The sequence below is a fragment of the Acromyrmex echinatior genome, chromosome 3, assembly GCF_024713525.1.
Source record: "Acromyrmex echinatior isolate Ae372 chromosome 3, ASM2471352v2, whole genome shotgun sequence".
NCBI classification, from domain to species: Eukaryota; Metazoa; Arthropoda; class Insecta; order Hymenoptera; family Formicidae; genus Acromyrmex; species Acromyrmex echinatior.
In genome coordinates, this window is record NC_141854.1 from 10,216,391 (window position 1) to 10,504,748 (window position 288,358).

Here is a 288,358-nt window from a genome sequence, read left to right on the forward strand (position 1 = left end):
ATAATCATTTTTTATTGATAATATATATATTACTGATAATATTTTTACTTCAATATTTTTGTTAATAAAAAAAAAACAACAGTAGCAGTGATGTATAAAAATTTACCACGCAGTTCATTCGTGTTTATAAAATATATTACAATACATAAGTTTAAATTTTAAACTGAGTATTAGATTTTATTACTTACCTCATAATTTCTATTTATTTTGGAAATAACTTGTATATGAAATAAAAATATTTGCAATATTTAATCGATTAAAATTTCGGTAACATTTATCAACTTTACCCTTTATCAAATATTGAAAAACTACCTCGCTTTTCGATAAATAAATACTCCTAAAAGCTTCGACATATGTTTCTATTTATCTTTTTACTTTGTAAACTCGCGAGTAGCATGAATGTATGTGAAAACATGTATAAATCGGATCTGGCATCAGTATAAGCTCATAAATCATGTCGAGTAGGATAAGTTAGAAGTATAAAGGAGCAAGTTTTCGCGAAAAGCTTGAGAAGCTTTGTTCATAAATCCATAGATTATCAAATGGTTAAACTTTCCATATGCATGGATCTCTCATGTTATGTTAAGATGCTTTAAGATAAATATTAATACTGAATTGCAATAAAATCAGGCACAATGAATTATAATCTCGTGTAAACGTGAGATCCATGAGAAGTAGATATACATGTAGTTCATTAGAAAATACGTTGTTAATAAATGTGCACATTATTGGCTTCTTTTTTAAGTTACTAGTATATTTTTCCATAATTAAAAAAAATAAACTTTTTTACTATAATTTACTATTTATATAATTTAAAAAATTAGCTTTTTTCTAAACATTTCTAAAACTGAAATCTTTCATAAATTGTATACACTGAAAAAAATCTAGATAATAATTGAAATATAATAAAAATAAAATATTTTTATTTCTGATTACCAAAAAAGCTTAATTTACAAATGTTTAATTAATTAAAATGATAAACGTTTATGTTAAAACGTAAAAATGTATTTAGATATTACAATAACATTTAGTATTCTATTAAACCAATCATTAAATACAATTAAAACAAATGAATTAAGTGGAAAGAAAAAAGTTATTATAAGGATTTAATTTTAAATTTAATAATAATCCATAATTCGCGTTAGAATTCACTATATATAGAATTCTTATAATTTCATACGTGTATATTAATGTATACATTTTAAAATATACATATTTTATATACGGCTGTGTGGTTATGTATTCCGATTTTTCAAATCTGTTTTTCGCATCATATGGTACCTGATATTATTATAGAATTTTATTTTAAATTCTGAGTTAGAATATTTAGGGTAGATTTTTTTAAGTTTTTTTATTTAGAATTTATATAGAATATGCAGAATTTCAAATTTAATTTTGTGTATCATAATAAGGTAAATATTCCAGTAGTCAAATATTTAAGAATTAATCCTTATTAAAAATATGATCTTTCAAATCATTTATAAAATTTATGTGATATTAAATTTATACTTAAATTTTTTTAAATTGAACTTTTGCACTGATGACATACATAAACGTAAGTCGAGACGTTTATTATATTATAAAATAAACCTGTTATACGCACATCTAGTCGACTTGCATTAGTGTTAATTGTTTTTTGATTAATAAAAAATAATAATAAACATGTTGTTCATTTTTTGAATATAATTTAATTTTTATGAACCTATTAATTCGAAGTCATAGATATGTAGATGAACATTAGAATAGTCTTAAATTTAGGTAACAATAACTGGACATTAAAATATTTATATTATTGATTTAAATAAAATTGATTTAAATAAAAAAACCAGAATATATGTATACTCAATGTAGAATATATGTATACTCAAAAGATTATTTTTTTAATAAGAAAATAAGATATACTTTCAAAAAGTGATTGAAAAGTTTTTTTAGCGCTACAAAAATTACTTAAAATAATTAAAAATTAAGTTAATCATCCTAAATGATATATGTCAGCTGAATATAATAAATTTTATTTAATTTTAAAAATTTAAATTTATAAATATTTAATAATAACTGTTTCCTCAATACATAAATAATCGAAAATTAGGACATGACTGGCCACTATTTTACCGTATAAAAACAGTTTAAAAAATCAGAAATTCACTGTATCTATATATAAAGTATATATTAAAATACATGAAATTATAAATAGATAATTTTATCGTCAAATCTGATAAAAGTCACAGGGCATTTAAAGTGTATTTTGTAGAAAATAAAGGATATTCTTATCTAGAACAGTGGAAAAATGATTTTTTACATAGACGATATGGTGTAAACAACGTATATGTATTTTATTTCAGATAAATATCTCAACATTGAACATTGACTAATGTATATAATAAGTACATCGTTTACTCGTTTACGTCGCAGTGGTAGTCCGATATTCGTTAATATGTTATATATACTTCTCTATCACTGGTCTCTACGGGTCTGTTATAAACTATCTGATCGCTTAATATCGATTATACGCAATAATGATTTTTATCCCTTACGTAATATCTTTATCATCCCTGTATGCATTTATTTTACTCGCAATAATCTGCCTCTTATCTACCATCGTGGATCGTCGTTGTAATCGCGTCGACGATCGTTACATCGTATATGTAACGTTTACCTACTAATTAACTATTTTTATCACAATTACGGTATTATTATTTAATGCCGTTAGAGCGCCGGGCGAACTTTACCGGAACACTTTGATGATCCATTTGTTTCTGTACGAGAATACTTATCGAAGAACCGTTTACACACATTCTCGTTTAACGAGACTTTTTCTTCATGAAATTTACTTTCGATTATCTTTAACGAAAATTCATCGTAAGATTATTTAATGAACCACTAGAAATTAAATTAAAACGTCTTTATTGAATTAAACGTAACAATAAAACTTTTATCTCTAATTAACTTCAATCTTCTAAGCTTTATATTAGCTTAGATTATCTATATTAGATTAACTCAACTTAATTTAATTTAAGTTTCATTCAATAGTTATATAAACTTTTTTTTATGTTAAAAATAAAAAGATTATAACTAACAGATGTGAATTTTCATTAAGGACAAATTTTCCTCGATTATATCTTGAAAGGTACATCTTAATAATATATCTACCTTTTTTATATTATCTTTTCGAAATAACTGGTATTACGAAAAGCATCGTTTTATAGATGTATAATGTTAATACCAATAACATTATCTCGTTGTTCTTATATTTCACCTTGGGATCTGCTTTCGATATTGCTTTAAAAATCTTCGTGCACGTAACAATCATAAAAATCGGCATCAAAGTTCCCGTTTCTGCGAGTTTGTCGAATCGCTGGCGCCCAATCGGCAAACGCAACGTCTAACGTTTGTCTTGGATCACTTTCTTGGCGCTTTTCGACAAACGCTATATCTAATTAATTAACAGTATCGCTTATTGCTGCTGTTTCGTGCATTGACTTGAAGGTGACGCCTTTCTCAGAACGAACTAAGCTGCGTGTCGCGATAATCCTTGAACTAACTGATAGAAATCGTGAGATATTAGATATAAATTAAATATATATGTTAATTTATCAGTATATTATTTAAAAGGAAAATTTATCATAGAAATATGGAATTGCGGAATTGAAATTGAGATAGCACTTATTTTAGCTTTGTTTTTGTTAACAAATTTTGTTAAACAAATTACGAAAGTTAAAAAAAAAAAGAAAAAAATCGGAGGAACAGAAAAAATCCGGGATCGAGCGGAAATAAAGATAGGCACAGAAACAAAATAATCCATGGATTTATTAAAAATAACACAGAAGTTCGAAATGACACAACAAATCAGAACAATAAGCCGCGCTAACGGATTAAGATATCTGACGATTATTATAGCGTATCACAATCGCGAGAATATTACTCGAAGATCGAGCACGCCTCTCTCAATCTCGATCTTCGAAGTTCCCTCGATGATATTGCTAACGATTTCAAGGAAAGCTTCGCGTCACGTGGATCACGATTTTCGATCGCTGTGAGAATAACTCTTTCGAGACATTCGCGCGTGAATATTCTCTTATGCACTTCTCTACTTATTACTCTATTATTGTATAAATATGTTTCACTAGCCGCTCAGCGATATATTTTTCATCGCAATCTACCATTACTCTAAGAATTATAATGCATATAAATTGCATTTTCACCTTTCACCACTTATCTAACTAGAGTAATCCCTGAAAAAGCGTTGAAAATGGAATATGTATCACATAATTTGTCAGATGAATAGTTCTCTCGTTTATTAATTTTTTTTGAACGACTGAAAAGTGATGTTTTTTGTGATGTTTTCCCAGGGATTCCTTCAAGTATTGAAGAGTATTAAAACAATTTAAAAATAAAAATTTCGCCAAATATATCACTCTTATAAATAATTTATAATTATTTTGTAATTTTCACAATTAGAAATTTCTCTGTTGGTGTATTAAATCAAATCGACGAAAATGGATATCTACTGCAAATTAAAAGTATTACCACGTGACGCTATTTTTCCTAGCGAATAGTTTCTGTGGAAATGTCTCTTTAGAAACTGTTCAAATCGCGCACAAACTTTCCCGATAAATTCCTGATTCTGTAAAAGAAAACTTTCAATAATGACATTACTGTTGTGTCGTAGTTTCTCAAAGAATTCCCAGAAACTTGTTCGCCAATGCTATGAGTATGAAATAGTCTATAAACAAGGACTTCAATCCTAAATAGTGTAAAAAGATTCTGATTAGACCTTACAAAACAAAATACATATCTATTTAAAAATTTTACCAATTAATTCTTATCTTCCTGTATTCATATATAATAACTGATATATAAATACATAAATAATATAAAAAAATATGCAATTTACAATGTTCAAATGAATATTACAAAAGATTTGTATAAATACAAATTGTTACCATAATGCAAGGTCTGCCAGCCTTTCTTACACTCTGTAAGTAAATCATATTAATTAGAGTTAATATTCAACAAGTAAAGTTTGACAAAAGAAAACATCCATCCTAGGATGATTTACCGCCTATTGTGAATCGCGCATCTAAATAAATATTAACGATCGATTTCGTCGTTATCGTTTTCACAGCTTTTAGGGACTACACGTTACCTAAGAGATAAAGCGCTCGGTATGTTTTCCCAGACAACATTACATCCAAAATGCGGACATAAGACGTCTTATATCTGCATATTTTGGATATAATGTTGTCCAGGTTATTACATGGTAACCATAAGAGATGCGATTATCTTTGGGCAAATTGTTCGTAATTGATGTTGCGCGTGTATATAGAAGAAATTATAATACCAGTTAGTGACGTTTATCGCTGATTTCTAAATTTCGTTACTAATTCAATAAAGATGCAACGTCGATCATAATTCAGAAACATTTGCACTGCAACGACGTTTCTTAAGTAATACAAGGAGCATTATTGCAGCGTGGAAATTTTGACATTTAATTGGAAAAATATTAATATCACCCATACTAAATCCAGTTTATAATGAAGAAATGTAATATCGAATATTCAAATGTAAATGACTGAGAAATAATTTAGTTGAAACAAAATGGGATTTCAAAATAATGATTCAAAACATACAAGCCACAAACTACGATGTGCATTCTATCTCTACTCCCCCCCCCCCCCTCTTCTCCTTCATTACTTCGTCTCGGCCCATCGATTAAAAAGCAATTAAAAACTACACCAAATCACGCAGCATCGTTCGACTTAGCGGCATCACTTTCCCTACTACGCTTAGGGATGCTCACTACTCACTACAATTGAAAGAAACGAAAGTGCACAACGAATGAAACAAGTGACGCCAATAATTTTCGACATTTTCATTTTCGATTTTTGTACACCTGTATCTTTTATTCATTTTATCGCCATAAATTATTATCGTACATTCATTGCCCGCAATTAGCACTCATGAAAGTGTAATAATAATAAATTTGATTGTACATGGTTTGGTTGTACATATAATTTAAGAGAATCTTTGTTTCGATCATCGTGCACTTTTGTTCGCCCGAATACTTCGATTAGCATTCACTTGTCATTTACAAAGCACGCACGGAGCGCTGGGAATTGAAGACGCCGCGTCGCTGAAAAATTTTATTAATCACACAAAGCTCTGCTTTTTATCTGCTGTACGTTATCGCGACGAATAAAAATTGTTCTTTCTCCGTTTCATCTTAACGATTTAGTTCCCATCGCCCAAGTGCGCTAGAAAGAGAGAACACACAATACGATCTCCCTAATTCTTAACTCGCTAATTAAATAGATCTATGCTTACGCGTACTTTATTACCTATTATTATAAGGCATGGAGTATGTTACTTGTCCAGTCAAAATCCTCAATCTTCCCTTCCATCCTTTTTCCATTTTCACAACTGTCGCTCGTTTCTCTCTCGCTCGCTCTCTTTCTCTCGCTCATTTAACTCCATCGTTCGATACCCTTTTTGTTTTTAAACCTACTCCGCAAACTATCTATACGCGTAAATATCGTAACGATCCCGTTTTCTTTAATATTCTTCGTTGGAAATTAGTTTTTTATTTACGGTATGCTTAGTACACAGGTAAATATGCACACGCTACTCTCCCTGATCCGAAAAGAGAAGTGGACTCTAAAATTTCGTACGTTCGCGCGTTGGCACTCAATCTTCTTTTACGATTTACCAAAGATTCTCCGTTGTCTTTCTTTTGGCCAAGAATTCCGCATCTCACACGAGGGTTTGTGTAATCGTTTAACTGTAATCTGTGTTTCAAAGACGAAATTACGATATTCTAACTCAATGACTTGCACGCGAGGTCCATTCTCTGTTCAGAGCAACATGCTAATCGTATAGTCATAGGCGCTTGGTAACAACGGGGTTTGGTTACGAGGGGCTCCACTTCGCGGGAGAAACCCCTCCCCCGCGATGTGTTTCACCGCCGTAATTACTTCGTTATTTTGTAATCGTATAACATTCGGTGACTATTTACAAGCTCGTTTGTCTACGCTGGGATGACTACGTGAACGATCGAAGAGTCAAAACGCTACGATGTACTTCTACTGTGGCGTTCGCATGCTCTGTATGTAACACACGTGTAAGCATGGAAAGATGCAAATTCGCGATATCACTGCAAATGCGAACAAAAGAAAAAAAAATTGCACTTTATGAAATCAAACTTCATTAAACGGTATGAAGTACATTAATTAGGATAATAGATGCGTGTCTTTCTCCACATTCCCACGTTGTTTATTTATTTCGTTATTTATTTTCATCGTGGCGTTTCTCGTTATCAAGGCGATATGACATTTCTTAAATAAATTTCAAAATGATTAATCAACGAAAATTATTCTTAGTAATCAGCTTTGAAAAGTATCATTTCATTCCGATAATTAATTCGCACATCAAAAAGTCCTTTGTACATTTTTTTCTTCCGCGCGAAAAAATTTTATATTTTTTTAATCCATGTAAAAAAAAAAACAAGAAAGTAGTTCGTTCATTCCAATGTGTCGTCAATGCGCAAATTCGCAAATACGAGAGTGTTGCGTGACTGAGTGTATATATAGATATGGCGAGTATGTATGCGTATTATGCGATGTGCATGCATGAATACATGTATGTATACACACGCGCCGTCACTTCGAGCGCGTTTCTGCAATAGACTGTAGTGAGTATCGTAATTAAGGCCGATTCAGTGCTTCACCCCGAATGATATTTCCTTTCTCTCACATTTAAATTAAAATACATTAATTATGTTAAATTAAATACTCTTTCCATATTCTAACCCGTATATGATTAAATAAGGAAAAAAACTAAATTATACATATAAACAAAAATATAATTTCTCTAATAGACTTAACGATAAGAAAGAAAGCACTAAAGCAGTATTGATATTTTGGACCTCTTAAATTATAAGTAACATTAGGCCAGCGATAAAAGCACTGCTCTTATCTTAGGCATTATTAATCTTCGATTAATTATCGTTAAACGAGTAACAAATCACAGTATCATACTACGTTTAATCCCTTCTTTTAATGAAATTTTTAATGCCATCCGTTAGAAAATTTAATTGAACGCGCTGAAATAACAGTTAATTATTAAATTCGATAATTAAGTTTTTCTCTCGTTGCTATACTTTTCGTGTGATTATTCTAAAAGCGCATTCTTTTACTTTCGTTGTTAATGACGAAAGCAAACAATCTGAACCGGGCTTAATCAGTCAGCTAATTTCGTAAATTGATAAATTGCAATCGTATGTAAATTGTTCCGCTAGTTAAGAAAAAAATCATTAAAACTTCTGTGCCTTAGAAGACAAATGTTGCACGATCATACTTGTTATCGAATTGTTTCGATATAAGTGTAACGATTTAAGCCCCTGTTCTTGAAAAGAAACGTATACGAAAAACTTGAGGAATATTCTACAATATACATTACGTATATTATAGTATTTCGATGATTTAAAAAAAAACATATATACATATTTCTTTTCAAGAATAGAAGTCTAGATTGATGAAAGTTGCAATCGTGCGAGAACACTTCAATTATTTCATATCATATACATATCATCGATAAATCTGCATGCACCCATTTTCTTTCGCTGTGATTTTTTTCTTTTTTTTGAAACGCTTTTGTAGGCCGGCCTCTCCATGCCGTGCGCGAGCCACCTTTATAAAAATCATACATATGTATATATATATATATATATATATATATATCACCAAATCAACAAATAAATATCCTAAATATATTAAATATGTGTAATATATGTAATATGCTCTCCCAACAAATAATATATAAGTTCATCTATTTCATTAATAATATATATATTAAATATAGTAATATATATATTACTATAATATTTATAATATATTTATATTATTTTGTATTTATACATTTATACTATGTATTTATATATTAGGCGTACTCTATGTGAAAGTCTACCCTTGTATCCCGGTAGGATCGGACTGGTCCGTCCGACCATGCTATTTTTTAATAACATTTCTTATTCTTTTTTTTTCTTTATAATATTGCCTTCTCACTATTTATCACCCGCCTTCACTCTGGAAGGGTGCGTTCTCTTTCATTAGAGCCACACGGATCTCCTCCTTCGCATGTGGTCACAGCTCACAGCCAAAACCAAATGAATCTTCCTAGTATACATATGCTCTTGCACAGAACCGCCCCTTCGTGCATTTCGTAATTTGTCCTTACAGCTGTGCTCTTCCGTCTCTCTGTTTTTTTACGTGTCGCATGAAGGAACCGCATTTCACGGAAAAGAAACGTATTGCGTACCAGATAAACTTACCTGTTAACAAGAAAAACGCGCACACACGAAGGGACAATTTTTTTCCGGCAAAAACGCAGCCATGTAATAATCCTTCGCATCTCGTTAACTCGTTAACTCGTTTTTCTTTTTAAATTCTTCATTTACAATCAGATGTCCGTATTGCGAACCAGATGAATGCCCATAAAATGAACGTTTCTCCTCTTGCGCTGCCCTTTCACTATTTCCATTTTACAAATGTTCACGTTAAAGAGTGAAAAAAAACGAGTAAAAAGCATAGCACGCTATGACGTTGTCATCATTAAAATGAAAATAGAAACTAAGGAAAAAGTTCACGATAGGGATAATGCCTCGCCCCGATAAATTCGCGATATGGACATTTGAGTGTATATCCTAAGTAAGCCCGATATTGACGTTTCTTTTTTTATTCTATTCAAGTATATCAAATTTTCTAAAGCTGTTAGTCGCGATTTGTAAATATGAATAATTTTAATCACTACGAAGCAACCAGCAGCTTCCAAAAATGATATACTCTGTATATACTCGTATATATTCGGAGTATCAATTTAAGATCCCATATAATACGATTAATTTTGCTACAATATAATCGATGAATTCATTTCCACCCTTGTTACTTTTCTACTCTCAAAACAACGCATTTCTACTATAATATTTTACGCGAGCTTGTCAAACACTCTATTCAATATATTTATCTACCGTGCTTGTGCTTCACAAACTGCGTTTCCGGTGTATCTTTTATATTTATAAGCATGTTCATCTCTTTCTTTTTAGAACGTGCGAGAAAAAAATCGATCGTTCCTACCATGAAAATCTGGAAATGTTCATGGCAAAAAAAAAAGAGATAAAGAAAGTTAATGAACGTTGAATATCTAATTTAGACCATATATCGAAATGATCCGTAATTTTTCCGCTTCTTTTTCTACCCTTCTAGGATTAGATTTCGATCGATGCAGCTGGCTAAACCAACAATTAAATATATGAAGCCGTCGCCGTTCGTAGGGTGGAATGAAATACGCCATGAAGCGTGTGCAGAGGCATCAACTTTTCAAGACCTGCCTGCGTGGATGACGTGAGAGACGAGTTGCCCCTGTGCCCTTCCTCGTGGTTGCGCCGTAAACGTCCATCGACACACTGCTTGTTACTATTATTGTTACAATGATCGCTGTGGCCTCGCTGGACCCGGGAGCGCTGCGATGAGTGAACCATATCAGATGGAGGGTGCGGGAGGACGCTACGAAATTGAGGGGCGGGCTGCACCCTACACGCACCCTGGACCCCCTCTCACTTGTCCTCAGACTCACCCCGCGGTGACGTGTCCGTGTCCTGTCTATCGCTGCAATTAGATACGAAAGGAATACGAAGATAGGACCTTTTTATATATGGCCACATAGATCTCGTACGTTTACATCCATAGATTTATGTATGAAAGATCTATACTAAAACCCAAGATAGGTCCAGCCACCAGTCGTTTATATCGTATTGTGTCGTTTACATCGACCTGAAGTATTTCGCGGTCGTGGTTATGCCTTTAGTTCTTCTTTTTTAATCGCAAATCTGAGATTATGTTGATAGTTTGACAGTTAATAGTTTGATAGTTAATTTGATGCGACTTTACTTTTACATCAAAGCATTCTGCTAAAGGACGAAAATCAGGTCATCCATCAATTGTTTATGCATATTTAGCATGGGATCTAAATAATTCAAGTCAAATTTAGAGTATAAGTCGCGGTGTAAACGTAGCCATAAAAGAAAACCCTGCTTATGCGAATGGTAAAAGAATCGTCGAGGCTTACCATATGTATCGTATAGACTTCATCTTGAGGGCGGTGGAGTTCTCTTTGCACTTATACGCCAAAACCTGTTTCACGCTGCTGACGTCTACTGACGGAAACCTTGACGTTACGTAAGCTACAACAACAAAGTAAACTAAAGTTAATGCTTGGAAAGAAAGGTTCTGAACTGTGTTGACAGAAGTTCGACAGAACTGTGTTGATGCGCGCTCAGGAAAAAAAAAATTTTTTGACATATGTTCTTTGACGTATGCTTATTTCGTCTTCACTCTTATTTCATCGTGCACTTACTTATAATAGCTTGAACCTTAGCCTTGTCAAGGGCAGGTTTCACAGGACGTTCGGTAGCCGTGCCGGCACGGCTCCAACGTTGGCCAGTAACAGAGCACGTCGCCAGCTCCGTCGGGCTGAATAATATCGCAGCTAATCCACGCGTCAACTTGCGATAGTCACTCCACTTGACGGCCCTTAGTTGTTCCTCGCATACAGCTATACCTTCACCTAAGTGGACCTACAAGAAACATGAGAAGAGCATTAACATTCTATAAGATCACGGTATAACATTACTATCACATTAGTTACATTTTTTAAAATAGAATAAAGGAGATAAAATGAAGATACTTAAATTAACAAAAACGTTAAAAATATTGCTTTATCAAATACGGGCATATACATAATGCAATACAGTTGTCAATAAATATTAACTATAATAATATAATATAATATGAATTTTATAATTTCATACTCAACAATGTAACTGTTACGTGTAACAAGTGTTATGTTATATAATATTTATATTGTTGAGTGCGAAATTATAACATTATGTTGCTGTTAAATGATATTTACGAGTGGATTACGAGTGTATTAGATTTACAATACTGACCACGCCATCCGATGAAGACTCCTCGAATCCACGGAAGGCAGGCATCGCGGCTGGCGGGGTAGTTCTCATGTCCAAGGGTCCAAGCCAGTCGCTCCTGGAGGGTGAGTTTCTGTGAACGGACGGCGACGAGTGTTTGCCACCTCTGGTTCCGAGCCGCGGCCTACCACGACGTACTCTTCGCGCTGTAATCATCAATTACGAAAGAACATGTATTTAATTTTGTGATTTTCGAGTATCGTCGTAAACCTCGTAGAAAGAATGTTGGACCTACTTATTATATGTAGTTATTTCTGCGACGTACACCAAATGTCAAACTCGATGATTGCTGTTTTAGAAAAAACAATTTTACGCTTACCGTTTATGAAGAAATATTCAGAGAAACTACCTTTACGTAATATATAATGTACGGATAAGAAGAGAGAGAGAGAGAGAGAGAAAATTAAAAAACAAATATTCTCTTAAAGAGAAGATGTCTTTATTTCTTTTATGTAAAAGGATGTCTATTTCTTTTATGACAATGTATCTTCTTAACTTATTAAATTCAGTAAAATATTTCAAGTTATATAATATAACATTCTCAAAAATATAATAACTTAATAATTATATGACACTTCAAAAAGTCACAGGAATGTTTCTGCAGACAAAATAAATATTGATAATAATAAATATCACTCTTATTGAACTTTCGCCGCTGTTAAAGCAACACGTTATAGGATACTGTGTTATAGGATACCGTTATAAGATACTGTGGTTATTGAATATCGTCACTGTAATAATCTCTTAATCTCGATAAATTAATTAAATCATTGCGCAGGTAAAGAGAGAAGGTATATAAAAAAAAGAATTAATAAAATATCACAAACTTTCGTCAAATTTTCATAGAGTCCATGCAACCTAGTAACTGTCGAAAAGAAAATCTTGCAATAGTTCCATTGCTCATCTTTACAATATTTTGTATTTCCAATTAAGAAGAGACAACCTTTCCATTAATTCTCTATTAAACATTAATTTCACATCAAAAATGTAGTTATATATTGATATTTATATATTGTGTTTGCACCAATATCTGGCAATAATGCCCTGACGATCCATCTTCGGCGTTGAGAAAACTCATCAGTTAAATCCGTTTAACATTACAAACATCAATGTCTCAAGAATGTCGTAACAACGGTCCTGTGGTGAAGACCTCCAATGTCGGAACGTCTCAACTTGATCGATCTATCAATTTGACAAACGCTACGGTCCTACAACGAAGGAGGGAGGAATGTCGGAGATCAGCTGCGGCGGCAACACCAGAGTTTTCCGTTGTAGCGATGTCAGCTCGAGGAGGTCGGGGGCGGTCGCGTGGGCTGATCTGAGATGTCTCCGTAGATTACTATTGTTGCTGTAGAAGCGGCCACAGCGCGGGCAAGGCCGCGGAGTATCCCAGGTACAGACCGGCTCCACAGCGCCGGTAACACTCGATATCACTATCGATGCCAATGGCGATGGTCCCACTGCCTCCGTATTGAAACCAGTGGCTGCAACACACCAGCCGACCAATCTAGATTAGTTCCTCTGTCCTTCCGCGTCCATCTTCCACCAACATCTCCGCCTCCTCTATTCATCTTTTTTTCTTTCTCTTTTTATTTCTTTCCTCTCCCTTAACATCTTCTCTCGTTTCTCGCCGATCTTGCTGCTAAGATCGGAGATCCAAATTCGGTCTAAATTTGAATCCCCGATTGTCAGACAATTATGATATCGCAATATCTTGAGGTGATGCTTGCAACTCGAATCTCCTAAATTGAAGTTTCTCTCTCTCTCTCTCTCTCTCTCTCCCTCTCTCTCAGCTAGGACACTCTAGAATATCATTTTCTCCGAACATCGCCGTTGTTGCATCTTAATGTAGTTGTACTATTTCGACCTTGTCCATTTATGTCGGTGAGTATTCCGACATTTTGTAATAATGTGTGTTTACTCATGTATTTATGCTGTATATTTAGAAAAAATATAAAGATACATATATTGCGTAAAATATTGGAAAAAATTTATTAACTTTTAATGAATATTTTTTTTAATAGTACTAACTAAATATTTACTGAATGTAAATATATATTTATTGATATAAGAATCATTTATTTGTCATTTTTTGAAATTTAGTAAATATTTATTTAATGTAAGTAAATGTTCAGTTAGTACTATTCAAATCAATATTTATGAACATTTAATAAATCTTTTTTCAATGTATGGTTCAAGGTTGATTCGTTGAAACGTATTTAATCTTTCTTTTCTACACAATCTCGTAAAAATAACGCAATGCATATTCCGTACAAATGTGAATTACTTTATTCAAATGTTATCGTTTGACAAAATTTTGGGTACAGAACGAGTCGCTACGATGGGATATTGCGCTAAACCAGACAGAAAGTCTCGCGATTATTCAACGAGAACTTGTTTTTCGTAGCCGAGAAGGTTCGCGGGATAATCTCCTTTTTTTCTTTTCGCGATCGAAACACGTACAAAAACACGAACGTAAGATAGGAACATCGCTATTATAGTAGGATTATGCTTAGTATCGTATTTTGCGACAACTGCGAGAGACCCACGTCAATCGAGCAACGGGGAACAGCCCCGTTGACATTGTGATAAAACATTGAGATTCTCATTGTCTGCGTGTCGCAAAAACGCGGGGACGAGGTGGAAAGCACACTTGATTACAAATCTATGGCTACTTGATGCACCTGTCGCTAGCGAAATTAACGCACGTTGTATACATGTATAGGGTTTATACGTGATGCGACTCAACAGTGCCGCGCGATCCTTCGCAAGCTTTCTTCGAGGTAACCATTTGTGCATTTTTTTTTTTTGGAATAGATTTTTATAATATGAAACAAAACTAGATTTTCTGTCGCGAATAATCGAATAACAAATGGGATTGAGATAACTAAGTCAGTGATGTAATCAACATGTGCTTTTTTAAAGACAAATGCTCGATTCGAATATTTTAAAATCGTTTTAGTTTAGAATTAAATTAATTATTCATTCTATTAATTCACATGGAAATAAAAAAAATTATACGTCGTAATATAAATTTTTCAATTTACACCACACAAAATGATAGTCTTTTTAAAGCTATATCTGTAAAAATTGAAATTAATAATGAATCGCGTTGGATCGGTACACATGTGTTAAAATATTTCGTAAATTTTTTAACATCAGTGAAAGTCAAAATAAATTAAATCACTCTATCATATTAAAAAATGGACGGCAACATATAATACTATCCATCTTCACAAATATCATTACGATTTGCACTAACTCTTTTGAATATCCACCTTAAAATTTTTCCTTTGTGATCTCGTAATAATATAAACTTAAAGAATAACATAAAAGCTATTTATAACGAATAATGAAATATGGAGGTAGCCTCTATAAAACTTCATCATTCGTTCAGTAATCACAACAGTCACAAGAATCTTCGCTCGTTGCGCTTTGCAATAATAGTGAAAAAGATGAATTAAATTGTGTTTGCGGCACATATCTATGCACAAAGGTTCAAGTCTTGCTCCAGATAATCTCCGATAAATTAAGTGCAGCGTATGTGCAGTAAATTGCAAGCGTACTTGATGCAAGCTCAACGATGCTTAAGCTACTTGTAGTGTTGGGCCTCGGATACATGCGCATGAATGCATTTTTGTACATGTAACTACTTCTAAATGTTTCTAATAAATCGTGTAAAATAAAAGAAATACTAGAAAGATACATCATAGAAAAATATACAGATTACATCTGAAAGTTATGTTGCTATCGGCACATTTATGTAATTAATACATAAAAAATTGATCAAAATTATTTATATCATATTATTGGAAGTAAAAGTTACATATTGTCTAATATATTCTCTCGTTATCAGTTTCTTTTACGATAGTAGCTACAATTTGCAAAAATATCTAAAATGTTTCACAATAAAAACATATTCAAATTCATAACGTCTGCACATGTATCCAAATACAGTCAAACCACTTTGCGCCCATCACCGACTGCTAGTCAGTTAAATATAACGCAGTATTGCATAGTTATCATAAATAAATTATTATCGTGGCGTATCAAATTCTTACGAAGAAAATATTTAGCGGGAACTTTAGCCGAAAGTAAAATATACATCTCTCGGTAAATATCGTATTATGAATTCGCGTTCTTTTTTTGATGCAGAGCTCATTCTGTCCAGATAATTGCTTATTGAAAACAAGAAGAAGATCTATATCTTAAAGCGTAAATCGGAGAATTTGCACTTTCTTCCGCCAACTTCCGTCGCGTTTATATTAAGCCAATAATAAGTCACTTTCGTAGAACCCATACGATCAGCCTAAAAAGAGCACTTCATCGATTTTTTTTTATTCTATCAGTTTCGTCACTATAAAATTGTTTCACCTAACGAGTATCCCGATAAGAACTAGCAAGAGTTGTATTTATTCTTAGTTTTTAGTAAAATGTTATTTAAATAAATAAATAGCCGATATGCAAAAGCAGATATATCCAAAAATATAAATAAATTAGATATTGAAACTTCTGTGGATTCCTCCTTAGCCTCTTAGTTACGAATTGAATGTTTTAAAATGTGCTGAAACAATTCCAAATCCTATAAAATCAAGGGAAAAAAGTAAATCTAATTGTAAAAGAAGTTAAATCCCTATTGCTGTAGAGAAAAAGGAAGTTAAATTCCTAAATTCCTACTGTTATAAATATAATTATATCTATCAGTCATATTTAATAAAAATAGTAGATACTTTACTTCAAAATCAATTAAAATCCTTTCTCCTGCAAAACTAGCCAAGTGCATTCTATTTAATATATAATAAATAAAAATTGAATTTCTCATGTTATATTATACACATTTTGTTAACTAAAACAGTGAATTTTTCTTAATTTTTCAAAAAAAATCTTACTGTGATAACTAAAATTATACAAGTTTTTTCACTTATCAAAAAAATTTCAAGTACAGGTAACAACTTTTGTCAATAGCTACTCAAATACTTATTATTCAGACTTCAATTAGACTTAATAAAGGCTATCTAAATTTAAAGAATGAAATACCTAGTGATCAAGAAATTTTATCCCATCACATTAAAAAAAAAATCTATGCAAACAGGAAGGATTTACTCTTTCATAAATCTTTAGAGTGAATTCAACTTTCTTTTTGTGTACGATCTTGGAGTTTCTATCGAGATAGGTTTCTCGCATACGCGATATTTTTTTTCTTTCACGCGTGGCAAAGAGGAAGCCGATACGAATTTTCTCATCAATTATCTGTTCAGAAATTCCGCCAAGTACAAACTACTGTACTTCACTTCTTTCCTCTTTCATTTTTCTTATACGTCTTAATTCAGTACATATCGCGCACTCACACTCGCACTCATCGAAAATCAGTCGTATGTATATTTTTGCAATGCAATTGCCGTTATAATTATAATTATATAATTATACGTGGGATAGCACGAGACGCTATTGACCTACCTTTTTACTTAGAGAATAACTTACTTCGGATACGCCATGATTCGAATAAATATCATACTTAAATATTAGCGTGTGTGACTACTTTAGAAGCGAAATATTCCTCGATACGGTCATATTGGAAAAATTGCCGCTATTTACATCGAAATTTCATTTTTGCCTCTTAACGTACTCAAATCTAACTCTATCTCTTAAGCTTATATATTTTTGAAAAAGTACACTCGTAAAGGATCGACATGACGATCGGGGAACAGAATTTAGATAAAAAATTATGTAGATTATATTGCGTTAAAAAATGCGGTTTCTCATTCGAACGAAGACATCACGACGTATTTATGATATTACTATAATTTTAGTCTTCTCTTTAATTTTTTTCCTCAATAGGTCAATAGTCTTACCTTAAAAGTAGTATTATTACGCTCACGCATGAATTCTATCTAAAAATTTATGCTAATACCATATATCAATGTAGGAGATTAAAAATTTATTTTAAGAATTAATAATACGATTTTGTCATAAGATAATATTATAATCGTAACAAGATGATAATTAAAAACATTAAGTACCATATATTTTTGCATACTGGACTTGTTTCTTAAATTGTAACATATATATTAATTGAAAATATATCTAGAAAATATATTAAAAACGTGTAATCTTAAAAATAACAGTCCATTATATTTTTGAAAAAAATACTTTCTCAAACAAGATATAATACGAAACGAACACTTTTCCAAAAAATATTTTTTCAAAATATTTTAATACTATCGATCTCTCTTTCAATTTAGATATTCTAACATATTAATACTGATAACCACAATTCCAAATAATATAAATTTCATTGAATGAAAATGTCGCATTTTTATGACTAGAATAAAATTTTTCATTTTGAATTACTGAGTAAATAATGTAAATCAATTTGTTGCGAAATACGTTTCGCAATGCTACAAACTCAAAATAGAAAGATGTTCATCGTTTAAAAGAGAAACCTTCTATCCTCTTCCCTCAAAGTAATATTCCTTACAACTACACCTATATCAGTAACAGCTAGCGATCGAATACACGAGTTACCTTTTTTTTTTGTGTCGCGCATACAAATTACATAATAATTTACATATATACAACATATAATTAAATGCGCTAAAAGATAATGGTTTTCATGACCGTGAAAAGCAACGTGTGCCGTAACGCACGTTGCAGGAAACTGATATACATTTTTTTCGAACATAAAGCTTTCTCGAGACAATATACATGCGTCCAAAGTTTTTTGGATTAACGGTGATAATAATAGTAATCGTAGTAGGACAGTAGTAATAGTAGTAGTAATAGTTATAGTAGTAGTAATAGTAGTAGTAATGGTGATATTAATAATAATAGCGGTAGTAGTTATTGTAATAGCAATAATAATCGTAACAACGCATGATACAAATGCTAAATCGCAGTAGGATAAAGTTAAAACTTATTATCGCAGACAAAAGATACTTTTTTTTCCAGTGAGCTTGCTGTACCTACTCATCGAGTTCTTTTGGAAAAATGGCAAGTACTGTTCGTATTTCATCACTAAGAGATACTTCTCACGACATATGTGTACATATGTCGCCAATATCCCTCTTCATTTAATATACGGTAAATTGCATTGTTAGACCCAAAAAATACTATGCAAAATTCTTTGCGAGTTTTTTTTTTCTATTTGCTGTAAGTGTGCTCGTTCAATCGATAATATTATCGTTCCATTTCTTTTTTGTTTTCTCTCTTTCTTTTTTTTTTACTTTTCTTGTTTTCTGTTCTCTGTTGTCTCCGTGCTTCGGAATGTTTGCACACCATTTGAATTCGTAATATAATCGCAATTATAACAGTGAGTGTTCGAAATTGTATTGTGATATTAGCTAGATAACCGGTTTTAATGCCCAGCGAAGTCCGGCCTGTCAAATGATGCTTACTATTATGTGACATTCTGTAACACATCACTCTGATATACACAGTATATGGATCTCAGGCAAAGGATCGAGTGGATATCAAAATGATTAAAAGCAAATACTAAAAACAATTTAATAATATAAATAATACTCTTGTAAATATCTATTGTAGATTACTTATTGTTACATAAAACATAAAACGAGTTAGTAGTAGAACGAAAAATGTGATACTTCATCAAATAACATAGGAAAAATATCTGTCTTTCTCTCTTGTTTTACAAGATATTGTATTATACAAATCAATAGCTGGATTGTTATCTGTGTAATTGTATATAATGTAATATTATATACAATTATAATGTAATATTATACATTATATATAATATATATGTATGGTATTATAATAAAAATGCAATAGAAGAAGCACTATTTAGTATTGAAAGAAGCAAAATGAAATCTATATATGATCCGAAGCCTGAGAGTTGATGAATGTAACACTGCTTGGCAAATGTATAACAATATTATAATATGATATGCAACATTTATAATCTAATCTTATTTCGGTACTAATTGTCAGTTGTGCTGGGCATCCATTCATATCGTAAACAAAAAATCTTGAATGTATATTCGTAGTATGTATGTTTAACTTGTAAAAAAACATTGCAATCACTTACCAATGTAATAACAGATAATAAAAACCGTTTGTATAATATCGGCAATCTGTGTTAGTTGCAGTCGTTGCAACGTCCCAGTACTATTGTAAGTTGTTGTATGTAAATATATTATAATAATATATAGCTGCATCTGTTTAGTAATTTGATTGTATGTGAGGTAAGGAGCCTGTTATATGAATGGTACGACTTATAAAAAGTTACGATTCTAGGGAACATACTCTGTGCTCCATTTCCTAGAATCGTTATTATAAATCGTACTTATGGAACTATTGTCATCTGTAAAATATAATATAAAAGATCCTGAGTTGTACTGTGTGGTACTATGGCTATGGAATTGTGTGGCAGATATCTATGCTGGTTTGCTTTTATAGAAAGTTGAAACTGAATATCCTGTTAAAAAATAACAGAAGTAAGATAAAAAAAGGCAGAAACGGATGATTACCGGAATCATCGCAGAAATAAAAATATATATTGAAATTACAACAAATGCATATTAATACCAAATATTAAAAAAAAATCTTACAAAATATGTAACACTATTTCTAAAAAAACCTTTTCCTTCCTGTAAAGTACATATAGCGTACAAAGTTATTGCTACATGTATAAAGCTGATGCAAAATATTTCTTGATACAAAGATACTGTGATTTAATATTTAAAATATTAAAAAAGAATCGTTTCCCGATTAAAATAAATCAAAAATTAAATACAAATTCAAAAATATAACTTAGATATATTTATTATGTAAATATATCATGAGAGTATATTACAATCGCTCTATATGTATAAATCTGTCTATGGTAATAAAAAATAAAATAAGCATCCTTATACTATTTTCATAAATATATATATCATTGAGATAGAAGTACTTGAAAGACAAGCCTTCCACATTTAAAAACAAGAAACCAGCAGAGACATTGCCTTCTTATTATATATTGTTAAATTCAATCTGCTGCATTATTGCGATCACGGTTTGTTGATAACTCTGTTAATAATAAATATTATTACTCTGTTGAGCTGTCAATTGGCTGTATATTGCAATGTATGCATGTGAAAAATATATCATGTACGAGCTATGTCATTGCACATTGCGTTGCAATAATAAAGTAAATATAATCCTCTGTAAGAATATAATATTGTAGTAAATATCTGTAGTCTGTATAACACTGTATAGCATTAAATAAAACAACAAGTATCCGGCTGCAGAATTATCAGTACGAGGTGGGATGGCTGCTCCACCATCGGCATTTTAGTCGTTCTCTCCCTCATCAGCGTTCATCTTTACGATGAATAGGCACGGGACTTTTATATGTAAACTAGTCTCCCAAACCTATATACACTGTCGACCTTCGTATGAATGATCATTCGAATGATCTATGTAGGCGTCTTATTACGGACGAAAACAATGAAGTACGCGACCGTCAATTGGATTTGACATCTTGTCCTCCACTCGTGTTCGTGCGACAAGAATTGCATACGCATTTGAAAAGATTAAAAATGATAAGTTATACATCTGCGCACTTGAGTGCGCAGGACCTGATTATTAAATACGGAATCAGCCTTGTGTCGTAACGTTATTTCTATCTACTTGTCGGTCAACTACGAAGATACGTTTCCTATTGAATCACAAGTTCACTAAACAATAAAGATAAACTCGATTCGTTACTATATCACAAAATGATACTGGGCGCGATAGATTAAAAAATAAATAAATCCTGTACACACATTAGTGATACGTAGCATCGAATTGCAACATCCCACTAGCAAAATGCTTTGAATCACCAATCTGCGCTACCTCTACCGGATAAGCATTATCGCCAGCTTGTGCCTGATACGATCTGAGCTTTGGTTCTGTGGTGTTCCCACCACCGCTAGCTTCACCTTCCTCGGGAGTACCCCGAGTAGGTGGTGCAGGAGCCGCTAAAAGCACCTTATTATCCACCTGAGTCTGAGCTTGAATCTGAGCTTGTGTTTGAGCCTGAACTTGTGTTTGGGTCTGAGCTTGAGCTCCTCCCTGAACCTGCGTTTGTCCCTGTCCCTGTCCCTGGACCTGAACCTTAACTTGATGTTGGTAGATCTCTTCCTGACGTTGCCTGTCTGCCACACTGAGTTCGTGGAAACTGACCAGGTGACGCTTCAGGTACAGCTTGGTCTTGAATGGCTTGTTACATAGAGGGCAAGTGACACTCTGAGGGTTGTGGATGAGGCGCATGTGCTGCCGCAGGTTGGACAAGTTACTGTACATGCGGTTGCACACAGGACAGGGGCGTGGGTCCAGCGAGTGCAGTTTACGCAGGTCAGCTGCAACACACACACAACTTGCTCTAACCGGTAGCAGCCCACAGCATTGCACGTTACCACAACATAGCACCACGCCTTGTCACACCACGTATAATATCAGAATGATACCACCCACCACAGGACAGCAACAACCAGCAAACAACCCTATTTAGCGCTACCCAATTTTTGCTGCCTGCACGGTACAGTACAAAAAGGATCCCCCCGCAAGAGTATCACTTGCAAGGATGCGATGAGTCAAATATGTTTGGCAGACAAAACAATGGTAATGCAGTAAGAAAAAACATATAGTTTGAAAACAATGGTAAGCATGAATCGATGAATAATGAGAATCAGTAAATTAGTGAAAATCTTGTTTTGCATGTTTACTGTACATCTTTAATTTTTTTCTATTACGTATACACATAATTTTTAAACAGAAGATTAAACATTGTTACAGACATGTAGACACAGATTCGTAATTTATTTTGATATGTGGTAGCATAACTTTTATTAGTTTGTAGATCACTCGATGAATAAATATAAATTTTGATTAATTATAATATTTGATTTTATAAGCAAAAAAGAAGATGGCAATTCAAAATAATTTTATGTGAAATGGAAAACACAAATATGTCAATATAAGATGTACAACATTACAGAGAAATTACAGATACAATCCCAAATATTACACTTTCATTTGCTTTATTCATCAATAACTCGATTTTAATATATAATATTTCATCATATTATAATATATTAATTCGATTCGAAGCAATATGTACAAGCCAATTTAAAAACTTGTCACATGTAAATATAGCATTTATAATTAGTAATAAAAAAAGCAAATGATTATATTAAATCTTTGTTGATAGTTGTCTGAGTGTTAACTTTTTAATAAGCATTTATTCTTTCTATATGAATGAGCTAAACATTTTACCAGGGCAATCTAGTGTATGTATATATGTATGCATTAATATACGTGAAGCAGGAAAACAAAAGATTATAAAGCATAAAGGGATGGGGTTGTTTTTGAATATGTACACGCAGGACTTGTTAATGATTCAAGTTTCCGGGCTATTTCGGTAACGTTCATACAACACAGCTGCTTAACTGCAAACTGCACTCTGTGGACTCAGGCCTGTTACAGCCTCCGAGTGTCAAATGTCTCCTACCACCTACCAAGACCTACCGAGCTACACACGAGCTTACCATTTCAAACCATCAAGATTCCTTTCTGCTTCCTTGTTTTTACTCACATTTGACATTTGTGATGTAATGGCTAGGTTGTTGCTGTTTGTAATGGTGCTCGCACTACCAAAAAATAATAAATATTGACTCACCTTGCTGTTCTTGATTCAATTCTGTACTCCCATGTGATGGACCTGGCATTCCTCCTTCTACGTTCTGGTTTCCTAAAATAGATGTATAAATTTTAGTGATTTGATATTTTCAACAAATAAGTATGAAAAAAAGATTGAGATATATATTTAAATATTTCATTTATTAATTTTAAAATATTCACATTTTAATTTTCAATAAAATAATTTATAATTACCTTGATAAGATGATGGATAAGACGGTAACACTTCCATACCACTATCCAAGCTGAGAAATCCACTGGGTAATGTATTAGCTTCCTGTTTAGGTGAGCAATCGTCATCACTGCCATATTCAGGTAATTCTATTTTTGGCTGAAAACAGAGTGCATATTAATATTATAAACATATGAAAAAATTTCTGTATATATATATATGAAACGTATCAAAAATATGTAAATGTATAGTGTAAAATACCTCAACGATATCGAGATCTTTGTAACAATCGAGCTGAACTTGAGGCTCGATAAGTGGGCGCGAACGTGGTGCAATGGTAGCACAAGGCGGCACAGTGGGTGCTGGACTAGAAACTGGAGGTGAATCACTTCTTTTACACAGCCTTTTTAGTGGTGGAGGGCTTGAAGGTGGTGGAGTTTTACTGCGTTCATCATCAAAGCTTGGCGAGATCAGATCACGGCCATTTGATGCGTGGATGTTATTTGTCTTCAAATGCTACAAATTAAAAAATAGTGTACTTTAGTACATATGGCGTGACATAAATATCATATATGTGCAAACTTGTATGAAACATACCTTTTCGTTGTTGTGCTGATTACTTTGAGAGTCGGTGAGGCCACGTATTTGAAGAGATTCAGCAGTACGTAGAAATGTAGGTAATTCTGCCTGCGAGATATTTACCTCTCCAGCATACATAAATTCCAATAGTGATTGTAAATGTTCGAATTCGACATCCCGCATAAAAATTATCGGATGCTTGCAGGGATTGGTCTGCAAAATAAATCCCATGAAATTATTAATCACATGCTATAAAATAATTTCAAACATATGTTATAAAGTATTTATCAAAAGAGAACAAAAAAATTAACAAAATGAGAAAGTTACCATGATTAATTTTGTTTTCTTGAAAATATCAGTTAAATATTATCATATCATAATTAAATTTGTTTTCTTAAAAATATCAAATACGTATTATATAATGATCAGTTTGATCAGATTAATTGTATTTACTATTTTTTCGTATAAATGATTATACTATAAGAAATCTCTTGGAAAAATGCTAACACATTGTTAAGTTAATAATTTAATTTTACATATTTAATTTTCCATATTTAATTCTCAGTTGGATCTATTATCTCCATAATGAGAAAAAAATCTTTAAAATCTTTTATAATCCATTATCTCTTCTTTTACAATTTCAGTCTGATATTGTAATATCATATCATTTAGGTAATTGCACTCAATCATATCTCTTTTGTGAAAAAAAAAGATATAAAAGAGATAAGAGAGCAGATTACGGTTGCATAATTTTGTCTCCAAGAGAGCGCGAACACCATTCATTGAACAAACGTATACGGCCAGAGCCATCGGTCGTTTATCGACTCCCTCTGCCAGCTTTGCCTGGCCGGCGCGTTAATTGCCGGGCAGCAATTATAAATTTTGTTCGGCGCGGCCGCGAAAGGCTGGGGCAATCAGAGGGGAGGACAAGGGGAGGACAGGGAGGGAACGCGGGCGGAGGGCGAAAAGTAGATGCATGCCGTGACGTAATCACGCACACGAGTACGCCTCGTTTCGAAATGAGCCAAAGGCTCGACGAAAAAGATAAGACGCGTGAGAGGTCGTCGCGTAAATAGGTATTGTGTAATTTTGAAATTATTCATCGAGAAGGAAATGCACGTTGTGTGTGCATATTCACATATACACACATACACACGCATATATATGCACCCATAGCATACATATGCGCGCGCGTTCATTGGGTGAACAGGGGATAAGCGGGAAGGAGACGAAAAGGGGCGAAGAGTTGCCAGGGGAGAGCGAGAGAGAGGGACGAAACACAGGGAGGGAGAGAGGAGGAGAGGGGAGGGAAGGAGGAGGAGGAGGAGGAGGGTGGGCGGCTGCCGCCGGAGGACGGAAAGGGGGAGGACGGATGAAGGGAGCAGGAGGAAGGGGAGGGGGATGGGATACGTCTAAGGTGGGGAGCGGGAAGAAAATGGTTTTCTAACCTTGAACAACTCCTTGAAGTAAGGGCTGCACGCGGAAAGGACGACCTTGTGCGCCTGGAGTCGTCTGCCGTCGCACGCGAAGGTAACGTCGACGAAGTCCTCGTCATCTCGCAGCGCCTCGAACTGGCTCGTGATGTTCGCCTGAAAGTTATTCCACCGCAAGCAAAACTGCTGCTGGCTATCCGTCATTCTCTTCACACACTCGACTCCCCTTCAACAACACCTATGATCACACATGTGGGGGCTAACTTAGAGTACCATACGCCCGTGGAAAAAACTTAACTCTCTCATTACTGTAAAAATGTAAAATGTAAAAAGTGAATCGATGACTGAAGAGGAAACGTACGATATAAATAATGACAATCGATATCCCAGGTTGCCAGCCATCGGGCAGAAAAATTCTCTAGGCGTCGAACGGCGGTCGCGCCTCGCGAAAAGCGCGAGTGAACGGCACGATTCAGTACTCGTCAATCTCGTCATCGCTATTCTCACAATTAAATCTTGCATTGATAAACATTTGTAAAAATTCGTCTCTATGTTTCCGCGTCAAATCTCTATTTTATTAAATTTGATAAATTTTAATTAATCTAAATAAATATTTTTTATTACTTTGCATAATATCAAAACGTTTTTGCGTTATTTATATGTCACGAAGAGTGCAGAAGTTTGAAGATTGTAGGGATGTGATTCATCTAGAACATTGAGTGTAATAATTCTTTAATTCTCTAATAGTCTAATTCTTAATCCCGCAAACATAATAGGAGTAATAAGCCTTGAATTTATTACAATTATAGTCGATTATTCTTCTTACGTTCAACTGTAATTAATGAATTTCTAAAGGCTTACTACACTCATTATCCACTCATTATTTTCGGAAGGAAACGGCTAATTCTCTTGAACGAAAATATAGTATAGTTTTGAAGCGAATCGTTTTTGAATGTACCGCGTGTATATCCTATTAGAAAATGCGGAACAAAGGTTTACAATTCCGGTGAGAAATAAATTTCGATGTTATTTACACTCATAAGTAATATTTATATTTGTACATAAGAATGGAACTTGGCAGAAAAAAATGGTTTTTTTTTATTACAGTATTAACAGCTTTACACAAAAAAATCAAATCGACAACGATGTCAATTTCAAATTCATGGGCGGCAAGTTACGTCACATTCAGAACGAATTGTTCCTAGACGTTGTAAATAGACGTTCGAGCTTGTATGGCGCATGCGCCATCGACAATGCGCGCTCTCGCGCCGACTGTCGAAACTGATGGCAAAGACGAAGCGAGTATCGAATTTTCGGAAATAATAAGCTACATGCAATACAATGCTGCTTCGATCCCGCTGCGAATACACACGTGCATGCGTGTTGCGTAATTACAAATGCTCGCTCGTAGGTATGCGTGCAACGGGGAAATATGGCCGCCACAATGCGGAAACAACAGCTCGTTATCAGATATTATGATTGATGCGACGCGAATACATATATTGGTGAGAGATACTTATTTGAGGACAATAATGAGGAAATAAGAGAAAGAAAAGCATTTCGGTAATTGAAAGAAAGAATGGCATCTGTTTTTTTTTATTACAAGGATATATAACATATATATACATTTTGAAAGAAAAAGAAATTGGTTTAGAATAATCAACACACGTTTGAAATATTTCGCGAAAGTAAATCAAGTAAAATAATTTTTTAAATGATCGTTATTAAGTGATAAAACCATTACTAGGTATTTATAATCGAATGATAGACTAGTTGAAATTACATTAAAAATTATAATAAATTATAATATTAATATCCGGGCAAATATTTTATATGTGTACTTTATTTCTATACCTATGTAGAAAAAGATTTATGCAATTCAAAACGAAGTATGAAATTAAATTGTTGTACAAATATACAACCAAGTACTTAATAATTTTTAATAATTTAATAATTTTTTCCAAAAAGGCATTAAAAATACAGAAATCCTGGAAAAAAATAATGAAAATTTTACATGAAAACAGAAGAGCAGTTTATTCGAGTTCATTGACTGCTTAATGTGAAATTAACGAAAAAAAGAGATGCAATCATCATGCCGTGAAAATTAAAATTAATATACAATTAAGTTTTATGTATAATGATTTTAATTTAATCATTTTTTTCAAAAAAGCTGTAATTCAAAAATTTTACAAAAAAATCTAATGAAAATTTTGCTCGAAAATACATTTATATTCGAGCGTGCTTGATGTGAAGTTATGCCAAAGTTATATTCGAAAGAGAACCGCGACTGTGATTACCGTGATTATCGTAAAAGTTGATACTTAACATGAAATATCGTTCGTATTTTCGCTTCATTTATATTTTTACGTCTAAAATTAGGCACTTTTAGATGAACATTATATTTAAAATGTCTTTTTATTGATTAAATTAACCAATTGAAATTATGTAATTTTATTTAATTATTATTAATTATTATTTATTCTTTTACTGCTTTTTGCACTCTCCTACTTTCATTACATGAGTATATATATATACAAAGTCATATATATAAAAACAATGTATACACAAAAACAATATTTTAAATTACAAAATGTTGAATAGACTTACATGATAAATTGTATATTAATTCGAAGAATGGAGATAATATGTGACTGATGTTTTGTCACATAATATATTGAATAAAGGAAATATGAGAGGAGGGAGGAAATAAGAGGGGAGGAGAGAGAAAGAGAGAGAGAAAGAGATAATGAGCATCTAAAACCGGTACTCATAAAGCCTATTCTTTTTAGCTTTTTGCACGGTTCATTTTTTCTTTTTTTTCTCTTCAACGCGGCAACATTGCAACGTAGAGAAAAAAAGAAGAAAGATGAACTGTAGCAAGAACTTTAGTTAAAAAGAACAAATCTATAATTGATTCTTAAGGTTTGTCGCGTTTGTACTTTTTGTACTCAGCATCTTCGCTTTCTCTCTTTTCAACTCCCAAATATGTATCTATCTTATTTTAAGTTAAAAAATTTTGAGGGATTTCACGTAAACAGATTTCGCGAACAGATCTTAATTAATTTGAAGACTATCCATATAAGTACTCAAGCAGAACAAGTTATAATAATGTCAAAATGAATCGGAAATGATTGAAAAATGACTTTTAATGATCATTCTGAAATCATTTTGTCATCATTTTGATATCATAATGACTTGTTGTTCTGCTTGGATATAGTTTTAAGATGTTATACATATATAAATCAATCACAAATGTGTGCTGTACATGTATTAATATCTTAAAATAATTAAAACATTAAGCTTATTTTACAATTGCGTAAACGTAGTTATAAGTGATTGGATGCATTCAGTAGAAAAAGCAGCAACTGTTGCAAAATTCTTTAATATGATTGGTCTTGCTCTTAATTCCTTGCTGAATCTAACTACATAAACCAATCATATTAAAGAATTTAAATTTACCACAGTTGTAAAAGTTACTTTTTCTTTAAACGCAGCCACTGTATTTATAAGAATTGATGAACATCAAATATTCTCACACACAGTCAAATATTCTCCTCGTGTTTGACTATGACTAATTAATTCTTGCAACTACAACCATTTTCAACTACGCTTACGCAATTGTAGAACAGGCTTTATACTGTCTTGAAATAAGAATTCATTATGAATACCGGGCTAAAAGTAAAGAAAGCAATTGCTTCTCTTACTTTCTTCCTCCCCGTTAATTGTAAAATTAGTTAAGGAAAGCATCTGAATCATTATTATCTTAATAGTGCTAATTCAAGTTTCAGAAACGCGCGCGGTCTGTCTATACAAATCTATAGTCACGATGCATAGGGTATCAAGGCGCGAAACGTTCGGATCGTAGAGTGTCGTAAAGCGCCTAACTTCAGGCAGGAGGCGATAAACGGCGCCGAATATATCGCTCGGCGTGCGCATCTCGCGAGGCGCTCGCAGATCGCGTAGGCATCACGATTTTGCATCCTATATTTAACGTGATACTTTCGACGTTGGCTTGCCGTGACGCGATCACAGCCTGGTGCCTCTTGGCTCGTTTGTTCGTCCGCGCGCGTCCTTCAACTCGTTTTATCTCGTGACTCGCTTCACGTCATTCGATCCACTCGCCACGGTCCTGGAAGCGAACGCGACGCGCGGGAGTGTAACTGTACGGTGCTGTGTCCCGGTGCTTCACGGGGCAATGTCAGTGACGTGAACGTGCACGCGATAGCGTTGACGCGTATCTCCCTGTATATTTTCTCGAGCAAGAATGTGCGGCAGACATCGACGCACGGTAAGCGATCGAATCCGTCGCCGTTCCGTGTCCCGTCCTGGCGACGCGAGGACATGACGCTGTCTTTTAACCTAATTCCGTCCAAGTTCGCTTGATGTTACTGCGGGAATAATTCAATCGATATATTAAAGGAGCACAGTCATCGCTGACTTCCTTTATACGAAAACCATCTCGTGAATTTCGTGATCCGCGAGGTACGACTTCCGTAAACGTAGTTCGATGCACGCGTCGCCGATTCGCGACGTCAACAGCTGATCTAATCCTTTGACTGTAATCCGAATCGCTCGCGGGCTTTTATCGTCCACCCCGCCTGTAAAAACACGCAGGGAGGGGCGGACAGGTATACTCGGGACAGTTAAAGTATCTTGTAATCACGCGTACCTTGTACTTTGCACCGGCTATCTCTCTCTGAGATATAATATTCTTATAACCTAAAAAAGCGAGAGAGAGATAAACTCTGTGATAAGGCTTCATTTCGTTTTGAGATTTTCCCATCTTCCTCTTTACCATACCTTTTTCTTTATTTTTTTTTCCAGGATTTCTCTACTGTAGACATTATTCGATGGCAAACAATTTCTATTTGACATGATTTCTATAATTATGATTCTGTCATTGCAAAAATCATTTTCTCACTTTAGACATAATGTTGCAACAATTATTTCTTACAAAAGTTACATTTGGACGAAGTATAAATCTTTGCCAAGTAGGACACAGAATGACACGATAGTAAATACTAATTTGATGATAAAGCGAACAATGCATTTAGTAGATAAAAGATGAAAAATGCAATCATGATAAAAATTGCATATCTAGTTAATTTTATAAAAAAAAGTGATTTCTTTAATATGATAAAGGCTTGAGATTATTAAATGTAATTTTAATGCAAAATTTAAGTCACTAATTATATGCTATTTTATTGTTTCAGTCTCTGCACGACTTCTTCCATTGGTGATTGTAGTGGTTTCCCATAGTGGAAACCAAAAATTTCATCTTACGCTACGGTGAGCTTTTTAACTTTTTTCATAAAAAATATTTATCTTTATATCTTCTTAGATATCCTCTTGTAGTTTCTTTAAATATTTTAGTTAAATTAATTTTTATAAACTTAATGTCGCAAGATTTGTGATGCAGGATTTATATATGAAAATAAGTTAATGTAAAAGTCATAATTCTCCTTAAGATTTCTGATTCTCAGAGATGCAAGTTTTCTTCGTTTCCATTTGGTTTTCTTAGAGATGACATTTAATCTAATCTTCATCTAAATGAGTAATATTATGTGAATCATATAACAAGGGATGATATAGGATCGTACCTTTCTTTCTCTACGACTTCAGATATTATTCTAAGGTCTCGTGAATGTCGCGGCCATCCAGCGGAAGCACCATAGAGAACTGAAAAGACTACATAACTATTGTATCATATCAACCGAGCATTACCTTAATCTTGGTAGGAGTCGAACGACGGACTTAGCAATGTACAGTCTGTGCAGAAAGCGTTTCGATAAGATGAATGTCAGCTCTGTTAACGCGATGTCCACTTCTTTGGGGATCACTTCGCGATTGAGTCGGCTCGCTCTTCGAATCGCGACTGAGACACAGTCACAGCTTACAGTTCCCAATTCATTCTGTAAATAATGTATAAAAGATTGTGTAAAAGATAAAAAATCACATGTATTAAACATATTAAAAAGTGTACACTTATCGAATATCTAAAATTGATATCAATGGCGTCTAAATTAAAATCTTTTATGAAATCTTTTTTTATTTTGTACAAAAATTATATTTATTTTTAATTTCTCTGTATAATATAAAATTACAATTTCTTTTTGAATAAGAAATTGTCAAACATAGAGAAACTTTACTTAGAAAAGTGTGAAATAAACATCAATACGTTTTATTATTATGTTTATACCGCGTTACATCATGTTTCTTGATCAGAGTGCTACACATATATGTATCACGTATAAAAAATTTCTTCCACGTGCAGCATAAATTAAACAAGATTCGCTCGCAATAATGAGGTTTTAATTTTCAAACAAAGATAATCTTAATAATGAAATTACTTTAGAGAAACGCATCTCACATAATTTTCAATAATTGATACATTTTTATTCTAATTTGAAATCAATATGCAAGTTGTTTGGGATCCAATATGCAAATTATATTAATGTACAATACAATAATTACGAAAATATATGTTCAAAGTTATTTAATCTGTAATTATTATGTTGTATAATTAGATGCAGGAGCTCTATAAAAAAAATAAATGTGCGACTTAACATAGTATAGGTCAATACATGATGAGTGAGAAAAAAAAAGCTAGGTGAATAAGATTGGTACAAACCGACACAAAATTATTCAACTTTGTCTTTGATTAATGATTAACAATTCTGACAGCAACAGTTCCTTATTTTATGATTGTCGCAATCTGTGTACAAATTCGCGCAATCGATGGTGTGCGTTCTAAAAAAAAATCTCGCGATCTTATTTTAAAATAATCTACGAATATAATGTTCCTAAGTAAAAAAATGACTCTCTCGTATTTTATTTGTATATATCCGTTAATTTTTTAAATCTTTCGTTTTTTCGCACTTTCACTCCATATGCGAAACACGCCAAGCAAGCATTTTCAAATGAGATTGTACCACGTTATCAGCCAGTATCCGTTGATAACGAGCAAAACTCATATTGCTCTTATACATATCGGCTCGATCCTGCAGAACTGATTGAGTTATCCGAGCGAAGGATCGAATCTTACGACAGTTGCGTGTGCGTTTTTGCGCTTTACCGTATTCGTACAAATTTCTTTGCCCATTCACACGAGTTGCAAATTTAACAGTTGCGGACATATCTCTCCGTGAATTAGCTTCCCTCGATTCGATCGGGTCGCGCGAATCTTGATGTTTAAATTACATCAGCATAATCAAAGACTTCACGCGCATCGCTCAGTGTTCCTTTTTATCGCCGAGGATTGACAAAATCGCCGTTCTATTTGTTAAATATAATAAAACACCTTTCTTTCATGCCGTGACATCAATGTCCCGCGATGTTGTTGCGAGGAATCGCATTCGCGGAAGCGCGCCGCAATTCAGCGCGGCGCGTCTTCAAAAGCCGCGACAAGACGCAAGGATGCGAGAGGGACGCCGCATCGGATCTTTCCCACGGTGGATCTTTGGCCCGACACGTGCGCATGGAGATGATGGCTTATCAGCCCTTGGAGGTGCCGCTATCCTCCATTTTTTCAAATTCCTTTGTAAGTTGCGAGAAATGGCGTAAGCACAAAAATTGCATAGGATAAAAGGAATTGTATAGGATATCGTCTGCAATTGGAGTTACAGTGAGTCAAGTAAGATCGTGGTTGGCCTTACTCAAAGCTAATAAAAGATATCGTCCTAAATCTATCATGAATCCATAGAGGGCACCTTTGTCCTTGATGCACTATCAAGGAAGATTCATTGAACTTTCTTAAGAGAATCACATTAAGCGCCATGAGTACCAAATACGCATCACGCTACGAAGCTGTGTTCTGCACCCAAAAATGTCACAATTAGTGGCTGCTAAATATATGAAAAAGTCGAAATCATTCGTACAGAAGTGGGTGCAGCGATATAATGTGGCAAAAAATGTCGATGATTTACTGGAACGTGGCTTAATATGCAAAGTGGACAAAAAAGACGATAAAAAAATAGTGAATCTGTTTTCGCGGAATCCTAACACTGCGTCAAGGACAAAATTGAAAGCAGAAAGGTTTAGATATATCGTACGAAATTATTCGAATCTATCTCAAGGCTAATGACATGAAATGGTGCAACATCACGCTGGTCGACTACGCTCTTACTTGACTTACTTGTATATGGTAAAGTTGTAAGCAGTAAGAAATCGACCAATCTCAGTCGAATGTGAAGAGAATAATCAACTATGATTAGTCAATTTCTTATAGCTTACTACGTAATATTACTCTCATTGTAGACGGCCTACGTGCTTTATACGTTAATCCTTGACTTATCATAAACACTTACGACAATCTTTGTGTTCAGGTCCAAAAACATGAAATATAATAAAAATAAAAATCAAAAGAACGCGATAAAAACGACTCGCAAATGAAAAATAGCTAAGAATTATTGGACTAACTTTATTTGAAGCATTTGATTGACCAATCAGAAGAAAGAATTTTATGAATTGACCAATTAAAGAATATTTCAAGATATTTGTAGCATTACATTGACCATACTCATATTCTATAGATTGTATCGAATCGCATGGATTGTGTCACGTTGTAAAATCTTCAAATTCTTGTAAAATATTATATAAAATTACTTAATTAGTCCTTTTATGTTTCTAAGACATTTCGTGTACGCTCTAAAAAATATCAGTATGGATTCAACACCTCTGGTGTGGATTTAACACTCATGCGGTGCCTATATAATTCTCACTTATGTTAGTATTAATATTAACACCAACATGGTATGAGTTTCACCTCTGGTGTTTATATCAACACTATGGTGTGGATTAAAAACCCATGATGTTAAATCCACATCATATTGGCGTTAATATTAATTAACACCAACACAGTGAGAATTATATAGACATCGCTATTTTTAGAGTGTGTTTGACTATGAACTAAGAAAAGTCGCGGTTGCTTTAATCGATGTTGCAGTCATTTATTCATTATTACACTCGGTGATGACGAACATGAAATTCTCATTTAAAGTACCATATGTCGAAATGATAAACGAGCGGACTGGTTTCTCCCCCACCCTACGAAAACTATCAGCTATCTCAGAGAGATTCTCTGAATTTGCGAAACGCATTTGATTTTAGTAATGCTACATTATCTCGTATTTATCCATGAGACAAAATAATGCGCGATTAATGTCGACTATATAACCAATTGATAGGCTTGAGATAATCACAGATACGTTCATGACTACTTTGTGAAGTTAACAAGCAGTTTCTTCATGTTTTATTTGCCATTACGAATTAGCCTTTTAGTGTTCGCTCTGTCCTGAGGATGGATATTGAAGTGTTGAAAGTAATTTACAGTTGAATTAATTTTTCATACTTTTTACTGATTGTTTTAAGAAATGTCTTTCAATGTGTGTCTTTTTTTGTTTGTCACATCGATACACGATAAGAGCTTCCGTATTTATTTAAATTCACCAGTTGATAATCAATTTTTATCACATTTATATTCAAGCTTTTGGTCAGTTTTATCTTTTCTTATTTCGTAGCGTATTTTTTTTACACGTATACATTAGCAGCTTTTGTTCAATTATTTTTATCGCTTCACGTTAATTTCTACAAGAATACCATCAGTAAGATATCGATTGGAGATCGATTATCTGCCTTATGACATTTTCGCGTTCCGTTCTCCTCGTATATAGTACAGCGGCATTAGAATGAATATCAATATAGTATTATTTCTCATAACCTTGTGTCGCCTTACGTAGCCAAGTCCACCGAGAAGATCAGAAAGTGAAATTGACGGCGAAATGCTAACGAACCTTGACTGGCGCGTCGAAAGAGATGTGCAAAACGCGTCTCGGAGCACCTCCGGTCACGCAGCTGCACCACTTCGACTGTGACGTTGAGGTTTGCTCATAAATATCATCTGAAAATTTTACGTAACGTCTATTTAGCCTAGATATTTCTGCTCGTGCTCTGCATAAATTAAAAGGTGGAACGTGGTATTAAAGCTTGTGGATGTTTCAACTCTCAACGGTATACGTGTTAATGAGAATAAACATAATGACGATTAATATATGACGTATAAATGAGCGGTTCTTGTTGCCTTATCACTCGCATTGATAAGATATCAATGACAAAGAAATTTCTGTAAGGGAATCAAGATTGCTAAGATTAACAAAATATAGAGTTTGTTACATGCGTTTGTTTATGCAAATTTAATTGATCCTTTCAATATTGATTTCAATGTTGATTCTATTCTAATTTTATCTATATCTAATTTTTATAATTTTAAAATTTATACAGTTATGATCTTGCTACCGAAAGTAATTTGTTGACAGCAGGATCGTAGCTTTAGATTTTAGAATTATAAGGATATATTTACTTATAAATTTAACCTTTAAATACTAGGTAGGTGGTCATAGCAGCACATTCTATTATAATTATCGTAAAAACCTTATTCTGGGGGAAGATAGTAAAAAGTGTTGCCTAGAAATCTTAAAGTTCATTTTTACGTTTTTCTGCATCATAAAAGCATAAATAAATTTAATTCTATAAATATTATTTAAAAATTTAATTACAAAAATAAAAATTTTTAGGAATGTTTTGAACACAACCTATCTACTTAAAGATTAAAATTATTAATCGATAATTATATTAAAATCAGTGTCTGCTGTGAGAAGGCGTAATGAACATTCAGTAGATTTTATAGTTTTGCAAAAACGTCGAAATGTCTGTGTCGTCTCGAGTCAGTGTCCTGAAATAAACTAGAACCGGAAGACGAGCAAAATGAACGTGTCCGCCGGAGCGCTACCAATCTAAATAAGCGCAACGGCTTAAACGCCGGTTCCTCCCGATGGGTATTTAGGGTCTTGTGGGGAAGGTGAAACTCCCCTTTCAAAAATACTTTGTATTTGTTCTGGCGATGACATACGCGTAAAGGAACGTGTTTTCTTTCGTGTTCTCTGAATTCATAGATCTACAATGTACATAATTGTCTGAAATTAAATGAATCTACATTAAGAACATGCATGAAAAAAAGTGGTGATTGTAATTACATGGCGACATAATTATGGTTAGAAGTTCCACTTTCATACACACACAGTTACTACTACTATAATATTAATAATAATAATTATTTTATAGTTCTGTCAAAAAGTACACAGTTGACATAAAAAAATGACCTATAAATTATAATTAAATGGTATAATAATTGCAATCATTTTTTCTCTCAGTGTGCAAAATTGTATTTGCAAAGTCAGATGGGAATAGATTTTGGAAAAATTTATCGCGAGCTTTTAAGTGTGATAAAATATCGGAATCTTCTTTAAATTAATATTTACACATAAATATTACAATTAATATTTATGTGCGCAAATATGATTTTTAAAAGTAGTTTAAAATAAAAAATAGTTTCTCGAGATTTTATGCATTGATCTAAATTACTAGTTCTTCTAATCTGGTCACGAAAACTGAATATAAAGTTGCATTTCAGGAAAGCGAGGCGATATCGCTCTTCGCTACAGCGTCCAAGCTGGCCACCGTGGAAGATGAGGGTCCAAAGCGACCCGAAGGCCCCATCCGACCATCCGCCGCCTCCCTGAAAGTTTCACCCACGGCGAGGGCAATTCTCCAGGCATCAAGGTCATCGAAGAAGTTAGTTACTCCCGTTAGTACACGCGACGCTGAGACCATCACGGGTAAGGCGAAAGAAATTTTTATCATTTTTATATACGTACCAGCTGTCGCTTGGGCGATGTCACAGGAACTGTGTTCAAGATATTGATTCTTTCACTTAGTGTCTTTGTGAGCTCTACTAGTTTCACAACACGATCAGAATCGTTACTTGTAAATTGTAATTTTCCTAAATGTAGTGATTGACGATTAATATGATTAATATAGATAGTGATTAAAACACACGATTCGTTTAACCGTGACGATGATTCAACTGGCTGACGAGTGCAGCGAGAACTTTTGTCGTTTCCGACGAGAATTTCTCGTGTAAACAAACTGATTTTTATGAAAAACAGCACGTTGATCTCACGCGTTTAAAATACGGATTTGCTACATCTTACTTTGTAAGCGTACGAAGAGAAACTGTCTTTGACGATGCTAGCACGAGGAGTTTTATAAAGTGGCTTACCTGTTCCAAGCCTCATGGTGTTTCCCATTGGCCTGAGCCAAATGATGATTACTCCTGCCCGGCGGATAATACGCCACGCTCCATTCTCATCATCATGGACGTCATCATCATTATCGTTATAGTTCTAGTCATCATCATTTTTGCCGTCGTCAGCATCATAATCATTATCATCATCATCATCATCATCATCATCATCATCATCATCATCATCATCATCATCATCATCGTCGTCGTCGTCGTTGTCGTCGTCGTCATCATCATAACCGTTATGTTAAAAATGTTGGTTGTCATACGATTATTTTTATTGTCATTGCAAATATCTGTGAGTATCTTTTATCTTCGATATATGCTTCGTATTGATTGCAATGTGATCGATAATATTCTAGTAACAATTTTCTAAGATATCTTATTTTGCCACGTGTTCAAAATCGAAAGTATAATTATTCAGATCTCGAAATAGGCGACTTAGAAAGGGCTAGTTTTTGTTGCATTATAGAATCTAAATCAACGAGTAGTTTTTCGTGCACTTTCGCAAAAAATATATATGATTTCTTATTTTTCGATTGATCGGCTTTTTTAAACTACTGGATTAAATACAAAGTTTCGCACTAACGATTTAGCTGTTATTTTAGCGGTGAAGAAAAATTCATGAAATATATACAATTAAAATTCGTTCCATTAGCAAACGCCAGTTTATTCCCGTCTATTATATAATGCATGCGTATACACAGTACACATGTTTTTTTTTTGGTTGGTTGACTTCGAGCCGTTTGCCAGCAACCTTGTTGAAAGCGACTGCTACAGTAAAGATTTAAACTTATCGATCGCAAGTTTGTTTTTAATATATGATAAAGCTGAAATATTTGTTTCCATTTTAAGAAACTGATTAATCCAGAACAATTTTTTCTTCTTTTTTTTCTAACGAATTATTATCTTCTTGTTAAATATTCGAAAAAGTCATAAATCTAATTGGCTTTCTACAATAAGCCATACCTAAGCTTTATATCAAGATGTAAGAAATTGACCAATTTCAGTCGAATGTAAAAAAAAGTTTAGGAAATGGTTTATTATAGAAAGTCCATAAGACTAAGATTAATCTTAGAATATAACTTTTTCAAATATATTTAAGGATTCAAGAAAGAAGAGAGGATGTTAATTATATAAAATCGTTAAAAAATTAATTAAAGATTAATAGAGGAAAGCTCTATGTATTCGCTGTCGTGAAGCAACTACGTTTCTGAACTTAATTTTTTAAAGCAAAATGAAAAATTTAGCTTTTCAAATTAGTTTCGTTCGATAAATGACCCGATCACGGGAAATCAAAATTGGCTAAGCTCCAGCTATACTGGTTGCTGCTATTTTCCTCCATCGCGACGTACGTTCGACGGAGTTCTTCGGTGGCTCGCGACACAAAAAGAACGTCTTTCCCGAGTTCGCAAACGCATCATCATTAATGATAGGTCGCGAAGAGTGTTCGCGTAATCACCCAGAATAAAAGACGCCGGGCGTCACTCATCGTTCGACGTAATTAGTGGAACATATATAATCGCTACGCGCGACCGTGTCGTTTAACTCATTTACTAGCAATTTCGTTATAATTGTGTACATACGATAAGGTGCACGCAGATGGGTTACACAATTTAATTCTTCGCAGCTGTCCGGATAAAAAAGAATTCACAGATGAAAGCATTTATTAACGACATATTGCAAACATACTTCGATAATTTATTGGGTCATATGTTCCCACTTATCTATTATTATAATAATTTGATAACATTAATTTGAAAAGTGATAATTGCGCTTTTTTTATTATATAAAAAAATTAATATATGTAAATTAATATATGTAATTAAGATTGGGTGAAAAATTTCATACTTATTTTAAAAATAAAAGAAGATTTATTATCAAAATATTCTATCTGAAGACAAAGTTTGAAAATAAAGTTTTTTATATATTTTGCAAAATAGAGAGCGAAAATTATGGACATTTTTATGTTTGTCATTAAATCGGAAAATTATTAAGTCGTCTTCAGAGTTAATTATACAAGTTAATTATACAAGTTTTTTTTTTATCAGACAATAAATTCGCAAGATGTTCAATATGATGCGCCGCGATGGTTTTATTTCGTTTTACGTAATCTGTGAATTTCGGAATCGAATTTCGTGAATCTTGCGGGCAGCGAACTTCGTTGATAGTGGTAGAAGGTGCCTTGATGAAGAGAACGAAAGGGCGAAGAGTTCGGCTAGCGCTGAATACAAGATTATGTACCTAGGCACAAGGGAAACGAGAAGGCCTAAGGGGCCAGCGAAGCTCAGAGAGATCCTTGAGAAACGTGAGATTGTGCTAAGCAAGTGGCGAGATGGTACGATATCCGTTCACGATATTTTTCGCGCGCAAATGATTATTTTTCCTGTATTACATGTTTGGCATGCAAAGTAGTAAAACGTGATCGGAAAATAAGATTAAAACGAAGCTATTTCATTGGCAGGTTTAAAAGTAAAAAAAGTAACAAAGAAATTGAATTCTAATCTTTTTTAATTGCGGAATTAAATAGGTTTTTAGTGACCGGGCATGAATACTTATCATTATTGTTGAAGGTTAATAATTGTACACAAAATAATAATTTATTATATTAAATTAGCATTTGATTTAAAATTAAATTCATAAAAACATTCGCTGAAATGTCATACACAATATAATACATATTTTACAAGTAATGCATTCTGATTACATTCTGTCTGACTCTGTTGAAAGTATAAACAATATTGAAATATGTTACATGTATGTATGATAAAATTTATAGTATTACATTTTGTTTCTCTTTACCAATACAATCCACAGTTGGTAATGTATTAGATATTGATGTCAACTAGCAGGTATTATCTTCTGTAAGTACCGACGATTTACCTTCTTGTTGCACACGATTGCCAATATGTGGCAGCACGCGCTCTGCATTGATGGTATTTTTATCATTTCTGCAATAACTAGTCCACACCCTTATACAATCATTTAGGCTAGTATCCATAATCGATTCTTATATTTGAGACTGGCTTAAGTACAGTCTTAAGATGTTATAAGCCAATCAGAGGACTGTATTAGCATCTTAAAACATTGCTTAAGACAGTCTTAAAATAAGAACGGACTATCAATACCATTCTTAGACTTATTAAACGCCAGTTCCAAGGTCAATACTCGCATTTATACATTACATATGTATGAAAAAACAATTTTTTGCACACAATAGTGCAATAAACATTTGAGAAAAAGTCAAAGCGAGTTACAATCTAATTTAGGAACAATAAAAATAAGATTTAGACTTATGTAATATTTGATATAAATAGAACTGGTAACGAAAGCTGAAGCTCACTTTTTATTTATATCTTTTAATTAAAAAAATATTAACGAAGTTTTTTTATAATAGCAAAAATATCGAGATTTATTAAAATATCTAAACATTATTAAGTTTTATAGAGATATTTGTGCAGTATTGACTTAGAAAAAAATGATTTACGAGTAATAAAATTTATCATATTATTTTTATAATTTAGTTTTTTAATAAAATATTATAATAACCGGCAATAAACCCACGAGACTGACATATCAAGTATCAAGATTTACTTTGATCGAATATGACTCTCTTCACTTATATATATGGATCTCTCAGTCGATTTTTTATTTATTATTATTGACATAAAATGTTTAAATAAAATTAAAATTGACATAAAATTAAACACAAAACAAATTAGATTTAACAAAATTCTCTTTGATAATTAAAGTTCTGTTAAATTTTTTATTTCACAGATTTATCCAATTTTTCAAAATTTAGCTTGAAAATATACTACAACAAATACATAAAATATTTTAACGCTCTGTCAGGATTGGCAAGCCATCACAATTATATTTCCATAATTTATATTTTCCAGTGAAATAATAGTAAACGCGCGAAATTGATACAAAATAGTGGATGTAAAATTAAGATTAATATCAAATTAAATATTTGATAGTTTATACCAAAATGTTAATATTGAACTGTTTTATCTATTCATATGAATTTCATCTGAATCATAAAAATTATTTTTACTCCTTTTTAAACGATGATTATCTTCTTTTCGACATATCGTAATTGTTGTAGCATAGTACTATGTACCTGTAAATCTACCGGGTACAAGTCTTGTGCGATCTGGTTTCCACAATTCAATTCGAACGTTGGGAACTGGTTACGACGATCTAACTGTTTTTTTCGTCATTAATGGAATCTAGGAAATTCATAATTTTTCGCGAAAAGCGCACACCGGCATTCACGCGTTGAACAATCGGCGCAGCTAATCTGAAACATCATCGCGATTATATGTTAAATTCACGATGAGTTCGTGCAGCGCGATTGAGCGCGATACTCTTCTCGTGCGGGTCATCTCTGTCTCACGAGAGAGGGATAGAGCGAAAAATTATATTCTCTGGGGTACAAAGTTCATTGAAACCGAGACTCACGTCGTTTCCCGCTGTAGTTCAGCATCAGCAGTTGCAGAATTGAGCCGGCGTTACATACATTGCGTTGCCACGTTTTCCTGAGAAAAACTCACCAAGTCCTGTGATTTTTTTCGGTCGACGATGTGTTCTGCTCACTACATAACTACTGTACGAGGATCTCTTGAGAATTGTGTACAACGTCAGGTCAGTAGTATATTTTGCTGTCAATCGCACTAATTGGGATGAACCTTTAGTAACCCGGAATCATAATTCTGTTGAGCATGACGTTCCATCTTCAGTGAACTTTAGGATAAATTACTCAGCAACATTTAAGATGTAATTAAAAAAAATTTGAAACCTCTAATTAAACATCGTTAAATATCAAAGTACTGGTTACTCAATCCCTTATGTTAAATAATTTTTAATTTTTATGTGTCAAAATGTATAAATCAATTCATATGTGTGGTTAATTTCAAAATAAACAACATTTATATTAACATATACTCTTAGTAAATAATTAAAATTAAATCAAATTTAATACATTTTCTTGAATTAAATTGCTTAATTTTTTTAATCACTTACTTTAATTGTTTCAAATTAAGTATTGTTTTAAATTAGCGATAAATGAGAACAGTAGCGACTTGCAGAAATGATTAAAAATAACTCAATTTGGGTATAATTTGACATAATGAATTTAACAGAATTTAAAGATGATTAATAATCTCAATCGAACTCAACTTGATGTGAAAAATTTCCATCAAAATTACATGAATTTTTTACTAAAAATTAGATGAAATTTTATTTAAATTTTAGTTACAAAGACATGTAAAATAGATGTAACAGTATTTGGTTAAATTTTCTATTTTCTAATTACTAAATAAATATTAGCATCTCTTCGAAGTTTATCGTATCTTGAAAAGGTGATTGACTGCGAAGGTCTGTAGTTGCGCTTCGTATGAAACATGTTGATGTAGTATGCAACCGTTGAAGGGCCTCTCATTTGTGGTAAGCCACACAAATCTCTCCTCCTCCTCCTCCACATTTCCTGCTGAACCGCAAGCAAATGCTTTTTGTCACTCAAGTCACGCACTCTTGTCTTACACCGCGGGTAGAAAATTTTAAGCGGTCGTACAACGTAATGCGCGATAGAAAATAACTTTGTAATAATCTTGGTAATAATAATAAAAGAGGCATTTTCATGATAACGTGTTGCACTACGTTGCACAATGATGAAGAGGATAGCGATTGAAAAGCATAAAGTGCGCTGTAATATTACAAAATATATTATTTCATGAAATTTCATGCCTCTCGCTCGCGTCTTCTCATTTTTATGAAAATGATGCAAGTTGTATGCGCATAACGCGAATATATATATATATATATATATATATATATATATATATATATATATACATCTTATCGCATTTGTCTATTTTTGTCGTTTAGTAAAGCGTATCTGTTAAGTATTTCTCATAACTTAAAGCAGTGATGCGCAACTTGTAGTCGAAAATTCATATTTTCTATTTTCCATTTTATGTCACCAATAAAATTGTTCTCTTAAAAGTATAACAACTCAAAAAATTAAGTTCCCAGAAAATTGGAAAAACTATAAATTTTTCTCATATTCGTTTTATAATCCTTAAAAACCTTTTTTTTTTTAATTATTACAATTTTTGCGATTTTTTTAAAAATTAAGTTAGTTCACTTTTGATGAGATTGATAGAATAATGTTTACTTGACTGATTAATAATAATAACGCAAAAGCCAGTTTATTGTATCATTTTTAAAGAAAGGGAGCGGAATAAACATTATGCCAAAATTTTACTTGTTTCTGAAAATAACCCTTAAATTGCGTATCAATGACGTAAACGTTGCGTCAACGCTATTATTGGATCACACTATCATCATTCTAATTTTTGCTCTTATGCGGAACAAGTCGACGATTAAACGGCGTGATTTTTTTTTCCTGTTTCTTTCGTAAGTGCGCCTAACGCGGATATATAACGCACAATGCGTACATTCCCACCTGACGTCGAGTTCACGCATATAAGGAACGAGTCGCGAGATGACGCGTAGCACGCGCGCTCGATTATGCTCAAAGCGGAACCGCGTTTTATGGCGCGCGCATAATGAACGCGCCTTCGCACTTATTGTTAGTAACGCCACGGTGGATGCTGCGCTTGATTGTTGCAGATGTATGCAGCGGCGAGGAACTGCCAGAAGTCGAGATAATCAGCCTGCTAGAAGAACAAATACCAAGATATCGTCTCCGGGCCGACACCTTAACGCAATTCCAAGGTGAGCTCCATTCCTGCTTCTGTCTCTTAAGAAATGTGAGGTGAAAGGTAAAATGTGTGCTTAATACAAAACGAAAAAGTGCGTGGCCGCTCGCTGCGGTCGGAGAAACCTTGAATTCCTTTTGTTTTTTTCTTTTTTTCCCCTTTTTTTTTATTTTTTTTTTGTTTTTTTTTTTATTTATTTTTTATTTTTACATACAAAATTTGTATTCTAGACATTATCGAATTTTGTATTCCAAAATTTATCGACAATGATAAAATACAGCTGCCAATAAAGCCGTGCTAATCTCGACAAGTCTATCAAATGTCAGATAAACTTGATCGGTTTGATGAGTCATATATTCGATAATGATTGATAAAGTCAATAATATGCAGTTGCTTTGAGTATTAAACATAATTTCCGCGAGGAGAAAAACATTGATGTAGTTCTATAGATGATTGTAAACTTTTACTGTAATGACTCGTCTTTGATATAATCGAGAAAGTGAGGTGTTGAAAATCAATATAGGTAGAGAAGACCACAACGTGTGCCCGATCGAATTTCCTACGTTCTAATTAATCGAGGAAGCCTGTCCAGTAACTGTCTAGAAATGCATTTTGTAAATGAATGTTTTACGGAGCCCTGAAGTACCGAGCGTAAGGGTCACGTTAAGAAATTGCAACGCGTCATTCGAAACAGGGAAAGCGCCGTAAAAAGTAATATTGCAATCGTAGGTATAAAAATATGAGAAAAATAAGTTAATAGTATCGAAAGTAGGTAAACAACGAACTTTATGTACGATCGCATGTTGTAAAGAAAGAGAGCATGAGAAGTGTGAAAGTATATAAAGAACATTGTAGGGAAGTATGAAGAACTTGCGTGATCTTTCGCCAAGTGCCGTTGAACTAGGAGCAATAATGTGGCACGTTCCAGACGGTGAACCATTAATTTGATCATGGTGGCCCGTATCGCGTGTCCCAATATCGCTTCAATAAAGCGAAGCCTCTAAAAGGTGCGTCCCCGATGGGGTTGCGGCTAATTAGAAACAGTACATTTAGCCGCGCTCCGCGCGAATTGTAACGTGCAGGCAATGGCGTTTTTGTTACCCGTCTTCGGAACGGATACGATTACCGCATTAATTAGTACGTTAATACGTTGCCCCGAGTATATATTAGTATGCTTTAAAGTAATTTGCAGACTGAAGCGCTTAACACATTTTTGCAATCTCCGTTTCAGTAGACGGGTAATCTAGATTGCTCGAATTCGGATCGCGCGACGACCATCGATGATGATGATGATGATGATGATGGTTATGATGATGATGATTTGTGCACGTGAGCGATATTAATAGCAAGATTTTTAAGAGATTATTTTTCATTGTGTCGCGCGTTGTATTTACAGGATACGAGAACGCCGATTGGTTTATCCCAGCGCCTGCTCTCAAATCAGAGGACGTCGATTTGAAATTATCGCCGGATCAGATCCGGGAGACTCTTAACTACTTTAGTAAGTACAATCTTCAATTTATTTGTAAATTTTTTAGTAGATAGCACAATACATATGTAAGCTGAACGAATAGTTCAACCGTAACAGAGAGGCCGGATTTGCAAATATTATAAGTCAATCTTTTCAATGCTCCATAAAAAAAGCCTGAGCCTATGTATAGAAATGAAGTTTTTTTTATTATTAAAGTAAGGTTTTGATTGATGCATTTAACATAATTCTCGTAATTTAACGTAATTCTTGTTTAATTGCGCTGTCTTATTAACGCAATTATAATGCAATAACAATGAGATTGAAGAAACGCTACGTATATAGAAAGAAACGGAAATAGAAGTAAGATTCAATCGTAAACACTAGGGAACGTGATATTAATGCAACGAGCGGAGTAAATCTAATCAAAACCGCTCAATGGAAAATCATCGGCTGCCGATGTTACGCAGCGCAATGGCCATTGGCATTTGTTTGCGAATCCAATTCCGCGATGCGTGGAAAGTGCACAGAGACGCGTATTGCGTGGAAATCCATCTTACTAAACGAGATAGAAAAGTGACAGATTGTTACAGCGGACATATCCAGGCGCTGTAAACGCGCGTCATTGGATACCGGGGAAGAATGACACGATGAAAGATCCCGCGAAGAATTCTTTTGAACTGAAGAGAAAGGAAATGTCTTGGCACGATTTTCTCGCTCAAGCGAAAGATGATTACTCGTTTTGCTAGGCGACAATTCGCAAAGCACGTGTCGCTAACAAGATATCTCGCGTGTCGTTGATTACCGATTTTCCATAGTCCTGAGAAGCAATGCGTTTATTTTCATTTACGTGCTCTAGATACCGTGTAGTAACATCCGACACGATCACGTACGATCGTATCGTACATTGTAAAATAACGTTTGAGATTTAATGGCAACAATTTGACTTTTGTTCTACACGTATCTATTTTCTTCGCAATATTGTTTATGTGTTCCGTTTAAATATTACACGCCTTAAAGGGGAACAGGAAGTTTGTATAGTGAAACTGAAGGCGAAATTTACGAATTTATTTCAGGGAAAGGAATAAATGGACGCAGTTTAGATGTATTATTTATTATTCTATTAAAAATATATTGAATAGAAAGTTAATAGAAAGTTGATTTACAATAAAAAATTTATTTAAAAATAGGAATTTTTTGTGTTATTGAAGACAGATTTGAAGTTCCAAGTTTTTCCAAAATTCTGTGGCTTCTAAAAGGGCAATTTTATTTCCTGATCTAATTTTGCTTTTCAGATTGAATCTAAAATAGACTGTTAGAAAATTATTGCAAATGGTAACTACGTAAGCATAAAACTTTAATGTTCACGTTAAAATTGACGTTATTTATGTTATTACTATTTTGTGGTAACATTTTCTTAATTATTTATTTTAGCTTTAATTTTCAATCTTTCTTTTAGGGCAAAATGTCCTGAAGGAAACTAGATCAGAAAACAGTAAAAGTGCTTCCTCAAGAATTACAAAATTATGATACTTGAAATTTTCATGCCTATCTTCAATGATAAAAAAACTATACTATATTTTTAATAAATTTTATAATATTACAAATTAATTTTCTACATTTGAAATATAATTCTAAACAGAAAACTGTCGCTTTATTTCTTTCTCTGAAATAAATTCGCAAATTTTGCCTCCAATTTAACCATACAAATCTCCTGTTTCCCTTTTTTTGTGCGAAATTGAATCTTATATTAATAAGCATTTTAAAAGCTGTAAATAGTTTTGCAAAAAATACCACCTAAGATTAAGAAATATTATAACGCAAAATCTGAACCACTAAACGCAAGTAAGAAGTCGTTGACTTATATGGAACATTTCAGATCCTTACGGAAGATATTTATGCACAGTCAGGTCAACCGTTTTTATGACTATCGACGAATATGGGTGAGAAATGCATCCAAGATGTACCAGTCTATTTAATAATTGGTACATGAAAGTATTCTGTTCTCTTTTTCTCTACCGCTATTCCATCGTCGAGCTTTTCATCACTTCATCTCGCTTGCACGTATTTTATCAAAGGACTCCGAAACTAATTATATAGAAAATTGGGTTCCAGTGAAAGAGTTAGTTTTCACACATGTTATAACTTATAATGCGGTGAAAAAAAATGTTATATACAAAAATATGTACATGTGGCTCAAATAATGGATATTTATGACGTGTATCAAAGGTGAATACAAGTTTTACATTTTTGATACACTACAAGAATTATCCAATGAATTATATGTATATTATATTTATAATATTTTTGTTCACATTATAAGTTACAACATGTGAAAACTCATTTTACCGGGACCCAATTTTCCATATAATTAGTGGTCCTTTCATCAACATGTTGAACGCACACTTTGCTATCGTAATTTAGATTTCTCGAATCGTGAAAGAACATAATATTAATTGGACACGTAAGAGCACATATGTACAAAGTAACAGAGTACGACGTGTTACAGATTTTATCTATTTTATTTAGTGAATTATGTTCGTTCTCTCGTATAATAAATGAGTTTCTTCATTGTTTTGTAAAGATAATTGTGCCTACGCACATGTTTGTGGCAAATGTGCGTTTAATCACGCGGACTACTTTAAAATAAATGTTCAAGAAGTAACAATATACCAATTAATAGAAAAAGGAAACACAAAAACATGCCTCTTCTATCTGTATAATCGAAGGAAATAATCGTCTGCACGTTGCTTATGCAAATGATTGTAGAATAATCTTTATAAATTTTATTAAACGTTTTTATTAATTTTAATAAGCATATTTCCCTTCCAATAATTTACCCGTTAATTATCTATAATTGTTTATATAAAATTGTTTATATATGACTCGTTTATGCTAAGATCTCATAAATAAAATAAATAAAATGAATATTATTTATTCGACTTCAACAGATTTCAACTGTATAACTAATCTGTTGAAGTCAATTAAGAGATTATTAACAGTGAATATATTCTCTAAATTAATTCTCAAAGTTAATGATTGCGGAAACAATATTCTATTCACAATATTCTATTCGCGTTTTATCGTTGCGAGAAGTCTCTTCGCATATCTTCGAATGATCTTATGTCATAATTTGAATTTCTATCTTTCTCTTTTATTCCATATCGGACATAGTTATGTTACTGCCGGAGGCTGCTCCGTTTGTCCATTTGCACAACTAATCACCGTTTTCCGTATTGCGTCCGAGAAGTAATAATGAGAATCCTCTCACAGTCGCGCGGGTGGGACGCGCCCGAGATCGCATTGTTATCCGTAACGCATAGGATGCATCCTCTCTAACCGCTCCACTTTTCTCGGTTTTATTTTGCCTTGTCTCTTCACCTTTTCCTTGAACCATGCAAAACGGTAAAGTTTCACCGGACCAGAAAGAATGATACACGAAGTTCCTCCTTTTTTTCGGTTCTCACGGCGATTCCCTCATTCTTGTTTTCTGGCGTCGCTCATGATTTCTCCATTCAACCTTTCATCGCATCCGACGTAGAAAGTATTCACTAGTTTGTCGTTCAATTGCGCTGTTCTATCTTTTCTGTTATCTCTTTGAGCGATTCGAGACGCTGCTTTTCTCATCGATTGAATAAGAAACGAGGAAATCAAATAAACTTTGCGATCCCGCGACATCGAAGATATAAGAAAATGTTTGTACATTTGTTACGGTTAATGATTTTATTCAATTATTTGCGCCTTAACCGTGAAAATATTTTATGACTGTTACATAGTATTTTTTCAATAATAGGAGAAAATCGATTTCGGGTTCTTTATTATGTTTTCTTCATAGAAACAGTGGATCTTCATTAGATCGCATGAAAAACAAGATGTCATTTTACAAAACTGTATTATTAAATAGAACTGATTTGGAGATAATATTCTTTTGCTTCCACGTTTTATTTCTAATATAAAAAAGATTTGTATTTTATTCAGATTGTCGTGGAACTTTATATGAATCATTGATTGCATTACACAATATTCCTCAAGTATCATAAAGTATTAATTATAAAATATAATATGCAAAGTTTTAGAAAATGTAATCTAAAAATTTTACAAATTGTTTACGCAAATTTATTAGATTACAAGATCTATTTAAGAAAATTTCATATGAAGTATTTAGGTATAAAATAAAACACAAAATATTAACTTTCACCAGTTCATATTGAACAACTAACAAATAGAAACGATATCTCACGAACAAAGATTGCAAATGCCATTTCGCACTTTAAGAATCGTAGCTGTCTGTTGATCATCCCACAAAGAGCATTGCTTTCTCAAGGAATATCTTCTAAGCGCTCTCGAAGTAGGTATCTTGAAAATGTCGGACGATTTACTAGCGTTTCATATTTGCTTGTTTACCCTCGACGATCAGACAATTTGACGAAATGATTCTCAATCGTTTTACCAGCCATGAAATATCAAAGAATTATCGCTTATTACAAAACATAAATCAATCTTGACTAGGATGTCTGAAATAAGTTTTCATAAAATAAGTTATCATTTTGTCATAAACAACGTTTTACATAATTTTTTACAGTTGAAAACAGTACATTATTATTTCTGAGAGAAGAATGCCAAGAAAATATTGATTAAAATATCTATAAATATACATAAATAAAAAATAACTAATATACATACATATATATATATATATATATATATATGTATATATATATATACACATATATATATATATAATATACATGTATAATATTAAAAAAAATATACGTAATATTTCAAAATAAATACACAGGAAGAAGATACTGCTTGTTAGAATAGAATATCTAAATATGTGTAAATAAAAATGATCTTGATAATGTATACATGTATAAAATATTTCGAAAATAAATATTGGGCATCTCGAGAGTGTTGTGACCAAATAAATTCGTTCATAAAGTTAAAGACGATATATTGTTAAATGGTCATTGCAACAACACGATATCCTTGATCTAATTCTTCTCACGTCACGTCACGTAACGTCACGTCACGTCACATCACGTTAATTTATCGTTTTCCCTGCATTGCGCACATATTTACTCGTATATTTAATACATGTATACATTCCAGATGAGTTCCAGGGAATGCAAAAAAGCCATTTTTGCACATTAAACCTCAGTTATTTCTGAAACCCGAAGTTAGTAAAATTTGGTTCGCAGTATTGTTTTCAGCATCTAGAGATCTATAAAAAAAAACATGTTAAAAACATTTTGTTAAAAATTAGTATTATAGTTATGTAGAGATTGAAATGTTTGAAAAATTATACATTATTGTAGACTATCGTAACGCATTATGAGTCTAAAAACATAAAAAAGTAAATCGTAAATAATAAGCAAATGGACCAATCACAATCAAGAACGTAAGACAATAACGCGAGCAGTAACAAACAAAAAAATGGATTTGTTTACTGCTTACGTTTTATTATTTACGTCGAGACTTACATCTTTTTTCTAAGTATCACTAATGCCCGTTTCTACTAATGCACGTTTCTACTAATGCACGTTTCTAATGCAGTTCAACTTTATCTCGGTTCAATTAACTCTTTATCTTTTTCTAGTTTTAAGAATAAGAAAAAGATGAAGAGTAAGTTGAGCCGAGATTAAAGTTATCCACATTGATAGAAACGGGCACAAGTTATTTGTATCAGACTAAAGATTGAGATTGAAATTGAAAATAACTAACCAGAAGCAAGAAAACCAATATCAAGTTTAGTGAATTTTACTTTTTTTACGTCAAATTCAATCTCAATCTCAATTTTTGCTATTTTAGGTCAATTCAATCTCAATCTCTATCTCTATCTCTATCTCTATCTCTATCTCTATCTCTATCTTAACTGGCTTAACTCAGCAGAAAACCGCAGTGTTAATTTTCATACTTCCAATATTCATAGCAATATCGAAGTGCGCTGAGTGCGCATTCCGAACGTGATGTCGACAAGCGTTTATCGCTCAGTTTATCGAAAATTGTCGCAACGGCCCATCAATGAGAGCAACTTCCTCGTTATCGAGCTTTCCTCGCTCCTTCCGACGTGCGTTCAACGCACTCGCGCGGGTAGAAGCGGTTCGGTCGTTCGACCAATCGCGTAGCGGAGCCAACTTCAAAACGAACGCTCGCCGGTCGGTGTCGGTCGGCGGGTCGGCCGTTTCGCGCGGTTCGCTCCACGATGTGCGGCTCAGTCACGCTCGTGCAGCCGCGACGTTCATTTCGTCTCGTTTCGTGTCATGTTGTCCGCCGCGTGCTTGTCGCTTATTCGCGCCATGCGTTCACGCCCGCTTTCGCGAGGTTAAGCGCGCGGCGGCGGCCCGTGTAGCTTTCGTCTACACGAAAACGTTCGGCGCGACGAAAAATACCGCTTCTTCCGGTCCACGGTACGTAACTACAACGTCGGGCATGCGCCAGGACCGAGCTGGCAGTCGCCGCCCGTGTCCGGATTCTGCAAGATTTTTCTCCGCGATGAGGGAACGTCCCTCCTTAGCGAGATGAAGTCGCGTCTCAGCGACCTTTGCTCGACACTCGAGTATCATTGACACTGCGACGGTTATCTTTTACACGAACGATAGTTGGAGCTCCCGGTTCGGAGCATAACTCGATCGCAAATACCCGGCACGCCTAGGTTAGGTCGCCGCAGAAGCAGCAGGAAGTTGGCCGTGAACGGATCGAATCCGCGCTCTTCTCACCTACGTTGCATCCCGTACGTGTCTCGAAAACAAATTATCGCTCTCGCGTCGAGTTATTTGCGATAATGAACAGTGCGAGGCAAAAAAAATGTCATAAAACTCGTTTGCTGTGCTGATCGTGCGCTAGAAAGGGGAAAAAAAATATTATTGTCGTGTATGTGACAATTTAATAATTGGTGAATGATTAGTAATCCGCTTTATATATGTTCAATTAACTAAATTTTTACAGATTTTTACAATGTAATTGATTTGAGGTTGATTTGAGGTTTTACCTTTATGATGGAATTGCCTGTTTCTGCTAATATAAATTAACTTTAATCTTGATTTAACTTCCTTCTTATCTTCTTCTAGTTTTAATAATTAGAAATGTATAATAAAGAGTTAATTAAACCAAGATTAAAAGTAATCTATATGAGTCATATATATGGAGGTCACCATTCACTGAAAATAATTATCGACAAATCGTTACGTAGAAAACGATTTCTTATTTTTTATATAAGAAGTGATATTGTAAAGGATCTTACATTATTCATGTAAGAAAAATGGTTTCAGTCAAATTAATTATTTATTATTTTATCTTATGAGACGTTGGCTAAAAGTTTCATGAAAAAAGTTTTCAGATGATTGATAATAATTGGTCTTTATTTTTTAAAATCTATATAAATTGTACATATTTCTGCATGGGATGAGTCATAAATTGCCGGATAATGACCTTTGCAGTCGACTCTGAAAATACGAAAGGGAGAAGACGATGATCTTTCACTTGGACAGTTTCAAGCGATGCGGTTCTCCGTGAAGTAAGCACTATTTCTGTCCTGTCTTTCCCTCGCGGCCTTGAAAGTCTCGGGGGATGACTTAACTCTACCCTCTACCCCACTGTATTCGTCTCTTCAAAGGGAGTTGCGTGGAATTCGTGCGCGGAGACGCGATTTTCGATTATTTTTTATTTTTTTCTATAACAATGGTGGTTATTAATAGAACACAATTGATCCACTCGCGCAAAGCAGCCGTTAGATGTTAAATAGCATTCCTCTCGCATCAGCGATCACAGCGAAAAATTAAGTATTTTATACCGTTACGCAAGAAATTGTTTTTTTTCTCTCGCCGTTTCTTGCCGGTTGCAATGCATAATTAACGTTGCACATCAATTTGCGATTAATATTGATACCATTCGCGTTCGATACTGCACAAACGGAAGTACAAGTGACCGCAAACCGGTCGAAGCTGTGGATATCTTCGATCCCGATCTATTTTTAATCTTTCTAATTTAATCTGAATCAAAACATAATTAAATAATCTCTAGCATTTAGAAAGATACATATTCGATGCATTTGTGTAAAAATTGCTAAATACTTTTTATCTTTTCTCGTATTTACTTTCAAACTTTAATTTCGAGTATTAATCTTCATGAAATATGTTTTGAAAATTAAAATTGTATTAAAATCATTCCAAATAACGTGTTTTTTATTTATTTTCAAATTTTTATTTCAAGTGTAGATATGAATATATTTTAAAAATAGGAATTGCGTTAAAATTGATAAAACTTTAACGAATTTAATTTTCTTCAAGATACAATGTTAAATCAATAAAAAAAAACGTATTTGTATTTATTTTTAAATTTTAAGCATTAATCCGTGAATATGAATAATAATATTTATATTCTGAAAGTTGGAATTGTTGCTTTAGGATTGAAATAATCGCGTTATTTAATGAATAATGAATCGTAGAATAATGAATCAAATAATAAACCTTGATGCAAGTGAATATATTTTCTTTCGAGATGTAATGTCACATCATGAAGTAATGCTAGTTGATTGTACTAACAATCGTCAGTCATAAGATCTGTGTATTTACATTTGTATTATCACCATTGTTACGCGTACTGGAAAGACGGTATTGCATGTTATTCATTGTAAATCTCAAAAAAGAGTACTCGAATCCAAAACTATATCTCCTAAATTATGATCTGACATAAAAATATTTATTAATGTTTGCATTTGTTCTTTTAAATTTATTTAGTGTTAATTGTCTCTTAAATCTTTTATTAATTTTTCGAATTTATATTGAACTATGAACATAATGTTTTGTAGTTCTTTAAACACTTGAGTCAGTACACGATTATAATCAGTATTTTATAGGTCCTCATAAAAACTCTTTCAAATTCTAAAAATTGTATAATTAATATTTAATCTATTAGATTAAATAAAAAAAATAAACAAAATATTTTCGAGAAATATTTTTATGCGCAAAGGATTGTTGCAGTTCTATAATCTTTATTAATGTTTCTTTTGTAATCGATATAATTGTAATTTTTTATCTGTACTATTTATCAGAAAATTGTGCGATGTATCGAGAAATGTTCTATTTTTTTAACTTTTATTTTGTACGTTTCGTTAGAGAATTTTTGTTGCGTGATATCCACTTATCATTGTTTACAGTTCATTTTTTAATGTAAGAGCATTATCGGCAATTCAATCGTTCACGATTTATGATCTGCAGAAAATTTTGTCATGCATGATAAACCTGTACGGAATGTGATAAAAATCACCAGCTGTGCGTTCTTTGTTCACGTCCTCACATATATTGTATCTTTGTAATTATTCTTTTATAACTTCTCGGTGCTCCATTTTAATACCTGTATAAACAGTTGTTCAATCTATCAGTTGTTTTACATTGTATCTAGAGTATTGTCAAGACTACATCATTCAAAACTATCTTTAGAATGCTGTTGAACTATACCGTTGACCTATCGTTCATAGACATACTTTTACTAAATACATGGAGAATAAATGTTCTCCGTGCATGAATATTCTATATATTTCTGTTATAACGGTCGCTGATTTCGTCCTTCGCATTTTTTTAACTTTCTACATAAATTATTGGATTAAGAAAAATTTCTAGTTGAAAATAAACAAACTAGAGGATTTTGATATCACTCAGAATTCTGGTTATCTCAACTAGAGTTTAATAAATTTAACCAGAAAATTTTAATTTGTTCATTTTCAATCACAATTTCAATTAATGCAACTTGATTTTTTTTTCGAATATGCGCAATGGAATGTAACGATCATTAGCGTTAATTAATAGCATATCATTTGCAATAATCAATCCATTCATCTATGACGATAGCATGGAAATGCATGAAATTTATCTGAGATAAAGTTTTAACCTGGTGATGGAAATAGCTTTTTCACACTGTTACTTTTACTTTAATCGCGTATACACCCGGCTTGTTTGCGCATAATTTCGTTTAGTGCAGCATCCGCCTTGAAAGCAGATTCGTGTCCTCCCTTTCGTGCTTTCTTTCTGTTTATGAATTCATGTGTCGCGCAGTGAAATCGTTTCGGAAACAAATTTATCATCGAAAACTGATGCCTTCGAGCGGCGAAAGCGCCGAAACGAGACGATCTTGTCGATTTAGGGCGATCGATCTTCCAAGCCGAAAATTATTGCAAAGAGATCACTCGATATCATTCAATACCGAGTGCATTCGGTCGAATATATAATGCTTATTTCTTTTTACAATTGTAGTTTTTAAGTAAACATCCGTTCGCTAATGCCCGGAATTTCTTTACTTTCACGAATATTAATGAGATCTTTCCAATTGCGAATTATTTTATATCATGTAATTATTTGATGTTTTTAGAAAAACATAAATTATCTCGATTATAAGATTGGAAGCTACTTTACATTTGATGTAGAAACAGAGCAAGAATTTCCTTTAGTAATCGAAAATAATTTAATACAAATAAGCGAAGAAGACCATACTCGGTCAAACGGTCGAAAGAATTTACGATTTTATCGAAGTATCTAAAAAATTAGAGTTAGATACAGATCTGAAAATAATTTTATTAGACCGTCAAAATAATTACGTCGGAACCTAAAGCATGACGAGCAATGCTGCAGAAAGTTTTGACATTCTAATAACCAGTTTGAGCATCTTACATAATTATTTGAATAGTTCAACAAAATTATTTTCAGATCTATTGCTAGCTAAATTTTTAAATACTTTAGTAAAATCGTTCTTTCGTAATTTTGATGTCTAATAATATTTTTGTGTGAATTTCTAGTTCAAGCAAATTATACATCAATCATTTGTCGGTTTTATAAAACACAGTCCTAAACTGAAAGTAGAGTCTTAAATGAAAGTACATAATCGGAGTAAAATGATTTAAATTTAAATGAAAACAAATGTTTTAAAAATATCTTTAACGTGTCATATGCAAGCTCGTATGCTTTGAGTTAAATATACCGGAATAATCGATTATTAAAAAGATTCCTCAGAGCTAGGACCATTAGACTAATTCGAGAAGAAGAGACTAACTCGAATGAATATTTTCCGATATGTATAGACCTTGATATCGCGTACAACTTTCAATCAATGACTCGAGATAACTCCGATTATCTACAGTGCGATGCTCCGATTCGATAAGCTCGGGTTTGCTTCGTTTTACATTCGTCACAGTGCAGCCAAGAGAACCTTTCTTTCTTACCTACTTACTATTTTTTAATGATAGACGATATCATTGCAGTAACGCAGCAAACTGTACCGCTCGCATAGCATAACCAGTAATGTATTATTTAATAAATCAAATTTGATTTTTTGTTATACAAATTGAATTATGGACATTCTTAATTCATGAATTGATACTTTTATTACCACTCCTTTGAAAAGAGCTTTCGCTATTTCAAGCTTATTCATTTTCTCACGACCAACTTCCGACCATATACCAAATTTGTAAATAATCATTATTTGCTCGTATTGCTTATTGAACGAATTTCTAATCCGTTCTGATTAATCCTCATAAATTGAGCAAACATTTAGTCTTATCGTATTACGGTGTCACGTATCTCAAACATTAAATATGATATCTTAAAGTTTTCGAAGAAACATTTTTAATTAAACATTTTAATGAAACAAAAAAATTACATACGATAAAGAATTTTACATTTATTACATTATCTTATTGATAAAATTTAAAGGATACATACAAGAGTTCTATATAATAATTATATATAGGACTCTTGATATTCCAACATTTAAAAGAAAACATAAAAAGCAAATGAGAGTCAAACGTAGTTAGTAGAGCACAAAATTAAATTTTGAATATATTTGCGCTTCACTAATTACGTGTGTCTCTTATTTGTTCTTTGCGTTTTCCTTTGAATTTTGCAATTAAATTTACATATTTTCTAAATATTTATATTTTAACAATATCGATTTATCTACATATTTAAAAATTAATTCTTATTTTTTTCTTTATATTTTTGTTTAGAATATTCCATTTTTTTTTTAAGTATCATCGCGGAATTTAGAATGTTTTTCTTTTAATTTTTGATAGTTCCCGGAAAGAAAAACAACTGGCATAAATCATTGCATTTCCTGATTTCGCGATCGAGTTAAGCAACCGCCAGCACCAACGATTAAAAAGTGCAACAGTTATGAGGAAAGTGCAATTTATGTTATACATGTACATATTTGTGTGGATTCCAGGATAAGTTCTTATGTGTCATTGAGAGATTAAAACTGTTTTCTCGATATAATATAATAATAATAATAATAATAATACCTACTTGTGGAATATGATAATAAATATCGAACAATAAGCAAAAAATTCTCGGAAATATAAAAAATTTTATTATCACACAAACGCATGCTAAATTATTAACTCTCGACATTGTCCATAAAAAAAATCTGATTATAAACAATAGTGTAAAATACGAAACTTTCTAATTAAAAAACGACGATTAAAGAAAGTGTATCAGCGATTATACTTTTTGGGCATAAATATATTGAATAATATGTCATGAGACGACATTAAAAAGATTAATGGAGTGACAAAAGACATCGAGCAAGCAAGATTGATAGATTAATTAAGAAAACTTCCATTTCGTATTGAACTTGCTATTCAAAAGAGCTTGCAATACCCAACTTTCGTGGGCAGGATCATGTCAAGGTCATGAACAGCTCGACTCCCCTTCGCGCGAACAGCGACGCATCCCCGAGTCCTCTACATTCGCCTATTTATCAGCAAGATGAAGCTATCCCATCGACTTCGAGAGGAAGACATGTCAGTTCTATTATCACTCACACCTTCGATAGCCTCGCGTTGGACGTTTCGTACGCCGGTCTTGGTGCAAGTGAAAGCGATCTCGTTGATTCCGGTAGCACACGGACGATATTGAACACTTCGTTGCGAGAGAATGCATCTAATCTACCACAATTCTGGGAGGACATCGGGGTGGTCGAGTATCTCGAGAGGAGACTCGGTCCGCCCGACGAGAGCACGCCGGAGGAACGCGTCGCGACGCTCCGAGAGGTCCTCGCCGAGAGGACGGACATCCACGAGGGCGATGGTAATCTCTCGGATTTCCTCTTCCACGTGGCGCGAACCAAACACGGCAAGATCTACATAAGGGTTATTCGGACTCTGCTGTTGAATAGAGGTAAATGCTAATTCGGATTATATAACTAATCACTGGGAAAAGAATCTGGTTGAGAAGGACAAATCAGAATTTTCTGATTGAATTTGTTATAATTCTATTTGAAGTAACCAGAATTCTGATTAATGTGATCAGTATCTTTCGGTTCATTCATTTTCAATCAGAAATTTTTCTCGGTGATTGATTACAGTTTTAATGCTCGTCGTATATCACGATATATTTTATTGAAACACATTTTTTATTGAAGAATTCTAGTATATCCGAATCTTTGTCCGTGTTTTATGTACACTGTCAGTACTGAAGAAAATTTATGTAGTGTACGTAACATATGAACTATAAAGTTCCAGTCTTGACAATGTATATTGAAATACGATCTCTGTAGATTTCTTACCGTATATATCCTCAATATCCATCTTCCGATGACGCGTACATAAAAAAAACCAACAATTTATTTCGAGAAAAGCGTTCTTATTTCTCTCAAGGATATGTTGTAGCGTTTTGCACGACAAGATATACATTATCGATGTACTTATCGATAAAATGGTTCGAGATGTTACTACACTTCTTGATACATTAAAAAAATTGTGTTATATCCAAGTTTGAAATTTTTATACATAAAAGATATATGTTTCATAATATTAGGCTTTTCCTTCTCCCGCTATTATGGTTTAATTAATGATATGCACAAAAATGAAGGAAGCGGCTTTTGATTTTATATAAAAAACAAAAAAAAATTAAAGTATTAATTATTTTTAATACATAGAGCTGACACTTGACGATAATATCTGTTTAATATCTTATATGTAAAGTACATATAAGCTTGTACATATAAGTTTATATGTACAAAATAAAGTAGCCGTCTTCTTAGCACACAACATGTACGAACAATACCGTAATTGAAAACTAATTATAAGATTAAAGTCTAGGAAAAAAGATTATCTCAAAAAAAAATTTATAAATGTAAATAGAGATGTAGTTAGAAGGATGAGTAGGTATTTTATCAACAAGGAGTGCAGTCTTATTATAAAATTTGTATCATGATGTGTGAATCAGTTTGATTAATCATAAGCATTATTCGTAATTTAACAGTGTATTACTGCCTATTAATTAAAATTAATATCCAATCGTCTATTACGCAATTATTTCATCCTTGATCTTCGCACGTGAAGGTAAACGTCAGAGAACACAAATAACTCATTAATCAATCCTTGAATCAGTATGCGCCGCATGTAAGGTGGAGCCTTACGGTGTCTTGGATCACACGGATGTCCTAGAGCGACATCCGAACGATAGACGAACAACGTGTGCTTTACATAATATGCCGGTGATCGCAAGGATATGCGCGATCGCGAAGATTACGGGGAACAAGTTGCCACTTCTACAGGGCAAGATGCCCGAGATGTCGGAAGATGCTGTTAATGTTACCACGAGAACAAACGGTCGCTTATTGCAAGTACCTAAGAGAAGATTGAGCAGGTGTGGATCATTGGGATCGTCGAGAGCAGCGATCTCAAAGCGCATGTGATAAAGAAACCGCAAATAATCGAGGTGCATGATACAGATAACGGTGTTTTCCTATGGTAAATGGCTAAAGGATATCGCAGCACAACGTAGGATACGTATATCACTTGTTAAGGATGAAAGGCTGAGGAGGAGACCCTCATACGTGATGGCAATCGAGCAATTTTAACGGCACTTTATACAATGCTTTATGGGGACAGATATGTTTTTTAGATTTACCTATGTAACAATATAGTAACAGATTAACTTTAAAATACATGATAAATTGATTAATGTTATTAGCCTTTTAAAACTCCTTTTTTTTAATATGTACTTTAAACATAAGTTTAAACCAATAGAAGTTTGTTAATTTTATTTTTTATGTTTGAATATGCAAAAATGATCTTCATATTTAATATTTATTCACGACAGTGAATAAATGAATGATAATTTCATGGAAGATACTTTTTTGTGAAAATAGGGCTTACTGAACTTACTGAACTTACAGTTTTAATCACTGTATATCAACGCATTGTTTCAATTACGCAATTATTTCAATTACGTCAATTAAGGAGCGATAAAACTCGACCGCTCGCATCAATGACATTTTATATCGCACTTAATAGAGGTGCAGCTAACAAAAGTTTACAGTTAACAAAGCATTATCATATCTTTACGCTTCACCTTTCCGGTTCTCTGGTCATGGGAAATTCGTGAACTCGTATCGTACATTTATGCCCATCTATCTTTTTATCTCTTCTCACAATTAACTTCTTACATGGCATTTTGCACGCGAATCGTGTAGTGCGAGTTCCTTGACACCTGTCGCTTGGCATCTTAATTGTAGTATGTGATCTTGCGTAACCGAGAAGTTGCTTTACATTTATTTTGCCGCTGGAATATCTTAAATACCTCTTTAAAACATGATTTCACCTAATTTGAGATACTTCTAATATGTCAATAAAAATGTAAAAGTATGAGTATCAGAAAGTTAATTTTAGCTCGAAGATACATTAATGCAGAATAATATTTATATCTTTCCTTTGATTTTGCCACAAGTACTTTTGTTTCACAATTAGTATAAATCTTTGCAAAATTAAGATATATTACCTATTTTTTTTCTCGACTCTCATAATTCTTTAATAGACATTTCATAATTTTGTTCACATTCATTTACATTCAAGTAATATTTCTCTCTTTATTTACCATTTTAGAAAGAGCTAATAAAAAAAGCAGTCAACTAAATATGAAAAATGTTAATCTACTGCCTGACGAGGAGAGTTGTTTTCCCACTGGAAAGTCATTTGACGACGAAGCTAATAGGAAAAAGAAAAAAAAATACGTGTCGCCGTGGCATTTCCCTCTCACGCACACAAACGAATTCATCGTATCCTGTAAGGTACCGTACGAAAATTCAACCTCGTGGCGACCTCGAACTATCGGTGTTAGCGCACTTCGAAAGAAATGTAACGCTTCGCGCGCAAAATTATTCGACACGCTCGAACGACCGATCGGATTCGCGCGATTTTCAAGGAGAGCCAGCGTCGGCCGTGAAAACGTGGATTTCCACGGTGCGTTATCTCACTGATGCAGCGGGAGACGTCACTTCCTTGCGCCACTTTCAAACATGCGTTTACGTGCGCTCAGCTTCCGCGACAGGAGGCAATTTTGCGACATTTGCCGTCGTACAGGATACGACGCGCACAATAGGTGACGTTATTGATCCCGACTTGATACGCTAATCCGTAACGTTATTCTTCTCATTCTTATCTCATAGTTGGAGGATTTCCACGATTATGATATAATTGAGTATCGCATTTTAGTCTTGAGAGATCCCTCGGTCGGGGTGGACATGTTCCACTCTGGGCCAGGTGTTGCATCATTTCTGAAATTTTTTTATTAAGTGGGATTAATTTTTTATATTATATTACTAGCCACGCAAACCCTGCATTCGCGAGATATAGTGACATTCGTTGAAATTCGGCTAACGTTTATATTTACACTATTCTATTCTTTTACCTATATTCGCTTTTGTGCTGCTAGCTCGATGACAGATATTTATTGTATTGTTCATATCAATACAGCGATGCAATAAACCGTCGAATTGATTTATTTGTAGAAAGGTCAGACCGTCAAACATCGTTTTCTAAATGCAGCTTCCCTTTAATGCTATTGCGACCATTCCATTTTCCCTTTTATTGTATCTGTCTTAAATCTACTTTAAATCTGCATACAATTTGCATCAGAATTCAAATTTCTGTTTATATTCAATTCTGTTATAATTCAATTCAATATTTTTTTTTATATTTTGTATTTTACAGAAAATAATTTAATCAAGATATGAAATATACATTAAAATAATAATTTATTTCAAGATTAATTCAATTTCTTAGATTAATTCAAAATGCTAATACGCGGTTTAGCTATGGTATTCAAAGTCGATTCTTATATTTGGGACCGTCTTAAGACATGAGTCAATCGCAAAGTCGCATTAGTATCTTAAGACGGTCTTAAATATAAGAACTATGAATAGATTGTGACTGGTCATAAGTTGTTAAAAACAGATTTTACATGTTGTATAAGATTGAATATATATAATACAATTTATTAATGTTATTATGTTCAATTGACTTTTTGCATATTTTCTTGAGATATCATTAGAATACGGTAATCGAAAATAATCATTAAAAAAGCGGAAAAAGAAAACAAAATTGAAGCTATCATGGGAATTACGTTTTTTATGTGAAATGCATGTTTATAAAACTAAGAGTGACGAAGCGGAAGCTATTAAAATAGGAGACGATCCGAGGTTGTTAATTAAGTTCCAAGCAATGCGTCAAGGTCGTGTCGGAGTGCATCGGGGTGCATCGGGGTGCACCGGGGTTGGGAGGTGACTTCCTTTATAGTTGGCGGGGTTGCGCGTGCGCATCCGGCCGTTCTATTCCGTCATTCCGTATATCCGATGTTCCCGTTTCCAAGTTCCGTCCGGACGGACGGCTCTTAAGATGGCGCATCGATCCTATCGCGTGACGTTTCGTCAGCTGCGATATCTCGTGCGCGCACAGGACGACGTCTCATCGCGGAGGATCATTCTTACGACTCGAGATTAGCGCGAACGCGCAGAAACGGAAAAACGGGGCTCGATGCGCCATCACATCGTCGCAAAACTACGCGTGCCAGCACTAGGGTGAATCCTCAAAACGTGACGTGACGTCACGTACACCCGCAGCCGGCTTTGCCCTCCTCTCGGCTCGCCTCGCCTCTGCGGCGGATTAACGCGTTGAATGGTAAATATCGACATGACAATAATTGCACGCACACCGTCGGGCATGAATTAACATCACCGGACGACGAATCGCAACTGCGCGTCGACAATCGACGCGCAAGAATTTAGTCGCGCGAGTCATCGCAAGTCGCAACCAGGCTAGACGTTCCGTTGTGTCTCTTTTTTTTCTCATCACCACTCCGTTTCTCTCTTTCTCTCTCTCTCTAGCTTTAGCATCGCGGATATTATTACGTGCTCGAGTTATCTAAATGCTCTTAATAATTCATCATTTTCTTGACACTTGTGATTGTATATGTTATGAGAGAAAAAAAATCGCAGTTTAATGGAAAATGTGTACTTGAGATATAAATATTCGTATTATTTATACGCAATTTTCACACGATTTTTAATACTTAATTACGTTTAATATTCAGTTTTTCATATTCTTGGGTATAATGGAATTAGCGTATTTATTTATCCGCTAGTGTATTTATTTATTATATTATTTTGTGCTTATTTATGATATTATAAGCATTAAAAATTATTATATTGCATTCTCACATATAAGTCTGAAAATGACAACATTGCTCGTCATGAATTTGCGTAATGCTGATAAGAATGGCCTCGAATTAACGTCTCTTGATTACGTTAAATGCTTGTTTCGCGCACAGAAACAATTTAAACTACTGATCAGTAATAACTGTAAGTTTAATGTGTCATACTCGGAAAAAATGACATAATAGCAACTATATAATTGACAACTATACAAATTTTACGTATAAACTTATGTGCATAGTTGAATAAACTATTTTATATAAAATAGTTTATTTAATTCTTTATGTATATTAATTTTACATAGTACAAAATTTGAGTAGTAGAAAAGTTGTCACTATTACTATGTTTTTCTTTAAGTATACATTATATTATATAATTAACCATTTTTGCGATTTGTCGATTTACCAGGTTTTTATTTGTTGATTTTAACGCAACAAATTTGTTAACAAAATCTGTTTTGTTGAATTACTAAATGAAAATTAACAGAATATAACTATAATATTAATATTATATTTTTACTATTTCTCACCATGCATGAAAACATTTAACATTCAAACATTTAACATTTTTCTAAATTCAATCATGCCTTTCAATCTCCGAATGACATAAAAAGATATTTGAAAAATATAAATAACTTGATTTGCATTTAAAAAGTGCTCTAATGTGTTTTGTTATAAAAATAAACGAATATGATAAACAATGCATACAAAAGTCGCGTATTGAAATGCGTTGGTTACATTACAAACTCCAGAAATAGGACACAAAACGACAAGTGGCATTGATAACAAAAGCGCAGGTTTCATAATCCGATTATTTTGCAATAGGTAGTTTGCATTCGTGCTGTAAAAAGCAGGAAACTCGAAATGACACTGATTGCCTATACAGTAATCATTAAAAAGTACGATGCATCTTTTTTCTTGATCTTAAACATACTCACGAGACTCAGTGGCAAAAATTATAGACGATTTGAAACAACAAATACATCTATGATAAAAATTGATGGGTTTCTTAAAATTACGCATTAAATATTTTTTACAAAATCACGTACGTGTAGTTCTGACTATCTTAATTTATTATTTATTATATAATGCATTAAGGGACTCGGTACAAGAAAATGTCTTTCGATTTAATTATATAATACGATTTGTGGAATATTTTTTAAATTATATGAAGCTTCGTAGATTGCGATTATCTGCTGCAGATACTTATGCAAGCACGGGACGAAGAAAATCAATAATTACTTCTCATCCTTCCTTCAAGGTGTTGCACACTACAAACCACAAACGTAGTGCAATCACAACTCGTTTTCGTATTCTATTTCATTTTCTATTGCAAGATATCTTTATTGAATTTTTTTTTAAATAATTCCATAATAAAGGGATTACATAAAATGAGGATTGGTGCAAAATAGAATGTTGAAATAAAAATGAATAAATTATTATTACATCAAACTTATATAACTCATATAATTCAATTATTATTGCAAGTCTATTTTTAACTATATATTTTATTACGTGTTTTATTTGTAATAATTTCTTTGTTAAAACTTTTTATGTCAATTATAATGGAAACGGAGTATTAAGTTGTGAATACAAAATTACATGAACTATGAATTATAATAAACCAGCATTTTGTAACACAATAATAATGTAGCTTTAAAAAAGGATGAATCTGGAAATTAACTAACAAAGGATGTGATCTCTACATTATCTATTAGTGAAATGTTAAAATCAACAGAGATTAAAATCATTACACAAGAACAATACGAAAGAGAAAGCATACACAGGAAATGATAATAAAAGACACTTATCGATCACGTTTAACAACCAAAGACTACAGATTATAGAGACGTTAATTTGAATTCCGCGGAATATATTCATTATTTTGAAATCATTTCATTTGATTATTGGGGAACAAAAAAACGAACTCTCTCTTTTTAGTTACCTTTTTTTTTGTAATTATTATATATACATAAACATTTTTTTAGATTCTATTTTGTTCACAATACAACTATTTCATCATAAGCTTAACTAATTTACGTGTGTATATATACAGGATGTCTCACAACTAAACTGCAAAAGACAAAAATTGTTTATTTTCTTCTCATAGAGCTCTAAGAATTTTTTTAGAATTTTTTCAGACTTTTTTAATACCGTATTTTCTCATTTTGATAAAAATGAGAAAATGCAGTACCAAAAAGTTGATAAAAAATTCTAAAAAAAATCCATAGAGTTCTATGAAAAGAAAATAAACAATGTTCATCTCTTGCAGTTTTTCTGTAAAGTTGATAGTATTTAAGTAAAAAATTATTGAAGACTAATTTCCGGCAATTTTTAACAATTAATATCTTGCTATTGCAAAAATTGCAAAATGATAGAGGACTTTCCGTCTTAGTTTAGTCCGCTCCATATCCATGAATTCCGTCAGAACAATTATCGAACTCTGTATATATACACACACAATTACTACTTACAATTTGGGTGCAGACGCATTAGATGAGACAATTGATTCCTTATCATGCGGTAGATCATTTTTTTTCTCTTTTATTCCCCACGGGAATCATCATACAATCGCGAAAGCGCGTCGGCATGAAAGACTATTTACGACAGCTCTTGGTATCGGAACTGGTCCACGGACCCCGCGTATACCCTGGAGGAGGAAACTGCGGCTCGCGAAGAGAGGACGCTGACGCCGGACGTCGTGGAACCGGAGGAAACCGGCCACGACCACGACGATCCGCAGGAGGATGATCCATACGAGTACGACGATGACATCAGGCCGCCGACGACTTCTGGCGAGCATCGCGACATCGACAGCGACGATGACGATGAGTGTCTATCCTTGTTCGAAGCAGCGAATTATCTCGTCTCGGGTTCCTCTGTGCCGACAACGAAAGTCAGTGCACCTTGCTGGGGATGCAAGGGCTGTACCATCGAGGGCTTGCCGTTGTTCCTCCTCGGTTCGCCATCGGAAGCATCCTGCACATGCACCTCCTGTCAGTAACCCCGTTTTGTTGTCCTGATTGATGTGTCGTTTACGTTCGCACTGCGTCAGAATTACGGCGTAAATTGTTATAGTTATACATATAGAAATTAATTGATTTTTTTAATGGATTATTTAAAAATCTTTCTCTTTATATATCGCGTGTATTTTTTTTATTTCTATCAATTTCTACGATTTTTACATAATTAAATTAAAGAAAAGGATCTTCCGTTAAATATTTTTTGCAGAAGAACTCGAGCATATTAAACTCGTGTCATGTGTCTTAAAGTTAAGGAAGGTCTTTTCTCAGACCAATCGATTTTTGATATTTGATAGCTGACATATTACATATTAGCAGATATATTACAAGATTACATAACTATAGACTTTCTCTTGTTACTGTGATTCTTTGTATTCTGGTCACTGTAATCGATACGACATTATGGGGTATACTTTCGTAATCCGTGATAATAAAGTGACAGCACGCAAACCTACTTTTTGCATCCGCAGTTCGTATATATTTAATATTTAACGAGTTAATAATTACGTGTATCTGGCGCAGTGTGAACTTTTCTAAGTGGCGTCCTCATCATTTATCTTTTCGACATGCATTTTTTTCATATTTTAAACGTCGTCTCATTCTCCGCTTTGGACTTTAATACTCACCTGATCATTCGCTTTTGAAAATATTTACGTCAATAGGGATGGCTTGAAATTACACGGCTTAGATTTAAACATAGATGGTACAGTGCACGTACGTTAGATAAGGAATATTGTATATTGACAATAAATAATAGCTTGTCTCGATAAAATTAGATAAGATATAATAAAGCTATATGTAATGAGTCATTTACTTATTTATTTTTTTTGCGAATATTTATTATGCACTTTATTTTTATGTGCTTATTTTTGTAAGTTTTTGCAAATTTCTTTTTTATTACTACTATTATATGTGAAAATATCTTGATTTTTGTTGTACGTGCTACCGCTTTGCTTGCAGATACGCTTTTGTAAAATTTATTTTACGATCACAGTATTATTACAAAGATATTGATAACAGCATTTTAAAAGGATACTATCAGTACTCGCAAAATGAAAAAAAATCATATTTTTCTATAATTAATTTAATATTGTATCTTTTCTATGGAAGTATTGGGTAATTAGCGTTTTTCCGGAAATAGCCAATTTTCTTTTTACATGATGCGCGAACGAATTAACGCAGGCTGCTATTTGCGTGCTTCTTCATGATTTTCCGGCAAGGTTTATCTTCATTCCGATCGTACCAGATCGACGAGTTCGCGTCGTCCCTTTGTGAATAAAAAAAAAATCGAGACTGGTTTTAAAGCTCCGTACAGAGTAACTGGCATATCGCGGGCTAAAATATAAATTCCAGGCTACATTCCGATATTTAGTATCTTCATAAGTACAGGTGAAATATTTGTCATCTAATTCATACGATTAAAATAAACGGATTTTAATCAAGATAATGCGTCTTATTTTTAATAATATTATCTTTGATGAGTGATCAATATATTTTATTTGATTAATTAATCTCTTGCTTCGTCAGTACGTAATATGATGTAGGAAATTATCCAAGAGATGTAGGATGATTATACTTGAGCTAGATGTGTAGATTAAAGTAATTTAATTTGCGATAAATACACAGTAGTGTGTAACAAAATGCAACAAAATTCCAGTAAATTCATGCAACAGGGAAAATATATTTATATTAATCCTAAGTTACATTTTCAATTAAGTCTAAAGAAATAATGGTTCAATCGTATCTGTCATGAAGGATAAAATTCTGTAGCCTTCTGAGTTAGAATAATATTTTAACTACACGGTCCGTGATTTCTAATCGTACTGTTTTACATAAAGTAAGTTATAAAAGCTATCGAAAACGTGCTACTGGATTTTGTTCTATGATAAAAATATTACAAGGTCGCAAACGATTTCATAAATCTCGATCTCACCTCCTTACATGAAACAGACGCTGTATATATTAAAAAATACATATAAAGAAAACGCCTTTAAAAGAAATATTAAAGTTACAAATTGACATTGAAATTCTCAAGCTCTCAAGGAATTTAAAACTTTCAAATACAGATTTCCATTATATTTTTTTACGAACACATCTGTGATATGCATATATATATTTTTTCTTCCCGGCTTATTTTTAATTCCTTTTTCAACATCACGCTTCGATCAGCAGGAAAATCTTTCGCTTCACGTGTCGAAGTATCCGCGGCACTTTCTGTAAATTCGCTCATCGATCATCGTGTTCAATTGACCTTGAAAGTGTCTTAACGTAATTCGCTCGTGAAGATGCCGCGTCGTCATGAAGATGACGACGAGGAGTCTGTTCGAAATGCAGTGGTGGGCATCGAAGCGCCTCTCGTTTGAATTGAAAGTGCCCCATTACGTTCGTTTAGTCTCGCTTCTTCAATATTGTTACGATATAAATAAGCATCTTTTCAATAGAAAAAAAATTGCAAATTTGCTCATGAACCAATTACTTTATGAAGACACCCGTGAATCATCTATTGTATCTTGTCGGAGCATATAATTTGGAGTCTATTCCATCGTCTTTTTTCACTTTTATACATATATAAGTATTTAATATTATAACAAAATGTGAAAGGCATTTCTTTAAAAGGTAAAGATATGAAAAGTACTGCGTTCATCTTATTTCTATTACTATAAAATAAAGATTATCTGGAGACACGGTAGTGTCTCAGCATTAAGACAAGCGAAGCTTGTCATGGCACGAGACACTGCCTTTATACTACATGGAAAAAACGATTTTGTCGAAGTGTAAAAATTAGATCAATCTGAAAATAATTTTGTTGGACTATCAATAATCATGCAAGACAAGACATTCAAGCTGATTGCTAGAATATCAAAACTTTTTGCAGCATTATTCATTATACTTTAATTTCCTACATAATTATTTATTTTGATGGACCAACAAAATTATTTTTCAATTCTGGATTTACGACTAAATTTACTTCAATAAAATCTGTCCTTCCGTGTATGTACCGGAACTTATGATAACGAATTTAATGAGCAATTAGTCTAGTGCATCTCTTCTTGATAGGATAGAGCTTCCAAAACCTTATATCAACAATTTAATGAGTTGTCCCTTCAAATCTCCCTTTACAACTAACCCTCAGCAGAAATAAAATAATAAACGATTCAGAATTATCTGCTATCAAAATTCCAGATTTCTAAATCACAAAAACGTGAAGCTCGTCAAAACGTGAAACATCTACTTCTTCCTGGATCCCTTTCGATTTCTAAGTGCTTTCGAGTGTCTGCACTTTCTCATTCTAAATTTGTTTGCGGCGTACGAATTTATCCCGACTTAATTTGTTCCCCGTTCATTTTCCTATCCTATAATTGTGACTTTGAGTAGAGTTTTGGAAAACGACCTTGGTCGTGAATGCGTCTGCGCCTTTCAATGGCCGGCCGGTCCGAATGGCGGGATGCGTCATAGCCGATCGATAGAAGGGATGCAAGACTCTTTCGTGTAACGCAAGCATTTCTACGCTTTCGCGTTCCTCTCGTTCACGTGCCATGTTTTCTCGTCAGTCTCATTAGAGGTGCATCTAGTCGCATCATCTTCCGATCGCGAGACACGCGATCGTGTGTTTCCCTGCCATTCTCGCCTACAATTTTACATGACAGTCCGTCTAGTGCGCGGAACGAGCGATCAGCTGCTGAATATTGCCGCACCAGTATTTGTTGCTCACCGTTTGAGATTTCGTTTCATTTCTTTCTCGTGAAAACTCTTGATGAGTAGGGATGTTACGGAGAAAGACTTTTAGCCCAGTTGATCTAGAGAAGTCGCGAGTGAAACATCGTGAGAATATCAAGTGCATTAAAATTATCTGTATTTAAAATTTCTTCGGTAATTTATGATAAAGATCAAGAACACAAGACTGTTTACAGAGATTAACGATTTCCATGAAGTGAACCCGGCCAAGTTTTGAATGTCTGAAGCTTCCACGTTGGGAACTCTTTGGAAGAAATGCTCTCGCATACTTTTAGCGCATTCGCGTTGCGAAATCGTAATTGTTCGGAATGTATGAAATACGTGCCAGAATCCTTTAATTTGACCACCTCAGGTAATCAGAAATAGGTCATTTAAAAAATATCCGCGGTTTTTTGTTCAATTTTTGAATGAAAAAACCGCGGATATTTTTTAAATGACCCAATACATCGCATTATTGCAGACAATCTCTTTGACATTAATAATAAACTACATTATTCGAATAAAAAATTGTCGAAACTTTAAATATAATTATATTTTGCAAAACAATATTCATATTGAAGGGAATTTATGATTTTAAGAATTATTGATTACAAAAAAATAATCGATTTTCTTCAAAGATCTTCTGTTTTGCTCTGTAAAAGAACGTATTGTAGGACCGTATAAAAAAAATACGTGTCTTATTTTAGTCTAGACTGTAGACAACATATTAAAAGCTCAAAATCGAATGAAAACACTTTCCTGTGTTTTCTTCTTAGTTCAAAATATTTGTGCTAATAAAACTTAAATGAAAAGAACGGTTCTGTTGAAGTAACTAAAAATTTAGCTATAAATACAGATCTGAAAATAATTTTGTGAGATTGTAAATAATTATGTAGGACATTTTCAAACATGATGAACAATGTTGCAAGTAGTTCTGACATTCTAACAATCAATATTTAACATAATTATTTTTATGAGCCAATAAAATTATTTTCTGATCTAAGAGAAATAAATAGCTAATTTTTAACTACTTTAACAAAACCGTTCTTTCCATGTAGAATTAAGCTAATTATAAATCATCGCAATATTAAAATGTCACATATATACATGGAAGTATGTAAAAATATCTATCCTTTTTTTTTTGTTAAATAAGTGAAGTTAAACGAGTTCATCGAAGAATGTATGAATATTTAATCAGAATTTGCGTTTTGCTTACTTGAAATAGAATAACTTACGTGTCGTTGCGTGGGGGATTATAAATAGTAGAAAATCGATTATATGATAATAAAATATAAGACAATAATACATACATGAAGATCTAGTCTGAAGATTATTTTGTTACTCAGCTCACTTTCGAGAGGAACGAAGCTTCCATTTATGGTAACACATCCTATTTCATATTTCAAAGCAAAAATTTGAATCAATATAATTTCGATAAGTTTACCTTTCAATATTGCGAGTAAAGAAAAGTTGACATTTACTTTATTCGGCGCAGTTCTATCATCGCGAATGAGAAATTTCGCGTGTCTATTACATTGAATGCTGAACTCGCTGAAATTTTATCGGTGGATTCAATCACTGTCGCAATACCATCGATACGCAAATGGATTGTGCGCGAAATATCGTTTAACAAAAGAAACTTGATAGTATATCTTGTACATCGATTGTGTGCACATTGCACAAGTCATAGAGAATTGTATTGCACATTCAATTCTATATATGGTTCATATTTGATAGAATATAGAATTAATATTTTAAAAAATTGAATAAAATTGATGTATTTATAATATATAAGTGTATAACATAAAAATAGTTCAAACTTTATGGGAGTAAAAACAAAAAAAATAAAATGGATATTAAAAAATATTTAAAATATTAAAAAAATAAAAATTTACTGTTCTATTACACTAAGAACACATATCACAAATAAAAAATCTTAATATATGCGTGTAACAACTTTAATTATATTGGAAACATATTTAAATATAATCATATTTTTCGTATAAGAAGATAAAAAGTATAATACTTGAAAAGAAGTTTATCAGAGTCTTGCTTATATTGTCTTCAGAGCTTAAATGCAATGGTCCGGCCTCTCTGCACATATATATCTGCTACATTGTTATTTCTTTTTTTTTTTTTTAAAAAGCTTTTTTTATTCCAGCAAGTTTAATAACAAAACATCACTCTGTTACAGTCTTATGTAGCAACCGGGTGAGCCAAATGACCAAGACCTATAATGATATAGAGGCAGTTACAAGGCTTCTAGAGGAGGTAAGTTTGACCAGGAAGCAAGAGTTAGTAGCAAGTCCGTGCTGTGCATATCAGGTCGTTAAAATTTTACGAATCGTAAATGTTCATATCTAAAAATATTGACGAGACATCTGAAACAAATCGATACAATGTAACGAACCGATAAGTGGTGATCGTTTAGATTTGTAAACAATTACGTAACTAGAACTCGCGAAGAATATATAATAAGGCTTTGTCAAGTTATTAGAAATTTATTTGAAATTTGTTTTTATATTCTTTTTATATTTTTCTGAATTATCAAGTTTTATCAATTTAAAGACAGCTATTAGAAACTCTCTTTAAATCTTAAAAGTGTATTGATAAAAGTATAAGCTTTGCAAGACATATTATTGATGCTATTTTGACAATAAATTAATAATAATTATAGAGAAAGTTTTAATTATAATGATAACAAATGACAAATGACTACGTTTTTCTTCGACAGAAAGAAAAAGACTTGGAGCTTACAGCGCGCATCGGCAAAGAATTGCTGGCACACAATCAGAAGCTCGAAACCACAGTAAACGCATTAGAAAGTGAACTTAAGGAAGCGAACGAGAAAATTACTCAATTAAATCATGAAGTATTGAAGAAGACCGAGCTGATACAGGTACTGACAAACGATGTGGACGAATCTAGCTCAGAGGCTGGAACTCCCACCGGCCTACGCGGCATTAATTTGGAGATGTTACAAAGAAAAGTTTCCTCTTTGGAAGACGAAAATAAACAGCTCCGCAGCGAGTTCGCGAAATTAGTTTGTGATGCCGATAATTCCGAAGAACAGGAGGCACGTCTTGTAAAAGATATTGCAGCACAATTAGGTATATCATCGTATATTTATTTGTTTCTATATTCAAATGTATTTACTTGTAATGCATTTTTTATATTCCATATTACATAACGCTTTAATAATTTTGGCTAAATTAAATAACTTTAATTAATAATTGTATGAGCATTAGACAAAATAAGACTAAAATATTATTAAATTATTTCTGGCAAATAATAGCAAACGCTAATATGGAGGTGGATGGTATAGCGGAAGAGCTTGGGCGGCAAAAAGATGAGAATCGATTGCAGCATGAGCAAATAATTAGTCTTACTGCAAAATTAGCTGAGACAGAACTTAGGCTCGCTCAGCTGATGGCGGAGCATGACGAAGTGGGAGCGACTCTAGTCATCACTAGGGATAATCAAAATACACTTGCCGCTGAATTAGCCGAATTCAAAGAACGATACGCGGAGGTATGTTTGTATAAATATGAGAAAATAATAGATTAATTAATTATTCTGTTGAAGCTTTGTATGCGAGAAAGATGTATAAATGAAAAATAATTAAGGAATAAACATATTAAGATCTGAACTATTACATTTTGCTCGTATAAATTGTATCGTGTAATAAATCTATATCATATCTATATGCATATTATGTGTATCAGGTAGTGAACTTGTTAGCCGAAACACAAGAACAGTTGCGAAAACAGAGAAAACGCGGAATGCCGACTGTGCGCGGTGGATCGCTATTCCCGTCGATGGGTGCGGCGCCTCAACCGGATTCTATCGCTTCTGAATTGGAATCGTCCCTTTACTCAGAATTCAGCATTGACTCTGGAATTGGGGCAGGTGATAGAATGTACGTTACAAAGATGCATTTAATGATCTGTTATTATTTGAAATTAAAACTGAAAATTGAACACACGCGTGCGCGCGCGTAACACACACATGCACACACAATACATTCTCAGATGTTTGAATTATAATTATAGTATCGATAATTACTTAGCAGTTAATTAAATAATTCGTATTGCTTCTTGTTCTATCTTATTCTATAGTCCAACCTACAAGAAAGTATTTGAGACTGTTCGTACAGCATCTCGAGCAACACATGCGGGAATGGATCCTAATCAGTTTCCTAGGTTAAATTCTATGACGACATCGACATTATCTAGCAGTTCTGTTGGTCCGCGAATGAGTTGTGGGCAAGTGCGACCGCAAGCATCTACATTTCCCAGTTTGGATTCTACCGGTCATAGTGAGAGCGAAGGATCCTTGCTCATTGAATCCGAGGATTACCCGTGTGTATCCAATTCTTTATGAAAAGATATGAATTGATTTTCTTATATTTTCAGTAACATTCTGCTGTGTTTCAGGGGACCACAACGAACGGGTGTACCTGGTGCTCCTGGTGCTGCTGATCTAGAAGCCGCTATACGTCGTCTAACTCCTGCGGAAGTATTAGCAAGGCGTGCGTGTCTCAGTACAGGTGCTGGTTATAGTTACGATTACGATGGTGGCATATTACATTCCCCGCCAACCTTTTTGCCTTTTGATTGTCGCACTCCGGACAGCATTATGTCGACTGGCAGTAGCGGCAACCTAAGCGGCTACAGCGGCAACAGTGGCAATGCTTGGCGTATTCCGCAGAAATTGCAGATAGTCAAACCAATGGAAGGCTCCCAAACATTGCATCATTGGTCACGACTAGCGACGCCAACATTAGGTGGATTGCTGGAAGACAGACCAGGCGTAAAGACTAGAGGTGGTCGTGCTCTTGAAGATCTCGGTCTCATAACGTTTACGTTGAGCGATTTGGAGGAAGACGAGGAGTACACTAATCCTGGTAAACCGTTCCAAGATACTGGCTCCATTTACACCTTTACTAATAGTACCGTAATGCATCCGGATGATCATACTACCAGCAGCGTGACGCCGAGCATCGTCAGTAGTCGCGTCGCTTCGGCGCCCAATAGTGGTATGAATTCCGGTATGAGCACCCCTCGTACGCACAGCCGTCGCAATTCAACATCAACGTTTTCTACTACGCTTGGATTGGCTAAGATGTTGAACGAAAGAGGAATCAAAGCCGTTACGCCCTCGTGTATAGGCACGCCTACTGACGATCGGAATTTCTCACCGACTGCTACACCGTGCAACAGTCCAGATGCGAGTCTGTCACCGACAAGGTCATCATCACCAGTACCGGAGAGCGCCGCCTCGTTGACATTGGGATTGCTCAGCACCGGGGCGGAATTACTGAGACGTACTTTTAGTTATGAGCCGCCAGCGCCAGTGCAAGTTAAGAAGAAGAGATCAAAGTCGACAATTTCGCGCTCCGACAAAAAAGCTCTCACGGGGATACGTCTAGTGGAGAAATTAGAGAGAATTGGTATTGATACGATCATAGCCACTACAGCCAGCTCATCAATTTCGCCGTTAGCTCTACAAGGTGCTTTGTATACGCGTCGTTCGACTGGAAGTCCAATGGCACAATTGACTTTCCTTAAAACTTCGATGTCCTCCAGTACCAGCCAAGAGAAGTTAATATCTCCTTCGTCTTCAACATCCTCCACTAGTGACGAATTTCCGCCAAGCAAATCGCCATTATTGCTTGATAAACGAGATGATAGCAAAGAACCAAGCATGTCTGGTTCCAATGCATTTAACTCGAGAGCAACGGGTCAGTCACCGGATCGACAACGACGATCAGGTGCTAGAGCGACGAGGCCCGATTTGGGTAGAGTTAAGCCACCTATTCCGACGCCTGTAACTAAAGAATCCAAACAATCGGCATTGGGAGCAATAAGCTCGCTTCTTTTTGGTCGTAAAGGAGGCTTATTGTGAATATTTTGTAGAATCTGTAATGGGATAGGGGACAAATCATTCAATTCCAGCGAATTATTTTTTAACATATTCGCAGAAAAAGAGCTCATTTTTTTTATTACCTGAAAATTTTGGTTCATGCGGCATTACTTGAATACACGATATGCTTCTATCGCCAGTATTATTGATTGTGTAGACTTGGATGTATTCGCTAATGTAATTCGTAACAATTTTTGAATCGAATGTGATGAATCGCTGTAAATAATCATGAAGGTGTTAACGTTAATAAGATAAATCAGAGATTGCAAAATATTCTATATAATAAATATTGTATTTTAAGTTTTATCTTAAAATTCTTGATTTAAATGTGAGACAATTATAGGGCGAAATATACTCTGTACAGCGAAATTATTATACATTTTAAATTTTATTTTAAAATTTATAATGAATTGAGAGCGGAATACAGAAGGCTGAGTTTTTTGGTAGTTTGTGATAAGTGAAGAGACATTTGTAAATATTATTAGCTCAAATGAAGAAAGATTATTTGAATTTATGATTGTATATTAAGATCTTCGACTATGTATCTATGGACTGCTAGTTGCAATATTTACGCATTGTATTTAGTGACGTAAAAATTTAGGAAGCAAGACATAGTATAATTGATAATATAAATTATCAGTTTGTTATGTTAAATTAGAAGTATATATGAAAATCGATATAAACTTTTTATTTAATAAATTTTTTTCTTTAATATATAATTTTTTTTTAGTTTTTTTTTTTCAAAAGAGACTTAAAACTTTTAACAACATATTTAAATATAATTTTTATAAAAGGATATATGATATATGTGTATAATAATAAAATTAATCAAACTGTAAAAAGCTATAGTTTTAGTTTTAGTTTCTTTATTTACTTTTTTATTTTTATTAATATCTCGCAAAAAATATATGTCAATGGTCCATATTTTTTGCGAGTGATACATACTATATCAATATATTTATAGTTGATAAATATTAACATTTTTTCGCGTAAATTTAATAAATCAAATAATTTTTACACTTGGGAACATTTCGCTCAATATTATAAGATATACAGATTATTTAGTGCAGTTCATATTCTTACATAGTTAAAGATTGAAATATATTTCCAATAATACATACGAAGGAACAGAAACAAAAAAAAACAAGGCAATTATAATGTAGTTATAATGAAATTAAAATATCGTGTATTCGAAATTTGTAGCTAATGACTGAGAATTATTACCAATGCAATGTAAACAATTAGTATACAAAAGTCAGGGAGGACGCTGAGAATGGTGCAACGTACTATAAATGCATTATTTTACGTAATTTAACACAAAGTCAAATTTTGGTGCTTATTTATTTTCTTTAGCGTACGCTTGGTGACGACGAGTAGTCGTAGTAGCATCGTCAATGCTATTGTCAGTCTTTGCACGCGGAAGATTGTGCATTTAGCGTTGATTTATAAATATGTACTGTACATAGTTGAATGAAATGCAGCGGAGCGATAAAAAGCTTCTTACATTCATTCTTTTTTTCCTTAGCGATTTCTTTCGCGTAACTTCGTAATTTATTGCAATTTTGTTTCCTGTAAGTGGGTCTGAGTCTTATGTAAGAGGATATGTAATGTGTATTATAGAGAAGAGTGTTTAGCTCGATGCAGCTTTGTACATAGACGTACAAATTAATAAATTAAATTGGAAAGTAACGTTGTGTAGCTATCCTACCTCGTTTGCATTTCCGCCGACATCTCCCTGCATTGTTCTAATCATTCGAAAGGCCTAGAGCTAACCGGAAAGAAATCGCAGTAGAATGGCTGCGTATATACTGTAAATAGAGCGATTGACATATGTTTTATTACAATCATGCTTTATATTGTGTTGGCAAATAAGTTCGTTCGGTTTTTTAGAGTGAATAAAACAATTTTATACATGTTCTATTTTCAAAAGAATTGGCAATTACATATACCATTCGATAGAGGAAAATTTTAGCATTAAGAATCTGTTTTTTTTTTTAATTGTAATACGTTTGCGTAGATTTTTCTCTTGAATAAGGAATAATACCATATCTTCTTTGTTATGTATAATAAGGACATTAATAAGGATCAAATATCAGTATAATATATAATTACGATAAAATTGCATGAATGCGCAACTATTTAACAGAATGAATAACGGAAAGCATTACGACATAGATTCGCGTTGATTTCTTATGAAAACAGGAATTGATAGAGAAAACGCATTACGCAAAATAAAATATAAAATATGTATAAGAATAAAAAGAGGTACGAAACATAATATGAAAATAAATTTTACGTCATAATTTACTCATTTATTCAACAGATTTTACACAATAAAATAAATTATCCAAACCAATTTTACATTCAGTTCCACTAAAATGAAAGAATGATACGTGACTGTCACACAAATCAATAGATTAATTTTCTTGAGCATGATCGAAAAACTGTATTGTTTCGATAAACATTACGATAAAATCAAATGAATGTACATATGATTATTTAACGGAATGAACGAAGAATATTGGGAATAAGGAAAAATGGTTTTCTATGAAAACTGATAGAAATTATAAAGAATGCGTCAGATAAGGCATAACAAGTTAATTTAATAAGTGAAAATAAAAAATTTTCTGCGTAATTTGTTCGGGTGATTACAATTTATATTTAAAATAAATTATCCGAACAAATTAATTTCACGTTCAGTTTTCATATTAAACGGAAGGAAACACAATTACGTGTCAGAAAGTAACAAATAAATTAATTTTCATAATTACGTTTAAAGAAATCGTATCGATGAACGATATTTCCTCGAGAAATATGCAATTGTTATATAGCTAAGAATAAAAGGAGTTGTGTATTATTACGTGATTGTGTACACTAATGTCTGATGGACTATATACATATGCTGAGATTGGGGGAGAGAGAGAGAGAGAGAGAGGCCTTAGTAAGCGTAAAATTTTTGTTTGATATCCGAGATTTCATTTTAAATTGATATATATTTATGCTGGCACATGTACTTGAATTTCGTAAGTTTATTTTCATTAATCACGCGGTACAATTTGCCATGATTTGTTCGATCGGACAACTACTATGCATTTGACAAGCATATATGTTTATACAAGCTCTTTGCTAAAGGTGCTATGTAATCATTTTAGATCTATATGGCAAGTAGAAATATGTCATATCCTCCAAATTAAACAATAAATATATTTAAATATTAATATTGCAGTTTCTCTTACAATAGCATTCCTCATTTATCATGAATAAATATTTACAACATTTATTCCCTTTATAATTCTTTTTTATGTGCTTAAATTTATTTTTATTTGTTTAAAAGAAGTAAAATTTTAGAACTTAATAGAATTAATTTAAAATGAAAATGATTTAAACTTTGATATTTTATAATTTATAATGATATATAATATTTATGCTTAAATCACGCGGTGTAACTCCATATTTTCAAATTAATTTTTCTAATCATTAAATTTATTGCAATTTTAATTGTGATATGAAACAAAATGGGTTATAAAAATTTTGAAAAAGTTAAGTAAATTTTATATTGTACATATTATCTTTATAATTATGGATGTAGCACGGACAAGCATCATAATTTTCAACACTATTTTCAGCAGTGTCGATAATGTGATACGTAGTTTTCATAAAAATATATTGTGCCGTCAATGTACATACAAGGACCTTCGAGCGTCAATGAAAAAGGCTGAAAGGGCCGTTCTGAAATCTCAGATTTCTTTCTGCCTATAGCCACTTGCGTTGTTCTGTCAGCTGTCTACTGCTACTCTTTTTTTCTGTGATCTTGCTCTTTAACATGGCGGTGAGTGTACATTTTTTGCATCTCTCTCAAAAGAAGTTAACTTTTCTCTTGATCTCTGTTTTTTTATATTATTTAATTTTATTAAATATCACTGTAACGTGGACATAACTGATACTATAAATTATCGAGAATACTAAATTTTTATTAAAGCCATCTATTTTAATAGTTGTCCGTCTCTGGACGAAATTTTACGTTTGTTTGCATTTATAACATATTGTCATTGTCATTAACACATTTGCACAATAATGAGATTTCTTGAGTCATTTATTTTGAACTTTCGATAAATTAGTATCAAAATAAATAATTCATTAAAAATATATTTTATCCATAGATTAATAGATGAATCCATAGGTTAATAGATACTTGTCAAGTGGTACTTAGGTTAAGAATTCTACATGATTCTACATCAATTAATAATTTGTACTTGAATTAATTAGGATACGAAAAATGCCCCTGAAGAAAAATTCAAAAAGAAGCTTCAGAAGAAGCCAAAGAAGGAGCCAAAAGATGCATCCAAGAATATAATGCGTGAAGTCCGAATTCGAAAATTATGCCTAAATATCTGTGTAGGCGAATCTGGTGATCGCTTGACGCGTGCTGCCAAGGTAGATTTTACAAGTATGATTTTATTTTTATCAAAATATTTTTAACAATTGAGAATCTCTAAACTTATAATAATCTTTCATATAGGTCTTGGAACAACTGACTGGGCAGCAACCAGTGTTTTCCAAAGCTCGGTATACAGTACGTTCATTTGGTATCCGTCGTAATGAAAAAATAGCTGTACATTGTACTGTACGTGGCGCCAAAGCTGAAGAGATTCTGGAGCGTGGTCTAAAGGTGAAAAAGTCAAAGAATCTTTAGATATGTATAATTTATGCTTCTACTATAATGCTAATATGTCATTTGATTACAGGTGCGGGAATATGAATTAAAGAAAGAAAACTTTTCTGGTACTGGAAACTTTGGTTTCGGGATTCAAGAACACATTGACTTAGGAATCAAATATGATCCCAGTATTGGTATCTATGGCTTAGACTTCTACGTTGTACTTGGACGTCCAGGTTAGTAATTACTATTTTAATTACAGAATACACACACACACACACAATAGATATCTTTGTTTGATGGTAAAATATATTTAATTTATATTTTTAAATGTGTTAGGAAATATTTCATATTTGTGAGAACCATGTCTGTTTCATTTTACTAAATGGTTACTTAATTGTGTATGAAATTAGGGATGCAACAGATATTCAGTAATTCCTGGCCTGTCTAGCCAGGTTTTTACAATTCAGCTATCTGGCTGGATAATTTAGCTATTCAGTCGGATTCAGTAAAGAAGTTTTTTTCCACAATTTGGATAGAAATAATTATACATATTAAAAAATATTTTAATTTTCAAAATATTTTATGGTATGTATATGTGGTCAATTTATAAACTATTCTTTTATTAATGTTTCAATATTAACATATATAATGTAATATAATTTAAAAATTAAATTGAAATAATTTTTTATGTCTTTATTCTTTGTATATTACATTTTTGTTATATATTATTTTTTTAAATATTTTTTCGTAAGAAATATCTTTATAGTTTAACTTATAATGTTTACATTTAAAAAATTCTTGTTTTATTGTGAAAAAATTTTTCATTTTTTAATCTCTGAGCAATTTCCAGATAATATCCGAGTATCTGCCTTATCTGATTTTATGGAATAAAATTTAGTTATCCGCCTTTTATCGGATAAGATTCAGTATTTGATTATCAAATCATTGCATATCCAATATTCAGTTATCCGACGAATCATTATTTGTTGCATTCCTAATCGAGACCTTTTAAATATTAAAATATTTGTATATACTTACGCAAAAATACAGTGTTTAGTATTAATATATAAATATTTTAATATTTAACGGAATGCAACAAATAATGATTCATCGGATAACTGAATACTGGATATAAGTTAGAAGAGAAATTAGTTCGAAGTTCTACACTTTATATATGAATGTATATATATTATTAAATGTGTATTTTTTATTTACAGGATTTAACGTAGCACACAGAAGAAGAAAGACTGGTAAGGTTGGTTTTCAACACCGTCTTACCAAAGAAGATGCTATGAAATGGTTCCAGCAAAAATATGATGGAATCATTATAGCTGGAAAAAAATAATGTATATTGTAACATATGTGTTCTTCATAAAAAGTTTTATCAATAATTATTTATAATTTAATTATATACCTCACATATATATACATATATGTATTCTATTATAAAATTCTATCGTTTTTTTTTAAATAAAAATAATAAGATAGTAAAAAATCTTTACTACACGATTGGCTTAATTCATGTATTTATGGTGAAAATAGAAAATTTCACTATGTAATAAAAGCTATATAATAGAAGAATGTATGTACACTCACCTGCAAAAAAGTGGCATTGAAAATTGAAGAAAAATTTATCAAACTTCAAATGATCATAACTTGGTAAATAATAAAAATAAAAATATGTTTAAAAATGTAAAATGAAACTTGAAGTGTCCACTTTAAGAATATTTGAATAATAATTATCCTGTCACTATTTTCAAAATGGCAAATTACAGACTGAGAAGATGCGAAATTGATAATCGAAGGTCCGGGATTACAACGCAAATGATGTGAATCAGGTGTTGCAGCTTAATAGGACAAAATGCACATGAAAGTATGGAATTTTATCTTTAAAATGCTTTGTTACGGAGTTCGATATAATCATTTTTCGCTGAATTGTTCCAAATTTAAGATATCGCAATCATTAGCTCAAGTTATGATTGTAATTCATCCCATGTGCGCGCGTGCGTGCATGCATTCATTATTTACGCATGTATACACACACGCACGCACACACAAAAATGAAGTTCAATTCTGATCAATTCATGTTGGGTTTTAATTAAATGCTTAGGTAAATACAGTGTTTAGCATATAAATATTTTAATCTTTTGATTATCTTTCCTCTATTAATCACTTAAATTTTAACAGGCACGCGAACTTCCATAAGCATCGACCGTCTTTAATAGCATCTCGTCGGTGTTAATACTATAAAATCTCAACTGTCATGGAGAACTTCTATTAAACCGTATAAAAAGCTTCGACTGACTATAATATATACCCGGATTAAATTAAAAACAAACTACATGTATAAGAAAAAAAAGATCAGTATTATATAAGAAGGAAAAAAGAATTGTTATAAGTAAAGATATTTGTAGAACAGTATTTCAAAATTTGATCAAACTTATCTTGAACACGCGTGCGTGAGAAAAAGCAGCATTATTGGCGATCGTGACCGTTAAACTGGTTCCGCCGTTCCGCGCTAGTGGCACCACTGGCGCCAATTCAGTTCAGCAGCGCTCTCACGTCTCGTCTCAGTTCTTTTCTTCAAAATGGCGGTGAGTTCACTTTCCTTACCTCGGAAAAACTTCTCTTAATCTGCATGTATCTCTTACATCATTTATTTTCGTTAAATATAATTATGATATAGAAATAACTGAAACTGTCATAAATTATCAATGATATTTATTTTCTTATTAAAGCGTCGATATTTGAAACTGTCGCTTTGATAAACCGATAAGAGTCCACGCTTGTTTTTAATCAGTATTTTATATATATATATATATATATATATATATATATATATATATATATATATATATACTTTATTGTGGATTTTGGAATAGTTTCCATTGTAAAGAAAAATTTAATTCATATATAGATAATTTATTAACAACATATTTTATCAACGCTGGCTAGATATTAAAATATTAGTTCATTTATGAAGTTAAATTAATAATGAACTGTGTAGATGAATAATTATTAATCGTAGGAGTTAAAGAAAGCGCCCGAAAAAAAAACCGGGAAGAAAATCGAAAAGAAAACGAAGTTGAAGAAGGAACCTAAAGATGCATCCAAGAATATAATGCGTGAGGTTCGAATCCGGAAGTTATGCCTAAATATTTGTGTAGGTGAATCTGGTGATCGTTTGACACGTGCTGCCAAGGTAAATTTTACATATTTTTATTTTAAACGAAATCTTTCTGACAGTTGACTCTTCAACTTAAAGTAATTTTTCATATAGGTCTTGGAACAACTGACTGGCCAGCAGCCAGTATTTTCTAAAGCTCGATATACAGTACGTTCGTTCGGTATTCGTCGTAACGAGAAAATAGCTGTTCATTGTACTGTTCGCGGCGCTAAAGCTGAAGAGATTTTGGAACGAGGCTTGAAGGTAAAAATTCAGATCTTTACGTATACAATTTGTACCTATACTATGATTCTATGCATTATTTGATTATAGGTACGTGAATATGAATTGAAAAAAGAAAACTTTTCTTGCACTGGAAACTTTGGTTTTGGTATTCAAGAACATATCGACTTGGGAATCAAATATGATCCTAGTATCGGTATTTATGGATTAGATTTCTACGTTGTATTGGGACGTCCAGGTTAGTAATGATTATCAATTTTTATTATATTGAATGTATAAAATATTGCACAATTAGCATCATAGATATCCTTGTTTTATAGAGGTGTCTATACATTTGAAATGTGCTAGAGAAAATGTTTCATATTTGCAACTCATGCCCACTTTATTTTACTGGGTGTGTTACTTGATTGAGACTACACTTTAATTAAACACATTTACATATATATTTTACAACAATATTTATTATGTTAATACATAAATATATTAAAAGAATAATGAAAATATCATAGAATGGATAAGTGTGCAATTATAAATTATAAAATATAAATTTAATTTACAGGATTTAACGTAGCTCACAGGAGAAGGAAAACTGGTAAGGTTGGTTTCCAACACAGACTTACCAAAGAAGACGCAATCAAGTGGTTTCAACAAAAATACGATGGTATAATTATAACTGGAAGAAAATAATACATCATATGTATTTTGTATTATACAATTTAGTAAATAATCTTTAAAAAAATTGTTTTCATTCTTTAGTAATATATTTAAACCTTACATAACATCTTCAGGTTGCTCAATCAAATTACTTACGAAATTGTGATGTTTAGGAATAAGAAAAGATTTAATATAAAGCTTTAAGATTTTTATTTCTTCTCATATTGCAATAATACAATCAAAACACTGATCGTGAAAATAAAACAAGGAGACGTAACTGTCCTCACTGTTAAGTGTAAAAATAAGGAATACATAAAACAGACGAAATTTATTGTACGTAATTATGAAATTTATGAGAAATATTGTATTAGAAATATAATACGATCACGCCCATAATCTATTTAAAAGTTATGTTCGATTTTACAAATCGGAGATCCGTAATCATTCTATCCTGTGTTTACCAATTCGGTAAACACTGATAGAATGATTACAGAGTGTCAAATGCGCTTATTTTTAGCATTATTTGTTATTATTTTCGATGGAATGACATTCGAGTTTTATTAATTATAATCGAGCTTAATTAGGCCCAACGAATATAACACTCACATAAAGGAACTTTATTATAAAATGAACATTATCTACAATCTCAGAGTTAGAGAAATATGTTATTGCACTTATATATTATATGAAACTCTATATATATAATTCTTTTCTTACATTGGACGTTTTGATATAGTAGATATTACTGTCAATACATTTCTGTTTCTTGATTTATAAAATATTGATTAGGAGAATGCTGCTTAAAAAAGCGATCTGTATGTGCTATAAACATTCGTACTTATTGGCACCTTAGACATACACTTTTCAGACTACTTTCATTCAGAATTACAAAAATCTTAGTGCTAAAGAAATTATTGTTTCCATTTATATTGATTTTATATCATAATATAATGCTAATTTCATTTCATAACATAAGCAAAAAGATCACTTATATCTAATTTTACGATATTTTTATCGCAACAACTTCAGAACTTTAATAACAGAAGGTAACTTTAATCCAGTGGTTGGTGCCAAGTATTAAACTTAATTATAAACCAACATTTGTTCGCAATAATTAACTCATTACTCTTTGGTTTTAATTTAAATACACAAAAACATCCCATAAAAAATGAATAATTATAATTATGATAAGACATAGGAAGTATGCTTATTGACGTCCACTATAATTAGTTGCACTTGTATAACTTTCCACGACCTACTTAACTTGAAGTTACGAGCAGATAAAAAGGCAAGATATATCCTTCAGTCTCCATATTGTTACCTTACCTGGACGTCATGTTACCAGACTTTGATATAGATATACATATATACAGGATGATTCAGAGTTATGCATATGTACAAAAAAATTTCTAGTGACCATTTGCCTTCAAAATCACTTTCTTGTACATATTTGAAAATTTGAAAGATGGACAAATCTCTGATAATTCTTATCCTGATATATGCATGTATATGTGTATATAGATATATATTTCATTTATAACAGATAAATATATAAATAAATTTATTTATCTATATTCGAGGATTCCCATGTAATAACGAGAAAGATATATGCAACTTTTTACATTCGTATAAGGATGGGTATGCATTTCAAATAATCACATAAAGATAAATTTTCGACTTGAAACTCTTAACAGCTTGTTTTATATATATATATATCATATTTTTTGCTCAATTTTGAATATTTATTATGATGCAATGCATGCATAATAATTGTTAAAAGAGTGAAATATCATTTTTAATAACTAGATATAATTTTTTCAAATATTACTAGGATATTTACTACTAATTTAGAGCACACAAGTCATAAGATACGCGTGATATTAATTTGTAATACATGACCATCGCAGAGCACTGATGTTACATACAGTTATAAATAAATTCAGTCTATTCAAGCTGTATGTATATAATTTACTTTACTAATTAAATCCCAAAAATTTAAATATAAAAGTAAAATCTCCTAAAATTGCCAGCTATTTACAAATTACACACCATATATATTTTTATAGATTAATTAGAATTTTTGTAAGAGCAAGTTGCTTTTATGATATATATTTCAAATATATCTATCAATAAATTAAAATAAACTTTTCAAACACATTTAAATGTTTACTTTTAAAACACCAAAAAAAATTAAAATTTCGAAAAATTCAGGTGTTAAATCTGATAATGTATAACACCAGTCGTCAATAATGATATAACTTTCTATATTAAAAATTTTTTAAAAATATTATTTTCTCGCCGATCGATAGTATCTATCAATGTTATGTCTTTCCGCGTCCGTGAAACCCAAAATACTTTCAATAGCATTTAAGTGACCGTGATGATTCTCCTTATCAGTTAGGAAATAGTAGATTGCTGACTTGAGGAACTGAAGAGTAATTTCCGGATCGAGAGTACCCTGACTGCTTCTCGCCTCTACAATACGCCTATACATTGCCTAATTAAAACAAAACAACATACTTGTTAAAGAATTAAGTTAAAATATTATATTTTATATATATATATATATATATATATATATATATATATATATATATAAAATATAATATAATATTAAGAGTACAATTGAAAATGTATAATCGTTTGTGTATATATGATTATGTTTTATCAAATTTGAATCTAGACATATTCATATGTCCTATTTTTAAGATTTAACATATTGTAAATATAATCTTTAACGATTACAAACAACATATATATATATATATATATATATATATATGAAATTAAAAAGTTTTAAAAAATATGTATACATCAATTTTGTATTAAAACAATACAATATTACATTTTAATGAGTTAATACTAAAATCAATCACTTGGAATCAATCGATCTGTCTACATTCAAATATACAGTATACAAGTTTTATGCAATATAGTGAAAGTATGGTGAAAGCGTGCATTGCCTGTAAGCTCGTGCAAAACTTACATTGCCCGAAGATATAAGAGGCTGTTTCTTCCAAGTGCACTGGATAACATCGCCCGATCTAAGAGCAACGTATAGAAGTATAAACCATCTACGTTTGTGCTTCATAGACCGCATGCAATTGTTGCAGCAAGCATTCACTAACGCGAATGAAAAGGAAAAAAAAAAGAGGAACGCAATCGTGCTCTTTTCCACACGCCCTTATTTATTCAAGAACTGATTGTCCTATGAAACTTATATACAAGATTTGTCCCCAAAGAGTTAACATTACTCTTTTCATTTATGAATATGTGACTATTACTCTGACATAACATTTGTGCAATAACCCAAATAATCAAGCCTGCGGAGATTTTCAGCAGAACGAGTAAACTATCGATTTCTAATAGCAGAAAGGGGAAAAAATTTCGTCTGTAATATTTGACGATATCTGATAGCAAACTGCCATCAGAAATATGATAAGTCTGTTGACATGCTATGTCAAAAAATTGGCTACAGAAACTGAATAGAAGTTGCAGCTTCTGCTACCAGTCTGCTATCAGATTGCTTAAATATACTGATTCTGTTAGATTTCTGCCACCAATATACTGGCATAACACGTCAGCAAACTCTGTCGAGACACTTTACTATCAGGGAAGTTACAAAATAATAAATTATTTAAACAAGTTATAAAAGATATGTCCACACACACATATATATATATATATATATCAATCTATTTATCTAATTTCTGAATTTATAAGAGGGAACCATGACAAATATTACATTTGTGTGTTGAAATATCAGCTCTTGATGCAATAAAACATTGATAGAATACCGGTGCATCATATATGCGAACAACTGCTACTTTATGGGCGATAAAAAGTGGATGAGAGTTGCGTCACGTAGCAGCCGAGTTAAGATACAGACCTTACGTGTGCCAAGGACCCAGAGAGAAACAGCCTCCTGAGCGCTTAATAAACTTTGGCTACGTTCGGCTGAAATGTGAGGTTCAGGCGAGTAGCTTGTGTCCTGGAGTGTGAGCGGCGACCAAAAAAAGTGGCACATCGTTAGTACGAGAGTATTGTGAACTACAAGGATGCTCGAAATGTGATGTACACGCATAATAAGTGTAATAAATGTGATAAATGTGAGAAATGAATAAACAATGCCTGCGAAACAAATGTAAAAGCTGATTTTTTACTATGTAAAAAAAACGCGTTGAGATTCACCTTATTAGGTGTGTTATTGTGTTAGCATAATTAATCACTAGCAAATCTCGCTTTTTGTCTCAATCGTGAGAAAATCAGTTATTATACGATTTCGTTATATACTTTAGATAGAACGCATCTAGAAAGTACAAAAGACATTCTAATGATTAAGCAAGAAAAATAAGAATGCAATGTCGAATTAATAGGAAATTTATTGTGTACAAATATCACAAAATGCAAACTAATAATATGAAAGCTTGTTGATGATAACGAAAATGATAAATTCGCTGAAAAAGACTGTTATTAATAACTGGTGTTTAAAACGCTTAAAGATCATACTAACAATTCTATTTGAAAAATATTAGTAATCATTGAAAATTCCTCATCTTGTACAAAACAAGTAAAATTTTCAATCAATCTATATATCGCTATATTTGTCAACGCAAAACTTTAATTGTGGACTATAAATAAATCACATCTCACCTTAATATTCTCTAACTCAGCTTGTGTGATAGTTAGCTGTTGAAGTAATTCTGCAACGGTGACTTTAGGCGGTGATTGATGTGCCTGCACGAATATCTGTAATTTTATGAAAAGTATTCAGTGCCGATCTTACTTATATTTTTCATTCTTACATTTATTTTCGATATATTGATCGCACCTGATCGGCTTGTTCAATGCGCGCGGCTTCTTGACCTTTGGCATACATTTTCAGGTACATTTGTTTATTTCTCTCTTCTTGCTCATTCAAAAGCGTTTTCTGTTCATTAAGCTCAGTTTTCACAGCCTCTAATTCCACTTCTAATTCACGCGCACGAGTCTCGGCGATATCCACAGCCGGCCGCACCTCACAGTACCGAGTGTTGACCTCAGATAGTTGATTCAATAAGCTTTCCACCTAATACGAAACATAGCTTTTTATTATCAAGAAGAATAAAGTGGGCAAAAATTAAAACCAATTGAATGAAAAACTCCACCTTATCATTGTGTTTTTGTTTGAGCTCTTGCAGTTCGTCAACGTGCCGCCTATGCATATCCTCGATTCTATTTTCGTAATGACTAACTAATCGACGCCTCTCTTCGTCTCGTTCTACACCACTTGTTGGTGTCACAGGACTGACATCGGAAACAATATCATTGGATACCGTATTAGCACACGTCGTCGTGCTAACAGTAATCTCTGGCTGCGGCTCAGGCAGGCATATGGAGTCTTTCGAATGGACGGAACCATCTTCGAAGTGTCCGGAGTCAGCTAATGACGAAGGGAGATCTGTGTGCACACGCTTCTCCGGAGTTTCCGGACTAGCGATAGATTTCTCCGCGGTACCTTCATCGGGAAGATCCTTGCTCGGCGACTCCGGTGAGAAGGGATTGTTCTCACGCACGGTAAGAGCGTCGCTGCTATCCGTTCGCTCATCTGGACTGTTCAGAGAAGCCTTGTACAACCTCAACTCTACAACCTCCTTCGTCAAACGCAAGATCTCTCGATCCTTCTCATCGATTTCCTTGCGCGCTTCCTTCAACAGAGCCTAAACATAAAGATAGAGATATCAACAACCGCGATATCAATAATAATTTTACCAAGAAAAAAAGTAAAATTATTATATAATTAAATATACACTTACGTATAGCGTACTCCAACAAGAAAAGTAAAGACACAAGTAAAAAATATAAAATTATTTAAAAGAGAAAAGAAAATTAATTATTTATTACGATATTATACAAATTTCAAATTCTTCAGATATGTAAGTAATGATATTAATTTTGTTATGATGTTATATACTAAAAATTGGCCTTATATTTTGTGTCAATTTTCTTTAAAAAAAATTTAAATTCACTTTTCCTGATTGAAAACGGATATATTTTAGAACACAATCTGCACATATGGTACAAAATTTTAAAAAATCTCGATTTAAATCATCTTTCTTAATATATAATTATGTCGAAATTTTTTAAATTTTGTTATTTGGAATAAAAATTAAGAGATTGACCATGTGCGAATATTCTAATATATTAAATATATACATATTCATCAATTCTGGAATTGAAAATATTATTTATGATTAAATGACTATTAATCTATAAAAATGATGTATTTCAAGACATAGAATCATAAATAATATTTTCAATTCCAGAAATAGAGCATATTATGTATACTGCATTCAACTATATTGTTAATGCGCTAATACAAAGAAATTTAAGAGCAGAATGAATGACAAGATATGCAGTTATTTTCATTTTGAAGACGTTACCTGAAACTTTCGGACTTGTTTAGCCGCTCTCTGGGTAGGCGTGAGGTACTGTTCGTTATCGCCGACATAATTCGAGCAATGCACGACATATTTTCGCGATCGACCAGACCAGGTGGTGCCATTCAATGCAAAGGAGGCATGCTCGCAGGCGCTCGCTGTGCTGCAAGCACTGCTATAACTCTTCACGCTCTCGGCATCACTGTCATCGTTGATTCCCGCTGCTGTTGTTCCTCCAGAGGCCGCGTGACCTGGCCGCGGCCTCACCGGTGTCAGTGAGAGACTCTGTGAACGGTAAATCATTTTTTATTAACAACATCCGTTAGCTCGATTCATTAAAACAGATATGAATGGAATAGACAATGTACAATGCCGCTTACAATATATGATGGTATTAATTTGAAAGATACAATCGCACATGACTGAATTAGTGGTTGTTTGAAGTATGGGAATAGCTTCAAATCTTTCAAAAGATATCGCGTTGATAAATACAATCGCGCAGTTGAATCATTAATTATTTGAAGTAAGGAAGGAGCATTGAAAAGTAGTATTTTTAAAGAGTTAAAGTAAATCTATCAAACAAGAGATTATCTTTAAAGTCTCTTGAAATGTTGATGCCGATTTCAGAGAGCAAATTAAAATAAATGCCATATATGCTATTGAAATATAATGTATATATGTATTAGAAATATAAAAAATAGAATTACATATTATACGAATTTTATTTCTGTTTATTGCTTTATGTTCATCTCAATTTAATTTGTTATAATCAACCATTTCATTAACATTTCTCAATTATCTTTAAAATTTTTAGATTAAATGGATCAAAAAAGTACATCTAACTATTTTGTTAACGTTTTTCGATTATCCAAAATTTCTAAAATCTTAAATAAATTTTAAAAAATAGTAATTATTTTGTTATTGTTCCTTGAGTATTTTCAAAATTGTTGAGTCGTTAAAAGGATTAGAAACCTACTTCAATAATTACTCAAATAAAAAAATTATTAAAAATGATTAAAAAATTATAAATTTCTATATTGCATTTGAAAGTAATACAAAAAGTTTGGCAGTGATTTAGAACTGAATAAAAAATTATTTCAATAAGAAGTAGACTTGATTATCCCCAAAATTTCTTAAGCGAGTTAAGAAAAAGTGTAGCCAATTATTTCGTTAATGATTCTCAATTATCTTTAAAATTTTCAAGTATTTAAAAGAATTAGAAAAAAAATGTAAGACACGGCTTATGTACGATAGCTCGTCGAAATCGATACATGGATGGATTTATAACAAGTTACCTACCTGTTGGATTTCTTATATTACCGCATTTGGAATAATGATATCATCCGGAGTATACGGTCACGCAAAGGCGAGCACAGGTCAACTACTACGGCTTAACGTGCGAATCACCCGTTAATCAACGGAACTTTGAACGCTGTCCCAAAGTTCCCACAGCTAGTAGTGACTAAAGACAAAGGTCTTCATACCAAAATTCTAACGTAAAAGCCAGAGCTCAATTTCTTCTATAGTTCTTGTCGGGAACCTTAACGAATCTTACGCGGGCGATGGTAGACTACGCTTCGGTACTCTCAATACGCTTCTTGTTGTGTAAAAAAATACAAAGTAATATAAGGAAATGAATATCGAGTTCATTCATGCACAATATTCTATGTTATACTAGTCTACCAATAATAGATTAACTTTAATCTCGGCACAACTTACTTATCTTCTCTTAGTTCTTAGAAAATCGAGATAAAAATTGAGTCTATTTTTTTTTTTATGGAAACAAGCATAAGTACATGAGCAAAACGCAAATGTGCTACCAGTTTTAAATCGTTCACTCCTTAATACAATACAATCCCGGGATTATTACTGTTTGAGTACCTCTTTAATTTTTGTTTCTTTATGTAGTGTGACAAAAGAAATTATATTCAACGTCAGAAATTATATCCAAGGTTCCTTGTTCAAGCAGTCGTACGGCAGTCGATACTTTGAACTTAACGCGGAACAGGGATCTCTACATAGTGCGTAGCGACGTGCGTAGTCGACAATTTTCTCCGGACTTGGAAGAACAATTTCTCAAGGAGGAGACGCGTGTCAGTGTCTTTACTCACGAAGGATCGTTGTCGCGGCGAGTCAGTTCCATTCTCCGTGATGACCGGGAAAATACAATAATCCGGATGTTGATGCTGCTGCGACGATTGCAGGAGGTGGTTGTGACGACGGGGATGATGTTGGTGGCCGAGCAGGGCCGTGCTGGCTGCAGCGGCAGTGGTGGATCGTGGATGATGTGGTGGTAGACGTTCGCCGCGCAAGCGCAAGCTCGCGGCACGACGCAGAGCCGACGGCGATGGCCTCGGTATACGGGAGTCCAGCGGAGACGGCGGCGAGGTGGTAGCTGCTCATGGTATATTCCGGTTAATAATTGAGTAGCGGGAGATGGGATCGTGATTGAGAGCGACTATAGAGGATCTGTGCATCGCGTACACTTTTAAAGCTCAGAGAATTCCGGAGTAATCTCATATTCCTTAAAAGTTCAGAAAAATCAATTTAATTTTTTAAAGTTAATCTTTTTTTTGTCATTATGAAATGAATCGTCTTTCAACAAATGTGATAAAATCATGAGATCATTTCCGATGATGAAACTGAAATTATACCTATATATGTATAAACTAAGGATACCCGAATATCGTAAAATTATCGAATATCGGATATCTGAAAAGAATGTATCATCGGATATCCGATATCCATTCGGATATCCGAGAAGACAATTTTTCAAATCGGATATCCGATATTTTCCAGCTATTCGACCGGATTCCGGGATAATATCTAAACAAAAAAAATTGAGTGAAAAAAGAAAAAAAGAGTAAAAAGGAAAAGAGACTATAAGGAAAAAATAGTGAAATAATAAAATTTTAATGTTATCTGAGTTTGATTATCAATAGAGATGATAATTGTAGAGAAAAACATTATAATTTTGCAGCATTATATAAAAATATATTATAGAACATTTATATAATAAAAAATCAATAATTTAATGATATAAAATCTCGGATATTAATGATATTTGATTGTCGGGATAGTAAAAAAGTGCTGGATAATACCGGATATCAGATACTTTTCGTATATCCGAAAAAGTGCATCCCTAGTATAAACTGTTTTCGAAATTTTTGTTTGTTCTCTATATTTTTTACGATATGTATGATTAAAGTATAGCAATTTTAATATTTTTTATTGCCCATTTTAACTAGTGAAATTTTAAATCTTATAAATTTTAATTTCTAGAAAAAGATTTTATTCGTTACTATGTCTTGAGTATATTTCATTTCATTAATTGTAAATTCTTAAACGCAATTACAGTTTAAAAACGCGTAGAAATATAAACTCTAAAGTTCTTAAATTCTAGAAAAGATTTTTATTCGTTCTTATGTCTTAATTATGTATTCAATTTATCAATGCATAAATTTTTACACGTAATCATAGTTTAGACATACAGAAATATAAATTTTTTCGAAAAGTATGAGTCTAAATTTGGCGTTGGAATTTTAAGAAATGATATAAAAAAATCTAGTAGAAAATAAATAATGATTATGAATAGATAGAATCTAAAATTACATTTTCATAATGTATGAGTTACAACAGTCAACAAACAAAGAGGACAATATAATAAAAGAGATAAAACAATAATGAAATTGGTTTATGAAAATGATATGTATAAAATAAAAATAAAATCCGTTAAAAGTGACATTGGCAATAGAGAGTGATACTCGAAATAATATTACTTCTTCTGACTATTCTATAAATTGAATATAAATTGAATATAAAAGGAAAAAAGTATTCAGATTTCTATCAGTCTCTCTCTCTCTCCCCCCCCCCCTCTTTCTCTCAAACAATATAGCTGTATAAAAAAATAATCCTCGGTTATTTGGAAAAATATAGTCTAATAATAACGCTGATCGTTAATTAATGCAGATGTGATCTTTGCGGAGGATTTCCAGCCTACTTACTAGGGCTACCAGCTGATTCGACACCTGGCACGTGAATAGAACTGGTATTAATGGCAGTGACCTTGTCGGCCGCGGTGATAACACACGTTGCCGTCGGCGTCACGGGAGACGTCGAAATAACGGTGGTAGAGTGAGTTGATTGACCCGTGTGCACTGGTTGCAGCGGCTGCAGGAAAAATTCTTCGTTGCAACGAGCCATTCTATCCATGCCGTTCATCTTGACGTCGCAACAATTATCACCTGATGCGAGAAGAGAAATGCACTTGTTTATTATCCAAAGTATCAAGAATTCGAAATTTTGAAATCTTGCAACGAAAAATTGCTATAATAAAATAAAATATAACGCATAAATTGATTCATCTGGAATTGATACGAAATCTTACTTTATTTTCGAAATAATAAAGTAAGGTATTAGTTACATTCATATAATTAATATTTTACTTTATAATTTTTTAAATAATGAAGTAAAATATTAATGTTCATATCATATTCAATCAGAAATGCTTGTAAATTCGTGTACATATATGTATATATTAAGATTGAAATAATCTCGATGATAGACAGAAATCTAATAAAAATTAAATAATGAATAAAATAGGTACTTCTGATTATAAGTAGGTAGAATCTAAAAATAGATTTTCATAATATTTGAATTAACAAAGAGGAACATAATAAAAGAAATAAAACAGTGGTAACTAGAGTCTCTAAGTAGACACTCTTATGTTGCATGATTAAGTATTATTAGTATTGTACAATACTATTAGTATCCTTTTTATACAATTTTATACAAAACTTTTAATATCAATAAAAATGAAAATATTTATTTATATGCAATCGTGATGTTTCTCAAAATTTTGCCTAATCCTACTCATACCTATATAATTCGTAAGAAAATATTAATAATACATACATCACTGTGTTTATCTTAACAAATAAATTCTTCTCGTTGTCGTAATATAAATGATCCTTCGGTAAACAGAAAAAGGCAATATTAAGTAAGGTCGAGGACGTATCGATTAGACGAGGCGCTACCGTACGCTGAACCTAGGTCAGTTGTCTATGTCGAAACTTTTCTTCCTGACTTTCAGCACGATATTGCCTGCGAATTTCGAATCAATTCTCAAATTTATTCTTTTTCATGAAATTTTACTTTATTTAAATTTACCTAAATAAACTTTTAAAAATTAAAATCTTTAGAAAAATTCTTAATTGGATATAAAGAAATTATTTAAATTTTTTCTTCTTTTGTGTTAAATATTAAATTCATAACGTCAATTAAATTTTTCTACCCATAACAATTAAGCAAGATAAATTTTAATAAATCATATATATAATAAATAATGTATATTGTAAATAATAAATTTATAATGCAATAAAAATTGCAATATAATTCGAGGTTCAGTTTTTGCGGACAGCTGAAATGCCGCAATAGCAAGAGCTCGAAGTTATTCGCACAATTATTGAGTGTATTAAGCGTGTCGTTAATTTCGCCTGCACTTCGTCCTTGCCACAGAAGCCGGATACGGAACCATAATTTCGCGGCGCGCCTTGGGAATGAATTAGCAAAATTACGTAAACAGATTTCAAAGAGAATTGTATGTGTCCCGAACGCATTTCAACTTTGCTCTGTCAATATATAAAAAAAGTTAAAAAAATATATCCACAAAATGTATATGAATGTATAGTGATAAAAGATAAAAATAATTTTTCCATATAATTATCGATAAAAAATTTTAATTAACAATAAATATCATATTGTCAGCTAAATTATTTTTTGGATTCGTTATTGAAAGTTAAATGATTTTACTCCGATTCAGCAATTCATTTGCATTTATTTGATTTATTTTGAAAACCTCTAACTTTGACTTATTCTGGAAGTTTCTTATTTTATTCTGCAAGTCTCTATTCATGATTCTAGATTTTCTTTTTACGACTCACAAAGAAAAGAGAAAAATTCCGACTCACAATCTTCTTCTCCGAATTTTTCGAGTCTAAAAATACGGAATATTTCAGTTTAGGAACCTCATTACGTAAATCGATCGTAACTCAACAGTTTCAACATCACCGAGCTTATGAAAGCCGAGAACGCTGAGTAGAAATAATTCTACTTCGAGTAGTCGTAACATAATCAAAAGGACAGTCGAAATGAAGTGAAAGGCGCGAAGGAAAACCGCGACCTTTATCGAAATGAAATAATCGATTGGGCCACGTTCTATTTCAAGAATATTTCTGCGGCATTATGCAGCGTTTACTTCGGCTGACAAGGCTACAATTTTACGTTAATAGAAGGCCGCAATACTACACGGTGATCGTAAAAACTTTATTTGTTACAAGTACATGCAACGTGAATTTAATGAATAAATGTTATAAATTTATTATCAAATCACTTTTTTCCGCGAACGATTCCTCCTCGCTTTTTCACAGAAATCGATGTATAGAATTAATGCACTTGCAGAAACAGTTCATGCTTGATTGGAAACATATTGATTTGTTCATTCAATAATGCAATTAATTAATTTTGTATTAGCTAAAGTTAGATAATTACTAATTACACAGTTTATCCATTTCCACGATCTGTTACTTTTTATTCGCGTTTCATCGGAATCAATATACAGAATTAATGCGCCTGTAACGAAACTTTGTTATGGAAGAAAATATTGACTTAGCTATTCTACAATACAGTTAATTAATTCTAAACTTAATAAAATAAGATAATTGGTTAATTATATTTCTGTATAAGACTGATATGAAATCTTTTACATACTTTAACGGCAGACAGGATAAAATAACGAAAGCTGAAAAAGAATAATAGTTAATAATATTTTTATGTAAAACTCGATTTTTCTACGCAAATAATTCTATATATTTGATATTTCCATGTATATACTACAATTTGTACGTTTCATTCATATTATGAAGTATCAAGCACGCAGATTTTTTACACAAACGATATATCGATAGATCGATAAAATGATAAATCCTTCAAAACAGGTCGATATAATTTTTCCGTATACACAACACATTCGAGCGGTCGATCGATCGACGCAAAATATAAACGTCACACACGTTATATAAGTAAAATAATTATACGTAAACTAGCGCGTTAATGAACCAGGAAACGAACGTTAGTATAAATTAACATCGAGCGATATGAAGAGTCAGCACCAGTCAGCATTTACATTTACACGCACGAGAATATAATTTAACGTATCTCAAGAATGTTGAGGATATTTTCTCTTCCGAAAAAAAATATCAATACCGTTAGTGACGATGTTTTTCAATCACTATTTTTGTTGTTGGTCCGTGATATCTCTCGATAAGACGCCACGGACTACGTTTTTTTTTTTTTAACATCACATGTTTTTCCTGCACTCGAGAGAAATCAAGTATATTGGAAGAGAAAAAAATAACAGAGATGAAATTGGAAGGATATACGAAAGACTGCGGTATGCAAAAAAAAAGCTGAAAAAACTTATCAATTTATCGCGAATGTCGATCGTCAGCGCTTTTTTTCTTCGCGTAATATTTTAAAAACACTCGACACTCTCTCATTTATCTTCTCTTCCCCTTCTTTTTGACCACTTCGAAAAGACACTGCGTAACATACTATGCATCCGATCCAGCAACTGAACTGACTGAAATGATTGAAAGAGGAATCGTTAATTCGCAAAGCTCACGCGGACACTCACCTCAGTGAAAAGCGCACCGGTATCGCAGGAGAGACACGTTCGATCATTCGCTTGTTCGTTTATTTCCCAAAGCTGTTCCAGAGGCGCACAGTTGCGAGTCACGATCTGTTTTCATGAGGAATAAATCAACAAATCTATGGAGAAAACACCTCGACACACGTCAACTTTCGCGCACGGTCGAATACCCACTGTCACTTCGGGTAGTCCGGATGGACCACGTGGTTCCCCCCAAAGAAGTCGAAACGAGATTGGATTCGCGACTGTGCGAGTGCAAGATCGGGCAACTTCTCCCTCCTTCTTATAGTTCACATTCTCACTCTCTCTTTCTCTTTCTTTAATGTATATATATATACACACACATACACATTGGTTGTATATACTCACTTCTCTTTCAACTAGAATACGAGATTCGGTCGCTCACACACCACATACACACACATACACACACACAGGCGACCAATCACACTGGTCGCACAGTGTCGCACAGCGATGACAGTGATATAAGTGTGAATGTTGCCGCAACTGGCCGCGGCGACGTGAAATGGATGCAAATGATGTAAAGTCAAACAAGCTGAAATATATCACCATTCAAGGGAAACAACGAACTCGCACTGGAGATCATGTGACGTTGGCGATGAGAAAGTTATCAACGATATAATTTATGTATTTATCGCATATCACGAATGACGCTCACGATCTAATTCCGACCGCCGAGGACTGCGCACGACATCTATCGATGATGAGGAGCAAATTCACGTTATGTACAATATTTGGAATGGAGGATAGAGACTAAAGCTGGAAACATAATACAATAAAAAGCACAGGAATATGAACAATAGGAAACAGGGAATAAGAGATTTCAACTTAGAAACCATGAATAATAGAATGGACGCTTTCTGATAGGTTGAAATCTTTTATTCCCTATTCCTATTGCCTGTGCTTTTCATTGTGTTTCCAGCTTTATGCCCGTATTCATAGTCAGACCTTGTACTTAAGGCTTCCTTAAATTTATTATATCTTTAGATGCTCAGCAGCCAATGAAATAATTCGTAGAGTATCTAAAGATAAATTTAAGGAAACCTTAAATATAAGGTCTGACTATGAATACGAGTATAAGGAGACTGAACTAGACTTTGAAAAGTGTAGTCAAAATCAGATTTCTAGTTCCGCGAACCGAGATATTAAGCATTGAAGTTGATAATTATTGACGTTAAGAAATCTGTCAGCTGTGAAATATCGTGATGAAAGCATATGCTGCAATCACATTCTTATACTTTATGGCTACCTGTGCATAGATTTTTTACTAACTTACTTCTACAGCGATATATTAACGTTTATTAGTATTCAAATCGTCTTCTTTTCATTGTTTAATTTTACAACTTTTCGCACACAGCAAGAACAGAGCAGGCTTTCGTTTTGAATAAAATGCATTGAATGAGCCTAATTTCATTAAAATCGAGATGAACGAAAAATTATTCTAAATAAATATAGACTAAAGTACGTGTACATAGCGCTGCATTAAGTCGGTGTGATAGATTTCCTAAACACAATATCGTCAACTTTAACGTTTAATATCTCAGTTTGCGAGCCTAAGCATGACATTTTACTGCCAGATTCTTTCGTTTCATGCATAAATGTGACAAATGAGCTAATTTTATTAAAATTGAGATAATTTTATTAAAATTGAAGGTAAGGGACATTTTCTAAATAATTATCTGAGAATTTATGAGTGATAAAATGATAAATATATATAAATAATAGCAAGCCTACATATACAAACATTTTGTGTCATCACTATCTTTAATTAAGAATTTTTTTTAATGGAATTGCATTCATTTTCATCACACAAATCTAATACTTTCATATAAACAATATGAGACGCCATTTTTATCTTGCACTAAAACGTTTTTTATTCCTTGCCTGCACGCTTAAGCCTATTCTACAATGTGCTCTTTGTTTCCTGTTTCTTGTTTTTTACCTTTTGTTTTTTTCTCCTTTGCAATCGTTTTATCAACAATTGTATTTTTTACTATGTATTTCTTGTTTCTTTCAAAATTTGTTAACTTTTATTTCAGACGATATAAAACAAAAAACCGGATAAGAAGCAAAAAGCCAAGATGTAAAAAATAACAAAAAACAAGATTCAAGAAACAAAAGGCACAGGCTTTACACTCGTCAGTTTTGGATTGCACTAGTTCAATTCAGTTCAGTTCTAGTGCAATCCTCGTGCAGGAACAGAAAACAAATCTCTAATGTATCACGCAGTTTTCATAAAAATGATGTTGTAGCGCTAGTATACAGAAGTTTCAAGCATCACACGAAGAAGGCCGAAATGGCCACTCTCAAATTTGTCTAGTCTCTGCTGAGACAAAGAATTACAAATCCTTCAATTTTTCAAAGTTGGCTAATCTGATTGTGTAATCAACAGCTGATGTAAACATGACTACTTCCTTGTTCAGAATGTGTACAAAATTTAGGTGATTATTTTTTTTCTTGAAAATATTATCACAATGATCAAAGTTGCATCTTCAAGTTGCTGCACAGTGTGTGTATTTCATTATAAGAGCATTGTGAGAAATTAAAATATTCTTACAAAAGAGAAACATAACCTTCTATATTACATAGTGTTATCAATTTTCTTTATCCTTTAAAAATGTAAAACCATTATGTAATAACTTGCATAAATATATGTTATGGTTTAATGGAGAGTATATTTTCTGTAATAATTTTATATTACAATTTGCAGTTTACTGAGGCCACTCTGTGATATTATCAAAAGCAATAATGTAAGGAAGTACAACTTTCATAGTTTGTTTCTCACATGTACGCAATGCCGGCATTATCATACAACACTACAATATTTCAAGAGCACATCAAAAAAGGTACATTTCTAAAGTTATAAAATCACTGAATACTTTATATGTAAGCATTTAATTTTTAGATAGTATGATATCGAAATTTAAAATTATTTATAACAGCCGAATGTTTTCCCTCAAATCAAACCGAAAAAACGTTTGCCAGTCGTGGATGTATGGAACCAAATGACTGTATCAGAACTGGCAGCATCTGCAGGAAGGGATATAAATGATGTCATGGATGCAATTTCTTTCTCTGATTCATCTAGACGTTACAATAGAAATACTATTGTAGAGGATCCAAATATATTGTACAATGCTGTGCGGAAACTTGGGGCAAAGTTTAAAGTGATATCTAGATCAGATAAAATAGAAAAGAATACACAGAATTGTAATGTTGTTAAAAGGTATTAATAATTAACTATATTATATCCATTTCTATTTTAATGCAGATTAACTTTAATCTCAGTTTAACTTACATTTTAATTTCTAGTTCTAAAAATTAGAAAAGGATAAAAAGTTGAACCGCGATTAAATTAAAGTTAATTTACATTGATGGAAACAAGCCTTAATCAAATATAAGATAAGATCGATAGAATTTGTATTGTTTTATATTTCATTTATATTTTATTTATCAGACCTCCACCGGATGAATCTGTACTAATAAAACGTCGTCCAGTAGTAACAATTATGGGCCATGTTGATCATGGCAAAACTACATTGCTAGATACATTACGTAATACATCAGTTGTAAAAATGGAATTTGGTGGTATCACTCAACATATTGGAGCTTTCAATGGTAAATAATAAGATCTTATTGTATTTATCATCATATATAATACATTATGTTAACAAGTTTTCTCTAATATCCCAATTGATAGTAACGTTGAAAACGGGTGAAACGATTACATTTTTGGATACTCCTGGGCACGCCGCTTTTAATATTATGCGAATGAGAGGCGCACAAGTAACTGATATTATAGTAATAGTGGTTGCAGCAGATGATGGCGTGATGGAACAAACCATAGAAAGTATAAATATGGCAAATGCAGTGAATGTTCCGATTATCGTGGCTATCAACAAAATCGATAAACCAGAAGCCGATATTGTATGCGATTTTAACATTCATTTTAATGATCAATAGAATCATTAATAATAGAGCAACATAGTTTATAATATATGTATTTTAGATAAGAACGCAAAAGATGCTTGCACAACAAGGAATTCAAGTGGAGGCAATGGGCGGGGACATTCAGAGCGTTAATATATCAGCTTTACATGGAACCAATTTAGATACTTTGATAGAGGCTATAGCATTACAAGCCGAACTCGTGGGATTAAAGGGTGATCCAACGGGATTAGTTGAAGCTGTCGTAATTGAATGTTTTACCGATCGTCATCGTGGCAAATTAGCGACAGCTTTGATTCAACGTGGTACTCTGAGAAAGGGTGCATACCTTGGTAAGAGCAAAATATTTTGCCTCAAATATGAAAGATAAAGAAAGAGATATAAGCGATTTCTTTAAAAAATTATAATTTAGTTCCACAAAACATGTCTTTGAAAAGTTTTGCATAAATCTGTTTTTTTCTCTAATATATTTTAAGACAGTTTAGTAATTTTGATGTTTTGAATGTTAATCTAATGTTTTCGTTTGATGATAGTGAGCGGGTTAACGTGGGCTAAAGTAAGAGCTATGTTCGATCATTCCGGAAATCCAGTTACGGAAGCCAAATTATCCGATGCGGTGCAGATTATCGGATGGAAGGATTTACCTACTGCCGGAGATGAAATATTAGAAGTTGAGAATGAGAAGAAAGCACGCACAGTAATGCGATACAGAGAAGCGGAGAAAGGTGCACAACTGGCGCAGGAACATAAAATTGCAGCGGACAAAAAGCACGAAGAATATCTGAAAGTAAGTTTTTTTTATAATATAATATAAAATATAGTAAAGAGACACTATTATGTGACCTTGTTTATTTCCATGTGTTTATCCTATCTCACTTTATTATTCGATAATTATAGGAATATAAGGAACATCTGGCAAAGAGAAGAGCGCGCGGCAGATATGCAAAGTTATTAACACCTGTTAAAAATGAAAGGCCTGATGATGAGAAACCTAAACTTAACATTGTCATAAAAGGTGATGTCGCTGGCTCTGTAGAAGCTATATTAGATGTTTTTAATACCTACGGGAGTGACGACAAATGTGAATTAAATGTCATCCATTATGGCGTTGGACCTGTTACAGAAACAGATTTACAAATGGCAGACATGTTTAATGGTAAGACATACATGATATCGATTAGTATTATCCTCTATAAATCTCAATATCATGAAATATTTATAGCCATCATATATCCTTTTAATTATACATGATATTGATTAGTATTATCCTCTATAAATCATTATGAAATATTTATAGCCATCATATATCCTTTTAATGTTGGTGTAATGAAAAACTTGCAACAGGAAGTTAATGAAAAAAAGATATCGATCCGTCCATACAATGTGATATATAAGCTCATTGACGATGTTAAGAACGAGATAAATTCGAAACTTCCACCGGTTGATACCGAAGAAATGATAGGTATGAGAGAGCATGAGTCATAGTAGTAATCGTATATTTATCTTGACTATTGATTTCCTTATAGGTGAAGCAAATGTATTGCAAGAGTTCGAAATCACAGATAAGAAAAAGAAAGTAAAGGTTGCGGGTTGTCGATGTACCAAAGGCAATCTCAAAAAAAATGCAATGTATCGATTGATGCGTGAACAGGAAGTTCTTTTTACCGGTAAAAATAATGCTTGAATGAGAGAGAGAGAGAGAGAGAGAGAGAGAGAGAGAGAGAGAGAGAGAGAAAATCCTAAAAGAGAAATAAAATGACATTTACTTTTAATTTTTTAGGAAAATTGGTGTCAATGAGACATATGAAAAATGAAACAGAAACAATCAAGACTAATGTGGAATGCGGTTTGAGGTTCGAAGATCCGACATTATCTTTCAAAACTGGGGACATTTTAATTTGTTATCAAACGTATCAGAAACCACAAGAAACTGACTGGGATCCTGGATTCTAAACAATTTCAAAGATTGCAAGATTAAATGAAGCAAAACAATATACAATCTCTTCATTCGAGTTATTAGGTACAGGAATGATGGAAATATTTCCGAATTAAGTACAAATTTATTTATTACTGACTGAGAATCGCAATTTTCTTTTACATTCTTTTTACATCTTTCTTTGACATTCAGTTTCGTAATTTCGCTTCGTGAGGGTGTTTGACTCTTGAACGTAAATCGTGAAATTAAGACAGCCAAGCTATGCCGTTAATCGTCAAAATTAGAATTATCGGCGATCTGGTCCTTTGTTCACCCTAAATGGAATGGATATTATGCGTAATACTTTTTAACATTTTTTTTATAGTATATATCAAGCAATATACAGCAAGATATGTTGGTCATACTTTAAAACGTAGCTAGGTGATCTTAATTTCACTGCCCATAAAATCGACCTCTTTCGAATTTTCGCGAAATTTTATTTTTGCTCCAACTCGACGAGCGTTAAGACTTATAGTTTCCTAAGACTTATAATTTCCAGTTTTTAGGTCAGTCTGACAGAATATTCAGGCTCGCATACAGCATATTAAGATGCGTAAGTCTCGCGAAAACGACGTTGAAGATGTTGATATGCCGTGAGGACACTACGTTTCTTTTTCTGAAGGCGGCAAAGAGTTGTTTCCTGGTTGGCTATGGTGATCTTTGTATCTAATGGCTCGATAGGAATATTGTCATCTGGATGTACAAAGAAAGCGATGGAATGACGGCCGCGACCACAGTGTTCTGGCATAACAACACGATGTCTGAGTGCTGGAAGCTGCCCGTTGGTCCAGTGTCCCAATAACTCTCCAGTGTTCACTAATATGGCGCCTGGAAGATGACCTACTCTAGCCCATCTTTCCCCAATTTGAATTTCAAGGCCACCCTCGCAGTCCTGAAAATATTTTATCATTTTGTATAAATTATAGGATATAATTAATAATAATTTGTAATTAATAGCGATCTGTACATATAAATGTATATTGTACATAATATAATGTTACTTTTATATCGACTTGATATTCTTCAATCGCAATTTGCGATATACTGTATTTAAATCACTTCTGCTTAATGTTTAATAATTCATTATCTTTTAATTCTTGCCTAATGCCTTCTCGACGCATCTAAATATCTTCACATTTTATTTGATAGTGGTTAGAGCCGTTTATCATGAAACATGCACGAATGAACGTGTCGAGATATCTCTGTCAATTTCGACAAAATTAAGATATATAATTAAAGATAGAATTTATGATACGTAACATGCAGAGCGCGTCGTGAAATAGATTTTTCAGAAAATTTACGATCTTGTAGCCTTGTAGTGGACGGATTATAAGTTTCCAGCGTGTAATGTAATCCCGCAATCTGCATACCTGCGCCAACAAAGTGAAAGTGCCATAGTCGCAATGGGCGCCGCATCGGGTCAGTCCTTGTACCGGTGTACCGAGTGGCGGATAGTAGAGGAGACGCAGGGTGGATGCGTTGCCAGGGCCGAGTATGTGCGCGTGCTTTGACAACAGGAAGTCGTGGGACTGTTCCAAACCCACAGACAGAGCCTGCAGCAAACCGGGTTTTTCATTCTATATATAGTGATTAAACAACTCTCACTGAGAGTTACAATTCAAAGATCAAACACAGCAAGATCCTTTACTCTTACCTCGAAAGAATAGATAAAATGATAACAATAGAACAAAGATATTATATTCGCAGAAAGAGATAAAATAATAAACAGAATCTAGGAATTAAATTCATATATGCAAACGAAACGTAATTATTAAATAAGATAGGGATTATTACGGTAAGAAGCATGGTGGCTAATTGCTTGAAATCACGTGTCAATTCATCCACTGCTGATCTATATCCAGGAACGTCATCTTCTGGCAGAATTCGTCCACATCCGGTTACGTTAAATGCATGACGAAGCTCCATCTCGTCCGAAAATCTTATCATAAGAAAATAAATTCAATTTAAAACGCTGACAGAAACTTATATCACTATCGCAATATACACAAATTTCATAAATTTTAAAGAATATCCCACATCCACTGAAAAATAATTATTTGAAGTTTAAATATTCACAAATTAAATATAATTTATATATATATATATATATATATATATATATATATATATATATATATATAGGTTGTGTTTCAAAATTTACTGCCAGTACTGAAAATCTATAGTTTACGTGCATTATAGATTTTCAATACTGGCAGTAAATTTTGGAATACAGCCAAATTTATATGTGAACAAAACATATCGCTCATTTGTTATAATAACGATTTATTACAATGATATAGCTCAAATAACAAAGTTTTCCAAAAAATGAATTTAAATACTTTGAATTATAAAAATCTTATATTTTGAAATTTGAATAACTGATTGTATAAAAATAAAAGTATGTTCTTTTAAAGTTAAAATTTTTTTTCTTGATTTTTCCTTTTTTCTGCAAGCAACTAAAAACTGGCAATTTTTTATCGTAGTTCTGTTATCGTAGCGAATGAGCAACATAATTATATAATAATTAATTTTATTAGAAACAGAAATATTTACAGAATATGAACCGAACAATACATGTTGCTTTTCGTTATCAAATCGCGGTCGGTTAATAGAAGAGAACGTTCATTAAATCGAATTGCAGCAAATTCAATTACAGGAACAATTTGAGAACGCAATTTTCCAACTTACTTCTCCGTGCCTGGTTTAACGTAGCCGTGATTATCCGGCGAAACGCGTTCGTATTTTGCTCGCGTTTCGTCCGGCAATTCGCAAAATGTGTCTAGAACTCTGTAAGCTGCCTTCATCTGCAAAATATGAGAAATAAATTTATAACGAAGTTTGTGGAACAATTGTAAGATTTTTCGCTTCGACGTCGCAATTAGATGTGAACGAAATACAATAGAAAGAAAAAAAAAACGAATATTTACGTAATGATAAGATCCGCTTTCGATGAAAATTATTGCTCCGAATGGAGAGATTCACGTATCTCCTGTATCTCGACAACTATAATCGCATCTTTCAAATTTCGCGTTACATTGTTAAGAGACAACATACGTAACGCGGAGAAACACATTGCGATGATATCTAGATCATTCCGATAACGTTCAACAATAAGTAGTTTCGCAAATGGCGAATCGAACATTTCCGATAAGTTTCACCTAATTAGAAAAAAATTCCAACGCGCGAAAAAAGAGAAAGACAAGAGCAGCAGAGCGCATGGAGGAGTTAATATTTTCGCAAAAAAGATGCGAACCGCATTGTAGTTTACGATATCGCTCTTACGTAATCACAATATTATATAAACAATCGCTCTTAAATAAATCGTTGAGAAATTATACACTGACACCCGATTTACACGATTTTTGTTTCAATTTTCCTCGCGATGCAATTTTAATCGCATTTTAAATTCAAATTGAACTATTCAAATTACTACTTCAATTACTCGCGTCGATCTTCAACGAAGATTTCTTTTCAAGAAACTGCGCATTTTTATAATTTTTTTCCTTCGCGGTTTTAAATACACGCGACACGTCGAGCGCCGTATAACTGCGTTCAGCAGGAAAAGCGGGAATTGTTGTACAATTCTTTATATGATTGGTTTATGCATTAAATCCAGCGAGGAACTAAGGGCGAGATCATATCAAAGAATTTTACAGCAGTTGCAAAATTGCTTTTTCTACTGAACGTAGCCATTGCGCAAGGTGTCATAACACGCCGCGTTCGCGGCATTCGCGCGATTCCTCGAATGACAAGTAATAACGGGAAGGTAATGTCACGAGGTATCGAAGACCGAGCAGTGATTCACGTGGGTCATATGTCACGCAACGGTTCTCTTAGCCACGGACAGTATCTCTACGGAAGATGATCGAGTATGATATTTATTCTGATATTATCGATGGCGTAATATCACATGTGTCTGTTACGTAATGCCAGAAAAGATCGGCATGATGGAGGAAAAAACCCGAGAATTATCGCTCCTAATTCCATCGCGGAATAATCGTTGCATGTCGACGCGCGCTTATCCGCGTGCTATTTCAATAACTGGAAATGGAAACCAATACGTGGAACAAAGTGCATCGTCGATTACGACCAGTGTGGCTTTGTTCTGCCGCGTATTGTCCATTGCCGTCGCTTCACGGTTTGTGATTCGCGAAATCTACAGCAGTCCGCTAAGAATGATCGAAAAACGCGTAACGATTCTTTTCCGCAAATTGCAATTTGATTGTGAAATCGTGGCACTCCGATAAATGTTTTTTCCCGTAAATTGTGATTTAATTGCGAGATCTGAAACAGTCAGTAAGTCTATTTTCTGTAGCTAAACTTTTGGAAGTTAAAACGAAATAGGTATATGTTTGATATTTGTTTAATATTTCGAAAGCGAGAAAGAGAATTCTAGTGCAGGAATAAAAAACAGATCTTTAAAAATGATCGAAGATGTGCGAAAGTTTTTCTTTTCACAAATTATAATTCAATCGCGAGATCTGTGACGGTCAATAAAAAGATTTTAAAGATGCAAAGGTTTTTTTTTACACAAACTGTGTAAAAAGATCTGAGACAAGAGTAAAAATTCAACGATCGAAGACATGGTTTTTTCTCATAAACTTCGAAATTTTTGAAGTGCTACGATGCGATCATCGGAATTGGTGGGATACAAGTAGAAACAGTAAATCAATTCTATCAATATACAAGCCGACAAGATTTCTCAACATTTCTTTTTGACGTATTTAGAAAAAGTCAAGGAAGACAAGAGGATCCGAGCTACTTTAACATTATTAATTCCGACAATCTATCGATCAATAACATGGACAAATAAAAAAATCAAGTCTATGTTAAACAAAGATCACGCCTGTTGAATTAATGACTTGTGTCAGATACTCATTCGGTATATTTATCTTAATAATATATAAGCGATAAGCGATTACTTGACGTTTTAATGAACTTTCTGACTACCATACACTAGCTACCGTTGATTAGTGCTCGAATCGAAATCTCACGAACTTCGTTCAAGCGATACTTTACAAAGTATCCTTGAAAAAACGTCTTATCTTCCTACGGTGATATATTTTAGCGGCACGCCTGCACGGTTTTTTCAGTGTGTTTTCTTGCGCGTGCACGAGTAATATTCTTGCAGCCGCGTTACTCATCGACGAACATTCGCGATTACAAGTACGTAAGTCGTAGTGCGGATTATCGCACGAAATACTGCAATACGGCCGTCGCCGTATCACCCGCAGTTAAGTTTCCGATAGCAGGCATGAATGCCGGCAAGGCCATCGCGTCACAAGTATTGTATTTATCGTGGGCCCTTGAAAACGCAACTGCTACTTGATTTATTCGCTGCTCCAAGATATCGAATTCCGAGATAAGCGTTTGATAACGAAGAAAAAAAAATCTTTAATTTATGTAAATTATGAATTCTTCGATAAAAGTTCTCTCTCGTAGTTGAGGAGAAGATTATTAATTGCTATTGTTAACTAATTATAACGGCGATATTATGTACCACGAATTAATATCAACAAAAATAATATTGTATTTACAAATAATATTTAGCATCAAAGCTTATTTCTAATTACGCTTTAATTAACTAATTATTTAGCCTTGTGAATTACAATTAAGATTGACAATAGAATACATTTTTATATAATTGTCAGCAAAGTCGTCGATTCTAAAAAATTTCTTAATATATTTTCTCAAATGTCTGTACAGAATGACTCGATAATTAATATTGTTTTTTTTCAGGTAATTTGGAATTCAACATATTTCAACACTGCAATAAGGTCATCAATTATTCAATTCGTTTCAGTTGGTACTTCAAATTATTTGGTCACGCGCGACGGTAAGTTGCGACAACGCATGATATTGACCACATTTGCGAGCGACGGAAATCGGCAAGACCGAAACCGGCGCCTGATCAATCAAAGGAAGCCTCGCGATCGCTAATCGTTTTGCAAACGTATCTCTCCCTCTTTTTCTCATTATACCTTCCATTCTGGAATGCCGTGGTTGACGAGCAAGGCCAATCCTTTCTCGGACAGCGCCCTTAGCAGTTTCGAGGCCACCAGCTTGACGACTCCCTTCTGAGGGCATCTCTCAGTGCCTGAAATCATAAGAGAATACTTGAGTATAGAGACGAGAAATAAAATTGCACGGAAAGAAGTACGCTTATTCGTCTTGTTTGTTCTAAAATAATTACTTATCTTTATTCATTTTTGAAAACTTTATATGCGATTTAACTGTACCAATTTTATGTTGAGTGCAAAATACAAGTAACATATTAGAAGAATACAAATTAATTATCAATTATTGTAGATTTTTTTAGTAGATGACATTTAGAACTTTTATGGGAGAAGAATTATGAAATTATTCGAAAGATGAAAAAATATTGTCTAACAAAATGTGCATATATTACAGATAAAAATTATTCTTAACAAAAAAATTTTTATTTAATTTTTGTTTGAAAATTTATATGGACTTTCCGAACAATCCAATTATAACACGTAATATTCGGCTTAATATATATTTTTATCTTACGCAGTAGTTTTTTTTTAGAGTTTAAGTATGGATAAATTACCTTTATCTGTGAGCATTAATAAGTGCTAAAGTGTGCACTTACCAGCGTTCACTACACTACCGCATGCGTCACTTATAGACAAGTAATCGTCTAAATGTAATCCATAATTAGGCCACACTTGCACCCTTATTATCTCAACAACTGCTGCTTAAAATAGAAATTTACAAATGACCTTTTTACTTAATTCTTTGAAAATTTTCTTCACGTGGTATTAATTGACTCACAAATTTCTGAACTTATGTGAATAGAATATTACTACAGTGAGAGCAAAAAGTATTCGTACAAGGAAATTTTTTATAAAAAAAAATCTTATTTGTAGAAAATAAACATTAATTAGCAATTTTATATAACGAATATATTCTGTTCTAACATATACAAAGCTTCGCATGTATTTCTGATATTATAAGCTACATTTCTCAATTATAAGCTACAGTACGAATACTTTTTGAGCATTCAAACAACGGAACTTTTAAATTTCGTTTATTTTTCAGATAATATATTTTCTATAATTAATACACATCTTTTTGTTATAATTTTAAGAAACATACAATCTGTTTTATACTTTATGAATAAATTGTTAATTACCCAGCAAGAAATGATCATCAATTAAACGTCGAATCGACGTCGAATTGATGAAATCATCGTATCGATTCGACATCAATTCGATGATTCATTTCTCGCTGGATAATATTTAATTTTTTAAAACAAAGTTTTTTTAAAAAATATTTTCTCTGTACGAATACTTTTTGTACTCACTGTACGTATACACCAGTTTAATATTACAGTATATAAATGTTGAAAGGCTTAGATTTCGCGGATGATTACGCTGAACACTGATTACGGATTAAGGAAGCGTAGGGGTATTAAGTATTAAATTTCTCGACTGTAGCGTCTAAGCGATATGCAATACCGATGCCAGCTGCATTGATGATCGATTAAGTCTTTCGCTCAATGAATGTTTATTGACACTGAGACCGATATTGTGATAGCGGAGTAAAAAAAAACGAAACCAACAGACAGGTTTATCTCTTTGTTGCTCTTACACACGGTCACAATTATATTTTATCAAATATTTTACAATATCACGTCGCATTCAAAACTTTTTATTTATCATAACTTCTTTTACTTAACCAAAAAATAAAAATATTATTTAAAATATAAAAAAATGATTGATGCATTTCCGTTTGTCGCAACTATTTCGTTATGATTGTCACAATGCATCTAATCTAAAGATATATGCTATATAAAAAATATATGTCCCATTTCAATTCATAAAACAGAATAAGATAAATGAAGTGAAATATTAATAAAATAATTACATGATTTATGCGTATCGAAATATAAAGTATGACTAATCTGACGTTTATTTGAATTAATGTCGATGCTCTTATGAGTCAGTGAAAACGTCGCGAAAGGTGACATTAACGGTGTTTATTTATTGACGTCAATTTTGCGTCGCCGAGTTAAGTAGTGAAAATCAAAAACGGTTAGCAGCAAGCCTTGGAAGCTGACGCGAGGTCATGATTATCGAGAAAGCCATCGTCCCCGAGGCTCGTGTCGTAACGAGATCCGTCCATGAGAGATGAGAGGAGAAACTGTAGATATGTATGCTCCGCGTGCGTATCGCATTCGCGATTATTACATTTGTCCGGCTAGTGTTCACTCGATTAACTCTTATTCTTCACTCTTATACATTTGGTAATTAAATTTTATTTTCGGTTATGCGTTTAATGCTAAAAATAACACCAGACGAGGTTCAAAATAATTTTATTTATAAATTTTATAAATTTTTGAATGCGATGCCAAATTTCTTTAATTTAATTCAAGTTGATTAATTTAAATATATATATTTAAGTTATAAATGTACATGGGTCATATCAACGTATTATTTCTTTAACAACCAGCTATATTTAATTGAATCTATAATAAATTATAATATTTTTTAAAACAGCAATTTTTTTTTCGGTGTCTAAAATACATTTCTTTATATTTTAATACTTTTGAACTATATAAATATGCTTACAGAGAGATATTCTTTTACAAATGGAAACCTTGACATTAATGTCGAGCTATAACGCATAATATTTTATGTAATTTTTTCAAGTGACTATAATTTTTTTATATACAGGGTGGGCCATCTATTGGTACGTTTTTGAATTTCGTCGTATGGCAACACCGAACGAGCTACAGACCCGAAATTTTGACAGTTTATTAGTCATACCGTCCGCGGCACGAAACAACATGTTTTCTCTTGAAGAGCGTTTTGAAATTTTAAAAACTTATTTTCAAAGTCAGTGCTGTGTCGCCGAAACTGTACGAATTTTGAAAAGAAATATGGGTCGTGATAGAGCACCCACCGAAGGAGCTATACGCAAATTGGTGAGGAAAGTTCGTGAGAAAGGGATGTTAGTGGATGACATTATATTACGACTGTTTTGAGTGAAATTGGCGCCGAGGTAGTCCAAAATGTCATTAATAATTGGGGTGACCGAATGGCATACTGTAAGGCCAGTAGAGGGAGCCACATGAACGAAATCGTTTTTCATTCTTGACGCGGATACTTTTAGCTTCACAACAAAAAAAAAATTAATAAAAAATATCAATGTATGCTCATTTGATCGCATTTTTAAAAACGTACCAATAGATGGCCCACCCTGTATAAACTCAAGTAGCAAGCTGACGTTATTTATTGTTATTTTGACATTAAAATAAAGATCACTACTATTTTGCTTTTTTGCTAATTAAGAATGTAAGAAATTAAATATGATATTAGCAAAAGAAAAAAATACTACTTTATAACATAATGCCGTAATTAGTCGTACATGCTAAGATTGATTTCAACACAGTCATCATTAAGAAAAACATTGATTCGATACGCGATTGTATACTTCAAAAAATTCCTCGACGTGCAGTTGACGTCAACAGGACGTAGTATTCTTCCGACTTTGTTCGCTACTTTGGCAGTGTGTCGCGACGCAATGATGACGACAAAGTCAGCAGAAGGACTGCTTTCGTTTCTTCGTGACATATATCGGCCACGGGCACAATGCCAAATTCGCCTCGTGCAAAAGATTCAAAGAGCCACTGCCGACAAAGCCGTATTAATATCGCGAAACTATAAAAGAAACATTGGCTTTTAATAATAGATTCCGAGATATCTAATCTCGATCGAACTGTAGTGGCCAGCTAGTGATGTTTAATCTTGATCGATTTATAACGTTCGCGTTTTTTTCTATCACACTCAGAAAGAAATGTTTCGAAACTTCTCACGTGATAGAATCTATCTCACCACGTGGTGTGGAAATGTATACAATATCGTATTACAGTAAGAAGAAATGAGTTTATCAAAATTGTTTTAATCTATCGGACGAAAAAAGTAGTAGTATAGTTCAATGTAGGCAAACTACTTTATTTTGAAACGTTTCTCTGCTTTAATATAAACAATAATTTGATATTCATTTTAATTTAGCTCTCGATTTTAAATAATCAAATTTTTCTCTCATCAAATATCACTTGTCTGCCTGTTTTCAGCGTTAATAACTTTGAAGAATAAAATATTGCTTGAAAGTGCCTGGGGAAGAAATAGAATAAAAATCACAATTATTAATATCGATAATTACGTTAATTATATAGGATTCAATCCTTTTTTTAACAGTGTCACAATAAAATTGTAATAAAAATTTGATTTAACTTCAAAGTTGGCATCCAAGATAGTTAAAATTCGAAAACGTCTCGTTGAAGATGGGCTAAGGGTTAATAACACGAAGATATAAACCCGATGTTTAACATAAAATACAAGTTTATTTTCCGTACAAACAAACTTTTTCCACAGTAATCGCATATTCTCCTACGTAGTAGATATAGAAGATATATATATATATATATATATATATATATATATATATATATACATGTAGATATAACTAAAGACAGGGAGCCGTTCTAGGGTGTACATATAATCGCAGAGAAAATATTCTGAGAATAGTCTGAGTTTCTCCTGGTAGTGACAGACTCCCCGATACTTTCGCCTAGAGTATAACGATCGGGTATACCGTTACCGGACATCGACTCCGAAGGTACACGATATGTAGTTTACTGGCAAATGCGACACTGGACTCATAATTATTATAAATTGTGTATCATTGTCGTAAGTATTGTTGAATATTTGCTATCTATACTGGGTGATCCGAAATACGAATTCGGAGTACAGGACATGATACTTTATGAAAAGGTTGCTTTTTTTTGCATAAAGTATCATGTTCTGTACTCCGAATTTGTGAATTTCGGATCACCCTGTATATCAGTAAATAATCAAAATTCTTATCTATATTGACAGTTACTGCTTTGCATTTCTGAATTTACTATTTGATTTCACACAAGCCTCATATAAAACGGTTTATTTAATATAATATTAACATAAATTTTCAGAACTTCCTTAAAAGCTGTCTCTCTCTCTCTCTCTCTCTCTCTCACTCCCTCTTTCTCTCTCTCTGTTTCTTTCTATAAAAAAAATTCATTTATTTTTCTGAAATTGTGACATCAACCTACAACATGTGTTCCAGATTTTATCGAAAAATTCTCAAAAGTAACTTTAATAGGACGGTGTATTGAATACTTATACTATCGATAATATATACTTATAGAATATAATCCTATACTCTATGTAGATATCAAGAAATCGCGAGAACAAACATTTTATTTGCTCAACCTCAAATCTATTTTTCAAATTCTTCCTGTATTAAATAGAACGGTATATTCAATACAGAAAGAATTTAAAAAATAGACTAGTATGCAGATAAAATATTTGTTGTCGCGATATCTTGACATCTAGAGAGTAGATTAATATTTTATGTGTTATCGATAATACATATGTACATACATTGTGCAAACTGTCTATTATCAAATAATTCATCAAACAACTAATATTGAAGAACTCAATTATATTAATGCGTTTGCAGTCTTTAAAATAAGCGCAATTAATAGTATATTAGTATGTTTAAATAAAATGACATTTAGATTGACGATAACAAAAATTCTATTAGGATTTTCCAAATTTAGATTGACTTTCTAAAGATATGAGAAAACTCATCCAAACTATTTATTATTACTAATCAAATCCATACAAATTTTGCTTTAGAAAGAACGCAGCTGATGTATGCGTATTGCTTCTTTTTATTTTTAAAATAATCCTTAAAATTTCCTTATTTTGTTATTATTATAAAATAGAAAACTTAAGACACGTTGACTTTTTTGTACAAATAGAAAGTAGAGTTATTACTTATTACCCAATTATTGATATCTCCAAATTAATTTTCTTTTCTTTTCACTTCCCTTATATTAGTATTTTTATATTAAAATAAATTAGTAGAATAATCTTGTTTTTGTAATTTAGCAGCTACATAATTTCTATAAATTCGTAAATTATTCATGAAGAGAATAAATAAATTCGTAAAAAATACATAAATCTTAAATGTATTTTAACGATCCATTAAATCCTAGTTTGCCTTTCGTGAAAATGTGCATTTCATGCTTCTGCGTATAAACGTAGGAACATGCATAGACTTATCTACATAGACAAAAGGAAAACAATTTTTTTACAGCAATAAATTCAAATGAACTGTCTCAGAACTCATCTATTTGAACGTAGCAAGTGAAAGAGATAATTTTTATTTACGATACGTATCTCAACGGTAAAACTTCCGCGAATTTTCATTAATTCATATATTTGCAATGCTCTACAAGTGTACAAAGTTAGTTGCAACACAAAGCGCAATCGCTGTATCAATGTATTCGTTATCAATGCGACAATGCAAAAAAAAATTCCAGCTATTTTTCAAATTTTCAGCTACATCTTTCCATATCAGGATGTTTTGCAATTTTTGCGTATTTTTTAATTGATTTTCTTTAAAGATTAACATTTATCATAAAAGCGCTAAATTTAGAATTAATATAAGAAAAAGAGATTTAAAATAGAAAGAGCGTTCAAGTTGCCTTTGATTTTTTATCTTTTATTATTATACATCTTTTCAGAATACCAAAATAAACTGCGAACAAACAAATTCTTACATTTACAACGGACTGATTTCGCTTCATTGACATTACGAATTGTAAAAATAAATTCCCGTTCTCACAGATATCTCGAATCAGTCTCATGTTTATATGCATATATGCACATTTACGTGACATCTAGATACCAACAAATCATCGTAATCTTACACGCGGCTTCAGTGGCTTATGTAGTTTTAATCCATTATAATCCGTAACTTTCATCATATATACTCTGTTGTCTCATATTTCTACTTGTCACATCATTGTTCCTGGTCGCAAATTCCGCGGACTGGGAAGTCTAAAGTGTCGTATCAAAATTTCGCAATCCAACGAGTACGGTCGTTAGCCTTTTGCACGCATGTACGTGTAATACGTGTAAATTAATAGCGTATAAACAGATAAAAAAAGAAGATAAAATAAAGTAAAAATCGTATATGAAACATTTTAATATTCAATTCTCTAGAAGCATTAAGTGATATAAGAGAAACCAATTATTTAACCAATTAATTATATAAAACAATTATCTTTGAAATAGATCGATGAGAATCATAAATCAATTAAAAGAAATAATTCTATTTTCGGTTAAAGCGGATCTTAGTACTTAAATATTTCGCTGCGAATTTATATACGTATCTAATTCTGCCAACCGTAATTCTAAAATGTGCTTAGCATTAATATAACATATTAAATTTAACATATTAAATTTCTCGTCAATTTAATATGTGATGTTATTACTCTAATTCTGTTTATCATTGCGTTTCAAAACTGAAAGATTTCAGCGCGCGATTTGCAGAATTGGATATAAATGTATATAAATTCATATCGAAATATTTAAGCACTAATATTATATATTTACTTTAAAATAAAATTATTTTTCTCAATTGATTTAGTAAGATTTTGTTAAGCTAAATTTAATATCAAGATATTATAAAATTTATTGACAAATAATGTAAAATTAAAGTAAATTATACATGCAAAATAATGCAAAATAAAATGACTAGAGTTAACCCTTTTGATTCTTCAAAACGTATAATTTAGCATTATAAATTTTGATGGACACATTTTTTATCTCAGATGCATATCTATTCAAAAACAGGACACAGATATCTTTGACAGATTTTTTGAGGATATCTTTATAACATGTCTAAAAAATATCTTGATGACATCTTTAGGATCCTTCGTATCTACATTTTGGACATATTGTTCTTCTGGGTTACAAAGGTTAGAAAAGATTAATATCTCGAAACCATTATTTTCAAAAAGTATCTGAAAATATATACCACAGCATACATTCTATTATAGACTTCCCCAGTATTGTCATGTATCTATGATATTTTTCGAGAATAAGACCTCGAAAGCACAAAAAATCTCACGAAATAATGCATAAAAGACAGCAGTTGACTATGTGGAAAGCATGTGAAGACGAGGTTGAACTGAGACGCATCAAGACACTTTTCTCTCATGAATCATTTTCTACATTCAGCAAATACTTAAATTACGATCCAGTAATTTATATGTCTCGTCAGACATGAGATATTTCATTGGCTGCGACGTACGACGTGTTGCATGCCATTTAAGCCACGTGTAAATTCAAGCATGTTAAAGCCGACACGAGTGCACACGCGTGTTTTACTTTGCGACATTAGCAAGACTTGCCAATAAATTGCAAACGATAGAGCACGCATGACGGTGAGCTAATCGGACTTTGTAAACATAGTTGAAAGAAGAAAAGGAAGATAGACGTGTCTCTTCTGACAATGACTGAACAGTTATTACAAAATCATTTAAGAGCAAAATATTCGCTCTTGAAGCTAAAATTCGAAGTGCAAATATTTTTCGTGCCACGTAGAAATTGACATAAAGAAATATTTTTAGAGATATGAAGGGGGGAGGAATCATAGCTTGGATATACATACGTAGGTATATCTATAGCTTAAAACCGTTAAAGGTGATCAATGACATGCAAGCCCTGATTGAAGAGCACACGATCTTTAAATGGCGAATAGACATTGCAACAGATGAATGTTAGCTTTGTTGTCCTTATGTAATTTAATAATCATATAGGGACTATAGATATAGCTAATCGCGATGCACAATGTCACGAAATTTGGCTCAGTTTAACCGAAAGAGAGTATGTCGTTCTTTTTAGGTCAGATAATATCCAATTAAAACCTATCACGGTGACCGACTTAGAACCCTGATTAGTGTCATAAGAACAATGCCATAGAATGACATTTATTAGAAGTTTTGTCGGCTCATGCCATCGTCTTTTCATAGACTGTTTGGAAGCCATTTTCTAAATTATTATCGAAAAATAAACGTTTTACTTCGATAAAATTGATAAAATAATCAAAAGTCCTTGAAACATTTGAAAAATTTCTGAATAGACCGCTTTATTCTCTTGTTACCGTTTCATAAGGCCCTAAATCGACTTATTGTATATTTTCTCACTGTGTACGCCACTTTACACGTTACTTACATATGTATTCATTCACCACACTGACAATTAATGACAAGTAATGACAAGAAAAGAAAGGAAATTATTTTTCGCGCTCAAGGACTCTTTCACCGCTAAATAGAAGTTTTTCCTGTTGCAAATATGCTTGAAAAAGTATGTTACGATACATATATAGCATACAGATAGAAGAAAATAAAATGCGATTAGAAAATAATGTTACATTATAATGTTAAATTCTTAATGCATCATGAAAGGCAATTATTCAAGATATACAGATGTCGCAGGAAACCAATGGTCGTATTTTAACAGCTTGTCATAATATTTGTGCAAATTAATCGATTAATCTTGTTTTCCAAGATTATAAATGGACTCTAAGGTCAACCCACAAGATATATGCTTATTACGTCAGTTTACTCGTCATACAATTAACTTCCATAGTAATTAAAATCACCAATAAGAATAGATAAATAGTAATGACGAAGGAAAGAACTGACTGTACTGATTAAACGTATTTCATTCATTTCGCTTCGAAATTCTGTGAAAATATGAAACTCATGGATTCAGATAATTTTAATCTTCGCGAATTAATCCTGGCAAATCCAGAGAAATCTGAGAAACGAAGAGATCGAGACGAATCCGTCTGACTCCGATAGGCAAAAGATGCTTCATGTTCGTAGGACCGGATGCTCGGATTCGCGAGGAATTTCGAGGATTCAAGAGTGAGAGACAACGGTTTTACTGCTGCTTGGCAACGAGGCCAGGCCAGGCACCTAACCAGACAAGCCAGCCAGCGGCAACCGGAGGCGCCTATCACGGGTCCGACGATCCGTTGAGGTCAGAGCCCCTCTCACAAAGAAGGGCCCCTCCCTTGGCGCCCTCGAACGTTTATATAGGGTGTTCTATTCCTGCTGATACCTTGCTATTGAGCGTCATGCGAGTCGCACAAAAGAATAACTGTTTACCACATTATTCCAAATTTATCTTGAGACTTTTGTTATCTTATTTGTATCTTAACAGGATTATAGAAATGCATTAAAAGAAGAAATAGAAACCAGAATATTATAAACAGAATATGACAAATTGAGGTAAAAGAAACAAATCGAGATAATACGTACTATTTTCTTTGGTCCTTTTAATGGCAGTTGGACAGACATACCTAATGTAAATTGACAAAGTATTTATTATCTGGAAAATCTTCGGAATAGAACTTTCAGGGGATTCCTCTTTTATCTTGAAAAATCAGAGATTATTTAAGTACTCTAATTTCATGCCTTTATTTTAAAGGTGTGTTCAAATATTTTTGAAAATTTTTAACAGTTGATCCAGGAATTTTCAAAGATTTATTTTACAAGATTTCAAACACCCTGTTTAATTTTAATGTAACATACTTTTTTATCTTTTTCTATGCTAAAAATTCGATAAAAATAAGTTAAGCAATAAGTTGAGATTAAGATACATTGTCAAAAATGAAAAAATTATGAATATCATAAACAAACAGAGAGCGTAAGAATAAAATAAATTTTAAGAAACAAATAACAATATTTTGCTTTATCTATCTCTAATGTTTTCACGTAATGATAATGTGTACAAAGACACTAGTTGTATATAAAGACACTATTTAAGCAAAACAAGTGCTTAAAGAGAAAAAAACGTACGGCTGGAACGTCTGTCAAACATAGCAATAAATAAATGTCATTTATTTTTACTACACTTTATATATGCATTCGTATTATGCGTCTCCTACGTTTTGATACCATAATGTTTTAATACTACTGATGTTTTTATTTTTAAAAATAAGCTGACTTTTACGCTGCGCTAAATGACGGACATAATTTAAACTGGAAAGTTCAGAATTCCGCGCGAAGAAAGATTAAGATTTTATTTTATTATAATAGTTTTTATTACAATAAGATTTTAATATTATTTAAATGAGCTATAAGATGTGCGATATTCCGACGAAATGAGTCGTTAAAGCCTGTCAGCAGATGACGGCAATGATAAATGAAGGCAAATTAATTATTAAAGTTCGATAACGAAAATATCTTTTCAATAGCAAGATAAAACACAGTTTTTCATATTTGCGGAATGTTTTTTCGATTGCAATTTGTAAAATTTATCAGCGAGGAAGGAAAGAATAAAATTATTGCAGAAAATATCAAGATCAAAAATCTCAAAATCAAACGATATTAATTAAGATTATCAGCTACCATTTAGTGATCAATTCCAATTTATAATAGTCGTTAACTTCTTAACGTTTTGTCATAAGTAAAATCTAAAATCTTCAATGTTCCTAATATTAATGAGAATCAGCAATATTCATAAATTATTAATCAAATTTATATATAATTTACATTTATATATAATAATACTGGAGAAATTGTGGAAAGAAAAAGTAAGATCCGATTTTATCGGTATAAGATTAACTTTAATCTTAGTTTAATTTACTCTTTATCTTTTTCTAATTCTAAGAATTGGAAAAAGATAAACAGTTAAGTTCAATCAAGATTGAAGTTAATTTTATATTGCTAGAAGCGGACCTTAGGAATTAAAAAAAAGGAAGAAGGATAAAGACTCATACAGCAATTTATCATTACAGAAATTTGCAGCAACATCATTTGCTGCAATTCATTATAATATTGCTGGACTAATCAACTGTGCTAGGAATAAGAATAAAGATATAAGATAAATATAAAAAAATAAAGCTAATAAGAGAGAGCAAGAGATACTTGTATAGATAGAAAGTTTTTTATACAAATTTTTTCTAATAATTAAATGTGCAAATATGATATTAATGTAAATAAATTTATAGAATTAAAGGCTATGTTAATTAGGATTAAAAAAAATGAGGATAAATAAAGAAAAGTTTATAATATGTTAAGCGGCGTCCACAATGAGATTTCAAGGCATAAAATTTAAACTTTAAGCCGTAAAAAATTGACCAATCATAATCGATTATTCCTCACATTTCTCAATATCCCTCACTTTCAACTGTGATTGATCAATTTCTTACGGCTTAAGTTTTTACGTTAAAATCTTATTGTAGATGCTACTTGAGGCAATGTTGGTGTGTTAATTAGCAATTAACTTCAAGGAACGAATAGATGTATTCGATTAAAATTTAAATTGTAAACCAAGTTCTTTCTTGACAAACAAGCTGAAATAAATAAATTAATAATTTTATATTTGCGTATAATAATTGAAAGTTCTGAAAGACAGATGATGACTTTTCAAGACAGTACGATTCAATACTGGACAGACTTTCGAATTGCTGTTCGTCTGAAGAACCGAAGACGTTTTTGCGTGTCGTTTAAAACTTCAGATACATCAATCAGTCAGATATCCTAGAATCTGACCAAGAACGATTTTATTAAGATATCCTAGAGAAAGGTACATATAATTTCTCCCTCTGTACTATATATACTATCTCACTCTAATTTATATTACATCACTCTATAATCTTAATTAAAGTTAAGCGACGTCTTTTATGAGAGTTTAAAGTGTAAAACTTTAGCTTTAAGTCATAGGAAATTGACCAAGTAGTCAAATGAGTCTTAAGTCTTAACAATCGATTGTAATTGCTTTATTTTTTACTACTTAAGGCTAAAAGCTTAAGTTATATCTTAAAAGCTCATTAAAACAATATAAGTAGAGTGAGATTATATATATATATATATATATATATATATACTGAATTTATAGAGAAAAATTATATATATCTTTTTCTCTCGTAGAATTTTAATAAAATTGTTCGTATGAATCATAGGGCCTCTATGTTAATCTAGTTTTGTCAAACCGTTAAATTTCGTCATCGTCGTCGACCTCTGACCTGCGACATCAGCAAGATCTTTCATACCTCGGATGAGGCCAGTCCGAGTTCGTCCGGCGTTCTTTTATCAGGGAAATGCGAAAACGTCTGCTGCACGCGTTCATAAACAATTTCGAAATTGTCATTCTCATAAAATCAACGCCCATGCTTCACAGTATTTCCGCGAAGCGTGCGCGCGCGCGCGGTCGGATATGAGACGCGATGTGCAGACGTATAGATCCGAAAAAGCTACTCACCCATGTGAGCGAGGTCGATGATCGGGATTTCGCACTTGCTAAGAAGAGTCTCGCAAGTGTGCGTGACCATGGGCGCGTTGGTGCAGTAACTCATCCTGACAACTGGATTCTCCTTGGAAATGGATTGAGATTCCTTTTACACCGGATCGTTCCCTCCCACTCGTCTCTCGCTCTTCTCCTCTTTCACTCTATCTCTCTGTCAGTGCTCTCGTCGTAGACCGGCTGCTCTCAACTTTCTCTCTTTCTCCCTCTCTCTCTCTCTCTCTCTCTCTCTCTCTCTCTCTCTTTCCGCACGCTATAAGAGCGATAGCAAAAAAAATTACGCCGTTTCACACTTTGCACGCAATCGACTCGGCCCACCCGGTATAAGGCGCTCACCACACGACTCACTGGAATATCCAAGAGAAAATCATACTACCACCGTGCGCGCACACACAGACACACACACACACACAAGTTCCGCGACTACGCGCGCGTAGATTCAAAAGGGCGTGAAACTCCGTTATCCCCGTGTCACATGCGTGAAAGCGAAAGAGCCGCGGAGGAATATGGCTGCCCTAACGGTAGCCGTATGAGACGAGTTTGTTGCGCGGCTCGCGATGCGGTAAGCGGTGTACGTGGCTCCGGACTATTGAGTACATGCTACGTCGGCGTGATGGTGGTTTAAAGTAGCGATCACTCGGTTAACTCGATACGCTACACACTATCACCCTCCAATCAACCGTACCGTCGCGCGGCCGCTCGCAAACTGTTCGTACTACGAGTCGTTTCCGAGTCGAACGTCGAGCATTCCGCGCGCTCACGAAGGCGTCCGATCGCAACCGAACGCTCCCGAACGCTTCCGTGCGCTCCCGAGCTACGTCCCGAGCGTCGTCGAAGACGTGCCGCGGAAAACCTGCTATAGGCGAATCGTTTTTGCGATCTGGCCGCTGGCGTTTATTTGCTTAGAGCGGATCTGGACCAAAGCCGATTCCGCAACATCGAGGTCAATATTCTTGCATTTGAGACTGTCTTAATACAGTCTTAAGATGTCATAAACCAATTAAAAGACTTAGCTTCTTAAGATATTACTTAAGACAGTCTTAAAAAAAAAAATAAGAATGGATTATTAATATCGTTCCGAGACAATGAAATCTGTTTTATTACATTTACATTGGCGGATTTTGATTTGCGTGCGATTATCGCTGAAGTTTGAATTACCTCTGCTTGAAAACGATATCTCAATGCAATTTGCTATATTTTTTGTGTTATATATATTTTAAAATTTTTGTATGTTTTTATGTGGCTTTTATTTTATTTTGTAAATTACTTTTAATATTGTTTTTTAGCAAATTATTTTATAAATATTCTATCTATTTTATAATATTTATAATATCCTGTTTAATTCGTAACAAGTGTCTATTAATTATTGGTTTGATGACTTATTGGTTTGACTAAATTATAAGTCTTTTAAAAGAGTATATTAATCTAAAGACTTTCGAAATTCAAAATCAAGCAAAAAATATTAAAAAAACAAATAAGAATCAATAAGTTTAGCTCGAAACGTAAAATTTAAATATAATTATTTAATTAATAATTTATTTTGATTTCTCTTTGATCCATCTTCAGTTGTATTTATATATTTTCATTGAAAATAATTCTCTCTCGTCAGAGAAGAGCTAAAACATTTAAATTGTTATATATTTTTAAATAAGAATAGATTCAATTTTGTATTTAATTCGCTAATAATTTCGTTATTACACGTAATCATTGTTAATTTTATGTTATTAAATATATAAAAAAATCAACAAAATAAAAGTTGTAAAACGTTCATTTGACGATAGACTTGGTCAAAATGTTTGAGATTATACATATATCATTGAGATTATGTATTATATTTGTTTTCAGAATATTATAACACATAGGTATACACACGCAAAATAATGTAGAGATGTATCGCAATTATACGACATAAATTTAAAAGCTAATAAGTTTAATATTCATATTTCTAGTATAATAATACGCGAAATTATATTATACACATGCGTCGTCCATTTAATAAATATTTTGGCTTTATTCGAAAAATAGAAATTTCTCTCAAATTATATTATATAATCAATTTAGATGACACTTTACTAGAATGAACTTAAGCGTTTACTTTATAATTCTAACGTTTTTGAAATTTTTGTCTTATATGCAAATCTTTTAAATCAGAAATAAAAAGAATAAAGTTTTGCATATTGTAATGTAAAATTTTATATATTGTATATTTTCAAAACAGTGCGATAAAAATGAATGAAATTTTTTTTAGATTTTATTGATATAAATAATTTTATATCATAGATTTATTTTTATCAAATATGAGAACCTTAACCGATAAAAGAAAATTCTACGTGAGATCAACATGTATAGCTAATCTATCAGTATTTGTTTCTTTAAAACATATTCGATACAAAAGTGTTGTGAAACGATGACGTTTTGTTATTATTTTCACGTCTTCAAAAAAAAAATATTATTTTTATAGTGTCCGCATAGTGTATTGCATACTTTGTATTTAATTCATTTCATACACGCACACAATGATAATATACGTACGATCTAAATCTGAAATAGACCGAAATAGATATTCTTTTCTCAAGTAATCAAACGTCGAGCTAATAGCGTTCTCGTCGTGAACTATAAACCTCGTTCGAGAGACCTTTCGGGTTCCTCCAGGACCGTACGTATTTTCAGCTTGCGAAAGTACCGATGAAATGCAATAAGAGGAATATAAGTTCGTTCATGGGACGTCACCAGTTCTATTACAGTCGTCGGTCTACAGAAGAAGCATAGAAAGGAGCACACGGGATTAACATGTATCAAATTCCACGAACCGCTTTGAAGTCGCTTGCACACAGTCTTGAACATTTTTAATGCATCTCTAAAATTCAACATGAAATAACAATTAGAATAATCATGATTATTGAATATCATAGGAAAGAAAAAAGTCATGAATCACAATTGCAACGAACTTAAATGTTATATCACAAAGTTATCATTAACTAAAATGTATATAATAAAATTGCATCATGAAATCGAAGTTACATCAAAATTATAAGTACTTGAATAACGTTAACGACGAAAGTGACAGCGCTCTACGTTACCGTTCGATTCTTTCAACTACACTGAATTTCTGATGTCTCGACTTTCAAACATCGATAATTCAGATAAGAAATTTACTTATCTTCCACTAGATTACTCATCATCCAACCAATAATAGGACTTACTTCTAATCGTAGCAATTAGCGTTTTGCAATCGTTAATACGCAGTTTGTTCGAAAGACAGTCGTCGTTTTAATCGCTCTGAAGATCTATGGTTCATTAGTGCAAAGTGGCTTCAACGCGTACATTTGTTACGACGACATTCCACGGATATTTTATGCTCTTCGTGAACGCTCGGTTTAATCTTTGCTACGTCCCAAGTACTATTAAGCAAAGCATCATATACTGTTACTTTCATTTTTGCTTACTCAAATGATAATTTTATCAGTCAAGGAACTAAAGTTTATGATATTTACTTACACAAAAAGTCATTTTTACTATGAGATTTTATAATATTTTGTAAAGTAATTGGGCTCTATATTGCCCATCTAAATTTTGAATTTTTTATCATTTTTTGCTAAGTCCAAAATTGAAAACTGATGACAGATTCAAAAAAAGAACCATTTCTAAATATTAAAAAAATATTTTCAAATATTGACATGAATGTAGTGAAAAGTTCAAGAAAAAGTAGCATTTATGAGTATGACCTAAATATATATTCTTCTCCTTTTCGTAAAAAAATAGAAAATAAAGTGATCTCATGTTTTATAAGATTTTTAAGATTTTTTATAAAACTTTTGAGATTATAAGTTTATTGTCATATTTACATGTTTATTGACATGTGAAAATACACAAACTACTGAACTATTTTTTAAATTGATTTATCTACTTATTTATTTATTTATTTATTTATTTATTTCTATAATGACAATATTTATAATTTATAACAGGCGAATTAGAATCCATAATCTAGAATGATACATATATCAAGATAACAGTATAATCTAGGTATATACAGTATGCCTAAATTGATTATATCGGTTCCGTATTTTACAAAACTTTCTCTTTTTAATTGTACTAAACGTTATGACAAAAATATAAATTAAATACAGTGTTGTAAAATATAAATACAGAGCTATAATAAGATGAATTACAAAAGTTAATAAGTCATCTTTTGATAGTTACAGAAAGCAATTACTTATCTACGAAATATTACATCATGTTTTGCATTTTCCTTTATTGACAACGGAATGAACAAACTAAATAAAATTGATGCAATCGAGTCAGACGGACAATTTGCACGACTTACAGTGATATCTGTTGAATTCATTATAACTGCATTCTATTATTCACTGCAAGTACTGAAATTACCTACTTAGTATGTACATTATACATAATGCAAATTATAGATTTTCAGTATTCTCAGTGAATAATGGAACGCAGCCCACGTAATTATAAACGCAGCGAGGCATATTTGATACTGGATTACTTATTATCATTACATGTACACATATTTTTATTACAAAATTTTATATTGAAAGATATTCTTAAATCTTTTAAAAATTTGTAAACAGTTAATTCAATATTTGACTTAATTGTGATTAAATGTTAAAATACTAAAAAATAATTATAAAATGTAAATACATACAAAACAATTAATTAAAAAAAGTCATTTAATTAAAAAATTTTATAGTAATCTACTCTCTCTCTCTCTCTCTCTCTCTCTCTCTCTCTCTCTCTCTCTCTAAATATATATATTTTTTATTTATTTATTTATTTATTTATTTATATCTCTACCACTTACTGATTTCCGTGATTCAAAATGGAATATCTGCATCCGATCTTAGACTTAAACGATCTATTTTTCCGATTCTCCTTGAAAAAAACATCTTTAGTCATCAATGGACAAGAATGCATGCTCGGTTTTTTGTGCCGAATGGATTTCTTAAGCGAAAAACGTCGTGGCACGTAGGTCCTTGACGATGTGTTTATAATAGTGAATGGCGCATGAGAGGGACATGTTATCTGAGGAAAGGACGTTCGCAGAGGGACACATCTGTAGATCATCTGTAATAATGTGAAATGTTAAAACAATAAATAGACTATAGCATTTTTTAAGGTTTGAGATGTTTTACAAGAATAGTTTAATTTGGCATATTGTATGTAAATAGGTCATCTAATTTGGGTCTACCTAAAATGTCTCATTTGTTTTTGATACAAAAAAATATTATTTGTTTAAGAGGTTTATTATTTGTTTCAAATATTATGACAAAAAAAAAACAAATTTTCTCAAAGGCATATTTTTGACATTTCAAAGTTATCATCATTTTTTAAAATAGAATTATGATTTTTTTTCGTAATATAATTTTTCGAGCGTTATTTTGCACATAAAAATATTAAAGTAGTAAAATGTAAAGAAATGGAATATATAAATTAGTATTAATGTAAAGATGTGTGTAATTAATCTAAAGAAAATACGTAGCGTTTTAAAAAAAAGAATTGTACAATTTGCAATATGCAATTACATATCTTTTTTGAAAAGCCACTACATATTCTTTACACTAATTGATTCTTATTTTGTGCATAAAAGTTTTAAGATATAAAAAAATAATAATTTGCGAAATTTATACTTTATATCAAAATAAAGTATAAATATCAATAATATATTCTTTAAATTTTATGTGATTGATTTTTAGATAATATTATTTTAAATATTATTATCTAAAATTAGTAAATTAAGTACCTACCTTTTATATGTACATAATTGGAAGAATATGTAAAAAAGTAAAATTCATATAAATTCATTTAAAAAAATAAATTTTGACATTCCAAAAATGTGATCTTAAGAAAATTTTTTGCTTATTATAATATATATCTTTCTCAAATAAATAATGTTTTCCTTTGATATTATTTAAATTATTTTGTATCATTAAAAACAAAAGAGATGTACGTGGTTAGGATAAATGACTCACCTTGTATAATTTAAATAACTAAATAATTCATTTTAAATGATGAATCTTTCAATCATGAATTTCATTGCAATAATTGCGATAAATATTTGACGCTAGTAGCAAATTTTCAATAGAGTATTTTTTAAATGTAAAGTATAAATTAAATTTTTGTTATTGAAAAAAAATGTATTGCTATAATAATAACATTGTGATGTAACTTTTATTTTATTTAAACGCTTAGCATAAGTTAGATTATGCAAGATAAACATACTCTAGTAATTAAAAAGGCCAATAGCACTTGCATAACGATCAAAGTAATAGTCATAACGTAAGCGACTATGACGATTCTAAGAAGAATGGGACTAATGATTTCTACACAGCCGTTCACATTTATTGTTTTGTCATCTGTCATTTCTAAGTGCATGCAAGGTGCCACAGCGTGCAAGTTACAGCAGCTAAAAGGGACTCCAAGACCTCTGTAGTCTTCGTCCGAAATTCTGTTTTGTTGCTCCATTTCCTCTCGAGATGCGTAATCTATTTTCTTGTCAAAAATATATATTATAAATGTTATATAAATATATTTTTTTTATTACTCTTTTTTTTCTCTCTTATCTTTCTATAGTAAAAAGAAAAACTGTTTATATATGTATATCTTTAAAAAATTTATTCCCAAAAATATAATAAAAATGAAACAATAAATTATAAAATGTGCGCATCACTGTAAATATATATATATATATATATATATATATACTCATTTACAAAAATTTTCAATTTAAAAAAAAAATTAAATAATAAGAAAAATATTATTTTGGAGCAGCTTGCGACGCAGACAGTAAATCAATAACAAAAACAGACTGTTTATTCATCATCATTCGACGAATCTTCTCTCTTTTTGGTATCTGCAAACGAGGTCGACGTGTAATATTGGAAAATTACCTGCCAGTCGAAGAGAAACCAATCAGTATAAGAGGAATGACCGCAACATTGTAACACAAATTGGATCTCGTCGATCGCGTATTTATGTGACGCAGCAGTGGTATACAGATGCATGGAAACGTTGAAAATATCGATTAAAGTTTCTTGTTTTACACTAACGTGATATCCTATCGAAGCTAATGTCGTTGTGTTCATAGCAATACATGTAATTATCATTATCAAAAGACACTTCAGCACCCGCCTAGTCTTTGAATAAAGATTCGATTTGCGCCTGCAAGAATGCATCCATTATTACAAGTTACTCAAAAAAAATATCAAAAGAAGTAATAAACATTGTTGTAATAAAAATATAATTAATTTAATTTTTACTTTTGTTTCTAATTATTATTAATTAATACAATTTTATATATGTATATGTATATATATATATATAATAATATAGTAACTTATTTTATATCTTATGTAATCAATAATGTAATAATTAATATACCATTACAATACATAATTGTTTTTTTGATTGATTTATCTTCAATATAAATCGAAGATATTTATATTTTAATTATAACCTGCTTTTTATGTATTATTTTTGACTTGCTAATCGAAGAAAGATCAATTATACAGGGTGCGTCATCAAAATCCAAATCGAACAATTTCTTTAAACAAAATGTTTTTAATGAAAAATTAAATATTACAAAAAATCCTTTTATGGCACTTGGGGGATCCCTCTAGAGTACAATTATTCGAAATATCCTCCATTAGCTTGAATGACGGCGTCTATTCTCGATCTGCACGCACGCTGTAATGTAACACTGTCCATGTCGACGAATGCTGCCTCAATAGCGGTCCTTAATGACGTCATATTGGGATGTCGAGACTTGTTTTATGACCCTTTCAACTACGTTCTATATGTAGTAGTCCAAGAGATTTAAATCTGGGCTGTTGGGAGGCCAGAATGGGAGCCGAGACGAGCAACTCGACTTGTCCTGGCAGCCTCAGAGAGCATCTTTAATACGATTTGATCGAAGGTCCTTTTCAGCAATTCGATGCATTGTTGGCTCACCAACAATCGATGCTAATTTTTGCAACGATTGCCCTAGGTCATCCGAAATCAGCGCTTGAGCCCTTTCAACGTCTGCGGGGATCCTCGTGGTGCATTCTTTCGAGTGACTCTTCCTCGCTGGACCTTACTAGAACCTTCATTGGACTGCTCTAAAGCCGTATATTTTTCCATAACATCATAAAAGATTGATCTCGAGTATCCAAAGAACCGAATTATTTCCGTTGTTGAGCGCCCAGCGCGAAGGCCTTCGATGATCGCGGCTCTTCAATTATATTCCGCACTTGGTTTCAACATCGCGGTCATTTTAAAAATATGATTGTTTATTAGAAGCATCAGGCTTTCTCGGACACCAACAACAAACTCTCTGACGGAGGCACAATATAGCAAAGAATTTAAATTTAAATTTGTTCGGATTTGGTGACGCATATATATTATCCCTGTATATTAGAAATTAGAGATATATTATAGGAGAAATAATTATATATTATATATCATAAAAATTTTTTAATTAATAATTTTATTAATAAATGTTATATCTATCAAGTGTACGTCTCACTTACTCATTCATCTTTACGAGATAAGTATTACCTGCGTATAGCGCGTACGATGATAAGGGCGCACGGTAATCCTAGAGCCACGTCTACCAAGGTAAGGGCAACCGGCTGGAAACCACCTGCGATACGGATCACCTGCCATTCTGCAAATATCTCCAAGACGATCACGAGGAGACGCTTCGCCTCGAAGACGGCCAGCGTGAAAGCTACGCCATAACCGAACTTTACCTCCCATTCGCAGGTGCAACGTACTCTTTTGCGGTAAACCAGGCTGTGACCGTTTTCTGTCATTCAATGGTTGCACGACGCCGCGCCTATTTTTATTTTATGAATAATTCCGTTTTGTTATGTTATTTTTTCTCCCTCTAAGTGTCTCGCGTGTAAAATAATAGCTACGAAACATATCTAAGAAGTTCAAACATAATTAGATACGTTCAGAGAGAATGAATTATCACTCTATCGACAAAATAATTTTTAAGTTAATTATTAAATTAAGTTAACTGAAAACATTCTGGAAAATTTATTTAATATAATTTTATGTATATTGTTCCTACATGTTGTAAAATTTGTCTACAACTAGATACGTGTAACATTTTTTACGTGTATTTAACTGAAAAAACAAAACTCCTGTATAAATAAATAGTAATTGTTTAAAATTAATAATTATGCAATGATATTCTTTTATTCCATTGCTTGTCACTATTTGACGCAGATACCTTTGTACATGACATTATTTCGCAATGTCGAATTGTCACACTGCAACTGTCGCAAGTACACCGTTTATTACTCATCATTGTTACACATACCGGAAGAGGTATGTAAAGAAAAAAGTTGTTTTGACGAGATACAATTACACGCGACGGGACTATAATTGACGTGGCGTGCAAATAGGTCGCGTTTGCATGTATATATTACACGTGCCCTAAAGTCATTACCACAACAATTGCGCAAATTATATATTGTACATTCATTTCAAAATATCTAGAAATATTGCTTATTAATAGCGAGAAATTTCCATTTTTAATAAGCCTCACTTGTATATTTAATCATGATTTTGTCAATTAATAAATATTTATCAATAATTAAAAAATGATTTATCATAATACAAAGGAGAAGAAAAAATAGAGAAATAAAACAATTGTGAAAAAAGTATCCTTTTTAATATTAATATCTAATAATATCATTATCCTTTCATTATATGAATTATTACAAAGATTATACAATTTTAAAAAAGAAATCTGTTTTTTACTTAATACAAAAAATAATATATAATAATATAAGTATGATATATTATTTTATACAGGATGTCTGGAAATAACCGCCAAATATTTCATGGGCAGGTAGAGAGGACTAAAGTCGAAAAGTCCTCTACTATTTTGCAATTTTCACAATAGTTAACAAGATATTAATTACTAAAAATTGCCAAATATTGGTCTTGAATAATTTTTTACTCAAATACTATCAACTTTATAGAAAAGCTGCAAGAGACAAAAATCATTTATTTTCTTCTCATAAAGTTCTAAGAATTTTTTCAGAATTTTTTATCAACTTTTTAGTACTGCATTTTCTCATTTTTACCAACATAAGAAAATGATTATTAAAAAATTCTGAAAAAATTCTAAAAAAATTCTTAGAACTTTATGAGAAGAAAATAAATGATTTTTGTCTCTTGCAGTTTTTCTGTAAAGTTCATAGAATTTTGAGATTCATTGTATTTGAGAAATTATTCAAGACCAACATTTGGCAATTTTTAATAATTAATATCTTGTTAACTATTGCGAAAATTGCAAAATGGTAGAGAACTTTTCGACTCAGTTTAGTCCTCTCTACCTGCCCATGAAATATTTGGTGATTATTTCCAGACACCCTGTATATATAGACTTCTGTATACAGATTAGATTATTAGATTATTACTTAATTATAATATCTTGCTCAATATCACATTTTAATACATCATTAATATTGAATAACATCAATTGATTAATCAGTAGTGATTGAAAGTCGAGATAAATTATGAGATTAAGACAATTGATCTTTCGTTCTTTAACAATATTCGGATAAAAACTTACCGATAAGCATCGTGTACTAAAATAAGATAATTTCTTGAATCTTCAAGCCGAATATGTATGTAGTTTTGGTTATGATTATATTCATATAAAATATAATAAAATGTATAACATGAAGATCACTTTTATATTAAGGTGATGACATGCGCACTATATTGTCGTTAGGTCGATATCTCGAGATTTTGATATTTAAAATGTTAAATACGCAAAAAGATGCAAAATAAGAATATTATAATAAAGTATTAATTAATAATTATTGTTCGATTTATAGTTCATATTGTATTTTAGTATTGTTCGATATTAAAATATATCTATGCAATAAGTAGAATATTTTGAATCTATTAAAGTAGAGGAAAGTCAGTATCGCCGATATTGACATAGGTCTTTTAAAGTGACACCCTCTTATTTCTCAGAAACTAACAATTTCTTTATTAATATTACTACTTTATTAATATTAATAAAATTATGATCTAATTAAAGTACTCATAACTCATATATTTATTGGCTTATTTCTATATCAAATCAAATAAAAACGAATTCTATGATTGTGAAAATAAAATTCTTACAATTTTTTTTTGTAAATTAAGTAGTTTAAATAACAGTGACTATATTATTGATAATATTACGTTATTCTAAATGCTTAGTTTCCTAAATCAGTTTTTTATTTATATTATTTTTTCTCTTAATTTTTTCATAATAATTTTTAATTTTAAATATAAAATTGGAATGCAGTGTAAATCGCCACACCTATCTGTAAATCACCTATCATCAGATCATGAGCTAACTTATTCTTTATAATGTTGCTTTATAGTGTCAAATAGCTCTATTAGAGCTGAAGATAATCGTGCATATATAGAATAACTCTTGAAAAACTATCACGATACATCGCGATGCATCTTGCAGAGAGAAAGAGAGAGAGAAAGAGAGAGAAAGAGAGAGAGAACAGCATAAAGCAAATATTCATATAATTCAATACAAATATTTTATAATGAAGAGAGTGAAAAAATTCTAGAATATCTTATATACATTCACTTGTAAATACTCTATGCAGATAATTCCTGTAAAGGAATAGGCATACATACCATTACTGTCTACTGTGTCAGTTTTTTTGGAGCCCATTTTGTCAAACGCTCATTTTTGCTTACCTTATGAAAAAATTAATTATTGCAAAATTGCAAACAGTTATATAAAAGCTGCTTATACTATTTAATGGAAGACACTTTTTAGTTTGTACTTATGTTTTTAAAGTTTTATTTTTACCATTTGTTTAAGAAATATAAAAGTAAAGTGATATGTATCGGCGACTTTCCTCTACTTATAATACGATCTCGGAAGCTTATGCAAACTTATGACAATAATGAGAATGTAAAATGCCTCGTATTAATACGTTTCATGCATGCTGGGCGAATTTTAAGTGACATCGCGTATTTGTTAATATATACTTTGCAATAGTTTTATATGATTTTACATAACTGAATATACATAACTTCTAAGTTATACTGAATGTAAATTAAACAAATGTAAATTTAATGATATGTTTCGTAACTAAAAATATTATGTACATAATTTACATTTTGTATATAATTTAAATACGTCATCAAAGTTCGCATCTGAATTTTTAGTAAATTAAAATGAAATATGCCATATGAAAAATTACTCCAGTTACTGTTATATCCCAGTTACTATCATATCAGGTTAATAAAAATCCTAACGTGGTATGCAAATTTTGTTCTACTACTTGATGAATAATCATTATTTAACTTTTCTCTTAGGTGGTCGTAGTTTCTCCATTCTCCTGTCTTAATATTATTATTATTATATATTTCTAAATAGAATAACTTAATCTTTAAATTAATTTCTGACATCAATATATTTAAAAAACTTATCCATTGATCGTTTTTTTATTTATGTAAGGCATGCTATTATAACTTTTTATATCTATAACAAAATCAAATTAATTTTTTAACAAAATCAAATTAATTTTTTTAAGAAATACATAATTGATTTTTCAAAATTTTTCTTTTACAGTAATCACTTTTATTACTTTAATTAGAATACTAACAAATATACACAGACTGTATTTGTGATTTATAATGTAATTTTTAATTCTTGATGATGATATCTTTTTACTTTAATCATCACTTTTTCATAACCAATGTGGCAACAACTGTCAGTTTATACATTTACTTATTATACATATAGTCAAAGATCAATATGCTTAGAAGGTTGCATTAGCAAAATGCCATGCTTGAAATATACACTGTCGAAAAAGTATTAAATAATAAGAAGATGCACTTATAGAGGAAAGTCGCCGATACCGATATATCACTTTGTTTTTAGACAATATTTCTTAAACAAAAAGTAAAAATAAAACTTTAAAAACATAAGTACAAACTGAAAAGTGTCTTCTATCAGATAGTATATACAGTTTTTATAATACTATTTGCAATTTTGTAATAATTAATTTTTTCGTAAGATGAGCGTCTGGCAAAATGGGCTCCAAAACTGACAGTAGGCACTAATGCTACATATTCCTATCTTTTTTTATTTTACAAGAATTATCTGTATAAAGTACAAATGAATATATATAAGATTTTCCAAAATCTTTTCATTCTCTTCATTATAAAATATTTGTATTGTATTATATGCATATTTATTTTATACCGTTCTGCTAGATGAAATACAAATACATAATGCGATAGTTTTTCATATATGCACAATTGCCTTTAGCTGCAATAGAGTTATTTGACACTATAAAGCAACATTATAAAGATTAAGTTAGCTTATGGTCTATTTTACAGACAGGTGTGGCGGTTTATATTGCACTTCAATTTTAAATTTAAAATTGTATTATGAAAAGTCTAAGAGAAAAAATAATATAAATAAAACTGATTTAGGAAACTATAAGCATTTAAAATGACGTAATATTATCAATAATATAGTCATTATTATTTAAATCACGCAATTTGCAAAAAAAATTGTAACAATTTTATTTTTATATTCGTAGAATTCGTTGTTAGCTAATTTATAGAAACAAGCCACACGAATTATGAGTTTGTACTTCTTTAATTAGTTAAACAGATATGATTTTATTATTATAGTATTAATAAAGTGCAATAATTAGTTTCTGAGAAATAAGGGATGTCACTACTGTCACTTTAGGAGACTTATGTCAAGTATCGGCTGTTTATATTCAAATATACATGTATGTATATTATATATATATATATATATATATGCGTGTGTGTGTGTGTGTGTGTGTGTGTGTGTGTGTGTGTGTGTGTGTGTGTGTGTGTGTGTGTATATATATATATATATAATATAAAATATATAATATATATTCGTGTAATAATCAAATTTAAGAAAAATCAAAAAATATGTTTATATAATTAAATGCTTTCTTAGAAATCTTAGAAATCTTAGAAATGCTTTTCCAAATGCTTAAGAATAAAAATGCGTTATAATAAATGCCACATATAATATTAGGTGTTGGAATTAATTCGTAGCGTTTTTTAATGAAAGAATGTTATTTATTTCACATGAGCATTAAAAAATACATTAATGAAAGTACTTCCCATCACTTGTAAAACGCTACGAATTAATTCCAACACCTAATAATAAGACTAATATTGTGTATTGGCATATTAATATCATTATAAATAATGCCAAAATATGTCTAGAAGGCAAACGTGACGTATACAATATTATTTAGTTTGTATTATATAATGCGTGTTCTAATCTTTATTCGAATGTGCCATGTGAGATATTATTAAAATGTGCAAAATGTGAAAAGCTAAAATATATTATATGTATGCAGTTAATAGAATAGATATATATTCCATTCAAGTTTTATATTACAAATTTGGAAGCTCAAGCGAATTTTTTAATCTAAAAACAATATGATTTATAGCGTAAGAAAACGCAAGTAATATAAAAATATAAAAATATACTTTATAAGCATATATTTATATTATCTGGAAATCATTTTAACAATATTAATTAACAATTAAATATTATTGTACTTTGAATATTTCTTTCATTTTCAAATTATAGATTAAAAGCTCCCAAATAGTATCTAATTACTATAATAATTACTATAATAATATTATAGTGACTATAATTATTATAATTACTGTAATTAAACTAGTTTTATTGCAATATATATTTTATTATACATGTTGATAAACGCCACATCTATGTGTATTTTATAAAATTGCGAAATTGGAATATTGTTTATTTTTTCAAAATCAATAATTTTTACCTAACATGACTATACGCATATTATTTCATTTTCTTTTGTAAAAATCTCTTTCTTTGTAAAATCATTTATTACTTCGCCGTAAATTAATATTTTCCAGACAACAAAAAGAATCTGACATCGCGTCATAAGTCATAAGACATTTTTTTGTGTCTAAATAACTTAAAGACGTCACAATTTTAGACCTTGTGTTGTTTGGATTGACACATGTAATGATGAATTAATTATGCACCCATAACTACTTTTAGATTTTTCTTTTATTAAAATACAATACATCTTAATCTGGTATTTTGTGTTCTTCGATTAAATTATCAATCAAAATGATAATTAAATATATTGACTTTTGTATACTCTTTCCCGAATTTCCAGAAAGCAAAAATAGAAAAATTTTGTATATTATTAATTGATAAACGCATTAAAGTATTAAAAATCGCACGAAAGAATGGAGACCACCAAGCATCAGGTCGCAATAAGTATTTCAACACAAAGTGATATGTATTCAGCAAGTACCAGCTGTAAAACGGCATAAATGAAGTATCTGAAAATATATTATTATATATATATAAATGATTTAAATTTGTTCAACCTGTTTCTCTATTAATGTAGATTAACTTTAATCTCGCTTTAACGGGCAAGCAACATTTATACGACATAACATGCTTTGTCTGACAAAAAAATTTAGAAGTATCGAAGAAATAAGAAAATGATTTGATAAATTTATCGCAAGAAAGATCAATCTTTCTATTGAGCTGGAATCTATAACTTGCCTAAAAAGTGGAGAAAAGTAGTCAAAATAATAATGATTATTTTCATGACTAAATTATGTTTTGACAATGAATATGCTGAATATTAAATAATATTAATCATAAAAAATAATGGATTTTTTGTACACCTAAAAACTTTGATATGAAAATCTCGAATAAGAGACCGTATTATCAATATCAACACGCTTAAGGAGCCGCATTAGTAAAATATTATGTTTTTTGTACATTTAACTCTGCATAACTCGAAATATGTCAAATAAAATGTTAAATAATGAACAAAACACTCAAATATATATGTATATGATATTCATATAACAATACGCTCAAGTTTAAAGAAATCAAGAAGCAGATATAATTAAATGCTTACTTTAACGCGGTACTTTCCAAATGTTTCGAAATGCTCGAAAATAGAAAATAGAAAATAGAAATATGTTGTAACAAATGTCATTATAACAAGACTTGTGTATTGACATATTAGGGTCATTGTAAATAACGCTATTATGCCTACAAGGTCTATATTATTATCTTCTTATCTATGTATGTATTATTTATCGTATGTAAATGATATGTACATACGTATATATATATATATATATATATATATATATAGTTTCTTATGTTCAAAATTAATACAGTTTACTTGAATTATATCGACCAAAAAGAATCTATCTAAATATGTTAAAAAAGTATTTTAATTACGTTAAAAAATTGTGTTTTCGCTAGTCACATATTGTAATTCTTAATTTTTATCAGTTTCACATATATATATATAAATTTATTCTTATTAAATTACCAATTTCGATGAAATGATTATTATTACGTGCGGTCGAAGAAACCATATGAAGTGTGAAGGCAGTGTACGCTAGTGGCTCAATACCAAAGTTGATAGGCCAGAGACTCTGCAGCAGTACATTACCCATCTGATCGAAATGCTCGTTCTTATTTCTATTTGCTAAGCAAGGAACGAAAACTTCTTCCAGTATTCTTTGGCAAAGAGCACGAGTTTCTTCAACAGTACCCGCGCAGATATTAAATCTAAAACAAGTTTTCTTAAATTATATAAATGGATTTGAATGCATATTTGATTAAGAATTTAAATATCATGTCTTTGATAAACTATTTCACTAAAACATTTTAACAGAACTGAAATAAAATTAGGCTCAAAGAACAAATCAAACAAATAATAATAAATACTACTGCAACAGAAAATAAATGTGGGTACAAACTTGTCGTCTATTCCAAGCATACTGCCAATAACCCTCCAGAGATGCACTACACCTTCCATTTCTTCAGGAGTGGTATTTATTCCTACATATTTCTCGCATACAATAATGTATCCGACAAATCCAAACTGGGCGAGTGCCATGTCCAATTGCGTTGGCTTATGAACTCCGGCCTCGGTGCTTCTTTTGAATGCAACACAGTGTTTTCGACGAACAATTTTTAGGGATTCTAAAAATCTACAATTATTATTTATGTAGCAAATGTACACTGTGGAAATAAAAATTAAATTTTTTGTATTATTATGTTCTAACGCATAACAAAAGTTTTTAAAAATAGTTATATGTAATTAATGTATTATATATATTATTTTATATATATTAGGTCATTTAAAAAGTATCTGCGGTTTTTGTTCAATTTTTGAATGAAAAAAACCGCGGATACTTTTTAAATGACCCAATATTATTATATTTATTAATTAATGTTGAGAATTATTTAACACAATTATTTACAATGTTTATCAATTTGTTTATTCAGATGCTGACAATGATCATGTACTATAAATATAAAATTGCGTAAATTTGTTCATATCTTTTCTTATGCTAAATATTCTAAATATTGAAGTCTATAGCAATATTATGTCAAATAAAGGCACTTCAAAATTAATATTTAATATTTAACTATTAATATTTAATATTAATATTAAATTATAATATTTAATTATTAATATTTATGATTTTTCAACAGAGAAATTTATAAAAGCAAAAAAGAGTAATAAACAGCACGGTAATTAGTACGAAATAAAACAATATAAAATAATTTTTAGCTTCCTTATATCATTACAAGATAATCGTTTCGACTTCCTTTATATCATCTTCAGTGATATCAGTGACATTTTTTAATTTACATGTGTTCAGTATCCACAGAATTTTTTTGGTATGTAATGAGTTAAGGTATATTACCATAATTGAGAAGTGTAAAATATCAAGCAAAATTTAATTTTCAAATTAGTTTTACACTCCTCAATCATGCTAATTAGAAAAAGTCTTACATAATGCGAAACATATATCGAAACATTTTGGATACTAAGCACATGTAAATTAAAAAATATCACTGATATCGCTAAAGATGATATAAAAGAAGTCGAAACGTCCGATTGTCTTGTAATGATATAAGGAAGTTAAAAATTATTTTATATTGTTTTATTTCGTACTAATTACCGTGTTGTTTATTACTCTTTTTTGCTTTTAGAAATTTCTCTATTGAAAAATCATAAATATTAATAATTAAATATTATAATTTAATATTAATATTAAATATTAATAGTTAAATATTAAATAATAATTTTGAATAATTGCCTTTATTTGACATAATATTGCTGCCAACTTCACCTCCATGTTTGACATACGTAGCTACACACTACGTATGTGTAGCTTTTTGATTATAACATTTAGTATTTATTTTTTATAATAAACTTTTTATTTAACAAAATAATCCTTTAATAGTAAATGTATATATTTTTATAAATTTACCGTGTAATTTTAGTCCTAATTTTTATCAAATTTCGGATATTTAACTGTAATTGTGTATTACCATGTACATTGATATTGATAATTATAAAGATATACATATATTAAATATATATATTTATTTATTAAATATAGTATATATTAATATAGATATGTATGAAATATTTTTTAATGCTACTTTCATTTTTAAGATTTTAGATACTGTTTCTTTCGCAATATTTTTTTAAATATAATAATACTTTTGTTTTCTTTTATTTGAATCTTACTCATTTGGTTTGCCGTTGGGATCCTTTTTATGCCATACACATGTATGAAGCACCGTCTCTGCATATCTGCGATACGCCAAACAAGGAGTGCCACTTTTTTTGGTAAACATAACTACATCCAATATAGTTGAAATTGCTAAAAGGGATACAAGGCCGCAAAGTTTTGCAATCATCATAGAGAATATATTATTATGAAAGGCTTGCTGACCCAATCGAAATTTCTTCTCGTCATAAAAAGACGGTATTTCTGGTTTCATATTGTTGAAGTCCATTATATTTTTAGAACCTTCATTGAGAATAATTCGCAGTCGTTTCTCCACTTTATCTGAAAATTCAATTTAGAAAAATTGCTTTTCAGAATTTTATTTATACAATAAAATTTTATTTATTTATACAATAAAATGTAATAATAATAATATAATATCTTTATCTGATAAGCTCAAATTATTTACTTTATATGTCATATCCTTAATATTTTTATTTTTTTATTTTAATACGTTCTTTTTGTAAATAGAAATTATTTAGATTAATATTGTTTATTCATTTAGAATATTTACTTTTTCTTAAATGTTTGAAAAGGATATCTTGATGAATTATTTAAAAAGAATATCTTTAAAGTATTCTTTTTGAAGATTAAAATCATATTTTGCTTCGAATTTCTAATTTTCTTAATTTTTCTTTTTATCATCAACTCCATATTGTTTCGATTAAAGTGATGTTCTAAAAGGAATCTTTGCTTAATCACCCATTGTGCATCACAATGGGAATTTCCAAAATTATGTTTCACAAAACAAGAAGACATATGTAATGCTGTCGTGCGAGCGATCGTAAGAACTGATTGTACATGTTTCGCATGTATAAATGCCCAATTCAACGTTAACATCTGTGCGTGTGAACGTGAATGGAATTTGGAAAATTTCGTGAGTTTTAACAATTTCACATAATATAAATCCTAATTTATATTGACTGTAATTTATATTGATAAGACATCCACATAATAATTGAAAATAATATGAGCGAATTGACCTATTGATGTGACAAAAATAATTAAAGAGTTCATAATCATAATAATGTAATTTATACTATTAGGTGTTGGAATTAATTCGTAGCGTTTTACAAGTGATGGGAAGTACTTTCATTAATGTATTTTTTAATGCTCATGTGAAATAAATAACATTCTTTCATTAAAAAACGCTACGAATTAATTCCAACACCTAATAATAATTAAAAAATATTTAATATTAATAACATTGTCATTTATATGTATATGTAAAGTATAAGGATAATTTAAATAAATAAGTTACAAAAATTTTCGAGTTCTATAAAACACTGAGATCGCACAGTGTATTCAATCAAATAAACAAAATATTATTGATGCACATTACGTACATATGAGAATACGTGAGATGAATGAAATGAAGGATATCGTATCGTTGCAATGATCATTTCGCTGTATATTATTTTCAATTATGATCGACTTTATTTGGTCACAATATCCTCGAGATGATCAATATTTGTTTTCAAAATATTTCATATACAAGAATGGATCAAATATAAACGAGAATTTTTTTTTATTATTTATTGGACAAGAATAAAAATATAAAGAAAACAAATTATTTTTCTACATAGTACCCTGCTACATTAATATATTTTTTGCCAGTGGATAGACAATTTGGCGATTTCGTTTTCATAAAAAGTAGTAGAATTGTGTCTGCAGATAATTGCGCAAGAATTCCTCTCCACTGGTATTTAAAAAAATATTTTTTTAAAAATAGATACGGCGTTCAAGTGCTTTTTTCTTATTATAAACATTCGAAACATTATAGGATTTAACTTCAGTAGAACACAAATCATTATAACTTCAAATAATGATGTCAAAATGACTTTAAAATAATTAAAAGGTAGTATAAAAAAAGGGCAAAGAGCCGATAACGCATAAAAGAATTATAATTTAAATAAGCAAAAATAATACAAAACAATTAAAATAAAATAAAACAAACGTTTCAACTCCAATCGAGTCATTTTCAATGCAATCTTACAATAATATAAATATCGTTCTAAATTAAAAATTCGTACATAATCTTACAATATTCTTACAATTCCTTAATATAAAATTTCTTCTTTCTGTGTAATACGCTGCGAGTCATTTTTATCAAAAATTAACAAAGTCATAAGAAAATTCTGGAAAAGTAACCGTAAACAAAAAGAATTAATATTAATCACATAAAAATTAATAATATGATAATGTACCTTAGTAAATCTGTTAAGAGTCCAATAATACACAACGAGAAAAAAATGTAAAATGTGGTCCATTTCGTGGTACAATAAAATAGTCTTTTTAATTTAATAAGTTATTGTAAGCAAATTCGCAAAGGTAACGAGCATCTGACTTACACGATGTCAAAAAATGAAATGTCAAGCAGAAAAACATTATCGAGAACGGAAAACGGAAAAATAGGGGGAAAAGGAAAGAAGATGTTAGAAAGGAGAAAGAGAATGTATAATGTCAGAATACAAATTCGGCAACGAGTCCGTGTCATTTTGTCTATTAATCCCATGCTTCTGTTTTTTAATATGGACCATTTCAGATATCAATCTTTTATTGTATGAAGGCTCTACATCTAATATTTCCACTTTATCCCATTTAAAGTTATAATTCTCCTCAATACGATGGTTGGAAATCACTGATGGAGATTTTGAACTTATATTGATATCAGAATGACAAAGTCATAAAAGAGGTATAATTTATGGAGTTGGTGGTATGAATGGAAATTAAGAAATCTGTCAGAAAAAGTTGCTTTACGGTATATATCAAAGATGAGATTCCGTTCTTCAATAATCAACATCGTATCTAAAAAACTTATTTTTCCATCAAGGCCAATCTCCATGGTGAACTGTAATATAGTGTGTAACGAATTAATATTCAAAATATCACAAACACTCTCAGACAGAGCGGCTAAGATATCATCAACGTACGAGGGCAAGGTAAAAAGTAACCGGCCTCAACATGAAAACATGAACTATGTACAAAGTTTTTAGTTAAGTACCAAGTGTTATATATCAAATTACTCGTATTAAAAATATCTACAATTTATACTTAAACCACTTTTCTGAACAATTCATAGCTAAAAAGTTAAGAGTAAAAAATATATTAGCGCTTTTTTTTCAAATCTGCCGCAGCAACTTATAAGCCTACCGAGCCTATACTAACCTGTAGAGAAAAATGGTCAAGGCAGAAATTGTAGCCGCCTTTAATGTGAGCAATATGATATGTAACACTTGAATATATATCGAAAAGTTTGACTTCGATGGCGGCATCTTCAACAACAAGTCGTACTTTTTTTCTTAAATTTTCGTTTTTTGCTTTTTTTCTTCTTATGGTTTTTTGGCTATAACTTTTTAGCTGTGAATTGTTTAGCAAAGTGGTCAAAGGAGAAATTATAGATATTTTCAATGCGAGTAATTTGATATATAACACTTGGTACTTAACTAAAAACTTTGTACATAGTTCATGTTTTCATGTTGAGGTCGGTTACTTTTCACCTTGCCCTCGTATCGATAGTAAAATAGCAGTCGACAAGGCAGCATTCCAATAGCCATTTTTTCAAAATCCTGCATAACAATATTTGCAACAACAGGTGACAAAGGTGAACCCATGGGGGTCCCAAATATCTGCTTGTATATTTTTTTATTAAAAATAAAAACCGTCGAATTCAGAACCATTCGAAAGGCTATCAAAAATTCGTCCAAAGAAATTTTAGTCTTCTTGAATATAGCATCCCACCTTACAACCACATTATCAGATGCCAAATCTATATACATATAAGCATATTAGTAAATAGAGATACCACATCCAAAGAAACCAAAACAGAATCTGATTCCAGTTTAACATTCTTAAGTTTATTAATCAAGTCACAGCTGTTTTTTGTGAAACTAGGAGTCTCTGGTATAAAATCTGTAATAATGTTATGCAAAAACAATGACAGATTATATAATGACAGATTATATAATGGGCTATTTAAAGATGAAATAATAATTCTCAGATGATAGTTTTGTTTATGTATCTTCGTCAAACCATAAGCTCTAGGAATGATCAGTCGTATGCAACCTCCGATACGTCAAGTCATCTATTAATCCTTTTCCTTTCCACCTACTAAGCAAGTTACGTAAATCACCCGTAAGTTTTTTTATAGGATCTTTAGTTATTAACTCATATGTATTTTTATCCGAAAGTATCAATTCCATCTTGGATATGTAATCTAATTTATTTTGAGCAATGGTGACATTACCCTTATCAGCTTTGGAAATTAATATTTCAGGATGATCTTTTAAATAATTTCGTTGTCTTAAACCAATCGAATAATAACTTGTCATTCGAGCTGATCCTAGGAAAATCATTCCGAAACTTATCCATAATTGAAACACTATTATTTCTAACAAAATTAATTATGTTATTCCGACGGCCAATAATATTATTCTCAACATTCTTAATAAACTCTATCAATGTTCTATCAATATTCTGTTTATTAATAGGAAGACCAAAGCCTTCCCCCAACTGAAGCAGACATTGGACTTCTAAAGGCATGTCAACATTGCTCAAATTAAGAAACCATTTATTATTTAAAACGTCTAGAGGAGCCGCATCTCCAAACAGTTCAGCCGAAATATGAATTTTTTCTATACTTTGTACAGGAATGTCATTAATGACCTTGTTAGATGTAATTTTATTAAGCAGTTCATTATTCGAAGCACAACAGTAAGAAATTGACTTAATATTTGTTTTTTTATCTTTAAAATCTTTTTTCTTCAACCATAAAATCTTCTTGTCAATTTTCCTTATATGTTGATAAAAGTAAAAACTATTAATATTATCTAAGTATTTGAAAAACTCACAAACCATGGAGACCGATAAAACATAATGGATTTTAAAGGAAAAATCAACGATGCTCATTCTAATAAAATGCAAATGCCTGTAAGAATCCTTCAACTCCAATTGCAAAATTGCTTTCACATTGTTAAACTGAATTCTGAAATGAAGTCGTCTGTAAGAATGACTATTAAACAAATTTAAACTTCTAATATTAGTATATCTTTTAAGATGTGGCGGAACTATATTGTGATTAATACAAGATTTCAAGAATCTGATGCGAGTTCTAATATTAACGCTACATTTAATTAGGTTACAAAACTCTGCTTATAAATGCTTATAATAACCTATTAAATTAAAAAGACTATTTTATTGTACCACGAAATGGACCACATTTTACATTTTTTTCTCGTTGTGTATTATTGGACTCTTAATAGATTTACTAAGGTACATTATCATATTATTAATTTTTATGTGATTAATATTAATTCTTTTTGTTTACGGTTACTTTTCCAGAATTTTCTTATGACTTTGTTAATTTTTGATAAAAATGACTCGCAGCGTATTACACAGAAAGAAGAAATTTTATATTAAGGAATTGTAAGAATATTGTAAGATTATGTACGAATTTTTAATTTAGAACGATATTTATATTATTGTAAGATTGCATTGAAAATGACTCGATTGGAATTGAAACGTTTGTTTTATTTTATTTTAATTGTTTTGTATTATTTTTGCTTATTTAAATTATAATTCTTTTATACGTTATCGACTCTTTGCCCTTCTTTTATATTATCTTTTGTTTATAAGTACAGAGCCTTTTTTATTACTTTTAATTTAAAATAATTATTAAAAGTTACATTTCAATCATTTATGGTGAAAATGACTTTAAAATAATTATTAAAAGTTACATTTCAATCATTTCTAATTTATTTTGATGTTATTATTTTAATGTTATCGTGACTTATTAGTTTTATTTAGGAAGCGGTCTAAGACAGAATTTTCTTTACTTCTTAATACATTAGTTAAATAAAAATCTTTTAAAACGTTATTTAAAATATTTATTAAATTTGCATATCTTATTTTATGAAAAGATTGCAACGCAAAATTTATATAGTATTTTTACTTGATATAATTTCAATTATTTTAATTTCTTTTATACATGAAATTAAATATACAATAAGAGAGTTTTATACATATACAATAACAATAATATTCATTAAAAGGTATTCTGTAACTTTCAAATAATTTCTCCTAATCTCAAATAATAAATTTTATTTAAAAGGTATTATAAATTAATTAGGTTTTTATAAATTAATTAGACAAATTAATAAACGTCATTATGAAGTTTAAAGAAATGAAAATTTGATGATGAAAAGTTGTTTACTCAATAACCGATTAGTTCTTACATTAATGTGATTCTACGATAGATATTGCAGCAAGAAATAGTAGCCAATGTAAGTCGAGGTCACAACATTCTCTTTACATTTTCCTTAGATTTATCATTTCTTTTTTTATTAATACTGAATAGTAATGAAAAAAGAAATTTAAACTCTTTTTTTCACTATCTCTGCTTTATTATCAGCATATTTTTATTATTATTATATGATTTCTTTTATATAACTTAATAAATTAAATTATATAACTTACGTAAATTAAATTTAATATTATTATTTTTTACATTATTTATGTAATGTTTTGTATCTGCACATACTTTATTATTATATTTTTACGATTGACATTATTATTTACAATAATTGTATCCATAATCTTTTTATATAATATTTACTTATAATTTCTGTATTTGCGCATATGTTTTGTTACTATTATTATTACTTAGTTTATATTAATTGTAAAAGAGAATTCAGACTTGTAAACAATATTATCGCTTATTAGAAATTTAAAATGTCTATTATACGGTCGAAGCTAGATCTTCATTGCTTTAAATAATTCAATCTTGAATTATTAATATACACTATATATGTACTTAAATATATATCATATAGTCTTTTTATTATGGTATATATGTAAGTACATAGTGTATATTATTAATTCAAGATTAAATTATTTAAAGCAATGAAGATTTAGCTTCGACCATAATAGGCATTTTAAATTTCTAGTATTGATTGTGTTTCTCACATATGCAATCTAAAATAAAAATTTTTAATATTGATAATCGTTTATATCTTATCTTTTTTGTGAGATGATACTTTACATAAATTCTTATCTCTGATTCAACAAAATTATCATATTTGGAAAATTCTATAAATAATTATATTAAAAGTGTGTATTTTTTGAAATCTTCCGATTGTTATTTAATTAACTTCTAATCACAAATCGTAAAAAATTATACCATATCCTTCTTATTATTTCTTTGCTAGTTAATAGTACAAATTATTAACACCGTGCAAATAAAAAAATAGCTTTTAAAATTTCATTAACATTTTGAGAATTTAATTATTATAAGATAAAATTATTATAGGATAAGAAACTTTAATATAAAGGTCATAATTGTTGTCGCATGCCATTACTTAACATATTTCGAAATAGAAATGTTACCTGATGTATACCTGAATATATGAGAGCCCTACAGATACTGTAAATATGATTTCTAAGCATTGCGAAATTCTCGTATGGTTCACTGAGCGTATCCTTGAAGTATGTTATTTGAGTTATGTACAATATATAGTATGCACAATACATTACACACTGCATATTTTACTATTTTTATATGTATACAAATAAAAATATTTTATATGTAAAATATTTAAAAATATTTTTATATGTATACATATAAAAATAGGTCTTTAATTTAATTATATTTTAATTTTATTATATATATTTATATATGTTTTGCATTTTTTGCAGTTTTCTAATGTCTGCCTTATATGTATATAAATTAAATATTTATCATTTCAGAGTTTCTTATAGTGTTGAAAAGACATAATATTATTTTTAGTATTATACTTTAAGTACAAATTTGTATGAAAAGTTATTTTTTTAAATAATAATTATAAGCAATAAAATATAAATAATAGTTCAGATAAGGCTAATGAGAGTCATATGCTTATAAGAGCGGAGGATAGTCTCTTATCCGTTCTTACAACAGCTACTATGATTTTCATTAGCCTTATCTGAACTCTTATTTATATTTTATATTTATATATTTATTTTAATTGTTTTAATAATTATAAGTGAAATTGAAATTAAGAATAAATAAAATAAGAAAAGTATTCTATTTCTTTTAAAAGTAACTCGTTAGCATAGTTACTTAAAAAGAAATGATTCAACTTTTTTATTATTTTTCTTATTTTTATTATTTTATTATTTCTGTAATTTTATTATTGTACTAAGATGAAATTAAATAAAAAAATTAATAAAAATATTATTTAAAAAATTACTTTTTTAGCATTGTTTATTAAAAACATTAATAAAAACAATAAAATTTATTTAAGATATAAAATTTTATTGTTTTTATTAATATTTTAATAAGCAATGCTAAAAAAATAATTTTTTGCAAAATAATAAAATATTTAAAAAACTTTTAATACAAAAAAATGCAAATTAATAAATGTTTGTATTTATTAAATTTATAAATACGGTCAAATGTATATTCTTATTTTATCGTTTATTTTACAAATTTTAATATAATAAAATTATTATCTGAATCATGAAATATAAATTTAATAAACAGTATTTTTATTCAATTTTAGAAACTTGTATGTTTAATGTCAATACTATTTGATTAAAAATTTTTTATTTTTGAAATCGTTGCAACTTTTTTCTTTAAATTTAGTTAATTTATATAATTTACTGATTTATATCCGAAAAAAAATGTCACAACTATAATATATGTTTTTTGTTATACCGTTATACTGGATCCATATATATTTTGAATTTTGAAATTTTGACTTAGAATTTATCATCAATGATTGAAATAAGCTCTTATAAATAAACTTCCATGTAGAATATGAAATTATTCGCTTTTACCAATTTTTTTTTAGTAAAAAAAATCATTAATTTTAGGTCTACTAGTGAACTTATTAATGAAAAGATTTATAATATTAAGATACACTGCACAATAGAAAAAGATTCATTTAAAACTAAATTCATTTATACATATAATAATATCTAAATTAGAACACTAAAAAATCTGTTAATAAAAGATCTGTTAATTTAAATTAACAGATCTAATTAACTAGTTTATATTGCAATTAAGTGAAAAAAAACTACATTCCATTCGTGCAAAATAACTGACCTGTCAGGGCAATATCATTCGAAAAATCGTTAATCATTTTGATTATTTTATGTCCACATTAGAGCACTGTGTTATATATAAATAACGATTGTCCACCTATAAAGGCAAGCAATTTGATTCGAAAGAAATAAGCAAACAGCACTGACGAACAAAACTAGTCAAGATGATTTTTATAGCGTGGTTCTGCGTGTAAGATGTGTGTACTGCGAAAGTTTCAACCGTACTGACTATATTCTGGTTTGTTGCAGGAACTTGTTCGCACATCTTCTGGAGAAAGGAATCCCTTCCACAATTTTCACATCTTACTTTTTCCTTTCCAAATCAGAACATTAGCAATACTTTTCTATTTGAGCAAGTCATAGCCTTGCAACGGAATGTATTCCCCATTATTCCAAAAAGAGAATATTAGATTTTCCTTTCGTTAATTATCTTTTTTTCTTTTTTTATTTCCTTCTTCTCGTCTCTTTCTCTTTTTAACTCTCTAATCAATCATCGCTCTAATATCTTTAATTTCAAAAATTATATTTTTAACTATCGCAATTTATATATTTTAAATTACATGATAAAAGTCATTTGTAACATAAGTTCAATTTATCAAAGTCTTGAAAGTTACAGGTAAAAATTCCGTGACGTGTTGCATGAGGAAAAGTAAAATAGAAAAGATTATTTAGAAATGATTAGAAACACACTGCAACAGTGTCTTTCTAATCATTTCTTTTAACACACTCGTTATAGCGCGACGTGCAAAGACAACATTATTTATTTTGCGTTACATAATGCGTGTCCAAATCTATTTTCGAATGCTTAAAGTAAGAGCGACGCGTGATATCACGTCGCTTTCACATTGAGGAACGAAAGATCTTCCTGATCTTTCGTTCCTCAATGTGACAGTCGCCCGGATGCACTCGCAAATTGTACTTAATTCCATGACATTTTCGTCACTTTCAATTCCTCGAAGAAAAGACGATTGCACTTGCGTCCACTGCACTAACGACGCTCGCGCAAATTGTACTATTTGTCACCGGAAAAGCCCGCGTCACTGTTTCAAATTGATCAGTGGCAGATGGTCGACAAAACTAACTTTGCTTCATGAGAATGTACGATGCGTCTAGCTGGTGAGAGTCAATTGCACGCCTCGTTTGGCATAGACTGGAAAGGGAAAATTCCGCTTTACTTCGTTATTCTCGAAATCTTCTGTGGAATCTTTTTACGCAGCACGAAGTTCAAAATAATCTATCGCAAGATTGTCTATTACAGTAACAGATTGTATTTAAAACATAATTTTATTGCATCATTCTGTCCTCGTTTATTCTAATGAACGATAAAAATAGATTAGACATAATAATATCGTGCTTCGCAGTAGCTATAAGGCGTATGACTTTGCTTATACCGTTTTTTTCCGAAATTCGAGGCTTTATTGTAAAAAACTGATTATACATTTATGATTCAAATTGTCCATCGCTGGCCACTACTTTGTCCCATTTTTCGGGCAGCATACGAATCCCGCGTCGAAAAAACTGGTTATCTTTTGAGGCGATCCACGAATCGATTCAATTTTTTACTTTTTCATAAAATCGGTCAGCCAGGTGTCGTTTGATCGAAACAAATGATAGTCAGAGGACAACATGGAGAATACGGCGGGTGGGATAGGACTTCCTATTTCAACGTTTCCAAGTATGTCTTGACCACTTTCGCAACATGGTGTCGAGCATGCAAAATCACTTTATCGTGTCTCTCGTTGTATTGCGGCCGTTTGTCTTTCAATGTTCGGCTTAAACGCATCAATTGCATTCGATACTGATCGCCTGTGATTGTTTCAGTCGGTTTTAACAGCTCATAATATACTACGCCGAGCTGGCTCCCACCAAAAAGAGCATGATCTTGGAGCCGTGAATATTCGGTTTGGCCGTCGACGTGGAAGCATGGCCGGGAACTCCCTATGATTTTCTGCGCTTGGGATTATCGTAATGAACCCTTTTTTCGTCCCCAGTCACAATGCGATGCAGAAAGCCCTTCCATCTTTGCCTTTCAAGCAGCTGTTCACAAGCAAACAAACGCCATTCAACATCTCTCGGCTTCAACTCGTACGGCACCCAATTTCCTTGCTTCTGAATCATTCTCATGGCTTTGAGACGTTTTGAAATGGCTGATTGAGTCACTCCTAATGATCCAATTCTTTTTGATTTTGACAAGAGTCTTGATCAAGTAATGCCTTCAATTCTGCATCTTCGAAAATCTTCTCTCTTCCACCGCTATGCTGGTCTTCGACGTGAAAATCACCGTTCTTGAAGTATTGAAACCACTTACGACACGTTCTTTCACTAATAGCGGCTTCATCATAAATATTTGAAAGCATTCGATGAGCTTCAGCCGCAGATTTTTTCATATTGAAGCAGAAAATTAAAACCTCCCGCAAATGACAAGAATTTGGCTCGTAAACTGACATTTTCAATCGAGAATAACTTTATGATGCAGACACAAATCGACTAATGTTTCTATGGGATTATGTTGACAGATGCCCAAGTTTATTGTGTGACGTCTATGATCTATTTATTTCGATCACCACTTACCGCTAAAGCCATCTATACGAAAAAGGTATAAGCAAAGTCATACACCTAATATAATAATAAAACAGAATGAACGCGAACGTGGTGTAGGTCTGCTATATGCATTGGTCTGCTAGAAGTCTCGAGTTTGATCTTTGGCAGAATCGAAAATTTTTCTACGGTCACAGTTTCTCTCGGAAGACAATGGCAAACCACCGAGTAGTATATTTGCCCCTGAAACATCTCCGCATAACATTTTTAGAATCAGCAGAGAAAAATATCTACGCGTTGATGACAGTGATACTGAAAAAGAAGTAAAATAAAAGCATAAATAGACTGAAGGAAAGATTGATTGCTGCAATTTAAATAATAAAATATAGCATAGTATTTTTAATTGGCTGCAGCAGCCAATTTTTAGTTGCGTCAGCCTATCCGCAATGTCAATATACGATTTTGATTAGCTAACGCAATCAAAAATTGACTGATGCAGTCTATTAAAAATGCTATGCTATATTCAGCTAATCTTTTCTTTCAGTAAATCTGCGTAAACTACAATTATTATCCGCTATCATGCATTATCCGTATATCTTTAATAGGTAAACATTTATTTATTTCATACCTTTTGATTTTGTAAAAGAGTCTACGAAAAATTATTTTAAACGATATTATCATATTATAACATAAATATGACAAAAATATAACATTTGCTATTTTAAACTATGTCAGCCTATTATATAATCTGTATTGTTTTCCATAATGATAATTATAATATATCGCTATCACTATTTTAATACAGCCTAATGTAGTTTTCCTTATTCTAATATTTCTTAAGAGAGTATACGTACCTAGTCGCGTTAACTATCTCTCTCTCTCTCTCTCTCTCTCTCTCTCTCTCTCTCTCTCTCTCTCTCTCTCTCTCTATGAGTCCGCGTAATTTTCAAGTCACGTACTAATATATCGATATTTTATTAATTTTTTAACACAAAGAGACTATGCATCTTGTCATATAATATTTTCTTAGTAATCAATATTATTCTATTTCTTAATAATCAATATTATTCTCGGTTATCAACTTTAACCTGAGATATCAAAGTAAATGATTTTGCTGCAAATTATTCAGCAAATTATTTACTAAATTCAATGTTAATTTATATTTGTTGACATTTGTTGAGTTCATGTTACATAAATTTTTTTATAATCGTTTGAAGTTTTTATAAATTTTTTTTTATAATTCGGCCTATACAGAATTAAAATAAAGCCTAACTTTATAAACTTTTCGCAGAAAAACGGAAAGAGATAAAGAAATCGGATTTATTTTATTGTAAAGAGTGTATTTTACTCTTTTTGTCATTTAAATTTTATTTAAAAATAATTAAAAATGACAACGTTATTAATATTCTTTTAAAGCTTGTTTTAAAAATCACAGTTTGCGATAACTACTATTATTTCTACAAAATTTATTTTAAAGCTTTAAAAATATGTAAGTGACATAAGTTTTAAAAGTGGAAACATAAATTTAATTAATGTAATAATTGACGTAATAATTGATGTAGCCGTTTTTTGAAATATTGTTTAAATAAAATAGCAATTAAATGACAGTCAAATTTAAATATTAGATTTTTTATCAAAAACTTTTATTGGCGGCAAAAAAACAAAAAAACAAACTACATCAAACTAATTTTTAATGAAAAAGTAAAATTGCAAATTGATCAGTCAAATCATTTTCAAAATATTAGTTATGCGTTTTAAAAACCATATTTTTGCGTTTCGAGAAAAACACATTTAAAATTTTACATTCAGTTTATATTACGAAAACATTAAACGTCCAAACAATAATGAGCCTTCAACAAGCCATTAGTCATAAATCAAAAATCAGAAGCTAAACATTGACCAATCACAGTCGTCAATTTTTAGCTTCTGACTTCTGATTTATGACTAATGGCCCATAACTGTTACTAAATTGACCATTCGAGTTATACAGAAAATTCGATAAATGTAATAGAAACGAGAAACATTTTTTTTCTAAACACCTGCGGAACTTTGAATTAAAGATCCTGTTTTAGATATACGTCCATCTGTCGGCGCTCTCGATGTACTCGACTATAATTGTAACTTTTCCATTTTTCGCTGGATTTTTTTATATAAGAAGCGCAAAAAGAAGTGAAAACTTCTCAAAATAATTGTTTTTTCAAAATGTTGGCATTAAATAAAGATATTTTCATCATAAAACATTTTTTAATATCTCAAAAAGTTTTTGAAATGTAATAAAAAGTCGCTTTATCAAAAGGTAATTTCATATTTAAAATACTGTTTTTCAACTCTAAAATTTTTTATAATCTTTACATTTATATATTGACTTCCCTTTGTATATGCAAAGTTTTATTAAAATTAGAATATTCAACTTCACGAAATTCCTTTATAGGCTGACATCATTTCTGGAAGAAAGCTGTAGCATAAAAATCAGATATCAACGAAGTTTTTTTAATTGATGAGAGTAGAAGCGCGCTGCTTTGAAATATTTTGTGGAGAAATTTTTCAATTCGAAGCAGAATGTAACAGCTGATAAGCTTCTTTACAAAATATGTATCTATTATAGTATTGATGAATTCATTCTCAAATTATCATTTAAAGGAATTTTGTACTTCTCTAACATTTTGGTAAATGTTTATAACATTTATAGTAATTACATATTAAATTAAATCAAAATAGTCGACATTTTCTATTCAATTTAGATTCTGTAGGAAAATTTATTTAAACAAGTAATGTAAATTAATCTAAAATAATTATATAATTTTCATATAAATGTAACGATTAGCAATAAGAGTACAATGCGGTAAGTGATGCACAAATTACAGTCATTTAATTAAATTTAAAACAGACCTGTCCAATTTTAGTTCCAGAATCGAAACAAGATAATCGACGCAAAAAAATTCAATATAGGGTTCCAAAGTTTTGGAGATTATAAAGTATTGATAGACGTCTGAGCGACGGGTATCAACACTTCACAATCTTCAAACTCTTACTTATCCCTACTAAATTTTTTTGTGTTGATAACTGCATTTTTTCTCCGGAGTTAAAATTGGACAGTATTAAATGAGAAATTTCTTAAGACCGTAAATGTGAAGTACACAACAAGAAGAGAATAAAGAATTTAATAGCCAAAAAATCTTAAATGCTTCAGTAAGGGTAATAAAAGGCGTGTATTTATTCAATGCATATAGCCTATTTTCTCTTCACGTGCATTTTACGACTATTTATTGACTGTCACGGCAGACAAGAACAGTTTTTTTTAATCCATTTTCAAGTGTTTTAAAGCTATCTGATTATTGTGTTTTATTCACATCATTCTTTTTTTTTATTTACAAATGATATGCAAGAAATGTTAACATATCATCTCGCTTATGACAATACATACACAATGACTACTCAGAAACCTTAACTTATATTTGATCTCAATTTTTTTCTTTCTAAATTTTTTCATTTCTGATTCTTACAAAAAGGTATATTTCTGTCTCTCTCCTATGTAAACTTATTTTCTATTCTTCTCTATTTCCCTCCATAAGCATTCTTTAAATATTTTATTAGTCAAATTTTTATTTATATTCCTTTACAGGTCAAACGGACATATTTTTCTGTCCGCGATATTTCTTTGTTCACATCATTATTATGACGTTAAATATAACGTCTCGATTTAGTCTTTTAATACACGAAGAAAATAGTTTTGTTGAAATACCTAAAAATTTAACTAGGTACATTTTTTTTGCATAATATCAATATGATTCCTTTAATGATTAATTCTACATATAAAAGTATTGAAATAGAGATACAGATGCAGGAATTCTTAATTGGCGTTTCGCTAGTTCTTGACTCGATTTTTTTCAATTTTGATAAAAACATTATAATTATATATTTTTCTAAAGTCACACTGTATCACTCTGAAGACTCATGCATGACTCCGGAATGTAAAATCATATTTTCCTACTCTCAACATTACTCAGGATCAACGTGCATGTGGCAGATTATCTGATCCCGTGCGTGCTTGTGTGCATATGTGTGGCTGTGTGTGTGCACGTGCGTATGACTAAAGTCTGCAAAAATGCTTTTCAGTTTATTCGCTTTTGTCAATCTCTCATAAGAATTCAATCGATTAATTAAGATGATATATTGAATGTACCAAAAATAATAATCCTGATGAAAATAAAAATCAGAGCGTAAGTCGAATGTAATGGGAGAGTAACAGAAACGTAAATGAAACTTCTAGAAGGCGAAAATTGGAACAATGAAATATAAAAGAAGCATTTATGCTTCCTAATTTTCGCCTAATTTCACTACTAAGATCCTGCGTAAGTGATGTATGCCCTTTAATTTTGTATAATATTGAAATAAAAATATCAAAAAACCAATTATACCATTTTGGCATATATTAACATGAAATATTAAATGTGTTATAAGCTATTAATTTTTTTATAATCGTATTTTAATACTTTTATGAACAGAATAATGAGATGAATCATTGGTGTACAGAAAACATAGTTGCTTATTTAAAAAATTATCCATTTTGCTTACATATTTTTTTTTAAAGCAATTATGTATTTTTCTTACACTACTGATTTATTTTACTATTCTACGTACAACATTTAATTAATAATGTTTAAGTGCTACGTATAGTTCAACGGATAAAGCAAGATTATATAACGACACTAGGCAGACTTTGGAAAAACCATGTATTATAGAATAATAGATTACAATGTTCGTGATAATAATGGTATAATAAACTGCAATATACTTGGACAATAATAATAATAAGAAGAAGAATTTAAAATAACACAAATACTGAATACATATTATTAACAATAATGAGAGGAGGGAGCGGCGTCGAGAAAATTTTGGCAAAGGAACGGGCCAAGCCGCTATCAAATTATAATTAAAAGAGAAACGCCGTGATAAAGTCATAAAACTGACAAAATGTTCATCGGCGTTCGAATACGCTGTTTTCCGAAGACTTAAAAGAAGCACTCAGAATTACTGTATTTCAATATCATTATTAAAGATCTGCAAAATTACACAAATTTAATTCCTTAAATAAACTTATAAATAAACGTCCGCCAATGCGCACTAAGCGCCATTTGCCATGTTTCGTATTCAAGTATTGAAAACTGAAGAAAAAAAGAATAAAAAAAAGGAAAAAGATACATAATTGTATGCTTTACTCGCAGATAAATGTATTGACAGGATCAGAATTTGTAATTATCAGAAATCATTGTTATCGTATAACTACGATAATAATTTCATATGCAAAGTTAAACACTAAATTGTTTAAAACATTGTTTTTTTTGCATCAAATTTCTGCATTTGGCGAAAGACAAATTGTTGTCTATAGTAAATTATAATTTGCGTGAATTTTAGTGTCCATGAAACATGAAATTTTGCTGATCCTACAGAATAAAAAGCCCATCGCATCTTATAAATTATTCATGAGGCTGTATCGTCGTTGAATTCGCGCTTTCGCCTTCAAGTTCGTGCTATATTTCATTCTCGAACGTAAAAATCACGCGAATAAACAACACATTGATTCGCCACGACAGTGGCGAGTTTAATCGAGTCGTTGCTTATGTCATGGCGCTTAATGTACTTAATATAACGATTGTCTATATCGTAGAAAGGACTCAGGTTGCAAAATAATGTCGCTAATAATGATTACACAGCCTTATTCCTACACTGTTTCTAGGAGAATTTAGCTGATAAATCGTAAAGTCGCGATTTTCAAAAATAACAGAGATATTTTCGCATCGTCACATTTTATGCGGCGCACATTTATTTTATCTCTTCTTTTTTTCCGCGTTTATAATTGCACTGTCTCTCTTTGCGGATTGGTCCTTTCCGTGCGACTATACGTAAACAAGTAATTATTCGCAAAATGAGATCTCTCTCGTAACATTATTATAAGCACCTCAAATACACTGAACAAACGTGACTAAATATCCGAGAATAAAATTCGAGAGGAGACAATTCTCTTCGGTTTCGAACAGCTCACAAGTACATTCTAAAATGTCGAAGCATGTGTGACACAGGGATCACGATAAAAGTGCGGTTCGCAAATTTAAATAGTTGCAAAGAGTCTCCCTGTAGTCCGAATCGAGGTCTCTTAAAAATATTAGTAGATATATATACCCAGAATGTTATAAGAATGATGACATAACTGAAGATTTTTTTCTATAAAATGCCATTTCTGAACATTTACAGACATTCTTATATTAATTTTCGCAACTAACATTCAAAGTGCGCTCTTCGTTACTTTTATATATATATATATATATTTCATTACAAGAAATAAATCCTACGATATAGGTTTTTATGTTTCTATAAAAACGCAATAAGCAAATTGTTCATTTTGTATTCAAATATTATAATTTATCAGCTTTTGAATTAAAGTAATAAAAAAAAAAACAAGTCCCAGTCTCATATAATATTTATAATATAAACAATATGAAAATAAGCTATAGAATTCAATTCTAAGCATGGTATGATTATTTAACATATTCTTTTTTGTTTATAAAAAAATAATATTTAGTTTTGAGGGACAATTTCGCGATTTCCTAAATTGCCCTGTTCTCAGCCAAGAAGCATTACAAAGTACAAAAATATATTTTTGATAAAGTCGACTTCGTTGAAGTCTAAGACAGCCAATTATCAATTTTAGATACATACATACAGCTGGTCACAGAAAGGTCGTAACACTTTTTTTCGATAGGTTTCGAAATGCAGCCTACTCACCAAGCGATTGGTTTTTATTTATGAATCGCTCGATGAGGAAGCTGCATTCCGAAACCCATCGAAAAAAAAGTGTTCCAATTTTTCCGTGACCAGCTTACAAAACCGGACGCATATACGCATTCACACACACACACACACACACACACACACACACACACACACACACACACACACACACACACACACACACACACACACACATATGATACTGTGCGATTAAAATCGACTCTTTCCAACTATTTTAATTTAAAAATGGCAGCTTTATCCGCCGCTCTTATTATGGCAGCGATTGTTGAAAACTGTTAAAATACAATGACAGTATATCATTTATGTTGGAGGCCAAACGCTATTTTCACGCTTACATTAGAAGACCGTTTGTTAGCATTAGGAGCATCGATGACTATATAACGCATTAAACATTAGACTTTTTTTGCTAAAACTATTGTTTTTGTTCAGCGTTTTCAGGAACAAAGTCGTCGATGTGTGATGTGCGTTTTCCATCACGTATTAAATAAGAAAATGTGTGTGACCTAATCGTGATTAATCAAAAAATAATTGGATCATTGTGTGCGCGATAATTGACCGATTAGTCTCGATTAGATTGTATCATGCACGAATCTTCTATTATATTTTAAGCTAATTAAACAAAGTGCCAGACCGAGAAATAAAGTTTCTTCAAATCGTTATGTAATATGTAAATTATTATGTAATATGTAAATTATTATGTAATATGTTTTCTCGATTATTTACAAGATTACAGCGAGTTTGTAATGGCAGATTCGTCCTCTAAATCGCAAATTGACTCTGAGTATTTAACGCGTGGAGGACAATCGTTGTAACAAAAATTCATGATATGAATAATGTTGAAGAAATTAAAATATGATTGACAAATTAGATCAGGCAATCAAGAAAATAGATGCGATTTTATACGAACGCGATCAGTGAGTCGTTTAATTCTTTCTAATTTAGTCTGTTTAATTCGTCGAATTAAACAAAATATCAAGATTTTTAATATATATTTTCTTATTAAATATATGTATATTATATATATATATTTTTTTTTAGCGTGCTTCTGTAATACGTATAAACAACATATATAAATTTAAATTATTTTTGTAAAGTTTAACATCCAGAATAATGATAAGATTAAAAAACGACTCCCTGGCTGTATTTCGAAAAAAAGAAGCTTTATGCTCCGTTCATATTTCAGGTACAGTAATAATCCAGTTGCGTTTGTTTTCTTCAAAATGTCATAATCTGGATAAGCATTGTCTATCTAATTAATAAATAATGTACTTTTCGCAAGAAAGTTTTCATATATATTTTTTAATTTATTTATTCATATTTTGTCTTTGAATTATTTATTAAACTGTAAAATTATTAATTGTAGTTACAATAAAAATTGTAATTACATAATCTTTGAATATAAATCGTAAACCATCTATTCAAGCACATTATTAAGTCGTAAGGTATTCACATTATTAATGTTAAAAACAATATGAAATCGCTCCAATATTTTTGCGACAATCATTGTTGAAGCAAAATTATATTGAAATTTAAATTAATTGAAATTTAATTATATTACTTATTTAATTATATGATAATATAAATAATTCCATAAAAATTTTGCGAAATGTTCAACTGTTACAGTGCAACTGGATAGTTACCATATTTAATGTAATGTGAACAAAGTTTTGCCATGGAAAAATTTTGATAGAAATTTTTCGATTGCTTTGTGGAAAGATAAGTACGAGATAATCAGTTTTACATTCTATAATGAAATGCTTCTTTCTTCGTAAATCTACAGCAACGTTCGCCTAATAATGACATACTATTCCGGCTTAAACCTACGAATTTTTCTTAACTATAGACAATATCGCTGTATACTTAATAGAGCTGGGCAAAACACAGATTCAGACATTTCAATTATAGAGTGAATTTTACGGTTGTTACTGATTTGCACATTCCATCAATTAATCTAACAAAAATGTTGAATATCTCAGATCTCGCGTATATATCTATTACTACATTGAATAATGCTTCAACAAGTCTTCAATAATTTAGATCACTATAATTTAAACCATCGCATAATAACACAATATTTAGTAGCATTCGGAAACATGCCGGCGTTTTTACCCCGTTATAATGCTTAGTTCAATTTAAAATTAACTTCAATTTGTTTTCGTGCGTAGAGACAATGAGGCAGCATTCAAAAATCTCATACTTAAATATATCTTAATACTACCTCCTCTATTCTCATTTCTAATCTCATTTGCCGCGAGATATTGGAAGCAGATTGATTACTAGATAGACGGATCTCAATTAGCAAGCGTGAATTTATGCTCTCAAGTGATCACATTCGTCACCGTAGTGGGTACAGTAAAAAATAGCAAACAAATAATATTTATACTTATTTTTAGAGTAGATATAGATATATATCCATATTATATATATATATATATATATATATATATATATATATATATACTTATTCAAAATAAGAATTAACATTTAACAAATTATAATATTTCATTTAAATGCTTATTTTTTTACAAAATATAAAGTAAAAAGAATTAGATTCATCTAGCTAATCTAGGTAAAAAAAATTTAATAAATTCCACTGCAATAAAAACTCGATATTTCGAAACTCAATTAACTTTGTAATTACAGGTACAGCGATATGAAAACTATAACAAATACTGAAACATCTAAAACTATTACTTAAAATGATTTTTAAAAAATGATCATAAAAATTGATGAATTAAACTATACATGAATTCAAATTGTACCCAGCTTCGATTGCGAATAAGTTTCTTGACATTTCCATAGTCGACTAAAGCTGATAAATACATTCCTTGATATCACACACGTAGTACCGTTACTTTAGTATGATCACATTTGCGATGTTCGCAATAATACTCACAGCCTGCTGATGCTGCTGATTAATCCTTAACGATCTACACTGCTATCTTGTTTATCTTAGGCTTGGAATTTATCATAATTTTTCAAGAAGTATAAACTTTTAATAACGAAAACCTCGGGCAGTTGTGGATCATTAAAAATTAAAATATCGACTATTGAAGTGTCTTCAATAAATGGCAGTGCTTCAAATATCAAAGAATTCGACAGCACTGTGACAGACATAAAATTACAAATGATATTGAGGTATTCGCGCAATGATAATCAAAGCCGTCTCAAAGACGTATCAATTCCATTCAAAGATCTGGATTTTGTCAAAGATGTATTTCCCCCTTCCTCTCCTCTATCTGCGGTGTCTTTTCTTTCTTCTTTCTATTGAATAAAGTTCTATCTATTTACAACAAAGCCCTTGGTCGCGCACTGACACAGCTGAGTACCAGCTGTAGGCCTGGCTATCACGAGAGTACGGGAGTGACTTCAGTCACGTCCTTGCAGTCTTGAATAGATAATTGAGCGATCTCGCTCACCATCTCCTCCTGAGCCTCCTTCTTCAATATTGTATATCCCTGCTGTACTTGTTCCTCATTTTCATACATTGCTTTGCCATTACTCGGTCTTGCTTGGCCATTCGCCTTTTTCTTACTGGATGATTCCTCACTGGACCCGCCTGGGTTAATCTTGAATACACTCTTGATAATGCTATTCACCGTTGGCTGGGAGCGTTTTGGACTCTCCGAAGAGTTATGCTTATCATCTTTGGTTGTTTGCGCTCTTCGCGTTCGCGCATTGCCTTTGACAAACTTATTGGCATTCTTCTGAAGAGTCAATTGTATAGCTGGCACTTCCATCTCTTTCGTTTCCATCAAAGGCATTTTATTGGATTCTAGTTTTACAGAATTCTTTTCTTTACATGACGGTGTTTGATCGACGGTACGCGCGAGTTCCGAATTACAGATGTCTTGTTTTTCTGGATACGTATCAAGTTCATCATTCTTTTTTAGATCCTCATCTAAATCTGTCACCGGGACAGTTTTCGGTTCCTCTGTTTTTTCTGCTAGAGCTTTATTCTCCGCTTGATTAATTGTATCTTGTCGCTCCGTCAACATTTCCCTTTGAAGAACTTTAACAGGACTCTTCGGCTTTGTGAAAGATTGATCTTCTCTATTTTGACAATTTGTACAAGAAATATGTGTCGGTGAATTTGCCTGTCTTTTAGTAGCATTGTTTTTCTGAGCTACTCCCATATGTGGTCTATTTATTCTATGCGCATTGTTTTGTACATTGAATGACCCAGATTGCTCAGCATATTGTGACTGTACGTGATTAAAGTGTATTTGTGACTGCTGTGGTTGCGGTTGCATCCTGCGAATATTAACGTGCATCGCATTATCCATGTGTGGCGGCGGCGGAGGCGGTATCGACTGTTGTTGCTGCTGCTGTTGTTGCTGCTGATAAGTAGTGTATGGCTGAAAAGGCTTCATTTGGTTGGAAGGATTAATATCCGGACTGGTATTTGCAGGCGGTCCATATGATAGATTCGAATTTGGATGCATATATTTTGTATTCACATATTGTGGCCACGTTTGCCTCGGTTGAAATTGATGCTGTGCAGCAATAATATTCTGTACAACTTGACTATCTCTGCCGCGCTCGCGATAGTTGTCAGTACGTTGATCGAGTGTAATTTGACGAACATTGTTGGGAGAGTGTTGCGTCACAATATGCCCGGATATGAAGATAGGCTCGTTCTTGGAAATTACTGGACTCTGAGGCTGATGTCCATAGTTCTCATAATGCATATTTTCGTTGTTAATAATCCTACCATAAGTGACGCTCGAGTGATACTGCGGTGGTTGTGGTATATACTCTTGCTGCTGCTGCTGTTGTTCTGGATACTGTGGAAATTGTGACATGGGAGGTTGAACATCAATCCAAGTTTCCTGCTGAGGAGGACGCTGCTCGTTGTCGCGTATGGCTAGCACTGCATTCCAAACCTCCTTCAGCTCACCTGTGATGTCTCGATCTTTCATTATCGTATAATTACGATTGAAAACTATCCCTGTGTTCATCGCTTCTATGAAGTCTAACAGTAACTCGATAAAACTCGTACGCTTCTGTTAGAAAATAATAGTTGTATAATAGGTGATAAAAATCACAGACTTTATACTCCTTCAAAGTTAATATAACAAGAAATATTTGTTAGTAAATCCCTACAGATTAAAAATATTTTACTTACTTTAGCATCCTGAGCATTCTTGCCATTTATTCGTAGGACTTCTGGATTGGCCATTACAGCAAACACTATAGCCTCTGTCTTTGTGCGAGGGGGTGGTACTCTCATACCTCCATAGAGTGGCACAGGCAGTGAAGGTCTGCGAGGCATTGCAATTTTGTCCCAAGACAGTACGTTTACATAACATGGAGCTGTAGTACCCTATCAAGAAAATTGATATTTATGTAATACTCACGCTATTGATTTCTATAAGTTATGTAATAAACTCTTGCAGTAACAGCACTGTTATCACAACGGTATAATACCTGTATAAAATCTTGTATACACATATGCGGCTGTGGTGGATTCTTAAAGAGTCGCGCTCCATTACGCGACTTCATTCTGGGTACACTACTTTCTGTCATTTTGCAACTGAAAGTTAATCAATTCAATAGCGAAAATCCTATACGCAAAATTCAATGTGCTATTAAAATGTGCGTTTTATATTTCGTACAGATGTCTTCGGTGTTAGTAACGTTCGAATAAGGAAACTGCGATCTTCCTTGCCATTCAAAATCGTATATGTGCAGATAGTATCGGTCAGAGTTTTTAAGTCTTCAAAGTAATATGCAAGAGTCTAAAAATGACTGATTTTCGAAACCATTTCCAAATTAGTATAGCTTATTACATGTACAGAGCTCGCCCTATTGAAGACCCGGGGTATCGAAGATTCTTATTTCGCAACCGCTTTGACAATAAAAGTGTACCGCATGTGCGAGGTGTTCCGAAAAAAATAGGAGTTACCAAATGAAAACACTCCGCTAACAATATGGCGCGGCGAGCGGTCGAAATCGCGGCACGTTATGACAGATGCGGCCGCATGAAAATTGAAATCCCGTAGTGCCTGCGGGTGCTACGCTGCGCGACTTTTGTGAAACAAACTAAGAGTAATTATGTAACGCGACACGAGGGGAGAACGATAATTCCGCGAGCCAGATTCTCGAGCGATCGAGGTCGCCCCGAGGCACTGCCAAGGTTACACGCGCCCTGTCAACATAACCTAAAAATCGCAAAAATGGAACTCGCGCCGCTGAATCTGAATTGCGGGTAGAGGGAAGGGCGAGGGGTAGAGGGTACGAGCGGTTCGCGTCGCGTTTCTTTTTGTGGGCACTCACCCCGATGGCGGTGTCTCACTCGCGAAAAAATAACCTCAAACGGCCGCTAATACGACGCGAAACATTCCTGACAAAAGGAAAGATATCTTTCAAGAGAGACGAGCCATCGTCCCTTTTGTTTATTATCTTCCCGGGAGCTGCATCAAGCTGTACAGCGCCCGATCGACACCGAACGCCCTCACCACGACCGCCACATGAATCTTTGTCGTCCGTTTTAATAATAGGTTCGTTGCATCGCATGTACTTTCTGCACTTTTCTGTTCCTAATGGCTCCTACACACAGAACGCGATAACGCTTGCCGCGCAACGGAAGCTGCGCGATAGCCAATCAACGTCTCATTTGTTCGAAAGTAATAGATGTAGAAGTTTTGCCTGGTGAGGCCGACTTAGGAACGTAGAATTATTGGTTAGTGCGATAACTTCCACCGCGCGGCAAACGAATACATTAATGCCCGTTTCCACCAATGTAGATTAACTTTAATCTCAGTTCAACTTAAATCCAAGACACAATGCGAGGGAATAGCGATAGCGATAGAAATAACACGATTTCAACCTATCAAAATCTGTGTATTCCGATATATCCGATTTCTGATAGGTTGAAATCATATTATCACTATCGCTATTCCTTCGCATCTGTCTCTCAAGTGCGAAGCTCTTGGACATATTTTACAAAATATGGTCAAATCCTAGATGCCTCCTCTGCACGCTGTAACGAAAATAAGGAAGATTCTATTAGATACAGAGAAGATTATTATTTACTTCAATGCGGTACAGAAATATTATATTTTGTTTTTATTTTGGATACATAAGTACAATCCACATTGACACTCATTTTCTTAGTTTTTCACGCTTACTAAGACTTAAATTTTATTCGTTATATTACAAAAATTTTGTTTTTATTTTACAGACATAAGTGCAATTACTCTCAAATTTCCATCATTTTCAATTTTCTTAGTTTTCTAAATTTACAAAAAATGTTTTCCAGCAAGGACAGTATAACACAGTATGGTACAAGGGTATGATCAATGCGATGTTGCAAACGCTTTGAAGCGTTTTTAATTCGGTCAGTTTGTAAAATTCTTTCTTCTAATTGGTCCATCAAACACTTCAAATCATTTGTAGCAAAACCACAACCTAAATCATTTCATTCTTGTTTAACGTTTGCAGATAAGAATGATGTGATGATTCATTGTGTCACACTATGTCTTTGCTGGAAAACGCTCAGAAACTTAAATGTTATTCAACATATTATAGAGATATATTACATCTTATTATGTTAGACATAAATACAATTATTCTAAATTGTCTTTATTTTTCTGAGCTTTTTCAAGCAATATTGTTTTTTATGTATTTCAGTTATAATTTGTTGTATGTCAGTTACAATCATCATAAAAAGTGATACTGTATAATATTATCACCACTGTGATAATATTATTATTATTGTAGTTATCAATTACATTTATTTTTGTATAATAAAGACAATTAGTAATAACAATATAATTTATGTATTAAAAAAGTATTGTATGTGATAATAAAATAATAAAATAATTATGAAGTATTCTATAATATTTTAATATAATATTAGCTATATTATTGCGCAAATAGTTGACGACACAATTCGTCTCGCAATTCACGACCATGCTGATTTTCACAAATTATTTCATCATCATTTTCAATATTTATTATTACTTCTTCTAAGTCAAGATAATCCTCGTTAAGTGGAGGCTCCAAGAATTCTAAATCATCTTTATTTGCTAAATTATGTAAAACACAAGAAGCATGTATAACTTGAACCATACGTACAATGTTTCGCAACCTAAAATGATATAATTGTCTGAATCTTTGTTTCCAGCAGTCAATTGCATTTTCAACTTCAACATGACATGAACTTAATTTTTGATTAAAATGTCTTTGTGTCTGAGTTAAATGTCCAGTATCTCTGTACGGAATTATTAAATTTCTTAAGCATGGATATGCACTATCTCCAAGTAAATAAGATCCATCTAAAATATAGAAGTAAGATTTATTTATCCAGATGTAAATTTAAAAAAAATTATATTGATGTCAATCATTGCTAACCTGAGCAAATTTCTTGAAGAGATTCATACAAAGGAGATTTTTGGAATACTTTTGCATCATGGATGGATCCTGGATTGCCAATAAAAACATCTATGAATTTCATGTTATGATCAACAGTTGCTTGCACATGAATAGAAAAATATTGCTTTGTATTAATGTACAAATCATGATCCTGTTGTGGTTTGTCAATTCTTATGTGTGTACCATCTACACAGCCTGAAAATAAATGTTATATAAAAATAAATATAAATTTAATACATAAGAAATAAATTTTGTTAAGATACCAATAATTCCAGGAAATCCTTTTAATTGCAAAAAATGTGTCTTTGTCGCTTCTTTTTCCTCCAACGTAGGAAATTTTATTATTTGTGGTGCAAGTTGCAATAAAAATTTCGTTACTCTTGTTATAACTGTATGCAATGTATTTCTTGTAATATCAAATCGATCAGATACATCTCGATAGCCACTTTCATGGCCAAGAAACCACAAATAACTTAAGATACATTTCTCACTAGTTATTGGAACACATCTTGCACGTTCTATAATTTTTAATTAAATAATAAATATTTTATCATATAAAGTTGACAATGAAACAATTAAGTACTTTAAACTATTCATAATAAAATACCTTGCAAAGATTTAAAAATGTCTGATTTTTCAAAACGTGCAATAAGTTCATCGGCTATTTTCCGTGACAAACGAAAATGCATGATAAAGTCAATATTAATATAATTTTTGACAATATGTTCTATATAATTATTAATTTTAATTTGATGTAATGGAATTTTGTGGACTGGTCGAAAGTAATACCCAGCTTCGTTTAAACGTCGTCGGGCGGTCCTCACGGATATTTGGATGTTCGCTGCGTTGATGGCTTCCTGGATAGAGCTATAAGGTTGATCAACAACTGCAGCGACGAGAGCCTGTACTTGTTCCGGTCCGGTCTTACGAGGACCATGGTTATTCTGACGATGATCATGCAAAGCATTATCACCGCCCTCGGCAAATCGTCGTATCCATCGTCGGACAGTTTTTTCAGAACACGGAATATTAGCAACAATTTCTGCTACTGATCTTCCGGCTTGTGACTGTCCAACAATACGACCTCGTATTTCTGGACGCAAGTTTCGAAGCATTGTTACAACTTCTATCGCGATGAAAATAATGTCCGCTCGATGCTACGACATCACGATAAATGATTTGGTAGAAAAATAAGCAAATAAATTGAGAAAAAAATAAAAGCGATTCAGAAGTTGCCTAGTAACAAATATATGAGACAGCGAAGGAACATCTTGGGATCCAAACAAATCAGTGTTTATCTTTGACATTCGCACTACCAACTGTAGTACGGCACAAACACACATCGATATAACACAGCCATGGAGGATAGAAACTAAGGGCTACCGCACACAAAATTCCGTAACAGTTTACATCTTACTGATTAATCTAATGGAAATGGAAATAATAGTAAACTTATCCATAACCTCGCAATAAAATGAATTTCAACCGGTTGAAACTTGCCTTACTGCGAGGTTATGGATAAGTTTACTGTTATTTCCATTTCCGTTAGATTATGTAATCTAAAGCAATATCCTGATTGGCTCATCGGCTTAAGTTTACATCTTACATATATTGTTATGGAATTTTGTGTGCAGCAACCCTTAAACTTACATTAATAATGTTTTAATATGGTTGATTTCTATACTTAAATTCAGCGAAGAAAGATCAATTCGAATCAGTCATATTAATTAAAGAATCACTAAGCGCTAATTTTCTTTGCTAAACGCGTCTAATGCATCCTATGTATGTGAACCAATGAAAAAATGTCTACGAATTGTCCAGACTCTGTATTCTAGGGACATTAGAAGCTGGGAACGCCCTTTCCGTGGTAATAGCCTTTAAAAGTTTCGCCGTGAAGTTGCTTACAAATTCCCTAACGTATCTCGCGCGCGTCTTCGCGCTTTCGCGGCGAGATGATCGCGCGCAACTTCAGATAGTTCAGATCAATTGTCGTTCAGTTAGCGGATTCATGTCGATCCATTTCGAAATCGAGCAAATGAATGTTCCCGTTCCATCGAACGTCGTCATTTCGCGCGGCGGATCGCCTTCGATTGCGATGAAACGATTTAAATGCGTTGGATCGAATATGGTAATTATTATTGTGGTCTGTTTGTTGATTGTCGATGCAATTTTCTGAGGTTTCGTTCCGTTATTCATTGCAAGTACTGAAAATTTATAATATTATACGCATTATGTGAATCATATTTTCAGTACTCGCAGTGAATAATGAAACGCACCTCAAATCTTTATCGATTCAAACTGTACGAAAAATCTAAAGAACAAAATGGCGGTTATCAAGTAGTTGCGCTATTGATCGAAAGAAGTTTCGATAATTGCATATCGGTAGCAACCTATATAGCATAGATCTCCAAGTGACATCCTAAAGACGCCTATATCTCCTGGATAAAATGTGCTGTATGGGAACTGCAGGAATTAGTCGCGTTCTGCAGATCATTTTGCAACTATTGGAAGTTTTTTTCGCACTAATTAGATTATATATTTTTTTCAATTTATGCCTCATTTCTTCAATGTAGATCGATTAACTTTAATCTCGGTTTAATTTACTTTCTATCTTTTTCTAATTTTTTAAATTAGAAAATCTCTGACTAATAATAACACTAGTATACGTCAAAATAACATTTTCTTAAATTGTGATTAATTAAAAAGTGACTTTTAATAATAATTTTCGGAGCTATTTTAACATTATTTTGATGACTTGAGGTATGTGTTCTATTTGACGAATTAATAAGTTAAACCAAGATTAAAAAGTTAATAGAAATAGACGTTAAAGGAATAATTCTATCTTAGCAAAGAAAACTTCCAACAGTTGCAAAATAGATGTTACATCTCTAATGTTAAATCTAGAATTTTTTACATTGTTAGTTCAGCTTTTCCCTTTTTTCTTCAGATAAAGAGAAAAGAGAAAAGATGAACCGTAATGTTCAGTCAAAAGAATAAGCCTGTTATATGTCACTAGATATTCGTGAATTGAACTCTAAGTTGAAGACTGGCGCTCGAAGCTGTAGATTGCAGAAAATTTGGAAAATGGATAAAAATTTCTTTCCAACGCGCCCACATCAATCAGGCGTAAGTAATCTTGAAATGACATAATTGCAAATGCGATTTTATTGCTAACATAAATATGAGATTTGTTTGAAAATTATCGAAAGAATCATGTTTAATAATTGAAGATTTTCTATTATTTTTATAAATTCGACCATACGCACACTTATTCTTTGGAATCATTGTACAATTTTGTCCTCGTTCAACAATTTTGCGCATATCCGTGTACGCTCGACCTTGATGGAACAATTATAAACAATTAGTGCGACAAATGATGTCTACAGAAAAAAAGGATGATCGGCCAACGGCTTGAAAAGCGCCTTATACTGAAACTTGCTGTAGAACTTGCACAAGCGGGCGGCTCGGAGGACTGTAGTTAGCGACTATTAATATCATCGATCGGGATCGATAGTTCTGCCTGCGAGGCGTCATAATAATATGGTGGATGGTGCGGACCTCTCTGATACCCCGCCGATACGTCACGTACACCGGTAACGATGTACAAGTGGCGCCAATAATGCTCGCAAACATCGCGCCCCGCTGTACAATCTGTTATCGTTAACTCGCGCTCGGGACCGCTAATGCAGTGCCGCTAATGATCCAGCATTAAGAAACAAAACGACCATATACCGGCGTTGTTATGGATCTTTGTAAAACCGTGCGACACACACACATATCTGATCCGTGTGCGACTCTATTTTCTTTCTTTCTGCAATAATTCGATGAACGAATTTAATGATGACTTCAATTCTAATAGTGACTTCAAATTCCACCTAATTGTAAATTTGAATTAAATTTCACTTTTGTCCAGTTAACAATTTAAAAATTCGCTGCAAGATCGAATAAGGCTCTGCGCTCAATAGAAGAGCCTTATTCGATGTTGCAGCGAATTTTTAAATTGTTAACTTTAAATTTTTTAATTTTTAATTGTTAGAAGAGACATTTAGAGAGAGAAATAGGAATAAATATTAAATATTGCAAAATAAAAAAATTAGCAATAGAGATTAAACGTTACGCACAATGTAGACATAAATAAGGTATGAGACATATTGATATTTTTTGTAAAATGAGCAAAGAGTTTGACATTGTATGTGTGTATGTATGCAAATAAAATAAATTTCACATTTGAGGAAAAATGCTCGAGAGACGGAATCCTGTCGATTGTCGTACGTCGCGGCTTGCGCAAAATTGTACGTAGGCCCGAGAAATCTCGCGCGAGTTCTCGCGTCGTTAATGCGAGATCGTTCCGCTCGACCGCATGACCGACGCGATCGTAAGGACCCTGTAATGCGAAATAATGAGTATCCACCCACTCGATGAAAATTACATGAAACGCGCGGGCCTTCTCAAACGAGCTACAACACTCCACGTGCGCACGCGGGGCACCACCTTAGGGGCACGTACGAGCCGTGAAACGAAGATGGAACAACGGAGCCCCGAGGAAAGAACGTCGCACGTAGCGCGGCCGACGATAATTGTTTGGTAAGCGTGAACGTAATTAAAATTTTAGATAATACAGACATACTGCGGAGATACAGCAGTCCTTTATCGTATTGTTATAATATAGCGTGTGATATGTGTCACTGAGCTGTATAAAAGTACAGATGTTCTATGCGATATTAATTTGTATTTGTAGTAACATACATTAAATAATTGTGAAATGAGAACAAATCTGAGAACAGATTTTATGATAAGTCCTTATTCAATTTTATATATTTTTTCTAATGTCAATGATGCAAGACAAGTCTTTAAAGTAAACTTTGCTTCGATGAGATATTAGCATCTAGAAGACCAATATAATGTATAATAATACATTATATTGATCTTCTAGATGTAATTAAATAGACTGGAGAGAAAGAGAGAGAGAGAGAAGGAGAGAAATTTGATGAAATATAATTTAATATAAATTTATATTTTTTTCTGTATAAAACAATATTTATAATTTTTATAAAATTTATATCAAAACATTCTCTCTTTCTCTCTATATTTTTAATATAAAAATAAATATAATCACAGTACATACACACACACACACACACACACACACAAAATGCATTTAATAAACTGTGATGAATTCTTCTTTTAAATAAAATAATTATATAGTTAGTAAGTTAATTAAAAATCTCTATCTTTTATAATTATTTATAGTTATATATCGAATAAATACATGTCTTTTTCCTTGTTCTCTCTTTATTAGAAAAACTTGAATTTTTCTAACGTAATTTTTCTACGTAAATCGATTATGTACGTTGATTGCATGTGCCTTACATCTTTCACCGCACAATTAGATAGAATATAGATAGATAAGAAAAAAAAGAGACATATAGCAATATGTATTTATAATGTGTAATCATTTTGATTCGATGAGAGGTACAAGTAGAACAATTTTCACAGCTTTGTTTAGTATATTATAAAACACATGTTTGGTTCAAAAGTGTGTATAGAGGTCGAATGCACTGTGCTTTTACAGGCAAGCATGATGTGTAACAATAATATGCATGATACTCGTATACGGCGTTAACATCTATGCATTGAAATTTCCGTATGATTTCTTAACTAAATATTACAATTTAATATTACGATTTAATTATAACGATTTTACTTTTATATTAGTTCTTATTGTAATGAACGAATAAGATGTATTATGACATTACTAATTATTCGATAATACAATTAGTATTTAAAAATCGATAATGTAATGTAATATTCCTATTTTATCGTTTTATTGATTTCTTCGACAGTCTTTTCAATTCCTTTTGCAAAAGGAATAGCATTTAATAATTTTTTTATAAATGATATAATATTCATAGAAATTTTACTTTATTATATTTCAGAGAGAGAGAGAGAAGCGCACGAATTTAAGAATATTTGATAATTCTTCTAGTTATAGTTATGACATTAATTTATTATTTTCAACTTGTAATTTTTTAATTTATAATTTACAACTTATAATTAAGTAATATGCAGGGTTGACAAACTTTTGGTTACTTTTCAGTTACTTTGTCGTCATTTTTTATAGTAAACAATTTGATGACAATGTTGCAATTTTTATGACAATAACGCTAACTAAATGCTAAAATTATGCTAAGGTTAGAAAAGTCACTTTAAAAAGTAACTTGTCACCATTATGTGTTATCTACTGAAAAAAATAATAAGTAACGAGTTACGCGTTATTAACGCGTTATTAACCCGAGTTACTCGTTACAAATAACGAATAAAAAGCGTTATTACAAATTAGGAGTTATTTTTTTTTTCAGTAACGATTGACTTTTCTAACTTTGATGTTAGTATTATCGTCATAAAAAATTTACAATGTCATCATCAAATTATTATTATAACAAGATAACGATCAACAAAGTAACGTTTACTTGCCAACTCTGGTAATATGTATATTTTAAACGTAACACGTCGTTTCTATATTTCCACAGATATAGAAATTGTATTTCAATTATAAGAAAACTTATATTTATCTATTAAATTTGTTTTATCTAATCTAATCGGTATTGTGTTTTTGTTGTAAATCTTATTTTGGTGTGGTCCTGAGCTGAATCGGTGAGTAGAATTTAGGGCAAAGGTGATGGTTTTTTTTCTCTGATAATAAAGCTGTTTTTGAAATCAGTGCGATTCACTTTGTTTATAAATTTTTACATGCAGACTTTGCTTTAGAAATGTCGATCAGAAAAAGTTACAATCTTCCCATTTTAAAGAGAACATTTTCTGAAATAATCAAAATGGAACTATTTATTAATATTTTTTCTCTTTTTATTTCTAGCTCTTAGCTCTCTCTCTCTCTCTCTCTCTCTCTCTCTCTCTCTCTCTCTCTCTCTCTCTTTCTCTCTCTCATTTTCATGGCATATCTTTATGAATACGATTAGTAGAGTATATGCCGATAAAATTTTTTTTATTATTTTTAAAAAAACATTTTTAGAAATAACTTAAAATAACTTTTTTACACAATCAAATTCACACAATGTGAAAAGAATACTGTGAATATCTCATAATTTTTATAAATTTTATAATTCTGCCTATATTTTTATATATATTTTAATATTGAATTACATACTATACATAAAAATTATATTTTGATTATTAAAGAAATATTTAAAAAAAAATAACTGTAATTTTTATATCTTGCAATGTATTGAGAATTAATTTTCCATATAATAAAATATGATTCGTATATTTTAAATGTAAATATGATTTATTATATTATTAACTTATACCACTTATCTCTTCTCGATGTTTTAATTTTTTGTATGGATTTTTTAACGAGTTTGCCTGAACTTCATGAATCATGAAAAATCATGGAAAATAAACATTGCGATTATTTTACGCTTGTTAATACATTTCGCAATTTTTTACTCATCCGATTTTTTAATTTTATAATAAAATCTGTGTTGACAAGGAAAAATACATTACTTCCATAAAATTAAATTCACAGAAATTAGAAAGTTTTGCTGAGATTATTTTAAACGAATTGATCATAATTTAATTTTTTCTTTAATTTATTCTTATTTCGTTTCCGTTCTTATATTCTTATCGCATGTTTGTTTCGGAATTTAAGAAATTTTGTGAGATTAAGTTTACATAATTATCATAATTTTCTCGTAATTATTTTATTTAAGTAATTAATATATGCAATATTTACGTCAATGATTTTGCAATTATTACAACTTTTATTTATTACTTATATATTACATTTTATTTATATGTTATTTTAATATTATTTATGTTAGTGATTAATTTTATTATATAAATAACATGAATTTTATTGTATTTACAAATTTTCGCGAGAATATATTTTTTATCTATTTGAGTGGCAAACTGTATTGCAATTCTTAGATACCATCACGACGTTTAAATTTCAATTTTTTTAAATACAATTTTGATATTGCGATTACTGTCAAATAATATTCGTAAAGGAATTGCAAAATTGAACTTTGCAAGAATATTGCAAGGCGAAACGATTTTCCCAGGAATATTGGGATAACAGTTTTCGCAGAGATATTGCGAAGCGAGGTGATCGTCGCAAAAATGTTGTGAAGCGTGAATATAAATTGAACGTAACATGGATGTAAATTGAATTTATATTGTTTATAAAAATACTCAAGTATTTTTGTTTCGCGATGAATGTGTTTTAAAGTAAATTTATAAATATTCTCCGATAGATGATTATTAAATAAATTCACATATTCTATATATCTTTCAGTATGCATTTTTTAAAAATTAAATTTGCAAATTTAATAGCACATTTTTTTCGTGAAAATGTGAAACGTGAAAGATAATATACAGCAGATGTATTAAACTCTTTTAAAAGGACGCAATTTTTGTTTTTCAATAAATATTTGCTAATTATTAAATTAATAGAATTATTAAAATTGCTGTTTCACATAAGTTTCGCATTATTTGAAATAAAGTGTAATAGACATAGAATAAACGGCGAAAAAAAAAGAAGTTCTTGTATCATTTCCGAGACATTTGCAATAAAAGATGCATCAGTAGAAATCGAGAGATGTTGCGAAATGACAAATTTAGATTATTTTGTTATTAACCTGTTTTATTTCATTTTGTTTTTTTGTTTTATTTTGCTGCAATTTACATATATTATTAATTGTTATTTCTTACTTTTAATTAAATATTATTAAATTAATATTAATTGCTTGAACTGAATTTAATCATTTTTTTTAATTTTTATCTTTTTTCTCATAATAATTAAAATTTTAAAATTTGACAACATAAATATTAAATTGTGTAATTATATATAATAATACTTATATAAATATAAATGTGTATAAATATTTATATGTAAAATAAATGTGTATAAATATTTATATGTGAAATAAATGTAATCAAACAGAACAGATTATAATGTAATAATTATAAAGTTATACGTAATAATTATAAAGTTCGTAATAATCGCACTGATTTCAAAAGTAAAGACAATTGCGCGTTATATCAAACTTACAATTTTTTGTATATTGCATGTTTTGTCGTGAACATTTTTTTAATTGTTATATAAAATAAGTTTCACATATTTATATATTTGCATTTGCACTTGTTATATTTAGCAAATGTCTTGTATGTACTTTATATCTATACTTTATTATACACAAATATCTATATGTATGTTTGTATGTACATTCACGACATTGTTGTATATGTCTTCATAAATTTAATATTTTTGATATTTTTATTTATTTATGGTCGTCAGTTTGTTTGTTTATATCGCTTTTTAGATTTGTTCATACAATTTATTTTTAAATAATATCCATTATAACTTGAAACAGAATTTTTTATATATACGAACAGATTAAAATTACTTGATTGCACATTTCATTGCATCAAAACGTAGTTTCGATAATAATAAAAATGTGGGTTGAAAAGGAAGGAAACCGCCAGGTGCTTTGCGCGCGTGTGTAGTGTGTGTTATACACATCAGTTCCCCACGTCTCATCTGACCATTTAAATTAGTCGAGAGCAGCCTCCTTTCAAAAATTAATTGACGTATCGATTGGGCCGTCCTGCAGACACATTATATCGATGTCGGTGGTGCCAGGGCTTCAGTTTACATTACCTACCGCATGAATAAAGGTCGAATAATGACGTCGCGCTTCTGGTTTAAGTATGACAAGGTGCAAAGTACATGAGAAAGCAGAAATCATTCTCTATTCACAATTACAATAACAAAAGATAAAGGCAATTAACATATATGTCTATAAGAAATACATACATATGCGATAATTCTTTTATCAGTAAAAAATCGCAAACATTTTTGCGAAATAAATGATAGTAACTATTATGCTTAATGTATTTAGTTCACTTTTAATTACGATATAATATAATTAAATATACATATAATACAAGTAGTAAACGCATATATTATTCGAATTAACTATATTACAAGAGATTTTACCATTGCCTGGGAACGGCAATCAATGGAAAAGTATTCGAAAAATGTTTTATATGAGTAAAATGTTTTCATTTACCAACACACAATGTCTTTGCGTGACAAGCTCACGAATCTCTAGTTGTTCTCGTTGTATTCTTCATATTCGTCGGGACGGAGGTTGCAAAAATGTTGAGCGCGCGATTGGAACGGACGCACCAGATAATATAATAACGAACAAGGGAGTTGCGCAGATATAAAAATAAATGGCCGTGGAGAGCGTGGCAACTCGACGCGCCACACGCAGAGACCGCGCGCGAGACGTGTTTATAGTAATGAGCCTTGTCGTTATTTGTCCAGCGAAAGGGATTTATCGAGATACCTCGTGAGATCTTGTTGCTCGATCTTCCTCCCTCGATGTCCGCTTATTTTCTCCGCTGTTCTTCACTCGTCCTCCTTGTCCCCGCTAGGTTGTTAACCCTCTCGTGTCTCTGGGAAGAAAGCGAAGGGATTGATTTTATTGATGACAAAAGAAAAATATATATTTATACATGTCGCTTATGCATCCTCGCCGTGGATTCTAATAATGGCGGAAAATTTTCAATTGCTCTGACATTAATCTTTACTCAATAAATATCGATTGAATGTAACGTACATGAATGTTACAATTTCACACTCAACAATGTAACTGTATATAATACGTGAGTTATATATTATATTTATATTGTTGAAGAAATGTGTAATTGTATCGTTAATATTATTGTTACTTTTTAGTTGTTTATTGGATAGTCATATTAAAGAACTGATAATCTTCTAGGTATAATTTTAAGAAATATATAATATATATAATTGAATGCAAAAAGTATTCGTACAGAAGAATTTTTATAAAAAAAGTTTTTATTTATCAAAAATAAACATTAATTGACAATTTATTAATAATGAGTATATTTTCTTTTAATATTAACAAAAAAACTTTGCGAAAATGATTGTGTTCATAATCTTAAAAGCTAAATTTATCGTCTACGACTTTTTGTACCAAATAATATAATTTTATATTTTTACTTATTATTAGAAATATATTTTAATTATTATACATCTTAAAGAAAATACAAAAATAATATAAGGCTCTATGAGTATAAAACAAAATAGAATAAAATGAGGGCAAAGAATCAACAATTTTTAAAGAAAATAATTTTTAAAAAATATATAATTATTTTATTACTGACTAATATTTATACTGATTAATATTTATTACTGATTAATATTAATATGATTTGTTTTCTAAAAATAAGATTTTTTAAAAAGTCTCTTATATGGTATACTGTATGCACATGTACAAAGTTGTGAACACTCAATCCAGAATGTATAATAAAGAAATTAATTTTTCATTTACATTGTAATATCTTATAATTATAATATTTTAATTATACGTGATTACTGGAAATGAAAATGTAACGTTATCGCGTAATAACAGTAATTATGCGCACGTAATCGCGATTTAATGTTTTTACAACAAATGCGAAAGCTTAAACTGGAACATATAAATTATTTATCGCATAGTGCTTCGTGCATATTATACTATGTTTGTAAATCTGGTTACGGCACTCTCCGACATTTATTAACTTTTCTCTTATTTGACGTGGTAAAAATAAATTAATATGATTTTATAAAACGATCAACTTTTAATGGTTATTTATAATAGAATATTACGAATATTATTCGCCGATTTACGACTGAATGTATAAAATCGCGTGTTCGCAAATTTGTACGCAAATTCACATGACCGCGTGCTTCAAAGTACGAGATGCGCTCGCCCGATATGAGATTGCTGTTGCAATGAATTTCGTACACGATACACTTGTGTCTACCTCAACCTCCAGGAAAAAAACCGGCCCCCAGCGCGACGTAAGAAATTATCGGCAGTTTAAGAGATGATTTTGCGAATCCCTTCGGCCTCGGCATGCCAGCATTTTTGGGATCCTGGCTATTATAGCTATCTCTCGCACGAATCACTGTAATATGCCCGTAATGTGTGACATATCGGTGAATCGAGTTTCCCCGAGTATGAAGTCATTAATCTGACTAATGTACGAAAATTAATTCGGAAAAAAAAAACAGAAAGCGGACTTTTTGTCTATCTGAAGATGAAAGAAGATTAGAATTTATTCAAATCGAGTCGATACTCGAGAAAATTAATAGACATTAATAATTTGCTGAAATATTAATATATGATTTGTGCAATTCTTTTTGAAGAAATTTTCAATTCTTTTTTTAATTAACTGAAAGAATATCTTTTGGGGGGGAGGGGAATACTTTATATATTTCTGACAGTTATAAACTTTATTTATATTTCTTTAAAATATTTTTAGATTTTACCATTAAATAACACATATTTAATAAAATAACAAATTTATATTATCTAATGTATTCAAGATGTAAGTTTCACCTTTAACAAAAATATCAATACGTGATAAATCATTAATGAAAAACTATTAGAAAAAATAGGTGTTTATACCTAAAGTGAATGTAGAAAAAATTAGTCACACACATAACTACATAAAGCTGTATTTTGATCTACTCTTTAAATTCTTTAGAGTGAGAATTCACTCCAAAGAACTAAGAGAGTACCTACTACGTACTGTTTCGATTATTTGAAAACTATTTGATGGATGAATTCGTTTTTGTATTATACATCTAAATTGACGTAAAATAATGAAAACCGATGTTGAATTTATTGCCTATCGAGCGCGCTAACAATATCCTTGACAGTTTTCCGTCTAGCAACCGCCGTGGCTGGCAACCGCAAAGTTTCAATAAGGAGGCGAACCGATCGGTGCAGGTCGTCGTGCGTGTACGGGATATCGCGCCTTATTCGCGAACAAGGTGCACGTCAACGTGACTAAAGAGACCTCGTTACCATAATCGTCCAGGCACGAGGTGTATTCTTAAATCTGGCAAGCCAACACCTAAACATGGTCATCATCGCTTCTCGGTATAATAAGATCACATCGCGCCAAGCCCAAATGGGCCTTCCCTCGTGACCCTTGTGGCCCACGATACACGTCAGGTCGATTCAGTCGAAATGACTTTTTTGCAAGGTTCTTGCCGAAAGCTCGTAAAGTTTAATATTATTAGCAAATTTTTCGATATGTGAATATATTACAATGTTTTATTGGAAATTATTAATATTGAAAAAAATATGAATTAAAATATATATACCTTCAAGTATAAAATAGCAATCAAAAAGGATTGTAAGAGTCAGTTAGTCTTTAATAAAATCTCGTAAGTACGATGTATTCCATTTCTTTGTAATCGTGTCACTGATTGAATTTATATCATGACTATCATTAACTTGAATTTTTATTTTAATATTTTCACATTTAATTAATTTCAATATTAATGACGCAATAGATAGTTCAACATATGTTTTATCAATATTATTTATCTCTCACACTTTTGAGAACCTTTATCTGCTTTGGGAATGTCTTATTTGAAGGAAGACTCATGACTTGTCTGAGTGTGAGAGAGAACGATTTATACTTTAAATTTCTAAACATTCATGATTACGACACTGTACATCATACATTTACGAGAGTTTATTAAAAACACTTTATTTTAAATAATTTGTGCACGGTATTAACTGCAAAAAATTAATGTGTTTACATATAAAGAGATGTTTTTAAAAAATTGTATTCGAGGAAATGGCTACACTTGGAAATATTATGCAAATATGAAAATTTTAAGCTTATGTGAATTTTCTTGCGGTACTAAAATTTGACTTCTCGACGGTAGAGAAGATGTAGTTTCAACTGAATCGGCTGATGCTATTTAAGAGCAACGAGATGGACGAGCAAGATGATTATACCAGTGGTTTAAAGATGATCCGCCGATCGAGGGACGCCTACTTGGATACCTGCAGTTTGCTGTGCTTATTAAGGTTATCCTTCCGTCGGATCACTGTAATACGCTCATAATGTGTGACAATTCGGATGATTTGCATCCTTGGATGCGGAAGACATAAAGCCATCAAACAGGCTGTGCAATCTTGTTGCATTGAAGGTGCATTGTTCTATTAAGCGTCTTTGTGAAAAATGCAAGGCACACGTGTACTGTTTGGATCGAATTACTTGCGGGTATTCCCCTCCTCCACCTTCTCACTCGCGCGCGCGTACGAGTTTCTTTTTTAATTTCATATACATGCGTCCACTCGTGGAGGGAAAAAATTGATCCGCGAACGGGTAGACGGAAGACCCGAGGGGCACACTATTGGCTTCGCGAAAACGATGGGGCTCGTATAATAATGATCAGACACGAAACGCCTGGAGTTACGTGAGTAATTGTAAATTACCTATTCTCCATTCTCTCTCGGAGTAAATAATTTGTTGCGTCAAAATAGTGTTCCATAAAAGCAATAACGCATTTTATATATACTAGTTAAAGAAAAAGCAGTTAATATAAAAATTTCTTATTTATAAAGTGTATGCAGACATCTCTTTATGCGATATATAATTCTTTGTATTATTTAAATATATAACATTCAAGACATAAATCTAATGGACGTAAATTAATGTTAAATTGATGTTTAATTTAACGAAATGAAAAAACTTAATAAGCATTCTTTTTATGTGTTATCCATATCAACAGTTTTTATTTATTAATTAAAAGAAAGAGTTGATATATATTATATAGAATTGATATATGCTGAATAGAGAGAAGTAAGCCAAAATATATTCAGTAACTGATTAGAAATATTGTTATCAAAAAATTATCAACCAGAATACACTGAATATATAATCTATATAATCTCTCTATATAATCTATATAATCTCTGAATACATAATCTCTCTAATTAATTTTCTAATCGAGGTGTATATTTTAATATCAAAGTTGTTCGTGTTGATCGAAATACAATGTTCTAATTGTAAGAAGAAGGGATGCATTTCCATTCGTAACGACAAAAAAATCTAAAATCGAGACAGAAGACGTTTAAAGATGTCTTTAAAAAAAAAACGTCTTATGTCTCGTTTTTGGATATGCGTGTTGCCTGATATTTTTTATTGAATATCTTTGCACATACAAGAATATCTTAACCAAGCAGAAAAGTTGGTATCGTGGGATTTCTCATCTGGAATTGTCGAGGCATAACTGGTCATCGTGTTGGCCGGGGGAGGCGTTCGAAGTTGCAGGTACGCGCAGACGCGTTAATGGCAGCGAAAAGGAAAGAGAGAGAAACCTCGATGTCATTTCTTGTTTGCGATGTGTTGTTGTCGGCGTGAGATATATCGGGCCTAATGACAGGCCGCTTCGCACCGCCATGCGGTATCCTCACGCCCCATAAGAGCGTCCGCTTTTTTACTTCCTAGCCGCGAAATTTTCCTTTTCGTTGCATGCTGCAAGTTCCAAATTATTACTCTGCCCATGAAAAAAAGCAACATATAATTGTTTTAATTTGGAATATCGCAATATTTTATGTAGTAATTTATTTCTCTCTCTCTCTCTCTCTCTCTCTTCCCTCTTCTTCTCCATCTCTCTCTCTCTGTCCGTCTGTCTCTTATCTGATTGCAAGCCATAATTTTTTCACTAAAGAAATCTCACGTGATTAATTGGTTTCTGCATGTCGCAGTGATATAACACAATTATAGCGAAATTTAATATATATAGAGCGGAAAAGAATATAAATGTACAAGAAAAGAGTCATTTGTAACAAGGTAATGCACTTGATACTTGTGCAACGGATATAAATTAAGGGTACTTTCTGTTCATGTCGACGCACCTCCAGCGTGCTAAACGGCGCTCGTTTATATTCGCTGTCGCTTCTTCGAAGAGTCAACTCTGAATGGATGTTCTTGTAATGAACGAGGATCGATTGGATTGTATTCAGGAGCGGACTAAGCCGTCTATCGCCTCGGATAGAATATTAAACATAAGAAATGTAAAGGTATATAAATAGATAATATAATTAAATGCTCTTATTTGTCAAATAAAATCAAATTGAGTGCAACACAAAAAATATCAATAGAAATATCTGTAAAGAAAAAACAATGTAATCTCATTGTGCTCTGTCAAATATCCAAGGAGCAATAATAACCCAATCAGTTAAATAACATTTTGCTATTTTTAACTTCTATCTTTATCATTTTTTGTGGTTAATTTCAGAGTAAACATCATCTAACGTATTATTTAGTAAATAATAGCCTAAATTTGAGTCAAATTTAATATATCTTGAATTAAATCGTTTAATTCCATTGTTTTCGTCAAATTAACAATATATTGAATAAGAGTAATAATGAACTATAAAAATAACTTAAACTGGATATAATTTGACATAAATTTAACAATACGCGTTAAAAAGAAGAACACGTTACATATTAATAAATATTTAATCGAGCGCGATGTTATACCATAATAACGATAGCGTATATCGGCAGCGGAGAAAAAAATACATATGCCGTTTAATGGGAGGAGAAGCTGGTATAAATGTTAAGCCGGCAAAGTATTACGTTGGAGGAGGTAAGTGGCAAGAGGGACAGCCGAGGAGAACGAGCTAGGGGCGCGTCTCGGGCCCTCGGGGCCCGTCATAAACAATAGCGGAGGAGTAATTGATTCTCTAATAACTTAACGCGCGCCAGCACGAGTCGGCCACTAACAGCCTTAGGTAGGCATAATGTATTATGGCCGGCAACAACTCGACTGCCACGCCGGGAGAGTGGAGAAGGCTTCGACGAGAAGCACCACGGGATCTGTTGCGAGGCCCCGTAACTCGGAGATTTAAGGCCGCGCACCAATAATAAAGCAACCACCCTCGGAAAATGCCATCGTCCTCGCGCACGAGGAAACCTACTACCTCCTCTGCTCGTCGAGATATACGGTCGCCCGATCCCGTTTCCTCGATCGATTAGATAATTGCGTGCCCAGCGAGCTAATCTTCCATTTTCACACGTCTGTTATGTCAAGAAAAAAAAATCACGCAAATATTTAAGACCAGAGTTACCAATGGTTCCATCCACCATTTTGGTCCCATTATTTCAATTTTTTTTCTTTTTTATTAATTTATAACAGTACAAAATATTAATAAAAATAATGTCAATATTATACGTAAAACGTATAATATAAATAATTTTAATAATACAAGTTATATCAAAATAATTCTTCCCTAAGAAAACAAGAATATAGAAAATTACTAAATTGGCCTTCGATATTTCTTGCAAAATATTGTCGGCAATGTTTGGTGTTAACAAAAAACATTCAAAGACTTCAGTGTACCAAATATGCACAGATTATTATAAATCAAATTAAAAAATTAAATTTACAATAAGCTAAAAAATTAAATTACTATTAAACTGGCGCATATAAAATAGCTAACAATAATTTTAACATGTATAAGCTCATTTTTCGTTCCATCGTCGACATTTCCTCGTTGTCCGCAGATTCGATCTCTTCTCATAAACGTTATATCTGATGTGTCTGAGTGTAATCCTTAAGCGATTCCGTGCCGCGACATGCCGTTGCAATTCCGTTCAAACGCGAAGACTATGGCTGCGATGGGTGGTCGATCGCGCATGAATGTTTCATGGCTCCTAACTATCCACGAAACATGATCGATGGCTGGTTAGCACTCCGCTCTCGCCGACCCTCGTGAGCGCATCCGCTACGAGCAAATTCACAGACGTGTTCACGAGTGCGACCGTTTGCGGGTGTGCGTTGTGCCCGCACCACACCGACGTAGTTCATAAATACGCGGCCATTTGGCAGTAAATCTTGGTAGCCACCGGAGAGAGCCGATGGTCTCTCTCTCTCTCTCTCTCTCTCTCTCTCTCTCTCTCTCTCTCTCTCTCTCTCTCTCTCTCTTTCTCTTTCTCTCTTTCTTTCTCTTTCTCTCTCTCTCGGTTCTCCACGACGTTCTTCGTTGTTAATTACCGTGTTTTAACACCTAGGCCCCATACCATCCGCTCGCCCTAAGCTCGTCGTCTCTCCATCCCTTCTGCTCCTGGTTATTCCCGCGACCCCCTCGTCAGGGCCGTCTACAGGTTCGGACCGCAATAAACTCCTATTATATGCGTGGGGAGTTTGGAGATTTTACATAGAATTTCTCGTTTGATTCGCTGTTCGATCCGTACAGAATGTAATTGATGTTCTTGAATTCTGAAAAAATTTGATTTAAATACCACGAGTATGATTATTAGTAACTTATTTATTGAATATTTTAATATCATAGGCGAAATATATAAATATTTGTTATGTAAAAAATTCTATTAATCTGTTAATATACTAATGTTCTGTATTGTATTTATATAAGAATGTTAGAGGAACTTCTAAAAACTCTTTCTTCTACATGACATATCGCAAGTAAAAAGTAGTACGAAAATGAAAGATAGAAATATGGATTGAATTGAATTTTTTAATTATTCTGAGAACAGTAATTAAACTTAGTCGTAACTAATTAACATCGTCTGACATTTTCGATAATCGATATTCTCTCGTTAGAAGTATCTAATCTTTGCTATTCGATTTTAAGTCACTTATTCATTGTATGCAATGTACTTTTAAAATTTATGCATGACTATCTAATTGAATATCTCTTTACTTCTTTTTCTTGTCAGCTATTCCAATTGGAAACTTTCGATATCTTGTCTTTTTATCGATAAAATTATCTGTTGGAATTTATAAATTATATGTTTTTCTGATTAAAATCTCTTTCAGCCTTGTGATTTATTTTAATTAAACTTAAATATGTAGCAGTTCAATTACGTTGATATATTGAACTCGTTTTAATAATATATTTATATATCTTATTTATTTATATAATTTTGTATTAATACAATTTTTAATGTTTAATAAAATGTAAAATGTTTAAAAAAACATAAAATTTTTTATAATATTGTTTTAAAATAAAATAAAAGTTTTCTTCTTTTCTGTTATCGCAGAAATGATCGAAAATGAAAAGAAATTATTGAATTATATATCATGTAAATAAAATAAAAGACAAGAGACAACATATAGATGTTTAAACTAAATTTCCAAATTTTCGATTAATGACAAATTCCCACAAATACGATTATCATAGATATTTTTAGCTTTTCGAAACATATTAATGTATATGTTGATAGCGCACATAGCAATATCGTGTTACATATTACATATTAATTGTTTCGCGTATTCATTAGTGACTCTTTGTCACTAAATATTCCGTCTACATATTGGTTATGAGCTTTGCATTGATCTCTATGCGATCGATCAATTGCAAGAAGAGCGCTCAACGGCCCTGCGCAGGTGAAATTTCTCATCGCAGAAGCGACCGCGCCCAATAGCAGCTCGAGTTTCAATATTTTTTTCTCTTTTCCCCCGAAGCTGACTTACTGGACCACCATAAACTACAGATTTGTCAGGCATTATTATTATCAGTTCGTTATAAATCCCTCTCCACATTTTACCGTCATTGTATATCGAAATCTAAGATTTTTGCCAATTGTACGTAAGCTGATCGATTATTTACAAGTAATTTCCCTTCACATGATCAATAATTGGTATATTTTTTCCAACGAGAATGAAAAGTAAAATAACATATGATACTTACAAATCTATACATATGCCTGTACAAATATATTTGAGAATAATTTTGCATGATTTTCTTGTTTCTGAAACATATCGACATAGAAAAAAAACAATAGTAATAGTAATGATTAAAAATGTTATATTTATTTGCAATATTTACATCTTTTAGGAATAATTGTCTAATTTTTTTCAACGCGTCTACATATACTAATATATTTTTTCACAGCAAAAATATATAAAAATCTAAATTCCAACAGTATCTACGTTCAACGTTGTGAAATACGAAACTTGTTGGCCTGGAAAAAATAACCATGAAATATTGTCGGCCAACTGTATCCGCAATGTTCTCCAACTATTGACAATCAAAACTGTTTGCAAACGATGTTTATAAAAAAGAAAGATAAAAATAGAGTCATATATTTATTTTTATATTAGAAGTATAAAGATGAAAACATACAAGATTATATTTTGTCCTTTGTGTTGTTATAATTATTCGTAATAATTTATTTAGTTTGAATTCTCTAATCTAAATTTATAATAATATAAAAAAATACATAAATAATACGAAAAAAAATTTAAATATATATAGTAATGTGCAAGAAAATATTGTAATCCAATTTAATTAGTCAAAATTAAGTACCATAAGATAATCATTAACATGTGTTAATAGATTATTTGATAAATTAATATTGTTAAATAAAAATCGTACGATATTGAAAATCAAATAATCAAAAATATCAACTACAATCAATGTTAGACGTTATAATAGACATCTATCAATTCCACGTATACTTCGATAATGGAAAACTCTCCGCATCGCGTCGGCTCGTATCGTGGACTTTTGCGGAGAATACTCACGAAATTTATGACGCTGAATATTTCAGTCCGCGCAACACAATCCACGGCAGGGTTTCGAATATATTAGAAGTCGCACGTTGGGTGCATGCGCCACGTTCGCCATGCCGCCGCCACGCTCGACAGATAATAACCGAGTGTCTCGTATCTCTCTAATTGCAAACGAAGGGCGTAGTACTGTAGGGAAACCTCCCTCTTTGCGGTTCCGCCTCGCGCCGGATAAGTGATAAGCATCGAATGAAGGTGCAAGATGTTAAGTCCGGCGGCCGCCACAATCATTCTCGTCCAATCTACATTTGTAATCCGTAGTATTCATTTAACTTACATTCTACCAATGAAATCAAAATATTTGTCAAGATATCGACAACGACACACAAAAATTGATAATTTTTCTATATAAGAAAATATTATGTCTTTATACCTATCAATGATCGAGAAAATAAAAACAGAAAATTTTATCTTTCTTAATCTTAATCAAATATTTTTATAAAATAATAAGACTTTCTGTAAAATTTAGATCAACTTTGATAGATAAGGTAAAGCGGCAAAGAAAGTGATAGTGAGATAGGATGTAGTATTTTAATTTATTTAAGTATATATATATATATATATATATATATTCGAATAGAACGCACGATAAAGGTATGGATAGATGAACGAGACAGTGAGTTAAGATCTTAGTTATAAACCAAGTTCCCCCTTTTTGAGTTTATGAATATACTGAAGAGATAAATTCTATTTTTATAAAATAAATTTTAAATAAAGAAAAATATATTCAATGATTTATGAAAGATAAACCAATATTAATGAAGATAGCGCTATTAGATGAAAATAAATTAGGAATAAATTAGAAACAATTAGACGAAAATAAATTAAAAATATCAGTATTATTTTGTAAATTATTGTATATTAAGTGATATATGAGGGAGGTCTCGATCTTTCATATAATTTAATATTCAATAAGATTTAATAAGTCGCGTGAAAAAAAACGGATCTCACACACGATTTACCGATCGTCGTCAACTTCGTATATTTCGAGAAACCCCGTGAATTTCCGGTCGTATCTCGATGTAATATCTTCCTCTCTGTCTCTTTCTCTTTGTCTTCGCTTTGCCATTTCCTCCGTAGTTCACGAAGGAGCACGAGAGTGTCGAGAGAAACAGAAAAGAAACACACGCTACACCCTATAAATACGAACGGGTAATTGATTCAGTAATAACTAACTCAAGCGAGTCCTTCCTCCTCCATCGTCGACCTTTCTCACCCTCCTCCACCTCCGCGCATAAATATGTATGCAGGCAATAATATAAGCAGGCGCGTTGTTGGTGTTTCAGAAGAGACGCCTTCCAGAACCTCGAGGTATATAGTGTACGTCGCATTCTTTTCCTTGCGACGTTGGCGCCGTACGTTCTCATGAGATCTGACGTATATTTACTTAATCCATTACCCTTTCTTTATACAAAATCATTGATAATCCTTTTTAACAATTCTTCACTCTATAACTTAAATTCTTCTCTTTGGCATCAAGTATTTTTAATTAAAGTGCGACAATGACAATCCATAACTTGTGACAATCCATAACAATCCATTTGTCTAAAAAATCTATCCATTATCAAATTGATTAAAAATCATATTTTATTTCAATTATTTCTTTTTCTAATTAAGGGTATATGTTACACCTTACAGCATTATCAAAAATATACAAATTTCATAGTTTGTTCCACTCTCACGTCTGAATATCTGTGTAAAATTTGAGCATAATTTTCTTATTGATTTAAAAGTTATTTAAGTGTTTTGTTTATCTTGATTCTTATATATGTATAGAATCGCGTAGTATCTATTTGCAAATTCTGTACAAAAATTTATTTGTATTTGGATTTACTTATTTGTTTAAAAAGTTATGTACCTAAAATATGTTGCACAAGCCATTAAGAACCAAATTATTTATCGTTTTGTAGTTATTTTCAATCAAGACATTTCATGATTTCAAACTTTTCTAACTAATATTGGCTTTTTTACTGATTTTTTAGTAGATATTATACAGTGAAAATCTTTAAGTTAGTCTAACTGTTTAATGGAATCTGAATTGGTTTCGCGAAATCCTGTAATGAAGAATAATTACTTTCTTCTACTGACCCATTTTCAGAATAATTTTAGACTCATTTCGCATCTAAATTAAATGTTTGAAGATGTAGTAGTTGCGTAATAAATAATCAAATAATGGCACGTTGAAATAATTAAGTCAAGACACTGTGAAAATGGTGATGAGGGTTAAACGACCCAGATTCATCGCGAACCTGTCGCATATCCGTTCACGCCGCGTACATACGTGAAGACGTGCGACGTTGTTAATGCGTGTACGGAAGTTTTCCGTAACTGATACCTGGTCACTGTTATCCAGTTACCTTACCAACGCGTAGCGCGTTGGTACCGCGACGTAGGATACCGTGAACGTCCCGCTCGAATGTGCAATTTCGAGAGATGCATCTACTTCCGCCGTTTCTGCCCTCGATATCCACCGTCTAGGATCGTTGATTTCAAGAGAGCTCCGCTCTCTGGGAATTTTTCTCTCGCTCTTGTCCTTAGATTGCGAAAAATTGTCCCAGAACTTTTCATTTGTCTAATCAATATCGACGGAGCGATTATTCGGAAGTGATCAAAATTTATTACGTGCATTCTTATTATAAAAAAATATTATAAAAAAAAAAGTAAAACCTTTTCCTTCAAGTAAAAATAATTAATATCTTTATTTAAAAACTATTGTTAATTAATTAAAAAAATACAAAGTAATTACAAAGCGAATGAAATGATGAAAGATATTAATGTTTATATTCCATACAAATTTTAATTATTTTATTTTATAATATCAAGTAATTTTATAATATTAAATATAATTTTCGATACATCCTTGAATACAAATTTTTATTTTGATTTAATTTTTATGTCTGATGTCATATAATAGCTGCTTACCTAACAGCAAAAATAATGAATATAGACATTTGGAAAGAGAGTTACATTAAGTATTAATCTACTGCTTTAAATGAGAAAAAAATTGTAAACGATTCTATTACGCTGGATTAATGGCTCTCAACGGGATGACCAGCAATAACAGTGGAACCAACGAGCGGGCCAACAAGGGCTAAAGAAGGACCACACCTTCTTCTCGCGCCCCGAGTAAGTAGGTAGCCAACTATTTACGACTATTGCCTCCTGCCCACCTCGTTTCATTACCGATGCATTGCCGGATGCCAATGGACGTGATGGTCCCCAAAGTCACGCGACCATAATGCGCCGACTCGTAAACGTGCACCGCGACGCCGCCCGGGAAATTGGATTTTAGATTACAAATTGTTTTGCGATTCTATCTCGTCAATTTCTCACAACTAATGTGGTTCAATTATTCAATTTTACTGAAAATATACTGAGAGCTATTCAAGTACAATGCATAATATATTCTTAGCAATCGGCACTTAATACTGGGATAATTTGATACATAAATTGATATCAATAAAATTATTTCCTAATTATTAATTAATTAAGTTACAAAATCTATTTAAAGCATGTATATTATATTATGAGAGTCTTAAATATTGAAAAATATAATTATATTTAATATTAAAAAGATACAAGACTTGTACATAAATTTGCAAAGTGAAATAAGGATAGCGGTAAAAAATGAGCAATAATGAATAATATAAAATAAAATGAATAAATTAAATTTTCGAAAAAAGTATAAAAATAACAAAAATGTTTTGATTATATTTATTTTTCATAAGTTTAGTACAAAGTATCAAAATATAATGCGATAATAGGATGGTAAGGAGAGTTAAAAACATTTTAAGTCATTAAATTAAAATTATATCAAATTTATTATATATTTATGTTTAATATAGATTTTGTTTAACTTATGAAAAGGGAAGAATTACTTATATTTTTTAATTTTGTAAGTTTCCTTAATCTAAATCTTGAAAACAAAGCAAATATTTTCCTCAATATTATAAATGCAGTAATCAATCTTTTATATAGAATTTCTATTCGTAATTTCCTGTATTGCAAGACAATCAAAATTAATAATTTTTTAAATATAGAATTCTATTTGCTTATGTTAATATATAATTAATACAGTTAGTATAATTAAAACAACATTGGAAATAATTAAATTATTTTCTAGAGACTTTTACAAGTCTTTGTACTGCTTATATCTAGTGGTTCATATTATTATGCTTATATACATATGTTTGAATCCCCTCGTTCAATTTTATAACTAGAAAATTTCTTTATTCTGATTAGTATGTTTCGACGCGAGACATATACAAAATGTGGGTGATATCCTCCTTTATTTATATAATGGAAAAAGGTTTAACGGGGAAGTTGGACAGCGTAAAAGGAAATTCGCGGCACGTGATCGACGCAAGAAACACGTGTCGGCGGCCCATCATGGGCGATTTTGGTTTTAGATACCACTGATACGTCTCTCAGTTGAATAAAAGGGTGCCTTGACGAAGAAGGAAGCCACGCGGTAGGGACACCGACACGCGCTCAATCCGCTCGTTTTAATGACCCCCTCATTATTGTGTCTCCACAAATTAGTCTTGTTACTCCGGTACCGAGTGCATGATCCTCTCGCAAGAAGTACCCTTCAATCTCACCCGTCATTCTCACGTGTTAACATTAAAATATTATCTGTCTAAAAGTGATAATCAAAGAGCAAACCTTCGGAAAACTCTGTAAACAGATGCGCGAGTTTTAAGTAATATTTTTTATCGCAACCTAATATAAATGTCAATGAAGAATTTACTTCGTTATTGCTATTTTTTTATTAGTTTGAATTTTTATCTTTATCTTTTTCTCATAATAAAATAAAATCATAATATTTGCTACAACGAGAGACGAGGATTATGGGAAGGTTACCTCTCTCGTATGAGATATTTTCTCGGTGCCATGATCTCGTTACGCGACACCCTCGCCTATTTACCACCCTTCTGCAATCTCCAACACGGTATGATCTATGGAAATACGGTACACGCGTATCACCCGTACATGCACGTGGATCAACACGTGGCCAGAGGCGACGGGCCGATAATAGGTTTGGAGAAAGCTTGTCGATCATGATCGCCTCCGCTCGCCGATGCACAACAAGTCTGATAAATAGTGACTGCTTGCTAATCCATACGATTGTCTCGTACCAAGATTTGTTCAGAATGATAGAGAAGAAGAGAGAGAGAGAGAGAGAGAATTGCCTATTTATTTAAATATAAATAATATATAATATTTATACCTAGATAAATATATACAATTGTATTTATACATGTTTCACAAAATTATATTTAAAAAATATGTATTTTTCAATTGTTTTGTTCAATTTATAAATGCATAATCATTCAAATAACAAGCCATTTTCATTATAGCATCATTACGTTTATTGCGTAATAATTTTATGAAATTAAAGAATAATTTTAATTATCGTCTAATTTTTATATTCGATACTTTTAATCTCATAGTAATGTTATTTAATGTCGTCGTTGTAAAGCTATAAATGTCCGAATTTCTGACAAAAGACTGAATTTAGCTATCGGAATTTAAGAAATGGCGTCTTACTTCCACGGTGCGAGGAGCTTAACGGGAACGAAGATCGTAATTCGCAAGAAGTGCATTGCGTCGCGTCTGCACTTCGCGGGTGACAGTCGCTCGAAAAATGCTCAAACGCGACGCGACGCGACTACGCTCATCTCGCGGACATAATTGAGTCCTCCTCCGTCTCGTGGCTCACACCAGGTACACGCTCCTCGCAGCTACGTCGCCGAGAGAGGTGCGACGGAGAAAAAGGAGATTTGTCTCTGCGCGAGCACTCCGGTGGATTCGCGGATGAGTCTACGGGAGGGCGAGCCGGTTAGCGGAGGAGATGGGAGAAAGAGAGATGGGGGGACGGGTAAAGGGGCTCTCACGTTACCGACGCTGCGGCTGGGTGTCGGGTTACCTCCGACCTCATCTTCCTCCGGTGCCTCCGCGAGTTTGCCACCATCGACATCGTCCGTCCGTCCATCCGTCCATCCGTCCATCCGCCCGTTCGTGTGTCCTCGTGTCTACCCTTCTCGATGCTCTCGACACCGATTTCTGACATCTTCCGCTTTTTGCTCGGTGAGTGCAGAGTTGCTGTGTGAAAACTGATGAAACTTAAGTTTCAGATCTCCACTAACTTAGTGCAGGTAAATCTACGAATTAATAATTATCTTATTTAGAGGTGCCGCTAAAAAAAACTGAAACATTTTTTTCAATCAGTTTGAATTAGCATACATTGAAGATTTCCAAAGATGATTAGCTTCAGGCTCTGAAAGACCATCTGCCATTATATTTTCAGTTACGTATAGCAAAAAGAGATTTCGAGAGATAGAAACAGTATAAAGTATGAGCCCAGAATAGCCTAAAAGATTTTGATAATTTTAAGATTTATTGCGACTATATCGATATAAAATATTAATAAAAAGATATGTGATTAAAAGTATAATTATACGCGCAAAAAAATATATTGCACACTGAAAAAAAAATGTTTTGTATTTGTAACTATAATTATATATTACTATAATTATAATTTTACACACACACACACACACACACACACACACACATTTGTTGCTAGAAGTATATACATAATTACTGTTATTATTATTATAGCAGTAATAATTATAATTATAGTTACAAAACAATTTTCTCTGTGTAAAATAGTTGAAATTGCCATAAAAATGATTCAAGTGATTATAATTGTATGATTATGTATATTTTGGGACAACCATAAAAAAAAATAACTATAAAATTATAATCACTTGAATCTTTATGGTCTATAATTTTTATGGTAATTTCAACTATTTTATGATTATAATAACTATAATGATAATCATTTTAGATTGCCAACTATATACATTTGTTGTTAGAACTATATACATAGTTACTGTTGTTATTATTATAGCAATAATAATCATAATTACAGTAATATGTAATTACAGTTACAAATACCAAATATTTTTCTCTCATTGTAGCTTTGTAAAAAACAATTACATAATAGTTACAGGCTAATTAATAATCAAGATGTCCAACAACAATTACCGTGTAATTAATCGTCAAAGATGCACGCGTTTATATGTTCGTGTTTTGTTTCGATGAGAATCATCGCGACGTACATCTAGGTTACCCCTGGTGGTTGTTTACGGAAGAAAGATGTATGTATATTTAGGGGACGATACGCGTATTGTGTCGAAAAGGGTGGGTGTTTCCCGTTATGGACACCCCTCGATGTCGGTATCGATTATACACCCTCCGACGTGCGAAGGGGCACGAAGCGCGCGCGGTGAAGCGCCGAGGGACCGTTTTAATTATCTCCTGAAGTAATTATAAAAGGGCCGTGCGGGAATCGATAAGTCAAGGGCAGGAACATCGTGAAGTCGAAACTATTCAACGAGGATGCTCGTTAGGTTGCATTAGATCACTCGCGAAATAGACGAATTCTAAGTATTCGGTATGTAGAGCAACTGCATTGCTAGAATATCGATTCGAGTACAATTAATATTCGACATTCGATATTTAGATACAGAGATATAAATATGGAGACCGAAGACGTATTTAAATTATATCGTGATTAGATAAAAGCGTCTGATCAAAGACTTCTGTGCGTCTCGTTAAAGTATGTATTTAGTCTTTCCCAAAATTTCCCTGTCTCCAACTTTATCCTTCGGTTTTTACAGATTCACTCTCGATACACTCGTGTCAAACATAATACAACGTTTACACATTATAGAGATGTCATCTTGACAGATAAACGAGATCGCGGTATATTACAGAGACTGAAAATTTCAAGAGCACAAGAGTAGGAGACGAAACCATTTAATTAATTCTTGTAAATTAATTAATGATTAATTGACAAGTAATATACTAACTATATATTATACTATACGGAGTCATATTTAAAATAGAATCTTTTTTTTTTTAATTTTTAGAGAGTACAGATAATTTCAATTAAGAAATAATAGTTAGGTACGATTTGTAAGATCTATTTTAGAAATTATCTCTATACTGTCTAAAAATTAATAAAATTCTTTTATTTCCTAAAGAAAAATTCAATCACGTGGTAAAGACAAACACTTTTTGGAGGACCGTTCGACAGATCATTTGTGAATTTTAGTAATTGCATACTTTTCAAGGATGGTGATAACCCTGTCGTTAGAACAGAAAGAATTGTAGAAGTGTGTGAAGGATATAGCGAAGGGCAGGATAGAAAAAGTGAGTGAGAAGGAAACGAAGGGAAGGAGTAAGAGAGAGAAGTACGGGGTAATTTAACACCGGAAGCGTCTTGAGCGTGACGCCACCCTGAAGGTGCAGGATACGCGGCGTGGATAGGTAGGTAGGAGGTGGGGCGAAGAAGGTGGAGACGATGGCGATGGTGCAGCCAGCCGGTGGGAGTCGGTCGGTACTCGAGGCCGCCATGCAAGGCGAGCTCTTCCTTCGTATTTCTCATCTATATCTCTCTCCTCTCCCTCCCCCCCCCCTCCTTCTCCCCCTTTGTCTTTCCGCACAGGCTTTCCTTTCCCCTCTTCTACCCTACCCTGTCTTTTGCTAGATCTTCTTTTTTTCTCTTGTAATTAGAACAAGGTGATTTCTTGGTCTATTCAGTATTCTTTCTCTCTCTAGCCCAAATATTATATTTCACGTTCTAAAACATTTATTTCAATTAAACAAGATAATTTTGTATCTTCTTTCCTCTTCATAGAATAAGAAGAAAAGACATGAATGATAAAGGGACAATTTCTTTGTACTTAGAATTCTTCCTCATTTTTGATTTTTATTATTTAGTATTATTATTTCTCGATAGAATATTATAGTTCAGTTCATCTAAATCTTAAGTATTACTCTCGGATACGTTAGAAGCTGAAATGCATGCAAATTATTAGTTTACACTGTTTATAATTACGAAAAAAACTCTCTAACAAATTTTTTAACATCGAAGCATCAAACTTTCCTATCTTATTTCATTTAATTCGTGACACGGTAAGGCGAGATTCGTAACCATTTTGTAACTTGATTTTAAGTACGAAAGATTAGATTATTTAATTATTAATAAATATGGCAGATACTCGACCGCATATAGTTATTGCCGCAACTACCAGTACTATTTGCATCAGGTGGCTACCAGATCAACAATCTCCATAAATCCCCTTCTCCTCTTCTCGTCCCTGAATAACTCTTTCTTCATCTCCGGCATTCATCCTCCTTCATTTTAGATCACCGCACGACGTAGACACTTCCTTCTATCCTCTTGCTGTCCTCGTCCTTTTGCACCGGTGTGTGGCCGGTCTTACGTGCCGCATTTACACGCCCGCACGTAAGTACGCACCTACCTACGTCCAAGGGGATTGAATTACCACCGCGAGAGAGTCCCTATGTGGCAACTCTCTTACTTAACCTACCGAACTGTATCGACACATTTTTCCTCCACGGGGTGTCCCGCAAACGGAACAGCCTTCTCTAAACCGGGTCCGCGGCTTGTTGCGCGCGCGAATACACGAGCGTTATGAAAAAAAAAAAAAAAAATTCATATGTGTAGACACTGGAGTTAATCAGAATAACATATGAAATCAAATCTAATTTTCGATCACTTTTATAAATACACACACTTTTTTGTCTTACCATTTATTTATTGATATGAGCATTTTTATTCTTCTTGGGAGAAAATTTAAATTAGATTAAAAAAATTACAAATTATTGCTGTAAATTATCTTTAATTAATTTCGAGATTTTATCTCAACGATTATGTGTACCTGTTTGAAAACTGTTACGTGCTTGATGAAAAAATCGTTCGATCATCGAGTTTCGCGAAGCATTCACGCGAGAGGACTTCTGATGCATTGCGTGAAGGCGACGCACGAGTGCAATGGGGTTAAATGTCCCGTCGGGACGAAGCAAGGTGTACTTTTTTATAGCCATGGGGGTCCTTAGGGAGAAGGGGGGGGCCCGCCCACATCGTAGCGCAAGGGGGGATTCTCCCTTTCCTCGACTGCCGAAATCTCCGATTTGTCGGACTCGATAAGACCACCGACCGGATATTTATTATTTGTAATTTACATGGTGAGGTACGCCTCGTTAAGTTGCTAAGTCAGGGGCTAAAATGTGTAGCGAATTTCACGCGCGTGTGCACACGCATGGCGCGATCGGAAACGAAATTTACATAATTCTCTTGACTAACATTAGTCGAACGAGTTTAAAAATTCAGCATGTACTTACTTTACAACTTTTTACCAATTTTATTAATTTGTTAATTTCCATATTAGGAGTACAGTATATTTTGTGGAAAATATACTGTGGAAAGTATACGTAATAATGTATTTGTTTCTCGGGCAATTCGTTTTTTTGATATTGTAGGTTTTTGTATTAGATTTGCAAAATATAGCGTTGCATCATCACGCACTTAATATATTTATTATAATAATTATTTATATTTTTTATAAATATACAATAATATTATATTACATACAATGCATATATTAAGATATAAATATATAAACTAAGCAAGAAACATTTCAGTAACATTACAACGTTGCTGCAACGTTACTGAAATCTTTCAAAACGTTTCTTGTTTCCTGAGAATTGACATATCAATCAAATTATAACAATGTATTTTTAATATACATCTCCGAACTAAATAAATTTGTATTTATACACACACTTGATGAACAAAATTCAAATTTCATAAAAAAACAGATAGTATATATTATCATGATCCATATTATAATATATAGCAAAATAAGATTAGAGCATATCTTTAATTTACAACAAAGAAAACAAATTGCATCTGCGAAATTGTCGGATTGTCATCCATTGACGGGAATAGATTTTCCTGTAAAGTACAAGAAAATCCGGTGGACCCAGTAGATTTTAAAGCGCAGTGAGGAAGGATAAAAGATCCAGGTGAAGCAGGATAGAAGCTAAACGAGAGAGGAAGAGAGGAAGAAAGAAAGAGAGACGCGCTGTCTGGCCACTCTATAATTTGTCGGGGTGAGTTACCGCCCTTGTCTTTGCTTAGCGCTGGGCGTTCGTTCGTTCGTTCGTTCTCTCGTTCGTTCGGTTTTCTCTCCAGTGATGTTATCAGCGCATACCTCGCTAGACAGGTGGCCACCCCGTGACACCCACACACGTTCGATACATCGCATCGGTGCATCGCCAGAATTCGGCGCTCTTTATTCCACGCACTCGCGCGCGCGACGAACGACAGATGATGCGTAAAGGCAGATAAAACTGACATGTTCCATTCATCGTGCTGTCATGTATATATTACGTAATAATGTGTGGATCTTACACACACACACACGGCGTACTAATTGTAGAACATTCTTGGCTTTAAAAATAGCTCTGTACATAATTAATGCTCAACGTATAATTTAAATGTATAATTTATATTTATACACACACTTGATTAAGAAAAATCAAATTTCGTAAGAAAATATATTGTATGTGTTATCATGATCCATATTATAATATATGGCAAAATAAGATTAGAACGTGTCTTTAATTATTTAATTTACAACAAAGAAAAAATATCTGAATGATTTTATACGTAACAAAAATTCACTTTTTTTTATTTGATTAGGATGTTGACTTTTAAATGCCTTTTTGATATAGCATATCCGGCTTTCTTTTTCAATGCTTTTTCTATTGCTTATAACTTTTTTATTAATCAAGATACGTATGTTTGCTTGATACATTATGTTCTTTAATGTCTAGTGGTTCAATTGAAAAAAATTATTTACAATGTGTTCATTTCTAGAAAAGTTATAAGCAATCAAATTGGGTTGGGTACGCCAAGTGTTATTGTTCCTGTAATATGGCGTTTATAAAGGTCACAGCACAGACTTTTGCATAGCGCATAGTGCATAAGCGAATCAACTAATCAGAATCTTTTCTTTCCTCTTATTTCATGGAAAAGAAGATTTTCAATTGATTGATTCCCTTGCACTATGCATTATGCGTTATGCAAGAGTCTGTGCTGCGGCCATTAAGCTTGATGATTAATATACTTGCGAATCTTATAAACATACAATTTCTTAATTTATAATTGTAAAAGAAAATTAATAATTACGATATCATATAAAGTCATGATATTTGTTAGTATTTAGGAGAAAGGATTTATCAGCATTCAGTGATTTTAAGGTGACTTCACTCTTTCTTTCTCATGAGACAGCAAGGACGTGTTCATTGCTCCCTCTTAGAGATCTTTTATTAAGTTATGAAGAGGAATGTATGTGCTTCGCCGAAGAGTTTCCATTTCAAGTTAGCGCGATGGCTGTCGTGTCTGTGTTCGATCGCCAAGCGATAGAGTTAAGATCGAGGGATCCAGAACGGTAGTTCGCACCGGTGGAAACCGTCTGTGTGGTCTGCATGGGTTCCTACCATCCGTTTCGAGCCCTCTTTGCCGCCCCTCTTCCCTCCCCCCCCCCTCTCTCTCTCTCTCCTGAACGCTTCGCCAACGATGACGTTAGTAACACGATATCTGCCCCATCCGCGGCCTGCAGACGGCTTCCATACAGATGTTCCAAAGGGAATAGGACCGAGGTGGTGTACCATTATCCGTTTATGGAACCGTGGTGACGCCCAGTCGTCGATAACGGTAATCAATTTTGCCGTACGCGCGACGAATCGGTGACGATTCGATGCATCACTCGCACGGTTATGTACAAGTCAGTTACACCACGACAATTGACATCAACCTAGCCAGGTTGAATCTAAACTCAGAAAAATAAAACTAAGAAAGTGATCTTCTTAAATCGTATCATAGTTATAGAATCAGTTTTAACGAAATATATAATAGATGGAACATATTATTTAATAGTTTTATTTTTATAATAAATTATAAAAATTTATTAATTATAATAGATGGTGTACATATAATAGATGGAATATATTATTGTAATCTTTTAGGAAATATACGTTTAACAGATTAGAAAATAATAATAATACTATTTTTTTACTGTGCGATTGAAAAGTTGCGAACACTTTAATGGGTAAATATACGTAGTAACAGAATATGTCTAATTCATACGAAATAATATATTGACACTAATTACACGGAAATGATTCCATGTAAAGAATAACAAATTATTTTCTGGGAAATTATTAAAGAAACAAAATCTTTTTCTAGTACTTTAAGATAAAAGTCTTTTATAAAACAAATGGATACTATCTCCAGGAGTACAATAGAACGAACCTCCCATTTTTTAACTGTGAAATCATATATTTTGCTTACATAAATCTTATCTTAGTACTTTTACAAACACAAGACGATTAGAAGAATTGACTTATGTAAGAAAAAAAAACATAGACGATTCTATTTTTTTTTTAAATGAGGCAACCGGGTTGTCCCACTGTTTTCTTAAATGGCCCAGCAGTAATATCCCATTTGTCCGAATGAAGGGCCGCAACAAAAGAACTTTAAAAGAAGAATTTTAAGGATACTTGTATCCTTAATAAGTTTCAGATCAAGACAAATTGTTGACAAGTTTGTAAAATTTCACGGGTAGACCACTCTGTGGTACTTTCACTAATGTATTGCACGCGTGCGACACAGGAAAATTGCACTTGCTCGTCATCGATTGTCTCGGTGATAACGCAGGGTCGTTTTGAGAGGACATTAGATATTCGAGCGCGGTCTTGCTAAATTTACCAAGAATGCTCGCGATTCTTGGTAGAGCCAAGCAGAAGCTACGTGAGAGACATATAGCACAAGATGGTGAAGGGGTGGGTGGAAGAAGACCGGGGAGGGCAGACAAATGAGTCGGGCCGCGAGACCCTGCGACTCGTTTAATCAAAGTTTGGGATGCGTGCTGCTCGGTCCCGAACTAACTACGTCCGATCATGCTACGAAACCAGTCAGCCAAGCCAGCCTTACCATACTGACTCGTGCCAGACACTCGCAGACCGTACAAGTCTACCTATGACTCCACCTTTCCTTCGCAGAACTTCGATTCTGACCCTCCACGATGTTGTTGGCTTTTGTGTTTAATCCCAACGGGAGCTGCATAAAGAATTACGAAGCATCCAGCCTTACATTTCTACCTATTTGTTATGATTATTATAAATTTTTTCGTATTCTTCTTATGCAATTCTAGAATATTAATTTTTTTGTACGTATAGATTTTCTATATTTGATTACTTTAAATTAGAAAGGTCTGTTAATATTGGACCATCTTAACGTCATGTTTAGAATTGAGTTGAGCCGGGTTAAATTAGATTCTACGACTTTGCTATACGCGATGGAAGATATCAATTCTTGTAACCGACCGCGAGAGGAGGCGCCACCGGAATTCGCCGATGAGTGGAAAAGGGGCACGTAGGGCCAACGTGTATACGACGTGCCTACCGACAATAAACGAAGTCGGGTGACGGGCGAACATGTGAGACTGCACCGTGCGCGTGTTTCGTAGGATGAGACATAAAATAGCTGGATATGGCGGTCCCAGTGCGTGCAGGCACCTCGTAGATAAGCAATTACGATGGAATTCGCAGATAAGACGACAAATTCGAATTCCAAGATTCGGGGCCCCGATACGATCGACACGAAGCGTGCGTCCTTCGTTCCTCTCTTTCTCTTCCTTCCATCAGATTCCGGAGACTCAGATTTTTAGTTGGATTGCGTTTTGTAAACGCGCAATTTGTTAAACGATAAATCGCGAACGATAAACGGCTGATGACGATGGTATCTTTGAGTCAAATAAGAGGATGTACCTGATGATCAAAAATTTCAACTATAAAATATATATAAAATTCGAAGGCTAAAAATATAGAAGTCTTAAAGTTCAAGGAGGCGTAAAGAAACTAAATTCGTCGAATTCAAATACAAAACAAATTTCAAAGCACATATTTTGTCTTTTGCATATATCTTGTGTCTTATATCTTTTATTATTAAATAATAAAATTATTATTATGTAAAATTATTATTGTATATTGTATTCATTTGCTACAACAATGACACAACAAAAAATAAAATTTTCCAGAATATATCAGTTTCAATATTTTGAATTATTAAAAAGCTATAATATTAATTTTTAAATGCAATGTTGAGAGATAAAATAATTAATAGTAGAAAATTAAAAGTATATTGCTTTAAAACATACTTTCTTTTTTTAACGTTTTTTTTTCTCTTTTTGCAAGCAACTAAAACAACACCTGACAATTTTTAGTTGCGCGTGTAGAGCGATATATTTTCTCAATATACATATAATACGATATAGTTATAATTTCTTTCTCTTCTCTTTTGTTGAAAATAAAAAATAATAATAGTAAAAAAGTAAATAAAAAATCAATTTTTTACTGAATTGTTTATGGAGAGAAAGCGAAATCACAAAAGCGGTTTGCCCTGAAAGGTGACCGCTGCGCGGAAAATCGGTCCGCGTGATTTTTCTGATCGCTCCGGCATACGCCGTTTGTTTTCTAGCGTTCCTAAACCGCATTGTATCCGACGATGCAATTTTCGTAAACTACGCACAGCGCGATGTGTCGTTCGAATGTCAATCACGTACGCGCGGCGTTTGTCATATTGCGCTGATACGTGCCAGTCGATTTCGCGTGCACGCTCTCTGCCATCCGAAACTGATAATGGGCGTTGCTCTGCGAGTAATGCGATACGTTTGTGCATTGCGCGTACGCAAATGCGTGTGCACCCATACACGCACGTATTACACGTCAGTGTTACGGCCTGGTGTGCATATTTAGTAAGATCAAACTCAAACGACTTTGCCATTATTTTAACTGTAAACGATGCAGCATCGTTTGTCCCTCCCGCGCACTGAGAGAAAAATGTTTGCATTTGTGACTATAATTGCATGGTAAAATAATTATTTTGATTAGAAGCTCCATTTATGATTAATTTGATTATTACTGTTGTAATGTTAGCAATTATATATATAATAATATGATATACTTAGCTATCTCGCGAATATGAAAAAATTATACTATAATTTATAATTTTAAATAACAATATAGTAAAATATCAAGATATAAATGACAATTAAAATAAACGTTTTTATTAAATGCAATCGCAATTATATTGAACTATTTTTTAACACATTCACTTATTATTTATATGGTAATAAGAACTAAGAAATGTGCCAAGAAAAAAACTAAAGATTTTAAGCAATATTAAGAATCTTTATTTTAGACTGCATATGTGAAAACACAATACTATAGAAATTAAAATAACGATCGAAGCTGGATCTTCATTGCTTAAATAATTCAATCTTGAATTACTATATATATTGTATGTATTTACATATATACCATATTTGTAATCTTTTTAAAGATTTTAAAGTATGTGTGTGATTATATTAAGCATAAATTGACTACGTTATAGTCGAACTATGATAAAAAAGACTATAAATATAAATTATAGTTAAATTGTGGTGATTGCAACTTTTTTTTCTTGTAATCCGATCACAAAAAAACATGATGTTTTATCACGTACACTTACAACACAGGAAATGTCTATCTATAAGTATAACGAGAATAATGATTGAAGTAACAATAATTATGTGCCGAATTATAATTGCACTAAAGCTTGAGGGCATAGCGTGCATCATGTAAAATTGTAATTTTATGTGGAATATAAAATACATATGAACGTAATATAATATTATATGTCAAAAGTTACAATATAATTACACATTTATATAAATTCTACTACTATGATGATACTTATTTGTTGCATAAAAATAATTAAATAAATTTCTGTTTTACTTTATTCTATTACATTTCTTATTTTATTGTTATATGTATAGAGTCACGTAAAATTATCGTGCATTAAAAATGTACACATTTACGTAAATTTTTATGTAAATGTTCTTGTACATGTTGCTAATACATTCAAAATCAGACAAGCGTTTAAAAGAATAGCGTTTTCAATTGAAGCAAAGGTTAGTTATCATTTCTTCCTTCGATTAGAGGACGGGAAAGCCGGAAGTTATACCGAAAGATTTATGCGCTTCCGAGCTGTGGCTGTAGCTCTTGCTCCGATACTCACGCCCACGAGCGGTAGTAGATTACGTGGCATTTTTGCATCGTATCTTATGCTCTATCGGGATTTATGAGTTATGCAAACAACAAGGAAGTCTCGTCGGAGCTAAGGGTGAGAGAAGTGGCTCCGCCTTCTTCCCTTTCTTGTATGACGCGTACATTGGTTTAATACGGTTTTGTTTATCTTTTTTCAATTTTATTGTAACATAATACAATTCAATTTACGTGTACTACAATTTATATTTCATTAATTAATATTTTATTAATATGTTAGTACTAATGTACTCGGGTAGATTAATAAATAAATCAACATCAATTATAATTTTGATATATATGAGATATATGTATATAGTTTTATATATGTATATCTATATATGTCTCGATAAAAACTTTAAATTTAGTAAAGATATATACTTATTAAATTAAATCAATGTATGTATATACGTAAAAGTTTGGCAAAAGTATCATCTAAGAATGTCTATTATTTCTAGTAAACATATTTATTTACTAGACAATGCATATATTTGCTACAACACATTAGTAAAAACATAATATTGCGAGCCGTTTGTCATAGTAAACGTATACATTTTAGTAAATACATATATTGCTAATAAGTGAATATCTATATTTACTAAATTTTATATCTTTCTATGCATATATTATATATATATATATATATATATATATATATACATACATGCACATATATATGTATATAGATTATGCGAGTACATTACACATAAATTTTTTTCTTTTAAAGTTGTCATTTAATTGATAATTAATATTTAATGAAATTCTGTTAATGAATACACTTTATATAAAATAGCAATTAAAAAATCAACATAAAACAATAAAATAAAATAAGCTAAACATAATAAGATAAATAAAATAAGATAAAATAAAATAAGATATACATATATGATATTATACAAAAGACTTATATAATATAATAGTAGGTAAGACATACTTGGCACTGAAAAGTTTTATATACATATATATATATATATATATATATATATATATATAAATTATTTATAATACAATAATGAAAACCGCGTGGATGGAAAAGGCAGATGCGCCTGTCCAAAAAGGAGACTAGTCTCTTCGCATTGGTCCAACTGTGGTTTCCATGGACGCAAATAATCGATCTGTTCGCCGCTGACGTTTGTCTCTTCCACAGAGCATGCTCCAATGAAACCGCTTTTCTCGGTCGAGTCATTGCGTAATAATATATTATAATATGCATATATATTATATGCATTATACAAAATGTGTAATAAAATAATTTTAGTAACTTAAACCTGAATTTTAAGGTAGATAAAATTAGCAACCAGCAAAATTATAAATTAAAATTTTAATTATTGAATATGAAAAGAAATATGTAACATGGGTCGATATTTTAATTCTTTATAACAACTAATAATATTTTTAGCAACATAGAAAATACGTTGATAATTAATACTACTTATACTATTTTTTTATTATAATTTCTTTGAATATATACAACATACAATATACAACATAATATACAAATAATGAAATATTAATTTACTGTCATATTATTTACATTAATTAGTAATTTCGTTATTGATATACTCGTTGATGCATTCGTTTAATTGCGCGGGTATAGGCGCTATCTTGTATACCAGATTACATTATTATTCTTCAACCATATATTTGTGGAACGCTTCGATGTGTTATGTGAAATTTATTCGTAATTTAATGTTGCCTCGTAAAACCCAGCTGTGCCGGACGATCGGATGCGTCGACCGATTTTGTTCCTATAGCTGGCTGTCAGATCGCTCAGGTAGTCTGACTCCGTATTACGTTACCCGCTTGCACTCGCTCGATTGCGCTCGCTCGCGCTGCCGGCTGGACGTCACCTGACTTTAACTTTGTTTCGAATTAATCGAATTCGAGGCATCCGTGGAGAAATGCACTCGTTTCGCGCGAACGGTATTCATTAAGTAAAGTTGATTGGCGTCGCGTATCACGAGCACTGAATCAGTTAGACGTAGAAATATACTCGAGTAGAATAAATTCTGTTGAATCGATTTTGATAGGGTGAACGTGTAAAGAACATAACTTCGGCAATAATTTTTTAATAAATTTATAGATCCAATTCATCCAATTAATTCTTACAAATTAATATTGATTATTGTAGCTATTTATAATAGCCGTAATAATCGATATTAATTTGTAAAAATTAAATGAATTGGATTCTATGAATTTATTAAAGAATTATCGCCGAAGTTAAATCCGTTAGAGATAAATTGTTCGTTTTATCGATTAATCTTGAGGTCAATTTGAAAGAAATTTGCTTTTAATGATCATATAATGTAATCAGTATTGGTGAGATACTACAGGGTAAGTGCAAGCACTGCTGATTTTTTTTCAATCTCTTGTTGCCCTTTTTGATACACCTATAACTTGTCTGTGCAACTTCGTCGTACTTATGCTTTAGCGAACTGCTTTGCCGATTCTACTCATTAACTATACGTTGCACCGCCTGCAACGAAGTGCACGATTAAATTACTCCTCCGCGAGTATCAGTCGTCAACAACGGGAACTTGGCTCGTTAATACGGTCGGAAACGACGTAGACCAAGATCTAAGTTCTCCAACACCCTTATATGGATTAAGTAACGCTTCGTAGGTGTATCGACTTGGACGGACAGTACTGTGCAACGCGATGATTACATTGATTACAACAATATGCTCTTCGTAAACGACAGAGCGTACACGCAATAATGTGAATGCACGTATACAATATATTTAATTAGGAATATAAGCAGACGAATAGAAAACATATAATTACAAAAAAATTATATGTCATATTAAAATAATTAAGAAAATTATGTATTAAAACTTTCAGTCTTTTCTGTCAGTGAGAAATTACTTTATACTTTCACAATTGCAAATCTGCATATTTATATCATACTTATTGCGTTGAAAATATCTCCTTACATTATGAACATTTACATCCTGAAATACCGATCGTAATCTGTTTCACAATGTGAAATGCGATGACAAAATACTTTTTTTGGTTACAAAAAACCTAAAATTTTTCTGAGAAAAGAATTATTACACAAATTATACATATTTAAAGTTGACATGAACATAAACAGCATCTATACTGTACAAAAATTATTTTCTACTTTTAAAAACTCAATGAGACTATTTTCTACTCTCAAGAACACTATATCGGTAAGAACAACATTAATTTTATATTGTGACTTAATAAATTCATTTAATTTAAATCATATTAAAAAAATACAAAGATTCGATTAATTCTTGTGCATTTCGAAGATGCGTGACAATAACGAGACGAAGTTGTGGGATCCATTTCGCTCAATTTTCGATCAATGGAGAACAGCCAAGAGCGAACACTGTTGGATAGAAGTTTGTGTACCGCGCGATCATCAAAACAGGATGCGAACCCAACTTCCTCTCAGTGCTCGGTAAATAATAAATATGAATACATAAAGAGCAATCTTCTGTATCAAGGTAAAAGAAAGTTCTCGTACGATAATAATCGCAGTACAAATTTGTGAATTTACAAATTATAGATTGCAATTATAATTTATTAATTATTAGTTGTAATTAAAAGTAAACGTAACAATAAAGTTAATAAAAGTTAATAGCAAATAAAATAAAATTAATAAAAGTTAATAGCAAATAAATGTAACTGCGTATATATATATATATATATGTATATATATATATATATACATAGAATCAATTTTGGAGTTCAATGCAACCGCCCACGTCCGACTATAACACACAAGATGGCAATGAGTTTGCAAAAGAGGAATCTAACGAACATCTCGAGACTTTGAAATTCGTGTTTCCAAAGAAGGTCAAGGCTCGTGGACGAAGAAAAGCGAACGCCAACAAGCGTAGAGTCACGTTTGCTGATCATTAAACTCGTTCGCGCGACGAGCATTATGTTACCTTACATTAAAAACTGCAGTAAATGCAAATATTGTATTACACACATTCGACCGACGCCCGATCAGATTTTTCTACATAATAAGATTTTTCGATTTCAAAGGCGCGAATACAGATGATGCGGTTTTATTGTCAAAAAATTCTGTAACTGATATATTAACGATACTCTCGATCATTAAAAGAAAGATTATAAATATTATCACACACACAATGTCCTTGTTTGCGATAATAATATTTTATTTATATTACTTATATTCGACTTGTCCAATAATGTTCAGAAAATGTGATTTTCTCAAATTTTTCGATTTGCGATATTTTATTAGCATTATTATTATATTTTATTATGTTTAAATATTTACGTAGCCGATCGACCGTCGATTGTTGAATGCAATATCACTTTTAGAGCGATATGTTGAAAACTTCAAACCATTTTTGACACTTATAACAAAATTTTCTGTATTATTCCAAACTTTCAAAATTTCAAATAAATCAAAATTTAAACTAATTTAATTAAATATTATATCAATAAAAACAAACATGAATGGATTCAGAATATGGGCATTGCATGATCTATCATATATTCTGCCTACTAAATCCTTGCAGGTACTCCATAAAATTAACCTCTCTTCAATTAGTAAAAAATTAATAATTTAGTTATAAATAATGTGAACAAGAAGATATTAAGTCTTATAATAACATTTCTAAAGTTTCGATAATTTGTACTTAATTTTTTAAAATAAATTATATACTGAAAATAATACGTGAAAATAATACATAAAAAAATCTGATCAAAACTAATCTACGAAGAAGAAAAATACATAAAGATAGCAAAATAAATAATAAATATTAATATAAAATATAAATACATAAAAATAACTAAAAGTATTTTAAATAAAAAAATATTCAATTGTGTTTATAGAATAATATTTTTCTTTACGACACACAAATTAGCATGAAACGCACGCGCCCACGAATACATTTAAACGTTGTCTTTCAATTTTCCTCAACTCCTCTTGCAAGCAAGAGAATGCTCGTCAGAGCAGAAGAATTAATTTAACAACAGTTTCCAATAATCCGAAACCTATAATCTTCACAACATGGATGGCTTTATCTGAAATCACTACGACATCCTTCAGTTCTCGATCGCTCACATATTTTTTGCCTTTCAAAGTGAATACGGAAATAACGCATCCAGAAGCATTGAAACCTCTCATTAAGTACAAAGAGTTATTAGATGGAAATCCAGTATCTAGAAACAAATACTATAAAAGGCTTCCAAACATTCAGACTAATGATTTTGATTTTATGTATAATGACAATACCATGATAAAATCTGGTAATGTTCACTGCGGTGACTGCCGTTCAAAAATAATGTTCACTCTTCAAGAAAGTCAAGTACCCAAAATTAATCATACAATCAAGCAAGAGTCAATTGATGATTTATTGATTTATACCACTGGAAAAAATTTGGATTCTTTGTCTTCCGCAAATTTGGAATTAGAAACACTAAAAATCAAGCAGCAAGAGTCACGAGATCAGTTCAAATTACAAGACAATCAATATTCACGAAAATATGACTCGTCGCAATCTCCAGAAGTTTGGAATTACATGCAGAAAGATCTTTCGAGCACAACGAAGCAACGGATTCAGCTTTCGCACACTTCTCTATGTATTTTGCAAACGCCTACAAATATCTCCAATCCATTGCCATCTTTATTTGAAACGTTGAGAACATCTCGATTTGGTAACTTGGCCTATTCCGGAATTTTGGGAAATCGAGAATTTCGAAAGACTTCGTTGTATCTACCTTTTGTATCGCGTCGTGTTTTCTCCTCAAAAAGTTGCACCGTGATTCAGCAATCTATTCGAGAGTTTGAAAACTTGAAGAAGGATCAGAGTGCGAATACATCGATTATTCGTTTGAGACACACGCGATCGCATCCAGGTCTCTTGAAATCCTAGTTATAATAATTCTTAACTTTTTAAATTTATATAGCTGAAAGCTTCTGTCTATTCAGTACAGTCATCTTGGATCATGACAAAGCGAGAAAAATATACTGTATTAAAATGTGAGTATTTTTTAATAAAACAATATTTTTAATAGAATAGAGTTGTAAAATATACCTTTGTATTCTGATAATCAATAAATAACCATATATTTGAAATTAAATTATACCTAACCAAAAAACAAAGCATAAGCTGTATTACAATTATCAAATTGAGATAAATACGATTTTATTATATTTCGGAATAAAAGAAGAGTTTTCGCGATATTTTGCAATACTCTATGAAACACAAATATTGTTTTATTCAAAAATATTTCTATTTTAATATATTTAATATAGTTAAAAAAGTTTTATTTTGAACGTTCCTATTTAAATTTACTTTAAAATTTTCATTATGTTGCTTCGCTTCTGACATTATCGGTCTAAAAATTCGTAATGAATGGACACACAAAGAGCCTTAAATAATCCTCAATTTAATCCTTCATTGACACATTTCTTTTTTCGGTTCGCTTTTTTACACTAGGTGACTCACACCCAGAGCAATGTTTAAACAACTGATATTCTTATTTAAAGAATCCAATCAGTATAAAAAAATGGATCAATTTCAAGATCTGTAGAATACATTCAAATAGTTTTTGAAATTTCATTATAGTTTTTATGAAAAAAATTCTTGAATTCAATGAATAGAGAAAAATCTTTGAAAAATTGTAACTTTTAAAAAATTCAGTATTAAAAGTATCATATTTGAATAACAATTTACAGAATTGTTATTCAAATATGATACTTTGAAAAAAAATTAGTAAGTGATTTTGGATAAAGAGTATTTATTTTGCATATTGAATATAGGCTATATTGGGAATTGAAAAATAGAGAGATATTTTTATAAACATTTGTATTTTTGTTCTACAAAATAAAAGAAAATTGAGTTTCAGAGAATTAAAATAATTTTGTGGGTGATTCGCACCACAGTATATATTAACGAAGGGTTAATATTGTTTGAATATACATATGTGCATACAGTAATTCGATGAAAAACGTTTTATAGTTAGTTTGCAACTATAATAATATTAATACACTAACGATTGATATTTAATGAGACTGACAATCGCAGATCGCGTTTCTCTGATGAGACTGCAATCGTTTTCCTGCACATCAAAGTCTAAAAAATCCGCCGGTTGCGAGAAGGATGATAAGTCACATCGATCGAAATGCGAAGATGAAATCGAGGAAGATATGTGTTCTCAAAACATTGCGACGAGCCGTTGCCGGCTTGAAAATAAAAAAATTTGCGGGAAAACGCGACGGAAGGACACGTGCGTCTCGTCTCAAGATGACGTGCGTGAGAAACAAGAGAGAAAATCTAAGCTCAACAAAAAATACATGTGTTCCGAACTGACGAACGAACTAAAGCCATGCACTTGGAATAAGGAGCGATGTTCTGAGAATCATCGGAAGTACGACGAGAATAAAGCACGAGTCTCATCAAAGAATCGCGCACGGCAATCAAGAGATTCTAGTTGTTCACAGAAGCAAGATGTTGACAGAAGATGTAATAAAAGTAACGCAGATCGACATAATCGTTGTTACAATAATAGCAATAATTCTCATTAAGAAATATTAAAATTTAATTTAATATCTACGTGATACTTCACGAAACATCTGAAATTGATGTATCTCATATTCAGAATAGTAGGTCAAAATTATTATTGTTATTATCATCATTATATTAATTTAACATTAGCTGCCATAATTATGATTTAGTATTTAACTTTAGCATATCTTGATGAAATTCTATACCGTGTATTGATTTATCCATTCTCTAATTTTCCTGTTTCCTTTTCCATGTATTGTGCGTTTTTATATTCTTTCTTCACTAATCTATTAATTTATTTTGACATTTATCTCTATTTTTTTACTATGTGTTTTATTTTAATATCTTAATCAGGACGGCAATCAAAATCATATAAGCAACGTGACGATTACGAAAAAGCTGATGAACCATATACAGTCTGTAAAAATTCCTTCAAAAAAACGGTTGTTTTTGAATCAAACTGCAACAACAAACATGCAAAGTGCGGTGCTAGTAGTAAGAAAGAACGACAAAAGTGCACCGGAAACAATCGAAAGCGATCTAACAGCTATCGCGAAAGAAATTCATCCCGAACTAGTGATAAAAACTGCAACAAAGCAAACGGAAAGCGATATTACTCAACAAGCGATGTTACGAAACAATCAATTTTCTCCGTCCCGCGGAATCGTAAATCTTTCTCCGATTCGATTTCCGATATCATTCTCGGCATAAATGTAAGCAAAAGATTTTATGCTAGCTGCAGCAAAGACAAAAAAGATCGAAGACAAGCTCCGTCTTGTGAGGAACAAAAAATGAAGTGCGAGAAAAAAGAGGAAACTAAGAAAAAGTGTGTAAAAGGTGTTGCTAAATGTATGTCGAGAAAAAAGACTACTACTGATAAGATGCAAATCTGTCAGTCTACGAAAAAAGACGAAGACAAGAAATTTTATGAATCCACGAAAAAGGAGGAATTTTGTGCCACCATAGAAAAAGAAATTAAAAAAGGTAAAATAAATTTAATTTAATTATAATTATTATACGGAGTGTTTTGAGATCTCAGGGATAAACTTTAAGGGATGATAGATCTTATAAAAAAAATAACTTTTGTTAAGGAAACTTATATTCTCTCCGATGCATTATTAAAGAGCTATGCGTTCCTGTTTGACCGGATGTGAGATACATAATCGATAGCGCGGCAGCATTACGTTGTCCTCTGATGATACTAATTTAAGTTTTTGTATTTTTTATTGTCTCTTTGTAACATAAAATCAAAAAATGTATGCTGGTAAATGTAATGCGACCAGACGTGTAGCTCCTTAAAAATCAGTTAACAGTGTTGACACAGTTTCCTTAACAAAAGTTGATTCTTTTCATAAGCTTTACTATTCTCTAAAGTTTGCGTCTAAGATCTTAAAACATCATGTATTATATATTCTAAAATTTTTAGAGTAAATTGTTATTCTGAAGAGTGACATCTCCCTTTTAAAAACCTCAAAATCTCTTTAATTTCTTTTTGTATTATATTGTACTTTATAAAAATTCTTCAATTTTGCTAAATTTTTAATTAATTATTTTTTTTGTTGTAAACGAAAAACTTAAAAAAGAACCAGTGAAAACATTTCCATCACCTATAAAAGATAAATTCTATGAAAGAATTATAGGTTTTTTAATTCTTTCTTATATTATGATTCATGAAAGAGGAGCAACTGTAAATTAATGTTAACTAAATTCTTGTTATAATAAATTCCTTTAATTGTTCGTTGCAGATAAAAAGTCTATAGAACAATTGATAAAGGAACAGAGAGATCGCGAATACAAAGAGGTAGATGAATGCAAGAAGGGGAAAAAAGAGAAAAAGGGCGATAAAATCAAAATAATTTCCTTAAAAAAGCTGATGGGCTTAGATCGCATGATCAATTCATATAAAAAACAGGAAAAGCAGGATATCGAAAAGTTTGTAAGCACACGTAACGAATCAATCATTTCTATGGACGCCGTGTTTAAGTGGTTCAACATTCAATCTAGGATTATTAATGGCACGATCCCAATTATTGCCAAGTTAGTTCTTTCGCTTGGATTTTACTTCTGTTGGCAAATGCATTTTCAAAATTTGAAGATTAAGTAATTCAGAAAGAATAATATTCTTTAAAAATTCTATATCCCGATATTTTTTATTCTGATTAGTAATTTCTCTGATTTTTTTATAATTTATGTTATCGAGATTATTTACATTACCTATTTTATCGTAACTATACACTTGCGATCGATGATCATTTATTGCTGCAACAACGAGTTATTTCATACAACGTAATTATAGGGATGTCGGACTGTTCAATGCAATGTTTGATCGATCGTTCTCTACTGCCAAACTGGATTATCAGGATGATTTTGCTATCGGACGAACTATGAATGATGATAAAATAGTTCAAAACTATTCTGCGAATGACGACGATTTTATTCATGGCGATGAAATACCGAATTATGCTGAAATAGAATATGAGGACGAAGAAGATGACGTTCACGAGGATCACTAACCGATCTCCAAAATCAATCGAATCTTACGCAAAGGTCACAGTATATATTAATTTAATATAAGTAGTGAAAAAAAGTTTTATTACAATTGTTTTACACTTTGTCACAATATGATATCTTTGGTGAATGTTGATGATGTAATAAATAAAAAATTAATCCGGCTTGTAATGTGACTATACCTGTATTTTGCTCTTTTCAAAATATGCACTTGAAAAATATCTGCGTTTTTTTCTTTAAAAAAACAACATGCCTGCAAGCACGCAATTTCCTTATGACGCAATTTTCTTATAATACGTATAAACATAGCTACTTTCCTCACATATGAATATATAATGGCGTTAGTAAATATACATTTACATACGAAGGTATCTCGTTTTCAAGAACATTGTGATCCTTTTGATTATACGGTAATCAATTACTTCACGACATTACTTCGATATAAATAGTAGTTGATCATGCCCCAATAATACTTAACCAGATTTCACTTTGTAGACGATAAGATAAAATTACTCTTCAGTATGACTTGGATGATCGTTGATTACTCGCCGACGGACAGATACGAGTCGAACGAGTGAAACGCAAATGCGGAGCCTTACGGAGGTTTTGCTTCTTCACGAGACGTCTTTGTAGCGCGACGGAGGCGTGAATGGCAGTGGGCCAGGAGGCCCAATTATGAGTTATTCAGTCCTCGCCACGGGGCACCGCGGTGCCGCTCTACCGTCGGTGTATGCACCTACCTGGCGCCTCCCCCTTCATCTCGCGTGAGAGTGAGAAAGAGCGAGAAAGAGCGTGCAAGCTGCGGGGACGCGAGACGGGACGACGGGGGTTGAAACGCGGGATGTATGGGGTAGAGAACGTGAGGACGTCTCTGCGGGATTCCCTCCGTCACTTATGGGAATGCGATACGAGCTTTTCGTCGGATGCTCTCTTGCGTTTTCGCATTGTTACGCAACCGTCCTTCTCGCGTCCGCGTCACCCTCGTGCACTCCGACAAAGGGAATCAATGTCAATGCGCGCTGCCATGCCATGTACACGCTCTGGAGAGGACAAGGAAAGTGAGAATGAAATGATGATTGAGAGTATGTAATAAACGCGGATTAAAATCGTTATGTTATGCTATAACGATCACGCGAAGTGTCAGTTCCAAGTTCTTTAAATTTGTACAGCAAAATTTTTCGAATTCTTATCATTTTGATAATATAATCATTAGATTTGTGCAATTATTCTATATTTGTTATCATCTCTTTAACAAGAAATTAATTAGAGGTTATTAATATAATTTGAATTCTCATTGCCATCATTTCAAGCTTCTGTTCATTCACTACTGTATTATCTCGGATTGTGGCGTCAGAAACGAGAAGGTATACAATAAAAATCTTGCAAAATATAATAATATGGAAAAATGTTTCAATAAAACAATATTTATAATCGATAAAATCGATTTGTAAATTTGTACATTAAAAACTCTTCTTTTATTAATTGATAAATAGTCATATATATATTTAAAAATGATGTTCAGCAAAAAACGAAATAAGTATAGGCAGCTATGACAAACCTTTAAATTAATAATATATTAAAATAAATATGATTTAATTTTTATTATCTGAGATAAAAAAAGATATGGTTTCCAAATTATTTTTAATAAAATGATAAGTCTAGTCTATCAATTGCAAATGCAGTTTATTAAAAAATTTATTCCCATTAAAAAATTTCTTTTCATCGATTCAATTTTGTATTATAATTATTTATTGAAAAATATTTCTATTCAAACATAGTTTGCAAAATTTTTATCGCGTGTTTTTTTACTTTCGACGTCATATTCTGAGATAATAGTGATGAATAAATAGAATGAATAAATAAAATGAATAAGAAGCCCACACTTCAATTATTTCTTAATTAGGATTATACCTGCACTGATTTGATGTTTTTATGATGAGAACATAAACTATGCTTAAAGTGAAGAAAAACGTATGTATCAAAGTTACATGATGAAGTTTTCATGTTTTTTAAATAAATATAATCATATTGTATTATTAGTTTCCTTCCGATCTCTCAAGTTGTTACTAATAATATCATATCATTAAAAAAAAAAAATCTAAAATTTCCTTTACACTTTTCGATCTTCGCTACCTCAATTTTATTCATTTTAGCGAAACTGTCTATATTGTACTCGATCAGACATGCGAAGTAAAGTGACGGTAAGGATATCACAACGAATGCGAATCGACGCAACTTATTGTCCCATCAGCAAGATTGAGCGGCTTTTTAGAACGAATCGGGAAGGTTTTTTGCACGTCACATTATGGTGTCAACGACTTCATCCTGGACCACAAACCGCTGGCATCCGTGTATCGAGAATGAATGGCGTCGCGACGGGTGGCAGGAAGGCGCATACAACTCGAATAAAATGTATCAATTCCGTTCTCATGATGCCGGAGTTCTTTTCCTCGAGGATCGATTGTGCGCTTGAAGGAAGGAAGTCCTGCAACGGACAACGTCTATTATTAGTGCGCGATGTTGTTCAATTATGCGAATTACAACGACGGAACAGGCTTAATAAATATTGTACATTCTATGGTGTAAGAGTTTTGTTATGCTTTCTAATATTCATTTTTATCTATCAAAGTCAATTAACATTAATCTCGATTTAACTTAATCTTTATCTTTTCAGAATTAGAAGAATTAGAAGAAAATAAAAAGTGAACTGAAGTTAACATGAGAAAGTCGTTGTAGTGGTACTAAAACATTATATTTCGAAGCAAGAAATACAATGAAAATAACGAATTACAACGAATGTTACTCAGAAAACACTGTAAGATTTAAAAATGGATTCTATTCTTTAAAGGTTAATCTATAATATATTGATATAAATGAATTAACAGAAAATTTTTTCTTAGATTTTAAGCAATTAACTTTGTTTCGAATCTTTTATATTAATAACAGCATTAACACATATATACGCGCACACGTGAGTGCAGGCGAGATTAGATATAACTAGGAAAATTATAGTCGCTTGATAGTTGTTCATTTAAAGATATACATACTGTATCCGTCGGCGCTACATCGCCGTCGGTATATCACGATAGAAGTGAAATTCTGCATTACACGATTTATTCGATTACAATCACACACACACAAACATACACAGAGATCTCCTTTCATATTTTTACTATTAACTATATATCGTTTAACACATTGTTACACAAAAAAAGAGACGAATATGAGAGACAGGTCAATACATCTTCGTAATGCAACTTATGATGCAATCGCAATGCAAAATATCAGAATTGGTGAACATAAGTTAAAACAGAAAATTCTATATTCTTGAGTTCGTTCTTTTTGCGTTCCAACATTGCGTCCTCAAATTAAACTAAGGATAAAAGAAAGGAAAGAAAGGGCGGAAGGGTTCAGACTCCTTAGGTCAGTATTCCTTACCAGATGAAGAACGTCAGTCCCATGTCAGTTTCTTCGCAAGCGGGGCAAGCAAACCGAACGACATCCTCTCATATAGGGTTTATACGGATTATTTTAGGTATATTTTTTTAAAGATATTTAATATTAAAAATGTTAAAAAAATATATATTGCGATGTTTTCCTGTTTGCAGTTATTATTGTATTGTAATTCGTAAACATACATCAATTTTAAAAAAACAAACTTTATTTACTTTATTTACTCTACAGTGCAACTTTATATTTATTTTACAGTTATACAATAGAACAAAGCTACTGAGAGGTTTTAAAAAATTCCGTTGCAGACAGGTTGCAGTTTCACACCACGCACAGAAAATATTCATCTTGTCAACTTCATAACTAGATAGGTAATGATTTTATCTTTCTAAAACTGGAAGCTCTATACAATAAATTTAAATTTATATTTGATTGCCATAGAATTTTGTCATTAGAATAAAAATAAAAACTATAAAATTTGTTTTTTTTTGTTTTGTAAAATTGTAATATCGTATTTGCATTTATTTGTTTGAAATTGAAAGAAATTTATATATCAAAAACAGAGAAAATACCCATTTATTTATAAGTAAATATAAAAAATGTTAAAATTAATAATGGTAAATTTTTAAATTTATTTTTATCATATTTTTGAAAAAATTAATTAAATATTAGGTGTAGTAAAAAGAAATCCATTATTTTTCCAATAGATAGCTTTAGTAATCTGTATCTCGTCTACGCGTGAGACTAAAGCCATCTATTGGAAAAATAATGGATTTCTTTTTACTACACCTAATATATAGTTTTCATGTAAAAATAAAATTAATTAAACACTTTTATATAACGTAGGCGTAAGAAAAGATTCATATTTGTACAGAAAAATACAACTTAATATTTCTTTTTTGTATGATATTTTTAAAAATAGTTACCTTTGTATAAAAAAATTCTGCAAGATTTGCAAATGAAGTATTTTTTCATATGTATTACTTAAAACGCTTTAAAATCACATGATTTATTTTAATTTTTTATATTTTATGCTAAAATACATTTTGAAAACAAATTCATTTAATTTTTTAGTTCAACAATTCTATTTAAATAACTTATTTTGATTAATTTAAATTTAAAATTAGAGAGAGAGGAAGAGAGAGAGAGAGAGAGAGAGAGAGAGACGTATTTACTACATCAGCACCCAGTCAAAGATTTTAAAAAGATAATATTATTACGCAGTAATCAACTATATTTTATTAAAAAATGTAAACTATGTTAGCGACTGCGAATGTGTTAATTTTTCTGTAATTATTTCTGTTTTACTTTTTATTTTCAATTTATTTTTATAATCTATGATGCCATAACTAATTTGTTTCTATAAGGGATTAATGAAAACCGGTGCAAAGAGAATATAAAATTTTTATTCTAATGTCAATTAGTTAAGAAAATAATGTAGAAAGTGAAGATTAACTTCGATCCCAAATTCCAGTTGTTTGTTTTTACAGGCAAGTTTATTTTTTTTAGAAAATTCAAAAATTATTAGTATTAATCTGCGTTTCCTTTGATTTTTTTCTCAAAAGGCACCGCAAACAGTGCAAACACTCGACATAACGACGTGATGTATCACCGACTTCACCATCACTGCTTTCTTCCATCGGACGTTGTGTCGGCGATTTTACTGTAGCGGCGGACCGTGTACGACGTGTGTTATTCTAGCCCGAGCGCGCGGTGCCTTAAGTAACGCAAAAACACGGGCGAGCGCTCTGTCCGTGAAACTTTATCCAACTTCTGTTGTAAGTAGCTTCTAAGCGACATTACCTTTCTTCCGCGGGGGCGTTCATAAACTTCGCGAGTACTATAAATTGATTTTTCCCCCGGGAAGGATAAGTCGTTGCTGCCGCTCTCGCGTCCCTCCCTCTCTTACCCTCTTCGCCTATCCTTTCCCACCCTGTGAGCACCGCTAATAAGTCGTCTAATAAACGAGATCTTTAGTGCTTCCTTCATTTATTTTCTTACGCTTTTCCTCATAATTCACTTCCATCATGAATAATTATAGCTTGTTCGATTCATGCTATCAGAGTGACTCTGATAGCATGATAACGTCACAAATGATTGTGTCATCTCACGGAAAAAATATTTTTGCTAAAGTATTTAAAAATTCAGCTTGATACAGAGCTGAAAATAAATTTTGTTGGGCTATCAAAACAATTGATTGCTAGAATGTCAAATTTTTTTGCAGCATTGCTCATCATGCTAGAGTTTTCTACATAATTATATTTTGATGATCCAACAAAATTATTTTCAGACCTGTATCTAATTAATCTATATAAATTTTTTAATACTTTAGCAAAATCATTTTTTCCGTGCGCGTCTCGACGCTATTTATCTTGCGAACGGTATGTATACATAAATTCACTAAGTGACGAATTTGAATTTTGAACTTACAGACTTCTCGCTGCGAAACAAATTTCGTAACCTGCTTTACTTTAAGTCGTTGGTCTACACGAAAAGAATGATGCTGAAATATCTTAAAATTTAGTTAGGTACAGATCTGAAAATAATTTTGTTGGATATCAAAATAATTATGTTACAGACATTCAATATTCATAATATACAATTGTACTGTAAGAAGTTTTAACATTCTGGTAATCAACATCCTAATACATAATTATTTTGATGATTCAGCTATATAATCCAACAAATTTATTTTCATTCACATCTGTGTGTATCCAGTTAAATTTTTTAATTATAGCACTTTAGCAAAATCGTTCTTTTTATATACGATATATTATTACATTACACTTCGTCAGTTGATCGCGTTTAATGTATGTGTATGTGTGATCCAGCTCTATAACAAATCTATAATAATAATCTCTATTAACTGATGCGAGAGAAGAAACGTTAATCTGTAGCAATAACAGCAATATGTGCTTTCTCATCCTGCTTTCGTTCTTCAATCTACATATACATTTTTGGTGTCCTTTTTACAATCCATTCGAGACTGTCTGACAAAAAAGTAAATAATTGACGAGGAACTGTTCTATACGTATACCTATGCGCGATTTCGAGATTTACATGCGAATAACATTCGCGCCACGCATCGACATAAAAATCGCGTCGTCCCGCCGTGCGTGCGTCATTAAGAGAACAGACATCCAGAAAAGGCCGGAATTTAACGAGCTCCTCGGAAGGATCTGCAGTCTAGATGCAATTCGCTCGCGTGTCCTCTCTCTCTCTCTCTCTCCTTCCCTCTCTCTCTCTCTCTCCCCTCTCCGTTTCTCACCCTTTCTCTTTCTCTCTTTCTCATCGCTCGTGCCGGACGTTCGTAACGAGGCTCATTTGGTGGCGCGCACGCGACCAATGGCGCGGCGGTATGGTGGCTGTGGCCATGCCCAGCGGCCAATAGCATCACGCGTCACACAGCTGTCATCTTGGCCACGCCCCTTACCAATCCGTACCGCGTCGCGCATGACGCACTCGGCTCGCCTCGCTAACACGCCGCGTCGCCAGTCCCTTCTGATGCGCGCGTGAGGAGTGTTTCTCTCTCGCGCGGCAGCGAGAGAGACAGAACGGCCTCATTGATCCGCTGCCTCGCGAGGTCTGCTTGTCCAGATGTGATTTAGATCAAGATCGCCGAATTGGAATCACAGTTGAGAGACGGATCCGGTGCGTGTGAAATCACAAGTGAAATTGGAAGTGAATTCGTGCGGACTCTTGCCGGAGAGCCGCGGTACTCCGGTTCTTCCTAGCGCAGTCGGTGTTGTTTCTTTGGTGATGAGTATCTCGCTGGAAACGACGACGGGGTTAACCGAGTGAATCGACTGAAGAAATTCCATCCGGGTGGAATTTTCCGGGCACACCCGTTTCTTCGCGAAGGCATGATGCTGAGAGACCACCGCAGTCGAAGATCAGATTCTTAGCTTGCACCAGAGGTCATTTAATACTCGAATCAGTGCCGATTCTTGTAAGCTCTTCGGACGCACGAATAGCTAACGATATAGCAAGAACGTGAAAATGCAATAGCCAAGGATTATCTCCAATACTTCGTTAAGAAGAGTGAAAAAAAGCATCACATTTATTCTATGTACAGAGAGGCGTCATTAAATTGTCAAGTGGTATTCGGTAAGAAAATTTGAAAGAGCAATTTGGTGACATTTTCATCGAGAGAGCGTCACGACGAGAGGCGTCGATAGGGTTTAAGGAGAGCGAGAGAGACGCTCTTTAAGGCGCCTCTAATAATAGCAGCACGCTCGCGAGTGTACCAAGCAGTCTATAAATACGATCGCTGGCCCCGTGGAAACACGAGCCCGTAGATTTCACGGTGCAACCTGTGTGTGGGCAGTAAAAGCGAGACAGGAAGAAAGAACAGCGAGTCGGAAGAAACGGTGAGATCCGCGGATGGAAAAAATCTCTATCGCGTATCAATTTGACGGAAGTGTTTCGATGGGAATGATATAATGACTGTGCGAGTTCCACGAGTATTTTCATGAATGGTTGTAAGCCGATCGTACCAAAACGACAGGTGAGAATCGTCGGAAACGAATTGAAGATCATCCAGAGAAGATCGTCCAGAATGATTTGATCTTTCGATTGGAATCTGCGATCTCATCCTCGGATTACTTCGCTCGCAAGAACAACATCCTAGCAAAAACCCGATTGAAATCTGAAGGAAGATATTCGAAGAGATTACAGCATTGTTGGAATAGCCATTTTTTTGCTTTTTGAAACATGATTAACGCTAGATCGCTGGTTCAAAAACAAAAAACAAGAATCCGCGACTTCGATCTGTGAACTGACCGTCGGCTCGAAGCTGCGATCACAAGACTGAAAAGAATCTCGTTTCGTAGGATTCTTTTTCCGCTTCCGGCTGCGATGTTCGCCGATGTCGACTGGTGAGAGTTGAAAATATCGCGCGCTTCACGAGAATCTTCACGTGATCCTCGATCGAATGAGACCAATCAGATCAATCTGTCGAACGAACATTCAAGCGCAACATTGCTGATCGATGAGTAATGCCTTGGAAAGGCATACAATCATCACAGCACGATCATCGACAGTTTGTCAAACGGAATGTAAAAGAGCTTCACAGTGTTTTCTTGCTTCAAGCTTCACGTAACATAGTGCAACGAATTTACATACCCAATTGTTTAAATTAATTGAACATGGTTTAATCAATGACTATGAGAGATAACGTTACACGAACAGGCGTTGAGGAAGATCAAGTGTACGTAGGGAAGGGAAAGATACATTTCGCGATAATTAAAAGTCATCACTAGTTAAACTAGTGATCAATTTTGACGGGCAACGCAATAAGTGTGCCATCGAACTATTGTCAATACTTAAATTAGGCGACTTTATCATTGTCTTATGCGGACTTTTATCACTTGTCATCCTCTGATTCGTGCACAAGTCAGTTATAGGATTAACTTAAAGTGGTTTAATTTAAGTTGGCGACTCGCCGTGTCTTTTTAGACTATAATCATAGAACTTTTTTTAATTAAAAAAGAGAGCTTTTATATAATCAATCTAAACTTACGAGAATCCACATCGAATCAACGACGTTGCGCATCAAAGATCTCGGGTCGTCGTTGGGCGCGTCGCGCGATGCTCTCGGTAGGACGTTCCAAGGATCCGCAGTGATCCCCGCGAAGGGTTTACCCCGTGAAAAATGAGCGGCGAGTAAGGGGTAGCTTTCCTTTCGCGTAGCGTCGGATCGGAGAACCCGTGAGCGGCGACGCGGTTCGTCGCGGTCGCAAACGCGAAGCGGGTAGGACGATCGTGTCACAACGGTGGAGGGCGGCGGTACCGTGCGGGGGGTCGTCGTGGACCCCGGAGATGACGCAGCCATGATGGCCTACGGGGGCACCGCTGGTAACGGGGGCGCGATGGGCCCGACGTCCGGCGGCGGCGGCGGTGGTAGTGCGGACGTCCTGGGTACCGCTGCCGGCGACTACAGCCCTCAGAGCACCCCCACACCCTTGACCGGACACTCGACGACGGCCGGCACGGTGGAGAATGCTTACACCCCCGGCGCGACCGGGGCGGCCAGCTACAGCCCCCAGGATAGCCCGGCGAGCTCTGCCGGAGGCAGCGGTAACGGCCAGCTGCCGAGTTTCGGTTTCACGCAGGATCAAGTGGCGTGTGTCTGCGAGGTAAGTCGTGTGATCGCCTGTTTCATGGAGCTCCTCCGATAAGAGACACGAAAACATACTGAGTAACACGCAAGAAAGGTAATTAAGTAAATGAGTGTGACGGAGCGAAAGGTTTAAAGAGAAAGAAATGGAGAGAAGAGGGAGAGAATAAAAGGTTGATTTTTTTCAACACTGATACCTAAGCTTTTTAAGTTTTAAATCGTAAGAAATTGATCAATCATAGTTGGTTAGTCTTCTCACATGTTCAATTATGATTGGTCAATTTATTCCGGCTTAAGACTTAAAGCTCAAGTAGTGGATTATTACTGAATGCCTTTTATTTAGTAACATAAATTGATATGAGTATTATTATATCTTTGTTATTCATGGAATACAAAGAAAAATAGAACATTTGTGTCACTAAATGGAAAGTACTCATAGAAAGCCTATTAACTTTTGGAATTTGTGACTAGGCGCTTATCTTTCACATTTGTAATTGTGTTCAAGTACAAGTGATAGCTTCGATTCTCAAATTATTAGTAATGGGCGAGTTTAAGATGGCAAAGCGGCTAAGCTTGCCGAGCAATTAAACATGATTGGTTGGATCTACAAGGCTAAGAACCAATAAAAATTATAAAAGCTTCACTCGGCAAGCATGTCTAATCGCTTTGCCAGCTTGAACTCGCCCAATGTTTAGCCGTGAATATTCTATACACTGAAAAAGAAACAACAAAAGTTCAATATTTTGTGAGATTTCTTTTTTTGGCGTAGCAACGATCATAACTCGATTTATGCACTATTCTATGTATTGTTATACTGAAAAAAATGTTCTAATTAAACCAATAAAAGAGTCTAATAAGAATAGTATTTGATGAGACCAAACAGAATTTTTAGTCGTCATAATCAGAAATTTTGTTTAATCTCATCATTCTTGTTGAGCCTTTGTTGATCAGAATATTTTTTTCAGTATAATAATACGTAATTTTAGGATAACGCATAAGTCAAACTGTAGCTGTATCGAGAAATTTGCAGTTAAAAGTATTTTAATTGAATCTTAATTTAATTATTATTTTTATCTACTTGATAATTAGATTGTGATTCCAACTAATTTATATGACGAAAAAATTGATCTTCAAAAATATATCAAAAGAATGTCTGACAAATCAAGATGACTTTCTACGAGCATCACTGAAATGTTACTCGTTCAATATAGAAATTCAACGTTGTTTCGTGACTCTTATTAGATGATCTCTAGCTGCATAACACGCGCCTGCTGCATTCAGTTGTTTAATGCTATGCGTCGCGTTTATAGTAAACGTACAATCCATTCACATTTCAATTAAAATCTAGACGTAGATAAACATTTTTCGCAGTTACAAACGTTACATTCAATCGCGACAATTATATAGTATGATTGATCTTCATGCAACTCGATGATTCATTCAGTAGAGAAAATTAATCAGTTGGCGCTTAGTGATTCTTTAATATGATTGATTCTTGCCTTTAGTTCTTCGTTAAATCTAAGTATAGGAACCAATCGTATTAAAGAATCACTAAGTGCAAACTGATTAGTCTTCTCTGCTGAACGCGGCCATTGTCGTTAATTGTTTTGTACTTTACTCGCGCTTCAAGAAATAGAAAACGGCATTGCTCTTAAAATTTTATCATGTATGACTTATGAACAAAAATATATGATTGTCAGAAATCTACGCGCAATATTTGCGACGCACAGCTTACAACAATGAGCCGCTGATGACTGGCTAGCAATCGCTGCACTTTCCTCGGCGAATAATATCTTTCCTCGGTCGATTTTTATCTCGAAATGTAACATCATTAGATTCTATCATTAATCTCGCGATAAACATCACGCGAGAATCTCATGTCGCGTGCAAGTTTATTTAAATGTCGCAAATTGGAATAAATTGCTTCTTTTCGATCTGCTACTGCATACACAAATCCAATCATCATCGTGTTGATTGTCGTTGTAAAGTGTGGAAATAGCGAGGATCTACGTGGATTCCCGATGATGAAATTGCTGCCGCGACGACGATCGTTACGTCGCCGACAATGTGCAGCGTTATGCGCCAAGATTCGCTTGCATGTCACACGCTTAATAGAATCTGCACGATTTTACTGTAACCGTAAATTGTTTTGCGTGCGACGTTTACGTCCCTCATATCGAACGTCCCACATGTTAACTCGTCCTGTTCGAAAGAAAGAGAGAGAAAATGAAAAATAGGCGATCCTTTCCGCGTTTGGCAAAATTTTCAATCATTCTTTACTGTACTCTCATCGAGTTGCACTCGCGGCATGCAAGTTGCTCTCGAATTTAATTGACAAACGATTCACGTATCATTTTTATCAATAAAACCGAAAATTAAAATAAGTAAACAATAGTAAAGTAAGTATTTGCTTAAACGAATCCAATAAATTAGCTCGTAAATATTTGGATTGTTTAAATCGAGAAATATAAAATATTGCAGGCGAGAAAATAGATACAAGATTATTAAAAATATAATGTATCGCAAAAAAGGTTAATTGCGAGATACTTTAGTCCAAGTGACGTAAATATCTGAATATATTTAAAATACCTATTTAAAATATCTATTAAATAAATCTCTAGTCTTTCGATTTTTTTTTTTTTTTAGTCTTTCTCTTGGATGATGCCTTTTTTATATTGCTGCGTTATCTATTTAATTTTATTTATTTTTATCGCGTGGGTGTAATCGCCGCGTGAATATTAAGAGTTAATTTCTATACTTTACGCCGTAGATGATGAAAATATTTATGAACGATTGAATCGTATGGCGGTCGTAGCGCATATAAGGTAACGAGTATGCGAAAAGATGGGTTTGCCAAATGCGGAAGTGATCGACCGCAGATTGTATCTTGCACGTGCATACCCCTGTACCCAGCGCTATAATTATGCGGCTAGACTTTAACTCCTTGCCCACGTCGCACAGACAATTATGGCGCTCAAATTCTGCGATTGGAACTTTCAAGAACGCTAAGGGCCCTACGGTTATGCATGAAATGATCCGCGACATTGGAGTCGCTATCGCGTATCGATTTGTTCAAAAACATTGTGATATATTGTTGCCATACGCTGTGACACGTGGGCGCTAGTTGTCTTGTATCATTCGAGGTGCCCATGATAGTTCCCTTTTCAAAGCATAAACGAAATCGACGTTTCACCGGGTGTCGGCCGATCTATTTCTTGTCGAATCGCAATGAAATCGATCTTGTACTCGAGAAAAGGAGAAATGATAGGACTGAATGATTTCTTCCTATTTGATTAAATTATTCTAGAACATCGACTTTCAATCCCAGTTTAAGTCAGTCCGAATTGAATTATATTATAATTTCAGATTCACTCATTTTTAATCTTAATTTTAACTATCTTTAATATCTACATCGATCATTGAATAAAATTATTAATTATGTTATATATGTATTTTTTAGATTATAATTGCATTGAAGATTTAAATATAATTATCGTCCGTTGATGATAAGATTTAAATGTTACTATTATTAAACCTCAAATGGAGAAAGTGAAAAAATTTTCTTAAATTTCCTTTTTTATACATTCGATTTTTAAACGTACTAGTATATGAAAAATTGCTATCATTACGTATTGAATTTCTATGTTGTTCGATTCTAAAAGAGAAGAAGGATTAACTCATGTAATGGTGATCTTTCTAATCAGCATCTTCATCGTTGACAGTTAATCCGATCTTGAGATCTATGTCGTACATTTCTCTTCGTTTGGGTGACATGACATTCATTCCTCATTATGCCACGCGGCAAGATTAATCGACCATATTGCGGAAAATTCGGCGACATCCGGCGACGACAGCGAGCAGACAAAGATGACAGGTGTACAGAGCTCATATTGCTAATTAAGCGATCATCAGACACCCGTACGATCTCATACGATCAGCAACGTCTCAATTTCGTGCCGGTACTTTCGTAGCAATTAATTTTGTACGCTAAAGGGAAATTTCGAGAGATTCTCTCTCTGCGATATTAATTTTCTTCGAACATATAAGATTCATGAATTTAAATTAATATATATGAAATTGAATTTGAAACTACTATAATTATTGAAAAATATAGGAAAGAAGATATAAAAAGAATATAGTCCTAATATTCTTTGCATTTGTGCTTATATCAAGAAAGTGACAATTAGAGTCAAACGCCTATTTACAAGTACATAAATTTTGTATTGCAATAAAGTTTGCATGTATCGATTTTACAAATAGTACCGTGCCTTTAGCAAATCAGTTATGTGTAAATTAAATATACGTAATACGGTGATATTTAGACTGGCAATATATGGCGCGTGATATATCGAGTAAACGTCAGTGATGCAAAGCAGCAGACGTATGCGGATACCGGCAAATATTATAGATAGCTCATTTCTCAAACGGAATCCTCGGTGGTTAATTATATCAACGAGAGAAACACGCAAGGGATAACATGTTTCATACCGATAAAACGAACTGAAGTATATGACGAAATAAAATTGATGTATAGTTCCACTTAGGATCGTGTTACGCGATCGTTTAAGTTCATTAACGGTCATTTCGAGAAATTACACGAATGTTAAACGTCACAGATATGTCGAGTGTAATTTTATATATTAGTAATTATCAGATTTTCTCTCTGTCTCAAATGATATTTTATTAAAACTATACTATTTATTAAAACTATGCTAAACAGTTTTATGAATTTTCATATCTTAATTTGATTATTTTATTATCAAAATTTTCGCGATTTCGCAGCTTCGCATTATTGCGTGATATGTTCATATTTCTAATAGAAATACACAAACTGAATAAATAGAATTTTCTCTTATGATTATAGATTTTAATATCTTGACATAAGGGATCATCGATTGTTGTAAAATATTTGAGATATTTCGAGAAATTCGCAAAATCGTGTATTAGACTATTTTAATCGTTCCAAGACACGAGACTCATTTCTGCTTGCTCGCAAAAATTTAATTAATTGAAATTCGTTAATATATCGATATAGAAGGTACGTCCTGAATCATTCCTCTTCAAATTTCTAAAACCTTATCCCCATGTAATATCTAATCTCATCCAGTTTTTTTACAAATTTTAATTAGATTTTATAATTCAAAATTTAACTTTTTTTTTTTAAGGAAGATTTAATAACTTTCCTAAGAAAATATTCACAAAGTCAAGACCAATTTTTCATCTTTATTGATACGATTCTAAATAGACATTGGTTTTATTGAGGAAAAAAGAGATAATCAGTCGTGTATAACAAATAATAGATCTTCATACTCATTTTTCGTCAAAAATGCTATATGAATACGCAGAGTTATCCAAGATTTAATTTAAATAGTTTTTATAATATATTTCTATTAAAGAAAAGAGAAAAAATTTCAAATACAAATCAATTTTATCTAAAGCTGCGTCAATTCGATTCAATTTTTCTTAAAGGAGTTCTGATAAAATAACAGTAACTGAGAGACTTTTGTATCCATTCAAATTAGTTTTTATAAAAGTTAACGTTTTTCCATTTAATCGTATCTAAGCGATTCAATCAATGATTAATTCGAATCTCTCTCACACACACACACACACACACACACACACACATTGTTTAACTTTGTAAATACTTTTTAGCTCCTTCATTTAATTTTAGATTATTTGTTATAGAGAGCATTCTATTTTATGTCCTTTATAATTTTTTTTACTTGCACTTTGTGAATAATTAAATTAAATGTAACAATAACTTGTATATACTTTGTTAAAAACTGAAGGAAATTAAATTTAGATTAATTTTCTCGATTTGAAAATTGTAAATACAAGAGAATTGATCTAAATTTAATTTTTCCTTGTTAAGGTTAATTTTTCCCGGGTTCTTCATAAATACAGATTATTTACAATAGCTTTAATAGTCAATTTCTGTAATTTTCCAATCTCATCCCAATTCTCACAGTTCCCATTTACACGAAAATATCCCGACCAACCTGTTAGTCACTGGTAGTTGTCCAATTCGTCTTCCTTGAACGAAACGATCAGCTAAAAGAGGTGAATATGAGACATATACAAGATACACTAGAATAAGAGGAGACCCGGGATGAGTTTTGCCGACTAACAGTGTGCCCCCCCTGTCTATCGTCTTCAAGGCGATGGTGTCGAATGTCCAGGTTCTTCAGCAGGCAGGCTCCGTGGAGAGGCTCAGCCGATTTCTATGGTCTCTGCCGGCGTGCACCAGGTTGCACCGGCACGAGAGCGTGCTCAAGGCCAAGGCGATCGTCGCCTTCCATCGGGGCCAATTTAAGGAACTCTACAGGATCCTGGAGAGCCACACCTTCAACCCGAACAATCATCCGAAGTTGCAGGCTCTCTGGCTCAAGGCCCACTACATCGAAGCCGAGAGGCTGCGCGGGAGGCCCCTCGGCGCAGTTGGTTAGTAAAAATTTTTAACGGTTTTTTTTTTCTGTATTATACGTATATAAATAAAATGATAAATAGAGATTATTTTTCTGTGCAAATTCAACGATAATATTTTTCTTAATGGCGCGATTGTTAATTGCTACTTTATATTGATTTCAATTGTTTTATTAAATAAGTATTTCTCTGTATCAATGATTATTAAGGCAAAATATCCTTGTAAGTTTTGAAAAAAAAATAACTTGAATGATTTCATCCTTACTTAAATACTAGTCGATATTGAGTGGTGAAAAGATAATTGAAGAACATAGAGAAAAATAGTATGTTTAATATATCTAGCACCGTAAATAACTGTTTTCTGAAAATAAATGAATTTAATTTATCATAGAACATTCGCATGGAGCAAAAAGCCGTTGAAAGTGGAGTAGTGCTTTGTCGACAATGATTAACTTTCTTCATTAAAAATCAGAAAATCCGAGTGGACACGAAACTATGTCGCACATCTCATTAAATTAATGATCCTTAATATATTGTTCTCAAGATGTGATCCTTATTATTATTCTCGAGATACATATATATGTTACTTTAAAATGAAGTATAAATATTGCAAAAACGTCATCGTCAGTATGTAACTTTTTTTTAAAGAAATTTCTAAAATTTATAATAACTCACTGCATATGATAATTTATGAATAATTTATTCAATTCAGATATAAGACACTTTGCGAATTAAACCTGAACAATGCTAGTGCAGCATTAAAATCTCGCGTTTTAATACGATACGATGTGCCGCGTGCGCGTCACATTTATTTTCGAGTTTAAGGCATCACGTACGGCAATTATAAATAAACAATGCGCGAAACGCACGCCGCACGGTTTCGGCATTAACGGTCAAAAGAACGGACAAAGTTATTATCGCACCCAGCTAATGAGCAGTATAGACTTGGCCCTATTTTACCCGCTCAATTCGCAGGCGGTGCGCGTCGCGCGTGAAACCGACGACGTCGCCGTCGTTGCACTCGGCCCAGAAACCAAATCCGTCTTCAAAAAAGAGAAGCTAGAAACAAAGCGTGCTTCTGTGCGCGCGTTGAGAGAATCGGAGTGCCGTAACACGCCGCTGCTTCCTCTTCCGTTTTTCACAGCGTCGCGTCGAATCCGCGTTCGCGGTGAAAATTTTCACTCGCCGTAGTACCGAAGTGTGTTTATCTTGGAGCCGTCAAAATGTGTATTTAAAGATACAGGTAGACTTTAACGACGGTGTTCTAACATTTCTGACGGTACTGTAATAGCGACGCTTTTAAAATTGCGTTCTTATTTTTATGTTTTCTTTGAAAAAAAAAAAAAAACAAAAAAATGTTAAATTAATATCCTCACTTATAGAGGTGACTTTGTCTTTTTTCTTTGCAGGAAAGTACCGGGTGCGTCGTAAGTTTCCGCTACCGCGCACAATCTGGGATGGCGAGGAGACGTCTTATTGCTTCAAAGAGAAGTCCAGGAGCGTCCTGAGGGATTGGTACGCCAACAATCCGTATCCGTCGCCGCGCGAAAAGCGGGAATTGGCGGAAAGCACCGGCCTTACCACCACGCAAGTCAGTAATTGGTTCAAAAACAGGAGACAAAGAGATCGTGCCGCCGAGCATAGGTGAGTCTTTGACAATGGAGACTCTTTCTGCTTAATTAATTACATGAATTGAATTCTCATTGGGTCTCATTGGCTAGAAAGGAATGTGCTTCATTCTGAAAAGTATTTCTAGAACAGACAGAAGTATACAACAATCTACATCAAAGTTTAACTATCCGAAAAAAAGTGAAGATTTAAAGGCGTTAAAAAATGAGCGACCCAACGCTGAAGAAATATTACGGGCGTCAAATTGGGTCAACGGAAATAGGATCGAGTTTTCTCTATTATACTTTTACATTTTCTTAATATTAAATTATATTAAATTATCTTCGTTGAAATATTTTATTAAGTAGATGAAATAAATCATACACATGTAATAGAAGACATTAATAGCTAACGGCTCAAGATATAACGATGCGAAACTAACGTAATTTCTAAAATTTAACAAATGACGAACGAGAGTTCATACAACGTAACCGTCTCATTAAATACTTTGTCAAATAAACAATATCCGACGATATTTCTACGTCCGACAGCACAGAGACATGTACAATTGGCCACGTTAGTGTGGAATTTTCGTCTCTCGCGGATAGAAGTGATCGGCTCGTAGGAGTCCCGTGTTGTTTGGAAGGTCGTTGCTCTACATCCGATTTTAGAAACGAGCGGAGGCCCCATAACTATGTCCGTAATGCGATGCCTTCCGCCGCGTAGCGAGAGCATCGTGTCGCATGCATTCATATTCGTACACGCGGCCGTCTTTTCCTTTGCCGAGTGAGCGAACGAGCGAATAATAAATAAATAAGTACCAGCTGGGCCATCTGGGCCACTGACAGAGCCAATCTCCCGCGAATTCTTCCGCGAAACTTAGCACGTCGCGTCGCGTTGCGACGAAACGATGACGAGTCATTATGAGATTAGTCGATGATCAAAAGTGTGCCACTCTTCTCTGTCTCAGTCGGCTGATTAATAAATTGAATATCGGATATAAATTTATTGCAAGAGAATCTGATCGTTATATATCGCAAACTACATTCTTGTCTCTCATTAATAAAATTTATTATTTGTTTTCAATAATATCAGCGTTTGTGTGTGTTTCTCTTTCTAAAAGCATTAATTTGTAAAGTAAATTATGGCCGGTATTCGTAATCTGTTCTTATTTCAAGATCGTCTTAAGTAATGTTTTAAGATGCTAAAATGGTCTCTGATTAGTTCGTGAAATCTTAAGACCTAAAACGGTCTTAAATATAAAAATCGATTATAAATACCAGCTTATAATTATTGTAATGAATTAAAGTATAGTATTGATAAGACAATCGTAGCTTAACATTCCATTGAGAACAATTTTTCATTTTGAATCAGAATTCCAATTAATGCTCCAACTAAATCTCTTTTTCCAGCGTATAATTGCTAAAAATTTTGAGCTATAAGGATTGATTTAAAGTAATTCATTATAATAATTTGAAGGTTAATGACGAAATCATACGCGAATGCAATGGAGTAGGTGGAACAGGTATTTCTGTGATATTGGAGAGATTCGAAAGCAGAAATTCTTTGCGGGATTTCCTAATTAATATGCGACGAATGATGCCATATACACGTATTCGCAAAGTCTGTAAGATCCATCGTCATGAGTGATGCTTATAGGGTGACCATAAATTCTTTGATAATTTCGAATTTTTACTTTGGATATATTTTTTAATAATTCTCGTATCAATCTCAGGATGATCTCCCAGCAAACGAGAATGGATTAAAATGGATTGAAATGGATTTTTTTCTATCCGAATGCGAATTTTAAATAGCGAATACTTTTTTTCGATTTAATTGGATTCAATTGTATTCAATTAGATTCAATTGGATGCAATTGGATTGAAAAACTGCATTTCCTATTCAAAATTTTGAATTGAACAGTATTCACAATGCACAGAAAAAGCTAATATTATTTTTAGATTGAAAGGCATAGATATATGTTCCATGCAATTCCTATAAATAAATAAAAATGCATTCAGGATTGAAAAGCATTCATTTTAACATTCGTGAATCAATATTTCTAAAAATCTGAATCCATTTCAATTCATTTCAATCCACTCTCGTTTGCTGGGCTATTCAATTTACGCAAACTTTTTGCGAATTATAAACATACACTTGTTTCCTTTACAGATCTATTATATTTCCGCGAAGCATTTGATTTTAATGAAAATGATTTAATAAAGTACGCTTCTTATTATAGAATTGAACTTTATTCAATTAAATTCAAATTTTGTTGATGTATAGATACGCGAAAATGGATTTTATATTTTCGAAAATTGAAGTTAAACTCGACGATTATATTAGATGATATTAGATACCGACATAAATCATCATTCTTGATCCTCGAAACTGCTTTGGGACGAGCGTTAATTCGCGAACACCTCGTAGACATGCATCTCTGACCTCCTGCCATGGGAATATACAGAAGCCATAAGAAATTCGATACGTTCCCCGTGACATGATGTGTGTACTGGTCCTGCCATAATAGTGCTTCCCACTTCCTTCCCTCACGAGAAAATGCGTCCACGATTCACATGGATCGATCGGATCCATGCATCCTTCGATAGAAGATATCGCTGACGCTTCTATTAATATAGGTATATTATAGAAGCGCTAATGTTAGTAGAAAACATATTTTGTTTAATAGATGACGATGGATTTTATGTCCATATTAGCTGAGGATGATAACAATGATAAATTTTAAAACATTGAGAAGACAAAATCTTTGAACGTATAAAAATATGTATAAATGCAGGAAATCACTTGCAAATTATGATAACGAATATGAACGATTATTTAATAAAAAATAACAGATCAGTACTTAAAGAAAAATCTTTTTTCTTTTACTGCGATTTAATAGTACAAACAACAAATTTTTATAACAAATCGAATTTTTAAAAAATAAAATCTTTATCGATTCAATCTATAAAATTGAAAAAAATATTGACAAAATAGCAACACAAAATACTTTTACAAAAATGATCTTTTTTTACAGAGATCTTTTTTATGAGAATAAATAATTTTTCTAGTAGTATTTAAGCTTAATTTATAAAAAGTTTAATCGTAAATAGTTAAAAAGGCAATTCTGATATTGTAGTTGATAAATCATAATGATACTATAGAAAAATATTATTTCAAGAAAAAAGTATTTACAGTTTCATAACACAATAGATTTTTTACAACAAAGTAAAATATGTTTACTCAGCTCAAAACTATTTTGATTTATCGAATGTAGGATCGAGAAATTCTTTAATAGTAGACAGATTTTATCTAATAAAGACATAAAAGAGATTTGTCGAATAAACTCTCATATTTTTCGAACAACATATCTCGTTTAATGTCTCATACATATGTATATATAACTTTTTGCCGATGGTTCATTTGCTAGAATCGATATTTAGATTGAATTGATATTTTAATATTCAAGTAGCAGTGATATTTAATAATTAAAGATGTAGTTAAAATTTTTAATTGAGCAGAAAACAGATTTTGGCAACCAGTCTATTTTTTTTAATTAACGTAATTAGGCACTCTGAAATAAGGTCACTAAAAAATAAAAAGTCAATACTTCGAATTATTGCCATTTCAAATCTTTATACTGTAATCCTAAAACGGAATGTAACAAATCTCAGATATTATAAATATAATAGTTAGTTTCATAATTGTTGTATCATAATAATTTTTTAGTGATTTTAAATTATACCAATCTATATAATTTCATTTCAATAATCAAATTTAATTTAAAATATTCTAAAATTTGTATGTATTTATACGATTTAAATTCTTAAATTATCTGAGAAGACAAAGAAACTTAATAAACTTAATAATTGTGCTTATACATATTTTCTAATATTGTATCGAGTTAAAATACATGAATTCTTTTGATTCCCGTAATGAATTGACAATAAAAAAAAATTTTCTATTCTTATTTCTAGTAATGTTTGTAATAACGAAACAAATAATACGTGTTCGAGAATTACGGCCGAGAATTACAATTATGTAATTGTTTAATGAGAACACAGTCAAAAATTAAGTGAATAATCTTTCGCGTATGCAGGGGCGGCGTCCCGACGATCCTCTCGGGACAGGGGCGTCTCATGGGCGTCTGCAACCGACAAAAAAACGTCAAATACAGGGTACTATAGTCCTCCCCCGGGAGTTGTTATCGAACGATTTAACTATCTCGTTTCGATAAGATATAATGCGCACGCTCAATAAAATACAGACCGTTCAAAAAAGGGTTGCAAAATGAATGTCGATAATGAATTATTTACACACAGTGTTTAACGCATTTACTATCAAGCGTTAATTGATAGAGAATAATTAACGTTAGATATGAAATGTATCATGTAATGAAAATTAAAAACATGAAATATAATATATTCGACTATATAATGACGATATACAATAATTATAATAATAATAGTGTAGCAATATTACCAACATTAATTCGTAATTCAATTTTTATTTATCGCTCTTTTTACATCTACGTAGCAATTTATGTAGAAAGATAACGATTATGCGCTCTCGAGTCGTAAACGGCCGAATTAATTGATATCGGTTGGCCATAATTATCGGCACAGAGCGTAACCGAGCGGAAGTATATAAGCTTCAAATCGCGCGGAAGATAAGGTCGATCTAAACACAGTGGATTCTCGAAACGCCCATAATACTCGTATAAGCTTAGTCCTCATGGGCCGCTCTCTTTCTCTCCTCTCTCTCTCTCTCTCTCTCTCTCTCTCTCTCTCTCTCTCTCTCTCTCTCTCTCTCTCTCTCTCTCTTCCTGCCATAACAAACTTTAAACAATGAGACTCGATCGAGATAAAAAGTCGTGCAGTATGCCACGACTGTTTTGCATACCGAAAAATCAGGACTGGCTCCGATAAGAGAGAGGGAGAGGACTTCTTCGACCGTAATCAGCGGTTAGATTATTTGCGCTGGTCGATTCACGGCGAGCATGTATTAGAGATACAAAGTCTCGTCAGCATCCAATCCAACTGTGCCAAAGTGCATCCGCTGCACTTTGAGAAACGCACAAAGCACGATGACGATGCAGTGTGTCAACGGCGAAACGTCGTTGCAATTGCATCACTGTCGACGATAACGGAACCGCTGTTCTCAGTACTCAGTGTCCGATGACAACGGAACGTGCGTGTATCGCCCAAACGTGAGATAACGCGCGGTGATGCTGATTAAGATGTCGGCGACGGCGCCGGATAATCCATGCGCGTCCCTGTCGCTTCTCGAAATTTTCCGACGGTGCGTACGGTGTCGCGTTGCAGCATGAAGGAGGAGAGCCTTCGGCGCTACTTTAGTCCGCCGGATGATCACTTCGGCGGTTAGGCTAAAAATAATATAGATAATATCTGACAATGGAGAGCGATATGGCAATGACGTATGTGTTTACATAGCTCACAAATAGGAAATCACAGGTCACAATCCCTATTGTAAGAAGCTATATATACAATGCACAAGAAGATTTTGTACGTACTCTTTAAATTCTTTGGTGTGGAATCTCATTTTTAAAGAATCCCTGGAATGTCTTTCTTAAAAAAATGGTAGAATTCATTCTTTAAAGTCAGATTCTTTCAAAGAATTTAGATAGTATATTGTCGCACTTTTTTTTCCTAATTTTTAAATACATGTTGCCACAATATATCTTTGCACAATTATTTTAAAAACTTTGTTCTCTCTCTCTCTCTCTCTCTCTCTCTCTCTCTCTCTGGAAAAGGAAAATGAAAAGTATTGTCTAAAAGTTTTGAAGTTCTTTATTTTTACATTCGTTTATCTCAAAAATAAATACGAAAAAAAAGTTTTTGGCTGAAAATTTTCTTGCAGCAGTACTCATGCTTGAAATTCTTGCGTAATTATTTTAATAGACCAATAAATTATCTATATTTAGCTAAATTTTTAGATACTTCAATCAAAATGTTCTTTAAATGGGTACATAATGTATTTAATTCTATATATATTATTGAAAAATATAAATATAAATATACGATTTTTAGGGGGTGCTCTCTAAACATCCCATGTTATCACCTAGCTACTTACAGATTAATATACAGATTAGGTTTCATGAGTCTTCCTCGTAAACGAGAGATCGACTAGCACAACCCAAGAAACACACCAAGTCAAGACAAAATCAAAATGATGATTTAAATTATAAAATTTGATTGTTTGTTAACATTAAAAATCAAGATAAAGTCATTTTAATTTTTTGTTGATTTTTGTGTGTTCCTTCGGAATGGCTGTGTTCAATAAAAAAAGCAGATTTACATTTGTAAGATTTTTTAATATGATTCGTTCTTTTCCTTCATTCTTCACTGTTTCTAAATGTATAAATGACAATCATATTATAATTTTATAACAGTTGTAAAGTTACTTTTCCTGAATGCAGCCAATGACACGTTTTCGTGATGAATATAAAAAAAGCGCTACAGTTACAGCATTTTCGGCAGCATCATGTTGCACTCGAAGATTTGAAAAACAGTCGGTCAGTCGGCTCTTTTTTTTCGAATATCGATTCTATCGCTCGGCTTGAAAAATAAATGCTGCACGTTTCGCGCTGCGATCCTTGTTTGTAGGCGCCGTTGTATATGTACGACACTTAAAACGCGTCGATTTCGATCATTGTCAAAACGACAAACAATAGAGCCACAGAAAGGTGGCGGGAAGAGACGGGAATATGGACGCCGGTGCATCCGCGAGTGCATTGTGCCTCCCATTCTCTTCGCAGTCAAAAATAAACTCCCGACTGCACGCACTGGTCCCGCTGTATATTTTTTTTTTGCTCTCTCACTTTCTCTCTGCGAGAGCGGCCGCGCTTGTATATGGCGCTTAAAACGTCTTTATTATCGTCGCGCTAGTCCCGCAGTTAGAGTCACGATGAAGGGACCTAACTTTATGAGCGATGGGCTAAGGGCTAAGAGAGCAACATCTCGTGGCGCCGCGGAAATAAATAAAAACCAATGTATGGACATCCCACAATCGCTCTCCAACTTATCGTATTTCGAATTTATTATTCTTCAGTTGAATGATTTTTAAGTCCTCAAGCCCATATCAAGACTATAAAGATTGATATTGAGATTGAATTGGAATTTCAATTGGAAGAAAGAAAATCAATCTTGAATCAACTTTGCTTTGATCGACCAATTTTCAGTTGACCAATCTCAACAATTTCTATATAATCTGATTAGAACATTACATGCCTATGAGAACAATACATTGATAATCAATTCGATTGCTACAACTTTTATAAAAATGAATATATTATAAAAAAATTATTTAATCGAAATAGATATTAGGAAATATACCTAGATATTAAGAAATATACCTAACTAAGCAAATATCTTGATTAATAAAAAATTATAAGCAATGGAGAAAGTATTAGAAAAGCATTGGAAAAAAAACCGGTTATGTTATATCAAAAAGGTGATTAAAGGTTAAATTAAAACGAGAAGATATTTGAAGCAGAAAGAAGCTTGGTTGGCATTTTTAAAAATAATTTTACTTTCATTTCTGATTTCTAAATGAGAATTATAAATTGCAAAAGTCATCATCGTAATTCAAGCAATGCCAAAGTTTTCAAATACAAAAAAAATATACAGATCTCTAAATGTGAAAATTATTGTTAATCTTTTCCATTGGAAAAACTAGTGCAGTACTGGTACAATTGAGTGTAAATCGGTTTACATATTTATTTTGTATAAACACAAAAAGCTCGAGAAATAGTTTTAAATTTATTTAATTTAATTTAATTTGATTTATTAATTTTTTTTTAAACTTTCTTGAGCTTTTTGTGTTTACATAACAGAGTAAGATTGGTAAGTTATTAAATCAGGAAACATTCTACATGAAAGGATACTCTGCGCTTATTCCAAATTAATGGCTAAACTCTAAACACGCGTTAATAAATAATTTAATCCTTTTATTAGTATGAAGCTATCGTGACAAGAATACATAAAAAAGAATAAAAGGGTTAAATTATTTATTAATAATGAAAATGTGTAAATTAATTTGCATTTAATTGCATTAGTGTGCACTAGTTTTTCTATATAATGGAAAACGCTATAAAAATGCAGAAAATAGTTTTACAACAATGACGTCTCGATGATAAAAAGAGACCGAGCAGTCTCTCTTATAGCGAGTTTGCCGTTCGCCGGTTTGCTCGATGGATCGAAGGGCTATATCACGCTGGCAGAAGCCAGTAATGGCTTCGTCGTTGTTCTCCAGTGTCAACAAAACATTGCTAATGTACCAACCCTCGAACCCTCGCCCTCGCTCTCGCCCTCGCCTCCGTTCTCGTTCGCCCCCTTCATCCGACAGCGCGGAGAGAAAAATGGAGGAAGAGAACATATATTGTAGTAAGGGACGTTATTTCCAGTCGGCCGACAATCTTATCCCATGTGATCGATTTGTTGTTAAAATTTAAGTCGTCTCTCCCGGACCGATCCAATCGATGACTCCTGTCGGCGTTGACCTCGATTCGATCGATCAATCGCGTTGTAAAATATAGAAATTTCATGAAATTTTAGATTTATGTTGCTACATCGGTCAGACAGATTAATATCATCGCGATTAATTTTGTACAATTATATATACAAATTAATATAATTTTCATGTAACACTTAATATAACTCAGCTATTTCCCTTCTTTCCATCGCCGAGGGAAGTTTAGTTTCCTTCCGGCGTTATTCAGTAATTTTTGTACATGTATTAAATTAAATCAAATTAAACAATTAATTTTGTGTAAACACGAAAAGCTCGTGGAATAGGTTTTTAATTTATTAAATTTTTTTAAAAACTCGAGCTTTTTGTGCAACAGTAAGATTGATAAGTTATTAAGTCAGGAAACATTCTACATGAAAGGAACTCTGCGCTTATTCCGGATTAATGACGAAACTCTAAACACGCTCCATGATCATCGCTTGGAAACTACTGGCAGTAAGATTAACGTCTCTCTCATTTGTCGGCCGTCAGAGATTGTCCACTTTAGATTAGATTAGATTAGGGACGGACGTTTTATTCGCGCCGCATAAGCGAAAAACACGCGCTCGGCTGCTCACCGCGTTTGTTTGTGGCGACGTTTTATCGGGCGACGTGTGCGGTTCTTCTGACGTTTTCTACGAACTGGACTCGATGATCCGCCGTATCACCGTCGTAAAATTCTACGCGTGAACAAAGAAGGGCGGCATAATAGATCACACACAAGCTGCGTATATTTCAGAAGTGACAATTGTTGTTGCATGTACAAAGGTTATTGCAAAAAAATCAATCGGGATAATTGCAAGACTAAAGACCTTTGTCTTGTAAAGATTTTTGTAATCCTTACGATATGATATTATCGAACGAACTTTCTCTTTTCTACAAATGACTATTATTATTCATTAACATCAAACTTATTGGTAACAAAATTATCGTAAACTCAAACAACAGTTGAGTTATTATTGAGTGTACGAGATTTTTATCGCTATTTTGTTGTTATAGAATAAAAAAAAAGAGTCTTTATTAATGATTATAATCATTCACTAAGGATTACAGAATAGAGCCCTAAATGTAAGACTGAAAAGTTTTGATAAATTTAATTACCCAAATTAAATCTATCTGATATTTCATACATCTTTTTCGAATATCTTTGCAACAAACCGCGAAAAAATTCTTTCTTATATAAATATATGTGTATAAAAAAACTGTTTAGTTTTACAATTATTTAATTTCCTAAATAAATTATTATTTTAAATATTGTTATAATATTAATGATTTTTTAAAGCATTTATCTAATATACAAAAATCTTCGACATTACTCGGATTTATTAAAATGTAAAAATTTCAGTATGTTATAAAGCAAATGTATTGATAAACATAAATATATTTTTCTTCAATGTATATTTGAATAAAACAAAGAAGTATAATTAATAAGCGTAGGTAGTAATATTTAACAATTATATTTTTGAAAAATATTAAAATTTCTTATTTATGACCATCATAATTATGTTGGTAAATTCTGTATAATAGACTAGCTTTATTCTACAATAAAAAGTTAGACAATTTAAAAATTAAATTAAAAATTTCTGTGCATAAAAGATATTTTTAGGAAACTTTTAAAAGTATTTTATATTATTATAATAATAGTCATCATCAAGTTGAGATAAAAAGATTGAATTTCAGTACTCGATGGATTTACTGCGTAATAGTGTAAAAATACATATCTACAATGCTGAACTTTTTGCGAAGTTACGCAATAATATGGAATAAAAATGAAATGTGATACGCAATTACGATTTTAATGTTTAATATTGCTAACATATTTTTCACCTGATTGAACAATACGTGTATCTTTTATTAAACCTTTTATGAATATTAAATATTAAATTTTCAATCATTATTTTACTGCTTACGCAATGTTGTGCAAAATTTAATAAAATGCGAATAAGACAGATCAATCGAGATTAATAAATGAAAAAAAATTTTTTATATTCCTTTATTAATTCCGATTAATCCGTCTTACTCGTGTTTTAATATCTTTTAATATTTCATGATAACTTTCGAGCGTTGGATCGCATAGACATTCTGATGGCTAAATATGTAACATTTATTATATATATATATATATAATATCTACATTCTTGATCTTCAAGATGGAAAGTAAGTTCGCGCTTTCATACATTTTCTGCATACACTTCATCAAATTTTGCGGGATAATTTTGTTTAATCGATTATCCGGCGGTTGATTAACCGCGAGTATCGATTCGCAGACAAGAGGGTTAAAAATAATCCAAGTAGCGAGTTTTCTGGAAGGGACAGTGTACTTTTGCCGGATGTAGAATGAGACAGATGGGAGAATCGGCGTCGAAAGGGCGGTAACGGCCGCGAGGGTGGTCGGTAAGGGTTAGAGACAGGGGTGGCTACGCCAATATTGACTCCTTCTGAAAAGCAGAGACTCGTCGGTGACACAAAGAGGGTGGCGCTACTTTACCTCGCCCTTCGTACACCCGGTACGCCCTAAGGTACTTTCGACATGGCGTCCAACTGACTAACTTTGCCTGCGGCCTCAATAATCACTCGAAGGCTCGAAATGTTGTCAAAACAGATTTTTTTGAATCGATAATATTATATAATACAAGCAAACGGTAACATGTTTCTTTAAAAAAAAAAAAAAAAAAGCGGAATATTTTAAGCAACAGCAACTTTCCTCTGTCTCAATAGGTAATCAAATTTCTGTTCTTATTCTAAAATTCATGAATTATATAATTTAGACATTCGATCCTTTGGAATATTCGATTTTATTATATGAATATGAATACTTTCTATTTCGCATTGATTGTATTACGTTATGAAGTGATGTATAAGATGATTTCAAACATTTAACTTGCGTTAAATATATTTTACAGTGCATTAAAATTCGTTCATTTTTCTTTTTAATTAATTTACATTCGATACCATTTTGTTCGTGTATTGGCGAGCGTGTATTGATTTTGATGAAAGTAACTGTTATTATTACATCCCGGAGTTATGAATTATTCGGAAAAATCTCGATGGATTGATGGCATAATGCACCGCGTATGTATCCGAAGGCGTGTTCTTTGATATTTCGCTTTCTCCGCGAACGACGCGAACCGTCGTGTAAATTTTTGCAAGCGAATAAAGATGCTTTCGGGTCAAGCGGAAGGAGACACTCGTTCAAATCGTAGCGCCGACGTGGCCCCGAAATAGCCACGAATACTGGTACCATTCCCTGGTTTACGGTTACAGCGGGCACGGTGTCTGGGCAGCGCGCTGCCCGTGTCTGTAATCAGAAAACTCGCTTCAACGCTGTGTGTCGTAGCCGCTACTGCCGTATCCGCTTCCAAGTTCTGGACTCTAAATGTCAAATCATTCGCGTTAATTAATCCAACGTACACACGCTAAACACTGCATTATGACACAATTAAAGCGATGAATTAAGCGATGGATTATCATAAATGTCATCTGGATTTCTGTAACACAGAGGACAAGAGAGAGAGAGAGAGAGAGAGAGAGAGAGAGAGAGAATTTTCAATCTTTGTACCTTAAAGTATTCTTAAAATTGACTACATTTATAGCACTAAAATAATTTTATTAATTATTTGTATCCGATTATATAAAAATAATTACATTTTATTAAAAATAATTTAAAAGTGATTAAAAATAAAATAATTACAAAATAATTGAATGTTTTTAAAATCTGCATATTTTCGTCGGGATTCTCTAATCGTGATGTTTATCGATACTACTCGCCTACTATGTGCAGTTCTGCATTCGTTTATATTTCTACATCAAGAACGCATTCGGCAACCTCGTTGTGCAACCTTAACAAGTCTCATGAGAGAGACGAGACAGACAGGCTCAAGGAAATCGCTCAGACGTTCAAACGATTTTCCACGACTTCCGTTGCATGTCGTATGCGGGAATTGGGCGCGGTTCAACCTCGTCAAGGTCGAAGCGACTCTTGGCTTATGCAATTTTCACGAAAGAATATTCATTTTTCTGAAACTCTGTGTCAATTTCTAAAGAAAAAAAAAATACGATATATGTATACATTCATTGCACTTTCAGATTAAAAGTCCCTATTCTAACTCTTAATTACTGTAATGTTATCGTTATATTGTTATTAAGTTACATTACTGTTATTAAGAATTACAGAATAAAGGCCCCCAAATCTCGTGCATAATCGTGTTATATCAGATCAAAATGATTAGGTTCCAAGAACTAGCAAAATTACTTTATTTTTATAATTATTGAAATGAGAATTTATTATACTTTATTATATTAATATGAATACTTTCCCATTTTTTAACTAAATCTGCTTTATTATATATGCGGGAAATATCCATACTTATAATTCGTACATTAAATCATCTTCAACTGCTGTATACCTACTATATATATAAGTTTGTATTTTTTATTTATTAAGTTTTTTATTTATTCATTTATTTTTGTTTAGAAGCACATTCTACAGTGCAATTTTCTGTACTTCTTTCTCAATGGAAGAATTCATTCACTTTTGATATAGGAAATATAAGAAAATGCTGTTAAAAGCAAATATTATAATTGCCGATGTTTTTTTTTATAAATTTTCTGCTATAACTAATATATTTTTAATACTTTTGTCATACTCTATGTATTTTTTGGTTCGACACTTTTCCGATCTCGCAGATATCCGCGTCATGGTAGACGGTACTCGCGTTCTCCTCTCTGCCATATCCCTCCGCCCCTTCCAAGGGTCCCATGCATGTACCGGACACACTCGCACGCACGTTGCATTCTGGGAATGCGTGCATGAATGAATGCCCCTCTGTCCCCCACGATTCTGAACAAGGAGAAGAGGAAAAGACGGGTGATCGCGGGAGTACGGAGAGGGGAGCCGAGCGGTTCGTTCTTTTTCAACAGCAACGGGGACGAGGCGGGCCCTTTCGGCCCTTACGTGCCCATATGTGGACCCTTCCCGCGAGCTGTCAGATTTGACGTGGTCTTCTTCAAAGCGGTTTTCACGAAGCGAGCCCCTATCCCGCCTTTTTTTCGTCCTCAAAAATGGCTGAGACGATCCAACATGGCTGTGCCCTCCTTTCCTCTGTCTCTTTCTTTCCCACTCTTACATGTTTTTCCCCCTTTTTTTTTTTCATTGGGACGAAAGGCATTGCGCATTCAGTGGCGCCTTTCAATCTCAGACGAGTCCTTTGTGGCGTCTTGCGGTTGGACGTTCATCCTCTTCGATCGACGCGCGAGCTTGCTTCGATTTGTAAAGGAACGTAACGACTATATAATTGGCTAATTTGAGATACATATTCAATTTAGAATACATGTAAAAAAGTATGGATTTAGATCATTTTAAGCATTCTATTCTTTTCTTTATCTAATCATAAAATATTTGTCAACACTGAACTATAAGATATCTGATTACGGTTTAGTATTTTAATAATTTGACAAAATATTTTAATAAATGTAGACGATCCCAAATTCTTCGTTAATTAACTCTCCGCTAAGGAAAATTTTATTTATCCCATATACATCTCTAAAATAAAATTTCATTCATCTTTATTTGTTTTTTACATTTTCGTTAGCTTTAATATTAATGACGAACGTTTCTTGATTTGAATGAAATTTTAAATTCTCTGTATTCGCGAGATCGAATTGAAAAATACACGGAGTATAACGAACAATATTAAGAATATAGCAAAAAATTTGTAAAGCAAATCTGCTATTATAATAATATTTGTTTTTATACTTTGGTACTTTCTTATATTTTCTACATTGAAAGTGATTAAATTTTCCAATAAGGAGAAGTAAAGAAAAATTAATTTGCATAAAATTATAGAATCTCCAAAATAAATAAATAAAACATACTTATATATACTTTATAATAACACATTACGATCTTTAACCTTGCCGTATCGAAGGACCGATAAGAAACTCTTCCCTTCCACACGCACTAAACTTCACAGGGATATTTCGAAGGTCAAAAATTCACGCTGGGTGTCCCTTCTTCGGCGCTTCTTCCGGGATTAAATCCATTCATTAAATCCTTTCGTCCCGGTAATGAGTGCGCGACGTCCTGACGAGACGATGACAGAGAGATCCGTTCGCTCTTGTGACACGCTCGCGGTATGCCGAGAACTACCGGTAGGTCCGACGTAATCCGGATTAAAGAATCCCGAAACACCGAAAGTGTTTTAACGCCGCGGCGCGCGACCGCCGAGCGCGAGGATGCTGCTCTTACCTGCGGGAATCTCGTCGATCCGCTATAAATAACGACGCGTCTCTGATAGATCTATGGAAAACAGCAAGCTGGACTGGCCACCAAGACGACCACCACAATCGCTTCGTGGTGGCGTGTCCAAATAGGAAAAAAAATAAAACGGGACTTTCATTTTTTATCGAGGTCTTCACACACCGTGCGAAAATCGTTCTTTCTAACACGAACGTGAATATACATAAATTTATATAGTAGTTTGTAATAAGGTAAAGTGGTCCAGTTTTAAACGAAATAAAATTTAAATCCAACGTTCAAATTTAGTACACACCTCTCATTGGTACTGAAAGATATCAAGGGAATAAATTTATACTCTTTGAAAGTTGGAAAATTTAAATATTATTTCATTTGGAATTGTACTATTTTATCCTATGTGTGAATTTATAATATAAAATATTCAATATTATATTGTAATATTGGAGAAAAATTCTATATTATAATTGAAGCAATGTATACAGAATGTGTACATTTTATTTATATTGAATCAACCGTTAATTTAGATTAAGTGGTTAGATGTTAGTTTAGTTTCATCATTATTAGATGGTAAATGTAATTATCAGACTCATGTAATATTTTATTAATCTGTTAGACTGTTAAAATACTACATGAGTCATACAAACTTAGAATTAGTTGGAGAACTATTTAATGTTAAAAATTAAGTATACTTGTGAAAAAATGATGGATTCTCTTCAAGGAAAAATCGATTTTAAGTTGATAAAATTTTATTGCTGTTATTAATATCTGTTTGATTTAAATGAGATTTTTTTCGTCTTCTTTCTCTTTCTCTCTCTCTCTCTCTCTCTCTCTCTCTCTCTCTCTCTCTTCTTTCTTCTTTTCCCCTCCTTTTTATGTAAATTACTATATAATATAAAAGAAATGTAAGAATATTATCTCTACTTCGATCAAGAAGTAAATAAATTATAAACATCGTTATCCTGTGCGCTAACAAAGCAGTTGTCAGTGCCAAGTTCAAGCACTTATAGCTGTCATTTATCAAAATTTATGAGTTATCTTACTAGAAGATGAACCTGTGAGTTGCTGTATTCTGGCATAGTTTGTCGATACCGAGCATGTTGATTCTTGAATAGGTAGACCTCGTATTTAGGTAGACCTCGTATTTCGGAATCGCGCGTACGACAATTGGCATGAAAACGCAAATTCTCTGGCACATCGATACGTTCCATCGTCGAATTGTGTGAAATCGCGACAAATAAAATGGCGCAATGGCGCGGGACGCGCCATTCATTATCAGAATAATAACCGGCGTGTCAGTGAGAATCATCGTAATTCTTCCGTGTATTTCTTCAAATATATTTCTCACTCGAGAAACTCCACTTTGTTGAGATTATTATTTTGTTAGTCTTTATGATTACAAATGCGCGCAACACACGAGCCAAGAATCTTTATATAATACATAACTCACAATCATAAATGATTATTAATTGCTTGGAAGATACTTTGTAGATTTTACGTAATTCAGGAATCTTCTGATATAATAATCTGTCATAAAAAAGAACATTAATTTTTTAGTATTAACATGGAAAAAATAATTTTGCCAAAGTACCTAAAATTTAACTAAATATATGTTGAACTATTTAAGTAATAGGACACTTAAAAACTCAAACACTACTAGAATGTCAACTTCCTACATAATTATTTCGATTGTTTAACAAAATTATTTTCAAATCTGTATCCATATATCTAAATTTTTTTAATTCTAGCATTTCTTTATTATTCTTCATTAAGTCTAAATTCAATTCTCGCTCAGAAAGAATGTTTGACCTCTGGTGTGCGTCGCAATGAAAACACGTTCGATATAGTTTAAAATACATTTATGTTTATAGCACCGGAAATTAAACCAGCCAAAATTGCATCGGCTATAATTCTCGGATTTTCTCGCGCTGGTGAATTTTCCGCGGATGATCCCGTATCCGTTGCACGCGCGCGAGAAATTCGCCCGGACGTTTCACAGGGCCCGAGAGAATCCCGCAGGTAAAGGCCGAGAGGCGAGAGCCGTAGTTTACAAATAGAGATTCGTACGATGTGTACACGGTACGCTGCCCCCCATTATTTTAGGCTGTGGAAACTCTCCTTTCCTATCTGTTTATGGAATCAGCTGCCAGTAACTTCCTCGACGTGCTCACCTGCCGGGAGCAATGGACAGACCTTCCGAGGCCAAGAGAGCCTCAGGAAAATCCGCCGTTTTTTCTTCGGAATCCCGAGGCCGACAAACGGGTCAGCCGATTTTCAATTTGCTCTACGGGCCCCGAGTTTGCCTTTCTGCCTTCTTCAGTGAGTTAAGTAATCCCGGGGGCGAAACTGGCGTTCTTTTCGAGAGCGAAACGGTTGCGTGGGATTTTTGGAATGAGAAAAATAAATTCGATAGTTACATATAGAAAATGCTAAATTAAACTAACAATCTCTTAGGAGGAGTTGTTGCTGTAGCCTACAATATTTTCTTCTTTTTACAACAATATCTATATAATTATGTCAATATCAATATAATTTATGTAACAATATACATATTTACATAGAGCTTTTAAAATGTACAAGTATTCGCCAGGATACTTTTAACGGTACGGAAAAGCGCAGGAAGGAAACGCGAAAAACAGAACTCGTTAGAAGTCTTCTCTCGCACTCTGACCCCGCAAACTCGTTTTCCGACGACGATATCGCACCGCAAACCGGAATAAAGTACGCGACATCGCAGGGGCGACAGAGCCGATATAATCCGATTTTACGAGGAGGCCCCGGCATGGAAAGAAAGAGACAGGGAGACAAAAGGGGAGGAAGATGCTATCGGGCCCCGCGCCAGTCCCAGGCGATATAAACTTAGACGCGAATTAGTGGTGCCGCGATAGCATCTCATTTCGTGGCGAGCGTGCGATCAGGAATTTATCGAGAAATTAAATTAGGAATTATGCTAATACCCCTCCCTCCCTTCCCCCATCGCCCTATATAGACGGCATCTCGCCATAGTCGACCTCCATGAATGAGCGGCGGCGGCATCACGTTTCTCTGGTTATTTATGCGTTATTTGCACCATCCAATTAAAGGGTACCACCTTTCGTAAAACTGCTCTCACATGGCGTGCAACGTAATTTGCTGGATCGACGTTACGTGATCCTTAAATTTCGCTTCTAAAATTTACGCGGAACATATAGATTTAAAACTTGAGCTCAACATAATATACACTGAGACAAAAGTATTTGGTATATTTGTGACTGTAATTGCATGGTAAAATAATTATGGTAATAACCGCTCCATTTTTATTGTTATTACTGGTATAACAGTTAGTAATAACTTAGCGAGACACTGCCTGTCTCCTAATAATTATACATATTTATAGATATATTAAAAAATGTATGGTTGGTATGAAAAGGATTATAAATTGTGGTTAAATTATGGTAATTGCAATTTTTTCTCTCAGTATAATATTAAAATAAGTGGATTATATGATAGAGTGCATCTATCAAAAATCTAGATGAACCAATATAATGATAATAAACATTATCTAATTTAAATAATTTAAATTTGTTAAAAAAAGAAATTTGCTTGTATCTTCAATGAAGTAGCTGAGTCATTAATCCCAATTTTATGACACTGGTCAGTGTAAGAAAGATAACGACGAAGGAGCGGCTAGTTTTATTAATCGGCTGGTCCGTAAATAAGATTTACTTCGAAATTCCGTAGCGGTCGCTGAGATCGATTCGTCTACATTTTTCGTGAGACAACGGCGACTCACGTAGAATCTACAGATAAAATCTCTTCAAATTCCTGGCATTTTTTATAATCCTTGACGTTGATCTCGACACGGACGATGCGAGCATAAAACAGAATGTCTAAAGTAAAAAAAAAAATCTGATCTATTGTTTTTATGGTTATTAAGTATAATGTTTTAAAGGACGAAAATTACAACTGTGTAATGTTTTACAAAATACTTATATGCGATGATACAGAAATGACGTCCCAGCTAATTAGTAATTGTAACTTTCGTATAGATAGACCAATTTCAAGAAATAGATTTGACTACGACTGCGTTAATGGATAATGTGAAAAAAAAATGAATATGATGACGCAATTTTGTACATATTGCTTTATGATATAATATAATAATATAAAATTTATGTATAATGTAAATATTAGAATTATAAAATTTATTCCCATTAATTAAATACATCTTATTAAAATATAATTTTCAACTAGCTAATTGTAAGCACTTTTATTGAAATTAATGAATATTCCTTCTTTATTTGATATTTTATGCATGTTTTTACAATCGGTTTATACATATATACGATAAAAAAATGGTAATTGAATTTAGCATATCATTGAAAAATCTAAAAAAAAGCAGAGACAAAAATTGATTTAAAGATTATCGCGAAGATAATAGAATGACAAATTTCACGGAGATAATTATTAATTATTCCCATTGGGGGGTTAAATCGTTGAAGCTTCCAACATTTAAGAAATTTCTCTTTCTCTTTCTGTTTCTTCTTGATTCCACGTGGAGGAAAGAAAAGAAAAGAAGAGAAAAGCGTCGATCTTGGAGACGCGGAATAAGTGTCATGGCGGGGCTTCGAAATAAATGTCTCCTACACGCGATGAGTCACAAATCCTAATGAAAATAATAATACCCGAAAGATTCTGTTCTTTCGTAGCCGTGCAGCGCAACGAGGATAAATTTACTGCGCGATCTACGGACGGATAAGACATACCTGGGGACACCTCCGTCCGGTTATAGGTTCTACCTATGTAACGGGTGGTACAAAGATCTTTACGATAGACTCGGTCTTACATTGTTTCAATACGTCCGGGTTTCATTTTTATACGATTATACAGAAATGACAGTTAATCAGAAATCGTAACTTTCGTAATGAAATTAATTATAAGAAATCGATATAGCTACGACTGATAATAATGAATAACATGAAAAAAATGAATATGGAGGCAGTTCTGTACATTTTGCCTTTAATATATTGTATATAGAATTTGCTCTTATTGTCGATCATATATTATTGTATAATTTGTCTTTATATAGAGACTGATATTAATATAATCTTCTTGTGAGTTTAGTTTTCCATTCTGTATAAATTTTGTATTAAATCGTCTCGTCTTTAGGGCAGACAGAGATGATTTTTTTATAGCTACAATGTCAAAATATGTAGACTTATCAGAATTTAAATTTGGCATTAGCTAAAACACTTTTGCTCTCTTATATATTAACAAACGCGATTAGCATTAAATTAGAAAAAAATATTCTCTATTTAAAAAATTCAATATATATATATATACTGAGAGAAAAATATTATATAATATCTGAATTTTTCACTTTATCTTAGTTTTCTAAAGTTTGCTAGAAATTTTGCGACGATATGTCGCAAGCGAAACTTTTATCAGCATTGTTCTTCGAGACTATGATTTTGAGAGTTCAGATATCTTCCGTGCTCCCTTATCACTCCGGTAGTTTCTCTCTCATATCAAAGACCGGTTCTCGGAAACACCCCATAGACAAGTGTCGCAGCACTTGCCTTGAACAGTGCGATATCACCGGTCTCACGTCTAAACGACTTGTAAAACAAGCGCTTAACGATTGCTGGTACCTGGAGGAGATAGACAAAGAGAAAGTGGGAAAGACTGAGGGAGACAGAAAAGGAGAGGAATAGAAGGAGAGGTAGGTGAAGGGGGTTCAGTCGGGCCCGTAGGTCCCACGTGCTTCGAGGAGGTCCAGGCTGCTAAATTGAGTTTACGAGACGCCGAGAGCGTCTCTCTCGCCTTTTCTCATACTTTTTTTTTCCCTATTCCGTCTCTTTTTCCTTTCCACTACACATCTCTTTAAGACTCTGCCTCCCTACACTCGGTGCCCGCCCTTAATTCACAAGTACGAAAAAAGCAGAATATACCCTCTTCTCAGTACTTTACACACCGACACCGGCGTTATCTTAAGCGATATTATTTCGATTCCCAAGCTTCGCCGATCAGCATCGGTGGTTTACTCGCTGCTTTAAACGTGACGCTCGCGCCTGCGAATGCAATTAAAGTATGCCCCTAGGATGTCTTTATAATGGAATAATGGAGAACATGTCTCTAATGAGAATCGGTGACGAAATATATATATATTGATATTATACAATTTGCATCACTTTTAATTACGCAGCTTACTTAGTATTCGATATATTATTTGTTTCGAAGTAATTATAAATTTCTAGACAGAGTTAATGTCACTCTTAATTATCGGTATTTTAATTTTTGTAATGAGAAGGATTAATAATTAATTTTTTTTAAATAAGAAAGGAACAAATAATGAGACAGGAAGAGAGAGACAGAGAAAAAAAAAAGAGAGGAATACACTTTTAAGATTACATTTGATAATATAATTAGCATAATAAATAACAACTCTTAAACATGGTGTATAATAATGATGTAATTAGCATAACAATTTGTTTAAAATCAACTCGTGTTCAACCTGCCGTCTTTTACTTGGAATTTTTTGTATGTGAAACGTAGTATCTTCGCAAAAAGGCCACCTGTTTTTTTTTTTTTTTTTTGAAAGGCACACACTGCTTTGCAATTTCAGTGGCCAGAGGGAGGATAAAACTCACGGCGGAGGTCTCGGGGATTCCAGCAGCGAGAGTGGCGACGAGACGAAGCGGCAATCCGGCCAGCAGCAACAGCAACAACAGCCGTCTTCCTGCGCGGTTCAACAGCAACAGCAGCAGCAGCAACAAATGGTGGACCATCAGCAAACCTCTAGCATGTACCAACTTCCGCCACCAGCTTCCGTCTCAGTTTCCAGTCCGCATTCGTATCACCAAGGCCACAGCTCGACCTTGAGCCATCCACACATGCAGCACCACGACACGAGTAGCGAAAGCGGCGACGATAAGAGAAACCTCCATCATCAATTACAGCATCATATCCAGGTGGGCACTCACGGCGCCCATGGTTTAGTCCATCCTGCCGCCACCTTGCCACCACCACCGCCTAGCTGCGCTCAACAGAAAAGTCAGCTAGATTACATGCAATACTATCCACAGGTAGGACGACGAAATAATCTTGAATGTTTATTTCTTGCTCGTATACGTTACTTTAATTTTTCGTAAAGCGAAACCAAGAGGGATAGAAAAATGCAGTACTCTTTTTAACTTTATTTTTCTCATTCTCTTTGAAAATGAAAAAATTGTTATATATTGTCTTTTTATGACAACGAAACTGGAAAATTATTATTATTATTTTATTCTGATATATGAAAAGTTAAGGATTCAAAAATATTAATATTTAAAAATATTCAATATCTCGAAAATATAATAATTGTAGACTTTTTTAACTCACGAATGCAAAGGTCTAAAAATATGTATTTGAATACTATGATAGTAACACATATATTTATATTTTATAACTTGTATAGAAATAGATTAGAGAAATATGAGAATTTTCTATGACAGGACTATCTAATCGGAACGCCAACCTCCGCGGATCTACAGAAGTCCTTACCGCACACTGCAACGTCGATGCAGATGGGTGCGATCGCCCCTTCTATGGGTGGATTGAGCCCGATGGGCCCCTCGACGATGCTATCCAACACCATGCAAAGCGTCAACACCATGAATACCATGTCGATGAACGGCATGGGCATGGGCGCTTATCAAGGCATGGGCTCTATGGGGATGTCCACGTCGCATGCGAGTTACCACAGCGGCCTCGTGCTGGGCGAATACCATTCGTTGTGACCTTGGGCCCCAAGTACTCAGAGCAAGAGGAGCCAAGAGAAGACTTAATGCACATCGGCGGAGCGCAAGACTTCCGATTGATCAAGGTACTCAAGTAGCTTGCCGAAATTTGGATCGGCAATAAATTATTACTGTTGAAGAAAAATAAAGACCTGCTGAAATTCATTTAACACATCGATTAAAAATTAACTTGGAGTGATATATATATATATAAATTTATTAGTTATCTTTAATTATTAAATCATGAAAACATGAATTTTACTTGCATTAAAAATATCTTTTTCAACACGATAATTTTTTGACGATCCGATAATGTCCGGATAAAAGTGGAGAGAAAAGTCTTCTGTGGATATATTGTTGTATTATCCTTGAGCTTTTCTCGGTGTATGTTTAGAGCGTATGAAGAGCGTCAAATAGCCGTCTATCAAATCGTCACGTCCGCTCAGGTATTCAGATAATTTTCTTTAATCAAGAGACGCGGGAGCGTCTCCCGTCGAATATATTTTTGAAGTTTAATACATTCTATATATACGAAACATTTTTCCAAAATAAAAATATCTGTATATAATTATTACTTAAAAAAACACTTCGAAATTCAAATTGAGTATAATTTAATATCATGAATTTATCATTGTACAAATACTTTTATATATTTTATTTTTTATAAATATCTTTACACTGTATAAACGTCTTTATATTAATTTATTTTTTAATTGAATAATGCTAATTTAAACTTGATAAAGAGATAAATATATATGATTGTATCGCTTATTTGCCGGAATAATGACATAATTGAAAAAAATCAAATTTTTCAGAAAATGAGTTGAATATTTTTAATATCAGTATAGGAGGTAAATATTAGTATGTAAAGTCATATACGAGACAGGAACGGAAATTATACGTTTTTATAGAGACATATATATCTAACATACTAAGATTTTACTATACGCGTACTTCTAGCACGAGATCTTACTTTGTGAAATTAAACATAAAATTCCATGTTCAATGGAATCTCAAAAATACATATTGCATGCGAAATTAATATAATATGTAATTTTCTATTATATGTAGGCTGCAATATTACATGATTATGCTAGAACAAAAGAACCCAGCATAATCATGTAATATCACACAAATATTTTTTTCAATGTATTCTCTTGTAATAAATATTTGCAATTCAATTACGCCATTTATTTAGAATTAAGAATGTCAAAGGGCTATTTTTGTATTAACAACTGATAACAAAAAAATGACAATTTTTGAATTATGTCGTTGTTTTGGCAAATAAGCGACATATATTTCAAACTATTTAATTAATTTCTAATTAAAAATATATATTTGTCTATCCGTTTATTTGGCAGTGGAAATTCTCCAAATCTTTTCCCGAAAAAAAGTAGAAAAAACAATATCTCTCTTATCCTGAGATATATCTATATCCATGAAAAATCAAAGGATGCCGAAGCGACGATGACGTTTCCGAACGAAATAGCAAAAGACATATTAGCATTTTACTTTCCCAGTTCGTACACTCTCGCGGCAAGCCGGCTAGACCGGCTTGTGTTTACCACTATTTCCATAAGTAAACAACGGGCGAAAAATCCCAGCCAACTTTTCTATCCCATCGCCATACTTGGCGCCATACTTCTCCGATTTTGCCCGAACGGGACAAATTGCACGATGAAGCAACGTTTCTTTTTTGTACGCGAAGTACATGCGAAATACGAGCGAATGTAACTTACCCCTTACCCCCCACCCTCCTTCACTTCATGAAAGCTGTGTTCTAAAATTCACTGTCAGTGCTGAAAATCTATAATATATGTAACGTAAGTGATAGATTTTCAGCGCTGACAATAAATTTGGAACACAGCCATAGATTCAATCAGCTAATTAATTTACTATAACCAACTATACGCTCCTCTTACACCATACGCTTTTGTGTTTGTCATGTATGTACATATGTATAATACACACGGCATATTATTAAGTTAATCTCGTTCTTGTTCGCTGCCTACCGGGTGTTCCCGTATCACTGATTTGATTCCATAATCGGAACATGATTTGAAATTTTAAATTTTGATCTGTTAACGATTAAAAAATTTTTATGTTCTATAATTTGAGGCCTTTAATTTAGTCTTTCTTAGCTTATATTACATTTTTACAATCTCATTAACGACTATAATAGAATTTTTGGAAGCAACAAGATATAGATAATATAAAACAGGCCAAATTTTACAAAATGCTTTATTATTAATTCACATTTCATAGATGGTTTGTGCATGTGAAGAAACAGTTATTATTAAAGAGGAGACGTTCACAAAAATATATCACAAATAATTATTAAAAAGTCAAGCTCGTCAATAATGATAAACAAATATTTATATAAATTTACATTAATTATTACTGATAAAAATTGTAATATTGTGATGATTTAACTGACTAAAAACAGCAGGATGGATGCTAAGCTTTAGGGGTACTCCCAGTAGACAGTGAATGCTGTCGCAGAATAAGATAGTGCGTAAGTTATCATTTATTCGCAGTTCGCACTCTGTACATAAGTATATCTAAAGACAGTGAGAAAGTGAGAGGGAGAACGAGAATGTTACGTGCATGAAAAAAGGGAATGTAAAGGTAGAGCAAAAAAGATGTTACGCATGAGTGTGACAAAAGTAAAGTCGAGATATCGAGATGAATTCTTGATTCGTTATTCAAAAGAACTATACATATATTAAACCGCTTTTTTTTGCCAAAGAACAGAACTCAAAATTATCTCGTTTATTCGTCACGATCTTCTTTCTTATATTTTAAATAATGATTTTATTTATTTGAAGAATGGAAAATTCTATGATATATTTATTATATTTCTATTTTTTTTTTATTTTATCACGAAGAACGCAAGATGTAAAAAGATCATTTACCGAGACTTACAAAGTCACTTTTAAAATGATTCAGGAGCGCTTACATTCATCTCCAATGTCGACTTTCCATTCGTGAGCTATCTCGCGCGCAGATGTCCTAAATATTCCGTTAGCTATGACATTGCCTTGTAGATTCTTATCTAGGATGTCGAGGAGAGAAAGGATTTCCTTTATGAAAAAGTCCTCGGGACGAAACAGGGTAGAGGAATAGGATTGAGATGGAGAGAGAGAGGCGACGTGGAAAATAATATCTTCGATCTACGGCAAGCCGATCGACGTTATTTTCATTTTTGTATCACATTTGTTGTATTCTGTGTATTTGTTCCTTATAGAAATAATTCGAAATTACATTGAAATATTTATTCAACAATTCATAAGTGCCACATTATGTGTTATAATAGAGAATATTAACGGCTGATAAAAGAAGAAATCAATTATATAATATCTATTATACGACATATCTTTTTTAATTAATGAAGGTACAACAGATAATACATAACAATATATATACAACGTTTTTATTCACTATTTGGCAGACTTAAGTGCGATAATTTTATATTCTGTCAACTATTCTTTTGAATTATTTCGAGATTTTTTTTTTGTAATATAACAATTTTTAAATTTTTCTATGAAAATAGTATCGCCAGTCAGTCTTTAAATCAAAGCTCAAGGTTAAAGCCAATCTCGTGTTAGGTCGTACGTTTTATTAAATTATTAAATTAAATATAAGATTCGATCGAAACTCATTTGTTGATAAATTAATGAGTCATAAATATTATACTGCTGCAATCTTGTTCACAGAATACTATACAACAGTTTTAATCACGTTTTATGTTAATTTTTCATACAGATAATAAGCATTATGCTTTCTTAAACAGAGAAATTTTTTTGTAAAATTATGTAAACTGTTTTAAAATGCTTCGGCTGGATAAACGCTACAACAACTGAAACTAATTACTAACAGAAATATAACTATTATTTTATACTCTCTTGCATTTGGAGCATTGTTTAAGAGCGTCTACGTGACGCAAGTTGTGCTGCACAAACGCGCAACTTCCGAACAATTTGCACGATTTTCTTTCATTTTTATTTTCCATTTCTTCCGGAGGTTGCTTTTTATCTTCATATATTCCATCGTTACATATTTTCGAGATATCCTTTCCAAACTTGTAGAACTTTAATCGAAATCGAGATCGAAAACTCGAGAAATTTTCTACGAAACGAACGCTGCGATTCGACCAAAGTTAAAGAATTTTATTAATTTTTGCGGATAGGATGTTAATCGTAATCGACTCTTGCACAAATTACGCACTCGCACGCAACTCGCGCATACAAGAAGGAGGCAGAAGGGCAGTCGAAGCGAAGGAGCGAATGAATGAAAGGAGAACCGAGCGCGCGCCGCAAGGACGATAATTAATGACCATCGTCTGGTCCTCTCCAGTTCTCATTCGTGTATTTTAGACAAATCTAACGTTGCACAACTAACTGAGACGAATTGCCGAGAGTGATCGTGAGTGCGATTATTCATGCATGTGTGTTGAGTAGCGAGTGAGTTGTACGTGTGGGCGCATGTATATGTATATGTATGTATGTGTATGTGTATATGTGTGCACAGAGTGGATAGTAAGGCAGACGATGCGCAAATAGATATAAGTAAGAGATCACGATGTACGATCGAATTGTAATCGAGTAAAGTTGATGTTATTTAAAGTAACAAGATGCCAGTGTTATCTGCGTTCACGCACACACGTCCTTTTACAGCATCCTGCATCTTCTATCTTGCTTGTAGATGCTGCTGAGTACCAAAAGTGGTAAGTAACGCGCATGGATATTTTTGAAAACATAACTAATTGCAAAGTTATAAGTTCTAAATAATATATTCAATATTAATCCTAAATAATAGATCCAAAACTAGATACATTTGATTATCTTTTTAAAAAGTAGCAATAAATTTTAATACAAAGTTTTTTCTTTATTGAGTACGAAATTTGTTTATTGTAATAAAAGTCTCGTAAAGAAGTGTGGTTAAAATATAAGTATGTAAAAACTCGATATTTGGAAAAATACGATCGTATTTGACCTTTTTACGATTTCGTTGAATTCATTTCTTCGCGTTACGCCAGTACTTTTATTCGTCACGTTGGTATCCGGATTCGTCAAGAACACTGCACTGAATTCGCTGACAAGAGGAGCTGTGCAAAAATATCACGGCGCTGACGCTAAGCGAAAAATTTCGTCTTTTCCGAGATGATTTTCGAGATCAACGAGGCAGTTATAGGCGGCCGTAACGAAACGCAGAAGAGCGCGATGTGAAAAAGGCAAGTGTCTGGATCGTTTTTCCCTTCGCTGTTGGCGCAGCGCGCTAACAAGTAGCCATTGTGAGCCCCGTGTCAAGATGCTACTTGACAGTATACTCTCTCGGCGGACCCTCTTCAGGCCCACGAGCGTACACACGCACGCAGCACGCACTCACGCACGCACCTCTGTGGGGTCCGTGCTTAACTTTACGATCTCCGAAAATCCCTCAGAGCTCCGTCGCGCGCGGCTAATAGAACCGAAATTATAACAGGCCGATGAACATGCGTCGACTGCTCTTATTCCGCCTCGCTGATGGATTCAGAAAATCCGTGAGGGAAGAGAATCGGGAATTAACGCAAGGAAACCGTGAAAAATTTCATTCCGGGATATCTTGCTTATAAAACTTCCTAGGCGATAACTCGGGTTGTTAAGAGGAATAATAATTATATAATTTTCCCCTCGCTGTTTTTTTATCAAAGTAGAAATGCAGAAAATCGTGTTGTGAAACGGCGCGAAAAACATCTTGGTAAAGATGTTTTTCGCGCCGTTTCACAACACGATTTTCTTTGATATTACGTACTTATGCGTGTTATTTTTAAAAATTAATTTTTTATAACATTTATATCATAGATGAATATTTACATCACAATAATTGTTATTGGTTGTTAAAAAAATAGAACGTTGTGATGAGTTGGAAATAAAGAATATTAATTAATTTTATGATTACACTTGTAGAAAAATAAGCGGAGCCACGTCGATACAGCCACGCTCTGTTACGTCCGATCGAATTTAGTTTACGATCATCACGATGATAAGAATAGAATTGAGTACAAAGGAGCCTCCGGTCACGTGGAGAAGCCAGATGCTCTCTTTCAGGATCGTAGAAGATATTATTCGAACTGCACTGGTAAATATCGGCACAAAGAGGAGGTCGAAGATCTTATCCGTCATCGTGATCGTTGATAGGCCTAATAGCGTGCCGAAGGACGGTCGTTTTAAAATAATTACCAGTCGATATCCAGCATCAATCTTTCCGGGTTCATCCGAATAAATCGTAGGATCAAAGGACGATGCTCTCTTCTCCGCCGCCTTTTTTCTCGCGAAATGCCGTTATAAAGAGATAGAGATTGTCATGTTTGGTAGTTGCTTTATTCTTTTCTTCGATAAAAAGAAGATGAGACCCTTTCCGAGGGATAAAATTTAAAATTGCAAAAAGTATCGGATCTATTTGTACATTTATTTTTAACCTACGTGTTTTAATTAAGGAATATTCAGGCAGAAAGCACAATTCAAGCACGGATAAAATAATTTTCCTAAAAGATTTGAATTTTGCTGGATACAGATTGGAAAATGATTTGGTTGGACCATCAAAATAATTTTGTTGAAAATTCAAACTGATTAGAATATCAAGATTTTTGTTCATTATTTTTTACTTTCTGATTAATAATCTCATAATTATGTCGATCGTCACAACAAAATTACTTTCAGGTCTATATTCAGCAAAATTTCAGACCTTTCAGCAAAATCGTTTTTTCCACGAGGTTCTCTTCGCCTTCCGGAACGCATCCCCGTTACATGGCGAATAATAAGTTTGATACCGTTACAATGCGATCATTACGTGCTGGTAATGACGGTGCATTCAGGCACGAGGCGAACTGCAACGCACCACCGGCCTTCCCTCGCATCTGCCTGATCTGCAACAATGAACGCGCGATGCACCACCCTATATAGTCTCGGGCGATTCGCAATAATATACTCCGAGGATTGACGTTCGAGTAGCAAAAAAAAAATGTTACTTCCTCGTGTAATAAATAACCTTTTGCTTCAATTCTGTTGTTGGAGTATTTTTCTTCTCACACAGAAATGCTGAAAATGAAGAGAAAAGAAGCATAACTAACTCAAATGCTAAATTCTTAAGAATAAATTAAATTCAAAATAATAGATATTAATTACATATATGCCTTAATAAAACAATAAAGATATTAATTACTTATACACATGGAAAAAACGATTTTGCTGAGATATCTAAAAATTTAGCTAGATACGAGTTTGACGTTGAACTGTTAAAATAGAAAAATTCAATGCATGATGATCAATACTGTAAAAAAATTTTGACATTCTAGCAATCAACTTGAGTATTTTACATAATTATCTCTACAGTCCAATAAAATTATTTTCAAACCTTACTTAATTAAATTTTTAGATATTCAATGCGAAACCATTTTCTCCGTGTAAGAGACAAACGATACTCGAAGAGAACTTTTACATTAAAACTATCTACAGTGTTCATCGCAAAGAAATATTTACAACACGAATCTTGCTTGATAGAAATCACGTCTCTTCTACGCATGTCTCTTACGTAACATTTTTCACGAAAATTCCTTTGTAACGCTCCAAACGCGGTGCATCTTGATCGAGCGTAATCGAGGCAAATTCGAAGATAGATATTCGACGCATACATAAATCCATTAATACGCCACTTACGGGCGATCGATGTAAATTACGATGTTGGTAACGCTTAGGCGAGTTTAGACGCAAGCACGCGGACGAGCGAAGAAGCGATTTCGAATAGAAGGAGAGAATATTTATGGGCAGACCGGCTGAAATTAATTTATGCAGCCGCATAGGCTGCCACGTAATTTATTCGCGGGACTCGCGACGATCACTCACTCTCCTCGCGAGCTTTTGTGTGTAAGGAAATCCCGAGCCATTAGAAACGGGCACGAAGGGCCGCCGCGTCGATCCCTCTTCGAGCTCTCTTCCGAGTGCTGCCTGATCGAGCTCGTTGTGTTTCGCGAGCACGATTCTAAGCAAGATCGGTCAGCCGATGCCTCGCGAAAACGAAGAGCCCCACCTGGACGGGGAAGTGAGAGATCTTCATCTTAATGTCGTTTTGATAGATTGTAATCTCTGATTGATAACAGGAAGTATTTATACATGTTCACCTTTCAATACTTTCATTATTTTCTTATATGTATATGTTTCAAACAAAGTTACATGAAACGTACTTGTTAGTTGTAATTTCCTATACTCAATAATATAAAAACACACGTGTTATATTACAGTTATATTGTTGAGCGAAAAATTACAACTGTAACAGGTACGTTACGTGTAACTTTGAGTTTGCTGGGACTGATTATTGCGACGAATACCTTTTATCATATACCTCGATTGAATTGATTACGATACCCGTCTTAGATAGTCAGGAGATTCCAAGGAGATTCATCTCACACTCTAGCTGAGATAACATTTTTCACAAGTTATTTTCAGAGCTTTAAGATGCTTGTTAATATTAGATTGACGATAAATTTAATTTATGATTTATTATTTTCAGCTTTAATTTAGAACTGTTTTCAAAACCGTTCGACGCGCAGTTTGAAGTATATTTAAAAGTATTTAAATATTCATAGAAATATATTATTAGACACTAAGATCTAGCCTTGACCGCATTTGGCGCTTCTTTACTTAATTTGAGAAAATATTTACTTTTACTTTGATATATATATATATATATATATATATATATATATATATTAGGTGTTGGAATTAATTCGTAGCGTTTTTTAATGAAAGAATGTTATTTATTTCACATGAGCATTAAAAAATACATTAATGAAAGTACTTCCCATCACTTGTAAAACGCTACGAATTAATTCCAACACCTAATATAAAAACTGTTATCTTATTATTATCGTAATTATCTTTATCATGATTATTATCGGCGCACGATCTATACGGAGACTTCATTATTTTTTATAGCTCGCCTTGTAACGGGCAACATCGAGACGAAGGGAACTGTATTTATATCCTTGTCGTTAAGATTTATATCCTTGTAGTATCCTATGAGTAACATGTAGATGTTTAGATCCATGATTTTTGGATGTGTCGGCTTTCGGAATTTTTCAAAATCAAGTTTCTTGGTACATGTATGTGGTGCGTCGCGCGACGTGGTGTGCATCCTCACGACATCGCGGCCCGCGCTTCCATCATCGGGGCGAGAGATCCAGGAAGGATCCGCGCAGAGCGCGGCTGAAACAAGAGGGATCGTCTCGAGGAAGAGCCGGGGCGAGGATCTCTCGGTGAGATCTGCGGTGCACCCGCGTTATGATTTGTGGCCGTCCAGATCGTGATCCTGTCCTGGTTGGCTGGTTGGCTGGTTGGCTGGCGGAGCAAAGAGAGCACCCACGCTTTCCAGGAACCATCCGCCGCGTGGCGTTCGCGGTGTCCGGCGCGAGGAAGGGAGACCGTTAAGGTCCCCAAACGGGAGAGAGAAAGAGATCAGCCGGTCCCGATTACGCCGAGGGTGTAATGGACGGACTAATTTGTGAAATTTAAATTCCGTCCCCGCGACGTTTTGCCGCGAGGCAAGGCGAGGCGAGTTGGTGCCGAGGAGAAACGAGGGAGAGATAAAGAAGAAGACGAGATAAATCGTGACCCCTGTCTCTCTCTCTCTCTCTCTCTCTTTCTTTCTCTCTCCTCCCTCGACAACAGATCTTTCTGGAAAATCGTAGGTGGATAGGTGCTTCGCGTTGCGACGTTTCCATGGGTGGCGTAGATGTACGTGTATCGCGAAAATAATTCCCGGCGAGATTAGGATCGAGTTGATAAAGACGACTCGGGGGGCTAGATTTAATAAAATAAACAAAACTCTAAGAGACTCTCGAAATTATCAAAAATTAAAGCAAAGACTAATGAGAATTAGAGCGCGGTAGAGAATTGGAGCTCTTAATTAATTTGTGTAAAAATATTCTTTATTCAAATTACTTGTTTGAACGTTTCAAGTTTCGATTCTGCTTTGATTTATCTTTAGTAACAAATTAAAAGGTCAAACGCTGTTAGAGGACCTGGGATAATATAGCACAATACTGTTGGATATCAAAGGAGCAATGGTAACTCAATCCCTTAAGTTAAATAATATTTTGTTATTTTTACCTTCCATCTTTGTCAAAATGTCAATCCATTTCTGCGATTAATTTCGAATCAAAATAAACATCGTTCATATTAACGTATGCTCTGAGTAAATAATAAATTTAATTTTAATCGAATTTAATATATTTTCTTAAGTTGTATTTATTGTTTAAGTTGTTTTAGTCAAATTAACAACATATTTTGAATAGGAGTAATGGTGTGACTTACAGATATTATTAAAAATAAGTCAAATTGAGTCTAATATGACAGTATAAATTTAACAATGAAAGAATTTAATAAAATAATTCGCCGAAGAAGTTAAGACTGTGCTAGGAAAACTCAAAATACATAAAAAAAATCGATCTTGTTTCCTATTTATTTTACGATTGTGTAATGAAAATTAATTTAATAGTTGCACACGAGTTACGATATGTTTATTTGTTTCTTCTCTTTGCGAATATTTGTTTGATTGAATGCTTCGTAGAGTGCTATTTTGCATTGTTGAAGACGCTGCACGTTGTTTACAATTCTTCTTCACTAAAACCATATTTATTTATCTCGTCCATAATAATCATTCGTTAAAGTAAACAATTTTCATTACTCTGCAAACGTGAACGAATTCATTCATAGTCAGTTTATTTATAGAGACCTTCCTTCAAAATAGATATTCTTTCTATTATTAATTTATTTAAAAAAAAAACCATTTTTCTTTGAAAACAGAGAGATTTGAAGCGCAACGAGATAAACCGAGTGATGTATACGAAAGAAAAACATGTTGTTTACAATTCTTCACGAAGTAGACATACTTCTTTATTTGGTTAATAATTCGTTAATTAAAATATGCATTTTCATTGTACATTTTGTAAAGATGAACAAAATTCACAAACAATTGATTTATATAAAGATTCTCTTCCGAAATAGCGATGTTCCTTCTGCATTAATGATAAAACATTTTTCTCTGAAACATAAAGATGCAACGAGAGAAAATGGGCGATATGAAGAGAGAGAGAGAGAGAGACAGCGAGAGAGAGAGAGAGAGAGAGAGAGAGATGAAGATAAAAAGATAATGAGCAAGATGTCTAAGCGGTGGCGGATTAGAGGCAGCTTCTCTCGCTACACAGCGAGAGCGGGGCCTATTGTCGGGCCGCATAATACGGTTATGATTTAGTTTGGGACGTGAGGATGCGAGCGAACAAATGAACGAACGGGCCGAAGGGGCTCTGACTAGGTGGACGGAGAGAGGGCCATGGGTGTCAGATTACGCCGGGGCCCAGGCCCCGTCTGGAACATCCACACGTCCGCGTAAGGGCTCACACGCGGTGTCGGGCCCTTTAAGCATACGTGTGCGTGTACGCGCTTTGCCCTTTTTCTCTCTCTCTCTCTCTCTCTTTCTTTCCATAAAAATTGACCCTACTTTTCCTGCTTTCTTCCTCTTTCTCTTGTTCTTTTGCACTTTTCTGACGTCTTCTTGTTTGAAATATACCTTGATTGTGTAATTATCGAGAAAATCAACAAGATTCAGTCGTAAATTTGTTAATTATATTAAGATGTAAGAAGAAAATTATCAGGATAAAGTTATGAAAAAATTATCATCCTCTAATTGTTTGATGTATCTATTTATTTATATTTTTTAATGGTGTACGATGAATAATTCTGAAATTCACTGTTTTAATTTAAAAAATATTAATTATCTTGTTTAGCTACATGATTCATATTTCGCAATAAAATAAATGTAGTTACATAGTAATAACTATAAGTTTACAAGTGAAGGATACACTGATTATAAACTATTACAGGATATGAATTATTTTAAAAAAATTTTTAAATTAATTTCATTATTTACAGATACTCAAATCGAAATAACAGGACAGCAGTAACATACAGGAAACATTCTATTCTCTAGCCTTAAATATTAGATAAACGACTTTCTTAGTCGATATATTCTGAATAATTTGTAGCATGCTTAACCGAAACTCTGTCCCTCGTTGAAGCGCCAACAATCGTCCGAATATCTCGGGCTTTTGTATTACAAAAGAGGTAATCCGCCATCTTTCAGCGGTGCTCTTCTCTCTCGTGTAATTCGGACGCGGGTTCTGCGAACTCGCGAATTATGAATATGATTATCTCGGACGTGTTCGTGACGGGAAGCCCAGACCTGTCTCGGAGGGGTGTCACCTTACACCCTTTCCCGCCCTCGCATCGGGTCCTGACTTGACGCCCTGGCACTGCTCTTCGTAACCGAATCTCGCGAATAATAGGACCTCCTTCCAATCGCGAAGGTCAACGATAAATAATAGCTCTATACTATTGATTTTGCGTATACAGGAAACCTCGTGTCAAAACGCCACGTAAACTAGGATTTAAAATCGATTGTAATTATTTTTAACTCGTATATTTTGATACTATCGATAAGAATATTTGTTTTATCTAAGAAAATAATAAATATAATATGTATAAAAAAAACCGGTTTGTATTATTCGAAATTATTGAAAGGAAGTTGTTTCAGTCGCAATCCTTCATCGGTAGCCAATTCAAGAACCAGTTCCACCCTCTTATTCTCTTGCAGCAGGATGAATGCCAGCCCACTAAACATATGTCGAACATCTCGGGGCTCCCCCTCCGTACAATGACACCCCGGATTTTTGTGCTCGGGGATTGGCCAGACAATTCCTCCAATCGAGTTCACCCGTAGTTCACAACTCTTGGGGATTGACAGCTAAATCCATGGGGTAGAACCTATGGGATTAGGCAACGCGGTGACGCAAACGTAACGTCATTACGACAAATTACAATCCTCCTGTGGGATAAACGCCGAAGCCAGTTGAAATGTCGGGTGGTTAATAGGATCTTACAAAATGCGAAAATAGACACGCCGCAAACATAGGGAAGAAATATATTCTACAATGCTTTGACTGTTGATAAAATTAATGGGATTAAAGTTAAATAATATTATAATAATGTGAGTTAACAATATAATATTTTTAGAAAATCTTTCTTTTTCACCATTAATTTAAAGTATATATAATTTGTATGTTTAATTCCTATGAAATTAATTTACATGCAGTAATATCATAGAATAGTTAAACAAAATATTCTCTTCTTTTTCCTGTGAGTGTCACGTTATTTATACGACATCGTAATCTTTATGTATTTTGAATCTAAAAATATTTCTAAAGACTAAAAATCAACTATACAGTCATCAATACATATTACATAAAATAAACAAGTATTTTATAAAGTTAGTCAAGTTAAAGTATGATGCGTAAAATAACAAACATTTTCTTCTAATGTTAAAAAAACTGATCGGAAGCTTTTAATATATTCTGTACACAATAGATTCCGAAAAATTCAGCGCTAAATTCTGACGAATTAAAGTCGATAAAGTATAATGAGAAGTATATCAAGGAATATTTTGATGGTCATCGATGCTCCCATTTTTTTCTAGGGGTTTCTAAGGGTGTTAAGTGATTTAGCCTTATGGTCGACAATATGGGACACCCTCGTTCTTATCTACGATCTATATAACGCTAGGATGTCGGAATTTGATTCATAAACGTCAACGCACGACTGTTTATGCTGTTCGCACCTCCATTGTCGCCTCCCGATTTCGGGGCTCGACCTGTCGATCGTTCGGCACCCCCGGGACACAATAAATACATCCATCTCCATGGTATAATGCGCGAAAGAGCCCACAGCCGAGTGGTTCTCATATCTCCGATACGATCGGTAGTTACTTAGCACTTCCACGACGCTCGATGCTTCGATGCTTATCGAACCGGCCCTACACCCTGTATCCTGCCCCCCTCGTTGAATTTATTGCGGGCCTCTGCGGAAAAGAGGCTGGCAGCCCATCTGCATCCCTTGCTCTCGGCCGATCTACCTCTTTCGTAGCGGACCAGTTATGCTATTATATCTTCTCCGCGGTGCTCTTGCAGAAACGAATTCACTAAGAACTGGTAGTATCGCGAATGAAAGACTGAATCATTATTTTGAAGACTAAATGAATGGATAATCAATTTTAATTTTCGAAAATTTAATACTATATGCGAATGTAATAATTTTGTGATATTATATTATAATAACAGTTTTAATTAATATTATAACAACATCTTTTATATTGTTTTGATTATTTCTATTACAGTGATATGTGAAAAATTAAGTTAAAAATATCTTTTCTTTCTCCCCACTTTTTCTAAAAGATTTTGAATTATTTAAGAATAATGACATCAACTTTCAATCCAACATGAAAACATGAAAATCTTATTCTATTGCAATACCGATTTAAATCTTTGATTAAAATAATTTGGAAGATTTGTAGAACGAAAAATTTTTTCCTATCTCTGAAGTCACATCGCAGATCGAAGCCAACAACTGTGACGTACGGTTCATTCAGAAGTCAAGGAACGTTGTTCTCCTACAAGGAATTATACACGTATGCACACGCACACGACATTCACGCAGCGCGACCTGCCCCACTGAGAATCGTGTTTCAATACAGAAACCGAAAACTATATCATTACGTAGAAGCTCCGTTTCGTCGCGCGCGAGACACGCGCCGGGCGTTGCATTGTCAAGAACCGCGTGTCGTTTCAACGAGCGATTCGAGCGTTTCAATTCGCAAATTGTTTTCGTAGGGTGTAGAGAGCTATCATTTTACACTCATTTTGAAGAGGATAGGTCGCTCGGCTTTCATTAAATCCTTTTCATTTGCGGGACCGATAATATGTGGTTCCATATTCGCCACTACATTTTGTCGAACGTAATTAATACTAGCCTAATTTAAGATAATCCATCGATAATCGAATGATGGACTATTCTATTTCGATTATTTTTTGAAAAATAATGGATTCCGTGTAAACATACCGTAGTTAAAAAAATTATACCGCTTTAGGGCTCCTTCGGTGCCTCTATTTGCATGCATAAATATTTCTGTATTGAAATTTTAATCTCGCTACGCGTGATATGAATATTATATACTCTTTGTTACATTTACGGAGAAGACTTTAAAATAAAAATACATATGCATTACACAAATAAGCGGAAGTATTCTGTTAAAGTTAAGTCCTGCCTAATAATATTTTTACGTAATAAATTTCTACAATTTCCAATTTCATGCAAATTACGCATCGATTATTTGTCAAAATAAATTGACAAGCACTCTTACAATTTTTTACAGTGTCTCAAAATACTTCAAATAATTAAAATCTCTCTTCATCATTATATATCTATTAAATTGCTTGTCAATTTAATTTGTGATATTACGTATCTCAGCTTCACTATTGTATTTCGAGACTGACAAATAATAGACGCGTAGTTTGCATGAACTGGCAATTGTGAAAATTTACGTAAAAATATTATTAAGAAGACCAATTACCAAGATCTGCTTGAACCAAATATGGCTCTCTTCTTAATTTATTCTTAGATTATTCACATATAAATGATTTTCATTTAAATATACATTATTTGCAACTGAATACGTTAATTATCTTTTTTCGCCTATATATTTTCTTGGCACCAAGACTAAATTACAAATCAATTAAAATTATCAATGAAAGCCACAACAATTCTTTTATTAATCCCAAAATATTAACAAATTATTAATATTACATAGTATTCACAAGGAAGGATAATACAAACAATCTTTATGAACATTGTTAATGTAATTTGTTAATAATTCGTTAATATTTCATTAATAATCGGTCTTATTGGCTATTTTAATTATAGTTTATGGTGTTTTTTCGACATTGATAGCTAAGATTGCTATCATCAAAGAAACGTCTACCTAGATTGTAAGTTCGGAATGGATCGGTTCGGAATCATTGCTGTTAAGGAAATATGTAAGATTATAATTGGCAAATTTTAACGCGAACGCACGAAGGCCTAATTTCGCGACGCGCTTGCGACGGTCAAAGTTTGGTCACGTCGTAAACGACGTATGGTGACGGATGGAGGAAGTGAAGTCGCGCGGAGGGTTGGCGACAAGTTAAAGTATTAAGTAGCCCGTCGCTACGTCCGCTGTCAGTCTCCGCTCTAATTAATCGTAATTGACGGCCGCGCGAAGCCTCGCACATTGCTCGTAACGTATGCCGCATGCCTCCTCGTCGCAGCTGCATAATCGTTCACGGCGGCTTCTTCCATCGTCCAGCTTCTTCCGTCGTCCGCAGAAATTTGTCAACGGAACTTCAAGATCCGCGTTTGCGCGTAGTTGACACTGAAACACCGTAGATCTGAAATTAATTCATTGAACTGAATCACCCTGTATTTTCACCCTGTAATTTTTCTTCGAATTTCTCACGATACACACGTAAACATGTAAATTACTAATAATAATAATACGAAACGTACATGAATGGATCACCTATCAGAAATTTTCAAAATCCTCATCTTTGAAATAAATTCGCATGGATCAGCTTTCTGCCAAACTCGATATAAACTCCTCCGAAATTCTATACTTCAGTTTGAATCGAATCCAATCCTCTTGTCTAAAAGGGAACAAAATCCATTATTTGTCGTATTGCCATATATTTTGTCGTATTGCACATGTTAACTTGCGATGGTAATGAATAAAAAGCAATGATGAACATTATCCGTGGCACATAACTAGATAATTACGGGTGTAAAGTATCGGTTAACGACTGCGATCAAGTTCGCTAATAATATATAGTGTGCGCAAAACAAAATTAGTTAATTATAATAATAATAAAAACACATGATATCGCCCGAGGTATCATTAATTGCGATCATTGGCGACGAAGGGATCACGAGACAACTTTTGTACAAATACAATCTGATCAAAAAATTTATTAAATATCTTGAAACTAACGTGGTTCTAATATTAACACATATAAAAAATAAGAGCATAAAAAACCACAGCACAAGTTATAGTTTGTGATATTTAATTATTATTACATTAATTAAAACATTAAACGTTTCGGCCACAATCTGGCCATCTTCAGTAATTCAATAATATTCTTAAAACGCAGAGTTACATCTAGTTGACATTAAATTCAACAGTCGAGAGTTGTAATTAAATAAACATATTCTTTTATATGTGAAGATGCTTCATGTAACAGTAATGTTACACCGTCAATTGTCATATCAAAAAATTTATTGTTGTCTGATTTTATACATATAAAATTGATAAATCGCGATGAGACAGTAATCATGTGTGCAAAGACGGGACGAGAGTTGCGCAACTCGACGAGTAATTTGCATGATTAGTTCACCCATTTTTTTTCTCCTGCTTCGGCATGTCCACGCACCAGATACTGGATTCTCACGGTACGTACGCCAATTGGAGTCAACTCATCTAAATACTCGGGCTACCCGCTATTACAGACGCGTCAGAGAAGGCCCATTATGTAACCGACGTGGACGCTGCCCTGCATTCGCCAATTGGCCAAACGTCGCGAACCTTTTTCAACGAATGTCCCACTTTCGAAATATGAATGGAGACTTTGTAAAGACGAGCGCTAAAAATACCGTGGTATAGTAAATACCGTAGTTAATTGTTATTGCAGGTAAAAGATAATATAGTTGAATGTACATTTTAATTAGTAAATTCTCTTGTTTTTTTTGTTATTCTTAATATCTTATAATATATGATAGGCCTCTACCGAAAAAGTCTTCATTCGTTAAATTGTGTGTGTGTGTGTGTAAATTTTATAATAAATAAATCCTATAACAAATAAACTCGTAAGGTGGTCGTAAATGAAAATGACTGCGAGACAATTAAAAGATGTGAAAAATGTATTGTATGATAAAAAAAAGAGAGATGCGAAAATCACCAAAAGGCACATGGAAAATTTCACACGTAGAAGATTTAACACGAAGCGGTAGTATTTAAACAATTATTCTCATTATAAATCTACCTCGCTAATAGAACCATTGTCTAGGTCCGGTTAGGCACGTCTAAAAGTATAATAGCTGTTTCCTAGAGACGCACCAGTCTGAATACAGAGCGAATTAGAATAATTCGTTCCGTCTGGCTGCGTCACTATATTATATCGCGTAAGATCGTCGTCATCGTCGTTGTCTGTTAATTTCAGCTGCCTTTCACTGTAAACGTAATTTTTTACCTGAGAATAATGTCGGACAACTTGTTTTACTCTCCGAGAAAGAGGTAGTTTACATTATAAGTAATTCTACGGGAAATTGAAAATTATACGAAATGCAAATTGATATTATTCTACATTCTATAAGCTTCTGGTACATATAACGTTCACCTCAGAATTATTTTGTAGTAATCAGAATAAAATAATAATTCATATTTTACATGCAACGTATAAAGAGATTAACAAACATTGAATAAAAATATAAAAAGAACTTTCAATAGCTTCAAATTTTAATTAATAGATTAATTTTCGTAACTTCTATTCTTATTTTAATAATTTATATATACATACAAAATCATACATTAGCGCATCTCATCGTTCGTAATAAACATCATGAAATTATATAATACTTTATTATTATTAATGTATTTAATAATGTGACACCAAATGAATTTATAGATATTGACCATAATATTGAAACAATTACATCGCGAGAGTGCTGTAGTGGAGGTGCATCAACAAAACATAAATTTTCGAGGGAAGTGTCAGGTTCGGAGAGAACGAAACACTCGTCCCGACAGAAAAATTTCCATCCTCTGCTCACGCCAGAAGGAAATCATTTTTTCTACGTTAGCGCAATTTGCCATGTAAATTCGATCGTAACATGATTACATGCCTTAGCAAACTATAACCGGACTCGCCGCCGCCGCCACCGCCATCGGTCGCCGAAGCTAGACGTCGTTCCATCCTGATCGATCTTGATCGATCTTTCGATACGCATATAGATATAGATTCTATCGGAGATCGTGCCAGATGGTCTATGGAACGAGCCATTATGTGGCCATCCGAGAATCCGTAATAAAATTAGAAATTAAGAAAGAGAGAGGGATGAGGTCTACGAGCTCGACCTGAATTTTCCTGGAACTTCTCGCTCGTCTTCGTTATTATATGTACGAAATATATTCTCTAAAAATGGATAATATATAATATTCTTAGAAAATTAGCGATTACTTAAGAGAAACATAGAGATAAAAGCGCATGAATGATTTTTATTTCAATTTCATATCGTAATTAATGATATCGATATAATGTAGAAGTATATTCTATTTCTGCACAAACGTATGTATATCTGATTCAAAGGATCGTAGAATTATTTCTACAAAATCCTTTTTTTTATGTAGAATGATCTAAAATATTATAATCTAAAACAAAGAGAGCAACTCTTTAAAAATAGAAAATGAAATAAATTTCGATTAATTTTAAGGACCTCACGACACTTCGCCTTGAAACGTTTTTAAGTACAATATAATAGGCATAATTTATGAAGCACATCGCGGCCGAGTAAAAAAATTGTCCGATTACCGGTTGTCACACCACGCAAACAAAAAATGTCAGCTACGAAAGACGAGGACGAGACACCGTACACAAAGCCCTGGTGCACCCAAAATCATCGTACAGGACACATCGCGTGTACGCGTAGCTCGTGTTCGGTCACCCGTTAAGAAGGAAGCTCGAGGGGCCCGATGTCGAAGATAAGGTGGAGTACGACGGTCCTCTCCTCTTTCCCTCTTGCGCGTTCGTGGAGCCGAAATTTGGGGACCCAACGCGTGTAGAGGCCCCCTCGGTCTCACGTAATCCACGAGTACGTCGCGACGAATTTGTTCACCTGCCCAATGAGCCGTAATATACCCCCTCCCCTTACACGGGGACCCCGCTGAGGCCCTTTCGCCACGTCGTTCCACGTCACAGCGAAGAAGCCGCGAAACTGGGCCCGTGCATCAAAATGGCTACCGTCCATATCGGTGGTCATCGAGCCCCAATCGCGATCATACACAGAATTGAGGAAGACAAAAACCAAAAGAATTTAATTGGATTCTCGAGATTTAAAGTAAAATTCACCAGGGCAAGTGAGAGTAAAAGAACTGCGTGATATTTCATACGCTATAATTTAAACATATATACTATTGTATTCAATTTCTTTTTCATCAATTACGAGACAATCGGACGTTTTAGCTTAATTCGAGCCATCCTCAGCGATACCCAGACTCAATCAAAACTCTGTTAATTTGAATGACAAGTCTGTAAAAGATACAATCACAGTATACAGTGGTTAGAGTCTCTTCTAATTATCACATTTGAAGAGTAAAATTATCAATTATCAATTAGTTCTTATACTAAATGAAACGCTAAAACGAGAGATAGTGAATTAGTACAATTGAATAGTTAAAGAAGACGAAAATTAATAAATTTTAAAAAAATCACCCGCTGCAACTATATGACTGTTTAAAAGGAACATCAAAACAGAATGAAATGTCATATCACAATTATAAAATGAAACAGTCGTTATAACTCTAAGTCCAACGAAGTACAGACGAGTTATGTGTATAAATGGAAAATTGCGCGGCTCATCGTGCCGCGTGGGATCTTTTGAAACATGCAGTACAAACACGTATATTTATATGTAATTATAGAAGGTTTGCAATTAATGAGAATCGAACGAGCGCATAAACTGTACGTTGCCGCAATACTAATATAAATATTAATGATGTAATTTGTAATAAATCAGTTTTCCATAAACTGATACGATATTTATCGTTGAAAATTTACATGGCAAATATAACGGTGGGATGGTATTCCCACCCCCGCGCGCTCGCGTAGTATTTGTACTTATCGAGAATATATGCGGAGGCCACGTTAATAACCGGCAAAGAAAACATTAACAAAACGTGTATTAATTTTTGCACGCAATATGAAAACTCTGCGGACGCGGCCAATTAAGGAAACGGACAACAACACGCTTCTCAGCAAAAATACACAACGAAAATTTATTATACAATGTGTTTTCCGTCGTTTCTCGAGCTATTGTCATTCTCTATTTTTCAATATACATATATATATATATATTTATATCGTATATAAAGAGATTTATTTAAATTAATACGATTGCGATATGAATTTGTATTGAAAGAAATTTATATTTACTAGACACTAACATTTTTTAGTGCGGGATAATATTGTTAATAAGATAGTAATAACAGATCCTCCCTGTTTGTCATGCACGCATCTAGGTAATTACACAGAGTTATTTGTTACCAGTAAAATAAAAAGTGTCGAATCCAGCCCGTAAGCGCGATCGTCGGTGTGTAATTTGTCGATCGAATAATGCGATGTTAATAGAATGGTGTATTGGGGTACACCGACCCCATAAATCATTGTTAATTTGGCAGAGCCATTCAATCGCCGGTGCTGCCAGGCCTCCTCTCTCTCTCTCTCTCTCTCTCTCTCTCTCCCTTTCTCATTCTTTTCTCTCTTTTTTTCTTTTCTCGCCGGAGCGGCGATCCTTCGACTGCTCTTCTTCGTGCCGGCTCCTGTCGGTCGAACGGATCTGAAACGGCCGTAAAACGAGGACCCTTCCGATGACCGCTGGTGGATGTGGTCGTCCGCGAAATTGCCCCTCTATTTTCGTATCCTCCCGCACACGCTCCCGTTCGCCTTTTTGTTTCCTTTGCGTTTCACCGGCTGACCTTCTTCTTATAAAATTCAACCTTCTGCCCACCGATACCGCAAGTACTATCAATTAGTAAGTATAATTATCGTTTATGTTGTTTTGCAAAGGGTGCTTCCTATTTAGTAACACACTCACAAATCGACAATATCCAAGGAATACACAACCCAGATAGCATAGAGAGTGCAGTTGTTATGTCATCAATTTAGAATTCATTTTCAGACACAAAAAGAATTCTTTTTTGCTGAAAATGAAATCGAAATTGATAACATACGACTGAACTCTTTTTGATATCTGGGAAGACTATATAGGGTGGGCCATCTATTGGTACGTTTTTGAATTTCGTCGTATGGCAACACCGAACGAGCTACAGACCCGAAATTTTGACAGTTTATTAGTCATACCGTCCGCGGCACGAAACAACATGTTTTCTCTTGAAGAGCGTTTTGAAATTTTAAAAACTTATTTTCAAAGTCAGTGCTGTGTCGCCGAAACTGTACGAATTTTGAAAAGAAATATGGAGCACCGAAGGAGCTATACGCAAATTGGTGAGGAAAGTTCGTGAGAAAGGGATGTTAGTGGATGACAGAAGTGGTCCCAGAGCTCGGACAGTGCGCACACCCGAGAATATTGAGGCTGTGGCCCAAAGTGTGAGACAATTCCAGCTTTGAAAAACAATAGTCCAAAATGTCATTAATAATTGGGGTGACCGAATGGCATACTGTAAGGCCAGTAGAGGGAGCCACATGAACGAAATCGTTTTTCATTCTTGACGCGGATACTTTTAGCTTCACAACAAAAAAAAAATTAATAAAAAATATCAATGTATGCTCATTTGATCGCATTTTTAAAAACGTACCAATAGATGGCCCACCCTGTATAATAGAAAATTAAAATAACTTTATTTTGATACAACTTAACATCAATAAATAGTCAAATTGTAACAAAAAGTCATTATTTTGACTTTCATGACGTCAAAATAACATCATTTTGACTTTTTCTTGACTTGGTGTGAGTATCCTTGGGTATCGTTCTTGTCTTTGTACTCATGGAATGAAAAATACAAAGAAAAATAGAACAACGTTTATTTCGACTTGTGTCACTATGGAAAGCACTCCATGATCGCAATTAGTCATAAGCCATAAGAAGTTGACCAATTACAATTAAATATGAGAAAAATAATAAACTATGATTGTTAATTAATTTCTTAGGGCTTGCATCATTCCATCAATATATACGAATATCATTGTTTATCTCTTTTATCGAAAGATTTATAATAAATCAATTAAATTTTTTAATATTTTATCATCACACTTTACGTACCTTGTGTTTAAATTAATGAACTTGTTAAGATTATAGATTGTATATGTCTAACTGTAGCCCATAATGGTTACTAATAAACGACCTTTAGCGACCCTCGGCAATCCGATAATTTAGACAGATCTACCTGTCAAACCAAAGGAAAAATTAGGTGCTATAACAGCGCAAATTAGATGCTAGACAAGCAGCTCGGTCCCGTCCTATTCTTTCAGAAGAAAAGAGAGAAGATCTCTTCTTCTTAGGAATCTCTCGTAAATTACGCATCGCGGGACCCAATGCGAGCTTCCGCCGATCGATAAGTCAGCGGACGAGACCGACACATTCAACATTGTGCGTCGACTCGCGGTTGAACATGGTGGAAACGGTTATCCCGAATTTTTGCACCATCGACCTGCGGACGTCGAGCGACACGATTGGCGGAATCATCGCGGTACTTTCGTACTGGAAAAAGCTACGGCGGGAGAGAGGGGACGTCGATGAGGAGGATGCACGGATGGTGAACGGTGAGGGGGAGAGAAAGAGAGGGAGAGGGGAGAGAGAGAGAGAGAGAGATTCACAAATAGACAAAGACAGAGAGCGTGATAGAGAGGGGAAAAGGAGAGTACGGGCTCGTGTTTCCGGCCGGGTGAACAACAATGCCCGCAGACAAATGAGCATCCCGCCTCCATTGTTCGCCTGATCGGCACGGCGCAGCCTCTCCCCGGTTCCGCTTGCGCTACTCCGGACCTCCCTATGTCGTCGTCACGGGCCCACGTCGTCCTCCAACACCCGATTGGGGGGTCCTCGATCAACCTGATGCGGGCCAACACCGATTAAACATCGCTGCTTCGTTGAATCTCCGTCAACGGGACTCTACACTCTCTTCTTTTCCTCCCTTCATCCACCTTCTTCTCTCTTCCTTTCTCTGTCTTTTTCTGCCCCTCCCCCTCCCCCTCCCCTCCTTTCTTCTTTCTCTTCACCCGTCCAGGTTCCTCCTGTTCCTTTTATACCACCTCTCGATCGCTCTCTTACCTTTCGTGCTTTTGTCTCTGTATGTTCGCCCCCTTCATGCTTTCCTTGCCTGTTCTTCTTCCATCAGCGCGTCCATTATGCTCCAGGTGCGGCTCCATTCGCGAATGAGGAATCAGGATGAGTGACGACTCTCGTGCGACATATTAGGACTATATGAACATAGATATACTATAAGGCATAAATTATGCGACTGAACTGGCGCAAAAAGCAGGAAGGTCATCACAAGTGGCTAAGAGAATTTCAAGTTTTATTACTAATATTAAGTAACCGGAAAAATTTATTTGCTAGAGGCATATATACTTTTATAACAATTAGTTTGTTAGGGACATATATATAAGGCATTTTATAACAATTTTTTTGTGGCATAATTTATAACGCGCTCGTCTATCAATTGCATTTTAATTATTTAGCTCTGTAAGTGTTAAACATTTTTTATTTAACTGTTTTAAATATTTATTAGCTTATTACTGTATACTTACGCTAACTTACGTTATATTAACTTTATGAATGCTGAACGTTTTTTACTCTAAAATAATTTTTTAAATATTTAAAATTTTAAATATTTAAAGAGTAAAAAAGTTCAGCATATAGCTAGCATAATCGAACCACTTAAAATGCAATTAATTATTATAAAAGATATTACATAATTCATGCGTTATCAATTATTATATTATGAAATTGTTGTTATAAACGTTATCAAACGAATTTTTCCGGTTACTTAATACAAGTAAATCTTAATACTCTCTAACGTTAACTTTATATCTACAACTTTGATACAAGAGGACATTTCTTCATGTTGTTTTTAATTTCCACGTTTATCCTTTGTATTCTTTTCACATTCCTGTTTTCTCCTTTCATTATAACAATTTTTAAATTAGTGTAAATTATGTGATTTTATGAGTATCATATTTCTCTCTTATTTTCCTATATTTCCTTCCAAACGAAATAATATCTTGCTAAGATCGCCTGCGAGTCATGCAATATTGGCGTAGTGTTCCAATAACTTCAAACTTGATTAACTGCGAGATTCTCGACGTTATATTTGGATATAACGTCTCATATGATTCCACGTATAGGAATCATCGAGAATTAGATTTGTCCGTTGTGTATGTAACTCGCTAACGACGGCTAAGCACATGTCCCATTTAGCCCGCGTAAATAATTGCTCCAGAAACCGACGATGTGCCAATTCCAGTCTTCCGTTATAATTTATATCCTATATATCCAAGAGTATATTATGTTATTTACACGAGCTTTGGTGATAAGGACTATTTCGGGGGATCGTCTCGACCGAAATAGTTATCGGATCACTTTTATAAGATTACAGATACACATGTGTGTGTGTGTGTGTGTGTGTGTGTGTGTGTGTGTGTATGTGCGTGCGGACATAAGGGCGCGGTTTCGATGGCTGATTTCCGGCGTGGTCCTCGATCGAAAAACTTACGAGACAATGGACCGTTCGTTCCACGGGAGACAAATGGTCCGCGCGTAATGGCACGAGCAAGAAAAAAAAGGAGAACGTAAGATCGAAGCGAAACGGAAGTCCCCTGCGACGCACAAACGATCGCCTGTGATTATTGTCCGTGGAAGATAATGCTGACGCAGTTGATAACTATAACTTGATCGAACTTGACTGGACTTCCGGCTTTGCTCCGAAGGGTAGTTACAATGTGCTTCTATCTAATTTTCAAATGTAACGAAAATGTAACAAAATGATAATCATTAACCGCGTTCAGAAGAATGTTTATTTTACAACTGTTGGAACTTTCTTTGCTCTGTTTAAATTGTACTTTTAGATCTAAAGAAATAGGATCTAAATTTCTATCTCAGCGAAGAAAGCTTCCAATAGTTGCAAAATAAATATTCTAAAACGCAGCCATTGCTGCTTCTTATAAAACATATGTATATAGATATCGAGCGATATATTTGCATGAAACTAAATAAATTTTTGCCACCTATGTTCGATGCCAATTATAATTATATAACTCGCACGCGTATGAATTACGTAATAAATAAAATAAAATAAAGTAGAATATTATACTTTTATAGGTGAACATTGTTATTGGAGTTTTTCAACAGCGATTCAATCGTAAAATCAGAAAAGATATTATATTTTATTTAACAATTTTATAATATCAATATATATACGTTGGGTTTTTTCTGTAATATCATTTTAAAAACAGCACTGAGATGTGACAACTTGAAAAATCTAGTAGTTGAATTAGCTTCTTTGAGAACTTATCGAGCAAATTCGATTTAAATCAATGTCCTTAAAATTCAAAAAAAGACGGATTGCCTCTCAATCGTAGAATACCTGAAGGAAATCGAGCGATATTCTTGATTGGCGCAAAGTATCCCGCTTGTACAAACGGCTAACAATAAGAAGACGATGTCGTCGGCCCAGGAGACCAGATGTCGCGTAAGGATTCAGAATCCGCCGGTCCATTCATGGATAGCTCCCGTGGCGGCGCACCTTGCTCAAAACAACGTCGACCTCCTGGACTAAGGAAATCCGATACACCACCGCGGTACCTCTCGGGATGTGCGCTACCCTACTCATCCATATTCCGGCCCGTTCCAATTCCATTAAACGACCGGCAACCTCCGTCGAAAGCTGGCCCTCGTGTGGCATTATAAACGCTGTAATTCTCCTGCCATCGATTACGTCGATTGGTATCGCTGTCTTCGACGGCAGTTCAAAAGCGCGCGGTCGGTGCGATCATTGTGTCACCAAAGCATTTTTTTATACGTCTGTTATATCATCCACATATTATTGACTCAAATTTCTTAAATTTCAGCTCTTTTACACGCTTTCTCTAAGACAACGTGTTTAGCTGAGAGCATTTTTGTTTCCTTTTTCCCTCTTTCATATAAATAAGAAACTAATAAATATAAAATTAATAAAAAAGAGACACTTATTGTTTATCAATATCAATCATTGTAATCAATATCAATACCAATACTAATAATGAAAAATTTTTTTAATGTGTAACATACTAGAGAAAAAAAATGGTTACAGTTATCATAATTTAATTCTACAATTTATATAATCACTTTCAGTGTCAACTATATTTTTTATATAAATTTAGAACTATAAATGTAATTATTATTATTAACATTGTAAGCAGTAATAATTATAAAAAGAGACCTTCTATTGGTAATTATTTTATGCAATTATAGTAATAATACTGTTTCTCTTAATGCGGAATTATATAAATTTATCGAGCTCTCTTTGAATCAACATATTTTAGTAACAGTGCACTCTTCTCCGTCTTGCCGAGCTGAATGTTATTATTACTTTATTTATATACATATATAATATAAAATAAAACATTCCTAGAGAGATAAAAAATTGATTTACTATTTTCATAAATAAACATGCAATTTGTTAAATTAATAAATTTGAACTTTTAGAAATCGATTGGAAACGTTGCGGTTCGCGAATTGAAAAAAGACCGCCCTAAAGTATCAGTCACTCAAATTAGATCATTTTTTTGTTTTTACACTGGAGTTGCAATTTGATTTGTCGACAGCACAAAACACTTCGCGCTGAGTAAGGATCAAGTCGCGGTTTTTCTGACGCTGCTCGAAGGCTTTTATGTCAGCGTTCAATTCTTCATATGGCTGTGTCACCGTGTCGGCCAGATCTTCGCATCTATGATTATCGGGAAAAGTACTGATTTATCTAACGTTCTATCGACTCGTTCTGCTAACCATACTGGAATTTTGTTTTATGAACAAAACTGCAGAGTCCACATCTGTAACCAGCTGCGAGAGCGGTTTTATCTAGACCGAGTTGTTGGAAGACTTGTAATCCTTTGCGCCAAATATTCTTCTCCTTCATAAGTTCCTCCACGCTTGATACCGACGATTCCGTTTTCGATGGCGATTTACGCTCCAATATTCCTTTGCATCAAAGTATTATCTCAATCAAATTCTCGATATTGATTACTTTTATAGAATTTTATTTTTTATGTAATTTAATAAAAATAAAATTAATTCTATGCAGTGTTTTAAAATGCTTATTAGTATCATTGTTAAATTGATGATCAATTATTATGTCTTATACAGCATAGAATATCATTCCAGCAACATTGCAGCAATGTTGCTACAAACTTCTGTGCTGTGTACAACTTAAGTGATTTTATGTGCCATGGTTTTTGGGACATAAAAGTATGAATTTTTAATTTAATTTGTGATATTATTCTAACTTATTCTTTTTTTATTATGTTACAACATTATTATACACAATAAACATGCTGATAATATAATTAATACTATATTATAATATTAACAAACATATCTTATAAGAAGTGTAAGATTTCGTAGTAAAATGAAAGAAAAATATTCATAGCGAATTGATAACATAAATTCATATTTTTCGTTACCTTTTTGCGGTTGCAAACAATTCTGAGCATCCAGAAACTTCCAGAATGCCTTCACTTTCTCCTGCTGACTTATGCTGTTCTCTCTAATAAACGAAAATTCCATGTCAGTTTCCTCATCGCTCGAACTCATTTTGAAAGCGTGTTAACTAGTCCACCATACTAGTCTTTTGACATCACTTTCCATCACTTCCGCTTTGGACATGATGCGGGCCTCTAGTGAAATCAAATATCGAACTAGTTACAATCGCTGTTCAGTCGATAAAGACGATTTCGTTATTCTAATCAAATCCCACTGCAGATAATGCATATTCCTACTTCAAGACTGTCAAAAAGTATATGTATAAAATTTAATATAATAATATTACACACACACATATATATATATATATATTCATATAATAGCTTTTGCTCTTTAGCAATAATTATATAACATTTTAGAAATAAATATAGATATTAATTAAACTAACATTATTAAAATGATAAACTATATATTAACAAGATCAATTTATTAAACGATTTAATAAATAATTCTTACAATTAACTCCTCATTTTTTGTTACTATATAATGTATATCTTTATTTATATACATTATTATTATTAAACTGTATTATCGATCAAAGTTACACGCGTCAAGAAATGATATCAAATTAAAAAAAAAATTTCAATAATGATAAATCGGGACACAAAATATTCTAAAGACGTCGCATAGGTAATTTTCTATTTCGTGGGATGCGTTCAAAATTTCAAAATGTCCCTTACAATGCACGAAACGTACGTAATCATAATTAGTCATAACGAATTCTCTGAGAATTGGGAATTGGATGACGGATGATGTCATTGCCCCGAAGTACCACTGAGGGGCGCAGCGCTGCTTGCGTGTGGCCAGTTAGACGCTCAAGATGGCCGTCACGTACATCTGATCGGAGGTGTGTATGCGAAATTCGACGCCGATTTGACGTGACACGGGTGGGCCGTGCATCGTGCACCTCGCGCCGCTGGCATGGTGATCGCGCGGAGGTAACCGGAGCCGGGCATCGACGCGGACCGTCCTGGGCGTCGCCGTCGATGATTGTTCCTGTCCCCGCGGCCGCCGGCGGCTTGAATCATGTTCAGCAAGAAGCTCCATGTAGACGTCAAGAAGTCGACGCTCAAGATCCAGGATGTCAAGAAGGACAGCGCGACGCGGTTCAAACATCTTAAAATCGTACTAGGTGAGGATCACGACGGCAACGACGTGTCGGTGATGACAGGTCACGATAGGCTGAGTCAGGTATTTCTCGGAATGATAATAGCGAAATCGAGGCGGTACCACTGATATTTATTCGCTCCCACGCGTGTTGGCGGAGACGCCTCAAATTGCGAGCCACGAGGACGTTTCTCGTAGCGGATCTCTCGTTCCGCCTTCATTTTGCCTCATATCGCGTTCTTTAATGAATCTTCAGCTTTTATTTCTCAGATATAGAGTGAGAGAGAACATGAGAGTACACAACATTA

The 288,358-nt window shown here is 32.9% G+C and overlaps 14 protein-coding genes and 3 long non-coding RNA genes across 46 annotated transcripts in view; 9 read left to right on the plus strand and 8 right to left on the minus strand.

The window, feature by feature from the left end:
- Positions 1-2,309: 2,309 nt before the first annotated feature.
- Positions 2,310-31,586, minus strand: LOC105152824 (uncharacterized). 3 transcript variants are annotated; one of them, XM_011067324.2, is made up of 9 exons: positions 25,916-26,368; positions 24,486-24,680; positions 24,150-24,404; positions 23,912-24,047; positions 23,697-23,768; positions 11,999-12,180; positions 11,407-11,626; positions 11,119-11,233; positions 2,310-10,652 (listed from the first exon to the last, which is right to left on the minus strand). In XM_011067324.2, coding segments are annotated over exons 1-9 (1,365 nt in total). In that variant the 5' UTR covers positions 26,105-26,368; the 3' UTR covers positions 2,310-10,651. The 3 variants fall into 3 exon arrangements, with proteins under 3 accessions (XP_011065626.1, XP_011065618.1, XP_011065608.1); XM_011067316.2 differs by having other exon boundaries at positions 2,310-10,658; XM_011067306.2 differs by lacking the exons at positions 2,310-10,652; positions 11,119-11,233; positions 11,407-11,626; positions 11,999-12,180 and adding exons at positions 14,301-22,377; positions 31,501-31,586 and having other exon boundaries at positions 25,916-26,138.
- Positions 31,587-31,718: 132 nt separating this feature from the next.
- Positions 31,719-39,704, minus strand: LOC147910188 (uncharacterized). The gene is made up of 3 exons (XR_015544588.1): positions 37,612-39,704; positions 35,692-35,798; positions 31,719-31,812 (listed from the first exon to the last, which is right to left on the minus strand). It is a non-coding gene; the product is annotated as an uncharacterized LOC147910188 (long non-coding RNA).
- Positions 31,806-79,065, plus strand: milt (trafficking kinesin-binding protein milt). 7 transcript variants are annotated; one of them, XM_087404525.1, is made up of 10 exons: positions 31,806-33,440; positions 37,368-37,572; positions 44,676-44,780; positions 46,161-46,265; positions 73,646-73,722; positions 74,186-74,561; positions 74,747-74,982; positions 75,177-75,370; positions 75,570-75,812; positions 75,888-79,065. In XM_087404525.1, the coding sequence occupies exons 1-10, from the start codon at positions 33,234-33,236 to the stop codon at positions 77,356-77,358; spliced, it is 3,219 nt and encodes a 1,072-aa protein (XP_087260651.1). In that variant the 5' UTR covers positions 31,806-33,233; the 3' UTR covers positions 77,359-79,065. The 7 variants fall into 7 exon arrangements, with proteins under 7 accessions (XP_087260651.1, XP_087260654.1, XP_087260655.1 ...); XM_087404528.1 differs by having other exon boundaries at positions 33,304-35,779; XM_087404529.1 differs by lacking the exons at positions 31,806-33,440; positions 37,368-37,572 and adding an exon at positions 40,106-40,377.
- Positions 79,066-81,013: 1,948 nt separating this feature from the next.
- RpL11 (ribosomal protein L11) lies at positions 81,014-83,427 on the plus strand. Of its 2 annotated transcripts, none has more exons than XM_011067388.2 (5): positions 81,014-81,205; positions 81,643-81,810; positions 81,896-82,045; positions 82,122-82,269; positions 83,254-83,427. In XM_011067388.2, exons 1-5 carry the CDS (start codon positions 81,200-81,202, stop codon positions 83,379-83,381), a joined length of 600 nt encoding a protein of 199 aa, XP_011065690.1. In that variant the 5' UTR covers positions 81,014-81,199; the 3' UTR covers positions 83,382-83,427. The 2 variants fall into 2 exon arrangements, with proteins under 2 accessions (XP_011065690.1, XP_087260665.1); XM_087404539.1 differs by lacking the exon at positions 81,014-81,205 and adding an exon at positions 81,410-81,556.
- Positions 83,428-84,536: 1,109 nt separating this feature from the next.
- On the plus strand, positions 84,537-86,309 carry LOC105152857 (large ribosomal subunit protein uL5). The gene is made up of 5 exons (XM_011067375.2): positions 84,537-84,630; positions 85,065-85,238; positions 85,317-85,466; positions 85,536-85,683; positions 86,005-86,309. The coding sequence occupies exons 1-5, from the start codon at positions 84,625-84,627 to the stop codon at positions 86,130-86,132; spliced, it is 606 nt and encodes a 201-aa protein (XP_011065677.1). The 5' UTR covers positions 84,537-84,624; the 3' UTR covers positions 86,133-86,309.
- qtc (GRIP domain-containing protein quick-to-court) lies at positions 86,286-100,860 on the minus strand. Of its 5 annotated transcripts, none has more exons than XM_087404535.1 (10): positions 100,212-100,860; positions 99,287-99,317; positions 96,523-96,762; positions 94,630-94,913; positions 92,522-92,803; positions 91,247-91,798; positions 90,931-91,167; positions 90,753-90,848; positions 89,989-90,090; positions 86,286-88,596 (listed from the first exon to the last, which is right to left on the minus strand). In XM_087404535.1, the coding sequence occupies exons 3-10, from the start codon at positions 96,737-96,739 to the stop codon at positions 88,387-88,389; spliced, it is 1,980 nt and encodes a 659-aa protein (XP_087260661.1). In that variant the 5' UTR covers positions 96,740-96,762; positions 99,287-99,317; positions 100,212-100,860; the 3' UTR covers positions 86,286-88,386. The 5 variants fall into 5 exon arrangements, with proteins under 5 accessions (XP_087260661.1, XP_087260660.1, XP_087260662.1 ...); XM_011067400.2 differs by lacking the exon at positions 99,287-99,317 and adding an exon at positions 89,086-89,143 and having other exon boundaries at positions 88,565-88,596; positions 100,212-100,859; XM_087404534.1 differs by lacking the exon at positions 99,287-99,317 and having other exon boundaries at positions 100,212-100,858.
- On the plus strand, positions 94,784-97,356 carry LOC147910189 (uncharacterized). The gene is made up of 2 exons (XR_015544587.1): positions 94,784-94,922; positions 96,488-97,356. It is a non-coding gene; the product is annotated as an uncharacterized LOC147910189 (long non-coding RNA).
- Positions 100,861-101,353: 493 nt separating the features above from the next.
- Positions 101,354-107,182, plus strand: mIF2 (mitochondrial translation initiation factor 2). Of its 4 annotated transcripts, none has more exons than XM_011067439.2 (13): positions 101,354-101,900; positions 102,287-102,688; positions 102,958-103,093; positions 103,190-103,473; positions 103,705-103,865; positions 103,948-104,174; positions 104,257-104,527; positions 104,729-104,982; positions 105,093-105,351; positions 105,493-105,657; positions 105,722-105,862; positions 105,976-106,215; positions 106,677-107,182. In XM_011067439.2, exons 2-12 carry the CDS (start codon positions 102,651-102,653, stop codon positions 106,146-106,148), a joined length of 2,109 nt encoding a protein of 702 aa, XP_011065741.1. In that variant the 5' UTR covers positions 101,354-101,900; positions 102,287-102,650; the 3' UTR covers positions 106,149-106,215; positions 106,677-107,182. The 4 variants fall into 4 exon arrangements, with proteins under 4 accessions (XP_011065741.1, XP_087260657.1, XP_087260658.1 ...); XM_087404531.1 differs by having other exon boundaries at positions 102,500-102,688; XM_087404532.1 differs by lacking the exon at positions 101,354-101,900 and having other exon boundaries at positions 102,671-102,756.
- On the minus strand, positions 106,244-126,033 carry LOC105152882 (uncharacterized). The gene is made up of 6 exons (XM_011067418.2): positions 125,310-126,033; positions 112,152-112,267; positions 108,859-108,974; positions 107,965-108,109; positions 107,541-107,723; positions 106,244-107,062 (listed from the first exon to the last, which is right to left on the minus strand). Exons 1-6 carry the CDS (start codon positions 125,401-125,403, stop codon positions 106,715-106,717), a joined length of 1,002 nt encoding a protein of 333 aa, XP_011065720.1. The 5' UTR covers positions 125,404-126,033; the 3' UTR covers positions 106,244-106,714.
- LOC147910190 (uncharacterized) lies at positions 108,968-124,892 on the plus strand. The gene is made up of 3 exons (XR_015544586.1): positions 108,968-110,466; positions 111,910-112,006; positions 121,925-124,892. It is a non-coding gene; the product is annotated as an uncharacterized LOC147910190 (long non-coding RNA).
- On the minus strand, positions 125,573-135,446 carry LOC105153287 (uncharacterized). The gene is made up of 6 exons (XM_087404540.1): positions 133,908-135,446; positions 132,260-132,530; positions 131,592-131,861; positions 130,174-130,436; positions 128,555-128,752; positions 125,573-128,208 (listed from the first exon to the last, which is right to left on the minus strand). The coding sequence occupies exons 1-5, from the start codon at positions 134,162-134,164 to the stop codon at positions 128,665-128,667; spliced, it is 1,149 nt and encodes a 382-aa protein (XP_087260666.1). The 5' UTR covers positions 134,165-135,446; the 3' UTR covers positions 125,573-128,208; positions 128,555-128,664.
- Positions 135,447-140,436: 4,990 nt separating this feature from the next.
- On the minus strand, positions 140,437-155,726 carry LOC105153295 (hypothetical protein). 6 transcript variants are annotated; one of them, XM_087403974.1, is made up of 6 exons: positions 154,045-155,725; positions 153,103-153,198; positions 143,978-144,302; positions 142,188-142,421; positions 141,755-141,996; positions 140,437-140,735 (listed from the first exon to the last, which is right to left on the minus strand). In XM_087403974.1, the coding sequence occupies exons 2-6, from the start codon at positions 153,137-153,139 to the stop codon at positions 140,509-140,511; spliced, it is 1,065 nt and encodes a 354-aa protein (XP_087260100.1). In that variant the 5' UTR covers positions 153,140-153,198; positions 154,045-155,725; the 3' UTR covers positions 140,437-140,508. The 6 variants fall into 6 exon arrangements, with proteins under 6 accessions (XP_087260100.1, XP_087260099.1, XP_087260097.1 ...); XM_087403973.1 differs by having other exon boundaries at positions 154,021-155,725; XM_087403971.1 differs by having other exon boundaries at positions 153,331-155,725.
- Positions 155,727-160,355: 4,629 nt separating this feature from the next.
- LOC105152898 (uncharacterized) lies at positions 160,356-168,955 on the minus strand. 3 transcript variants are annotated; one of them, XM_087403967.1, is made up of 4 exons: positions 168,729-168,955; positions 167,880-167,985; positions 167,578-167,775; positions 160,356-167,455 (listed from the first exon to the last, which is right to left on the minus strand). In XM_087403967.1, exons 2-4 carry the CDS (start codon positions 167,976-167,978, stop codon positions 165,797-165,799), a joined length of 1,956 nt encoding a protein of 651 aa, XP_087260093.1. In that variant the 5' UTR covers positions 167,979-167,985; positions 168,729-168,955; the 3' UTR covers positions 160,356-165,796. The 3 variants fall into 3 exon arrangements, with proteins under 3 accessions (XP_087260093.1, XP_087260095.1, XP_011065751.2); XM_087403969.1 differs by having other exon boundaries at positions 168,358-168,955; XM_011067449.2 differs by having other exon boundaries at positions 168,068-168,955.
- Positions 168,956-196,427: 27,472 nt separating this feature from the next.
- LOC105152915 (uncharacterized) lies at positions 196,428-218,495 on the plus strand. Its single transcript, XM_087404615.1, has 4 exons — positions 196,428-197,361; positions 216,171-216,800; positions 217,562-217,853; positions 218,113-218,495. Exons 1-4 carry the CDS (start codon positions 197,319-197,321, stop codon positions 218,327-218,329), a joined length of 1,182 nt encoding a protein of 393 aa, XP_087260741.1. The 5' UTR covers positions 196,428-197,318; the 3' UTR covers positions 218,330-218,495.
- Positions 218,496-225,273: 6,778 nt separating this feature from the next.
- On the plus strand, positions 225,274-263,097 carry so (SIX homeobox 1 protein sine oculis). 2 transcript variants are annotated; one of them, XM_011067487.2, is made up of 5 exons: positions 225,274-227,911; positions 234,054-234,336; positions 235,728-235,962; positions 257,313-257,772; positions 258,181-263,097. In XM_011067487.2, exons 1-5 carry the CDS (start codon positions 227,606-227,608, stop codon positions 258,463-258,465), a joined length of 1,569 nt encoding a protein of 522 aa, XP_011065789.1. In that variant the 5' UTR covers positions 225,274-227,605; the 3' UTR covers positions 258,466-263,097. The 2 variants fall into 2 exon arrangements, with proteins under 2 accessions (XP_011065789.1, XP_087260241.1); XM_087404115.1 differs by having other exon boundaries at positions 234,075-234,336.
- A 22,718-nt stretch (positions 263,098-285,815) lies between these two features.
- On the minus strand, positions 285,816-287,775 carry LOC105153304 (uncharacterized). Its single transcript, XM_011068065.2, has 3 exons — positions 286,865-287,775; positions 286,196-286,382; positions 285,816-286,131 (listed from the first exon to the last, which is right to left on the minus strand). Exons 1-3 carry the CDS (start codon positions 286,992-286,994, stop codon positions 285,963-285,965), a joined length of 486 nt encoding a protein of 161 aa, XP_011066367.2. The 5' UTR covers positions 286,995-287,775; the 3' UTR covers positions 285,816-285,962.
- Positions 287,776-287,784: 9 nt separating this feature from the next.
- Positions 287,785-288,358, plus strand: part of LOC105152944 (putative Rho GTPase-activating protein CG5521) — a 16,957-nt gene continuing 16,383 nt past the window's right edge. For 5 of the 6 annotated variants that reach the window (XM_011067512.2, XM_011067523.2, XM_011067515.2 and 2 more), the window contains exon 1: positions 287,785-288,075. In XM_011067512.2, coding sequence (XP_011065814.1) covers positions 287,970-288,075 — 106 coding nt within the window. In that variant the 5' untranslated portion in view covers positions 287,785-287,969. The remainder of the gene's footprint in view (positions 288,076-288,358) is intronic. The other variant, XM_011067530.2, reaches the window with a different exon arrangement.

Coding starts and splice junctions, on each gene's coding strand:
- LOC105152824 (XM_011067306.2), bottom strand. CDS start 26,104: ATGACGGATAGCCAGCAGCAGTTTTGCTTGCGGTGGAATAACTTTCAG. Junction 24,405..24,485: donor ATCAGCACAACAACGAAAAG/GTATGTTTCATA, acceptor TTTAATTTGTAG/CATTTGAAGACAAATAACAT. Junction 24,048..24,149: donor AAGATCTCGATATCGTTGAG/GTATTTTACACT, acceptor CTCTGTTTTCAG/CCAAAAATAGAATTACCTGA.
- milt (XM_087404525.1), top strand. CDS start 33,234: ATGTTGTTGCGAGGAATCGCATTCGCGGAAGCGCGCCGCAATTCAGCG. Junction 74,983..75,176: donor TCAAAGAACGATACGCGGAG/GTATGTTTGTAT, acceptor TATGTGTATCAG/GTAGTGAACTTGTTAGCCGA. Junction 75,813..75,887: donor ATTGAATCCGAGGATTACCC/GTGTGTATCCAA, acceptor GCTGTGTTTCAG/GGGACCACAACGAACGGGTG.
- RpL11 (XM_011067388.2), top strand. Junction 82,046..82,121: donor TTCTGGAGCGTGGTCTAAAG/GTGAAAAAGTCA, acceptor ATTTGATTACAG/GTGCGGGAATATGAATTAAA. Junction 82,270..83,253: donor CGTTGTACTTGGACGTCCAG/GTTAGTAATTAC, acceptor TTTTATTTACAG/GATTTAACGTAGCACACAGA.
- LOC105152857 (XM_011067375.2), top strand. Junction 85,467..85,535: donor TTTTGGAACGAGGCTTGAAG/GTAAAAATTCAG, acceptor ATTTGATTATAG/GTACGTGAATATGAATTGAA. Junction 85,684..86,004: donor CGTTGTATTGGGACGTCCAG/GTTAGTAATGAT, acceptor TTTAATTTACAG/GATTTAACGTAGCTCACAGG.
- qtc (XM_087404535.1), bottom strand. CDS start 96,739: ATGAACGGCATGGATAGAATGGCTCGTTGCAACGAAGAATTTTTCCTG. Junction 92,804..94,629: donor CGCCGCGACAACGATCCTTC/GTGAGTAAAGAC, acceptor TACCGTTCACAG/AGTCTCTCACTGACACCGGT. Junction 91,799..92,521: donor AACAAGTCCGAAAGTTTCAG/GTAACGTCTTCA, acceptor CTTTATGTTTAG/GCTCTGTTGAAGGAAGCGCG.
- mIF2 (XM_011067439.2), top strand. CDS start 102,651: ATGACTACTTCCTTGTTCAGAATGTGTACAAAATTTAG. Junction 102,689..102,957: donor AGAATGTGTACAAAATTTAG/GTGATTATTTTT, acceptor TACAATTTGCAG/TTTACTGAGGCCACTCTGTG. Junction 104,175..104,256: donor ATAAACCAGAAGCCGATATT/GTATGCGATTTT, acceptor TATGTATTTTAG/ATAAGAACGCAAAAGATGCT.
- LOC105152882 (XM_011067418.2), bottom strand. CDS start 125,403: ATGAGTTACTGCACCAACGCGCCCATGGTCACGCACACTTGCGAGACT. Junction 108,110..108,858: donor GTTAAACCAGGCACGGAGAA/GTAAGTTGGAAA, acceptor TCTTATGATAAG/ATTTTCGGACGAGATGGAGC. Junction 107,063..107,540: donor CTTTCACTTTGTTGGCGCAG/GTATGCAGATTG, acceptor AAATATTTTCAG/GACTGCGAGGGTGGCCTTGA.
- LOC105153287 (XM_087404540.1), bottom strand. CDS start 134,164: ATGACAGAAAACGGTCACAGCCTGGTTTACCGCAAAAGAGTACGTTGC. Junction 131,862..132,259: donor GGTTTCTCTTCGACTGGCAG/GTAATTTTCCAA, acceptor ATTTTTGACAAG/AAAATAGATTACGCATCTCG. Junction 130,437..131,591: donor TGGCCTTTTTAATTACTAGA/GTATGTTTATCT, acceptor ACATTATTACAG/ATGATCTACAGATGTGTCCC.
- LOC105153295 (XM_087403974.1), bottom strand. CDS start 153,139: ATGATTAACGATTTTTCGAATGATATTGCCCTGACAG. Junction 142,422..143,977: donor CCCAACGGCAAACCAAATGA/GTAAGATTCAAA, acceptor TAATAATTGTAG/ATTTTTAGAATCCCTAAAAA. Junction 141,997..142,187: donor ATGCTTGGAATAGACGACAA/GTTTGTACCCAC, acceptor AACTTGTTTTAG/ATTTAATATCTGCGCGGGTA.
- LOC105152898 (XM_087403967.1), bottom strand. CDS start 167,978: ATGACAGAAAGTAGTGTACCCAGAATGAAGTCGCGTAATGGAGCGCGA. Junction 167,776..167,879: donor GTATACAAGATTTTATACAG/GTATTATACCGT, acceptor TTTTCTTGATAG/GGTACTACAGCTCCATGTTA. Junction 167,456..167,577: donor AGAATGCTCAGGATGCTAAA/GTAAGTAAAATA, acceptor ATTTTCTAACAG/AAGCGTACGAGTTTTATCGA.
- LOC105152915 (XM_087404615.1), top strand. CDS start 197,319: ATGCTCTCGACACCGATTTCTGACATCTTCCGCTTTTTGCTCG. Junction 216,801..217,561: donor AGAAAAAGAAATTAAAAAAG/GTAAAATAAATT, acceptor TGTTCGTTGCAG/ATAAAAAGTCTATAGAACAA. Junction 217,854..218,112: donor ACGATCCCAATTATTGCCAA/GTTAGTTCTTTC, acceptor ACGTAATTATAG/GGATGTCGGACTGTTCAATG.
- so (XM_011067487.2), top strand. CDS start 227,606: ATGATGGCCTACGGGGGCACCGCTGGTAACGGGGGCGCGATGGGCCCG. Junction 227,912..234,053: donor AAGTGGCGTGTGTCTGCGAG/GTAAGTCGTGTG, acceptor ATCGTCTTCAAG/GCGATGGTGTCGAATGTCCA. Junction 234,337..235,727: donor GAGGCCCCTCGGCGCAGTTG/GTTAGTAAAAAT, acceptor TTTTCTTTGCAG/GAAAGTACCGGGTGCGTCGT.
- LOC105153304 (XM_011068065.2), bottom strand. CDS start 286,994: ATGAGTTCGAGCGATGAGGAAACTGACATGGAATTTTCGTTTATTAGA. Junction 286,383..286,864: donor TTGTTTGCAACCGCAAAAAG/GTAACGAAAAAT, acceptor TTTGATGCAAAG/GAATATTGGAGCGTAAATCG. Junction 286,132..286,195: donor GTTCATAAAACAAAATTCCA/GTATGGTTAGCA, acceptor CGATAATCATAG/ATGCGAAGATCTGGCCGACA.